Source organism: Schistocerca piceifrons, chromosome 4 (assembly GCF_021461385.2).
Source record: "Schistocerca piceifrons isolate TAMUIC-IGC-003096 chromosome 4, iqSchPice1.1, whole genome shotgun sequence".
NCBI classification, from domain to species: domain Eukaryota; kingdom Metazoa; phylum Arthropoda; class Insecta; order Orthoptera; family Acrididae; genus Schistocerca; species Schistocerca piceifrons.
The window spans coordinates 371,084,442-371,372,799 of record NC_060141.1 but is presented as its reverse complement, the minus strand read 5'-3'; the positions used below and the strand labels follow the sequence as shown (position 1 = coordinate 371,372,799).

General features: G+C 42.1%; 2 protein-coding genes across 2 annotated transcripts; one reads left to right on the top strand and one right to left on the bottom strand.

Annotated features, from left to right (window-relative positions):
• Positions 1-94,894: 94,894 nt before the first annotated feature.
• LOC124795408 (facilitated trehalose transporter Tret1-like) lies at positions 94,895-169,298 on the top strand. The gene is made up of 4 exons (XM_047259429.1): positions 94,895-95,156; positions 97,309-97,656; positions 124,748-125,041; positions 168,647-169,298. The coding sequence occupies exons 1-4, from the start codon at positions 94,896-94,898 to the stop codon at positions 168,953-168,955; spliced, it is 1,212 nt and encodes a 403-aa protein (XP_047115385.1). The 5' UTR covers position 94,895; the 3' UTR covers positions 168,956-169,298.
• A 6,250-nt stretch (positions 169,299-175,548) lies between these two features.
• On the bottom strand, positions 175,549-277,194 carry LOC124795169 (armadillo repeat-containing protein 6 homolog). The gene is made up of 6 exons (XM_047259063.1): positions 276,965-277,194; positions 252,950-253,592; positions 211,105-211,250; positions 200,788-200,907; positions 190,648-190,797; positions 175,549-176,112 (listed from the first exon to the last, which is right to left on the bottom strand). The coding sequence occupies exons 1-6, from the start codon at positions 277,079-277,081 to the stop codon at positions 175,900-175,902; spliced, it is 1,389 nt and encodes a 462-aa protein (XP_047115019.1). The 5' UTR covers positions 277,082-277,194; the 3' UTR covers positions 175,549-175,899.
• Between the last annotated feature and the right edge of the window lie 11,164 nt (positions 277,195-288,358).

Here is a 288,358-nt window from a genome sequence, read left to right as displayed (position 1 = left end):
CCACTTGCGAACTGCTTTCCAGAAAAATGGGTACGCAGGCAAGGAGACAAATCGAGCACTCCACCCCAGAAGAAAAATGTCCGAAAACGTGCAACAACAACAACCATCGGTGGGGAAAGTGTTTCTTCCATTCATCCACAATATTACGGACCGTATCGGGAAAGTGCTGACCAAGTTCAGAGTTGAAACAATCTTCAGACCCACCAAGAAGATTAGTGAATGCTTAAGATCGGCGAAAGATGCACGACACCCTTTAGCTACTCCTGGTGTGTATAAGATTCCGTGTAGTTGTGGGAAGGTTTACATTGGAACCACAAAAAGAAGTGTCAATACTCGCCTAACTGAACATAAAAGGAACTGTCGACTGGGACACACGGACAAATCGGTTGTAGCGGAACATGTTTTTGGAACGGGTGACCATGAAATAAAATTTAGTGAGACGAGCGTGCTAGCTAAGACATCGCATTATTATGCACGTATGTATAGAGAGGCTGTAGAGATTTTTAAACACCACAATAATTTTAACAGGAAAGAAGAAGGCTTGAAGTTAGATAAGATATGGCGATCGACTTTGTACCAAAGATGTGACAATCGATTACCTTCGATCGAGAGTAATGACGCCAGCCAGAGATAGTTTTACTGTTGACAACACGTGACGTGTGGTGGCGCCCTCTACGCGCTCTATATAAACAGGACCTCCACGGCCTACCAGCCAGTCGTAGGCTCACCTCAGATGATGTTGCCCGCAGCTGGCAACGAAACGTCAGGGAGAAGTATTTCTACTATTGGACCACGGCCTCTTAGCCCGGAAGTTTTAATTACTGAAGACGCCGGCCCTGAAAGCCTACACGCTATGATTATGTTTGCCGATAGTTCTTCATATTTACCCAGTTGTTGCACATACACTTAAAAATGTGAACAGTGTCATGAGGGAAGAAAGAGGTCCTTTACTATCCGTCGGAGACAGGTACACAAAACTGGCTTGTTGTGGATTTGCAAAACGTGCAACTTATTTTCTATTGATGGCATTTTTATCTGCAATAAACTAAACAATCTGAAATCCAACAGCTTTTACATCTACTACTATTGTCCTTACCACATTAAACAAGCTTTCTGCATTCAGTTTCTTCACGGGCAGTACACACACAATCTTTTAGAAAGGGAAAGAATACTCTTAATCATGAATGCACGTGCACTGGTTGCTACATCAGAAGTCTCCAAAGTCAGTTCAGTCATATTTTCTGCCTTCAAATCTACATATGGCTTGATGTGAATCTCATCTAGCATAAAGGTCACAACAGTTCATGTGGTTCCAAACATGAAACTTCATCCTTCAAATGACTTAAGAAATTACTCACTTTCACATTTATATTGTAACTAAGCTTCCTTAATGAATTAGGAAGAGGTATAATGACAAAACCAGATGATTGCAAAAACATATAAGCATCTGGAGAAATAGTAAATAATATACAACAAAGAGTGAAGAGCTCTGCATCAAATTTATGAGGACCCTTGGAGTGAAGAGACTGTGCAGTTTGTGAGTTCAGGAATGAAACAACCTTCTTCTAACCTTCTTTAAATGGTAAAGTATCAAGAAGCGAGTGAATAACTGGCACGCATAGATCACTCTCTCTGCCAGTACTTAAGTCTGTACATAACTTCAGAAAATTTTCAACTTCAGTTACACTGTTAACTGTCTTTGGAAGTGTGTCCGCAATAATCTTTACACCCTTCACATACAATTTAACACTGAGGATTCTACAAACAGTTCTATATACGCAATATCATGAGGTGTTTTCTCAAAATTGAAATACAGGAATAGTATATAATCTGTTCCATTACGTTTCTGGTGTGCAGCTGCAAGAATTCTCCTTCTTCTTCTAATATTTCGGCTGTATAACGATCAGCCATCTTCAGAGTAAGCCGCAAGACTGCCGCTCCAGTTTTTTTTTTTTTTTTTTTACTTTATTGTTATTTTAAAACCTGTACAACAGGCAGGCTGTCAGCAGCACACTACGCTGCTCTTCAGCCATAGAAGACACAAGCAGCAAAAACAGTGAGAAGACACATAAGTCACAGAGCGGTGGGCAATAAAACAGGAGACACATAGAGACAATCACGGAGCCGGTCACACTCGTCGATAATCCACACTGCTAGCTGATGAGACGACGCACAACCACTGAAGATGATGAGGGCACTGGTGAACGATGGAGGGGACGGTGAACACTAAACACTAAACACTAAACACACAAAACACTGATGGCTGCGACCTCCGGAGCGCGAATGTCCACGTAACGTGTGCGAGTCCGGGGACCCGCCAAGAGGGGTAGAAGGGGGAGGTGGGGGAGAGGGGAGAAAAAGGATGCCAATGGCTGAGGAGTCGGGGGCAGGAGGAGAGGAACAGGGGAGGGGAGGCCCGGGGGAGGAGGGGGGGGAGAAAAGGAGGAGGGAGGGAAAAGGGAGAGGAGGGAGGGAGGGTGCACGGAGGAATAAGTACAGGAGGAGGGCGGGAGGATCAAAGTTGGTAGGAGGGGTAGATGGAAGGGAGGAGGGCATCATCAGGGAGGGGGAGCTGGCGGAAGCCACCTTGGGAGAGGGTAAGGAGGGTGGAGAGGTGGAGACCGGGTGGGACGTGCGAATACAGGCGCGGCAGCGGGCGGGGGTGGGAGAGGATCGGGGAGACGAGCGGGTGAGGAGGATCGAGTTTGCGGGAGGTGTACAGGATCCGTATCCTTTCAAGGAAAAGGAGGAGGTGGGGGAAGGGGATGAGATCGTAGAGGATCCGCGTGGGGGAGGGGAGATGGATGCGATAGGCGAGGCGGAGAGCATGGCGTTCAAGGATTTGGAGGGATTTATAAAAGGTAGGGGGAGCGGAGATCCATGCTGGATGGGCATAACAAAGGATAGGGCGGATGAGGGATTTATAGGTGTGGAGGATGGTGGAGGGGTCCAGACCCCACGTACGGCCGGAAAGGAGCTTGAGGAGACGGAGGCGGGAACGTGCCTTGGCTTGGATTGTCTGGAGATGGGGAGTCCAGGAGAGGCGACGATCGAGGGTGACGCCAAGGTACTTAAGGGTGGGAGTGAGGGCGATGGGACGGCCATAGACGGTGAGATAGAAATCAACGAGGCGGAAGGAAGGGGTGGTTTTGCCTACAATGATCGCCTGGGTTTTGGAAGGATTGACCTTGAGCAACCACTGGTTGCACCAAGCGGTGAACCGGTCAAGATGGGATTGGAGAAGGCGTTGGGAGCGCTGTAGGGTGGGGGCAAGGGCAAGGAAGGTGGTGTCATCGGCAAACTGGAGAAGGTGGACGGGTGGTGACGGCGGCGGCATGTCCGCCGTGTACAACAGGTACAGAAGGGGGGAGAGGACGGAGCCTTGGGGCACACCGGCGGAGGGGAAAAAGGTGTAGGAATCGGTGTTATGGATGGTGACATAGGAAGGACGGCGGGAGAGAAAGGAGCCGATCAGACGGACGTAGTTAATGGGAAGGGCGAAGGTTTGGAGCTTGAAGAGGAGACCGGAATGCCATACGCGGTCATATGCACGTTCGAGGTCCAGGGAGAGGAAGATTGCGGAGCGACGGGAATTAAGCTGTTCGGAAAGGAGATGAGTGAGGTGAAGGAGAAGGTCGTCGGAAGCCGCTCCAGTGATAGCTTCTTCCCTTTATACTCGTGTATCGCGCGACTGCGCATGCGGCCACAGATGCAAATGCGCCAGAGACGTTGGTCGGCAGCCGAGACGTGCACAATGTGCGAGTTGCATCTATGACTCCGTAGTCTATCTGTGTTGGCATGTCGATATATCATTGTGAGCTGCACTGTGACGACGTCTTTGTGAGTTTATTACAGCAAGTGCCGGATTCCATGATTTATCAAGGTTGAAACCATTACCTCTATTAATTAAATTCCTCGTCAAGCGAATTTCAATTGCCCACTTCACAATCGAGCCCCAAAAAGATGATGTAGTTGCCAAAATTTCGACGTTGTCATACAGCATACTGTGACCAGTGTCAATACAGTGCTCTGCCACTGCCGACTTCTTAGGTTGTAAAAGTCATGTGTACCTCCGGTGTTCTGTACATCTTTCTTGGACAGTACGAGTTGTTTGTCCGATGTAAGAAAGGCCACATTCATATGGAATTTTGTAAACTCCAGATTTTCTCAGCAGACACAAAGTAAAAGTGATTTTTCGTCCTCCAACCAAGACAGCTGCACTCGTGGGCTCCGTCAAAGATGATTTGCTGCTCCAAAAATCTGGAGTTTGCAAAATTCCATATAAATGTGGCCTTTCTTATATCCAACAAACAACTCATACTGTCCAAGAAAGATGTACAGAACATTGGAGGCACAGGACTTTTACAACGTAACAAGTCGGATGTGGCAGAGCACTGTACTGATATTGGTCACAGTATGTTGTACGACAACGTCGAAATATTGGTAACTACATCATCTTTTTGGGACTCGATTGTGAAGGAGGCAATTGAAATTCGCTTGACGACGAATGGTTTCAACCTTGATAAATTGTGGACTCTGGCACTTGCTGTAATAAACTCACAAAGACGTCGTCACAGTGCAGCTTACAATGATATATCGACATGCCAACACAGATCGACTGTGGAGTCATAGATGCAACTCGCGCATTGTGCACGTCTCTGTCGCCGACCATCGTCTGTGGCGCATTTGCATCTGTGGCCGCATGCGCAGTCGTGCGGTACACGAGTATAAAGGGACGAAGCGAGCACTGGAGCGAGCCTACCTCAATATCCACAGCCGTGATCCTGCCGACCTACAGCGCTGGCATCGGTTCATCACCACCCTCCAGGGAGACCTGGTTCCCCTCCCCCAGCACACCCGACCCGAATCCAACACCACTCCCGATGTGGTCCTTGCCTCTCCCAACTGCCTTGGGCGCATCACCACAGATGTCCTTGACCTCATTGGCAGTGACTAAGCTCTTGTTCTCCTCACTATCTCTAGTGGTAGCCATCCCCACCCCTCTCTTCGCCCTGACATCCCTCCTAAACTTGTCCATGATTACTCCTGTGCCAACTCGGATGCCTACCGGGACTCCGTTCACACCCAGGTTGAAGGCCACGACCTTACCCTCCAATCTCCTGATGACATCTCTCACGCTGCTGCCTTCCTGCACCAGACCTTCTGTGACGCCATCACCACCCATATCCCCACCAAAGCCATCCACCCTCACCACCCTCCCCTGCCTCCACAGGCCGTCCTTCTCCTGCGGGAGTCCCGCCGCCTCTACCACTCTTTTCTCCACACTCGTGACTGGGACATACTTACCCATCACCGGCAATTACGACACACCCGCAACCTGCTCACTGTGAAGAAATGTCGCGCCTGGCACCGGACATGTACACAACCCAACACCACACTCCCAATACACTCTTCCAAGTATTTGTCTGCTTTCCACCGCCTTACTGGGAACCGCCCCACCCCACAGTACCCTCTCCTCCTTGATGACCGTCCCTTTCCTGACAACCTCAGTAAGCCAATCACTTTGCCTCTCACCTCTCTGACGTTTTTTCCGCACCAGATGATCCCCAATTTGATTATTCCCTCTACCCTGACATCATGGAACGCATGAATACTTCTGTTCCTACCCTTGCTCCTAGCTTCCAGTACTTGGGCCCACACCACCATATGAGCTTAACACTCCCATCACTACACAGGACATCAGCCTCACACTCCGCACTAAACGTAACACTGCTCCTGGCCACGACTGCGTTACCTACCACCTCCTCAAACACTGCCCTCCCTCCTTCCTTTCAGCCCTTGCCACCGTCTACAATGTCATCCTTGCTACTGGCTTCTACCCTGACCTGTGGGAAACCTCCCGTATCCTGATGCTCTCCAAACCCAACAAGCCTCCATCTGATGCATCTTCCTACCGTCCTATCTGTCTCACGTCAGTGTTCACCGAGCTCTTGGAATCCATCCTTATCCGGCGCATCCATCACCACCTCCACCAAAACCACCTCCTCCCCAACACCCAATGTGGCTTTCGACCTTCCTTCTCTGCTGATGACCAACTCCTCCACCTCACTCATCTCCTCTTCCTCCAGCTTAACTTCCGTCGCTCCGCCATTTTTGTCTCCCTCGACCTCAAAAAGGCCTATGAGCATGTCTGGCATCCCGGTCTCCTGTTTAAACCCCAAACCTATGCCCTCCCTGTCAACTACATGTCCGATGGCCACCTTCCTCTCCAGCTGCCCCTCCTATGTTACCGTCCATAATGCCAATTCCCACACCTTCTACCCCTCTGCAGGTGTGCCCCAGGGCTCTGTCCTCTCCCCTCTTCTCTATCTCCTGTACACGGCAGATATTCCCAACCCCCTCCCCACTCCAGTACACCTCTTGCAACATGCCGATGGCACCGCATTCCTCGCCCTCGCTCCTACCCTCCAGCAGTCCCAACGCCTTCTCCAGAATCACCTTGACCTTTTTTCCGCATGGTGTAACCAGTGGCTCCTGACAATGAATCCTTCCAAGACCCAGGCAATAATTGTAGGTCGCACCACTCACTCCTTCCGGCTCCTGGATTTCTCCCTTACCGTTTGCCCCCGTCCTGTCTGCCTCTCCCCCACTCTCACCTACCTTGGCCTCACCACTGACCGTCACCTCACCTGGATCCCTCATCTCCGCTCCATCCAATCCAAAGCACACAACTGCCTCCAACTCCTCAAACTCCTCTCTGGCTGGACATGGGGGTTGCACCCCTCTACCATCCTCCACACCTACAAATCCTTAATCCGTCCCATCCTCTGTTATGCCAGTCCCGCCTGTATATCTGTCCCCCTCCCCCAAATTCAATAAGTCCATCCAGATCCTTGAGCGTCATGCACTCGGCCTCGCCTTACATATACGCCTCCTGTCCCCCACATGGATCCTCTATGACCTCATTCCTTTCCCCCATCTGCTCCTATTCCTTGAACATATCCGCATATCTACACCTCCCACCACCTTGATACCCCTCACCCCCTGGTTGCTCCTCCCCTCTCCTGTCCCTACCCCCTACCACACCTTCACTGTTGTGTCCCCCCTACCCTCCATTTCTACACCCTTCATCTCCTTTCCCAAGGTGACTTCCATCAACTCCCCCTCCTGGATGATGCCCTCTATCCCTCCATCTATCCCTGCTATCACCTCTGATCCTCACACCCCCTCCTTTCCTCCGTCCTTCCCCCCCTTCCATCCTGTTTTCTCCATGCCAAACCTCTCCCTACCTCCCTTCTCCCCCCCCCCCAAGTCCTTTTGTATTCCCCTCCTCTGCCTTCCCCACACCCTGTCGCGTCTGCCCAGCACCTCCCACCCCTCTTATGGGTCCTCATCCTCCATCGGCTCCTTTCCCCCTTCCTCCCCTTCGCTTTTCATCTCCTGCCCCCTCTTTTTTTACTTGTTCGTCATCTGTCCAGTTTCCCCCCACCTGCTCTCAGCTGCAGTATATCACATTTGCCAACTTTTTAGTGCAGTGTTCCAGTGAATGTTCAGTGTCGTTCGTCTTTCTTGTGTTGCGAACAGAAATCATGATGTCGCTGGGTGTGCTTTTATGTCTTTTGCGAACAGAAACCAGACTGTCGCCGTGTTTTTTTAATTGTCTGTCTATTATTTTACCTGTCCGCTTTGTATGTCTTTTATTAGCATCATCACCCCTTTGTTCTATGTTTTAATTTCCACAATTTTTTATCCCTGTTACTATTTAAGTCTCCGATTTTATCGCCTGTTTTTATTATTTATTCTCTTCATCTTATTCAAACAAAGTCTGTAGGCTGAAGAGCGGCATACTAAGCTGCTGCCAGCACGCCCCCTTCGGGGGAAATCGAAATTCAATAAAGGAAAACAAAAAAAAACTGGAGCGGCAGTCTCACTCTGAAGATGGCTGAACGTTATACATCCGAAATAATAAAAGAAGAAGAATTCTTGCGGCTGCACACCCGAAACTTAATGGAACAGTCTTTGCACGGCCAAAACCTGAAGATTCACATCAAATATATAATCTTTTTTCACAACTTTACTCCACAATTCCTTCACTGTAACATTTTCGCTTTTTCTCACAAATTAATCATAATCTTGAAAACTTTTTTATTATTATTGCAGAAGCTGCTTCTGTACTATCTAATACAGGTGTCATCAAAGCTTCTACTTCCTGCCTCTGTCTTCTTTGACCTGGGGGTTTCCATAGAACATCTTGTTTTGAGTTGAAATAACTGGGACAGTTTGGTAATAAACATGGCACTGCACTTTCTTCCTATCTGGGTTTCTCCAGAGGAAGTGCTAATGTTATCCCTATTTTCCAGTCAACTGTAGTGCTTTGGACAATCAGATCACTGGGAATAAAGTGTTCTTGACAAACCTGGAACGGAAATGAAAAAATATTATTCCACAGAAATTTTCAAATAATATTATTCTACTGTACTTAGACATCATCTTCCTAAGATTTCACAGGAGTAAAAGTATGCGACACATCTTTTATTTCAAAACGAGATCAGTACTTTTCACTACCTTAAAAATATTTTGTTATTCACTACGCGGAAAATGCTACTCATAAAAAGAAAAAAAATAGGATCAGAACCTTTAGGATGCCGGATTTACATTTGTAATTACTGTACGGAGTTTAAATTAAGTAAATTGGTCACACTGTCGCATATAGTTTTCTGTAACTTATACACTATACAGTTAACACATACTGAGACAATCTAAATCTGAACATTGAAAGTCATTTGCAAAACACTTTCAACGAAACTGCACATTTATAATATAGTCTTTGTCATTATAATTTACAGTTGCGTAACACGCGTGTAGGTACACTGAAGTTAACTTTACTATTTTGTTATGAATGAATGCCGCGCGGAGTGGCCGCGCTGTTTGTGGTGTCACGTCACGGATTTCGCGGCCCCTCCCGCCGGAGGCTCGAGTCCTCCCTCGGGCATGGGTCTGTATGTGCTTCTTAGAAAGTTAGTTTAAGTAGTGTGTAAGTCTAGGGACCGATGGCCTCAGCAGTTTGGTCCGTTAGGTATTCACACACTTCGTCTGTTATGAATGTAGTACGACAGTGCTTACCAAAGAACGTTCCGATGGACTGAAATTTCCCGTTGTATAGCATGTCAATTTCTTTCTCACTTCGGCGTCCTTTGGAATTTGAACACAAATATCTTTTTCTCGGTCTGGTAGTTGCCAGTGCAGCCTGGTACACAGCACTTATATGATGGGTGATGGAGAGCACAGACTGAGAGGTGGTGATGTAGATGTATAGAAACAACACTTTCAGTAACTCACAGCTCGACACCTATCCACTCACAGGAAAACGCTGCCGTCATATTGCCAATGAACTCTCAAGCTCTCGGCCGTTTGGCGTGTGATTCTGGCGTCTTCTTCCGGTGCTGCCTGTCTACTCCATCCACTGCCTTCGCAGCTTTCATATCAGAGCTCTGTTGATGTATTCTTTCTAGTGCTATATCCCATACGGAACTCAGTTGGAAATCACTTTTGCATCATGGACTCTTATCTCCACTGCCTTTTCCATGATCGAGTCCCAGAACCTATTCGTCCGGCACAACACTTCTGTTCAAAATCAAACATACGACTTCGTTTAAGCTGTGTTCTGGCATTGTAGATTTGTCCGTTTGGCCGAGACGAACGCTTCTGACATTTCTGAGCGACACTCCGAAGCGCAACGGCGTTCCTGGGCGATGTACTGCTTGCCACATTCTCAGCTGGTGCTGCAGATCCCAGATGTCTGTAGTCCTTGTTTGTCCTTCATTGAGACGAGCATATTTTTTATTTTAACCGATAAGTGGAAAATGGTTTTAATGTCGTTTTTATCAGTATCTTGTGAATCTTGGCTATTGTTCTAGCATACGCAAGGAGCGCCAGATGCTTTATGTCTTGTTTCGAATTTTCTACTTTCTTCTTCTTGTTCGGCTGGAAAGTGGGAGAGTGCTTCTTATCTGTGTCTCCGAGTAGCCGTTCTTGAGAAAGGTTTCCCTCAGATTCTCCAGTTCGGTAGCTGGACTCTCCTAGTCGCTTGTGTCTCGTGCTCTGTGCGCCAGGGTGGTGAGCACAGGTTTGTGCTGTGCTGGATGGTGGCAGCTCTTGGTGTGTGGGCACAGGTCCGTGTGTGTCCTTTTTTCTATAGACAGAATGTCCCAGCGTGCCCGACATTTAGCTTGAAGATGAGGAGTAGGACACTTGACGAAACGTTGTTGCAGAAAGACGCCTTGGCTCGGCTGATGACCCGAGAAGTCATCATCGAAATTCAACGAGAAAGCCTGCATTTCCATATAGCACACCTCCAAGGGGAGGTCATGCAGCGCAGCTCGAAGATGCTGTTGAGACTTCCCATCAAGAAGGCAAGTTTGCCTATCAGGCTGGCTTTCCTAAAGCGTTGCCCGGTCAAGGACGTTGTGCCGCAATTTGCTCGCCTGCGGCACCCCATCATATACGACAAGGACAAAACACATTTTACAGCGTGCTAGTTCACCCTTGTTGTGGGAGCACATACGAGTACGCATCGCGACGCTTCAACTAGACGAAATTGGACATACTCTACCCGCATGCCACCTGCGACAGGCATCCAGTGTCTTGCTCTGTTCGTAGGTGGATGGAAACACCTTCGAATCCAGTGAACTCTGCAAGCGTAAAGCTACCTTGAAATAACGCAACAAGTTACACCGATTTCCAGAGGCTCACAGGCAGATCATCGACACCAAGGATTCGAGGATCATCATCAGTTTGGAAAGGAACTGGACGAGGTACAACATTCGTGCTGTCAAGAGGATTAAATTTGGCACCAGTTCCAAACACATTACCCAAACGGAAGAACAATCCATTCGGTGCCTTCTCTCTGATACTACCGATGAGATGAGAAGGGACACCTACACGGACCTTGACAAAGCAAGATCGCCGAAAACTAACATCTCGTCGGCAGAACGCAGGGCGTTGCACGACCTCCGAAAGGAGAAAGAGTCTAGAAGTAATAGATTAACATCTAAATTGGACTGAGCACAGACTTTTAATGTGCAAGAAAACATCAGCATCTCTCCATGCCCTACCAAAATAAAAATAAAAAGTTCTTCCCTCTTGACCTGAGAAAGGAACTTGCACAAACACTTATACTTCTAATTATTTATTGCAGCAATGCTATCCTGCAAGATCTTTCTCAGGAAAACTCACGGTACCCGGAACTTGTTATGAATGCCTGTGTTCGTTATATCTGTGAAATTCGGCTCTTCGATCATTATTCGTCATCATATGCACAGCTATCCTGGTTGCGTGCAGACAAGTGAGAGATTTCCATATCCTCTGACTTCTCTACTCGACCTTAATGCTCTTACGTGAACAACACCCGTTCCCACTGAGTATAACCATTTCTATCTCTCTCAATCGGTTTGCCACTTTCTCGAAGTATTTCCCAGTAGCAAAAACCCGACTCTGGAGTAACCTCTTGCATTATATTAGAGAACTGAATAACATCTTCAGCTTCAGAAGACAGTTAATGACGCATCTACCAGAGCAACAACAATGATTACCATTGTTCCTGTAGACTCTTGTTATCCTTCAACATCCTCCTTTGCAAGCGGATCTTCCTCATTTTCCAATAGCCAAATGTTCAAATGTGTGTGAAATCTTATGGGACTTAACTGCTAAGGTCATTAGTCTCTAAGCTTATACGCTATTTAACCTAAGAACAAACACACACACCCATGCCCGAGGGAGGACTCGAACCTCAACCGGAACCAGCCGCACAGCCCATGATTGCAGCGCTTTAGACCGCTCAGCTAATCCCGCGCGGCCCCAATAGTCTTAGCTAATGCAGTCTCCTTAAATTTCCTTTCCCCAGCATTCGATACATCAGAAAACACCCAGAAAATTACGAGCACCGACCTGCTGTCGATATAAACCAGTCCAGGGGATAGCAGCGTCACCTGACGAGGACTGACTGCTAGTCAGACACGTACGGAGCACGTAGTATGAGTGAGCTGCTGTCCGTGCGCAGAATGGGATAGGCGTGCGATCTGTCTGAGTATGGCCGAGGACGGATTGCGATGATCTAAAGGCTCGGCATGAGCATTTCGTAAGCTGCAAGACCTGTCGGGTGTTCGAGAATTGCTGTGGTTAAGGGCTTCAAGACGAGGCGAAAGTAAGGTGAAACCACGAGCAGACGTCGTGGGGTTGGGCGGCCATCCCTTATTACAGATGTTGGATGCCGCAGGCTGGGCAGACTGGTAAAATAGGACAGGCGCCGAACTGTGGTGGAACTAACATCAGACTTAAATACTGGGCAGAGTACAAGTGTGCCTGACAACACAGTACACCGAACACTCCTAATGACGGGCCTTCGCAGCCGATGACCCATGCATCTACCGATGAAAACTCCACGATATAGGCAAGAGTGATTGAAATGCGCACGTGGCCATCGGCACTGAACGTTGGCGCAGTGGCAGAGCGTTGCATGGTCTGATGAAGCCCGATACCTACTTCACCATGCCGATAGGAGGGCGTGAAACCGTCGACTTCCAGGGGAACAGCTCCTTGATACCTGTACCGCAGGACGGAGACAAGCTGGCGGTGACTCTATTATGCTCTGAGGAACATACACGTGGGCATTCATGCGTCGAGCGGAGCTCGTGCAAGGCACCACGACAGAGAAGGAGTCTCGTACACTGGCTGCTGCCGTACACCCCTTCATGAAAATCATGTCATTCCCGACGACAGTGAATTTTTTCAAAAAGATAATGCGTCATGTCACAAGGTCAGGAATGTGATGGAGTGGTTCGAGGAACACCGTGGCGAGTTCCAACGGAAGTGCTACCCCCCTAACTCGCCAGGTCTGAACCCGATCGAACGCATTTGGGATTTGATTTAAATTGGCCTCAGAGCTATCGCCCCCGCCCTCCGAGGAATATATGGTAATTAAGTGACTTGTGTGTGCAGTTGTGGTGCCAACTCCCTGCAGCAACTTACTAAGGACTCACCGCTTTCATGCAACGATTTGTCCCCGCTGTTATCCGTGCCAAATGTGGACGTACCGGCTATTAGGCAGGTAGTCATAATGTTCCTGCCGATCAGTGTATTTTGTACACATATAAACTTGTTTTATGTCTGACACGATCATTATGTAATTATTGTCATTATTAATATTATTATTGTTATTATTACCACACTTCCGCCTGTTAAAAGTGCAGTACCTAGAAGGAATTACCCGAATAGCGCCTCACTTGGCGGAAGTGGTGATGGGTATGCAAGCAATACGTGATACGTTTTGCAGCGTGATGGATTACACGTAGGCGGAGCAGAGACCTCTCGTGTTGGTCCGATAGGGTCGGTGATGCGCCTAGTGTAGTCAGTGCAGAGCTGTCACACAAGGTGAAAACAGTACAGTGGGTGCCAGTATGCCTCGTAGACGTCAAAGGGAGCCATATCGGCATGTGAGCGAGCTCTAATGTGGCAAATGATCGGTCTCCGGGAAACGGGGCTATCATACCGTGACATTTCGGCTCGCACAGGGCATGCTGCTACGCCAGTGATGCGTGAGTGGGAGGAGTGGATAGAGGAAGGTCGTACGCAACAACGAGCGGGAACTGGACCACGGAACATGACCACAGCACGGGATGACCGTCATCTAGTCTGCATGGCCATTACGGACCTTACAGCGTCATCCACAGTGTTGGCTCGTCGCTGGAGCACTGCAACAGGTGTGAACTTGTCTGCATCGACGGTTCGTCGCCGTCAGGTTCGACTGGTTGCACGCATGACATTACGTCGGCTTCCATTGTCCAGAAACCACAGCTCCTCCGACTGCAACGGTCACGTGAACACCGTCATTGGGGTGCTGAGTGTCCACATGTAATCTCCCGCTTCAACGTGTCCTTCAGTGATAGCCGCAGACGTGACCGGCGGTAACGTGGTGAGCGCAACCTGGAGGGCTGCGTTGTGGAGTGGCATAGCGGACAAACATCAGGTGTGGTGGTTCGGGGCGCCATTGGTTACAACAAACGATCTCGCCTCGAACGTATTGCGGGCACTGTGAACAGCAACCGGTACCTAACGGAGGTTGTGGAGCCTGAGATACTCCCCCTGCTTCAGACACCTCTACAGGCTACATTTCAACAGGACAATGTGCGGCCAAATATTGCGAGGAATGTACAGGCCTTCTTCGAAGAGCGACGGGTACCATTGCTTCCCTGGCCTGCACGTTCGCCAGGCATGTCGCCCATCGAACATATCTGGGATATGGTTGGTCGGCACCTGGTGCGTCGCGGTCCTCCAGTAACTGGTGTCACGGATTTGTGGGCTCGGATACAAACTGCGTGGAGGGAAATCCCTCAAGAACGACGTATTCAGAACCTTATTGATTCAATGCCAAGAGGTATAGCAGCTCTAATTGCAGCGCAAGGTGGCCACAAGACATACTGAATAGTAGGGCTCAAAGGTTATGAACAGATTTGAAAAGGTAATCATTTGTTACTTGTCATGTGCCTAATCTGTGGCATTAAATTAATTGAATTCATAAGTTTCCTTCTTGGTGTTGCAATTTCCATAAACGGTAGTGTATTATCAACACAGTGGCAACAGCAGCAGCAGTAGTACAAGTACTTCTAGTATTAGCTTCATTAGTTCATAGTCACTATTATGTTCTCACGTTGTCACTATACACACTCAAATTATTTTACTACTATTTGTCGTATCAAAATTGTTGTTTCTTAGGTAACTAATATGTAAGAAAGGTACTGTATGTGTGAGGCCCTGGTCTGATGTAAGACAGGAGCTGATGGCAATGATCAGATCAGTTTAATAAATAAAAATTAAAATTAAATATGAGGAAGTATTCTGACTTATGCCAAGAATAGGCCTAATTATTTACATTGAAACCGTCAGGTTACTTGTATGAGTGCTTAGCATAGTATTTTAGCTAACACGTCTTTTTCTGCAGTTATAAGCCTGCTCAGGACAGTTTTACAACATCGATTCCTTATGGTTATCTTATAAAGAGTCAGTTGTTATGAGGACTGGGAAACTAGCATTGGAGAACATACTTTAAAATTTTGGGCACTAATTCGACACCCACGTATACACACATCAAAAAAAGTTTTGCATCACCCCAGTTCACAGAACTCCTGAAGATAGACGTTGATTGTGGATATTGTATCACAGACACAATCCCTTTGACTGTTCAGAGATGTCACTAAACCCGCCCAAAGGTGTAAACAACCACGCACGAGCAGCGCGTATTAAGCGGAGGCGGTCCGACAGCCGATCATTTCCAGTCATTCCACCAGGTAGGAGGTACACGGCTCGTGTTGTCTGTAGTTCAGCCATGCCTAGACGGTCAATATGGCTGTTCGATCGCGTCCGCATTGTTACTTTGTGGCAGGAAGGGCTCTCAACGAGGGAAGTGTTCAGGCGTCTCGGAGTGAACCAAATCAATGTCGTTCAGACATGGAGGAGATACAGAGAGTCTGCAACCGTCGATGACATGCCTCGCTCAGGCCGCCCAAGGGCTACTACTGAAGTGGATGAGCGCTACCTACGGATTATGGCTCGGAGGAACCCTGACAGCAAAGCCACCATGTTGAATAATGCTTTTCGTGCGGCCACAGGACGACATGTTACGACTCAAACTGTGCGCAGTGCGGTTACATCCGACGTCCATGGCGAGGTCCATATTTGCAACCACAACACCATGCAGCGCGGTACAGATGGGCCCAGCAACATGCCGAATGGACCACTCAGGATTGGCATCACGTTCCTTCCCCGATGAGTGTCGTATATGCCTTCAACCAAACAATCGTCGGGGACGCGTTTGGAAGCAACCAGGTCAGGTTAAACGCCTTTGACATACTGTCCAGCGAGTGCAGCAAGGTGGAGGTTCCCTACTGTTTTGGGGTGGCGTTATGTGGGGCCGACGTATGCCGCTGATGGTCATAAAAGGCGCCGTAACGGCTCTACGATACGTGAATGCCATCCTCCGACCGATAGTGCAACCACATCGGCAGCATATAGGCGAGGCATTCGTCTTCATGGACGAGAATTGGCACCCCCATCGTGCACATCTTGTGAATGACTTCCTTCAGGATAACGACATCGCTCGACTAGAGTGACCAGCATGTTCTCCAGACATGAACCCTATGAAGATGCTTCGGATATGGACGACGTGACCAATCAACCTCTCTGAGGGATATACGCCGAATCGCCGCTGAGGAGTGGGACAATCTGGACGAACAGTGCCTTGATGAACTTGTGGATAGTATGTCACGACGAATACAGGCATGCGTTAATGCAAGGGGACGTACTACTAAGTATTAGAGGTACCAGTGTGTACAGCAATCTGGACCACCACCTCTGAAGGTCTCGCTGTATGGTGGTAAGACGTGCAATGTGTGGTTTTCTTGAGCAATAAAAAGGGCGGAAATGCTGTTTATGTTGATCTCTATTCCAATTTTCTGTGCAGGTTCCCGAACTCTCGGAATCGAGGTAATGCAAAACTTTTTTGATGTGTGTATAATTAAGTCGATGACGGTCAGTGATCCCTTTAGTGCAGATGGACACCAATCTCGAGCTCTTGTGGGAATCGGCGAGATTCCTCGAGTAATGAGGCTAATGGGCAAGGGCACCACATATGAAATAAGTGGTACAAGGTAAGAATTTGGATGTGACGGTAGGCGTACTACGGTAGTCCGTGCAGTTGTCGTGACCATTATGTCCAAATGGCACACTGGTCAACGCAACTGCCTAGCAAGCATGAGACCTGGGTTCGAATCGCAGCCTGGTACAAACTTACAACTTGCCCCTTTGATGTAAATTGCTTCCAACTGCCAGTACAGTAGCGGACTACATCCTCCTAACTATTCTGCAACTGTACTGAAATGAGTGTAGCCATCTGAAGATGGAAATAATGGTTATGGGAGTAAAATTAAGTTTCTTAAAACGACCACATGGGGTGCATTCCAAATTTCTTAAGTTTTTTGATGATGATTAAATAGAACGATTGACAAAACTACTCAATAAAATTTATTATTCGGCTATCATTCTTAGAAAATAGCTTCAGCCAGAGTTTGCAGTCTTGCAAAAATGAAACAAGAATCTAAATAGTGTAGTGATTTCAGGAGAATAAGTTTGATGAACCATCTCCTGAAAATATTCCTAAAAATCATTCACAAAAGCATCTACAAATTTTGTGAAGAACAAATGGCATCTACACATTTGGACTTTAGAAATTATGTCGCTGCTCTAGAAGCTCTGCTCTCTATTCAGTTGCCGGCCGGAGTGGCCGAGCGGTTCTAGGCGCTACAGTCTGGAACCGCGCGACCGCTACGGCCGCAGGTTCGAATCCTGCCTCGGGCATGGATGTGTGTCATGTCCTTAGTTTAGTTAGGTTTAAGTAGTTCTAAGTTCTAGGGGCCTGATGACCTCAGAAGTTAAGTCCCATAGTGCTCAGAGGCCTTTTTTCTATTCAGATCTTATTCCAGAGGTGTGGAGATATGAACTGTGTAGCCTGTGCCCATTTTATTGATTACCAAAAGCATTTTGAATACAACATTACGAGATAGCCGCTATGCTAAAAATAGTGGAATGGAAAACAAAGACATCAGGAACATGGTTAATCCATATAGGAATGAATACGCTGCTGTGAGTGTATAGCATGATAAATCTGGCATATTAAAGATATGAAGTGAGACAGAGGTCCATTTTGTCTCCACTGATGTTTAATCTTTATTCAGAAATATCTTCAAAGCAGCCCTTGAATATGTCCAAGAGGGAATCGTCTTGAATCTAGAGCTTCTGGACCATTTCCGCGAGGCTGATGATACCGCAGAATGTGCTGACAGCTTAGGTTGTCTTCAACGTATTGCACACCGAATCAACAATATTAATGAACGTTATCACCTGGAAATCAACATAAGTAAAGCAAAGCTAATGTTCGTCAGCAAAAGAGACATACCAAACTCTCATCTAAACATTAATCGTTAATTTATTTAACAAGTAAACAGAAACACATATCTGAGAACTAGAGTTGTTAAACAACGATAGGTTACTGTAGACTATTATAAGTAAGCGTAGACAACGGTATTTTTCCTAGAAGCTTCGGTCAATTAAGGTCGTACCAGGGCTACCTGTATGCCTGGTACGTTGCATATCTATCGGGCGTTACATCATAACGATCGCTTTCTTTATGTACGCGATCAGTGTCTTATTAGATTCCCTTAAAAACCAGAAGCGGTGACTCATCTGAAAACGGAGGATATATAAAGAGCTGGGTTACCTATAGAACATATTTATTCTACATAATGTTCCTCCTGTCTGTTACTTAAAAGTAAACAGTACTTTGGCTAAATTGACATTGTGAATGTTTAAGTCAGATTTTATTCGAAAATTGTTGATCTGTAACATGATGTTACAGTGAGAATAAAGAAAACAACGCAGATTTGACAAGCTCTAGAAACCGCAAGCGATGTCTGATGTACAAAAGTATATCAGACATGGCTTCAAAACTGGTCGAGCCTGTATAAAACAAGTTTCTGTTATTTACAAACAACTTTCACATTTATTAATATAACAGGAAACTCTTGCCTTTGATAATGATGAAGAACATTCTGTTGAGTACAAAATAACACCAATAATTATACATAAGTTTTTTATGTTTGTGCACGTAAACGGTACTTGCATCAAAAGTAATTTCATTTGTTACATAAAATCGTAAAAGTTATGTGATCAACTAATTTTTAGCACTTATAAAATGCAATGTATATTTTTTAAGTATGTAAAATACACAATCGAATAACACTGAATGATGTTTGGTTCTAATTATGTAAAACTAAAAAAATTAAGAGAAGTAGTCGGCTCCCAGTTTCTCTCACACACATTCTAACTAAGTCATTTATGTACTGTACCAAAACTACCAAGCCATACTCTACTGAAAACTCACGTCAACAGCCAACTGGGTAACGCGTGAGAAATTAAAGTCTGTATTGAGAAAGTTTTGTAAAATTATTAATGCGTTCACCATAAACAAATTTAAGGTTTCTACGCTGCTACGTATTGTCCATCCTTTTCTATTGACCTGAAACTTGAACCTTGAGAAAAAAGACGGGCAAACGACTTGAGGCATCTCAAATGTTGCTGAGAATGCTAAGAATGCTATGGACAGATTGGATTACTAAAGACATTCTCCGTGAAGAGAAGAAAGAAAAAGAAAACTCCAGTATCTCGGCCATCTAATAAGGAATGGAAACAGGAATAAACTACTACAGAACGTTTATCAACGAAAGATACCTGCTAAAAGAGGACAACAAAGAAGAAAAACATCTTGGCCCGAAACTTAAGGACATGGAGATCACATAAGAGCGAGGAACTTTGTCGAAGAAGCAAAAGTGATTTAGCTATGGTGGACACCAACATCCAGACGAGATAGGCTCTGAAAGAAGAAAACAAACACGACTGTTTGGAAAAAGTGAAGCACCAAGACCAAGAGATGTGATCACAATGAAATTTATTCCACCGATTATGGACATGACACTACACAAATGGTTAGCATTACAGATCTGTGCATGCACTATGGCTGTGGAAATTCGGTGCGAAGTAGCGCCATCATGTGCTGCATTCAGGCCGCTAGAGATCGTGACATTTAATCAAATAGTGCCTGAATATCCTGCTGCGGTATACTCTGTCATGCAGTTTGTAGGCGCGTCCACAAAGCAGGAGGATCAAGTTGCCGACCGATCGTATCCCAGAAATGTTCCATGGGTGACATGTCAGGCGAACGGGCAGGCCAGGGAAATAGTGGTACACGTCGTTCTTCAAAAAAGGCCTGAACATTCATCGCCACATACGGCTGGGCATTGTCCTGTTGAAATATGGCATGTGGAACAGTTGCAGTAGAGGCTGTGCCTCGGACTGCAAAATCTCCCTAATGAAGTGGTAGCAGAGCAGATTGCCCTCAAAGCGTAGGAAGCGAGATCGTTTGTTGTAGGCAATGGAGCTCAAAATCGTCGCACATGGCGTTTATCCGCTATGTTGTTGTTGTTGTGGTCTTCAGTCCTGAGACTGGTTTGATGCAGCTCTCCATGCTACTCTATCCTGTGCAAGTTTCTTCATCTCCCAGTACCTACTGTAGCCTACATCCTTCAGAATCTGCTTAGTGTATTGGTCTCCCTCTACGATTTTTACCCTCCACGCTGCCCTCCAGTACTAAATTGGTGATCCCTTGATGCCTCAGAACATGCCCTACCAACCGATCCCTTCGTCTAGTCAAGTTGTGCCACAAACTCCTCTTCTCCCCAATTCTATTCAATACCTCCTCATTAGTTATATGATCTACCCATCTAATCTTCAGCATTCTTCTGTAGCACCACATTCCGAAAGCTTATATTCTCTTCTTGTCTAAACTATTTATCGTCCATGTTTCACTTCCATACATGGCTACACTCCATACAAATACTTTTAGAAACGACTTCCTGACACTTAAATCAATACTCGATGTTAACGAATTTCTCTTCTTCAGAAACGCTCTCCTTGCCATTGCCAGTCTACATTTTATATCCTCTCTACTTCGACCATCATCAGTTATTTTGCTCCCCAAATAGCAAAACTCATTTACTACTTTAAGTGTCTCGTTTCCTAATCCAATTCCCTCGGCATCACCCGACTTTATTCGACTACATTCCATTATCCTCGTTTTGCTTTTGTTGATGCTCATCTTATACCCTCCTTTCAAGACACTGTCCATTCCGTTCAACTGCTCTTGCAAGTCCTTTGCTGTCTCTGACAGAATTACAATGTCACCGGCGAACCTCAAAATTTTTATTTCTTCTCCATGGATTTTAATGCCTACTCCAAACTTTTCTTTTGTTTCCTTTACTGCTTGCTCAATATACAGATTGAATAGCATCGGGGACTTCCCAACCACTGATTTTTCTGTATAAATTGTAAATAGCCTTTCGCTCCCTGTATTTTACGCCTGCCACGTTCAGAATTTGAAAGAAAGTATTCCAGTCAACATTGTCAAATGCTTTCTATAAGTCTACAAATGCTAGAAACGTAGGTTTGCCTTCCTTTAATCTTTCTTCTAAGATAAGTTCATCCGCTATGGCGGTCAACAATATAGTCTGTCTGTAGCCTTCACTAAGGCGGTGTTGAACGCATATGCGGCTATCACTGTAGAATAAGTTGAAAGGGGCTCGTCCGAAAACACTGCATTTTGCCACTCAGCACACCAGCGTCAGCGATCACGTTCCCATTGCAGTCTGCGGCGTTCGAGGGCTCTGATCAGTGGAAGCCGACGCAATGGCATGCGTGCCACCAGTCCACCCGCAGAAGACGGCTTCGAACCGTCGACGCAGACATGTCCACATTAACTTCGCGCCAACGCTGTGGGCGAAGCTATTTTTGGTGATACGGACAAGTGGACAACATGGCGGTCATCTCGCCTGTGGTCACACTGTGTCGTCCTGTATCCTGTCGGCGTCGTGTACGGCCCTCTTCTCTTCACTGGTTCCGCATGCGCCTCATTGTTGAAGCAATGTGCCCTATACCAAAAAATGTTCAAATGTGTGTGAAATCTTATGGGACTTAACTGCTAAGGTCATCAGTCCCTAAGCTTACACACTACTTAACCTAAATTATCCTAAGGACAAACACACACACACCCATGCCCGAGGGAGGTCTCGAACCACCGCCGGGACCAGCCGCACAGTCTATGACTGTAGTGCCTCAGACCGCTCGGCTAATCCCGCACGGCTGTCCTATACCAAGCGGAATGTTACGGAACGGCAGACCCGCCTCCCAGAGATTAATCCTTCTGCCCTGTTCTAAAACACTCAAATGCCGATATCCTACAGTGTGATGTCGGCGACGCACGGAGGCACTTGATCACTTCCACTTCGTAAGACGGCTCCGCCCCAACTGAGCGTTGCGTAAATTGACCTGTCCGGTCACATAAAAGAGGGCGCTGATGGGCCTACGTACACGCCACCTCTCTGTCATTTAGATTACCTATTATAGTTCCGCTATACTACGAGTTCTTTTATCGTGGTGTGTTGCAGATCATTGCTTCTGAATGTTTCACGTTCTTCAAAGGGTAGTGCATTTGTGGATGGCTGTGTTCTTCTTCGACGATCCTCAATTTAGTAAAATCCACAAAGTTGGACAAGATTCAGCATGGATAAAATAGCACTGATGAGTTTGCCGAAAAGAACTCTCTACGAAATGATTTCTCAGTATAATACCAACGTTTTTGTTTATAACTTTTAATGTTAAATGCATGAGTTCACATTAAAATGCATTTACGCTTTTCTTTTCTTTCTGTAAATAACTCATATAGATCTGATTTGTATCGTTATCGTTCTAATCCAAAACCTGACAGCACATAAGTCGAGTTTGTTCTTTCCCTCGACCCGATGTAGTTCTCTTTTTCACATCAGAAAGATAACTCTGAGCAGAAAGATAATCACAAGCAGAAAGATAACTTTTAAGTATGGGCTCAGTGACAAGTTACTTTTAATTCATTCCATTACTGATTACATATATCGAATCTTGATCTCGTAGGGTAACAAAAAGTATTTGAAAACTGAAAACATCTAAAGTTGTGTAGAAACTAAGTGCTACAGAAAATAGGAAACGAACTATTGAACGAAAGAAGAATATGCTGTTCAAACTATAAGATTTTGCAGATGTTTCTTCCAAGGGTGGAAATGCAAATTTTAGCTGAACGATAGCTAGGAATAACATTAACAATCAATGTGAAATTTTAACACCATTTAGTGAAAGAGTTAACGACGGTGAAATGAATGACGGCAGTCGTTGTAAAAACATTAGTAGGAGCTATATTGTTGGTGTTATAGGTGCTGTAGGGGCATTACGGACGGGGGCTTATGATTCTAGCATGGCGCTTGCAACTATTGCAACCGAGGAAGTAGAAGAGAACAGAACTGGTGACAAGAAAATTTGTGAAGAGTGTCATGAAAGTCGAAAACAAAGGAAAGGAAGGGGGGAGGGAGGTTGGGAGACACAGAAAAGTCTCTGGTAGGGGCGTCGCCATCTATAAATCCGGTCCTGACTGCGAAGGTCCGATTTAAATGAAAAAAAGCAATACGTCATTAGTCACGATTCCCATTAACTCGACATTAAACGAAGGAGAAATGCAAAGCCATAAATACATTGAAATATAAACATCGAAAATACACTGAAGGAGAGCAGTGTCGCCAGGCCACAGCAGTACGTAATTACTGGCACCACCGAACATAAGTACAACGGAAGACATCTGTTGCAGGTCCGTGTGGGTGAAGGTCGCCCACCAACTCTCAGCTGATTAGCTGCTTGAGCCGTATCGCCGCAGCGCCTGCAATCTGTTAACAGCAGCGACAGCAAGGATTTCCCCAGATTTGCTATGGTTATCAAATATCTCTTAGTTACTGGTTTTTTCCATACGAGTTGCATACCGCAGATGGATTCTAAACCATACATCTGACGCACCCGTAACTGTGAATAGTTATCTTATCATATATTTGACGGAATTTACAAATTTACCGACACAATTTCGCTACCTGTAACATTTCCATGTCTGATGTATACATTCAGACTGAAGCGACGAATGAAAATCTTCACCAATGCTGTGATTTAAACCCGATCCTCCTGCTCAGTGCGCAGATGTGCTAACCACTAAGCCACCCTGGCAGAGTGGCTTTGCACACTGCACGAACTACCTTAGCACGCCTCCCTTCTTAATCCAAAGTCCCAGTCACGCCTTAGGCAACTCTATTTCGATTGAGGAGGGAAGTGTGCTAGGTTGGTCTGCGCAGTTGTGCAGACCCACTGAGGCAAAGTGACGTAGTGGTTAGTGCGTCTGCCTCCTGAGCAGTCTCAGTTTTGGTACAAATCTGTGTGTAACACCGAAAATGACTTCTGCGTCGTCTAAAGCTTTTGGCCGGTTAATATCTGGCAATAAATTCTTATATACTGCTAATTCTGAATCTGTAAGCTTTATTACAGAAACTATGTTTAATACACTACTGGCCACTAAAATTGCTACACCACGAAGATTACGTGCTACAGACGCGAAATTTAACCCACAGGAAGATGATGCTGTGATATGCAAACGATTAGCTTTTCAGACCATTCACACAAGGTTGGCGCCGGTGGCGACACCTACAACATGCTGACACGAGGGAAGTTTCCAACCGATTTCTCATACACAAGCAGCAGTTGACCGGCGTTGCCTGGTGAAACACTGTTGTGATGCCTCGTGTAAGGAGGAGAAATGCGTACCATCACATTTCCGACTTTGATAATGGTCGGATTGTAGCCTATCGCGATTGCGGTTTGTCGTATCACGGCATTGCCGCTCACGTTGGTCGAGATCCAAAGACTGCTAGCAGAATATGGCATCAGTGGGTTCAGGAGGGTAATACGGAACGCCGTGCTGGATCCCGACGGCCCCGTATCACTACCAGTCGAGATGACAGGCATCTTATCCGCATGGCTGTAACGGATCGTGCAGCCACGTCTCGATCCCTGAGTCAACAGATGGGGACGTTTGCAAGACAACAACCATCTGCACGAACAGTTCGACGACGTATGCAGCAGCATGGACTATCAGCTCGGAGGCCATGGCTGCAGTTATCCTTGACGCTGCATCACAGACAGGAGCTCCTGTGATCGTGTACTCAACGACGAACCTGGGTGCACGAATGGCAAAACGTCATTTTTTCGGATGAATCCAGGTTCTGTTTACAGCATCATGATGGTCGCATCCGTGTTTGGCGACATCGCAGTGAACGCACATTGGAAGCGTGTATTCGTCATCGCCTTACTGGCGTATCCCCCGTCGGGATGGTATGGGGTGCCACTGATTACACGTCTCGGCCACCTCTTGTTCGCATTGACGGCACTTTGAACAGTGGAGGCTACATTTCAGATGTGTTACGACCCGTGGCTCTACCCTTCATTCGATCACTGCAAAACCCTACATTTCAGCAGGATAATGCACGACCGCATGTTGCAGGTCCTGTACGGGCCTTTCTGGATACAGAAAATGTTCGACATTCTCCAGATCTCTCACCAATTGAAAAAGTCTGGTCAATGGTGCCCGAGCAACTGGCTCGTAACAATACGCCAGTCACTACTCTTGATGAACTGTGGTAACGTGTTGAAGCTGCATGGGCAGCTGTACCTGTACACGCCATTGAAGCTGTGTTTGACACAATGCCCAGGCGTATTAAGGCCAGAGGTGGTTGTTCTGGGTACTGATTTCTCAGGATCTATGCACCCAAATTGCGTGAAAATGTGATCACATGTCAGTTCTAGTATAATATATTTGTCCAGTGAATACCCGTTTATCATCTACATTTCTTCTTGGTGTAGCAATTTTGCTGAAACATGTTAACTGACTGTTAACTGACAGAGTATAACTAACATTGTACAGGCGTTACCCAGTGACATTTCTTTAACAAACTTTAATGACTAACTTTCTCGGCCGGTCGGTGTGGCCGAGCGGTTTTCTAGGCTCTTCAGTCTGGAACCGCGCTACCGCTATGGTCGCAGTTCGAATCCTGCCTCGGGCATGGATGTGTGTGACGTCCTTAGGTTAGTTAGGTTAAATAGTTCTAAGTTATAGGGAACTGATGACCTCAGATGTTAATTTCCATAGAGCTCAGAGCCATTTGAACCATTTAACTCTCTCGAATAATAACCTGCAATTAGTAAAAACTTTTAGGGCATCTTGTTGTCATTGTCCTCAGACATTGTTACCAAACAAGGTCCCTTTCCTTTCCATGCAATCATCGAGTGTCGTAAAAATTAGAAAATTGGTCAACTACTTACTGCCAGTTTTGTTTGTTTGCTAATAACCAGTTTCAGTCTAAATTTCCTGCCTCAGTAACTGTTCCTTCTTGTATTGCGTAACAGAGGCTTAGCTAATTTGCAATTTTGAGAATTAACTTCACTCATGTAAAATATCGTAAAATTTTACTGGCAAAACTAATAACTAAAGATACAGCAGACATTAACAGAGCACAACTTCATTTATTCTGTATTTAGCTTAGCGACTGACTTTTGTTGGCTCGATATGTATTACTTCTTTTGTTAAAAGTTAGTCAGTTGATTATTTCCTTAAAGTAAATTCAATTCGATCTCTCAATAATTAAAAGTAAATTGCTTGCCTTTTTCTAAATTTTGCATTACGTCACGCTGAGATTACAGAAAGACATTTTCTTATGTAACAAAGTTTTAGCTACAGTCAGTTATTTATATAGCCAGCAACTTCATTTAACTTTGCTTTCAAAATTGAGTATTGCAGAACAAGGAACCTGCAAACTCAGTGCTTTCTGATTTATTCATTTTCTCGTAAAATGTTGTAGAAAAGCGTGACAACCTTCTGTTGCCACGTTAGTGATTATTTGCTTAATTTTCTTTGCCCTTGCCTTTCATAGGATTTTGCATATTCTTTACCATAGTGAGCTGGTGACCATTTAATTATCCTTTTTTTCCTGATCAGTCCTCCCCCCCCCCCCCCCCCCCCCCGGTAGAATAGATTCTTCCTTCAGAAGGGTCTATTGCACACTTTCCTTCTCCTAATCGGTATTATTTTCATTCAATGACGATAGCCTTACTCATTGTAAAATTTCAGTAAGCGTAAGTGATAAAGCTCATTATATCGCAATCCAATAAGCCGGATAGAAAGGAGGAGGTTACAGCCGTAGATACAGCATAGATGTTTGAGACGTTTTCAGTTTAATTTGATTAAAAGCAAGCTGACTGAGGCGTCAATGGGAATTTGGACTGAGGAGGGAGCAGTGCTAGAACAGACGGGCAGCTGTACAAAGCCGTTGTTCCAGGGTGGCATAATGGTTAGTACATTTGCCTAGTGAGCATTGCACCAGGTTTCGAATACTAGCCTTGGCATAAATTTTCATTCATCGCTTCAGGCTGCATATAGATATCATAGATGTTAGAAACTTGAGAAGCTTTTTGAAACCACTTGTTTATTTCCATTTCTCCTCCTCCTACCACAAAATCGTTTGTGGTATGACAAAAGAAAGCATCAAGGGAAAGGGTACACCTTCTCTGCTGCCGAGCTTGCATATGGATTTCCAAAATGAAGGACGACTTAGAATAGTGAAACTCTGTAAATAATTATTACGGCAATTGAAAACTTTCTGCATCGATGGTATGCAGTAAGTTTTTTCATGCATTTTTAAGAAGACATTTGCGTTTTGTGAAGATTATTTACGTCCTTGAAATCGAACCCTACCACCCTATGTTGACTTCCTTGATTACTCGCTTCTGTATCAGACAGAAACCTGTAATTTGTCAAGAATGTATGAAGTGCATAGAAGGTAGCCCCGCCGTTCATACTGCGAGCGACACATTCCCTAAAATTCATTTCTCACCGAGATAGAGTCATAAGCTGACGGTGATTCCCTTTTTTACCATCACTAGTTTCCGACAATGGCTGTTAAAAATGCCTGTGCAGCAATACAATCTATGGAGTGAAGGATTACTTAGGTAGCATCAAGGAATTTGAAATAGTGTGAAATCAGTAAACAGTAATAAAACATTTCCGTCATTTCCCAACACAAATTTACAATGTATTTTTTTCTCGAAAATTTTACACCAGAAACCTGCAGTGGATTACAGAAAACTCTCAACCTCTTTCTGAGCTCATCATCACCGAGGGAAACTGACTCAGTTATTCTGTCTATTAAATGTGAAGTTGGGGTACACAGAGGGGAAACAAAACTTCATCGTCATGTTCCTCATGTCAGCTGGCGGTGTATGTATTGTGTGTAGTGATTTCTGTGCAGAAATGAATGTACGGGTAAGCCTATCTTTTTACATTATGAAATAGCATTTTTTGTAAGAATGTATAAACTAAACAGTGTTGTACATTGAAGATAAAACGAATAAAGTTGCACTGTTTTAAACTGACTGACCGAGTTATTTTCGGAAGCGTGGATGCGCTAATTCTCATCCTCATTTACCTTTTCCTAAATTACTTCAGGAAAATATCTACATCCACATCAGTACCCTTCAAGCCACCTGACGGTGTGTGGCGGGGAGGGGGGGAGGGGTACTTCTGGCACTACCAATTGATCTCCCGCTTCCCTATTCCACTTGCGAACGGTGCGTAGGGCGTAGGAAGAATGATTGTTGGTAAGCCTCTGAATTAGCTCTAATTTCTCAAATTTTCTCACCATGATCATTTTACGAGATGTACGTCAGAGAAATAATACTTTGTTCGAGTCTTCACGGAATGCAAGCTCTCGAAATATCCGTGATGCACAATGCCTCTCTTGTAGAGTCTGCCACAAGAGTTTGTTGAAAATCTCTGTAAGGCTCTTGCTCCGTCCAAACGAGCCCGTGACGAAACGCGCCGGTCTTCATTCAATCTTCCTTATCTCTTCTATCAGTTCTACCTGTTAAGAATTCCATATTGATGAACAGTACTCAGGAATCGGTCGAACAAGAGCCATGAACGCCACTTCTTTCGTGGGTGAACTACATTCTTCCCATGAATCTGTAAGGCACCTGATTTTCCTACTGTCTGTTTCATGTGGTCATTCCAGTTAAGGTCGCTCTGGATAGTTACCCGTAGATATTTTCGGTAGATACTGTTTCCAGCAGTTTGTCAACAGTTGTGTAGTTTACAGTAATGGATATCTTTTCCGATGTGTGTGCAACACACAGTGTGTATGTTACATTTACTGATATTCAGGCTCAACTGACAGAGCCTGCACCGTTCGTTAATTCTCCGTAGGTCATTTTGCAAATCGATATTGTCTTCTAGTGTTGCTACTTTTTTATAGAAAACCGCATCAATTGCGAACAATCTTAAAGAGCTTTCGACTCTTTCTACTAGATCATTTATACACGTTGTAAACAATAACGGGCCTTTCAAGTTTCCTTGGAGTACTGAGGAAATTACTTTTACATCGGTGGATTTTGTTCCGTTAACAGCCAAGTTTTGAGTTCTCTCTGTAAGAAAATATCGAATCCGATCTCCTCTGTTGTCTGATGCTCGATAAGCTCGTATTTTTTTCAGTAAACAGCAATGCGGAACAGTGTCAAATGGCTTCCTGAAGTCAAGGAACACGGCATTACCTTGAACACCGTTGTCTACGGCGCCCGAACTGAATTTCGCAAAATCTCTGTTTGCGAAACCCGTGTTGTCTTTTATAGAGGAGATTTTCGTTCTCCAAAAACATCATAATACTTGAGCATAAAACGTGTTCCATAATTCGTGTTCCATAATTTACAACAGACAGACATCAACTATATAGGTCTATAATTAAGTGCACCTGTCCTACGACCCTTCCTGAAAACAGGAACGACCTGCGTTTTTTTCCAGTCGCTAAGTACCCTTCGTTGCTCCAGCGATCTACAACAAATTGCTGCCAGAAGGGGAGCAAGTTCTTTCGCACAATCTCTGTAGAATTCTACAGGTATTTTACCTGGTCCTGATGCCTTTCCACTACTAAGCGATTGTACTTGTTTTTCTCCGGCGGTAAAACAATTTCGGAAGACCTAATTCGGCATTTCGGCCTTCTCTCTGTTGTCTTCCACTTAAGTACCTGTATGGTCTCTAAGTGACCAAACTGATGATATCAAACCGCTTACTGATTTTGCGTAAGACAAAAACCTCGTATGATTGCTGGCCGGGTGCCCGAGCGGTTCTAGGCGCTTCAGTCCGGAACCGCGTGATTGCTACGGTCGCAGGTTCGAATCCTGCCTCGGGCATGGATGTGTGTGATGTCCTTAGGTTAGTTAGGTTTAAGTAGTTCTAGGTTCTAAGGGACTGATTACCTCAGAAGTTAAGTCCCATAGAGCTCACAGCCATTTGAACCATTTTTTGAACCTCGTATGATTTGTGGTCAGATCGGCTGACAAAATTTACTTTCAAAGTAAATGGTTCCTAAAATACGCCACGGTCAACTATCTGTTTCGTCCTTGTTACATCAGACCTCTTGCATGCAAACGCTTGTGTATACTAATTATACTTTTTGTTCGCAAACTGTAATACCAATAAGTGTCCACTATCCTTGTAAAAGTGGTGCACGAATGAGTAAAACAACAACTAGTACAGTTAGTAGTACATGAACGTACGAAAGTGTTAACAATGAAAATATCAAAGTTTTCGTCTCCCCTTAGAATCCTGACATGGTACTATAACACAAGGAGGAAGACTGAAAGTTAGCAATTCGTCGACATTGAGTTCATTACAAACTGTCTCAGTTCTCTGATCAGTTTATGGAACCAGTTCGGCATTTGCCTGAAGTGGCCAAGGAAAATAGCAGTAAAAGTGAGACAAAATGACTGCACGAGCATCTGAACTCCTTTACTCTGGGCAATAGTCTAGAGTCTTAACCAAAGAGCTTTCTGGAACAGCGCAGATTGCGTTTGTAGTCACACACTACTCTTATCTAAATTTGGTAGCGACTACCAAAATATCTGCAACATAGAAGGTATTGAACGCATGGTCTGTTAGAAAACCAATTTATATTTGGTGCATTTATTACACTATTTGAAAAGCTACGACTGCGCTAAGAGACATTTGACGTCTTACTGACAACTTTACACACACATTTGGAACGTGAAGACACCAATGCCTCGAACTATGTCATCCACAAAATCCTAACAGTGACAACGATGGAAATTTTTCGGTTACGCAGTATAACTGTGAAGTATGTTTACGCGATAGTATTTACAACTCACAATCCCTACAACTCCCAGCTGCAATTGATTTGTGAGTCAAGGTCTCTAAAAGACATCGCTACATGTCGTGCACTATGTACCAAAGAGCATTTCATGACGTTGTGATAGAACACCTAATTAAGAAGTGCTGTTTGGAAGCAAACAAACAGCCTAAGTTTACACACTGAAATATATAGCAGAAAGTAACGGTCATGATCCAATATCTATGAAACTTTAAATGGGTCAATGTAGAAAAACAGATGTTATGACAGTGTCACAAATATACTCACCCTTCTAACGAATCCGATCAAGTACAAACAGTGATTAAAAATAATAGATTTACAGAGAATTTCAAGTATTCTTACGCTGAAATACTAATTGGTCCAATTGCCTATGAATTTAAATACTAATATTATAAATGGGATAGTGGTTCTGTCTGTTACTTTTTCACAAGTAGCTCGCTGAATCGATTCCTATGAAATTTCGTATGGAGATAGTCTGTACCGTAAGGAAGAACATAAGCTAGTTTAAAAAGTGTGTAGTACAAAATATTTATTGATTTGAAGAAAATGACGCGAATTAGCAAAATATTTATTGTTCGAAAAAGCTATTCACTCTGATTTTCTAACTGTATAATATTTGTGTAAATGCGTTTATTGGTCGATATGTTCTATGTAACACGATTCAACGTAATGAATACAATGTTTATACTCCTCAACGTGTATAATCCATACTTCCATAGGTCTCCTATATTATTAAATGTAAAAGTAACCTTGTTTGTTGCGTTTTCACGACTAAACAGTTGAACCGGCTTCGATGAAATTTGGTACGGAGATAGCCTGAACCCTGAGGAACAGCATACGTTACTATAGAAAGTTTTATTACCTTTTTGACCATATTAATATTTCTAAATATGATACACATGACTGGGGCACTGACGACAGTTGCGCGGTGGTCGGTGACAGGTTTATAGATTATCCCATGGTATTGCGAATCCAATGTTGTAAGTAGAATGTTTAGGTTCTTATGTTGGTAACGCCACGTAGTTCTCTGTATGAAAATCTCTGACTGCGCTGCGTGCAGTCTGTGGCTGGATGGACTCATTGTTGGAATATTCGTTAGTAGTGTTGGTCAGTTGGATGTGAACAGCGTGTAGCGTTGGGCAGTTGGAGGTGAGCCGCCAGTAAAGGTGAATGTGGGGAGAGAGATGCCAGTGTTTTGAGAGGTTACTATGAGCGGACGATCTGGACGTGTGTCCGTCAGAAAAAGGAAATTTGTTTGATTGGATGTCACTTTTGAACGCTATTAAGACAAATACATTGCTTGTTCTCTATCAAAATCTTGCTATGCCTCTGAGTAGTTAGTGCCTTCAGTAGTTAGAAACTTTTGTTTAGCCGGCAGTATTGGCGCTCGTTGTATTCCAGTAGTTCGAATAACGAAGAGTTTTGTGAGGTAAGTGATTCATGAAAGGTATAGGTTATTGTTAGTCAGGGCCATTCTTTTGTAGGGATTATTGAAAGTCAGAGTGCATTGTGCTAAAATATTGTGTGTCAGTTTAGTGATGATCGTAAAAGTAAAGAGAGAACTGTCTAAGTACATTCAGTTTTGCTCTGCTGTTTGAAAATCTAATAACGTAAAAGTTTTTCCAGCACTGTCATTCTTTACATACATAGGGGAAATTTTAATGTTACTGGGCGCGCGGTTCATGATACTGAACTACTACTCCACCTGGCATAGCTGGACAGTTTTTACGGAGCCAGAGCAACAAAATCCAACGGTAAGACCGAGAACCAATTTAAAACTATTTCGATATGCCTCGAAAATGTAAGTCCGATTTAGGATGTAGATAAAAACAGAGCTTGAGCTGTTACATACTAGAAGGTAACAAACCTCGGAACAGATACACCGGACCTTAGATGAAGAAAGTCCTGCGGCCTTAAGGGCTACGGAGACATTAGAAGTCACAAGTCCGTCACATTTTAGACGCTGAGTGTCACATGTCTCTTACAGCTGCCGAGACGCTTGGAGACCCACAACGACGGCGTCATTGAAAGGCTGTACGAAAAACAGAGAAACGTCATGCATTTACTCGTAGAACGGCGAAGGGTTCTTATGGACAAAGGATACAAAAGTAGGCATTGTATTGCGTTGATATAGTTGCAATAAACGGTTGGTATTTGCTGCGGTGGAGGCAATATCTCACTTCCAGTACTTGGTGAGCCAGAAGAAACCATAAAAACTATTTCTGCACGAATACAATAAACGTAGGAGGTTTTTAAATACAGTTGGCAAATATAATGCGTTGTTTCAGAGGACTTCGTTTGGTGTGGATGCAGAAGTCAAAACGCCCGGTTTTTCACTTACTTTTACGATTCAAGGTCAAATTTACCATAGTATTGGCCCTTTGCTTACACCAAATAATCATCAGTGTGAGTTCCTACAGAAAGACTTCATAGAGGATGAAACCAATGAAGCACGCTGTAGGTGTAATAATGTCCAAGACGTCGAAAAAGAGACGGTTTTGCATATTCTTCGACTGCTGGATGAACATAACCCATCTAATAACCACTTTTAAAACAGCTTAAGGGAAAGTGACAGGGGAAGCTTACAGACTAATGATCAAAAATGGTTCAAATGACTCTAAGCACTATGGGACTTAACATCTGAGGTCCCCTCGACTTAGAACTACTTAAACCTAACCAACCTAAGGACATCACACACTTCCATGCCCGAGGCAGGAGTCGAGCCTGCGACCGTGGCAGCAGCGCGGTTCCGGATTGAAGCGCCTAGAACCGCTCGACCACAGTATCCGGCGACTAGTGATCCACCCAGACAGTACGCCAAGTGGGGAACACTGGAGACGATATAAAGCACCATTGATAAATGAAGTAGCAGCTTTGATTACGGGCGAACAGTTCGAATGTCGCGATGTCCTTCTGCAGTCTAGTGATGATAGATTATCCAGGGTGTTTGATACACCTAAATACGAGGTATGTCCACAAACTAAGTTCCGTTTGGTTATATGAAACAAACGTGTACAGATACAGAAAAAATATTTATTGTACAAAAATCTACAACTGTTAAATTACTTTTCTACATAGCTTCCGAAATTTCGTAGGCACTTGTTATAGTGTGCCACAAGTTTTTGTGTGCCTTCATAGAAGGTCGCCGCCTGTGTATTCAACCATGTGGTAAAATGTTCCGTCAGCTCGTCATCATCGTTGAAGTGTTGACTACTAAGGGCAGATTTTAGGTGTAAGAAGAGGTGAAAGCCGCCAGGAGCGAGGTCCGGGCTGTACGGAGGATGATCAAACGCGTCCCAGTGAAATTCCCGTAAGAGTTGTTTGGTCACATTCGCCGTGAGAGGTCGGGCATTATCGTGGAAGAAACACCACCTTTTGACAGTAATCATCGCCGCATGTTCTGTATTGGCGCGGCGCAATTTCTTAATGATATCGCAGTAACCGTGTGCATTGATTGTGCTGCGCAACTTTACGCTAGCACAGGTAAGGTTCAGTTAATGAAAGGACTAGGCTACAATCACCTAACATGATTGACTTTATTACAATATAACTCTCTGAGCAAGTTTCACCCTGGTACTTATTTAAAATAATACAGAGCATACAATTTTAAGACAAAGTTTCCCATAAAACATTACTCTAATTAAATATTGATATCTCTAAAACGAATTCAAGCTGACAAGTAAATGACTTTAGAGTTAACTTCTGCAATAGTTCAACACTCGTGGTTTTAAAATTAAGCCACCACTCACTCAACTACAAATGTATCAAGAGATAATGGTTATAATCGAAGCCGTATACTTAAAGCAGGATTACACAGCTTTCCTCTCATTACACATGAACTGCCGCTCTCGGTACGAGCCCTTTTGCTCTCCAACAATCAACAGGCCCAGCTCGCCCTCTCCTCAGGCAGGTCGTTGTACACACGGGAGAGAACACAAAGTAACAAGACAAGCTACTAAAACACACAAACACATGGTTTTAATTCAACAAGCCTCAACAACATGTTCATATGTGCTTCAGGGAATACAGGCCAGACAATAATGACAATTGAAACTATGGCCTGGAAACCTCCAAGTAACCAATTTGTCCCGTAAATAAAATTTAAAAAAAAATTTTATCACACTTGATGAACCATCAAAACACGGGCATTTCACTACTAAGGAAATCGTTCAGGACGGGCAGTTGACAATACCCATAGCACAGATTGAAGTAGCTGACGAGAATTTCGAATGAGGCAACAAGAGCCAGCAATACATTAAATCACGTTGTTACCACAGTTCATGGGCTGAAATTTTGCCCCCCCCCCCCCCCCCAAAAAAAAACCCTATCCATGGTTCCAATGCCTTCGTGTGCAGAAACAAGGCTGTCCGCTCAGAGTCCAGTCAACCAATGAACGTCGAAATCACCAACGCCAGTACCAACAGTCTCAGTTCTACGTGTTGCCAGCTTATACTGCCGCCCAGCGTGCTTCCAAACACAGTGCATGCGCGACTCCCGCCTCCTTGCGGCTCCGTGTTCACTCTCTTTTCCCGTGCCTCGCCCCAGGCGCGCGCTATATGGGCAAACTTTATGCCAGACGGTATTGATAATCGCTAGGTCGATGTGCACACATCAGAATGTTTGGCCTCGTGGTAAGAAATCAATCAGCAAAATGCCTTTTCTGTCCCAAAAATGGTGCACGTGACTTTTCGAGGTGTCAAGATTTGCTTAGGCTTAACCTTCGTTGAGGATGAAGTGTGCAGCCATTCCGTTGATTGCCGTTTTGTTTCAGGGGTGTCGTACGACATCCAAGTTTCATCCCCCGTGACTATCCGAGAAAGGAAACCATCGCCTTCTTCATTGTAGCGTGTCAAAATCTGAAGTGCACTGCCCATCCGTTGTTTTTTGTGTTGTTCAGTAAGAATTTTGAGTACCGTACCCAACATGAGCAAAGTTTTCAAAATTTCAGTTTTTCTGTAACAATTTCATGAATCAGCGATCGTGAGATTTGCGGAACTTCCTTAGCAAGGGCACTAAGTGTAAATTTACGGTTGTGCTTAATCTTCTCTTCAATTGTGTGAACCACTTCATCAGTAACCACAGACGGGCGTCCATTTCGTACGCTTGATCACGTCCTTCATTGAAGAGTCTGATCCATCTTCTAACCGTTGAATCACTCATAGCATTTTGTCAGTAAACCTCGCAGATTTGCCGATGAATTTCCTATGTTTTAACTTTCTTTGCGTTTAGAAAACGAATCACAGATCTGATTTCACACGCAGCAGTATTTTCAATTACGGCTGACATTATAAAGAGGTACTACAAAGCACACGTCGGCAACAGCGATCTGAAAATGGCGTACATGTTTCTCCTTGAGTCAGAGTGACTGTCGCTCCTGCTCGTAACTGCGATCGCAGCGCTGCCGCGGATAGAAACAGAAACGGAACTTACTTTGTGGACGACCCGCGTGTTATGGTGCGTTGGAGTACCCGTTGTTTTTAGCAAGTGGCGGGAAAGACATGATTTTCAAATATCGTATAATGGACTTAACCCTGCTAAACAAGAAATTGTCATGTATCGACTTTCATGCTTATCATAAGACAATATGAGAAAATAATTTTTATATGATATCACGAAGCCAGCAACTGTCCAATCATTTTACGTCAATATGTATGTTTAGGTGTAAAGCGAACGACTGAGACAAATATCATTAAATCAAGCTAGGTTGACAGCAGAGAATTATATTCATCTTAAAGATGATGTGGCAAATGATGCTGATGTAAATCCTAATACTACGGGCACGATAGTGACTGTACACTCTTCATTTGTCTATAGTCCACGTTACCTGCGTGAGTAAACCAAAACATGTGCGCACGTATAATCGTCCTGATTTATTCATAACTTTCACATGCAACCCAGCATGGAAGGAAGTAGTCGATAAATTATTACCAAGACAGGCTGTTATTGGTAGGCATACCATAGTTGCAAGAGCTTTTAGATCAAAAATAAAGAAACTAATGTCCCTTATAACTAAGGGAAAAATATGTAGAGAAATGCTTCGTTTTATGTATTCCACTGAACGGCACAACTGCAGTTTACTACATGTACCGTACGTGTTTTACTTTGGTTAAAGGACAAATTGAGATCTAATCAAATTGATAACATTATCAGTGCAGAAATTCTTGGTTTAACCGTTGGCAAGATACTGCACGACATTACTGCAAAAAATATGATCAATGGTCCATCCGACTCAATCCTGAGTCTCCTTGTTTGAAAGATGGACAATACACGAAAAAGTTTCCAAACAGACGTCACAAGAAGATCATTCACAATGTACCGATAAACAAGGGCAGTGATCAAACTATTTTAAACTTCAGAGGGAGAGACCTCGCAATTCCCGTAGCTGAGGTACACACGTTTCAGTCCAGCCGTTCTATCAGCAGCAACGAAGCTGTGTGGCGGCTTTCAGATTTTCCACTACGTGACAGACATCCCACCGTGACACACCTCATTGCTCACTTAGAGAATGATGAAAAGATGTATTTTAATGAAAATGATTTTCGTGGGCGAATATTAAGCTATCCATAAACAACGCTGATTGTTTTTTTAATCTTTGTGCATGAGACGATTTCGCAAAAACTCTTCCATATGTTGAGGTACCGAGGTATAAAACTGGATTACATAAAGAAAGGGCTGGCAACTTCGAGTTAAAGGAATCCCTGTTCACATTTGGCCTGCTGCTAAATCCGGAGATCTTTAGGTAGAGTCTATATGGTGCATGTCAGCAACATGGAATAATTTTGCTTGAGAATGATGCTACACCATGCGCAATAGAAAATCTCTTTCAGATATTTCAAAAAACAAAATGGTCAGTGTGAGGCAAAACGGCTGTTAGAAAATGAATCATTGGGCTCTAACAATGGAAGAAAAAATTAAATAATTGTGTGGCACTGTTGGCAGGGAGGCAGCCTTGACGGACTGGTCGACGGATCGAGATGGGAGGAGTAATACGGCCATTGTAGAGTGCACGAGACGTAGCTCCACGTAGGAGACGCATTACGACTTCCACGGTGGTGCCAGGGTAGCCCATATTGCGGAGCACCCCTTCCAAGAAATCGTGATCTACTGAAGTAAAGAGCTGGCAAAAGTCCAGGCATACGACGAACTTGAGCAAGAGCGATCATGTCTCGATAGTGGCAGAGGGCAGTGCGGATGTTATTGGCACCTCCCAAAGAAGTTTGCTCGGGGGAAACGACGTACCGAGCTTTTACGTCGTGCAGCCAACAGATCTTTGTATCTCTGTTGAGTAACATCAAGGGGCGGTAATCGCATATCTGTGGGGTACCCCGAGGCTTGTGGATGGGAATGAGAAACCATCGAGGAAACCGTCTGGAATTAGCACGAAAGGTGACATAAGGTCCTAACAAATTTCCGTCCACACTGGCGCCAGAAGGGGACGAATTGTTAGATGAAACTCGAGTGGGAGGCCGTCAGGGCCATGCGACTTGTTCGTAAAACCAGACTGTATAGCGTCATGGACTTCGTCCTCTGTGACGATAGTAATCAGATCCACCGTCGCATCCACTAAAACCGAGCCAAAGAAGATTCTGAAGACCGCCGTAATGTTGGCAGGGTGGTGACGTTGTTCAGAGTACAGCGTAACATAATGTGCATGGAGAGCAGACCCGATATCCCGTTTGGTATCAAAACACTGCCCGTCATCAGTAGTGAGAACATTAATCAAATTCCTACGACGGTGGCGTCGTTCCGCTATGACATGATACACATATGGACATTCTTGCACCAACCCATCACGTGTGCGCGCCCTGGCCATAGCTCGTTTAAGGTGGCTGCGAGAGAGGGAAGTGAGTTGTGGCTTGGGACGATTCGCCATCGCCTGGCGCTCCGGCGAATACGGCATCATAGTACATTCCCAGAGAATGGTGAAATAGAACTCCTGAGTTCGTCTCCGCCACGCCACAACCTCCCTTCCATCAGCAATAAAGGCCTTGATGAGTGCAGGCTTTGCACAGGACACCCACTATGACAGGGCAGACTAATAGCCATCATCGGCGTCGACGACAAGCTGCCCACATGATCTCGGTGAGTTGCCGACGGTCGGGTGAAGTAAGGTGGATCGTGTTCAGTTTCCATGGTCCACGGTCGCGCTACACCCTTTGGCGGCAGAGACTGATGGCGCAGATATGTGCGTCATGGCCAGAGAACGCAGTGGGTCAGACTTTAGCAGCCTGCACCCCACTGACAATAATGCGATGGATGTCAACACGACCGAGTTGACTGGAAGAATGGCTAGTGAAATGTGTAAACCCCGGACGATCGGCATGAACATGCTTACAAGAATCTACTAGGATGAGGAGCTGGAGAATTGTCGCTAACGCCGCGCACGGAGAGTGACGTGGTGGTTGGTCTTTGGGTGCCTGCGTGCAGTTGAAATCTCCTCCCATGATCGATGCATCCTGGCGGCCCAGGAAGAGAGGCGTGACTGTCTCTGAGGACAAGGTGGAACGTTTACTGCGGCGACCAGAACCAGATGGCGCATACACATTGACGTTCCTGACGTTTCATGGCGAAAGGTATATTATCAGATTTAAAGGCGTTACTGTTACATACAATGATTTTATCTACAACGAATCTCTCATGAATGTGGAAGACCACTTAATAATAACAGGAAACCACTTATCAAAATCCGGATTGAGTAGAGCAATTAGAACTGAGTAAGTTAGTAGTGATTTACTATGAAAAATAAGTTATGACCTTATTTCGCTGCAACAGAAACCGAGGGAATAGGTTCCTCAATTCAGTCCAGAAAAGGTACTTTTCAGCAACTTTATACAACAAATTGAGAGCGGTGAAAGCTGTTTGCTCTTTTTAGATGTTCTGCGAGGAACTGGTAAGACTTTTCTTCTAGGTTTGCTTTTAGCCCAAATTCGGAAAAGCAAAAGAGTTGCTGATGCAGTAGCCTCCTCTGGAATAGCTGCTACGCTACACCATGGTTGGTGAACGGCGCACTCAGTTCTTCAGCTGCTGCTAAACTTGGCTTATGAAGAAACACCTATTTGTAACATAAGTAAAAATAACGATCGTGGACGGATGTTGCAGCAGTGTGAGCTGTTGATTCGGGGAGAATTTTCGATATGTAACAAATGACCAACTGCATAACTATCTCGTACCATGCAAGGTATTAAAAGCAACCAAACTATCGCATGAGGGATCGTTACACTATTGGTTGGCAATTTTAACGGAATCTGCCCTTAATAAGTAACGGCACACCGGCAGATGAAGTAGATGCATTTTTAAAGGTGTTAAACTTAGCGTACGGCAACACGTTTAAACATTTAGTTTCACAACAAATATGTGCGTACAACTGCACAGTGACACGGAATCAGCACAAAATGCGGATTCTCTTCTGATAATCGACGAAGATCGTACTAATATAGACGCTAATGGCATGACTGCATTACATCGTGAATTCTGTAGGAGAGATAAATGAAAATTTCATAAGTAGAAGGAGATATTGTAGAGTATCTCTTTGTCGACAATATTATAGGCATTTAACAAGTCATCTCTTACTCTATAGAGTTTCTTAACTCTTTGGAATTGTCGGGAGTGCCTTTTCCTAAACTGTCTCGGTCATTTTAATGCGAAATCTTGATGCGATCAGATTGTGCTCAAGTGTGTCCAAACCACAAAAGCATGTACGTCCTTGCAAAAGAAGGCGAGACCGAATACGTTGTTTATTGAACTGTTTTAAGGTCTTGCACCTGAAAGAAAAATGCTTCTAGCTTTTAGTAATTTTTTACTAAGATTCAACATACTACAAATAAATAAAAACACTTCATTGTGTACCTATATATCGGCGCTATAAACATTCATTCATATACCCACTGCACTACTACGCCACTATACACCACTATACGCCCAGATATTTATAAATTACAGCTTACTTCCCCACCACCACTCATCATAAAAAAAACTATTGCCAGGCGAGCGCAGCTGCGGACGAAGGCTGGTAATCGGTAACGGTTAAGATCCAGAACTAGTTCTCAGTACCAAGGTAGATACTATTCATACCAACACTTGATTCTTAGTTATGGCAGAATGTATTTAGAGATCAAATTAGGAGGACATATAAACCATTTTTCAGCTGCATGAAGGTATCACAAGATTGATAAGTACAATAGTTAGCGGACTCACTATACGGAATCTATTTACAAACTGAAGAAACAATGGGTAAATATACTCACCAAACTGAAGTGTAAAATCAAGCAAAGACATTGTCTAGAAGTGGGCAATGACTGTCAGCCTTCTCAAAAGCGATAGGTATTTATTATCAAGAAAATCTTCCTCCTGCACTTCAACATGCTTTCCTGAAGGTAGGAAGAACGAAACAGCTACAGTTCAATTCACGGAAGACATCAGCGAACTTGGCAGAACTATTGCACTGGAGGGATGAATTTGGACTTGCATTTCATACAATAAAATACAATATCTTATTGGAAAAATAGATGAGAATGGAAGGAGAGTATAATAACAAAGAGTTTCAGTCTCATGTTGAAAACAGGCACATGTAGTAGAAATAATCTTGACTAACAGTCTTAAACAAGTAATTAAATTCACATCAAACAAGATACGGTGAATATTCCACAGTGCAGTGTGTCACGGCCCTCCTGTTTTTTTATGTTAAAGATACAGGGTGCCTGTAAATAACGCAAATTACATTGCTTGTTGATGACGCATGTGTAATAATGAAGTACTAGATCAGGCGTTACCACACGCTGCAAGCAGAGTTCTGGAGTATAAACAAAACTGGCATCACTCATTTCTGCTAAGTATAAAGCTTTCAAAACGTAACTTCATTCATTTCAGGTAAGCGAAATAGCAATCTCAGCTAGGACTTGTTCTCAGTAACAGGAATCACTAAGCGGAGAGGGTGACGACCACAAAATGTTGGCGGTTGTATCTAAACGCAAACCTAAACTGGAAGCTCCACATTCTATGTCTCACAAATCAGCTGAACTCAGTTGCTTTGCATGACGATTTATTACAAACAGATGCAGCATAGAAACGGTAGAGCCCAATGATTTTCTTATGTCCACTACGCAGTTACTTCTGTGATCGATTCGGGTAATACAGAAAAAAAAAACACTCAGAGTAGTTTTCACCTTCCGAAAATGAGCTTCAGAATAGTTACAAAAAGTTCCAGATTAACAGTCTCTAAACAACTAATTGTTTAAATAAACATACTTCCTTTTATCTCTACATGATGGTCCATAGATAGTGATAGGGCCAAATATCTCACGAAATAAGCATCAAACGAAAAAACTACAAACAACGAGACTTGACAAGCTCGAAGGGGAAAACTAGATGGCGCTATAGTTGGCCCGCTAGATGGCGCTGCCATAGGTCAAACGGATATCAACAGCGTTTTTTTTTAAAATAGGAACCCCATTTTTTATTACATATTCGTGTAGTACGTAAAGAAGTATGAATGTTTTAGTTGGACCACTTTTTTCGCTTTGTGATAGATGGCGCTGTAATAGCCACAAACGTATAGTTACGTGGTATCAGGTAACATTTCGACAGTGCGGACGGTATTTGCTTCGTGATGCATTACCCGTGTTAAAATGGACCGTTTATCAATTGCGGAAAAGGTCGATATCGTGTTGATGTATGGCTATTGTGATCAAAATGCCCAACGGGCGTGTGCTATGTATGCTGCTCGGAACCCTGGACGACATCATCCAAGTCTCCGGACCGTTCGCCGGATAGTTACGTTATTTAAGGAAACAGCAAGTGTTCAGCCACATGTGAAACGTCAACCACGACCTGCAACAAATGATGATGCCCAAGTAGGTGTTCTAGCTGCTGTCGCGGCTAATCCGCACATCAGTAGCAGACAAATTGCGCGAGAATCGGGAATCTCAAAAACGTTGGTGTTGAGAATGCTACATCAACATCGATTGCACCCGTGCCATATTTCTATGCACCAGGAATTGAATGGCGACGACTTTGAACGTCGTGTGCAGTTCTGCCACTGGGCACAAGAGAAATTACGGGACGATGACAGATTTTTTGCACGCGTTCTATTTAGCGACGAAGCGTCATTCACCAACAGCGGTAACGTAAACCGGCATAATATGCACTATTGGGCAACGGAAAATCCACGATGGCTCCGACAAGTGGAATATCAGCGACCTTGGCTGTTTGGCAATCTAAATGGTGCAATGTATGCTGATTTCCTACGTAATGTTCTACAAGATATTTCACTGCATGACAGAAGGTGATGTACTTCCAACATGATGGATGTACGGCACATAGCTTGCGTGCGGTTGAAGCGGTATTGAATAGCATATTTCGTGACAGGTGGATTGGTCGTCGAAGCACCACACCATGGCCCGCACGTTCACCGGGTCTGACGTCCCCGGCTTTCTCTCTGTGGGGAAAGTTGACGGATATTTGAGATCGTGATTCACCGACAACGCCTGACAACATGCGTCAGTGCATTGTCAATGCACGTGCGAACATTACGGAAGGCAAACTACTCGGTGTTGAGAGAAATGGCTCTGAGAACTATGGGACTTAACTGCTAAGATCATCAGTCCCCTAGAACTTAGAACTACTTAAACCTAACTAACCTAAGGACATCACACGCATCCATTCCCGAGACAGGATTCGAACCTGCGACCGTAGCGGTCGCGCGGTTCCTGACTGTAACGCCTAGAACCGCTCGGCCACCTCGGCCGACGTTGTTGAGAGGAATGTCGTTACACGTATTGCCAAATGCGTTGAGGTTGAGGGACATCATTTTGAGCACTTATTGCATTAATGTGGTATTTACAGGTAATCACGCTGTAACAGCATGCGTTCTCAGAAACGGCAAGTTTACAAAGGTACATGTATCAAATTGGAACATCCGAAATAAAATGTTCAACCGTACCTACGTTCTGTATTTTAATTTTAAAAACCTACCTGTTACCAACTGTTCGTCTAAAATTGTGAGCCATATGTTTGTGACTATTTCAGCGCCATCTATCACAAAGCGAAAAAAGTGGTCCAAGTAAAACATTCATATTTCTTTACGTACTACACGAATATGTAATAAAAATGGGGGTTCCTATTTTAAAAAAACGCAGTTGATATGTGTTTGACCTATGGCAGCGCCGTCTAGCTGGCCAACGATAGCGCCATCTGGTTTCCCCCTTCAAGCTAGACAATTTTCGCCCTTTGTAGTTTCTTCGTTTGATGCTTATTTCGTGAGATACTTGGTCCGGTCACGATCAATGAACCACTCTGAATATTAATAGCATAATTAAGTGAGAATAATTTAAAAATTTAATCTGATCTTAATCCTTGCAATACAAAGATATATAGCAACTTCCACATGAGAGGAAGTAAAGCCACCACACAAACCCATGCGAATATCTCAGTTATTAGACTGCATACACAAGCTCCTTGAATCGATAAAAGGAATTAAAAAAACTTGTTCAGTGATAGTTTTCGGATATTTCCTGATAAACTGCTTCTGCGAAGTGAGTTATTATTGCAATAGGCGGTTTTTTTTAATTTACAAGTAAATAATGTAGTATCACCATTTACATCAGGTATTAATTTTATGTAATTACACGGCAATCTTTTCTGCTCCCATTACTCTGTCAGTCATACATTGTACGTTGCTTTTAATTTATTGTTATTGAACTAAATTGTATAGTTATTGCCCAGAATGCCTAACAAAGATTACTCTTTACTTTAAATAATGAAATATATATAAAATTTTTTGTTGGATTGTACAGCCTTAATTGTATCATATTGTATTATTTGATGACAGCCATGCAATATTGCAGTCTGAATGAATAAACGATACAAAATTAAATTAAAAACTACTCCAGAACACCTGTAGGCATGGTTATGAAACATGAACTAGAAATTATTTGCATGTAAAAGTTTAAATGAATTAAAAATATTTGAACGAAGAGGGGAGAGAGTTGTGAACAAATTCCTACAGAACAGCTGTCAAAAGGTGCAGTTATCTCTATCATTTATAAAACAAATGTCTTAAAATTTCATACAAGTAAATAACCTGCACAGTCACCTTAATGTGACCACCCGTCAAAAGCCTGAATAACCCCCTTTTCCAGCACAGATCGCTACGAGAACTGTAGGAAGAGAGTCATGGAGATTTAATAAAGTACAGACGTGTATGTGGAGCAATGCCGATTCTAGTGCTGTGGCCAGTTGCGCTAGGCTTCTCGGCTGAACATCCTTGACGCAAACAGCCCGATCGAGATGCTCCTACAGATTCTCGGCTAGATTTAGATCGTGAGAGTGTGGTGGCCAGGGGAGTTCGGTAAACTCATCCTGATGCTCTTCGAACCACGCACATACACTGCGATCTTTGTGACACTTGAATTGTCCTGCTGCTAGATGCCATCATGTCGAATGAAAACAGTCCGCATGTAGGGGTCTACGTGGTTTCCAAGGATAGATGCATACTTCGGTTAATCCATTGTGCCTTCCAGAATGGCGAGGTCACCCAGGGAATGCCACGAAAGCATTGCCCAGAGCATAGCTTTCCCTCCTCCGACCTGGACCCTCCCGACGATTGTTGCAAGGTGTTTGCTGTGTCCAATGGAGCGTTAAACATGATTCATCTGAAAAAATTACCTGTCGCCACACTGTGGACGTCCACTTTCAGATCTGCGTGCGAATTCCAGCCGTCGTCGCCGATGATCAGCAGTCAGCAGGGGTGCACGAACCAGGCGCTTGCTGCGGAGGGCCACACGCAGCAACGTCCGCTGAACCGTCGTTGATGAGACACTGTTGGCAGCCCTTCGATTCATCTGGGCGGTCAGTTTCTCAGCGGCTGTACGTCTGTTCGCCTGTGCACATCTTTGCAGCCGCCGTCCACCCGTGTCATCTACGGCCCGTGGTGCACCAAAGTTGTCTCGGTAGCGGTTTTGGATAGCGCCATTTTCCCATGCACGGTATACTGCGGTGGCATACGAATAACTTACAAACTTAGCCACTTCGGAAATACAAGGTGAGCACAAAGTCTTGCCCTGATTATAACAATTTATTGCAGAATAAACGTTTGACATAATAATTTACATTTGATGCCATTACATAGGTTAGTGTTACTAGTTATTTTTTTTAAGACCCCTTACGTTAGTAAACCTCAACGTGTGCTGCCTTGGTAGCTCGGAGAATGTCGAGGCGGTATTCCAGTTCCTACCAGATATTTCGTAACGTGTTCTGTCACAGTAACCACAGCAACTTGTATCCTAGCCGTCAGTTGGTCGACGTCAGCAATTGGTGTGACGAAGAATCTGTCCTTGATATATATCGGTTGTGTATCTGATGTTAACAAACTGCCATTTTAAATTATATTTGTAATACTAGGTAAATATTTGCAGTGTCTTAATCATATGTGTCAGGAGCACATTCATATAATTTTCTTACTGCATGTAGGAGCATATGTCATGTGCTTTCGAATCTATCGTTGTATTTGCCGGGTTGATGATCATCTATGACTGAAACCAAACCCAAATAAAAAATGCTGATACAGCAATTAGCCGTCCGCTGTGGCCGATTGGTTCTAGGCGATTCAGTCCGGAACCACGCGGCTGCTACGGTCGCAGGTTCGAATCCTGCCTCGGGCATGGATGTGTGTGATGTCCTTAGGTTAGTTAGGTTTACGTAGTTCTAAGTGTAGGGGACTGATGGCTTCAGATGTTAACTCCCATAGTGCTTAGACCCATTTGAATCATTTTTTGATACAGCAATTTTGGCAGTATGAATAAGACATACCTGAATGTTCTGAATACAGTAAAAGAGCGTAGCGCATTAAGATGGGAATTTTTCTCGCCACTGTTTGTATGCAACATAATACTTGTCTCTCGCCACTGTTTGTATGTAACATAATACTTGTCTCTCGACGATATACGAACGCAACATAGCAGTCATGCAGAATGGATGTTGACTCAATTTCCTTCAAGGCAATGGTGAAGGAAGGCAGTGGACGAATGTCACAGTACAATGACACTTTGAAGTCTTTCGATAACACACATAATCGTTTGAGTTCGGTGTCACGTGAACAACGCTGCACTTACGAGGAGCGTTCAACACGTGATGCATCTGTTTTTTCGACCAATATCGGTTAAGAAACGCTGAATTTAATGTGGGAAACCTATAGTTACATGAAGTTCCGATAGGTGGCGGCGCTGTGCGTAACCTTCAAAATGGTGTCTGTAATGGAAATGTGTTCCATGGAGAGAGTTGTCATTGAGTTTCTTTTGGCGGAAAACCAGAGCAACTGAGTCGCTTGGCGAGGCGTCTGTCATCGTTGTAACAACATCACGCAAACCTGTCCGATCCCTCGCGTGCCGACCGGCTGCACACACATATGACCCCTGCAATATGTTGGCCGCCGCAAAAATGCAAACTAGTTTCTCCTCTATGAGAACACAAGTCAGTCCACTCGAAAGGAGGATAACTTTACTGGACTGTTCTTCTTCACCCACCCTATAAGCCGGATCTCGCACCTTCCGACTTCCATGTTTCGCCCAGTGAAGGATGAACTCCATGGGCAGCCATATTTGGATGATGATTAGGTTATTGATGCAGCAAAACTATGGCTCCGACGTCGACCAATAGAGTGATATACCGAGCAAGGTGGCGCAGTGGTTAGCACACTGCACTGGCATTCGGGAGGACGGTGGTCCAAACCCGCGTCCGGCCGTCCTGCTTTACATTTTCCGTAATTTCCCTCAATCGCTTCAGGCAAATGCCGGGATGGTACCTTTGAGAGGGCACGGCCGACTTCCTTCCTCATTCTTCCCTAATCCGATGGGACCGATAACCTCGCTGTTTGGTCCCCTCCTCCAAATCAACCAACCAATCAGTAGAGTGATACTGTGCGGGCATACAGGTCCTCCCAGAAAGGTGGTGTGAGGCCGTCTTATTGAACGGAGATTACGTTCAAAAATAGGGTTTTGTAGCTAAAGGAGTGTGGAATAATGTGGTGCATTGGAATCCTGAATAAAACCAACCTTTCAGAAAAAAATGTGTTACATTAGTTATTGAACGTCCCTCATACATTAAGAGGGGTAGTAATGCAGTTTCAACTGTCACCTCGAAAATATAAAGACCGCTGCTACAGGACAGAGAACAAAACGACGCAGCGCGTTATCAATGTGCTGTATCTTGCGTGAACTCGTTTCCTGCAGTCGAAAGGAACAACGCTGCAACAACCAGAAGTGTAGAAATTCTCCTTCCAGCCTGTCTGCCCTTAATCTCCGCCGCATCCATTAAAGCAGCTCACGGAGCTGCAACGGAGATACAAGAGTACACGTGTACTGAAGTACAGCGGTTAAATCGGGCCATCTCGATTTTTAGCTAGTCTGGCAAGCTTCACCAGGCGCGTTCAGCCTGCTGGACCTGACAACGGTTGCGCTATCAGTTCAACGTTATGTTTGCGTAGGTAGTTTCACTGCAGCTCATTTATCTTAACGGTGGGAGCAGCAAAACAAATAATCCAAACTTAAAGGAGGCTGAAAAGAAATTAAGAATTGGGGAATATATGCACTATGTGATCAAAAGTATCCAAACACCCCCAAAAACATACGTTTTTCATATTAGGTACATTGTGCTGCCACCTACTGCCAGGTACTCCATGTCAAATACCTCAGGAGTCATTAGACATCGTGAGAGAGCAGAATGGAGCACTTGGCGGAACTCACGGACTTCGAACATGGTCAGGTGATTGGGTGTCACTTGTGTCATACGTCTGTGCCCGAGATTTCCACACTCCTAAACATACCTAGGTCCACTGTTTCCGATGTAATAGTGAAGTGGAAACATGAAGGGACACGTACAGCACGAAAGTGTACAGGCCGACCTCTTTTGAGTGACAGAGACCGCCGATAGTTGAAGAGGGTCGTGATGTGTAATAGGCATCCAGACCATCACACAGGAATTCCAAACTGCATGAGGATCCACTGCAAGTACTATGACAGTTAGGCGGGAGGTGAGAGAATTTGGATTTCATGGTCGAGCGGGTGCTCATAAGCCACACATCACGCCGGTAAATGCCAAACGACACCTCGCTTGGTGTAAGGAGCGTAAACGTTGTACGATTGAACAGTGGAGGGACGAATCACGGTACACAATGTAGCTATCTGATGGCAGGGTGTGTGTATGGCGAATGCCCGGTCAACGTCGTCTGCCAGCGTGTTTAGTGCCAACAGTATAATTCGGAGGCTGTGGTGTCATGGTGTGGTCGTGTTTTTCATAGAGGGGGTTAGCACCCCTTGTTGTTTTGCGAGGCACTATCACAGCACAGGCCTATATTGATGTAAGTACCTTCTTGCTTCCCACTGTTGAATAACAATTCGGGGATGCCGACTCCACCTTTCAACACGATCGAGCACCTGGTCATAATACACGGCTTGTGGTGGAGTGGTTACACGACAATAACATCTCTGCAGTGGACTAGCCTCCACAGAGTCCTGACCTGAATCCTATAAAACACCTTCGGGATGTTTCGGAACGCCGACTTCGTGCCAGTCCTCACTGACCGACATCGATATCTCTCCTCAGTGCAGCACTCAGTGAAGAATGGGCTGTCATTCGTCTAGAAACCTTCCAGCACCTGATTGAACGTATGCCTGCGAGAGTGGAAGCTGTCATCAAGGCTAAGGGTGGGTCGCTGACGCTGAAAAGACGAGCCTGTCCTTGGCTCGAGATGGTGCAATTTGGACAAAATTTTGTCATTCCTGCGGTTCCTAGGGGGGAGAGAATAGATCTTACCATTCTTGTTGATTTGTCCTTGCTGGTGGAGCCTGAAAAAGAGATAGACGCACTCTGATGGGGGATCAGTAAAACTTAATCCCTCATCAGGTGAGGCCAACGCGTGGTTGGCCTGTGATGAGGTTGTTGGCTCAGTCCACGGATGAGCCGGTTGCGGGAGTGTCCCACTTTCTCACAGAACTTCTTGACGACGGCGCGAATCCTATCTCGGAGAGGCAGGATCCTGGTGTCCTCGTGTAGTTGGCGCATCGAGTAGCGCCTCGGAAGATGCATGGCAGTCTTCAGGGCGCTGTTCTGTATCCGCTGCAGAGTCACAATGTGAGCATCTGCGGCTTTCCCACAGACCACGGCCGCATATTCTAACAGTGTGTGGACCAATGTTAGGTATAGCGTGATGCCGAGTTGCGGTGGCAATGACGACTGTGGGTTTAGCAGCGGATACAGGGCGCGAAGGCGTCTTATTGCTCTCCCTTTCACATCACGGCTGTGATGCTTCAAGGTGAGCCTACGGTCTAGGGTGACCCCTAGGTATTTCGCCGTCCCACTCCATAGGATAGGTTCTCCCAGGATTTCGGCTGGCGTAAGCCCTGGCGGCAGAAGTCTTCGGGTGAAGACAACTGCCTGACTCTTCGTGGCGTTGAATTTCAGCCGCCATTTTGTTGCCCATGAGCCCAGACCGTATCATCCGCGTACAGCGCCAATTCAACTCCTGCCACTTTCGGGGCGTCGGCAGTGTACAGGGAGTACAGCAAGGGGCCGAGTACCGACCCCTGCGGTTAAGGGTGGGTCAACACCATACTGAATTCCAGAATCACCGATGCAGGACGCCACGAACTTGTAAGTTATTTTCAGCCAGATGTCCGGATGCTTTTGATCTCATAGTATATCAGTCACGAAACAGAGCCCAAGTCCAGAAGGGGAAAAATTGTCGTGTGTTTATGAGGCAGTTTCAAGTAAATCGGTAAGTGTCCCTCAAAGCAACTTGCGTAAAATGTTACTATACACGCATTCGGGAACCTCTAGTATGTTATGAAATTTTCGTAAATTTGATCAGCAATTTGGTGACTCGATAATTACTTGGAAAGAGGAATAAGACTTAGTGTCCGACAAGAGTGTGGAAATGTGTCCTAAGGACTTGACGCCATTTAGCAGTATATAGCACATTGACTAAAACAGGAAAAAAGAACATTGTGGATATTAAAAACCACATTCTCGTGGTATGTAACGTGGTTCCAAGTAGGTATGAAAGAAAAGCTGTCTGTTTCAGATATGTACTTTTTAGATTAACATAATATAAAAAGTCTACTTTTTGTTTGTTAAAATGCATTTGGGATACTGAGGATGAACTGTTTTGGCCACTTAGAATGAATTCAGCGAACCCGAATACACATCCTGCAAAAAATAATTGAAACTGGTATAACTGGAGTCATATTTGGCTGGAACACACCAATGTTATAGAAACTAGACTTCCAAAACCTTGCTTTAGTTGGCGTTGCAGTATGATAGACATCTTAAGATTCTTAGTTCCAGAGGATATCGACTTTTAAAGATGGCTTAATACAGAAAATATGGATCAGAGGTGACCTGATGATGGTTCGAATTGAGAACAGCCAGTACTATTTGAAGGAGGGTGGAGCTGCAGAGAAATCCGCTCATATCGAATTAATAAATAATCCCGAAATACGCCGAAAAGGAAGAAAAGAGAAATTAAATCCACCATTTTTGTCCTACAAAGACGCAAAATGAATATTTTTATTGAACCTCGTCTTGCGATACTCGGGCAAAAAATGACTTTTCATCATCTTCCGAATGCTGTTCGTAGCACTATAATAAAAAAGTACAGAATAAACTGTTACGTAGCGTAGCACAACGGGAAGACGGGCAGGCAAGATTCCTTTGGTCTGCTTGGGTTGGGGGTAACTTGGCTTGTTTGGGAGTAAGGCACATTGCTGGTAGCGTGCAGCAAGTTGCCTGCTCAGCTAACAGGTAAGCGTGCGCAGCTTAAAAGCGGAGTATGTACACTTCTGAGCAACAACCAATGCTGAGTCGGTAGACGTGTACTACAGCAATGCACGATCGTATGACACAGTGGTCACAGACACTTTCAGTGTAGTCACAAGTCTGAATGACGAAGAACAAAGTGGCAGACCATATCTCTGTGGACAGTCGTAAGGTCCTGGTCTCGAAGACTTTCGTATCACAGTAAAAACGATAGTGGAAAAATGAAAATGAAACATGGGTCAGTTTTCAGCATCTCGCAAGACATTTTGAACATAACATAAGTCACCGTCGATTGAGTTACGCCGAATCGAGGCAGTACCGGGAATGATGCACATATGTCCGGCAAATATAATATGTTTAGCTTCCCAGTCGCCATGGACGGATGCTGGATGTGTCACTATGACCCAGAGACAAAAGAGGAAAGTCAGCAGTGGAAACCTGTCGATTCACGACAGCCGCAAAGGCCAAGATCCAACCACAATCAGGCAAGGTTATGCAGTGTAGTTTTTGAGACTACCTTGATGTTATGGTTTTATTCAGGATTCCAGTACACCATATTATTCCCCAGTATTTTGGTGACAAAACCCTATTTTTGAATATAATCTCCGTTCTATGCGATAGCCTTATGCGACCTTACTGGGTACCACTCTACTGATAGACGTCGGAGCCAACGTCTTGCTGCATGAATAACCTCCACATTCTGCTTCCCACGGATTGTATTCTTCATTGAGGCAAACAGCTCGAAGTCGGAAGGTGCGAGATCCAGGCTGTAGGGCGGGGACCCTATCTGTTGGATGAGTGTGTCAGCACTGCCAGCAAAGACGTCCAGTTGTCAAGCGAGGTGTTTGATTGTGATCCTTCGATCACATCGAATGAAAGTATCCGCACGTTCCAACATTGCAGGAGCCACAGCTGAGTGCGGCCGGCGGCTCGCGTGAGACCGGACGGGTCTGCGCAACCTTGCGATAGTGACAGATGCCTTGCCCAGCGGTTCGCCGTGCTTTTGTGCAAGCGCCCGTGAATATCTGCGATGCTCTGGTTTTCCGCCAAAAGAAACTCTATGATCGCTCTCTGCTTGGAAGGCACGTCCGTTGCAGATGTCATTTTGAAGGTTACGTATAGCGCCCCAACATTTCAGAACTTCATGAAACTATAGGAACTGAAGCGAAAATCTTCCACGATGCCCCACTACAAATTCTGTATTTTTTTTTCAACCGAAATTGACCTAGAAAAAAGAAGTGTTGCATTACTTATTAAACGCCGCTTGTACAGATATCTCCTGACAAGGTTACAAGAGGATGTCAAGGCGAAATGTCGCCGTAAGTTGTACGAAAGGGTGCTTTCGCTCCACGATCAACACCCCAGCAAATTCTAAGCCCAAATTTTGTCTCACCCATTTTTGCGTGTATGACACCGAATGATTTCTGTCTGCTTCTTCTGCTGAAGAAATCATTGCGTGGCAGTGATTTCCAGAACGAAAACGAGATGATTTTTAAGGTGTAACGTATCATAAACAACCAAACTACAGACCTCTACAAACAAGATCTCCAAAGAGTCATTTATTGTTGGGGAAAGTCTGTGGCTAAAAATGGTTCAAATGGCTCTGAACACTATAGGACTTAACGTCTGAGGTCATCAGTCCCCTAGAACTTAGAACTACTTAAACCTAACTAACCTAAGGACGTCACACACACCCGTGCCCGAGGCAGGATTCGAACCTGCGACCGTAGCAGTCGCACGGTTCCGGACTGAAGCGCCTAGAACCGCTCGGCCACCGTGGCTGGCAATGTCTGCGGCACTGAAGGCTGAATACCTAGAGGAATACTAATACCACCAGCACATTTCACCGTCTCAGCTTGACTTTTTCGAAATGATGATCAAAACTTTGTGATTCCTCCTCGAAAAAATTGCAGAATTCCGTATAATTAATTTAGTTTAGAGTTGTCGAAAAGTTTCATATAATTTGTCTGGTTTAGAGGCATCAGAGTACAAACACCCACTAGAAAGAGGAACACTTTTGTGAGGTTTAAGTCACACAGCTTCCGCGAGTATTCAGCACAGCCGCTGTGAGGTGACCTTCTGCGGCTTCTGCGGCTCTGTCACCATGACGTGCACTCCCGGCCGGGAAATACCGAACAACTCCGCCTTCCCGTGGGCTTTCATTCTCTCCTCCTGGCCCTTGGCAGTGCGGACGTTTCGTTTCCTCCGTGGTCAGTGTAATGGCCGTCCAGAGTGCTCTTTGTCTCTTCACGATTCCCGTGCCAACTGGGATTCCATACTGGATGCGTTAAAGGAAAAAGAAGTCAGAACAAGGATAAAAGCGGAAAGGAACATAGTTAATTAGTTTCATGTTTCGTGGATCATTTGCGCGATAAATCATAGTGATGTGGAACGAGTTACTTTACATTCACAGCGTAACTTATTTTGTTTTTAGATTTGGCTACATGCTAAACATTTACAAGAGCTTTTTAATGTCTGCATATGTGGGTTAGTACTTTCTACCCACCTCCTTTTACACATTACAGTAAATGAAATTATTCTACAGAATATAAGGAGTCGTAAAGGAGAAGCCTTTTTAGTTTGTGATAAGATTTTACTTTGCTATCTATCAGACGTTTTATATCACTGGGAAAGCAATAAAACATTTTTGTTGCAGCATTATGCACAACTTTTTCTGCTAAAGACAATCTTAATGTGGAATAATTAATGTCATTTTTCCTTCTGGGATTATAATTATGTACATCAGTGTTCTTTTTAACTGCAGAGGATTATTTACAACAAACTTCATGAGGGAATAAATATACTATGAAACATCTCTCCAAACAGATAAGGTGATCGTGGGCGTGCACCACATATTACTCTTACAGCAATGAAGACTTTCTTTCTTATTGAATGAAAATACGCAAAATATGCCAGCTCACTGATTTGCCTCTACCCAAGATTTGCAATGATTCTGAGTGCAAATGTGCCTGAACTGATTTGGCGTTCCAAAATGTCATTTTTACAGTTTAAATTCTCATCGATATGAACACCTCAGGATGTTGAAGTTTACAACATATTTATTATTTCCTCACTTATCAAAAGTGTAGTACCCCTAGATGTCAAATACCTGTGCTAAAGTTTATTGGACCATTGGCCGAAATATCCTGAAGTGAATAGATGGGCTACTTAGCATAAGATTTAGATCTAGCATAAATATAACAAGAGCGACACGAAAGAAAATAAGACGATGTGAACGTTCCGTTTACATCTACGACATTAGAAATAAAGAACAGTCTCAGTTTGGATAATGTTTGGAAAGGAATCAGCCTTGGTCTTGCTTAAAGAAGCATTTCGAGAATAGGAAAAACCTAAATCACTGTGGGTGAACGGTGGTATGAATCAGCTCCACACGAATGCGAATCTAGCCTCTTTGGCACTTCTCCACCTCACTCAGCGTCTTGCATCAGATTAGGCTGACAGACAACATTAGTAGGGCACAAAAGGCAAGTGCAAATGTTGCAGGCTTACTTGACTGGTGAGAGAGAGTAACAGAAACGTTAATAACAAACTAAATTGACATCTGTATACATTATGAAGGAAACTTAAGTCAACTCCTTCACACCAGTGAATTTTTTTTATATAGGTCTCCCATTTCTGCTTTCGTGTGTATGTGTTTGTGTGTGTGTGTGTGTGTGTGTGTGTGTGTGTGTGTGTGTGTGTGTGTGTGTGTGTGTGCGCGTGTGTGTGTGTGTGTGTGTCTGTGTGTGTGTGTGTGTGTGTGCGTGTGGATTGTAATGTGGACGTTCTGTAAACTGAGGAACGCAAGCGGTATGCTTACATAAATGCTATCTGATTAAATGAGTCGCAAAATCTGTCTGAAATTTGTACTGTATTCCAGTTAACTTTTACTAAAATAATTACAAAACTTAAACCTGTTTTCTAAAGAAGCTATATTAGTGAAATTCTGTAGTTGAGCGACGAGTGGTACAACGCATGTCTTGCTATATCAATTTATAGAACGAACAGAGTAAAAACTCTGCATAAAATTACAAATTGAACTTTGAAATAATAAATGCCCAAAACGCTTCTGTTAAAATTCCCTGCAAATACAAGTACCAAAATTGGCCAAGTAAAATTCCGAACACTGAATGACGCACACACGAACATACAACACTGCACTGTAAGAAGAAGAATATCTGACAAAAGAAATGAAATCTGGACTAAGCTTTAACTGAACTGATCCTGATCATAATTTTGAAATGAAGTTCTTGAGTGTAAATAATCTTTCTGTGTACTAACACAAATCTTAAACTGGCCCTAAAAAACTTCCGTGACTTACTTTGCGGCAGCAGAAACTCGGTTCTGCTCGAAAGAGGTGAATGTTAAAATGCTGCACAGCAGCAAACCAGCTAAATAAAACAACTATGGTATGTAAACCATACTTTAAGCTTGACCAACTGTGTGCCGCGAAGTGCAATGCGATGGCACACAATTAGAAAGTAAAACTGTAGTAAGGAGATGGTGGAAGAAACTGAGTTTACTGAATGATATAGAAGAGACTAGCATTTAAGAATTTTGTTATGAAACTCACTTTTATCTATTAGAATAATCTTTACAAAATTAACTTCTTACGGAAAAAATATAACTCTGCTATGATATTAGTTAATGAAGTGGTAAAGGACTGGTGAATCTATAACTCTGAGGTCAAGCCACGTCACCAGGTAATTTTGCTTAATCTCGTCTCAACTATCAAACTAAACGACCAGAATCAGTAAAGGAAAATCACACCGAAAATTTAATTTTGTCAGACATATCATAAATCAAAAAACGAGCAAGCAATCCAGTGACAACGTTACCTGAATATTTTCACACTTCTAAAATCAATCCTTACAAAACCATATTTCCAAAAATTAACATCTTCTGCGTTTGTATTTCTGTGTCCTGCTAGTTATTCCCAGACCTCTCAGCAGACTCCCTCACTTAATATTCTCCAATGCTACACAGGCAACGACTACACTACTGACAGCCAAATATCACATTGCATGTACTCAGAACGTCTATGGCGTGGCATATCGACTGAGTAAGGACATCTGCCTGAAAAAGGTATCCAGTGTACAAATATTAAGTATGACTCATCGAATAAAAAACTTACATCACTCTCATTGAATACCAAAAATAAGCTAGAAGCCTTACAAAATAATCGTGGAAAATCCACTGTGATTATATGCATCTCAGTAGCTGGGTAGTCCATCAGAAAGATGACTACGTGACCTAACTGCCGTTGCACCTCAAGGTATATTTGCAGACTGGCCAAATCTGTCGGGGACAACAGTTTTCATTTTGCCAAACAGTTTGAGCACTTCACTGGCATTATGAAACCTACCAATGAAGTTGTCCTATTGCTTGTTGGTACTATGTAACACAACTTCACCAAAAAAGTTTGAGGGATGTGCACTTGATGCAGCATTCTGCAGTACACTCACCAGCCAAACCGTCAGCTTTTCTTCAGTGGGTCCTGCTTGGACCAATAGAAATTTGTAAAGCGTCCTCACACACGAAGCAGTGTGCTTCAGCAACTGCCCGACCCCTGCGGTCGGCACAAAGACTGAGGTTCACGGTTCGCGTCCCGTCTGTGCACTCTTCCCTCCATCTCACAAGAGAAGCCTCATCCGGGCACCGCAGGTTGAGATCCACAGCAGGGAAGAGGCGTCATATAAGACCGCCCCAGAGGAAGACAGTGCCAAATGAAATCGTTTCATTACTTTCATCTCCAATAAAGCTCCACCGATATTCAAATTCCAAAGCATCTATTACTCTTTCCAAAGCATCTATGAACTAAACCATCACTCAATTTTTTTCTTCCTACTACGGAGAAGTTATATTTTTTGAAATGGCTGTATTCTGATCTTTGATTCCCAGACAACAGCTGAATTCTGAATTGAGTACTGAACTAATAACCTTCAACTGAAAACATACAGAACTCATCATATCTATGCCCTTAATGAAATAAGAGCAGACAGCTCCATTTGACACAGATTGTATGATCCTCCGAAGATCCACAAGAAAGGTAAGCGATTACGACCAACTGTGAGCAAAATTGGCACACCGACACATGACTTCGTTACTGAGACCTTTTTTGGGTAAAATGCTCTCACCGTTTTTGCTGTTCTGCTGACTTTTTTAATAGGTTGATGTCAGTACGACTCAGGTAATTGGCAGGAAACCTTGAAGGTAAGGCAACAACAGTGGTGACTAATTAGGACTTCTTAATCCATAAAGTGATCAGTTAACTGGACTTATGAGTAAGTTTAGACGTTGTCTCTCTCTTCACTATGTACCTTCTGATAGATTCGTTGTTGCCCATCGGCAGTATGGGAGAAAGGAGGAATTGCGGTAAGTTAAGCGGTAATGATCATACTAATGTTTAAGATTACCCTATGTCAAAATTCAAACCCTTTAAAGTCGAGCAATTGCTAATGATAACCAGTAATGCGCATACTTCCAAAAATTCATGTACTTTAGTTAAAACTGTGAGAGATTAATTATACTAATTGGGAAAGGGTGGTCGTGATGAAAGATGAGTCATGGATCAACCACAGTGGCTATACAAGGTGAATTAGCTTCCCTACCGCTGTGTTTTGTGCAGATGACAACGCCATCAAATATCAGGCGCACGATTTTTATATTATCTCGCTCGCAACACGGGAACTATTAGTCCTACAGAAAAAAAATGAACTGAGTCTTTTTGTAGGAAATTTAATATAATTACATTCTGTACTGGGATACGTTTTCGCTGGTGGCCAGGGTTTTCGAGTTATTCAAGAAAATCGCATTTAAAGGTCGCTTTTGTACTTTTTTTTAATAACTCCAAAACTACAGCATCTACCGCAAACGTATCACAGTACAAAATTTAGCTATATTACATTTCTCACAAAAAGGTCCTTTGCATTTTTTTTCTGCAGAACTAATAATTTGTGTGTAGCGAGGTAGAGAATATGAATCTTGCTCTTGGTATTTGACAGCTTTGTGGGTTGCATACAACCCAGCGGTGGGAGCGGCTGATTCAACCTGTCACCCTGTATATAATTAATAAAAGGAGATCATCTGTCAACGAAACAAGATAGGATTCTATATTAAACCTATTTATTGGAATAGTTCTCTTGCTTAAATACAATGAAGAGCCAAAGAAACTGGTGCACCTACCTAATATCGAGTAGGCCCCTGCGAGCACGCAGAAGTGCAATAACAAGACGTGGCATGGACTCGACTAATGTCTGAAGTAGTGCTGGAGGGAGATGACACCATGAATCCTGGAGGGCTGTCCTTAAATCCGTAAGAGTGCAGGAGGGTGGAGATCTCTTCTGAACAGCACGTTGCAAGGCATCCCAGATATGCTCAATAATGTTCATGTCTGGTGAGTTTGGTGGCCAGTGGAAGTCTTTAAACTCAAAAGGGTGTATTCCTGGAGCGGTGTCGCGTTGTCCTGCCGGAATTGCCCAAGTCCGTCGGAATGCACAATGGACAAGAATGGATGCAGGTGATCAGACAGGATGCTTACGTACGAGTCACCTGTCAGAGTCGTATCTAGTTATATCACTCCCACTGCACACACCATCACAGAGCCTCCACCAGCTTGAACAGTGCCCTGCTGACATGCAGGGTCCTCGGATTCATGAGGTTGTCACCATACCCGTACACATCCATCCGCTTGATGCAATTTGAAACGAGACTCGTCCTACCAGGTAACACGTTTCCAGTCATCAACAGTTCAATGTCGGTGTTGACGGGTCCAGTCGACGTGAAAAGCTTTGTGTCGTGCAGTCATCAAGGGTGTACGAGTGGACCTTTCGCTCCGAAAGCCCATAATGATGATGTTTCGTTGAATTGTTCACACGCTAATACTTGTTGAGGCCCAGCATTGAAATCTGCAACAATTTGCGGGAGGGTTGCACTTCTGGCACTTTAAACGACTCTCTTCAGTCGCCGACGGTCCCGTTCTTACAGGATCTTTCTCCAGCAGCAGCGACGTCGGAGATTTGATGTTTTACCGGCTTCCTGATATTCGCGGTACACTTCTCTAATGGTCGTACGAGAAAATCCCCACTTCATCTCGACCTTGGAGATGCTGTGTCCCATCACTCGTGCGCCGACTATATACTTAACTATTGATAACCTGTCATTGTAGCAGCAGTAACCGATCGAACAACTGCGCCAGGCACTTGTTTTATATGGGCGTTGCCGATAGCAGCGCCTGTTTACATTTTTCTGTGTTTGAATACGCGTGCCTATACCAGTTTCTTTGACATTTCAGTGTAAGAACTAATCGACATGAATTCAGTGTAATTAATGTCTGCGGACAAAAGTCTCATTTCTGTTCGTCTCATTTCTGCTACCTTCTTTACTATACTGTAGCAGATCTTCCTATGTACAGGCTAAATTTTATCGAACTATGTTCCTTGGCAGTGACGTATCATGCGAAAGCTACTTTTGTTTTTCCATAGCGGTAGAGCTGTGTGACTAAGAAAAGGTCCAACAGCCTGTGGAATAATGTCATTCAACAAATCTGATGCCCACTTTGAAGAAGCTAATTTGGTGAGGTTTAAGACACATGATTATGCCAATGCCTTGTTGACCCAATACGAGTACGATACACCAACAGTCAAACAAGAAATTTTATAGTACAGATTTAACACGAGTGATAGATTTTTGAAGTACGCAACATTCCTCTCTTCAAATCCATTCGACAACGAAGTACAACGTACGCAATAAATAAAGACTAATAAAGAACGAGTTTTAAAAATCGTTGTGACGCTATGAGGAGGGCTTGAAAAAACCCAATCGCAAGACTGACGTTTGCGTTGGCGGCAGCTTCAGAAGATATCGTCGGTAAGGTGCTACCGTTGAGAGGTATTCGATTATCGCCACACGTTGTCAAACATACCGCGACTGAACTAGGGCTCGTAGTTTTCTTCGGTCTGTGCGATAAGAAGGAGCGTGGGAGCTAAGCGGGTGGTGGGGGAACCGTTGGCAGCTGGGTCGGCAGCTTATGCGCTGGGGCCAGTATTCGCCGCGAGCCGGCCGCCGTCGCAGCCACTCATCTGCAAACATGGAGCCGCGCATGCGCGGGGTACTCATGCAGTTCACCGCTGCTAGTTCAGGTGCGTAACCACACCACTCGTCACTGGCCTCCACTAGAGATCAGAAAGGGAGCGAGCACGAATCCACTGTTGAGGGTCACGTGCCTTAGAAATCAAGGCCCTGCTGTTACGACAGTGCTATTCCGGTTTCCTCCATTCTCCCTGTTAATTTCACGACTGTGACAAGTCTGGGAAGGAGACGCTGCGATCGTTTCATATACGACGACTCGTTTTCTCTTACTGAAGCGTGCAGGAGTGTAAAGTCGTGACGTAGCACATAAGTTCTGTGCATGATCTTGTTGTTGCAGTTTAGGCCGAAAATGACCAACTCTCGGGATGTGATGGCCTCTAACGAAGCTGTGAGACTGTGGAGGGTGTAAGACGAAATTTTAAGGGTTGTGTATGTATGTATATACTCTAAGGTGACAAAATTTATGAGTTAGCGATATGCACATATACAGATGGCGGTAGTATCTCGTACACGAGGTATTAAAGAGCAGTGCAGTGGAGAAGCTGTCTGACGCAGGTGATTCACGTCAAGAGGTTTCCGACGTGATTATGGTGGCACGACAGAAATTACCAGACTTTGAACGCGGATAGATAGTTGGAGCCAGACGCATAGGACATTTTTCTATTGGAAAACGTTAGGGAAATCAGTATTTCGAGATCCAGTGTGTCAAGAATGTGCTGAGAATACCACATTTCACGCATTATCTCTCACCACGGACAGCGCAGTGGCCGAGGGCCTTCACCTAACGAACGATAGCAGCGGCGTTTGCATAGAGTTGTCAGTGCTAACAGACAAGCAACACTGCGTGAAATAACAGCAGAAATCAATGTAGAACGTGGAACGGTTGTATCCGTTAGGACAGTCGAGCGAAATGTGGCGTTAATAGGCAATGGCAGCAGACGATCGACACCAGAGCCTTTGCTAACACAACGACATCACCTGCAGCGCCTCTTCTGGGTTCGTGACCTTATCAGATGCACCCTAGACAACTGGAAAACCGTAGCCTGGTCATATGAGTGCCGATTTCAGTTGGTAAGAGCTGATCGTATGGTTCGAGTGTGGCACAGACCCTACGAAGCCATGGACCCAAGTTGTCAACAAGGCACTGTGTAAGCTGGTGGGGGCTTCATAATGGTGTGAGCTGAGTTTACATGGCCGGCCATTGTGGCCGAGCGGTTCTAGCCGCTACAGTTTGGAACCGCGCGACCGCTACTGGCGCAGGTTCGAATCCTGCATCGGGCATGGATGTGTGTGATGTCCTTAGGTTAGTTAGGTTTAAGTATTTCTAAGTTCTAGGGGACTGATGACCTCAGCAGTTAAGTCCCATAGTGCTCAGAGCCATTTGAACCATTTTTTTTTTTGTATGTGTGTGTTTACTTGGTGTGGACTGGGTCCTCTGGTCCAGCTGAACCAATAATTGACAGAAAATGATTAAGTCTTACTACTTAGAAATGATTTTCAGCCATTCATGGACTTCATATTCCCAAACAACGATGGAATTTTTATGGGTGAGAATTCGCCAAGTCACTGGGTGAATGGTTTGAAGAACGTTCTGGACAATTCGAGCGAATGGTTTGGCTACCCAGATCACCCGACGTGTATCCGTCGAATATTTATGGGACATAATCGAGAGGTCAGTTCGTCCACAAAATTCTGCACCTGCAACAGTTATGGATGGCCATAGAGGCAGCATGGGTCATTATTTCTGCAGGAGATTTGCAACGACTTGTTGAGTCCCTGCCACATCGAGCTCCTGTACAAAGCCAGACAAAAGAAGGACTGATACGATATTAAAAGGGATCCCATGATTTCCTCCACGTCAGAGTGTATATACTTATACTACTGCGCTAGGGACCATTTATTCAATCACACATTGCTACAGAGACTGCAGTCTTATACGAGCTGTACCATGCAGCCATAGTTACAGTATGTGTTGAAAATGGTTTCCATGTGCCTCAACGCATGCGTGTATGCGCTGTAGTATGTTCTATCTCACACATTCACATTGGCCAGGATGCATCTGAACAGCATCAAAAGCAGGATGAACACGCTGCTCCAATGTCTCCACATCTGGAGTGGGCTCTGCGCACACGATAATTTTTAGATGATCCCACAACAAGAAATCGCATGGGTTGAGATCCAGTGAACGAGCAGGCCATGTAATTGCACCCCCTCGTCCAATCCATCGACAGGGAAGACACGATTGAGAGGTGTCTGGATATTAACAGTGAAGTGTGCTCGAGCACCATCATGTAGTATTCACATAACCCTTCGAATCATCACTGGCACTTCTTCCAGCAGGAGAGGCAAAGTCACCCACAAGAAACGTCGATAGTTCGAGCAATAATGCGACATAGAAGGAAGGCTGTTCCCAAAATACGTCGCCAGTTATCCGGACCACAAATTTCGGCTGCAACGATGCTGAAGATTCGATGTCACCATACCATGGGGGATCTGCATATATCCCATAGATGAGTCTTTTCGATGCTGAAGATACCACTCCGTGTAACAGTGGCCTCATCTTTGAATAGCTGAAATGCTGAAGATCTGATGTCACCATACCATGGGGGATCTGCATATGTCCCATAGATGACTCTTTTCGATGCTGAAGATACCACTCCGTGTAAAAGTGGCCTCATCTTTGAATAGGATGGATGACACAAATCCCGGAATCGTGGCTGTCTGGTGAAAAAACCAGTGAAAAAACTGCTCTCGGCCTGGAAGGTCGTCGCTAGTAAGCCTTGCACACGCTGTAAGTGATAATGGTAGTAACAATTGCCATGGAGGATGTTCCACACGGTCGTTTGGCTTATCATGTACTGGCGGACGAACTGCCTGGTACTGACACAGCAGTCGCCTTCCACAGCGTTAATCACATTTTCCTCCAAGTCTGGTGTCCGAAAATTTCCGATATGTCTTTCATGATTTCCTGCTTTCTGAAAACGCCCTGTCTCGGACAAACAGTGAAACACTGTTGCTAACAACGAATGCTGTAGTTGTTGCTGGTGGGGACAGGTCTCCTGATACAACCTTCCTGCCCGCTGCCCGTTTCCATTTGCCTTTCCATAAGTAAACACCGTGTCAGCAAGCTCTCGATTCGAATACGGAACCACTGCGTACAGCGCTGTATCACATCCACTACAAGGTGAGTCAGCAGGAGAAGTGAATCGGACACAACATTACCAACTACGATGGCAGGAGAGCGCGCTAGGGCATGAAATATGATGAACAGTACCACTCTCTAGGAGAAAATCGTGCATACTTTAAGTGTGACTGCATGACACAGTGCTTATTAGACTGCAGTCTCTGTAACAAAGTATGTATGAATAAATGGTTTCTAATATGGAAACCATGCATTTCTGGGCATAAGTTCATTAGACCTTTTTTGTTCCGTATACTCTCATCAATCAATCACTAGAGTTTGTACACAGTGGAAAGATCACCCTGCAGATACTTACATATAATATAAATACACTCCTGGAAATGGAAAAAAGAACACATTGACACCGGTGAGTCAGACCCACCATACTTGTTCCGGACACTACGAGAGGGCTGTACAAGCAATGATCACACGCACGGCACAGCGGACACACCAGGAACCGCGGTGTTGGCCGTCGAATGGCGCTAGTTGCGCAGCATTTGTGCACCGCCGCCGTCAGTGTCAGCCAGTTTGCCGTGGCATACGGAGCTCCATCGCAGTCTTTAACACTGGTAGCATGCCGCGACAGCGTGGACGTGAACCGTATGTGCAGTTGACGGACTTTGAGCGAGGGCATATAGTGGGCATGCGGGAGGCCGGGTGGACGTACCGCCGAATTGCTCAACACGTGGGGCGTGAGGTCTCCACAGTACATCGATGTTGTCGCCAGTGGTCGGCGGAAGGTGCACGTGCCCGTCGACCTGGGACCGGACCGCAGTGACTCACGGATGCACGCCAAGACCGTAGGATCCTACGCAGTGCCGTAGGGGACCGCACCGCCACTTCCCAGCAAATTAGGGACACTGTTGCTCCTGGGGTATCGGCGAGGACCATTCGCAACCGTCTCCATGAAGCTGGGCTACGGTCCCGCACACCGTTAGGCCGTCTTCCGCTCACGCCCCAACATCGTGCAGCCCGCCTCCAGTGGTGTCGCGACAGGCGTGAATGGAGGGACGAATGGAGACGTGTCGTCTTCAGCGATGAGAGTCGCTTCTGCCTTGGTGCCAATGATGGTCGTATGCGTGTTTGGCGCCGTGCAGGTGAGCGCCACAATCAGGACTGCATACGACCGAGGCACACAGGGCCAACACCCGGCATCATGGTGTGGGGAGCGATCTCCTACACTGGCCGTACACCACTGGTGATCGTCGAGGGGACACTGAATAGTGCACGGTACATCCAAACCGTCATCGAACCCATCGTTCTACCATTCCTAGACCGGCAAGGGAACTTGCTGTTCCAACAGGACAATGCACGTCCGCATGTATCCCGTGCCACCCAACGTGCTCTAGAAGGTGTAAGTCAACTACCCTGGCCAGCAAGATCTCCGGATCTGTCCCCCATTGAGCATGTTTGGGACTGGATGAAGCGTCGTCTCACGCGGTCTGCACGTCCAGCACGAACGCTGGTCCAACTGAGGCGCCAGGTGGAAATGGCATGGCAAGCCATTCCACAGGACTACATCCAGCATCTCTACGATCGTCTCCATGGGATAATAGCAGCCTGCATTGCTGCGAAAGGTGGATATACACTGTACTAGTGCCGACATTGTGCATGCTCTGTTGCCTGTGTCTATGTGCCTGTGGTTCTGTCAGTGTGATCATGTGATGTATCTGACCCCAGGAATGTGTCAATAAAGTTTCCCCTTCCTGGGACAATGAATTCACGGTGTTCTTATTTCAATTTCCAGGAGTGTATGTATATACATATGTATACACACACATGTACATGCATATATACATACATTAGTACATATATACACATATATACCTACATACATATGTATATGCATAAATACTTACAAATATGCATGTACATACATACATGTAAATACAAACTTACTTACGCGAATACACACATACACATGCATATACGCAGTGGCTAGCACACTGGATTCGCATTCGGGAGGACGATGGTTCAATCCCGCATCCGGCCATCCTCATTTGGGTTTTCCGTGATTTTCCAAAATCGCTCCAGGCAAATGCCAGGATGGTTCCTTTGAAAGGGCACGGCCGACATCCTTCCTCATCCTTCCCTAATCCGATTAAGACCGATGACCTCGCTGTCTGGTCTCCTCCCCCAAACAACAACCCCCCCAACACCACATGCATATATTTAAATACATACTCAAACATATAGACGAAGGCGCTACGCGAGCGGCAGAAAGTGGACATGCACTGTAGGCTACCGCGCAACAGTCGCAGTACGCACTCCGCTATTGCCGACCTCAAGACATCAGTCTGTGTTGCACTACAGCCACGTAAACATGGCTCCCGTCATTGTTGCTCACGTCACGTGTGAATTACGAAGTGTAATTCGGTTTCTGGAAACAGAAGGGAATAGTGCAACAGAAATTCATCGGAGAATGATCCGAGTGAACCAGTGATAACTTCATGACCGATGGTGTTGTGCGTGAATGGTGCCGAAAGTTTAAAGATGGCCGAAGTGACGTGCATGATGAAGGGGGCTGAGGACGCAAGTCTGTCGTTACAGCTGACCTTGTTGAACGAATTGACAGAATGGTTAGAGAAAATCGTAGGTTCACTGTAACTGCTTTGTCTATGGAAAGTCCGGAAGTTTCAAGATCTGTCGTACACTCTATCGTTACTGAACATTTAGACTACAAAAAACTTTGTGCTCACTGGGTTCCAAAAATGTTGAAGGATGACTACAAAAGTCACCAAATGGCATCAGCTTTGAATTTCCTCGACAGTTATCACGATGAAGGAGAGAACTTTTTGAAATCAATTGTTGTTGGAGATGAAACTTGGACCCAAAATGACACACCGGAAACAAAACGACAATCACAACAATGGATGCATCCAAATTCACCAAAAAAAATTCAAACAAACATTCAACAACAGAAAGATTATGGCTACCGTGTTTTGGGACCAAAAAGGTGTGTTGCTTGTAAAGTTTATGCAGCCCAGAACCACTATCAATGCAGCTGATTATTGTGACGTTTGCGGAGAACCATTCAAAACAAACGAAGAGGAATGCTGACTTCAGAAATAGTGTTGCTCCATGACAACGCTCGTCCACGCACTGCTGGCACAACCCAGCGGCTCCTTGAACAATTTCAATGGGACATTTTCGATCATCCGCCGTACAGTCTTGACCTGGCACCCAGCGACCTTCACCTTTTCCCTAAACTGAAGATGTGGCTAGGAGGGCAAAACTTTCAAACCAGCGAAGATCTTCAAAACAACGACAATGCTCATTTGAAATCATTGGCGGCAACATTTTTTGAAGAAGGCACTGCAAAGCTTGTCCACAGGTACGATAAATGTCTCAATCTTTTCGGTGATTATGTTGAAAAGTAATCATAAGTGTACAAAACTTTTGGTGATAAAATAATTGTTTTCTATGAACTTTTATTTATAGCGTATCGGAGGTTGAAAAAACGGTACTCGTAGGTATCATGTAAATACAACTTAGGATGAATCACGTAAGATGTAACACCCCTTTTATTTCGTGAACGATTCCAAATATGGAAAAGAGATTTTCGGCAAATGATAGAAGGGGTGCATACTTTTGTTATTTGATAAAGAGTCTTAACTCTTGTATCGATGGAGATATTGAAGTAAGTATGATTTTTAAATAGAATGATGTACTTTTTTGATGACACCTGAAAAGATGAGTGCAGTGATATAATGATAGCTAATTTTGAGACTGAAAATAATGTAAACCTGAAAGGCAAACTGGCCGGAACCAGCTTTTGCGTTGTAAACAAGCACATTCCAGGTTACTAATACCCGACCACGATGTTGCTGTACTTGGACTCCCGCAGCGTCATCGGAAAAACGCGGTGACGTTACAGTAAAAAGGTACAGTGGTGACTAAAGAAAAAGCATCAGATTGTGAACGATTTCGAGACAATTATGCATATGCTAGCAAGTGGTTCATTGAGTTTTCGAGAAACATCACTCACGATAAGTCGACCAAAGCGCTCTCACTTCCAGGTGCAATAATACTGTGGTCGACCAATACTCAACCACGACATCGCAGCACTTGGCCGTTATCGGAAACATGCCGTGATGTTAACGGTTAACAAGTACAGCGGTGACTGAGGAAAACCCATCATGCTGTCAATGCTTTCATGTCAGTTGCGCATATACTATCAATTCCTATTACGCCCTATTTCACAATAAAGCGACAAACACGCCTTCACGCTCCAGTGCAATAATATTGCGGCCAACTAATACACCGTTGTATCAAGCCTTTCGATTGTTTACGTGTCTGCACTGCAGAACTAGCAGGTATTGTGTCGTCTTTCGAAAGGTCATTTCTGTTTCAACATTCCTTGCATGCAGACATGTACACTGTGGTGTCACCGCCAGACACCACACTTGCTAGGTGGTAGCTTTTAAATCGGCCGCGGTCCGGTAGTATACGTCGGACCCGCGTGTCGCCACTGTCAGTGATCGCAGACCGAGCGCCACCACACGGCAGGTCCAGAGAGACATACTAGCACTCGCCCCAGTTGTACAGCCGACTTTGCTAGCGACGCCACACTGACAAATACGCTCTCATTTGCCGAGACGATAGTTAGCATAGCCTTCAGCTAAGTCAATTGCTACGACCTAGCAAGGTGCCATCACCAAGTTATATTGAGATGATAATACTGTATCAACAAGACCAATGTTCACCAATTGTGGATTAAAGTTAAATATTCAAGCAGCTACGTACTTTTCTTTATAGCATTCATTACGTATCCTGTTTCAGACCTCACGCCAGCCTGCGTGATTTTAAGCGCGTGCCTTTCGGCTTCCTCTCATTGTGTCTAGGCTGTCTTGTCTAGACACAACATACACCAATGTGGAGACGTTAGACTTGCTACATTCATACATCGAATGTCAAAGAAATACTGTCAAAAAGGTACGGCAGTGTTTATGCTGATCGTCGCTGTCCGTCGCGCCAGGCATTTCCACGAATCATTAGTTCCCTAGTGCCAATAGGCAGCTTCAACGTCAGAGGACGAGGTCGTAGACTGCAACTCACAGCACGTGAAGACGCTGTTCTGGCTACGACGCTTATCAGTCCGCATGGTGGCACGTGATGTTTTGCCAAGGAAAGTGGGATCAACCAGAAGAGAGTCATTCGCATCTTGCATCGACATAAGCTCCACCCTTATCGTCTTTCACTACATCAGGCACTCGGAGGACGTGCTTCCGAAAATAGTATAGAATTTTGTCAGTTTGCTCTGAAGCGCAATCGGAGACGCCACTATACGTTTTTCGAACATGTGCTCTTTGCCGACGAAGCGACGTTTTCAAACCACGTTATAGTAAGTTTATGTAACATGCGCTTCTGCGCAGCTGAAAATCCGCGCTGGTTTCGTCAGACACAACACCAACACCAACGACTGTGAAGCTTAAACGTATGGTGCGGCATCATAGGAATTTCCGTTGTTGAACCTTACTTTATCCCAGAGTCGATAAATGGAAATACATATGTACACTTTCGTACCAACATTCTACCTGCTCCTCTAGAACAGGTGCCACAGAATAAGCGACAGGTTCCAACACGACGACTGCCCATCTCAGTCTTCCGTGTTGCAACGTAACTAATGAATGAAAAGTTTCGTGACCATTGGGTAGGACGGAATGCTGCAGTACAAAAAGGCCGGGCAAGTCCCATGATTTGACTGTTCTTGATTTCTTTCTGTGGGGAGCACTGAAAGGCACAGTGTATCATGAATATTGTAACACCCCACCCGTTGCTTGTCCGATTTTTGCGTGTGATCGCTCCTGACAAACAACTTACAGAGAAATTGGGAGTGGAACTGTAAGCAAAAATGGATAACGCTAGATTTAAATGTGGCCCTGCCACCCCTAGTTAATCTGCGGTGGTAGTGTTGATGATAAATCACACCTATTTTCACTTCCAAACATGAACGATCATGAACACTTAGGGTGTTCAATGACTTCAAACACATACACAAAAATAAAATAAAGCAAAAGGGTGAATTCAGGATCAACTACTGAAAGTAAAGGCTCTACTGAATCACAATAATTTTATTATAACCTTCAGATCAATGCTGAATAAAACACAATGAACAATTTACAAATTATCCTCCTAACTGGCATGGGCAGTAACTGTGTTAAAATCGGTCCAAAACGCGATGTCTTGTAACATATATACGAAGAACCACTACACTCCAAAGCACTGTGAAACCTCTGGGAAACAGCAATTGCAATTGATCCAGCTATTTAACGTTACTCCTAACACAGGCCGAAGCGGGAGCGATCTCACCGTAATATTCCTGTCGTAGCGGCGGTCTCCGACGGCGACGGCGCAGCCGTGCGATCGGCGTGTGGCGTCTCGGAAAATACAATCCTACAGTATTCGAACACCAGACTGCTGTCCGTAAACTTCTCTAATTGGGACAATGTTTCCGTCAGCAATGAGCTAGCGCGGCTAACGTCCTCTCAGAACGAAAGGCCAAGAGGGGAGACGACTTGGCTAACGTCCTCTCAGTACGAGAGCCCAGAACGGAAGACCTCTACCGAGAGTCCAGCAAGATCGCTCTTCACCTTTCTTTCCTCACCTCAACTTTTACCGAGCGAATCACATCAGTAGAAGCTCTCAAAATGCCCGGTTTTCCAGTGCCGACCAATGTACGGCCTGGGAATAGAACTCTTTTCCACAATTCTTTTATTTCTACAAAATTTCACAAATAAACTCCACCCTCGGCAGCTGGGAAGAACCACAGCTGTGGGCAATAACACGTTTATTGGAAGTTTTCTCCCAAGAGACCACTCGAGATTTTCCCGGCAAGATTCTCCGTCATAGCGAACACAGATTCTTGCATTGAAAGTTTGTTATTCGGAACTGCTGACCTGCCCTACTTGAGTTACTCGAAGGCGTAAAATTAGTGGGACATAGGCGAGAGCACGCACAGGAAAGCCCGTCCAGCTATCTACCGCTCTGTTTTGGTAAACACTTGAACACCTGCAGCCGCACGTCCCTCAGAGGTTGGCGACCGCTGTGGCCTCTCTAAACGGGTTACAGAAATCCCCCAGTTCACCATTCATACCGTTAGGCTGTGGCCTTCGGCGGCTAGGCGGGGATGTAGCTGAGCTCTGTCTCGCGTACTGCCTTTCAGCAAAATCTTATAATTACAAAATCGCGGAATTCTCGCGTGCCGATGCGTTTCCACATAGATTTCCTACACCGTAATTTAGAGTTTGACAGAGCACTGAAAGACCTGAGTCGAAACAAGCAAGATGTCATCTGGTAAGCAAGATGTTTGAGACAGGCGAAATACCCTCAGACTTCAAGAAGAATATAATAATTCCAATCCCAAAGAAAGCAGGTGTTGACAGATGTGAAAATTACCGAACTATCAGTTTAATAAGTCACAGCTGCAAAATACTAACGCGAATTCTTTACAGACGAATGGAAAAACTGGTAGAAGCCGACCTCGGGGAAGATCAGTTTGGATTCCGTAGAAATATTGGAACACGTGAGGCAATACTGACCTTACGACTTATCTTAGAAGAAAGATTAAGGAAAGGCAAACCTACGTTTCTAGCAATTGTAGACTTAGAGAAAGCTTTTGACAACGTTAACTGGAATACTCTCTTTCAAATTCTGAAGGTGGCAGGGGTAAAATACAGGGAGCGAAAGGCTATTTAGAATTTGTACAGAAACCAGATGCCAGTTATAAGAGTCGAGGGGCATGAAAGGGAAGCAGTGGTTGGGAAAGGAGTGAGACAGGGTTGTAGCCTCTCCCCGATGTTATTCAATCTGTATATTGAGCAAGCAGTGAAGGAAACAAAAGAAAAATTCGGAGTAGGTATTAAAATCCATGGAGAAAAGATAAAAACTTTGAGGTTCACCGATGACATTATAATTCTGTCAGAGACAGCGAAGGACTTGGAAGAGCAGTTGAACGGAATGAACAGTGTCTTGAAAGGAGGATATAAGATGAACATCAACAAAAGCAAAACGAGGATAATGGAATGTAGTCGAATTAAGTCGGGCGATGCTGAGGGAATTAGATTAGGAAATGAGACACTTAAAGTAGTAAAGGAGTTTTGCTATTTGGGGAGCAAAATAACTGATGATGGTCGAAGTAGAGAGGATATAAAATGTAGATTGGCAATGGCAAGGAAAGCGTTTCTGAAGAAGAGAAATTTGTTAACATCAAGTATAGATTTAAGTGTCAGGAAATCGTTTCTGAAAGTATTTGTATGGAGTGTAGCCATGTATGGACAAGAAGAGAATAGAAGCTTTCGAAATGTGTGCTACAGAAAAATGCTGAAGATTCGATGGGTAGATCACAGAACTAATGATGAAGTATTGAACAGAATTGGGGAGTATGTGGCACAACTTGGCAAAAAGAAGGGACAGGTTAGTAGGACATGTTCTGAGGCATCAAGGGATCACAAATTTAGCATTGGAGGGCAGCGTGGAGGGTAAAAATCGTAGAGGGAGACCAAGAGATGAATACACTAAGCAGATTCAGAAGGATGTAGGTTGCAGTAAGTACTTGGAGATGAAGAAGCTTGCACAGGATAGGGTAGCATGGAGACCTGCATCAAACCAGTCTCAGGACTGAAACCACAACAACAACAACAATTTAGAGTATTACTCCAACAAAACCTAAAGTGTCACGTTAAATGCCTCATGTAAGGTGCAAGGCCGTTGCCACCTTACAATATCATACACCAGGTGACGCGCACTGTCGAATCGCCACAGACTGCAATGGCATATTAACCGTCACACTTTCACCTGTTCATCTATCTCTCGAACAGAGACTACAAATGAGCCTTGAAATTGTGGTAAACAGTTTTTCTACGTGCTTAAGTAAAGTGAAAAACTGCATTTCGTTAAGAAAAAGTATTTATTTTGTGGGTGACATGTTGTGAGTCATGCTTAATTTATTTAACGTATGTTCCCTATAATCATAATTTTAAGTAGTGTCTGTAGACACATTTGTCCGACAGGAGGCGTTTCACATAGTAGAAGCACTCAGGCGTCTCCTGCAGTGACAGATTAGTTTTTTTTTAATCTAAGAAAGTTAATAGTTCTTTTTTCCGTGAATAGAGCTGTTTACGATTATGAAGTATGAATGACCGATGTTTCTGTTTTGGCTTTGTCAAGTAAGAAGCAATGGGGTGGGGTTTAAACGGAAAACTGCCTGACGCAACTGTAGTTGCTCCCACAAAAACCTGGATAATTACACATATTTGAAATAGTTTTCCTAAGCCCCATCTGACGTGCCAGAATCTGGCATATGCCGTAGTCCTGTATACAAAAACCATAGCTGTTCTTGTATCTCTGTCGTCTAGGTTCAAAATGGTTCAAACGGCTCTGAGCACTATGGGACTCAACTGCAGTGGTCATAAGTCCCCTAGAACTTAGAACTACTTAAACCTAACTAACCTAAGGACATCACACACATCCATGCCCGAGGCAGGATTCGAACCTGCGACCGTAGCGGTCGCGCGGTTGCAGACTGTAGCGCCTAGAACCGCTAGGCCACACAGGCCGGCCTGTCGTCTAGGGAATGACGTTTTAGCTTAGTAGCATAGGCCTCTGTATACAACATCTGAACCTGGCATGAGAGCTCTTCCTGACGGTGTTTACACTGCAACAGCTGACTCTAGCCAGATAGCTTTCCGATTTTAGTACATGTTCCGGATTCTTTTGCGAAAGGCTTCAATTTCAGTTTTATCAAGCGCCATATCACTGTAGTTATGTTTCCATTAAAAAGATCATACTTGTTTCAATATCTTCGTTGATACCAAAGTTCAGAGCATTATCCATACAAAATATTACATGCCTCTCAGCGTACTATCAATTGTGGAAAACATCGTTTAGATACCTGAAACCAATCATGATTTGAAAGGTGTATTACGTCTTATGTGACTCATGCTGTACATACGTACATACGAGGGTTGGAACTTAAATAGTGGCAACTATTTATTCACGACCTATACAAAAGAGTTACATGTTTGCACCTGTTCCTGTACTTCAAAGTAGTCACAAGCGTTGTGTAGAACCCGTTGCCAGCGATGTGGAAAGCGTAGTATACCGTTAGCAGAGCCTGTTCTGTTGATGGTGCGAATGGAGCGGTCTACGGCCTGTTGAATCTCTGGAACAGTTCCGAAGAGAATGCCATGAAGTGGTTCCTTCATATTTGGAATCAAATCAAAGTCACCAGGGCTTAAGTCCGGGGAGCATGGTAGGTGGTACAGTACTTCCTAGTCCCATCGACCAAACAGAGCAGCCACAGCTTGCGCTGTATGCGTCCGCGCATTGTCGGGTGGGTTGCGCAGAAAGTGTCGCCGCTTCTTTTACAAAGATGCTCCAAAAACGAACAGTGATACTGTGCATTGACGGTCTGCCGTGGAGGAACGTAATGCATTAGGATAACACCATCACAGTCGTACACGAGAATCACCATAACTTTAAACCGTTCCATTCGCACCATCAACATAACAGGCTCTGCTAACGGTATACTACGCTTTCCACATCGCTGGCAACGGGTTCTACACAACGCTGGTGACTACTTTGAAGTACAGGAACAGGTGCAAACATGTAACTCTTTTGTATCGGTTGTGAATAAATAGTTGCCACCATTTAAGTTCCAACCCTCGTATTTATATGTATATACTGGATTGGCGCGTAAGTTCGTAGCTTTTTCCCATAAGTTTAATAAACGCAGCAGATGCACATAACAGAGAGTTTAGTTATCAATAATGTATTCTTCTTTGCTATTTACAGCAGTGTGCCAATGTTGGGGTAACTGTAGAAATCACGTGGTTTTAACGTGAAGAGCACTTCGAGGCATGTTCAGAGCGCATTTTCATTTGGAAAGGCAGTTCCTTTAAGGTTATCGTACAGAGAGCGGAAAAGGTGAAAATCTGAGGGCGCAATATCAGATGAATAAGGTGGGTGTGGGATGATTTCCCAACCTAACTACTGTATAGTGTTTTTTGTCGTTCTAGCAGAATGCGGGCGGGCGTTATCGTGGAATAGAATCACTTCATGCAGTCTTTCTGGTCGTTGTTCTTGGACTGCACCTGCAAGACGTCTCAGTTGTTGACAATAAATGTTAGCTGTGATGGTTACACCTCGGGGAACCAATTCGTAGTACACGACACCGTCGCTGTTCCACCAGATGCATCACATTTTCTTTTGTGGATGTGAGTAGGCCTTTGTATGGGGAGTTGCAGCTTTGTTTGGGATCACCATTCCTATCTTTTCTTTATTTTATCATAAAGACATTTCTCGTCACCAGTAATGATACAGGATCGATGTTGTTTACGAGCCAACTGATGACGAGCAAGCAGAGATACATCTGCTAATTTTTGAGATTTTAGCTTAGAGCATGTGAATACTCACACACACGATTTTTGAATCTTTCCCATTGCATGCAAATGTTGCACGATGGTGAGGTGATCACATCTGCCAGTTCTCGAGTGCCGTGGCGTGGATCACTGTGGATTAATGCGTTTAAACGATCTTTATCAAACCCCACAGATAATCCTGAACGTGAAGAGTCGCTAATGTCATAATGATCCTCCTTAAAACGAGAAAACTCTTTTCTTGCCGTGCCCTGTCCAGTGGCATTGTCCCCATACACGGCGCAGACTTTTCTGGCTGCCTCCGCCGGTATCACTCCTCTACTTAACTCAAAACAGAAGAATATGTCGGAAAACTTCCGATTTGTCCACTTGGCACTCCTTTTTCTAGCGTCCACAGCTACACTCACTATCACTAAATGGCAAAATGGCAACATGTAAGCTCAAATACCAACAGTGAATCACAAGTAAAAGAAAATAATCGATAAATAAACCCATAGCAAACGGAATACCAACAGACAAAACAAAAACGCTATGAACTTACGCACCAGTCTAATGTAAACGGAACAACATTCACTGTTGTCCGATCGGTCTTTGTATAGATAACTAATAATCGTCATGCCTAATAGTTGTGTAAGCAATGGCAATGTCGCTAGTTCTCAGTTATACTTGCGAACTCGTGTCGTCGCTCTCCTTTCTACGCTGGTTTAGTGCACATGAACCCGACAGCAGACTGAAGTGAAGATTTTTCAGTTAGTGGGCAGCAGCGAAGTCTAGCGTGCTGAGTTTATACATCTATTATTTAACCGAAAAACCGAGCTGAAAACCTGGCCAGGTTGGCAGTATGTTCATATATAGTGTGTAAACGATAACTGTTTATAATCTACCACAGTAGAGACGAACACCTGCTGTTCATCACGCCGGGAAATAACCTCAAATTGGCCTACTACAGCCACCTAACCTACAGTGCGCCTTGTTTGGAATATCTTCTGGCCATCTTTGGCTGGCGCAACAGAAACTCGCGTAACAGTGGCACCGGTATCAGTGGAGTCCGCCGACGACCGACATCGTCGGAAGACGGTCGATTTTTTCAGATCAGTACGCCACTACGGTGCGGTCACAATATAGTCGATCTCATCGCCCGAACGTACACATTTCGGCCGACAATCGGTGAAATTCAAACCAGGTTTTTTTCGGTCCCAATGGCCGACATGATGTGAAACATAGACTGTGGGAAAACGTTACGTTTAGTCAGAGGATTAGTTTTGGTGTCTTGAGAATAAGAAATATCATAATCGGGATATAGCTCGAATGTTTATTGGAAACCACAAGTACGCAAAAACTTTATTGGAAATTTTAGATGTATACTATAACCCCAAAAAATAGTTTGTTCAAGCGTCAAGGGGGGCTGTATATTATGATTAAAGTTATTTTAGTGGATCTTTTTTGGTTTTGGTGGGTGGACATGGCTGTCTACATATTATTGTTACTGCTTATGAAGCTTTTTATGCAAGTAGGCTGATTATTCTGTTCCATGAAGTGATTTGCAAATGTCGCGCATGTATGTTTTTTCATTTTACAGTGCCTTAGGTATTCAAAGTCTCTTACTCGAGACTTTACGTTTGTCTTTCAAGCGTATCTACATCTAAATCCATACTCTGCAAACCACCGTGAGGTGCATGGCAGTGGGTACGCTCCATTGTACCAGTTATTAGGGTTTCTTCCTGTTCCATTCACGTACGGAGCGCGGGAAAAATTATTGTTTGAATGCTTCTGTGCTTCCAGTAATTATTCTAATCGTATTCTCACGATCTCTGTATGAGCGATACGTAAGGGATTGTATACCTAGAGTCACCATTTAAAGCGGGTTCTGGAAATTATATTAATAGACTTTCTCGGGAGAGTTTACGTTTATCTTCAAGAGTCTTCCAGTTCAATTTCTTCAGTATCTCTGTGACACTCGCTGAGTAACAGTCATTAAAGGTTAACTGAAAAATGTCTGCACAGCTTCAAATAAATTCAGCAAAACAGATCTCTAGTGCCTGCCTAGAGGGGTGATTTGAGTTATATTAAAAAATTCGGAACTCACATTAAAGAAACAATTCTGGCTCCAGTAAAACTAAAAGTGACACTTTGATATTTGATATCTGGTGATTACATCTTTCCAAAGATTAGACGTACATCGCGTTCTAAAAATGACAGTTTCAAAGTGTTTGTGTGATATGTTGGATGTTCTGTACCATGTCCTAAATACTAATTTAAAAGCTAATATTTTCAATCTACGAAATTTTTAATTTATTCTGTATAGAGCTAAGTTTTGTGCAAGTGCTCTAAAAGACACTGTAATATAGATGATTCTCGCTACACTGAATTTGAAATAATAATGCAACAGAACTTCCTTTCTCAAATCCACTGCGGGAGTGTTCAAAGAGCAGTGAAGTTCCTAGTACTAGAATCTGATTATCTGAACAGACTTATTGGTTCAAATGGCTCTGAGCACTATGGGACTCAACTGCTGAGGTCATTAGTCCCCTAGAACTTAGAACTAGTTAAACCTAATTAACCTAAGGACATCACACACATCCATGCCCGAGGCAGGATTTGAACCTGCGACCGTAGCGGTCCTGCGGTTCCAGACTGCAGCGCCTTTAATCGCACGGCCACTTCGGCCGGCAACAGACCTATTGCCAGTATTGCCTTAATATACACCGTTTTTAGAAAAAAGTGAGCTGCTGTAAAACCGCAAACCTACTTTTCATTAATTAAATAACATTTGCTTGCGCACACACAAATTTTATCTGTTCATCATATAATAGAAACATCTACTTTCACCTCGTAAATTAACCAGTATGTGCTCATAGCCCCAGTAGCAAAACCTTTACACCGAAGTCGCCAGTGTAGCATAATAGGGCATACTCTGAACAACGTATTTTGGAGAGATTCTTAGAGCGTTGTATCATTTAAACTATATATTTTCGTGCTAAATGAGTATTACTTAAAACTTGTCCGGTGATTCCAGCAACTGAATACAGAGTGAATAGTACTCGAAACGTTCTTTTCGAGACAGATATAGCTGATTCGACATCTTGTTAATAGCAAACGCCTCTTTGCAGCACTCGTCACCAAGCGCAGAGGCGTCGTGGAGTCCACCTCACCCATGGAAGTTAAAATCTTACCTGCTTCATAAATAGACTAGATTCTAACTTAACCTAACGTGCTCGACTCCGCCAAAAACTGACGAACGAGATGGGACGCACAGTGACCAAGCTGTCGTCCGATGTTATCTGACGACCTCTGGCGATGACGTCTGACGACCGTTGCCGGTGGCGCTGTGAACGCAGCCTAAGGCGTGTGGCGCGGCGCAGGGCGACGCACATTTTTGTAGCTTAATAGGCTCAAGTGGGACCGCATAAATTGGGACGCGACGCGATGGTAACGCGACACGCGCTTGGGGGTGGTCGAGTGGTGTAGTTGTGGGCTTGTTGTTGTTTCGCACTGTGGGAGACGTGAGGAAAGCAGTCCTTCCATATGCTTCCTTCGGTAACGCGCATGTAGGCAGTGGTAGTACTGGCCGTCTGAAGGATATCGCTTCGCTACAGTACTTTATTGTCATCGATTAATGTTTCGTTTTTCGTCATTTAAGCTCTCGATCTTTTTTTCATTAGCACATTATACAGGGTGTTCGGAAAGAAATGTCGAGTACTTTGAGAGGCGATAGCACTCATCGAAACAAGAAAAGTAAGTTCAACAAACATGAGTCCGTAAATGCATACTTTCTGAGATAAGTCCAATAAACATGTCTCCGGAAACGCACACTTTCTGCAATAACAAAAGTGTTGCAAGGGTTTTCAACGTGGTACCCATTAATGACACTGCAACCATCTGCCCTCCGGCGTAAGGAATGACCCACCCCTTGAACTGTACCCAGTTGTTTGACCCTGCTGACACGTATTGAAGACGAGCCCCTATAATGTCTGTGCGTCGTTGATTGGCGTGAGCCGGCCAGAGTGGCCGAGCGGTTCTGGGCGATACAGTCCGGAACCGCGCGCCGCTACGGTCGCAGGTTAGAATCCTGCCTCGGGCATGGATGTGTGTGATGTCCTTAGGTTAGTTAGGTTTAAGTAGCTCTAAGTTCTAGGGGACTGATGACCTCAGATGTTAAGTCCTATAGTGCTCAGGGCCATTTGAACCTTTTTTTTTTTTTATTGGCGTGACGTAGACCCACTCCTTCAAGTGTCCCCATAACCAAAAGTTTAGGGGACTGAGGTCTGGGGGAACGAGCAGACCAAGGTGTGGCGCACCCTTCATCTCCTTTATAGTTTCAAATTGTCCACAGATTTTTCTTTCTAACCAAATACATTTATTTGGAGTTTGAAATTTTTTATTCATTTAAGAACAAACCAACACTTCGTCTTCAGCATTAGCATCCGGATGTGATCCGGAACACATGTGTAACAATAATAACTCTAGCTAATTCGAGAGTTAAACATTGTCATTTTGTAAGTGAGTAACCAGTGTCTGGCATGTGCACGTCTCTGCGCCTGAATTACACACACGTCCAACGTGTCTCAATATGCACAGGATCGTACGACACGTATGGAACGTGCACATCGCACTGTGATGTGTCACTTCACATGTGCTATATGCGTCTAAATTTATGCCTACCCTTCGGCCAGCTTAGTTTAACATGAGGGTAATGACAAGACTGTTATAAAATTATGAAGGAACTAATTACATTTCCGATTCGAGAAAAACTTACCCTCGCAAGCACAGTAGTCTCGTAAGGCCAGATAAACAAAAGAACTTTTATTCTTATGCCTCATATTTCTATGAAATTCTAGCGTAGTTTGCCTTTTTTGAAAAAACGACATTTAGTTTATACATATCATTTTTTTATTTGGGCAAATTTTAAAAACAAATTTCATAGAGAGAACAATTTTTTTCACAAGTGGAAATGCAGGTCAGATAACAGATAGTTTGGTGATGTGGCTTACGCTGCCAGCTATCTCACGATTGAGCTATTCAAACTGTTAGGCATTAGTACAGGAGATATCATCCTCCATAATGGTATGAGATCATTTTATCTATCATCCATTATAACAGTGCCCACTGTGAGACAGCCTAGCATGTATAGCATCAGTTTAGTACACAATAGGTCTTAGTCGTACAATAAACTAATAAACTTTTTAATTCTTTTCGACATCGACATCGAAATATGTTGGTGTAGCAATGTCTCCTTCATCCAATGTCCATGTTGCGAGAACAGTTTATGTTAGCATTACTCCTATGATGACTATCACTCTAAACATTACAAGTCATAACATGAAAATGAATCTGAAATCTCAATGCACTTATATATAGCAGGCCTCACGAGTCAGCACTGTGGGATTTATAACCTCTTAGCTCCAATGGGAGCAGAGATAGGGCAAAAACACGTTTCTCCAGGCCTGGCATATAGGCTGCCTGTATGATAGTCATGTTCTGTGGGAACAGTATCAGCCTGCCAAATCAACCAGCTATGCAGGGCAGCTGTATGTCAGCACAAGAAACAGTTTTCCAGGCCCTGACAAGTAGACCGCCCTGCATAACAGATGTGTTGGAGTAGTATCGGTCTGCTTTATCAACCTACTTTGTATGGTGACCTTTATGTCAACAGCAAATAAATTGTCTTCAAGCCTTTGATGAATAGTTGCCCTGCATGACAGTGGGAGTAGTATTGGCTTGCATTATTAAACTGTATTGCAGGAGTTACACATGGCAGTGAGCATAGCTGCAGATAGACTGGAATGGATACAGGAGGGGATGGAAAGAGCGAGGTAGAGAAGAAAATGGACAGTTAGCTGGAAGGTATAGAGTGGTGGTGGGACAGTGGAAAAGGAAGAGTGAGAGGTGGAGATGGAGAGGGGGGAGGAGGATACGGTCAGAGAAGGTGAGAAGCAGATATGGTGAGAGAGAGTAGGTTGAGGAAATGGACAGACAGAGGAACAAGAAGAGATGAAGAGGCACAAAGAATGAGGAGCAAGGGATAGAGGTGGGAGAATGAGATGGACGTACAGAGAGAGGCAGAGGTGGATACACAGAGGGGGAAGAGGAGATGTGTTGAATATATATGCACAAAACCGTGGGGAAATTGCTGGTATATATTTTTTAAAGTTCCACAATCTGTTTTACTGTCTGTACGTAATGGCTAATTTCAGAAACATTTTTAAAGATTTTGACATGGTTTTTACAAATAGACAGATCGATTGACGAGATAGGTTTGTGTGCATAATTTTGTACAGCTATGCCACACAAGTCGTTTGGGCCATAAATATTTAGCAGGGGAGACTGGGGCTAGTTGACATAGATTTTTGTTTTTTATTTTTCTATTTTAGCTGCAGTACTCGGAGAAATTCTAGTGAATGCAGCATATTAACGTTTTTACTACTAAATCATCTAAAAGCCATCTCTTAATCTATTGTTTAGGTAACCCCAAAGACACTTTTTCTAAAAGTTTACAATTATGCCAAATAAACCTGGATGTGGGGTTAGTTGGCATACTCGTAGGGGCAAGCTGTCATAACGAGATATGAATAGGAATAATTAGACAGAACACAGCAGTTTTCAAAGAAATACATATTATTGTAGCAAAACGTGGGGTAACTTCCTTTTCAAGGAATACGTTCCTCAAAAAATAATATCCCTCTGAAGAAATAATATTTGAACAAAAATAATTTTTTCTTACATGTAAACAGTATGAACTTAAATGTATGAACAAACAATGAATCCTTCTAGAAAAATAAACACTGCTTGTTATTATAGTTACCTATAGTTATTCAAATAGAATAAGCTCATTGTCTTAAATCGACCATGAATTTAGGAACTGGGCGCTAGTTTAAGTGAATAGGGGGTTCAATTTCCGCACAGTTTCATTTTGGTCGTATCAAATTAAATATCGCGAATCTCGTTGCCATCGGTTTCGACAGTCTTCCCTGGATACAGGCGGACATGGTACTTCACCAAAAGAAAGTAATTTATGTTGTATTCAGGATGATCAGGAGGCCCTTGAGACTGTGGTGGATTTGTTATTGGTCTTGTTCGACGCGACCTATTGACGTCTTTGTGAGAGTCTCTAGGGTGTGAACCGTCAAATGAGAACCACAACATCGTCTTGGTAGCAGGCTTAGGGTGAAAGCTTTTCACCATGAGAGGTTCATCACCACATTCATTAAGGATGCCAAGCTGTCGTCACTTTCGGCATCTGTTGAGACAGAAGTCAAGTTTTTCAATGAATATTGGCAGAACATATACATTTAATATGTTATTAACTTTGTGGCCGGATTCCCTTTCCGTTGCCACAGTCGCCAGTTAACCTGAGACAGGGAAGGAAAGTCATATGGGCCGACAGTCTCTGAACCATGTAAACTTTTTTATGAGGCAGAGACTGGCGACCAGCCAGTATTTGCATAAATGAGCGTGGAAAACTGCCTAAAAACGATACTCAGGCCGGCTGATGTACTACACCAACGGTCGCTAACCCGCCACACGGAGTCCAACCGGGTCTCGCTTAATTTCCCGTCATGCGAGCTAGCACGCAGCGCTTTACGATAAAAGACATGTTATCAGCAAAACATTCGTACGATATCTACAACTAAAACACGCGAAAACAGCGTTGCACACGCCATCTACGTAACATATGATATAACACTATAAATAGTACATCAATGGTTCGCACCGTTCGCTAGACCCACATCTTATTTATCTACCAGCCATAACTCCTGAATAAACATTTAATTCTTTCCGTACGAGCTCTGATTCTTGTAATTTTATTACGATGGTCATTTCTCCCTAAATAGATGGAAGTCAAAATACACTTTTAAATTCACTGGAGAAAGTTGGTGATTGAAATTCGGTGAAAAGATGTAGCCCCAACGAAAAACGCCCTTGGTTTAATGAATGGCACCCCCAACTCATTTATCATAACCGTGACACTCTCTCCCTTGTTTCTCGATAAGACTAAATAAGATTCTCATCTTTGAAGTTTTTCGATATCCTACGTCAATAATATCTTGTAAGAATCATATACCGCGCAGCAATACTTCAGAAGAGATCGGACGAGCGTTCCGTATGCAGTCTCATTGGTGGATTTGTTGCATCTTCAATAAACACAGTCTTCGGTTCGCCGTCCCCACAACATTTTCTGTGTGATGGTTCTAATTTAAGCTGGTCGTAATAGCAATCCTAGGTATTTGGTTCAATCGATAGCCTTTAAATTTGTGACATTTATCGTATAATCGGAACGTAACAGATTCCTGTTTGTTTGGGAGACATCGCACTTTTTATTGATCAAAATCTACTGCCAGTTTTCGCACCATTCTGAATTATTTTGCTATTGGTTTCAATCTTCTGTATTAGACGGTAAATGACAGCAATATCCCCAAACAATCTAGAAATGCTTCTCAGGTTGTCTCCTTAATCGTTTATAAAGATTAGAAACAGCAGAGGGTCTGTAACAATTCGTGGGGAACGCCAAATTTCACTTGTGTTTCACTCATCTAAATCTATATCTATACTCTACAAACCACTGCGAAGTGTATGGCAGAGATCACTTCCCACTGAACCTGTTAACAGGTTGGTTCAAATGGCTCTGAGCACTATGGGACTCAACTGCTGAGGTCATTAGTCCCCTAGAACTTAGAACTAGTTAAACCTAACTAACCTAAGGACATCACAAACATCCATGCCCGAGGCAGGATTCGAACCTGCGACCGTAGCGGTCTTGCGGTTCCAGACTGCAGCGCCTTTAACCGCACGGCCACTTCGGCCGGCCTGTTAACAGGGCTTCTCGTTGCATTCATGTATGGTGCGCAGGAACATGACTTTCCGTTAGGTACCACTAACTGTGGCCTTTCTGACAGTAAATCAGGATCCAATCGCACAACAACGACGATAATCCATAGGCACGCAATTACGCTAGAAATCGCTTGTCAGGAAAGCTGCCAACATCCTTCTGGGAATCTAGAAATATAGATTTAATCTGAAATCCTCTATCGATAGCATTCATTACTTCATGTGAGCAAAGAGCCAGTTGTGTTTCATAAGAGCGATGATTCTGAATCGGTGCAGACTATGTGTCAATAGATCGTGTTCTTCAAAGTAATTTGCGATATTCGAACATAGTATAAATACCAAAATACTGCTTCACACGACGTCAGTATCGGGCCTATAGGTCTGTAATTCAGTGGATTATTCTGTCTCCGTTCTCGTGCATTGGTGTGACATGTGTGAATTTCCAGTCCTTAGGTACGGGGCTTTCTATCGTCGAGCGAAAGGTTATATATGACTGCTAAATATGGAGCTATTATATCAGCATACACCGAAAAGAGCCTAAATGGTATAAATTCTGAACTGGAAGTGCCGTAATTTGCTTCGCTACACCGAGTATATCTACTTCTAAGTTACTCATGCTGACAGCTTTTCTTGATTCGAACTCTCGAATATTTACTGTGTCTTCTTTGGTGAAAAAGTTTAGGGAAACCGTATTTAGTAATCTCTTTGGATTTTCTGCCTAATTTCGAGACAGAGTTTCGTTGGAGAAACTGTTAAAAGCATCTCTTATTGATGTCTGCACTACAATATTTAGCTTAACCGGAATCCACATATGGACGTTTGACTGAACACGTTAGTGTCATCATGTTTTCTCTATATGTATATATTAAAAAGCAGAATCTTTACGAATACAAGAAAAATTATCATAATGTGAATTCTCATAATGTGGAACTGCAGGACTTGCTGTCAATCTATCGTTAAAATGAGTTTTCTAAGTACAACAGAAGGAACGCTTCGATGAAAGTCTGAGAAGTGGTTTGCAGGCTGCCTGTCAAACAGTTTTGGCTCTTCGCTAAGGTTAACGACAGAAATTGAGGCAAAATGACAAACTAACAAGATTTGTCTGTTAAAGTGGTTATTTCACACTGTTTTGCCTCGAGGCAGTAACAAGCAGCGGAAACAAAAATTTATGTCCTTGCTAGTCATTAAAGATGTTACGTGGCTACTGCTAATTCATCCAGTGCGAATTATATCTAATTTTTTGTAAACGGTGAATAAAAAGACAGTTAACACAGACCATAAATAAGTAATGAGACCTGAAAGTTGGTGAAAACTGGAAAAATAGTTGAAAACAATATTTAGGTCCCGTAAGAACTGATATCGTCTATAGTACAGGCTCCCGTGACAACTAGTGCGCTTATGCAGTGTCATGAAGCGGAAGACCACCCAAATCTCGGAAATGTCTTATAAATGCTGAGAACTCTGCTTATAAAGTAGCGTAATCTTATCTCTGTCTTGGCATATGAGAGGGGAAATCACAACAAGCGAAACTATATTGATTCTTTCACGGAAGCTAATGTAATGATCCCATGTAGGTGAACTTTTGACTTTGTAAATTGTATCACTTGCACTCATAATAAAATGGTAAGATTATTCCGAATCATCACCAAGAAGCTTTGTTTCAACGGGTTCCACAAAATCACATGAAGGTAAAGAATATTAAGAATAAAAAGCAGGTATATTGTAGAGCAGGAAAATTGACTTTGTCCAACTGAAATAGGAAATACAAGATTTAACAAATGTTTATGGATGTGAGAAACGTATCATTTCCCTCTTACGTTCATAATAATAATGATAAAAATTTTAACAAATAAAAAGGAAGAGAAAGTTACTCGAAAGAAATATTTTTTTCTGTTGCGTTCTCAGTGTGGCGTTTTTCTTTGTGACTTAAAATGATTTTCTCAAACTTCTCATTCCATCAGGTGCTTAGCTACTGATTAATTCGTACTCTCCATCGTTGTCGTTCTTTCTTTCTGTGAGCGCAAACTAAGTTGACACTCGGAGAGGTGACTGATGGCAGCGACCGTAAAAGCATTTTCCATTTCCAGTCCCTCCCGTTAGCAACTGCGCCGAGTGTCAGCTTAGAGTGAGGGTACAGATATACTGGTTAATAATTCAGGGGTTTTGTAAAACACCTGTAACCTTAGCAGTTAGTGTAATTGAGAGATCGTTCATAATTGGCGTTCAGCTAAGTTTAAACAGCAATATTATTGTCATTTAAGGCTTTGAGACGATTCTGGGTTTGTTGGGGCTGGATTTTTATGTTTGAGGTGTTCCTGCGGTGTCGTGCGGGGGTGAAAGACACCCTTTTGACGAGTTTTAGCCATCGCAAGCAGTCGCTCAGAGTCTACAGCGTCGGGCCAAGGAGCTCCTACCCGGAGAAGTTCCGTGGTTTTTGACAACACAGACCAAAGAGTGTAGAACGAAGGAAAGAGAAGAGTCGGATGATAGAAATTTTTCAGACGAGGTGTTCTTGTGAAACGGCTAAATTGTAATCTGAGTTGTAACCTGAGTTTGAGTTGTAGTCTTGCCAATAAATCAGATTGTGTCCAGAGTACACGTCCTGTTACTCTTCATAGGAAAATAGCTTTACGTGAAGAACATCTGGAAGAAGTGGAGGTTCCGTCTGGTATAAGACAAAAACATACTCCAAATAGCGGAAACATTCACATCAGATTGCGCAGACAGTAACATGTCTCAAGAATCACACGTAAATAATTGTGCACTGAAAGTCTATGTCTGCTTCCTATGTGAGATTTAAGGCTCCAATATTGAAATGACAAATAGTCAATAAATTCCTATACATCAGGCCCCTTGAGTTTGGCGAGAAAGAACGTCATGTGTCCAACAAGCCACGGAAACGCATTGTGTTTAGCGTCAGGGAAATATTTCCAATGTGGTCGCAAAACTTGGTCGACCTTTAACTTATTTATAGATGTTCTCGTGATAGAGAGCTTTTTTCTTACCGACTTCTAAATACTAATCGTTTTCTTGCATAAATACACGTGTTTTCACTACACACTTCGCATAAGGCTGAGGAGATCAATTTGATTTTGTATTTCTTAAGTAAAGTTAGGTAGGTTTCGGTGATTACATCTAGTCATATAGCTCTCATATTTGTGGGTAAAATCTTTGCCTGGACATTTCTCTAATGCTGTGCCCAATTTGTGTGAAGATATTAAATTGCCATAGGATGCTTAGGTGCGCATTGGATTAATTGTTGGTAGACTGATGTTGAGACCTGTTGTAGCATGTTCTCTCAAAAGTAGATTGTTTCTATGTAGTGTATAGAGACATATCTGCGAGTTTTGCGTTCTGGATCGACATAAATCGGTTGCCTTAAACATGACGGTCAAACATTTGAAAGATGTTTTCAGTAATGCTTTCTGCACCTTCCCTGAGTATCTTTAGTGTTCTAACCCTTCGTAACGACAATTTATTTCGCTCATCGTGAGCAATAGAAATTTGTTCTAGGATATCCCTCGAAGAAGAACACCAAACGTGTCGGACTGAAAGACGAAGAGCTAGAGAGACACAATTTTTGTGTAGACAAAGTAACAGGAACAGTACGCATGGTGATAATGATAATCTTATTGCTGTTTTGAAAAATAAATTAAAATGTGCAATGAACATAATTTCAAATTATTGTGAGAGTTATAACTACGGTTTGATGAATTTGCAGTGCAGATTTTGTAATGTAAATCATTTCGAATCTGAGGTGACTTCACGCGATACAACGGCATTCACATTGTGCTGTCATAAGGGAAAAATTAATTTACTGTCGTTAACACAAGATTTATTTTCCAGCACACTATATCAAGGACTCACTTCAAATGATCGAACAATTTATGACAAACCAAAGAATTATTTGAAGAATACTCGTAGCTACAATGCAGCATTTGCTATTTACAGTTTTATATGGAGCATATCACTTTAAGATACATGACATTTCTTATCACAGATCAGGCCCTCTGACGCAATATGTCGAATTTCAACCATAAGCGATACTAGTTATAATTAATAGGCGTACCAAATTTGATTGAAATCGTTCCAGGGATTCAGGATGAGCTATTTAGCTATGGCTTTGCCCACACACGCTCATGTCTAACGTATTTCACACATATTTAACATATTTAAAGGGTATTTCTACACATATTTCACCTCCATGTCTAGATAATTTCGTCCTGCAGTTTCATTTTCACGCAGCTCAATGTTTATGACGTCGTATCTTCTAAACTACGTGCTGTACAATAATATAAATGTGCAGGTACACGGAATGTATTGTGAATAAAGTTAGTAGTAAGGACGTAAAAAGTGAAAACGTAACACATAATGCGGCAGTTTCTCACGGATCTCAGGGTTTATGACGTAATATGTCCTGAAATGTGTGTCGTATACAGATATAAATTTCAAGGTACAATCAGCGGCATATTTGGAATCTCCTGAATTATTGGTCGTACACTGACAGATTTTTGTAGGTACATTGAGCGGCATATGTGGTTACTGTATACGAAAAGTGTTGTGAATAGAATTAGTAGCAAAGAAGTAGAAACGTGTTGCATGGTGCGGTAAGTTTTCACGTATCTCAGGGTTTGTGACGTCATATCTCTTGCACTAAGAGTCATACAAGGATGTAATTATTCTGACACATTCAGTGGTATACGTGTATATTGTCTGCAACATGTTTCATGAATACAGTTAACAGTAAATCAGTAATAAATTAAAACGTCATGCTGCATGTCGCAATTTTTATGCATGAACAGCGAAAACGTAGTAAACGATAAACTTTTCTCCTTTCATCATTTTGTGGGCGTCGTCAGCCAGAAAAAATTTCTTTAAGGCTTGAAATTACACCACTGGCCATTAAAATTGCTACACCAAGAAGAAATGCAGATGACAAACGGGTATTCCTTGGACAAATATATTACACTAGAACTGACATGTGATTACATTTTCACGCAATTTAAGTGCATAGATCCTGAGAAATCAGTACCCAGAACAACCACCTCTGGCCGTAATAACGGCCTTGATACGCCAGGGCATTGAGTCAAACAGAGCTTGGATGGCGTGTACAGGTACAGCTGCCCATGCAACTTCAACACGATACCACAGTTCATCAAGAATAGTGACTGGCGTATTGTGACGAGCCAGTTGCTCGGCCACCATTGACCAGACGTTTTCAATTGGTGAGAGATCTGGAGAATGTGTGGGCCAGGGCAGCAGTCGAACATTTTCTGTATCCAGAAAGGACCGTACAGGGCCTGCAACATGCGGTCGTGCATTATCCTGCCGAAATGTAGGGTTTCGCGGGGATCGAATGAGGGGTAGAACCACGGGTCGTAACACACTTGAAATGTAACGTCCGCTGTTCGAAGTGCCGTCAATGAGAACAAGAGGTGCCCGAGACGTGTAACCAATGGCACCCCTTACCATCACGCCGGGTGATACGCCAGTATGGCGATGACGAATACACACTTCCAATGTGCGTTCACCGCGATGTCGCCAAACACAGATGCGACCATCATGATGCTGTAAACAGAATCTGGATTCATCCGAAAAAATGACGTTTTGCCATTCGTGCACCCAGGTTCGTCGTTGAGTAGCCTACACCATCGCAGGCGCTCCTGCCTGTGATGCAGCGTCAAGGGTAACTGCAGCCATGGTCTCCGAGCTGATAGTCCATGCTACTGCAAACGTCGCCGAACTGTTCGTGCAGATGGTTGCTGTCTTGCAAACTGTTGACTCAGGGATCGAGACGTGGCTGCACGATCCTTTACAGCCATGAGGATAAGATGCCTGTCATCTCGACTGCTAGTGATACGAGGCCGTTGGGATCCAGCACGGCGTTCCGTATTACCCTCCTGAACCCACCGACTCCATATTCTGCTAACAGTCATTGGATCCCGACCAACGCGAGCAGCAATGTCGCGATACGACAAACCGCAATCGCGATAGGCTACAATCTGACCTTTATCAAAGTCGGAAACGTGATGGTACGCATTTCTCCTCCTTAGACGAGGCATCACGACAACGTTTCGCCAGGAAACGCCGGTCAGCTGCTGTTTGTGTATGAGAAATCGGTTGGAAACTTTCCTCATGTCAGCACGTTGTAGGTGTCACCACCGGCGCCAACCTTGTGTGACTGCTTTGAAAAGGTAATTATTTGCCTATCACAGCATCTTCTTCCTGTCGGTCAAATTTCGCGTCTGTAGCACGTCATCTTCGTGGTGTAGCAATTTTAATGGCCAGTAATGTATGTATTAAATTTGTCACAAGTCTCTAAGTGCTCTCGTTCTCAAACACTGGGTGATTAAAGTATGGATATTCTCGCGTCGTGAACTACGCTGATTTTTCACCGCTATCCCCGCCTGTTTGTTAGGTGGTTGGTTCTTAGTGGGTGGTTCTTACCCCCCCCCCCCCATACCGGTTGTTTTCAGACAGTAAATGATATGGGTACCAAGTTTAGTTGAAATCGGTCCAGCGGCTTAGGAGGACATGTGGAACGTAGATACATATATGGGTACATCCATTTTTATATTTTGTGTGAATTTCGTGCAGAAAATCAAACTACAATAATAACCCATGCTATGCTTCTCAGCGCGAGAGTAGAAACAAGACGAAGGTACACCAAGTCGTGTACACCTAGGCGGACCCCCAGTGTCGTCAGGCGGTCGATGACGTCTGTCGGTGCCCGACGTTCAGTGGCTGCTATACAAGGTGTGTGAGAAAAGTAACGAGAACGATTTTTTTATCTACCAAAGGTTACATTTTTTCACACAACAATATTGCCTCCTTCAAAGTAGATCCTTTCGGCAGCTATACACCGGCGGAACATTTCCAGTCTTGGCAGCAGCGCTGAAAGGTTGCAACTGGTAGGGCCTTCAACATGTTGGTCACATTCTTTTTAATGTTCTCCAGAGAAGCCCTTTAAAGACATTTTTCAATTTCGGGAAAAGAGGACTCATATCAGGTGAATAGGGGGACAGGAATGCCTTTTGAGGTTAAAAACTCCGTGATGAAAGTGGCCGTTTGAGGTGGGGAGTTGTTATGATGCAGCATCCGCTTGTCTGCAATGTCCAGTCTCACACCATTCACCCTTTTCCTGAGCCTTTCAGGGACATCTTTGTAAAACACTTGGTTGAGGAACAATCTAACAAGTGCACACACACGTTCGACGTTTTCGTGGTTTTTGAAGATGAAGGTCTCCCTGAGCAGAGTTCATTTTCAACGTTTTCTAGGCCTTCGAAAAATCATTTATGGCAGCATAAAGCTAGCGCTGTTGATAAGGAAGCCCAGTTTCAACTTTTCAAAGGCCACACTCGCGGATTCCCCAAGTTTAACACAAAAATTAATGGCATAACGTTGCTCTAAATCCCGCTGTTCCATTTTCGTAACACGCAACGAAAACACAACTTCACTGACGACGCTCTTAAAAGTCATGTGATGGCTGTATGGAGCTGAAACTTGGACCGAGCACCTGGAAGGGATGAGCACGCCTGTCTACACAACCAGAGAACTCAACATTCCCAGATTGCGCACGGTGTTGTCAGTCTGTACACGTTGCCACATTGTTGTCACAGTGGTGCTGATGCACATGTTGCAACGTTGTAGCCGCAGTGGTGCTGATGTGTAGCGGGCGCAAAATACCGTGGCCGGTAGATGCGCAGCCGGCTGGGGAAGCACGGGGAGAGTGGCAGCGGTGGGTGGTCGCTCAGAGTGCCGCAGGGGAAATGCCATTCTAAACTGAAGTCTACACTAACATTTTTGGTATATATCAAGCGGGCTTTTCCACACCCACGCTTGCAAGGCGACCATTCAAAAAGATTTGTTACCTCTCCTTTGGTTGTTTCGCCGAAATGCAACGATTTATTTTAGCCTGGTTTGTCAACAATCTGCAACTTTTAGAGAAAAGTCAAGAGTGAGGAATTTTCAGGAAAACCTACACATTTATTTTGTTGGCATGTTAAAATTTGCTTCTTTTTTCAAAATTCAGTGGAGTTTACACAGTCTCACCTCACTAACATGTTGAGCAGATGCAGTTGTGAGAGAATTCTAAAATAGTGGTTTATTAAGTTTATTAAGTTATGAACTGGAGAAACGTAAGGTCACCATCTTATGAAAAAGCACATCCTCAGTACAAAATAAACGTGTAATGACTGCGCTTACGTTGCTCCAAAACCCATAGCAGTTCCTCATTTCGTCAGCTATCGATTGCCTTTAAAAATTATATTATTTTGTTGAAGAATAACACGGCAGATAATTAATTTTTGTTTAATAATATACAGCGAAATAGTCTCCTCTTTGTGTGCTATCGTTTGCCAAAATCTCATTTAGATTTTTGAAACCCTTGATGAAATATGACGAATGTTGTGTATTTTCACACTAGCTTTATCGCTGGCACAGTGCGATCTCAAATGAGTGCGCTGCATTAGATCAATTTTTTCGAGATAGATACAGACATCCAACCAAGTCCAAAGAAGTATTTAGTATGTTAGCTAAATTTCATACGCTGCAACATATTGAGTAATATACACCCACAAAATCTGAGCGACCCCTATTTTTAATTGCAAACTTTTTGAATTTCCAGAAGTGTCTTACTTCTATGTAAATATCCCAATAACTATGACCATTAGAGAAGTGATGGGCACATCATAATGAATCTGAGATATAAAGTTACAAGTAAAGCAAAAATGAATCTTTTTACTGAATAGTTTCTATAAAATCATTTGAGGAAGATTGCCGGCCCTGTGCATCGATTTTGTCATCGCTGACCACCTGAAACGTGGCAAATGCTTGTCGGCCTCCCCTTCTGAACAAATGAATCGACTCGTCCAGCACTTTGGACAGAAACTGGTCACTGTGCATCGGGCACCATATCATGTGTGACCTATACACGTTGGGATGTTGTTGCTGCAATGGTGCTGATGTACACATTGCCACATTGTTGCCGCAGCAGTGCTGATGTACATGTTGCCACATTGTTGCCAGAGTGGTGTGATGCACACGTTGCCACATTGTTTGCTCAGCAGTGCTGATGTACATGGTACTATGATGTTGCCACAGCGGTGCTGATGTACATGTTGCCACGATGTTGCTGCAGTGGTCCTGATGTACATGTTGCCAAAGCGGTGCTGATTTAGGCTACATGTTGCCACAATGTTACCACAGCAGTGCTGAAGTACATATTGCCATGATGTTGCTGCAGTGGTGCTGATGTACATGTTGCCACAGCAGTGCTGATGTACATGTTACCATGATGTTGCCACAGCGGTTCTGATGTACATGTTGCCACAGCGGTGCTGATGTAGGCTACATGTTGCCACAATGTTACCACAGCAGTGCTGATGTACATATTGCCACGATGTTGCTGCAGTGGTGCTGATGTACATGTTGCCACAGTGGTGCTGATGTATATGGTACCGCAATGTTGCCACAGCGGTGCTGATGTACATGTTTCCAAGATGTTGCTGCAGCGGTGCTGACGTACACGTTTCCACAATGTTGCTGCAGCGGTGCTGATGTACATGTTTCCACGATGTTGCTGCAGTGATTCTGATGTACATGTTGCCACAGTGGTGCTGATGTAGGCTACATGTTGCCACAATGTTACCACAGCAGTGCTGATGTACATATTGCCATGATGTTGCTGCAGTGGTGCTGATGTACATGTTGCCACAGCAGTGCTGATGTACATGTTACCATGATGTTGCCACAGCGGTGCTGATGTACATGTTGCCACAGCGGTGCTGATGTAGGCTACATGTTGCCACAATGTTACCACAGCAGTGCTGATGTACATATTGCCACGATGTTGCTGCAGTGGTGCTGATGTACATGTTGCCACAGTGGTGCTGATGTATATGGTACCACGATGTTGCCACAGCGGTGCTGATGTACATGTTTCCATGATGTTGCTGCAGCGGTGCTGACGTACATGTTTCCACAATGTTGCTGCAGTGGTGCTGATGTACATGTTTCCATGATGTTGCTGCAGTGATTCTGATGTACATGTTGCCACAGCGGTGCTGATGTAGGCTACATGTTGCCACAATGTTACCACAGCAGTGCTGATGTACATATTGCCACGATGTTGCTGCAGTGGTGCTGATGTACATGTTGCCACAGTGGTGCTGATGTATATGGTACCACAATGTTGCCACAGTGGTGCTGATGTACATGTTTCCATGATGTTGCTGCAGCGGTGCTGACGTACACGTTTCCACAATGTTGCTGCAGCGGTGCTGATGTACATGTTTCCACGATGTTGCTGCAGTGATTCTGATGTACATGTTGCCACAGCGGTGCTGATGTAGGCTACATGTTGCCACAATGTTACCACAGCAGTGCTGATGTACATATTGCCACGATGTTGCTGCAGTGGTGCTGATGTACATGTTGCCACAGTGGTGCTGATGTATATGGTACCACGATGTTGCCACAGCGGTGCTGATGTACATGTTTCCATGATGTTGCTGCAGCGGTGCTGACGTACATGTTTCCACAATGTTGCTGCAGTGGTGCTGATGTACATGTTTCCATGATGTTGCTGCAGTGATTCTGATGTACATGTTGCCACAGCGGTGCTGATGTAGGCTACATGTTGCCACAATGTTACCACAGCAGTGCTGATGTACATATTGCCACAATGTTGCTGCAGTGGTGCTGATGTACATGTTGCCACAGTGGTGCTGATGTACATGTTTCTACGATGTTGCTGCAGCGGTGCTGATGTACATGTCGTGCGGCGCGTTCATCGGCTGGACGTCGCCAGTGCTGCCGTACCTGCAAGGCGCGTCGTCGCACATCCCGATGTCGCCGGCGGACGCGTCGTGGCTGGTGTCGACCATGTCGCTGGCCATGGCGGTGGCCGTGGTGCCATCCGTGGTGGCCGTCGAGCGCCTCGGCCGCAAGACGGCCCTGCTGCTGTGCGCGCCGCCGCTGCTCGCTTCCTGGCTGATGGTCGCGCTCGCGCTGGACGCCGCGCTCCTGTTCGTGGCCCGCGCCCTCGGCAGTGTCAGCGTCGGCGTCGCCTTCATGACGACGCCCATGTACCTCGGGGAGATCGCCGAGGACCGCCTGCGCGGCGCCGTCACCACGCTCTACCAGGTCAGTCGCCGTCTGCTACAGCCCATCTTGCAACACCTGTTAATTTAGTACGTGAGGTGTTGCCTCCCTCATGCACTATCACCCAGAAAGTCTGCATGTCTCTTCTTTTCCCTCCGATTTACGCAACTATTCCTACTAAGAATATCTGGACAACCAAACACATTAGCATGTGGTAACACTACCAGGTCAACACCATACTTTCTCTGTAAATGTCATGAAACAACTTTTGTTGTTGTTGTTGTTGTTTTCTTCCTCTTTAGTCTAAAGACTGGTTTGATGCAGTTCTCCACGCTACTCTACCCTGTGCAATCCTCTTCATCTTCGAATAACTACTGAAAATGGCTCTGAGCACTATGGGACTTAACAGCTGAGGTCATCAGTCCCCTAGAACTTAGAACTACTTAAACCTAACTAGCCTAACGACATCACACACATCCATGCCCGAGGCAGGATTCGAACCTGCGACCGTAGCGGTCGTGCGGTTCCAGACTGAAGCGCCTAGAACCACTCGGCCACACCGGCCGGCCAACTACTGCAACTTACATCCTTCTGAATCTGCTTAATGTATTCATCTCTTTGTTTCCCTCTACGATTTTTACCCCTCGCTCCCCCCTCACCACCCCACACACGCACCTCTCTCGAATACTAAATTGGTGACCCATTGATGTCCTATCAACCGATCCCTTCTTCTAGTCAGATTGCGCAACAAATTTCTTTTCTTCACAGTTCTATTCAGTACCTCCTCGTTACTCATCTGATCTACCCATCCAACCATCAGAATTCGTCTGTAGCACGACATTTCACAAGCTTCTGTTCTTTTCGTGTCTAAACCGTTTATCGCCCATGTTTCACTTCCACAGATGGCTTCACTCCATACAAACACTTTCAGAAACGACTTCCAAACACTTACATCTATGTTCAATGTTTAACAAATTTCCCTTCTTCAGGAAAGCTTTTCTTACCATTGCTAGTCTACATTTTATATCCTCCGTACTTTGGCCGTGATCCGTTGTTTTACTCCCCAAATAGCAAAACTCATCTACCACTTTAAGTGCGTCGTTTCGTAATCTAATTCCCGCAGCATCACCTGATTTAATTCGACTACATTCCATCATCTTCGCCTTGCTTTTGTTGTTGATGATCATCTTATATCCACCTTCCAAGACACTGGCCATTCTGTTAAAGTGTTCTTACGAGTCATTTGCTGTTTCTGGCAGAATTACAGTATCATCCGCAAACCTCAGTTTTTATATCTTCTCTCTGAACTGTAATCCCTTCTCCACATTTCTCTTTGATTTTCTTTACTGCTTGCTAAATTTGCCGATCGAATAACAGCGGGGATATGTTATAACCCTGTCTCACTCCCTTCTCAATCTCTGTTTCCTTTTCAAGCCCCTCGACTCTGGTTTCTGTACAAGTTCCAAACAGCCTTTTGTTTTCTGTATTTTACCGTTACTATCTCCAAAGTCTCAAAGAGACTATTCCAGTCAACACTGTCAAAAGCTTTCTCTAAGTCTACAAATGCTATAAACGTAGATTTGCCTTTCCTTAACCTACGTTCTAAGATAATTCATAGGGTCACTCTTGCCTCGCGTTGGCCCACATTTCCCCGGAATCCAAACTGATCTTCCACCGAGGCCAGCTTCTAAAAGTTCTATGAAGTTCCGCAGTGGAGTTTCGTTTTCACCTTGCAACAGAAAATCCAACTAACAGACAGCGAGCATTGGGAATTGTTTTTCTTTTGAATAGTATTATCGTGTGCTGTCAAACATCAGCGGAAAATTCAGTTAAAACTAGATGTCATTTGTTATCATTTGCCCTTTTTAAAATGACAGTGTTCAGGGAAAATTCTTTTTCATTGCTAATTTTCGTTGGACGGCAATGTTGAAGACGATGGTGCAGGTGGAGTGGCGGTGAGGGGGGGGGGGGGGGGGGGGGGCTAACATCTAATTGCATTTAGGGGTAGTGGTCTCAGAAAGGTTGGAAACCACTGGTCTAGGACCAGTTCCCTCTTTTGTACCAGACCCTTTGCCTCGGACTGATTGTGTGGGCTATTTACGTGGTCCGGTGACCAGTGGTACGGTCCACGGACTTGGGTAACCACCAAATTTTGGGAGCTGGACCTTTCAACTCACGTGGCGGACACCGGCAGGTGCTGCTGAACGTGGGCACGCTGTACTGCTACGCGGTGGGCGCGTACGTGTCGTTCTCGACGCTGGCGTGGGCGTGCCTGGCGCCGCCGCTCGCGTTCGCCGCCTCGTTCCTCTGGATGCCCGAGTCGCCCTACTTCCTGGCCATGCGCGGCCGCGACGCCGACGCCGAGCGCTCGCTGATGCGCCTGCGCGGGGCCGACGACCCCAAGGCCGTCGAGCAGGAGATGAAGCGCGTGCTGCAGACGGTGGAGGAGCACAAGTCCTCCTCCGTGGCGCCCACCCTCATCTTCACGGACCCCACACACCGCAGAGCGCTCATCTACTCCATCTGCTTCATCCTGCTGCAGGTAAGCGAGCCACACTATTGTGCAAACTCTTCAACCATTTCCATATGTGCCAATATTGTAGAGATGGTGTCACATTTCCTACTAACGAAAGAAAGTAGTTTCATGTTCGATGGATCATTTTGCACAATAAATCGTAATGATGTGGAACGAGACATTTTGCCGCGCGGGCTTAGCCGCGCGGTCTGTAGCGCTGGACTGAGCGGCTGGTCCCGGAGGAGGTTCGATTCCTCCGTCGGGCATGGGTGTGTGTGTTTGTCCTTAGGATAATTTAGGTTAAGTAGTGTGTAAGCTTAGGGACTGATGACCTTAGCAGTTAAGTCCCATAAGATTTCACACACATTTGAACATTTTTTTGAATAGAAGGAGCACTCAAGGACAAACTTTTTCAGTTTATGTTCAAACTATACTTTGTTGTCTGTCAGACATTTTATCAGTGGCTAAGTAATGAAGTAAGACATCGAAGCAATTCAGACGAGGGCTGCTAGATTTGTTACCGGTAGGTTTGAGCAACACGTAAGTGTTATGGAGATGGCTCGGGAGCTGAAATGGGATTCCCTGAGGGAAGGCGGTGTTCTTTCCGGGAAATACCATTGACAAAATTTAGAGAACCGACATTTGAAGCTGAATGCCGAACGATTCTGCTCCCGCCAACATGCATTGCGCGTAAGGACCACGAAGATATGATACGAGTAATTAGGACTCATACGCAGGCGTACAGACGTTTTTCCCTCGCTCTACTTGCGAGTGGAACAGGAGGGGAAATGACTAGTAGTGGTACAGCGTACGCTCCACCACGCACCTTAAGGTGGCTTGCGGAGTACCTATGTAGATGTAGATGTACATATAGATGCAGATTTAGAAGCGATCTAAATAAAATCTTTTTTGCAACATCTTGTTCTACTTCTTGTGTTAAAGAGAAACTTAATGTGGAATATGAACGTCATTTTTCCTTCTGGTGTTGTAAATATGTACATCATTGTTCCTTTCGAACTGCAGTGTATTATTTACAACAAACTTCATGACGAAACAAATTCCTCATTCCTTAAATAGATGTCTACAAGATGATCCTTGGGGAAGACCACATATTATCATTATTCTCACAGCACGTTTTAGAGCAATAGAGACTTTCTTTCTTAGAGATGAGTTACCACAGAACGTTATTCCATATGAAAATCTGCAAAATATGGCGACGTACTCATTTGTCTCTCCCCAAGATTTGCAATGATTCTAAGTGCAAACTTGGCTGAACTAAATTGTTTTAGGAATTACAGTATCTATTTTTTTCCAATTTAAATTCTCATCAGTATGGACACTTAAGAATTTTGAAGTTTCCACCCTGTTTGTTATTTCCTCACCATGTGTTCCATTTGTGTAATACCCCTACACGTGCACAGCAGAATATGTTGTGACTGAGATCATTCGCAGAAAACGTCAGTCATACTACCAACAACTTTGTTTACCGTTTCTTCGGTTTTTGTATTCATGCTTGGATTGAATACTAGTGTCTGCAAGAAGAACTAATACTGCTCGTCCTGTATTGGACGGAAGGTCGTTTACATATATGAGGAACTACAGTGGATCTAAGATTGGGCACTGGGGAACCCCATACATGATTTCTCTCCAGTCAGAGTAATGTCCCCCGGACTACGTAGGTTGAATTACGAAGTGCAACTTTCTGCATTATTTTGTTTAGATACGACATCCATCGGTTGAGTTTTAGATAAGTAATGTGAAATCCCCCCCCTCAAGAACCATGGACCTTGCCGTTGGTGGGGAGGCTTGCGTGCCTCAGCGATACAGATAGCCGTACCGTAGGTGCAACCACAACGGAGGAGTATCTGTTGAGAGGCCAGACAAACGTGTGGTTCTTGAAGAGGGGCAGCAGCCTTTTCAGTAGTTGCAGGGACAACATGCTGGATGATTGACTGATCTGGCCCTGTAACACTAACCAAAACGGCCTTGCTGTGCTGGTACTGCGAACGGCTGAAAGCAAGGGGAAACTACAGCCATAATTTTTCCCGAGGGCATGCAGCTTTACTGTATGGTTAAATGATGATGGCGTCTTCTTGGGTAAAATATTCCGGAGGTAAAATAGTCCCCCATTCAGATCTCCGGGCGGGGACTACTCAAGAGGATGTCGTTATCGGGAGAAAGAAAACTGGCGTTCTACGGATCGGAGCATGGAATGACAGATCCCTTAATCGGGCAGGTAGGTTAGAAAATTTAAAAAGGGAAATGGATAGGTTAGAGTTAGATATAGTGGGAATTAGTGAAGTTCGGTGGCAGGAGGAACAAGACTTCTGGTCAGGCGAACATAGGATTATAAATACAAAATCAAATAGGGGTAATGCAGGAATTGGTTCAATAACTAATTAAAAAAATAAGAGTGCGGGTAAGCTATTACAAACAGCATAGTGAACGCATTATTGTGGCCAAGATAGACACGAAGCCCACGCCTACTACAGTAGTACAAGTTTATATGCCAACTAGCACTGCAGATGATGAAGAAATTGATGAAGTGTATGATGAGATAAAAGAAATTATTCAGATAGTGAATGGAGACGAAAATTTAATAGTCATGGGTGACTGGAATTCGATAGTAGGAAAAGGAAGAGAAGGTAACGTAGTAGGTGAATATGGATTGGGTGTAAGAAATGAAAGAGGAAGCTGCCTGGTAGAATTTTGCACAGAGCATAACTCAATCATAGCTAACACTTGGTTCAAGAATCATGAAAGAAGGTAGTATACATGGAGGAAGCCTGGAGATACTAGAAGGTATCAGATAGATTATATAATGGTAAGACAGAGATTTAGGAACCAGGTTTTAAATTGTAAGACATTTCCAGGGGCAGATGTGGACTCTGACCACAATCTATTGATTATGAACTGTAGATTAAAACTGAAGAAACTGCAAAAAGGTGGGAATTTAAGGAGATGGGACCTGGATAAACTGACTATACCAGAAGTTGTACAGAGTTTCAGGGAGAGAATAAGGGAATAATTGACAGGAATGGGGGAAAGAAATAGCCTTTCTTAAAAATGGGATTAACAGTGGCATATTTCAGTCTCTGGCAAAACGCCTTGAGTTGGCGATGCATTAAAAATTTCAGATAAGACTGGGCTTGTTATATGGGAGGAAATCTTTAGTACTCTATTGGAAAAAGCACCAAAAGTAGATGAGCCTCTGTCTTTGAGAGAATGTATAATTTTCTTAATTTCAGAAGATGAAACTGGTGATACATTCATATGACTGGATTTTGTGAGAGTTACTTTTTCAACATACCGTTGTTATTTTTCTCTTGAACTGTTTGTCCCTAACGTTCCCACTACATTTAAGAAATTATTATTAAATATATTTGCTACCTGTGACTCATCATTTCCAGCCCTTCCATGGAGTTCAGTAGTGATGTTGTCTTGTTCTGTGGTTGGTTATCCCATCTCTTGTTGTACTACATTCCATACAGCCTTACATCTGTTGTTGGAATTACTGATTTCTGATATTATATGCTTGTTCCTTGATTTTGTAATAATCTTTCGTAGTAATTTTAAGTAGCTTTTGTAGTGTTCAACTACTGCAGGGTGTCTACTTGCCAAAAGACAAATTTCTCTTTTCCTTTCACAAGATTCTTTAATCCCTCTAATGATCCATGAGAAGCTATTTTCAAATTATGATAAGAATTTTTCACTGAATAGATTAAATTTTATTTTAGCATTTGATTCATTATAAATTTCATCCCAGGTCATTTCTTGTAAACTATTCTTAACAACATTTCTCCTGGTGTTGTTAATTATTCCAACTGATGTCCACTCAGGAGTATCCTTACCGTAAGGCACTAGGCAATTTATCCTGATGATGCTTTATGATCAGAGAGAACATTTGTTACTAGGTAAACAGTTATTTTCTAGTTTTGGGTTTCAAAAAACAAAACATTATCGATAAGTGTCCTACTGACGTTATCCAGGGCACTCAGCAGCCTACTGCAAGACAAGTGTGGTGAAAAGCTTAGAAACTTTCATACATACATTGCAGGACCAAGAAGGAATGAAGAAAGGATAGCAAATAGCAAAATTTTAATGATATTAAGTACGAAATTCGTCTGCAGAGAAAAATTTTATTTAGTCACGAATCAGCTTTCGGCTTTTTACGCCTTCGTCAGGTGGAAACCGAATCTCGCAAATACAGATAAAATAACGAGTGACTTAGATATTCTCTGCACAGAAAATACAGAAATTATACCATGTGGAGTGCTTATACTAAAAAGTATTACATGTAGAATTAATTACGTACATCAACTGAAAAGCCGGCCGGAGTGGCCGAGCGGTTCTGGGCGCTACAGTCTGGAACCGCGCGACCGCTACGATCGCAGGTTCGAATCCTGCCTCGGGCATGGATGTGTGTGATGTCCTTCGATTAGTTAAGTTTAAGTAGTTCTAAGTTCTAGGAGACTGATGACCTCAGAAGTTAAGTCCCATAGTGCTCAGAGCCATTTGAACCATTTTAACTGAAAAAGGAAACAATCGTTTCTATGTGCAGATATATTTACTGATGAAATATGAAGTTGAATTTATAATTTTAATCCGGTAGTTATAATTGAAACTTTACTATGGGGAAGAAGGAAACTGAGTTTGGTTGCTTAGCCCCAGCAATATCAACACGTTTTCCATAAGGCGCATTACCAAGGGGGTGGGGGGGGGGGGGAGGAAGTACTTTATGTGCAAACTAAATAAGTTAAAAAAGCTAAATTCGTTAATTGTTTTTGACTTATATTAACAGCAGACATTTTAAAGAGGCACTCATGTTTAAGAATGATCCAGAACTTGAAAATATCTTAGCTATATAGACGCATTTTCATAACATGTACTACCAACCTGGGGTTACTTTCTTTTAAAAAATGCAACTTTCGTCAATTGTTGTTGACTTTTATTTACAACATACTTTTTCAAGAGGTACTCATGTTTGAAGTAAGATCCTGATCTGGAAAATATTGAATACGACATTCATTGTAAAAAGTGGTATCACTATTAAGACTTAATTTTTTGTATTAAGTTTAACTGAAAATTGTTAAACATTTATTGAATCTGATAGAATAATTCATTAAAAACGATGAACTTTTCTTTAATTTTAAAATATAAAAAGCTGACTAAATTACAATATTTGCATAAGGTGGATATAAAGTAACACCCCACCCCCCTTTTGGTACTGCGATGGTTAATACTAAGCTGTCTCATATGTTTGCTGATTTCTACCATTTTCAGTAGAGCATTTTTCTGCTTTTCTTAACACAAGGAAAAACTTTATATTTTACGACATATGATTGGTTTAGAGCTAAAAGATGATCATAAAAGGTTTAATCTTTCCTCCTTACTGTCCAGCATCTCTTCTTTTTCCTAGTCTAAGCTGTATCTTCACGGCTTCGGCATCTTAATTTCTAGATTAGACAATGTTAGCATTAGAGGGTGGCCGCATGCCCTTCACGTCGCCACCCACCACCTTCAAATTCCACCTGGGCCAACTGTGATTTTTCCATAATATTCCCACTTATCATTCTAAGGATTTAGAGGTCTGAGAGCTGTCCACTCTGCAGAAGGTGAACCGCGCAAATTCGTCTACCCTTCCCTGCTGTAGGCTCATAAGTGGGGCGAAGATAAAACCATGGCTACAACCTCCAGCAGACTGCTCCAATTTAGGAAAAGACCAAACAGTTCATATCCATTTACAATCGAAAATATAGGCTCTCCAAGGTGGACGACACTATTATTCTGCTACTAACACAGACTTTTTTTTTTTTTTAGGTAGGCTTTCAGTTGCGAATGGGTTATAGTTACTTGATGGTTCCATCGTACAACATCTACTTATATTTATAGTTGGCTTCCAGGTGCTCTGCCCAGTTGTTGTTTCCATTTTCTGACAATATCTCGACCCGGCCGTCTTTTTCGGGTGCTGCGAGTTTTGCTGTTACGTATACTCACTGCTAGGACTCCAACGCGTCTACTGTTGGTCTCACAACTGTCTAACGTAACAGTCGCGACTCTCAGTCTCGTTTTTGTTTGCATCGGCGATAGTAGCGCCCCAAGCGGCCAGTAAACAACACCTCTGAATACGACGAGTGCGAGTACTAATGTTTATATTGATTTGTAACACAGTTCTTACAAAAGAGAGTGTATGTAGTTCTATAAAAATCGTCATACGTAAAAAATTACACCGCATTTGTGATTCCTTAGTGTCCTAAGGAACTGGGAGACACAAAACCGTACACTACAGGACAGTTTATTCAAGATTCTCTTCTAACATACAGACATTTACTGAATAATGTCGTTTTTCTTTAATAACAAAAAGTTGCTAGTAAACACCAGGACACCTCACTTTCTACGGGAAGACGGCGTATATCGACTCAACAAAACAGAGTTCCGTTCGCTACTTTTTCAGCCAAAGCAGTGAATGTGTTACGAAAATGGTAATGAGCGTTTGGCGTCATTGCCCGGGAGGCCCCTTGCGGGACAGGTCCGGCCGCCTTGGTGCAGATCTTATTACATTCGACGCCACATTGGGCGACCTGCGTGCCAGATGGGGATGAAATGATGATGAAGACAGCACTACACCCAGTCCCTGAGCGGAGAAAATCCCCGACCCAGCCGGGAATCGAACCTGGGCCTGTAGGACGGCAATCCGTCACGCTGATCACTTTTTTAAATTTTTTCGGTGTTGTTCGTTTCGTTTGGTCTGGGCGGACGTCACATGTCATTCGTTCAAGTTGATCGTTGATTCTTTTACTCAGTTCTTTTATTACAGAGGACAATCGGCCCTCAGCTATCGGGGCGGACAATGTGGAACGGAGGAAACCTATATGGAATGTAATAGCTACATTATTTAACGTATCAAATAAGTCAACACAACTGTAGCTTAAGAGAAAACCACACAAACTTAATAGTAAACCGCCAGAAGCAATAAAACTATTTCGCAATACAGGAGAAGCAAATTCCACAATTGTTACTAAATCTGAGCCACAAGCGGCAAGAATCCCCAACACATTCACTTTTGAAACAAAAATGATTACATATTCAAAAATATTCCTATATTAGAAAGTGGAGTGAAGTGTAAGGATGGGCGAATCGTTGGCCCCCATAACAAATTTTTGAGTATCAGGGAAAGTGCCTATGATAATAACAATAGACAACAACAGAAATATATGCTTCCCATGCATGAGATGTGTTTGTATTCTCTTGCTCTCAACAGAATAAGCTGCAAATATAGACATATTCGAAAGTATTTCTTCATGAATGAGCTGTAGCTTATGTCACTGAATCGGTGTGATTCAGCTGTGTTTACATGTATTTCACAATAATTCATGACTCTTGGTAACTTATCAACACGTGGAACGCAAAAATATAACAACTATTCCGTTAATTAAGCAGAAAATAATTAAAAGCAAATATTATCCTTAAGACACATTAAATGTCTGCTTTCTCGCCCCTTGGAGCGCTAGTGTCGCTACAGCTGTCAAAAAGTAACAACTTTCGCACCAGAGGGTCTGACTGCATTTATTAGACGGTCGTCTCACGCTGTTATTTATAGACGAGTTCGATTCCGGGGGCCCACTACACCCTTAGACGCTTTTTTTGTTTTTCAGAGTTGGCACTGGTATTCCGTGAAACGCAAAGTCTCTCGGCCGATACATGGCATCCTTTCAGCTAAGATAAAAAGTATTCTTTGTAATTTTACAGACGATCTAGGTCTCCGAAAGCCGGGTGAGTATCGCATTCCATCAACACCACCTAGATCGAAAGGCCGAACAACTGCAAGAATCTGAAGTTGTGACGTCTACGAGAAGCGGTGAAAGTCGACAGATGTCTTACACTGTATCAACAACGTGTTGCGTATAAAAACATGTTGTGCTATGTGATCGTTACGAGATTGTGATTTAAGAGCACAGAAATCATATTGTGTGTTGCTAAGTGTTGCTTGCATGAGTTTAACGCAACATAATATACGGTTACGCAGTTTCATCTTCACTGTGGTCGTAAAATGTTGCGTACCAAAAGGTAATGAAAATTACATGGCAGAAAACAAGGTTCAAGTGTTCAAGTTTCCTAAAGATGATGTAATGTCTTTGTTTTCGAGCCATAGATAATAAATCTGTTATCTTCTGTGGATAAGCACCATCATTTTAAATGGAAATAAATGAATGTGTTACTAAAAGAAAGAGCTAGACATTGTGTAAGAGTTTTGTCTTTTGTATACATTTAGATCATATCTTCTTTTCAATTCATTCGTACTTATTTCCATTCTCATTGAGTCTGAGATAATTCGGAAGACTTGTTTTTCATTTACGACGACTTTTACTCTTTGATTTTCGTTTGTAGGTATGGATTTATTTATATCTGTGAATATGGAAGACCTGAAGCAGGCTTTGGGCGTAGATATGATCTCAACCATTTAGTTTTTGCAGTTACGTGGTCTTCTTCCTGATTATGTTCGATGTCGTGAGTGCTGGGAAAATATGCGCCTGTGAAGTGTGTGCTCGTCGTACTTAAGATTTCTTCATATGGAGGCGTACCAAAGATCGAGTATGGCGTACAATCAGATGAGGAACATGGTCTGAGATATCGAAGCTGGCCTTGAGGGAAACCATGAAAAGTACATACTGTTGGTATTTAAGGTATACTGTGTGGTTTTGTAGGCCCGATTGTCGTGTGAGTGAGCGTACCGTTTTAGACTGGTATTCGTTTTGTACGAAAATTTGTGGGGAATATGCACTGGAGAGCCAAGAAAACTGCTACAGCTGCCCAACATCGTGTAGGACACCCGCGATTACGCAGAAGTACCACAATATGACGTGGAATAGACTCGACTAACGTCTGAAGTAGTCCTGGAGGGAATTGACACCATGAATCTGAAGGGTTGTCTATAAATCTGTGAGAGTACGCGAATCTTTTTCCGGCTGCAGCGATGTCAGAGATATGATGTTTTACCAGACTCCTGATGTTCACGGTACACTAGTGAAATGGTCGTAGGGAAAAATCTCGACTTCATCGCTATCTCGAAGATGCTGTGTCCCATCGCTTGTGCGTCGACTATAACACCACGTTCAAACTCACTTAAATCTTGATAACCTGCCATTGTAGCAGCAGTAACCGGTCTAAAAACTGCGCCAGAGGCTTGTTGTCTTATATAAGCTTTGCCGCCACAACGCTGTATTCTGACTGTTTACATATCTCCGTATTTGAATACGCATGCCTATACCTGTTTCTTTGGTACTTCAGTGTATAAAGTATAGGGAGTCTTTGAGGGACCAGGTGTTATCGTCGAAATCGATGAGGCAAGTACAAGAAGGGGGAAACTGCTGTAGGATTATGGGTTTTGGGGACTGTAATTTCATTTCCAGAATATGATAATGTACTTCCACCCGAACGAAGAAAGTTTCGTTGAAATGAATTGAAGATCATGTGGCAGAGGGTTCTTTACTTATTCCCGATGGGTTTTCGTGATACAGGGATTTGGGGAAAAGAGGTTTTCGGCATCTTGTCGTGTATCATGATAATGAATTCAGATATACATTACCTGGGGCTTATACCAGTAGTGTAAAAGGTTACTGGTCAACCATACAATCTGTTGTAGGGAGGGAGAAAAGACGCATTTCGACACTACAGAGCCATTTAGATAAATATTCATGGAAGCGTAGTGTACCCGATACTTATTGCCCGTTTGAATGTTTTCTTAAAAGTCTGGGCGCATGTACCCTGCAAAATTTGTTATTTTCAGGTGGGGTTGGGATTGTGGGGTAAATAATAATTAAGGAAAATTGTTGCTTTGGTTTTGGAGTTGTTAGGGTTGGTGCCTCATTCTTCAGTTTCTTATCTTACGTAATGTTTTTATGTGGGTATTTATTTTATTATTTTAGTTCATTTGGTTGATGTGAGCTTCTGGGTTTATATGTTTGTATGTATGTCTGTATTTGTGTTTTCTTGTGATATTGTCTTTCTTGTGTATTTGTATGTGGGCATGTGATTTTTGTTGACGTCTTGCAAGACTAGTCTTTTTTTTTCGAATGACTTTGAGTACTGTAAGTTTAGTTTTTTTCATTTTTATGTTGTACTGAACTTATCTTTATCGTGTATTTCTTTGTCGTACTATGTTGTTCTGCGTTAAGTTTGGGTTCTCAGCTGGAGTACGGAGTACAGCTTTTACAGTTAATGCTTTTTTCCCGTTTGCTAGAAGTAGTATTACTACGATATTTTCGAGTCCATACTAGTACTAGTCAACACGAAGAGAACTACATACGTAAAATTCGTATCCCTTACTTAAGTTGATCTACATAAGTCAACTGAAGAATAGGATACTAGTGCTAGCAAACTCGAAAAAAGCGATCTATGTAACGTTAGTGTCATTTACCTCAGTTGACCTACGGAGGTAAGTACCCCGTTCTTCATTTGACCTATATAAATGAACTCAAGAACAGGACACAAATTTTATATATGTCACTTCTTTTCGTCTTCGTGTAGTTCAGCTGAGGTATAAGATGCCAACGTTACGTAAGTCGATTTCTTCGTTTTCGTTAGCATTAGTACCCCACACTTCAGTTGACCTATAATATAACGTATGTCTTTTCGCCTTCGCTAGTATTAGTATCTACGGAGGAACAGAATGCTAATAGTAACCGAGACGAAAAAAGCAACACCTGTAAAATTTGTATCCCGTACTTTAGTTGACCTATATAGGTCAAGTGTAGAATATGATACTACTGCTAACGAAAACGAAGTAATCGACTTACGTTAAATTTGTAGCCTGTATTGCAATTAACCTATACAGACCAACGAAAGTTCGGGATATGACTTACACATATGTCAACAGACATATTCCAAGCTAACGTCTCATCATTTGAAAGGGGGCGTATATTCAAAAGGAGTTTCATTAAACAAAATTCTAGTAACTGAAGTTGTTCTTGAAGTTGTACTGATAATAGATTATTATGTGAATACAACCGATTGCGATGTGCATGCCTCTGTGTATTTGTATAAAAACATTATATGTAAATACGTGGATTTTTGCTAAAGAACTACTGAACATTTAAAAGTGCCCCTAGATGTCCCTAACAGTTCGTGCACACGAAAATAACGGATTTTTTTTAAAGACGTCACCAGCTTTGCAAATATGCTAGACGTGTTACTTATGCTACGTACGAAATTAATCGCAGTTATGCGTTCTTAATTTTTTTTTTCACATGGCCACACAAACACCTCTACCACGCGGACCACGCACACAGCTCTCCATTGACGTTAGTTAAACCCGGATACCACAGACGCCGGAAGATTTGCCTACAAAACAGTAAAGGGGCTACACGCCAAAAGAGCGGAGACCCTGCTAAACGTAAGACTAGCCGTGTTCGGTTCCTGGGCTCGAGAGATGTGTCTGTGTAAAAGCGTGATTGTCCCTGACCACAATATGCACAAGGACCAGAGCATATTAATTTCCCGTTTCAAGGCACATCAGTATATGACAGATAATTTATTAACAACACACAATGCACCAACTCGTGCTTCCAAATTGGTAGTAATATATAAATGCTATGATATCCTTCACTGTAGTAAAGAACAATGAATATAATATCATAAATGATGTTTCTTTAAACCTATGTTATAGATTGGCAGATCTTTATAATTGCATTGCCAGCCAGTGTGGCCGAGGGGTTCTAGGCGCTTCAATCTGGAACCGCGCGACCACTACGGTCGCAGGTTCGAATCCTGCCTCGGGCATGTACGTATGCGATGTCCTTAGGTTAGTTAGGTTTAAGTAGTTCTACGTTCTAGTCTCATAGTGCTCAGAGCCATTTGAACCATTTTATAATTGCATTATTCACAATACAAATGTTCAAACGCATGTCCGTCTTGTTGGGTGTATAGATATAAGCGCCTCTCAGTATTAGCATGAACAGTTCTTAATATTTCTGTAGCGCAAGCATGACGTATTCATTCTTTTAAACACAACTGGATTTTCTGCTTCCGTTTCGTAAACCCTGGCTTTGATACAATCTCGTACGAAAAAATTCAAGGGCAGTAGTTAAATCAGGCGTCTCGCTGGCCAGCGAATTCAACCACCACGACCTATCCACCGTTCAGATATCCCCTAACCAGTCTACAAGAATGGGTTGGTGCACCATCGTGCTGAAACCAGTGCCTCACAGCTAACTGAAGTGGGGTGTCTTCTAGGAGATGCCCAAGATCCACCTCATTCTGTAGGAATTGCAAACACGGCTACCCAGTTAGTCTGGGAGCCAAATGAACTGGTCCAATGATGTGGTCTCCTAGAATTCCGCACCATACGTTAACACAGCAGTGCGCTTTCTTGTGATGTGGTCATAGCCAGTGAGGATCTGCAGGAACCGAGTAATGTAGATAATGTCTATTGACAGTGGCGTCATAAAATCTGCTTGATGAAATCCGAATTTACGGCTACTTCATTTCCGAGTCGTCGGCAGAACTATACCCGAATTTTGAAATCGTTTCCATACAGCTGCAGTGCAGGTGAAGCTTAAAGGGATACCATTTTCGTTCCTCCAGAATGCTATGTACCAAAGATCTCGATATTGCCAGGTCTGCCGCAGCACTTTTTTCTACTAATTATGATGAGAAATAGGTATTACTGGGCGAGATCTAATGACTTTCATACTATTAATAATAATGACTATCATGGTATTATTATTATTACGAGGGTTGTCCAGAAAGTAAGTTCCGATCGGTCGCTAAATGGAAACCACAGACAAAATCTGAAACACTTTATTTACAAGAGTTAGCTACACTTTCCAGATACTTCTCTACACATTCGCCGCTCCGACTTAGACATTTGTCGGAGTGTTATATCAAATTTTCAACACCATCGTCATAGAAGGGAGCCACCTGTGCTTTCCGATAATTCTCTACGCTGCTCTATAGCGGGTATCCTGCGCCCAAGTGTTGTCTTCGTATCCAGCGTTTCATGTGAACAGAGATGATACTCAAGACGAACCAATTAGGGCAGTGTTGTGGGTGATCAAACACTTCCCATCGAAAAGGCTGCAGGAGCGTCTTCACTGCCCCTGCAGAGTGCGGCTGAGAATTGCTATGAAGAAGGAAGTGTGTGGCAGTTGTGTTGGGTGGGCTGCATTCATAAAGGCGAAGCCTCTCAGCAGGCCCACCTACTTGGCGGGAGACATCGTTGTTCTAGGCACCTTTACTCGCTCACAGTCCGCTCACAACTGAAAAGAGCGTCTTGATGCGATCGACGGTCATACTAGAGACACAACCCAACACATCTGTGCAAAACTTCATTGGGTTTTCACTGTGGTGTCCATTTCGCGACCGATCGGACACCCCTGGTATTATTATTATTATTGTTATAGGTGCAAATAATACTTCATCCTAAATGCAATATAACGATAATACTTTCGTTTGTACTACACTGTACTTATTCGTTATTTTCGTGTAAGTTATACTTACTGTGCGTGGGATGTGCACCAAAATACTCAATAACTTTCCAGGCAACATCGGGTGCGTAACTGACTGGTCTTCCACGACAGCTCCCTTGATTCTTAAACACATTTCCCCACGTCTAAAAACATGCGTAGAAGGTAGATGTCGCGTTGTGAAACGTCGTGAATCCAACCTTCAGGCCTCAGCTGCATTGCGGGGCATCTCCCTGTGTATCAGTATCATGTCGGTGTAGTCTTCGCTGGAGTACATTGCAGTTGTTATCTGTTTGACTACAAGACCTGACTTGAACTACAAACAGACGCACACGCGACCTGACCAGAGTGGAACCAGGAGGAAAACGCGCGCAGATAGGAGCACAGCTCGGTGGAGGTTCGCTTGTGCGTACACTTCCCCTCTGGATAGCAGTGACGAGGCAACCCTCCTTGCACTGACGTACATGAGAAACATAAAACTACCAGAGGACAGCTTGCGTGGACCACCTCATTCAGGTATCAACTCAAAAATCTTTAAATTTACGAGCCAAACGATTCGTTTGATGTTGGCTGCTTTGTATTACGATCGTCGCTTGGTTATGACGTTACGGTTGTTTGGGTTTGTCTGTGAGTGGTGTTGATTCCATTAGAATGAGGTATGTCTTACGTGAGGTAGATTATCAGAAAAGATGAGGAGAGATGCAAGGAACACGAGCAATATACCCGACAAAACAGCCAATCAAATCAGCTGTCGCTGAGCGCTGTCTCGAATAGTTATTTAATGAAATACGATGAGATCAGTATCGTGGTGCAAACACCAAGTTTCTGGGACAGCGCTATTAAGGAGTCTATCGAAACTAAGACGCCAGAAAAGCTAACAAACAAGGACTGCAGTTTGTTTAAATAACGCCTGGGATCCGGCACTGAGTTTATGAAAATTTCGTCAGCCATCATATCCACCAGTCGCTGAAAGAATCTGCGTTTCATTTACTGTCAGTATGAGCTCTTAAAACTGAAAGAGCATCAAAGATCGTAGTGGGCACCGGGAATCGAACCCGGCTATAAATAGCGGTGTGAGACCAACAATAGTCGGTAGGGGTCCAACCAGCGAGTACGCATAACAGCAAACCTTACAGCACCCAAAGAAGACAACTGGGCCAGTCGTCTAAATTCATACATATTGCAAAAATATGTGTGGGTATGCGTGTGTGTATGTTCCACATCTCGTCCTAACTCACTGGACCGATTTCAGCCAAACTTCATACACATATCTCATACTGTTGACCTACTAAGGACACTGCCTACACTACGCTTGCCCGTCCTCTTTCAGAATACTGCTGCGCGGTGTGGGATCCTTACCAGATAGGACTGATGGAGTATATCGAAAAAGTTCAAGAAAGGCAGCACGTTTTGTATTATCGAGAAATATGGGAGAGAGTGTCACAGAAATGATACAGGATTTGGGCTGGAAATCGTTAAAAGAAAGGCGTTTTTCGTTGCGACGGAATCTTCTCACGAAATTCGAATCACCAACTTTCTCCTCCGAATGCGAAAATATTTTGTTGACACCGACCTACATAGGGAGGAACGATCACCACGATAAAATAAGGGAAATAAGAGCTCGCACGGAAAGATATAGATGTTCATTCTTTCCTCCCGCTATACGAGATTGGAATAATAGAGAATTGTGGAGGTGGTTCAATGAACCCTCTGCCAGGCACTTAAATGTGATTTGCAGAGTATCCATGTAGATGCAGATGTACTGTCAGGCAACAATCGCTGTGTGAATAAGAACCAGCGATTTATCATAGTTCAGCAGATACAACGTCATAAACAGTGAAATGCGTGAAAAACGCCGCATCATGCATTACGTTTAAATGTATTACTTCCAAAATACTGACTGGATTAGCAATACATTTCAAAGGTAACTCGCACATATGCTGCTAAGTGCACCTACAAAAGTATATCATGTTAACACACATAGTTTTGGAGATATTACGTCATAGACACTGAGATGCATGAAAAACTGCCGCACTGTGAATGATGTTTAAATTTATTATTTCTTTGCTACTAACTCTATTCGCAACACAGTTGGCAGACAGTACCCATGAATGTCGCTGAATGTACCTGCACAAATATATCATTGTATGACACACAGTTCAAGAGACATGACGTCATAATCACTGAACTTCGTGAAAAACGGCACATCATGCACGAAATTTTAATATATTTATTCTATACTACTAAGACACTTGTATAGTCGAGTCAACTTAAGGAGACCCTGACACCTGGAAGCGCTTTTGAGAGCTTTCAACTTGGAAGCGCAAACAGCTGTAGGCGAAAACAGTAACCATCTCTACCGAGCTATGAAGAGGCGTGACCACAAAGAGGTTTACAAAATTGTGTTGCAGAGACCCGAATCAGCTGCGCCCAGCTTACATAAACTGTCTGGGACCATTTTTCTTAATTTGGGTACTGTAATTATACATTTTTACATTATGCTTATTTCTTTATACAACTGTTTCATAATTCCAAAGGCGTTTTCACGAATATATGGAAATAATTTTTTTCGATACTTCACAACAAACACAGTTCATTTTTTGTTTTCGTTTCAAATAGGAAAATGGCAGAATGAATACCCGGGTAATGCTGGGTTTGTCAGCTTGCATTGTGCATAAAGTGGAGACAAAGATTCAGCGTAACACCCGGAAGCACACTTTAATCAATCGCACTGAGAAAACCTGAGAGATCACATTTATGTGTTTATTCCAAAACGCATTCGTTGGTGTTTTTGGCAGATGACCAATATTAATGTTATAGCAGCAGTTTTTACACTGCTCCCATGTAAATATAACGTGATCGGAACTTTACTGCCTCAACAGACTTGGTCAACCAATGTAACATAGTTTCTGCCTCTCTCAGTGAAACATTTCCTGTGAATACTGGGTAGAAAATCTATGATACTTTTGAACTGGATATGTCTGAACTAGAAAGATAATGACGTTCAAAATCTGCAAGACGCTTATGAGCAAATCGGACTTTATAAGGGGGTGGGTTAATAAGTGTGATAAATTTCCATGAAAGAATGGAACATTTTTCTTGCATTTTCATGGTTGGTCAGCTTGATTATTGCAGTGGTTATATTCAGAATTTCAATAATATGCAGCGTACAGTTCGTTGTTGACAGCCGTTTGAATTGGTCAGTGTGTCGACTGCGATTGGAAATTGAGAAAACCGAGTTCTGTGCCATCATTAAACATTTTCGTTTTTAAGGTTTGGATTGTCGCATAAATCAAAACAGAATTTGATGAAGATCGCCCGGATTCTCCACCATCATTGAAGTCAATTTACTTTTGGATTAATGAATTCAAACGTGGCCTGACAAGCAAAGGAGACGAAGCGCATTCCAGCCGTCCAGTTGAGGTCAACACAAAGGAAACCATTAATAAGATCCATTATGTGGTAATGCAAGACCGCCGGTGTAAATTCGTAAAATTGCTGAGACTCCAGGCATCTCAACTGAGTGAGTGCATGACATCCTGCATGGAGAACTGGCTATGAAGAAGCTGTATACGCTGTGGGTGCCTCGACTGCACACTCCACCAAAAGCGCATCTGGCATAACAATTCAACACAACGTTTGATGATGTTTAATCGCAATCCACAATACTTTTTGGGCCGATTTACGACTGTTGATAAAAGCTGGATTCATTATTATACATAACAGTCAAAACGGCAGTCAACAAAATGCACCAAGGCTGGTGAAAGTGCACTGAGGAGGGAAAAGACCATTTTATCAGCTGGTAAGGTGATGACCACTGTTGGATTTCCAAGGAACAATCCTCATAGATTACTTGGAAAATGGCAGAACCATAACTGGACCCTATTAAGCTTCATTGTTCGGTCGTTTGAAACTTGCACTGGCTGAAGAAAGACAAAGGTTGGCACTCAATGACGTGATCTTTCACCAGGATAATGCATCATCCCACACATCAGCGATAACAGTAGTGAAAGAGCATGAATTGGGCTTTGAATTACTTCCTCATACACCCTATTCACCAGACTTATACCGAAGAGATTTCTTCCTGTTCCCTAACTTGAAACTTTGGCTTGCTGGGAAGAAATTTTCATTAAATAAGGAAGTGATAGTTACAGTCAACGAGAATTTTGCAGTTAACAAAACCTATTTTTCCCATGGGATGAAAAATCTGAAGAATCGCTGGACCAGGTGTATATCCCTCAAAGGAGACTACGTCGAGAATTCAGATGAGTTGTTTACAAAACAAACATTTTTCTTGCTTTTTTACCATACTTGTCAAACCCCCCTCGTGAAATAGTCACGTAACTTTGGAGCCAGTTCTGAATCTGAATGTGTGGTTGGTTAAAATGCAGCCAAGATCAAGGTGTACACTTAAAGAGTATCAATACTAATGAGCCAAAACATTACCTGCTTAATGGCGTGTTGGTCCACCTTTTGTATCTAATACAGCGACGATTCTGCGTGGCATGGACTGGAAAAGCCCTTAGTGGGTTTATTGAGCAGTGTGGAAACCTAATTTTTACCAAATTGCCATAAATTGTGGGAGCGGAACTGACATCCCATCGGGTGCAGATCAGATGAATATAGTAGTAAAGACATCAACGTGAGTGCTCCTCAAACCTCTGTAGCACGATCCTGATCTTGTACCACGGATAGTTCTCCTCCTGCAGGACATCAAGCTGAAAGGGATGTGAATATAACTCTGAGATGCAAACATCAGGAGGGAGATCAACCGAAACGAAGAGAGAAAACTATCCAAAACGAAAGACGACGAAATGGACATTTGCAATAAATTGCATAGGTGCATACAGCGTGGATACGACAGTGTGGGAGATAAGAAGTCGCTTGGCAGCAGCACTGAACACGCGTCAGAACTCATAACGTGGACGTGGCAAAGATTTAACACCGTTCTGCAGTTCTTAGACCTACATTTTAAAGTAAAATCAGCCTGGATGTACTTCCTTGGTCTGCTAAAGACGCACCTACGATTATAAGCGCCTTATGGAACTCAGACTTTTCCGCAGGATTTCTGAATCATTTCTGACGAATGTGTGGTTCCTCCAACAATGTCACTACCGATTTATACCCTCGTTAGTGCGAGCTGGCGCTATGGCCCTAATAATCATGATGTGCACGGTGCATTAAACCCCTACCCTCCTCCTTACAAGCAGAAAGCGATTTAGTGTTCGGGTCAGCACTGCATCTGAGTGAATTTCAAGCGATTCCTCACTGAAATTCTAAGAGTTGATACGGTCTTTGTCCACGCTACTTGGAGGAGGAAGAAGAGATTAGTGTTTAAGGTCCCATGGACGACGAGGTCATTAGACACGGAGCACCATCTCGGATTAGGAAGAATGGAGAAGCAAACCAGTCGTGACCTTTCAAAAGAATCAATCCTGCATTCCCCTTAAGCTATTCAGGTAAATCACCGAAAACATAAACGAGGAGGATGCGAGTCTGATCCGTTGTCCTTCAGAATGCGTGTCCAGTGTGCTAACCCCCGCATGGTACGCTGCTTGCAAGTACGCAAGATGTGACAGAGAAATGGTATAGTTCACATCCTCCATTTGCTTCTTCGTTTAAAGACTCTAACGTCAATGGGGAGTGCAGCTTGATTCGCACTTCTTTAGCCAGCCTTGTTTACTAATTGCCTCTCAGTCATTCTTGATTCTACATTAGTGCAGTGTACCGTACGTTGCAGTGTCTGTAAAGTTAGAAGCAACGTTCCTTCTTCGAACTTGCAAATTCTTTGAAGGCGTTTTTTGATCCTTACATTCAATAAAATCGTAAAAATTATTTAATATCACAAAGCGCAACTCTTTGTGAAGAAAGTAAGCCTTAAACCGTTACTGTTGGGTCATCCGCTGAGCAGATCTAGCGAATTATCGAGTGTCTTTTTGTTCAAAAAATCGATATATCTCGAAAAATAATTAACATTTTGTAACTTTTCCTACAAGTACATTTTTTTATTTACCGCGGACTACGCTTACAGTAAATAGCAAGTATGGGAACGTGAATGTTAACGGTCTTTTCGATATATCTCGAAATGTAAGAAAGCAATCAATACTTATAAACACCAATCGATAAATCTGAACCCCAACAACTTTCTCATTCAACATTTTTCGGTCGTAGATGTAGTTTTTATGGTTTAACCATAACCATTTTTTGCATCTTGGCGGATTTTTTTGGCCATGTTCGCCATCTTGGATCAAGTTTCATGAAAAAGAAGCTCTACTTAAAATTTAATTTCCTATGCTCTCACGTTTTTGTTTTCAGATAATAATTTTTGCAATCACTTCTCCGTAATGCTTGGATCAGAACGAGGTCCGCTCACACAGCTTCGCCACACGGATGCAGTGCACTTTTGCATTCCCTACTCTGGGGCAGGTTGAACTGACGACCATCACTTGTAATAGGAGCCAGATTTACAGACAGTTGCGCACTAGGCCGGAGGCATTTGGCACCACAACAGCTCTCCCCCGTCCCCCCCCCCCCCCCCCCGCCCCTCGCCCCCCAACCATACACATACACACATCATTTTTTGTTGCCCTGCAAAATTAAGATGTTACAAGAATGTTGTCATCGAGGAAATCACTTAAACATTTCATGTAAATTGCACTTAGAAGCTATTTTTCTCTCGCAAAAAGGAAAAATATACCGAAGCAAGGACAGGAACAAGCTTGTTCTATATACTGTCGAGTTTTGAATGAAAAGGGTTTGTATAGGTAGGAAATTCAATAACCATTTTCACCTTAGAATAATAAATAGACCAATTTAGCTTATTGACAAAAAGAAAAGAAGTACTTTACTGTGAAATCAGGTATATAAACATTAACGCAGAAAGTTAGCATAACACCCAGAAATAATTTTAGTTGAGACTTAATTTCAGCAAAGTCATCAATTGTCTGAACACAATTAATTCTGTTAACAATTTCACTTTAAGTAGCTGTAAAGAACAATAGCTAACAAGCGCAGCAATGACAACTGAATCAATGTATGCAAATTGATGCGAAACACAACCATGCACGATCTGATCAAAAGTATCGGGACATCTCTGTGTAATGTGGAATTAACCACTAGATTTCACGAGAGGTATACCCGCCTGTATAAAAGGAGACAGGCAGTACTGTGTTGTCAGCGGCGCTCGCCTCGCTCGCCTCGCTCGCCTACACATCCGACGTGCCTGGAAGAGAAGAGGGGGGCAAATTGGCTGCTGTGGTTGAGTTCCGCCTCAAGTTGGTCGGTAACTAAGAAGAAAGAGACGAAATCAGAGCAGTGCTACCGCTGTCAGCAAATTGGGCACGTCGCTGAGAATTGCAGAAATGAGGTTGCACGCATGAAGTGTGCGAAAGCACATGACACCCACAGCTGCACCAAGACAGGCGACTAACGTGTGCCGTGGGTCAATTGCGGTGGTGCACACGTGGCAGACCATCGCGGCTGGAGTTACATCAAGAACTGTAGCTGCGGCAACAAGACGAAGAGGAGGAGACGCTCCAGCGAGGTCGCAAATGAAGAGTTTGCGGTGCCCTGCATCACCGAGAAAGGGACGCCATCAGTCGCCCCGCTCCCCCACCATGTCGCCCCTGGCCGAAGAGGGGTAACCAAGCCACGCTGCCACAAAGAAAAAAACGGTGACTTCTGCGCAGTGTTGTGGAAAGCCACCGACGACGCAGTTGCTGCAGTCAGATCCGCCATGGCGGAGGACAGGGCGACCTTGAAGGCGGAACTGAACGAAGCGTGCAGCCAGGTGCAGCACCTACGTAAGACACAAGCTCGTGTGCCTCTCACAACAGAAGAAAAGGCACCCCCCCCCCAAGAGGGGGGTGGGGGTAGACACAGAAACACAGATGGTTACCATCCTGATCGATGAGGAAACGCAAGCAGCTTACATGGTGGCCATAGAGCTGGAGACACCTGCACCAGCCACACAGACAGACAGCATGTATGTGACTGCCTCACCAGCCCCTCAGAGATGCTGTAGGCTGAGGAGGTGGCTGTAGGTATGGAGACACCGGTCTCACCTGCCTCCTCTCCCAAAGCTGAGGTGGCGAAGACCGAACAAAAGAAAAGGAGTAGTTGTTTGAGAACCTGCCCTTCCCACACAAGAACATCATGATGACGGTGCTTAACGAGATCACCGTCTCTCTTCGTGATAGCGCTTAGCTACACTATGACTTTCCCTACCCCTTTGAGCTGTAGACATCCCTAATCTCCCACACCAACCCTACGATTTCCGATGGGAATGTGAAACCTTGAGTTGGGAATTTGAGGCCCAGGAGTTTATGCTAAGGGCAGATCTGGAACTAATAAATTCCTGTCCTATTTTCACCGACTGAGATTGTAAGGACATGACCAATGAAGCAGTCAGGTTCTTACAGTAGAGTTTATCACCACCAGAACTTGACTGCTTCCTCGGCCATGTCCTTCTGGAAGAGTCTACCACCACCAGATTATTTCACCCTGACAGATATGAAATTGAAGCCACCAAAGAAGAAGAACTGATATCCATGTCTCTCTACGATTTTTCAGATAACCTTCAAGCAAATCCACTAACGAGGAGTCATCATCACCAATCTCACAGGAACAGAATAATCGACAACTATCTGCCCAAACTCCTTACACATCCGACCAAGGACAAGGTCCATCAGACAGCATCAGCATCAGAGTTTGTTGTTAACAGAGATGTTGTCAGTCAGGATAGCTCAGTAAATTTGAGCATCAACTATACACTGGATGTCACATAAGTAGCAAAATCTATCACGCACAGTTCACCCCATCTCAGGTTGCCTAAGTCAATTGCTGATAATGTGATTATGTAGTGGAAACACGAAGGAACAACCGCAGCTAAACCAAGACCAAGCAGACCTAGTGTACTGACAGAGAAGGAGATTAATTATTAAAAAAATAGCATGAAACCAGCGGAAGGAATCCCTCGTGAGTTCTGAAGTGCTACCAACAGTTCACTAGCACACTGACCGTGTGTATCGAGTTAAAAGGAATGGGGGACAACGGTCGAGCAGCTGCTCGTAAGTCACGTTGAATCAAGCTATAACCAGTGGCAATCTGATGGATTTGGCGAATACCTCCCATCATCTGTCATGTCAGCAATGAAGTACAGAGGACGTTGTGGTATTGCGGGTGTTTCTCGTGGTTAGTGTGTGCTCCCCTTATTACGCTTAAGAAAATGCTAAAAGTGGAAGGATATGAAGACTTCTTACAAGCACTTTGTACTGCACACAATAGAGGAACAGTTTGGAGACGATGATTATATCAACATAATGGTGCACTCTCCTGAAGTAGACTGGCCGCCCAAGAGTCCCACCACCCAATCGAACACCTTTGGAATGTGTTGGAACGTTGTTTTCGCTCCAGACCCTAGCGTCCGACATCTCTACCTTCTCTAGTTTCGGCTCTTGAGAAAGGGTGCGCTGTCATTCCTCCAAAGACATTTAGACATCTCATTCAAAGTGTCTCCAAGAGATTTCAAGTCGTCATAAAGGCCACTAATACGTGCCCAGACCCTTTTCATTAGATAGTGTACAGCAGTTGCGACCAGGGGTATTAACATTCGCCATCCAACCGAACTCAAAAATTAACCAAACGCTAGTTAGTTAATTAGTTACATGATCCAAAGCTCATTTGATTGACTCTTTTATCGAAATAATGCGGGACGAGTCAATTTACAGGATATATATACATGATTAATGTCAACATTAATGAACAAATTATTATTTTTAGTCCTGCCCATGCAACTACACTTTTTGTACTGGCTACCAGTTTTTTTTAGTAGAAATTCGTCAATAACATAGGAGGAATTGTCAGGGAAAAATGATTTTAAATTAGACTTAAAACTTGCTTCGCTACCTGTCAGACATTTTATGTTATTGGGCAAATGATCAAAAATTATTGTTGCTGTATACTGAATCCTTTCTGAAACACTGACAGCTTCAATAATGGATAAAAAAGATCTTCTTTTCTTGTCTAGTGCTGTAGGTATGGACATCATTGTACTTTTCATATTGCGATGGATTATTTGTGACGAATTTCCTTAACGAGAATATGCATTGTGACGCCGCAGTTAAAATGCTTCTTGAAAAGGTATCTGCATGACGTCCTGATGTCCGTAGGTAAACACCAGCTATTCTCCCTACTCCCTTTTGTAAAATCAATACTACTTCCTAAGTGATGAGTTAAACCAGAAAATTAATCCATACTACGTTACTGAATATATATATACAAAATATGTCAGGGTACTGACACATTTGTTTCGAACATTACCAATTACACAAAAAGTAAAAGTAGCTGAACTTAATTGTTCGAGAAGCTCATTAATATGCTTCTTCCTTTTCAAGTTTTCATCAATATGTACACGCAAAAAATTGTAGCATTCTACTCTACTTACTGCCTCCCGCTCATGGGCTACATCAATTGTTGGTGTGATTCTATATGCTGTACAGAAATAAATGTAGTGAAGTTTTTTTCAAAATTTAGGGATAGTCCATTTTTAGAGAAAATATCATTTACCAGCACTTCTGTTGCTTTCTCTCTAATGGGATTTATTATAATTCTAATATTTTCCGCAACAAATACAAATGTTTCTTTGTTGAATGATACACTGAACAGCCAAAGAAACTGGTACACCTGCCTAATATAGTGTAGGGCCCCCTCGAGCTTAGGCAGAACTGCCGCAACACGACGTGGCATGAACTCGACTAGTGTCTGAAGTAGTGCTGGAGGGAACTGACACCATGAATCCTGCAGGACTCTCCATAAATCTGTAAAAGTACTAGAAGGTTGGGATCTCTTCTGAACAGCACGTTGCAAGGCATCCCAGATATTCTCAATAATGTTCATGTCTGAGGAGTTTGGTGGCCAGTGGAAGTGTTTAAACTCAGAAGAGTGTTTCTGGAGCCACTCTGTAGCAAATGTGGGGGGTGTCGCATTGTCCTGCTGGAACTGTCCAAATCCGTCTGAATGCACAGTGGACATGAATGGATGCAGGTGACCAGACAGAATGCTCACGTACGTGTCACCTCTCAGAGTCGTAACTAGACGTATCAGGGGTCCCATATCACTCCAACTGCATACGCGCCAATTTATTACAGAGCCTCCACCAGCATGAACAGTCCCCTGCTGACATGCAGGGTCTATAGATTCATTAGGTTGTCTCCATACCCGTACACGTCCATTCGTTTGATACAATTTGAAACGAAACCCGTCCAACCAGGCAGCATGTTTCCAGTCATCAACAGTCCAATGTCGGTGTTGACAGGCCCAGACAAGGCGTAAAGCTGTGCAGTCATCAAGGGTACACGAGTGGGTCTTCGGCTCCGAAAGCCCACATCAATGACGTTTCGTTGAATGGTTCGCGCACTGATACTTTTTGTTGCCCAGCATAGAAATCTGCAGCAGTTTGCGGAAGGGTTGCACTTCTGTCACGTTGAAAGATTGTCTCCGGTCATCGTTGGTCCCGTTCCTGCAATATCTTTTTCTGGCCGCAGCGATGTCGGAGATCTGATGTTTTGCCGTATTCCTTATATTCACTGTACACTCTTGAAGTGGTCTTACAGGAAAATCACCACTTCATCGCTACCTCGGAGATGCTGTGTCCCATCGCTGGTGCGCCGATTGTAACACGACGTTCAAGCTCACTTAAATCTTGCTAACCTGCCATTGTAGCAGTAGTAACCGATCTAACAACTGCGACAACAGTTGTCGTCTTACATAGGCGTTGCTGATAGCAACGCCGAATAATGCCTGTTCACATATCTCTCTATTTGAATATGCATGCCTATGTCAATTTCTTTGGTGCTTCAGTGTGTAAGGAACATAAGTGGAGCCAAAATTGGACCCTCCCTTCGTGATTTTTTCCCCCTCTACTAAAACTTTCTACTTTTCCGGCATGATCTGATCTATTCAGCGTAACCTTTTACATTCTTTTGTCAAGTATGTTTCAAACCAGCAGCGTATGAAACCATAAGTTCCATAAAACTTGGGTTTTCCTCAGAGATTATCATGATCTATGCAGTCAAACGCTAGTGATGGGCTGCTGCGCTGGCTTCCTTTTTTTTCTTTTTTTTTATCAAATGTGTTTCATTTTTGGTGTATAACCACATATACCGAATATATGTAGGTTGGAACTTAGATAGTGGGAACACTGCTGTGAAGACACTATGCAATGAAATCTACTATTGTCACTGATAGCACACGTTCTTGACATTCCTACCTTACCTCCGAGCAAATGGACTCACCCGTCCCATGTAACCGGCGTGCGCACAATCGAGGGAAACACAGTCACTTGTGAGCGAGCGGTCTAACGTAACGGTGTCACTATGTTTTCGAAACAGGATCAAGATTGAATGTGGCAGAGATCGTACAGCAAGACAGTGTCATCAGGGTCTTCAAGAGGCGTGCGGGGAATCGGGATTGCTGTACATAACAGTGGCACGTTGGGTAAAAGCCTTCAACGAAGGTCGGCAGACTGTGGCAGATAAGCATCGGACAGGTCGTCCTAGCGTCTCTGAAGACGAAGTGCATGCCGTTGCCGCGTTAGTGGACAGTGATCAACGCCATACATTTCGTGAGCTCGCCCACGAAACCGGATTAGCGCATACGAGTGTGCTTCGCATTCTGAAGGAACACCTGGCCATGGGAAAAATTGCATCACGATTGGTCCCACATGACTTGATGGAAATGCAGAAGTGGATGCGTTACGACGCTGCTCATACGCATTTGGAGCGCTATGAGCGCGAAGGAGAGGCTTTCTTACTCCATATCGTAACACTGCATGAGACATGGGCCACATCGTACGAGCCAAAACTGAAACGCCAATCGAACGAATGGCGTCATTATGGGTCGCCGCGTCGAAAGTGCGTCAGTGGTGAAAATTATGGTGATTCTCCTGTTAAACTGTGATGGTGTTATCCTGACGCATTACTTTCCTCCACGGCAGACCGTCAGTGCACAGTACTACTGTTCGTTTTTGGAGCATCACCGGCGACCAGCTTTGGGAAAGAATCGGCGACTTTCTGCGCAAGCTGTGGCTGCTCTGTTCTGTCGATGGGACTGGGATGTACTGTACCATCCACCATACTCCCCGGACTTAAGTCCTTGTGACTTTGATTTGATTCCGAAGATGAAGGAACCACTTCGTGGCATTCGCTTCAGAACTGTTCCAGAGATTCGACAGGCAGTAGAGCGATCCATTCGCACCATCGACAGAACAGGCTCTGCTAACGGTATACTACGCCTTCCACATCGCTGGCAAAGGGTTCTACACAATGCTGGTGACTGCTCTGAAGGACAGTTCAAATTGTTCAAATGGCTCTCAGCACTATGGGACTTGACATCTGAGGTCCCCTAGAACTTAGAACTACTTAAACCTAACTCACCTAAGAACATAACACACATCCATGCCCAAGGCAGGATTCGAACCTGCGACCGTAGCGGTCGCGCCGTTCCAGACTAGCGCCTAGAACCGCTCGGCCACCCCGGCCGGCAGACGCTATGAGAGACGCTATGAGGGTCGCTGGGTGCCCCCCTTCCTCTTAGCACTCTCGGCTCTGGGTTTCCTAGCATAGGCGTAAAACCGGTCCTTCTCGTCATTTCCGCAGTCGTCCAGTGGCGTGATGGTGCTGGTGTCGTACGCGGCGGACATCTTCGCGCGCAGCGGCGCCGCGCTGGACGCTTCCGTCAGCTCGATGGTGCTGGGCGCGGTGCAGACTGTGATGAGTGCCGTGGCGGCGGCGGTGGTGGACCGCGCAGGCCGCCGGCCCATGCTGCTCGTCTCCTGCGCCGGCTGCACCGTCTCGCTGGCCGCCGTCGGCGTCTACTTCTACCTGGCCAATACCGGCTCCGACGTCAGCTCCTTGGGTTGGCTGCCGCTCAGTGCTCTCGTCGTCTACGTGGTGAGTCTGACGCCCCGTGTCGGTCGCGTAACAAGAGCCACTCAGAATTAAAAGCAATCAGACTTGGTTACCACAAGGTTCGATTTTGGGCCCTATGTTGTTCACACGTTATTTTGTAATTAGAACTAGCACTGAGATGCCATAGCCCTAACTAGTGGCAAGCCATTTCACTACATTGCGCTTAAATTCACATCTATGACTTCTTTCCACATCTCACATAATACTCTCTGTAGGATCCTCAGTACACAGCTATTACAACTGGTGTTCAATAATTAATGCAACACATTTTTTCCTCGGCTAATTTCGGTTGAAAAAATGCAGAATTTCTTGTGGGGCATCGTGGAATAATCTCGCTTCAGCTCCCATAGTTTCATGAAATTCCGATAGTTGGCGGCGCTATATACAGGGTGGTCCATTGATAGCGACTGGGACAAATATCTCACGAAATAAGCATCAAACGAAAAAACTACAAAGAACGAAACTTGTCTAGCTTGAAGGGGGAAACCAGATGGCGTTATCGACGGCCCGCTAGATGGCACTGCCATAAGACAAACGGATATCAACTGCGTCTTTTTTAAATAGGAACCCCCATTTTTTATTACATATTCGTGTAGTACGTAAAGAAATATGAATGTTTTAGTTGGACCACTTTTTTCGCTTTGTGATAGACGGCGCTGAATTGGCACAAACGTATGTACGTGGTATCACGTAACATTCCGCCAGCGCGGACAGTATTTGCCTCGTGATACATTACCCGTGTTAAAATGGACCGTTTACCAATTGCCGAAAAGGTCGATATCGTGTTGATGTATGGCCATTGTGATCAAAATGCCCAATGCGCGTGTGCTATGTATGCTGTTCGGTATCCTGGACGACATCATCCAAGTGTCCGGACCGTTCGCCGGATTGTTACGTTATTTAAGGAAATAGGAAGTGTTCAGCCACATGCGAAACGTCAACCACGACCTGCAACAAATGATGATGCCCAAGTAGGTGTTTTAGTTGCTGTCGCGGCTAATCCGCATATCAGTAGCAGACAAATTGCGCGAGAATCGGGAATCTCAAAAACGTCGGTGTTGAGAATGCTACATCAACATCGATTGCACCCGTACCATATTTCTATGCACCAGGAATTGCATGGCGACGACTGTGAACGTCGTGTACAGTTCTGCCACTGGACACAAGAGAAATTACGGGACGATGACAGATTTTTTGCACACGTTCTACTTAGTGACGAAGCGTCATACACCAACAACGGTAACGTAAACCGGCATAATACGCGCTACTGGGCAACGGAAAATCCACGATGGCTGCGACAAGTGGAACATCAGCGACCTTGGCGGCTTAATGTATGGTGCGGCATTATGGGAAGAAAGGATAATTGGCCCCCATTTTGTCGATGGCAATCTAAATGGTGCAATGTATGCTGATTTCCTACGTAATGTTCTACCGATGTTATTACAAGATGTTTCACTACATGACAGAATGGCGATGTACTTCCAACATAATGGATGTCCGGCACATAGCTCGTGTGCGGTTGAAGCGGTATTGAATAGCATATTTCATGACAGGTGGATTGGTCGTCGAAGCACCATGGCCCGCACGTTCACCGAATCTGACGTCCGCGGATTTCTTTCTGTGGGGAAAGTTGAAGGATATTTGCTATCGTGATCCACCGACAACGCCTGACAACGTGCGTCAGCGCATTGTCAATGCATGTGCGAACATTACGGAAGGCGAACTACTTGCTGTTGAGAGGAATGTCGTTACACGTATTGCCAAATGCATTGAGGTTGACGGACATCATTTTGAGCATTTATTGCATTATTGTGGTATTCATAGGTAATCACGCTGTAACAGCACGCATTCTCAGAAATGATAAGTTCACAAAGGTACGTGTATCACATTGGAACAACCGAAATAAAATGTTCAAACGTACCTACGTTCTGTGTTTTAATTTTAAAAACCTACCTGTTACCAACTTTTCGTCTAAAATTGTGAGCCATATGTTTGTGACTATTACAGCGCAATCTGTCACAAAGCGAGAAAAGTGGTCCAACTAAAACATTCATATTTCTTTACGCACTACACGAATATGTAATAAAAAATGGGGGTTCCTATTTAAAAAAACGCAGTTGATATCCGTTTGACCCATGGCAGCGCCATCTAGCGGGCAAACCATGGCGCCATCTGGTTTCCCCCTTCAAGCTAGACAAGTTTCGTTCTTTGTAGTTTTTTCGTTTGACGCTTATTTCGTGAGATATTTGACCCGGTCATGATCAATGGACCACCCCATATAGTCTTCAAAACGGCGTCTGCAACGGAGGTGCCTTCCAAGCAGAGAACTGACATTGATTTTCTTTTGGCGGAAAACCAGAGCATCGTATATATTCATAAGCACTTGTGGAACCTCTAAGGAGACATGGCAGAGAACAAAAGAACGATGAGTCGTTGACCGAGATGTCTGTCATCATCCCAACAAGCTCCCACAAACCTGTTCGATCTCCTGTTTGAGAGATGGCCACACACAGCTGTCACCCATGCAGTGTTGGCACATGCTGACACTCTCATGCGACGTGAAGGACGGGTCACAATCATCTCGCTGCTCAGATGGACGTCTCTGTTGATAGTGCTGACACGTTCGTCCACCAGTTGGGGTACTCAAAGTCGTGTACCCACTGGGCTCCACCAGCAGCCTAGCAGAAGACCGCAAAGAGAAACAAAGGACCACCTGTGCGGAATTTCTTGCAGGTTACGAGGCTGATCTTGACAATTTTTTGTCGAACATCGTAACAGAAGATGAAACATCGGTTCATCGCTTCGAACTGGAAACGAAACGGCAATCCATGGAGTGGCGCCACGCTACTTCTCCAAAGAAAAATGGTTCTAAGCACTATAAGACATCTGAGGTCGTCAGCCCCTGGACTAAGAACTATTTAAATCTAACTAACCTAAGGACATCACACACACCCATGCCTGAAGCAGGATTTGAACCTGCGACTGTAGCAGCAGCAGGGTTCTGGACTGGAGCGCTAGAGCTGCTAGACCACAGCGGCCGGCTCTCCGAAGAAGAAGTTCGATGCTGCACCCTCGGCTGGTCAAGTCATGGTGACAGTCTTCTTATAAAAACCGTTAAAAACATCTTCAGCCAACATATCCATTACTAAGAAGCAACATACCTACCTACTGCAACATCCAATGTCGTTTCAGTCCTAACTACATCACAAATGAGCATCTCTCAACTACATGAACGAATATCAAGTAGCCTTGTCTTTCTTGACATCCAACCCAAATTAACCATACCTGCTCTTGTATATTTTATCCTACTGCTGGCGTGCCCGAAGGCTCATTCCTGTCTTGAACACTACATATATTCCTAAACCTCCATCCCCTTCCCATCTCCTCCAGTATCCTTATAAAACGGAAAGGAAGAGTAAAGCCTAACGTAATGCCCGTATGGAACCACCAACCCAGCTAACCATACCCTCCCAACCTCCCATGCCTCGCTCCAACGTCACTACCACAAAAGGGTGTAGCAAAAAGAATCATCCGATTTTAAAAAATCGTAACTACACCACTGGCCATTAAAACTGCTACACCAAGAAGAAATGCAGACGATAAACGGGTATTCATTGGACAAATATATTATACTATAACATGTGATTACATTTTCACGCAATTTGGGTGCATAGATCCTGAGAAATCAGTACCCAGAACAACCACCTCTGGCCGTAATAACGGCCTTGATACGCCAGGGCATTGAGTCAAACAGAACTTGGATGGCGTGTATAGGTACAGCTGCCCATGCAACTTCAACACGATACCACAGTTCATCAAGAATAGTGACTGGCGTATCGTGACGAGCCAGTTGCTCGGCCACCATTGACCAGACGTTTTCAATTGGTGAGAGATCTGGAGAATGTGCTGGCCAGGGCAGCAGTCCAACATTTTCTGTATCCAGAAAGGCCCGTACAGGACCTGCAACATGCGGTCGTGCATTATCCTGCTGAAATGTAGGGTTTCGCAGTGTTAGAATGAAGGATAGAGCCACGGGTCGTAACACATCTGAAATGTAACGTCCACTATTCAAAGTACCGTCAATGAGAACAAGAGGTGACCGAGACGTGTAACCAATGGCACCCCAAACCATCACGCCGGGTGATACGCCAGTATGGCGATGACGAATACACGCTTCCAATGTGCATTCACCGCGATGTCGCCAAACACGGATGCGACCATCATGATGCTGTAAACAGAATCTGGATTCATCCGAAAAAATGACGTTTTGCCATTCGTGCACCCAGGTTCGTCGTTGAGTACACCATCGCAGGCGCTCCTGTCTGTGATACAGCGTCAAGGGTAACCGCAGCCACGGTCTCCGAGCTGAGAGTCCATGCTGCTGCAAACGTCGTCGAAATGTTCGTGCAGATGGTTGTTGTCTAGCAAATGTCCCCATATGTTGACTCAGGGATCGAGACGAGGCTGCACGATCCGTTACTGCCATGCGGATAAGATACCTGTCATCTCGATTGCTAGTGAGGCCGTTGGGATCCAGCACGGCGTTCCGTATTACCCTCCTGAACCCACCGATTCCATATTCTGCTAACAGTCACTGGATCTCGAACAACGCGAGCAGCAATGTCGCGGTACGATAAACCGCAATCGTGATAGGCTACAATCCGACCTTTATCAAAGTCGGAAACGTGATGGTTCGCATTTCTGCTCCTTACACGAGGCATCACAACAACGTTTCACCAGGCAACGCCGGTCAACTGCTGTTTGTGTATAAGAAATCGGTTGGAATCTTTTCCTCATGTCAGCATGCTGTAGGTGTCGCCACCGGTGGCAATCTTGTGTGAATTCTCTGAAAAGCTAATCATTTGCATATCACAGCATGTTCTTTCTGTCGGTTAAATTTCGCGTCTGTAGCACGTCATCTTCGTGGTGTAGCAATTTTAATGGCCAGTAGTGTATTATGTTATTTGAGATATGTGCATCCACAACGTACTGTTGGAAAGAGCAAACTCTCGAGCTTTAGATGGTTCCCGCTAGGTAACAGAAGTGTTTGCCCACTTCAGTTCTAGTAAAAATGGTGTCGGGACAACAGAACGCGTTTTGCGTTCTACGTTTTACGCCGTGTGGGTCAGTTATAATTGTTCAGCGTGACTTTCGTACTAAGTATGGTGTGGATCCTCCTACAGCACAGAGCATTAGACGGTTGCATGAACAATCCGGAGAAACATGTTGTTTGTGTAAAGACAAATCGCGGGCCGTCCCCGAATGGCTGACACAGTAGTCGAACGCATCGGCCATAGTTTCACAAGGAGTCCGCAGAAATCTAAAGGCGGGGATACTGATTACATACGAAAAGGTATGAAAAAAACTTTTTGAGTTTCCCGTTTATCAAACAACAAAATTCATTGTATATGTTTATTAGTTTCAGAAATACAAGCGTGCCAAATCGGACGATTCTTTTTGGTACACACTGTGTAATCTTTGATAAGAATAATGCTTGTATGGTATAATGGTGGTGTTCGTGATGCATGAAAATAATCACGTTCATATTGTAAGTGTAATGGTGAGTATGATTATGGGGCGTTGTAGTACCGTAGATAGCGAATAAAAGTCATGGGGCATGGGGACCGGTGGAAAGAGGGAAGATGGTGTGAATTGGGGAATTGTGACTAGGGCTGGAATGAAGTGTGTAGAGGCGTTGGACACAAATATGGAAACAGCGCGAGAAATGCATGGTTAAAGATAAAATGCTGGCGCTAACCAAGCCTGCGGGTGGCGCTGTTGTATTTGACACCTGTGCAACGCCCTCGGTACGTTGCAAGTGTCAGTCATGGTCAGAGCAGTGTTCTGTGTAGCTGTGATTGCATTGTGTCGAAGGTAATTGAATTCGAAGGCGGACAAATTGTAGCTGCTTGTATGGTGGATGCTTTCGTAACCAAGGTGGCTGAAGTGTTTGGTGTTTTAAGAGGCGCCGTATCGAAGACTTGAACTGCATACGTGGAAAGTGGGAAACATCACCCGCTAAGTCACAACGTGGACAAAAGTGTGTGTTGAGTGATTGTGACAGACGATCGTTGAAGAGGATTGGAGCGAAAAATAAGATGAAGGCAGCTGCAAAAGTCACTGCAGAACTGAATGTGCTCTCACACGATCAGTACACGAACAACACAAAGGGAGCTCCATTATCTGAGAATTGCAGGGCGAAATTGAATTTGCAAATCACACACCGGTGATGCAAATGCCTGCAACAGGAAAACATGGTCCCAAAGTCATATAACCTGGATTGTCGAGCAATGGAAGAAAGTCATTTGATCGGATGAGTCTTGTTTCACTTGGTTTCCAATTTACGTCTGACGTAGGCTGTGCCTACAATTAGACTGCTTGCTACCAAGACTGAAACAGTGAAAAATGGTGGGATTATGGTTATGATTTGACCAACTGTGTCATGGTATTCCATAGCCCCATTGGAACTCTGCAAACTCGCATTACTGCCAAGAATTACGTGACCATTCCGGCTGATCAGGTGTAGCCCAGGGTACGATATTGGTTCCCTAATGGTAATGTTATGTTCCATGACGACATGACCCCCATTCACACAGCTCGCATCATCCAGGGTTGGTTTTGTCATCATAAGGATGAATTTTCGTATCTCCTCTGGTCACCACAATCACCAGATCCCAATATTATTGAGCCTTTGTGGTCCACTTTGGACAGAAGCTCCACCATCTGAACTTGTCGCTATTTTGTCGGAAGAATGGTATCAGATTCTACTCAAAATCATACATGACCTATACTGACCCATTCTGAGATGACTGAAAGCTGTTTTGAATGCCAAGGGTTTTCCTACACGATATTAGGTGTGCTAATGTGTTTGTGTATTTGGTGTTTGTATATTTCTGTCCACCGTCCGTATCTTGGGACCGATTTCATCGTTGGGTAGTGGGAGTTGGCTCAAGTTCCCACAGAGAGGCACCAAACCATCAAGATGCATGGAAGGTGGGTTACGGATGTAGTGGTGCAGTATGGGACCTGGATTGGTGATTAGCAAATAGGACATTGAGTGCTGGGACTGGGTTTTGCGGTTTGTGTACTGGATCCAAAAGTAATCCAAGAAGAAATGAAGGTTTGGGAAATGTGAGAGTTAGTATTGGATGTGAGTTGAGGAACATAGGTTTACGATAATCCATTCACCTCTGTTCAGCTTATACAGGGTATAATGGATATAAGTTCAGTTATTTTTATATGTAGTCCCTTAATATAAACAAACATCAATGTGTTGGTTGCTTTTTCTCTGTTTCGCACGGTCTTTCCACAAACATGTTATACAATCTTTACGACCTGATGTTTTCTGCATGGTCATAACTGCACACCTAAGTGGACTATGCCTGTCAGTATAGATTAATCTGCTGCACTGTGGAAATAAGCATTAATGGCTAGGACTTGCCTCGCCTGCTTGAAGGTACTGCCCAGTCTAAAAACATACAAGTTGTAATGGCTGTAACTGCTAGTCTGCTGATGACGTAAATAGCGATGTAATGTTGTTCAGTATACCATCCTCAGTCACCAATAGAAATATCTGCTCTTATATCCGCCACACACCCTACACTTTCCTCACTGGGTCACTTGTCCGCAGCACTACCAGATGGAATTCAATCTCATGGTGAGCAGAAATGGTTCAAATGGCTGTGAGAATTATGGGACTTAACTTGTGAGGTCATCAGTCCCCTAGAACTTAGAGCTACTTAAACCTAACTAACCTAAGGACATCACACATATCCATGCCCGAGGCAGGATTCGAACCTGCGACCGTAGCAGTCTGGCGGTTCCGGACTGAAGCGCCTAGAACCGCTCGGCCACCGCGGCCGGCCATGGTGGGCTGAGTTCATAATTATGTTAATGCATGGTGTCTGTTCTTTCGGACATTCATATTCATGTAACTGATTAACTTCGATAGGTAATGAATCCACCACCGTCAGTACGGAGGCACATTTACGTCCGACCTTCTGCGGAAATCTCAAAATAGCAAGCATGGACAGGGACTGCAGGTATGTGGCGCTAGGTGGGAATGTGGGTCGGCCAAGAGGCGTGCCGAGATAGTCTGCACAATTGCGATAAATATTGCGTCTGGGTGGCGCAGTGGTTAACGCAACTTTCTAGTAAGCATGAGATCCTGGGTTCGAATCCCAGTCCGGCACAAATTTTCGCTCGTCGCCGCTGATTCCGCGTGAAGTCCCGATGTACTTCCCTTTCCTATCTTTTCTCTCCCCCCTACCTTTAGTTAACATAATTTGACATCATGATGTTTCGGCTCATCAGTGTATATTCTTTCGTTCAGGCTTACTGGGATCCATGGAGCGATCAAAGTTGGTGTCTAAGCAGGATAGTGAAAGAATCTCCCAGGTAGAATGTGAAGTAGTTAGCCTTGGTGCTGTTATTAGGGAAGGGTCTGTTTTTGTGTAATATCGGATGTGCTCTGGCATGTTTCTTTTCTCAAAGCTTGTGGAATCCTTTCGTACATTTTGTAGAGTTTATAGCGTTTAATCTACTTTAGAGCGTGTTATGTGCTGCTAGTTCCCACACAATTTAGATTGTAAGTAACTGTGAGCATGTTACTAAACTATCAGTGGTGTGTGCTACCACTGGCGATAGGGGACATTTTTATACGAAGGACTTTGAGGAAAATATTTTGCAACAGGCCACTCTAAAACTGACGTACTTCTATCGCAACAGAAATGTGGATATTCATGTTCCTGCAAAATTCACTATTTCAGATTTAAAAATATCGCATTCTTCAAAGCACGAAACATACTACTTCCACCGGCATGCGTTTGCAAAAGGTCTTGCCCAGAACACGAGAAAATTCTGGCCCTACGTAAAGTCCCGAAAGGGTCGAAGGCTTCTGCACAGTCACGCGTCAACCAGTCTGGTGTGGGAGTACAAGGCAGCAAATGGAATGCTAAGGCTTTCGATTTCACGTCTAAAAAATCATTCATGCAAGAGGATCGTACAGACATACCATCGCTTGATCGTCGCAAAGACTCCCGTATGGAGCATATATAAACAGACATCCCTGTCGTCGAGAGACAGCTGAAAGAGTTGAAAACAAATGTCACCAGGTCCGGATGGAATCCAAGTTCCATTTCACAGAGTACTCCACAGCACTGGATCGTTACTTTGCTTGCATCTATCGTGAATGTTTCGTCCACTGCAAAGTCTCAAGCAGTTGGTAAAGCGCAGGTGACTCCTGTATATAAGAAGGGTAAAAGAGCAGACCCGCGAAATTACAGGCCGCTGTCTTTAACATCGGTTTGCTGCAGAAGTCTTGAGCATATTCTAAGTTCCAATATAATAAATTTCGATGAGAGAGAAAAGCTTCTGTCCACAAAACAGCACGAATATAGAAACCATCACTCGTGCAAAATTAAGTTTTCTCTCTTCACGCACAGTATCCTCCGAACCATGGACGAACGCCAACAGATAGATTTCATATTTCTAAATTTCCGAAAAACGTTTGGCACGGTGTACCGCTGCAAACTGTTAACGAAGGTCCGAGAATACGGAATGGGTTCTCAGATACATGAGGGACTCGAACACTTCTTAAGTAATAGAATCCAGTACGTTGTATTGGACTGCGAGTGTTCATCAGACACGAGGATATTGTCTGGAGCGCCCCAGGGAAATGTGACAGAATGGGAAAGTCTCGTCGTTGAGTGACTGTTGGAGGATACAGGATCCCTTAAGCAGAATATCTGTTTGGTGTGATTAATGGCAATTTGCTTCAAATATAGAAAAATGGAAGTTAATGCTGATGGCTAGGAAAAACAGTCTTGAAATGTTCGAATATTAGTGGTCTGCTGGTTGACACAGCCACATCTAATCAAATATCTTGGCATGACAAGGCAATGCAATATGAACAGTAAAGAGCATGTAAAGTCGGTAGTACGGAGGGCGAGTGGTCGCCTTCGGTTTATTCGGATAATTCTAAGTATGTGTAGTGCATCCATAAGACAGAATAGACATAGAGCAATAGAGCACTGGTGCGATCCATTCTTGAGTGCTGCTCGAGTGTTTCGGTCCTCCCAGGTCGATTTAAAGAAAGACAACGAATCAATTTAGAGGCGTGCTGTTAGATTTATTAGCAGTAGGTTCGATCAACAAGTAAGTATTATTGAAATGCTCAGACTCAGTTGGAAATCCGTGAACGGAGGACTACGATCTTTTCGCGAGACGTTACTGAGAAAATTTAGATATACACTACTGGGCATTAAAATTACTACACCAAGAAGAAATGCAGATGACAAACGGGTATTCATTGGACAAATATATTATACTAGAACTGACATGAGATTACATTTTCACGCAATTTGGGTGCATAGATCCTGAGAAATCAGTACCCAGAACAACCACCTCTGGCCGTAATAACGGCCTTGACACGCCTGGGCATTGAGTCAAACAGAGCTTGGATGGCGTGTACAGGTACAGCTGCCCATGCAGCTTCAACACGATACCACAGTTCATCAAGAGTAGTGACTGGCTTATTGCGGCGAGCCAGTTGCTCAGTCACCATTGACCAGACGTTTTCAATTGGTGAGAGATCTGGAGAATGTGCTGGCCAGAGCAGCAGTCCAACATTTTCTGTATCCAGAAAGGCCCGTACAGGACCTGCAACATTCGGTCGTGCATTATCCTGCTGAAATGTAGGGTTTCGCAGGGATCGAATGAAGGGTAGAGCCACGGGTCGTAACACATCAAATTGTAACGTCCACTGTTCAAAGTGCCGTCAATGCGAACAAGAGGTAACCGAGACGTGTAACCAGTGACACCCCGTACCATCACGCCAGGTGATATGTCAGTATGGTGATGACGAATACACGCTTCCAATGTGCGTTCACCGCGATGTCGCCAAAGACGGATGCGACCATCATGATGCTGTAAACAGAACCTGGATTCATCCGAAAAAATGACGTTTTGCCATTCGTGCACCCAGGTTCGTCGTTGAGTACACCATCGCAGGCGCTCCTGTATGTGATGCAGCGTCAAGGGTAACCGCAGCCATGGTCTCCGAGCTGATAGTCCATGCTGCTGCAAACGCCGTCGAACTGTTAGTGTAGATGGTTGTTGTCTTGCAAACGTCTCCATCTGTTGACTCAGGGATCGAGACGTGGCTGCACGATCCGTTACAGCCATGCGGATAAGATGCCTCTCATCTCGACTGCAAGTGATACGAGGACGTTGGGATCCAGGATATCACAGCATGTTCTTCCTGTCGGTTAAATTTCGCGTCTGTAGCAAGCCATCTTCGTGGTGTAACAATTTTAATGGCCAGTAGTGGACATAATTAAGGCGAGACGGCAATGATGTCTTCAGTGCAGATGCACATCATGCTCGAACTCTTACGGAAATCGGTGAAATGCCGCTAGTAATGAGGATAGTGGGCAAGGAGCATTACATTTGTAGTTCGTGGGTTAAGTTGACAATTTAGGTCTGACGGGAGGTGTGCCAGGGTAGTCCGTGCAGTTATAATGAGCACTGCGTCCGGATAGCTCAGTGTCAGAGCATCAGAGCATCAGAGGACATGCCACCTGACCTTCTCGACCATTCCATCACCTATTCAAAATTTTTGTTAGGTACCGTCGTACAAGGCGTACGAAATGGGGTGGTATCGCGACATGCATAAATCATATCCGTTGCCTTTCTGCAAGGCTAACGTTCTTTAAATAGTTTGTCGCACGGTAGTTCATAATAACAACGCCCATTTATATGTCTGCTAAAGTATGTGGCCCTATGAGACTGGCACTTGCAATTCCTACCCTCACATTGTCACTTGTTGATGCTAGATCGAACTTGATGTCTTTCTTCCATGACCGCACGATGGTTTCCATCTGCCCACACAAGCGATAAGATATGAGCAACTAACGCCCCAGGAAGACAGCCCAGAGCAGTAAGTACTGACCTCGCCACAACTGACTGCTACTGCAATACCCATTTTATTTCTAGTTTTGAACGGAGCTGTCTCCTGTAAAAATGAGGTACTTAAAAAAATTTTAAAAAAAGCATACCACTATATTTATGTGTAACACATACAAGAATAGGATATGTTACATGTCAGAGAAGTAATGTGAGAATTCAAGCGCCAATTTCAAATAAATATTACGTTTCATATAAGTACCGAGACTAAGATAGTAACATAGTCGATTTAAATGTCTTGTCAGTCACGTGCAGCGAGATAATATTTTGTTCTTGATATGTGTGTAACCTTGTTACTTCAAGGTAGTGATTAGTCTGTGTTCCCACATGCTTTGTATCCGAGATAAAGGAAGGCTAGATTACCATCAGAATTTTAGTCGAGCAATGTTTATCAGTAGATAAAATCTTGCTTACCTGACAGGGTCATTTTGAGTCTAAATACCTTTAAAAGTTTTATCATTAATAGGAAACATGTAGCATACATTTGAAAGAAACTGACTGCACCGACGCAATGCTTTGAAGTTCAACCTTCGAAACACAGAGAAGAGAACGGAAAAACCGACTGAGCTACTCGAAGGTCGAGTTAAAAACTAAGAGCTAACCCACTCACCCACACCGGTAGTCTTACAGCGTTATATTAATCTGATTACCTTCATAGATAGCAGCAACAATGCGTTGCTGAGACGTTGTTTGCTGGCTGTTATTCGTTTACGTGTAGTGTTGTGCTTGTAAACTGTAACGTCACGAAGGATAAGTAACGGAATTCCAGCTATTGCGCGTGCACAGTATGGTAGGATTGTTAAACCTGAAAGTGATTTGGTAGTATACAAGATGCGAAATTTAGTATTGAACTGCCACCCCTTCTAGCAAAAGCGGCTGTAAATTGGCTAGCCATCGAGTTGGACTGAGCTTGAATGGCAGATACGTCATTCCACTATGCTTCAATATTCTACTCGTATGTCATAGTTCGTCAATAGTAGTGGCTGGCGAGTAGCAATGTGTCATCTCTCGACAACACATACACACACGTTTTCAGTGGGCGAGAGATTCGGAGAACATGCTGACGAGGGCTACATCGAAACACCATCTGTAACGAGGTACAGGGGTTGGGCAAAAATATGGAAACTGCGAGATATTCGCGCTTGAACGTAAATGCAGATACTGGGCAAGCCTGCAGGTGGCGCTGGTGTATTTGACCACGAAGGGCACCTGTGAAATGTCCTCAAAACGTCGCAAATGTTAAGTGTCTGCGTAGTCGTAAGTGCATTTTGTCGCACGAAAGTGAATTTGAACGTGAGCAGATTGCTGGTGCTCGTATTTTGGATGCTTCAATATCCAAGGTAAACGGACGTTTTTGGTTTTTCAAGAACCACCGTATCGCATGTTTGTACTGCATACAGGGAAAGCGAAAAAATATCATTCACTAAATCACAACGTTAGCTAAAGTGTGTGTTCAGTGATCGTGACAGACACTCAGTGAAAAGGATCGTAACGAAAAATAAGAGAACAACAGCCGCAAAAGTCATTGTAGAACTGAATGTCGCATTCTCGAACCTTGTCAGCATCAAGACAAAACGAAAGGAGCTCAATAAGTTGCAAATTGCAGGGCGGATTCCAAAACGACACATCAGTGGAGCAATGGAAAAAAGTCATTTGGTCGAATAAGTCTTGTTGAACATTGTTCTGGTCGAGTTTACGTCTGGCGTAAACCGCCGCAAACCTACAATGCAGACTGCTTGCTGTCAAGAGTGAAACATAGCAGTCATTCAATGATGATTTGGGCTCCCATATCGTGGCATTCTATGAGCCCAATTGTTCCTCTGTAAGGTAGCATTACTGCCAAGGGTTATGTGCCCATTTTGGCTGATCAGGTCCAGCCCATGATACAACTGTTATTTCCCAAAGCGATGCTCTGGTTCAGGTCGACATGCCCTCTGCTTACACAGCTCACGTTTGTCTCATCTTCCCTGGCAGTCGCAATCACCATCTCTCAATGTTACTGAGCCTTTCAAGAGAAGGGTGAGTGATAGTTATCCACCTCCATTGTCGTAACATGAATTTGCCGCCATTTTACAGGAAGAATGGAAAAGGATTGCCTTGAAAACCATATAGGACCTGTACTTACCCATTCCGAGATGACTGGAAGTTGTTTTGAAAGCCAACAGTTTTCCTACACCTTACTGGGCATGACAGTGTCTTGTGTTTTTGGTGTTCCCATATTTTTGTCCACCTCCTGTAGGTCAGCATAGTGCGGACAAAATGTATTTTTGCATTGTCTTGTTGAAAGACAATGCCACAGAGTCTTCGAAGATAGTGCACAGCTACTGGACTTAACACATCAAACATGTAATGGCTGCTGTCCAAATTACTGGCTGTGTGAGCCAAAGGTGATTGTGTTGTGTACCCAATGACATCCCAGACCATTACGCCAAATTTCGGACCCTAATGACGATGAAGAACGCAATCTGGCAATGTTCAGAGCCTCCACACATTGATACATCCATCATTATGCTGTACACAGAACCAGGACGTCATGGTACCAGCCCTGTGTCCAGTGTGGTCGGTGGGTCCCTCTGACACTGCGCCTCTTTATTGCCACATCAATCGACTCTGCAACAGTTGTCACCATGCTGACTGTGTGTAGTACTACAGACAAGTCACAATGCCAGTAAGGATATGCGCCCATTTCCTGATACCTGGTATATGACTGTATCTGTACGATCCAGCTTGGCCGAGTGAAGACTATGTCTGTCCTCTTTGGTGCTAATCACATGGGGCTGCTAAGATCCTGCATGAGGTTTGTTACGGCCCTCCTGAATCCATTGATTCCATATTCACATAACAGTTTTTCTACACAGACCAACACGAGTAGTAATATCGTGGCACAGTAAAACACACTTTCGATGGGCCACGATCCTGCAGCTGTCATATTTCAACACACACTGGTAGACATTTCTCCACGTACTCAGAGACACAATAGGTGCATAGTGGAGGATACCTCATAACACACTTTCCCTTTCCTGTTCCTCTAGCAAGTTCATTGCTCCACTTCTTAACTGTGTCAACAGAGGTGCTATACTTTCCACTTTTTAGGTGATCCAAGACAGAAAAATCAAGAGAGTTGAGGTCATGTCATCTTGGAGATCAAAGTGCAGATTCTGCTCCACTTGTCATCTTGGACAATATTGGTGTGTTCGACACTATATAACAGTAGCAGCAAAATGTGCCAGTTCTCCATCATACATCTACCCCATTCCACAACCATGGCACATAGGTGTCAAGTAGAGCCTAATTAGAAGGTGACAGTCGAAAAGTTTATATTTGTGCTAACTACAGTAGGAACACAACGGGCATTCAAGATACAAACTGACCTTTGACCTTTGCACTGCAACATACAGGGGCAACAGCAAATGTATAACATCAAAATGCCCCAAGTCACATCCACCCTCCCTCTCCCTCTTCCATTACCTGCCCCTCTCCTCTCCTAAATAACACAACTTTCTTGGAAATATCCCAACCAGAGAGCTTGTAAGCCAACATAGACATGTTTTTCTCTCTGAGTCACCACTATTTTACTGGCCATTTAAATGAAACAGCCAATCAAAGCCCAGTATTTTACTAGGCATTAGAATGAAACAGTCAATCAGTATGTACCCCAGAGTTGGCCATCCTTTTCCATGTTTACCACCTGGCACCCAAAAACAACTGTAGTTCAGTCTTTGAACCCTACTTGGGCCAAGGCACAATGGACTGTCAAATTAATTATCACAATGTTCTTTCCCCGTCTAAATTGTCTACAAAAGTACAAAATACATGTGGCTCATTAGTTGGCACTACTTGTGTAACTCATAGGTTAAAGCATGGTTGATGCCTGAAACATGACAGTGGACCCTCATATTAAGTGTTACAACTTCATCCCACCATCTCAATTGCCTGTAATATTTATAAAAATACATAAGATATTGGCATTTCAATTGTAGGCCCTCTTGCAGCTATGTCACTGATAGTACAAACGTTTTTACAAGTTTTTTTACTAATGATTCATCTCAACAAGTGCCATGTCAGGGGGACAAGGTTATGTATCATTTTCTACATTAAAAAATGTACCTGGTGTTATTGGCTGGCTAATACAGCTTTTTTATCACTTTCGTTCTTAAGCATACTTGAGGTTATGTTGCTAGTGGTACAGAGATAGGAAGATTGTGAAATTGACCAGTTGGAACTATGATCCAAGAGCTTTCTAAACAAAAATAAGTTTATAGACTTCCTTTCCTTAATCAACTACTAAATAATACCAAGATTTATAGAATATTTAATCACCAAACATCACTTTTACCGACACTTTGGCACAGCTAAATGTATGAAGAATGTGTTTTGGAGAGATCTTTAACATGGTATATCATTTAAACTGTAAATTTTAGTAATACCCAAATACAACTATGAAAAGCACCAAATATGACATGTTAGCTTCATAAACACTTGGATCAACATAGTGGCTGTTTGGTTCAGTTGAAAGGCTTGCTGTACAACATCTGAATTTAAAACACATTCTTATAGGTATGAAACAACAGTTCTTGTGCATTCAACTGTCCACTTTCAGTTCCTTTTCAAAGTCAGCCAAAACATTATAGTGACCCCACACTGGGATATTAACTTTACCTTGCAGTTCAAAACGTCTGTCATCTACTGATGATTATGGTGACTACACTTTCTACACACAAATTTGGAACATGTTACAAATTTTGATACTGCAAGAGAAAAGCTATTAATTAAATGTAAAACCTGTGAAACATCACTTTAATTTGTTAGAAAAAGTACATTAATTTATACTTCCACTTTAAATTTATACCATAGCACCTAGCCAGTACTAAGCAAACACACCCTGGGTTGTCTGCATTAAAAGATAAGTAAGAAAACATTCCCCCTATTGTGCCCCTTCACCATGCAACAACAAATCAATCTGATCCTGTATCCTGCTTTGCTCCATGTGGTATTGGTCAACTTATCATGTGCCTTCTATAATTCCTCCAGCATATTTTGACTTCAATGAAGAAATCAGGTACAGCCAAGAGTTGCAAATGGTATATGTTTATTCTTTACTGGTTTGAGATGTACATAGGTTATCCTTCTTCAGGAGCTATTGAACATTAACCCTGTTACAAATGGAAATGTATATTCAAATCCAGAAAAGAATTAATATCTACCATTCACAGCTTTTGGCTGCACCTGACTCCTTTGCCAAATAAAATTATTGTATAGTTGCTGACAATGATCAGCCATGTTGTGATATTAAAATCATCCAACACATGGAATAAGAATTTTAAAGTACCACATGCGAATTTGACAATTGGATTTTTAGTGGCGTATTCACAAGAATCGAGTGCTGGCACTGACTAAAGTAACTGTTGTGGTAGAGTGAGCCAACCACAGGATTTGCCACTGACAGAATTTCACAGAATGACTGCTACCAAGTTTGCAAACGTACAAAATAGCATAAAGTGCTATTGTGTGTAGGCTTACAATGTTCATGTCACTTGACAGAAGCATGTGAAGGGTGCAGTCACTGACATTGATTTCAAAATAATTTTATGCAAGATTACAAGTTTAAAAAACTATACCGAAGAAACAAACAAACTGTTGCATCTGCCTATATTGTCTAGGGCCCCCGCGAGCAAGCAGAAGTGCCACAACACGATATGACATGGACTCAACTACTGTCTGAAGCAGTGCTGGAGGGAACTCACACCATGAATTCTGCAGGGCTGTCCATAAATCTGTAAGAATATGAGAGGGTGGAGATCTCTTCTGAATAGGACATTGCAAGGCGTCCCGAATATGATCAATAATATTCATGTTTGGGGAGTTTGGCGGCCAGCAGAAGTATTTAAACTCAGAAATGTGTTCCTGGACCCACTCTGTAGCAATTCTGGATATGTGGGGTGTTGCATTGTCCTGCTGGAAATGCCCAAGTCCATCAGATTACACAATGGCTGTGAATGGATGCAGGTGATCAGACAGGATGCTTACTTATGTGTCACCTGTCAGAGTTGTATCTAGATGTAGCAGGAGTCCCATATCACTTCATCTGCACATGCCCCACATCATTACAGAGCCTCCACCAGCTGGAACAGTCCCCTGCTGACATGCAGGGTCCATGGATTCATGAGGTTATGTCCATACCCATGCACGTCCATCCTCTCAATACAATTTTAAATGAGACTCATCTGACCAGGTGACGTATTTCCAGTCATCAACAGTCCAATGTCATCAAGGGTAAACAAGTAGGCCTTCGACTCCGTAAGCCCATATCAATGTTGTTTCATTGAATGGTTCGCATGCTGAGACTTGTTGATGGCCCAGCATTGAAATCTGCAGCAATTTGTGAAAGGGTTGTACTTGTGTCACGTTGAATGATTCTCTTCAGTTGTTGTTGGTCCCATTCTTCCACAATATTTTTCCAGCCAAAGATTTGAAGTTTTGGTGGATTCTTGATATTAACAGTACACCCGTGAAATAGTTGTGCGGGAAAGCCCCACTTCATCGCTACCTCGGAGATGCTGTGTCCCATCACTCATGCACTGATATAACATGATGTTCAAACTCACTCTTGATAACCTGCAATTGTAGCAGCAGTAACCGATCTAACAACTGCACCAGACACTTATTTTCTTATATAGGCATTGCCGACTGCAGCACCATATTCTGCCTGTTTATACAGGGTGTTACAAAAAGGTACAGCCAAACTTTCAGGAAACATTCCTCACACACAAAGAAAGAAAATATGTTATGTGGAAATGTGTCCGGAAATGCTTACTTTCCATGTTAGAGCTCATTTTATTACTTCTCTTCAAATCGCGTTAATCATGGAATGGAAACACACAGCAACAGAACGTACCAGCGTGACTTCAAACACTTTGTTACAGGAAATGTTCAAAATGTCCTCCGTTAGCGAGGATACATGCATCCACCCCCCATCGCATGGAATCCCTGATGTGCTGATGTAGCCCTGGAGAATGGCGTATTGCATCACAGCCGTCCACAATACGAGCACGAAGAGTCTCTACATTTGGTACCGGGGTTGATTAGACAAGAGCTTTCAAATGCCCCCATATATGAAAGTCAAGAGGGTTGAGGTCAGGAGAGCGTGGAGGCCATGGAATTGATCCGCCTCTACCAATCCATCAGTTACCGAATCTGTTGTTGAGAAGTGTACGAACACTTCGACTGAAATGTGCAGGAGCTCCATCATGCATGAACCACATGTTGTGTCGTACTTGTAAAGGCACATGTTCTAGCAGCACAGGTAGAGTATCCTGTATGAAATCATGATAACATGCTCCATTGAGCATAGGTGACTGACGAAACTAAAATGAGCTCTAACATGGAAATTAAGCGTTTCAGGACACATGTCCACATAACATCTATTCTTTATTTCTGTGTGAGGAATGTTTCCTGAAAGTTTGGCCGTACCTTTTTGTAACACCCTGTATATCTCTGTATTTGAATACGCATGCCTATACCACTTTCTTTGGAGCTTCAGTTTATTTTACATTATTCAAATAGCAACACTGACTTTATTCCAATGGCATTAATCTCAAACTTTCAAAATGACAAAAACTGAGACTCTTCACATGCCAAAGGCTATGTAAAAAGCTACAGGTTTGTTCATGAACCTGGATTTTTATTAATTCTAACCAAAAAGCAAAATTAAGCGCCAAAACAAAAATGTTAATTAATGTGACTTCTGATATACTTTTTTGGCTATCTCATCTATAGTTGCTTCTCTTGGAATGCATACTGCCCTCACTGCTTCTTCTAAATGACTGGACAAACAATAACAATATTTACTTTTCAAGTAGTTCACTAAACGAAGCTTCAATAAGATAAGCTGAACGAAATAGTGTTAAAGTAAATGGTACACAGTCTCATAAATTTTTGTAATTGCTAAGCATGCATGACCAATATTCAGTGTACTCCTGCTTTTCCCAATATTTTATAAATATTGAAAGCTTAAGCTGTGTGCCTTGCTGAAATTCAGTTATTTCATTTATCAAATAAGTTTTACAAATCCCAAATTAGCAGAATAATTTAAGATCATCATGTTCAACTCGCCAAGGGTTCTACACAAGAATAAAACAGTCTCAAATAATTCTGACATCTGCAAATCCGTTTTTTATTACTAATTCGGTGCCGAATCTTGGTAATTACTTTCAGTGATAGTTAAGTCTGATCAGAGCATAGCAAGAGTTTTGAAAATCAAACAAATCTTATACTTCAAGTTCATATATGCACAATTGCAGTTTGATTCCAGATCAAAATATTTTATTAGCCACTTCCCAGCTATCTTGTTTAATTCTTGCAATTCCAAATAAAGTTTGTTGAATTTTTGTCTAATATCAGAGAAAAAAGTTTGAGTTCAGCATAATATTTACTGCTTTGTTGTAAGAATAAAATAATTTCAGATTTTTAATTGACAAATCACTCCAGCTCTTTTCCTTTGCTTAGCACTATGTAGGAAATCATCACCGTAACAAGCTTGCAATTCCTCCAGTAGATCTCTAAATTTTCAGTGATAAGTTCATGTGTACAAATGAAATTTATAATGCTTTGACAGTTTTCATTACATCCTTCAATCTGTTGTTTGAAACTTGAGATGCCAAACTTTCTTGGTGCAGTAGGTAGTGAATGGAGAGTAAATGTGGTAACTCCCATTTCCTCTTAATGCTATCAAACCATTGCTTACACCTTGCATTGAAGGACAGCTGTCTGTACACAATGATATCAAATTGCTGAGGTTAGCCATTTTTTTCCTATCAAATTGCTAACAGCATCCGTAAAATCACAATCTTTTGTGCAACCTCACATGGCTATAACTGCTATGAAGTCTTCCTCCACTATCCAGCCATTTGTGCAGTCACACAGAGATAGTGAAATCTGACCCATACAAGCTATATCTGTACTGGGATCACATGCAAGACTGAAGCATTAGCATATTCTTACTTTGCTAATTACTCTCTCAAACATATATTTTGAAATATATTCTGTGTGATGGTGACAAGTAGCTCATTTATTTCAGACAATATTTGTTTACTGTTTGAGAAATATTGAAAGAAAGTTTAAGACACAGTTATCATGCATTACATTCCTCCCCGTCCAACAATAACAATGTTCCTGCACCCAGACCACACAGAAGCATCCCCCTTGTCACCCAGTATTATCCTGGCCTCAAATACATCAACAAATCACTCCACCAGGGATATGACTTTCTCAAGTCAAGCCCTGAAATGAGATCACCCCTTGACAATATTCTCCCCACACCACCCAGAGTTGCCTTTCGTCACCCCCCTAACCTCCGTAACATCCATTCCCAGACCACCTTCTCTACCCAGCGGTTCCTACCCCTGTAACTGACCCTGCTGCAAAAGTTGCCCCATGCATCCCCCCACAACCACCTACTCCAGCCCCACTACTGGTAAAACGTACACAATTCAAGGCAGAGCCACATGTGAAACAACACATGTCATTTATCAGCTGACATGCCTGCACTGCACAGCCTTTTACATCGGTATGATGACAACTAAACTGGCTGAGCGCATGAATGGGCACAGATGAACTGTCTGCCTAGGAGATGTCCAATACCCAGTAGCAGAGCATGCCCTCAAGCAAAATTCTAGGGACCAAGGAACCTGCTACACCGTACGTGCCATTTGGCTTCTCCCACCCAACACCAATCCCTCTTCTCCTTTTTCCCTCTCCTCTTTAGCCATTCACGCATCTTTTCTTCCTACATAGTTGTGTTTATCTTTATACTATATACCTCTTTACTTCTGTATGAATCCTCTTTGGTTTGAAGCTGGCACAGTACTTACAGTAGAATATCTTTGGCTTCCCTCTGACAACCATGCCTCCATCCTTACTACCCTCCCTGTTTACCTTTCCCTGTTGCTTCATAACCTGGGTTGTGAGTAACTAAATCCACTTTCCCTTCTTCCCTTTTTTTCCCCTCTCCTCCCTGATGAAGGAACAAAGTTCCGAAAGCTAGGAATGTAAATTTTCTGTTCTGTTTTGTGTACCGGTATCTATCGGCTGTACTGAGGTGAGGTAAGTACTGGCCAGCCCCTCTATCTCTTTGTTAGTATTTGTTTCACATTTTCCATTAATCATTTATCATGCATTGTTTCATTAATTCACCACCAGGCTACACATTTTTTGCAAGAATATTGTATTACATACTTCATATCATTCATTTTGCCCAACTAGTACTGACAGGAACCTGTTGGCAACAAATTATTTTAGATGAGCAGTTCTTTCCTTGCTTCCATTTGAATCTAAAGGAAAAAGTGCTGTGTTCTTACTTGTGTGGTGGCAAAATAAATTGTATCTCTTCATTCCTACCACCATTTCCCAGCATATTAAGAATATAGCACTTGTTTCTTTGCATTCACTTATAAAACAAAATTATGCTTCCCATTATTGTTGGAAACTTCTGTTTCTTTACTTATCTACCTCTTAGTTACTATTTGTGACAGTACACTACACATTATTTATTCTAATGAAGACAATCACTACAAGAACAAGCACAAATACATTCACAGTGCAAAGAATGCTCAGGAGAACCAAAACTTAATGCACAACTGACATGACAAAGCTGAGAGGCAATGGGGCTGGCGCACAGACTGTGTGCCCCATTCTTGTCATTATCCTCACTGACTTCTCCCTAGGTTCACATGTAATGCAAAAGATATTTTCCTGGTTGGGGTATGAACTCAGAGCCTGTCCATGAAAACACTCCTGTACTGATAAGACCTCTCCTGTTGGATGGAAAATAAGAAAAGACATCTTGCAAGGTATGTGGTCCTTGATAAAAATGGTAGTAGGTTCTGAGTAACTGTTATGTAATGGATAAAGCTAGGATTCAGACTTCAAGATTTTGATTATACATTTTTGTTAAACAGGTAAAGAAAAGAATGAAAATTACAAGAATATAGGAATGTAACAATTCACATATATTTTAGCATTCTTTTAGACACACTTTGAAAAATTGCAAAGGAACATTTCATAATAGGTGAGTGACTTTTATGCTAAGTAAAAACAGGAAAAGAACAAGGAGGTAAAATGAGAAAGGCTGAATTTAATCTGGAGGTGTGGCAACAATTAGTAATGGACAGAGCTCTGTGGAAGACAGTCATTGCCCTTAGGTTCCCATGGCAATATGACCCAAGCAGTTGCAAGTGGAAATGACAAAGAGGTGAGGAGGCCCTTCTCTTCTGTATCCTTCATATGTGAATCGCTACGTAAGGACAATTATGGGTTTGGCCTATAGTCTGGAGCCTTATTTTCTGCAATTTAAGAATGAAAATGATTAATTAATGCCCCTTGGAATGTACTTTTGGGCTACCTCATCTATACTTGCGATTATTCAAGTGCATGCAATCCTCATTGCATCTTCTAAATGTGGAATCTTTGACTATCATGTGAGGCAGTTTTCAGGTTACAGTGTGATTATAATTACTTGCCTGACATACACTAAAAAGGATGGTCTGTATTGCCACCTATCAATGCAAAGCGATAGTTGCCACAGAGCACACATTGGGCAGACGGCAATTGTACAGAGTTCATATGCTAGACTGCAAAGTATGGTTGACCCAATCAGATACTAGGCACACAACTATCAAGTGAAAAGCCATTTTAATCACACTACAGTCACAATGAAAACACACACAATGCATCAAGTAATCTTATCTGCCCATGCAAAGCTCTTTGTTCCTATAATTTGAAGAGTGCTCTCAAATTCCACATCTAAAATTATTGGACACTTTTGTCACTGCTAGAATTATTTTATAATAGGCACGTGACAATTTTGGCCAATGGCCCCAAAATACTCATCACTACACGTCAGCACCATTCGATACACTTTGTGTTGACTCTGGTCTGTTTCCGATTGCTGCCAACCTCAGTCATCTAACAGATGCAACACTATAGTTGCTTGGTGAAGTGTAGTTAGTTTTACTATGTGTACGAACAACTTTGGTTAATAACAGACTAGTATTTGTACTTATATTTAAATGCACTACTGAATACGAACGCCATCATAAAAGTTTGATGAATGTATTATATGGCAGTTTTCTTCTACTCACTGTGTAGCATTACAACAGCCTTAATTACTTTAACATTCCTACCTATGAATATGTACCACTATACCCATAATGCACATTCACAAATCAATGTTACGTCCATGTCAAAATTTATACCATAGCTGCAGATCAGTACAATGTAGCACATGCCTGCAAGTTGTTACTACGAAAAGAGGAACATTAAAACATCCTCCTCTGACATTCTCTAACCCCTCTGCCCTGAGGGAAGCAGCCAACTTTACTTATCTCATCGACAAATTCTCCAATGTCAAATGAAACTGAGTATATTTTAAAATATCAGTGTCTCTGTAGGTATTTTTATTTGTTACTGAACAGGAAAATTACATTTTTAAGAAGCTCTTAACATTAGTTGATGTTTTTGGATTTTGGTGTTAGTTGCTATTACTATAAAATATGCCTAAGAATCATGGGCTGCATGAAAGCTTGATTCACCATTTGATGACCACTGGTTTAGACACACTGGTAACTCAAGGTCATGTTGGGGAGTATTCATCACTTGCTCATCATTGTAGCCCATGGTTGTTACAGTATGCTGTCTCACTATACAACTATCCCATTGCAGGAGAAATTTATCGCCGGACCCAGATCAGGTTCCTTCACTTTGGTACTAACAAAATAAACTGTCCAATGTAAAAAGTCAAGCACCAAGAACACATGGTCAGATGTAAATGTAACTTCATACATATACAAACCATCAGTGGGTATATAAATGACAAAAGTTGCAGTTCTTTGCAACAGATGGAATGTCCGCCAGCGAGCACTAGTGTTGTTTGTGTTTAGTGTTGTTACCTGGCCTAGTAGTGTGCATGAGGGGCATCAACAGTGTTGGATGAGTGATCAGTGTGAACAACACAGAGATGCTGCATACTCATCGATGACGTCGTAATAAGCAAATGACAAGTTTGAAAGGGGTGTCATTGTGGTTTGCCTTTTGGCCAGCAGGTCAAATCATGAAGTATGCAGATTTTTGGAGCATTCGGATGTGACAGTGGCCCAGTGTTGGACTGCATGGGAACACGAGAATGGGCATACTCTCTGTCAAGGTTCTGATCAACCAAGCACATCATAACCCCTTCACATCTGCACACACCATCCGAAAACAAGTAATGGACTCCCTGAGACATTCTGTGTCATCCTACACCTCTGGTCAAAAGCTAGCTGCAGCTGGACTATGTATGGTACTATGTATAGGTACCCATTAACACTACAATGCAAATGGCTGCAGTTGTAGTGGTGCCATGACTGGGAAGCATGGACTTATTATGAATGGTGTTGCATTGTGTTCAGCACTGACTCAGGGTTCTGTACTAACTTGGATGATGACTATTGTCAGTGAGTTTGGCAGTGACCTGGGGAGAGGCCCCACTATCCTAATATTATGGAGAGACAAAGCAGTGCTACTCCAGGTGTAAACATGTGGGGAGCCATTGCGTTCCATATCAGGTCACAGTTGGTAGAGACTGAGGACACGTAGATGGCACAACATTTCCTCATGGACATCCTGTGTCTTCATGTGTTCCCTCTCATGTGGCAGTATCATGATGACATTTTCAATGGGACAATGCACATGGCATGTTTTTCTATCAACTGTCTGTATGATGTCGAGGTACTTCTACGGCCAGCAGTGTCCTCACATCTTTCCCCAACTGAAGATAGGTGGGACCAGCTCGGATGCCAACTCTGTCCAAGTGCCAGCAGCCAGGACCTCAAGGAGCAATTACAACAGTTGTTGGGCAGCGTGCCTCAGGAGACGATGCAACAGCTTTACGACATCCTTCCAAACTAAATCAATGCTTGCATCAAGGCAACAGTAGGTGCATCATCATACTGATAAGTGAGTTGATGCTGTCAGTTCTTTGTGAATTTGCCTAAATTTTGCAATCGTTAAAATAATACCACATACCCTCCCAACCTGTTAAGTTTCATTTCTTTTTCTCTTCCCTTTCTGGTGTACAGAAACAACTGAAAGATTGAGACTGAGAAGCATACATACACTGATCAGCATAGTTTTAGAAATCATCACTTGTGTGAAACTCAGTTTGCTCTTTTCTCACATGATATACTGCAAACTATGGATGAAGGGCAACAGGCAGATTCCATACTTCTAAATTTTGACATAGCACGCCATTGCAGGCTGCTAACAAAGGTATGAGCACATGGAATAACTTCACAGATATGTGAATGGCTCAAAGGCTTCTTAAGTTATAGTACCCAGTATGTCAGAGACAACTGTATCATCAGGAGTGACCCAGGGAAGTGTGATAAGACTTCTGTTGTTGTCTCTATACATAAATGATTTGGCAGATGGGGTGGGCAGCAATCTGTGTTTCTTTGCTGATGATGCTGCGGTGTACGGTAAGATGTCGAAGTTGAGTGACTGTAGGAAGGTACAAGATGATGTAGACAAAATTTCTAGTTGGTGTGATGAATGGCAGCTAGCTCTAAATGTGGGAAAATGTAAGTTCATGTGGATGAGTACAAAAAACCAAACCTGTAATGTTTGGACACAGGATTAGTAGTGCACTGCTTGACACAGTCACATCATTTAAATATCTAGGTGTAACATTGCAAAGCAATATGAAATGGTACAAGCATGGTAGGGAAGGCGAATGGTCGACTTCAGCCTATTGGGAGAACTTAGGAAAGTGTGGTTCATCTGTAAAGGAGACTGCATATAGGACACTGGTGTAACCTATTCTTGAATACAGCTCATGTGTTTGGGATCGGATTGAAGGAGGACATCAAAGCAAATCACAGGCAGGGTTCTAGATTTGTTACCAGTAAGTTCCAAAAACACATAACTGTTATGGAGATGCTTCAGGAACTCAAATGGGAATCTCTGGAGGGAAGGTGACCTTCTTTTTGGAGAACACTATTGAGAAAATTTAGAGAACCGTCATTTGAAGCTGACTGCCGAATGAGTCTACTGCCACCAACAAACATTGTGCATAAGATAAGATATCAGAAAATAAGGCTCCTATGGAAGCATATGGGCAGTCATTTTTCCCTCACTCTATTTGTGAGTGGAAGAGGAAAGGAAATTACTAGTAGTGATACAGGGTGCCCTCCAGCACGCATCATATGGTGACTTGTAGAGTATCTATGTAGATATGGATGCTTCACTTTTTTGCCAAGCAGGGTAGTTTAAATAAGGTTATCTTGACCCTCTAGGTGACGATAAATAAGTCAGCAGTTACATACAACCATCATCTCTGCAGGACTTGGATTACCTTCAGGAAATTTCTAAATTCATACTGCCAAACCAAAAACATGCAGTGTTTCCATTCTCCACATAATCCTCAACTAGCACCCTACAATTTCATAGAACAGCATAGCAAACATATGGTTATAGGAAACTGCTCTTGCAACTCCATGTCCACCCATAGAACACGGGAGTTCTTGCAGTATTTTCACACCAGAAACAAACCTCAGCCAATCCCTACATGTACCAAATATCTGTCTTCAGATACTATTATAACAGAAGTCTGTCAATCTCTGATGACACATTTCCAGCAAATGACATGAAAGCAGTCTTCTCATCTGTGTCACTCCTGGGGCTCCTGTGATGCAGGCCCATCTGAATCTGCCAGTTGCTCTATCCATTCTTGTGGAAGATGGAGTATGCCCTGTGCACTAGAGCTGAGCATGCTATTCTTCCACAAGGGATGTTGGCAGCTGGAAACATGGAAATATAAATGGAAGAGTGCCGTCTTTTTCTATATCCAAGGTAACCTGTAGTGGATAGAATTCAGATGTTCTAAAAAATTTCTTGGTTCCCTGTGGTCAAATGACAAAAGTATTGTTGACAAATCAAAATAAATTAACAGGTTTTAAAGTTGAGAAAATACACAGCAATCAGTCACTAATAACCTGTTTATTGCAGATCTAGATTTCAACCACAGTGTTGCTGTCATCAGTGTGGTAAGATGCAAGTGAAATCATCATTACCACTTGCCTCTACAAATAGCCCCTGCTAAACTATCCATGTGTTTCAGTTCAGTGGAAGTGAAATACTGGCAAGGATAATTTAATAGGGGTTATTTGTGTAGATGAATGATGACGATGACGATGGTGGTGGTGATGATTTGACTTGCACCTTGCCACAATTATGATAGATGCACAGAGGTTGAAATAAACAGATTATTAGTGACTGACTGCTCTGCATTTTCTCAATTTCAAATACACACAGTTGGTAAGTACACCCATTCTATATGGAATCGAATCTGAAACAGGTTTTAGTTCAGTAGTTTCCATTGCTCTGTCCTTTAAGTACTTCCTGAGTAGATTTGCGAACAACTAGTAAGAGAAGGCTGCCCATGGCTACGCCATTGGTCTGCTCATGGTATTTTCAAACATGTGCTTTACTAGGTTTCAAACAAGCGAAGCTGTACCAGGTTCTGCATAAATGAGGAAAAACTTATAGTTCACAAATGATCTGCACAACTGAAGACTGATTTATAAGATATGAGCACCACACCAGCTTACTGCAACCCATTAGTCTGCAACAGCAGAACACTGCATTGAAAATTGTCTATAATAAATCATACAGTCACCGTTGATCTTTATTTTACAATTGCCATTGCCGACTTTGGCCCACAAAAACAGGTACTCATCGGCATTTAATTTCTTCTTCCTTCTCGTAGTCAAAACAAATGGCATGCTTGGAACAAGAGTACCATAAGGCTGTTTAGCCAAGAGTCCTGTAGTCTCAGCTATACTCCATGTCTTCCAAGCCAAAATGTTAGCATCTGGAAATACTTCAAGGCCACCATAATCTGCTTGATTGCCCCATACAACAGCAAGTGTCAACCACGTACTACCTCCAAACACTGCTTGTACATCACAGGTAAAGTTCAGATGGAGTCCACGAAAAACATTTGGACCTCCAATCAATTGCTGTTTATTTAACTGCCCAGCCAAGTCAATATCAATTGCCTTCAAACTGCGATACACAGGTACACTGCGCCGCCAGCAACGACGCCATGCTCGTCGCAGAGGCATTGCTGTGGCAATCAAAGCTGTACCAGGTTCTGCATAACAATAAATTTTGGGACTGCATTTCCAAAGGACCGGTTGAAATTCATGTGACAGACAATTTAATCAAAAGGGATGCTGGGTTCGAATTTAGCAAGTCATGGGAGCCAATACTAGCCTACATCAAAGCAAAAGACACCTGGATGTGAGATGTGACTAGAATGGTAGACGGAATGCAACAAAGACTCTCCTCACCACCATAACAGTGTCACGCAGCCTCACCACCAAGCATGGTGCAGAACTGGTGAAGCCTCAACTCTGGACTGGAAGGTACACATACTGTAGGGCCGCGGGATATAATTCATTCCATCACCACCACCTGATGATGGCGGCATGGCTGTCCACCTAAATACCGTGGACTTTCGATGACTGGATATGGCAGTACACTCAAGAACCATGGAAGCATCTACAGCAGGTCTTCAATATGCTCCAGTTGTATTTTTAAATCTTTTGGGAACAAAACCTAACCAATTATTTATGAAGCACAGTTAAACGTTTGTGTATAAATTCTTGTAATCCATTATACTCATCCTTTTTTCATAGTCAATATACAGAACCTGGGCAATAACTCAGACTTCCTTTTATTTTATTATTCAATTTGCATAGCTCTGAATTATCTGATTTTCTTCTTTTTCATTTTCCTCTTCTTCCCCTTCCTCAGTTCCTATAACTGGATTTCGACGTAAACTTTTATTCCAAGAATATCACCTTACTTAATTTCAAATTGGATTGGTGCGTAACTTCATAGAGTCTTTGTTTCGCATGTTGGTTGTCCAGTTGCTATGGGTTCATTTATCAACTGTCATTTTGGATTTGTAGTTCACTATTGCTATTTGAGGTAACATATCATCATTTTGTCATTTGGAGATACTGAGTGGAGCTTTGGATGCTAGAAAATGGTGTGCCAAGTGGAGAAATCAGAACATTTTCAACTTATTCTTCTGTTTGAGTTCAGCAGAGGGTTGACAACAGTAGAGGCAGCCAGAAACACTTGCACCGTGTCTGAGGATAATACCATTGGGCAGAACTCACAAGAAAATGGTTGTCTCATTTTAAGAAGGATCATTTTGACATTAGTGACTGTGCACATTCAGGAAGACCTTCAGGTTTGATGAAGATCGTTCAAATGCATTAATTCATAATGATTCATGTCACGGTACTTGAGAACTGGCAAATGTGATGAACTGTGATCGTTTCACCATTGTGCAACGTTTGCCTACAATGGGGAACGTTCAAAAATTGGGTGCATGGGCACCACATGCTCTAACCAAAACCAAAAAAAACCAGCAGTTGGCCATATGTGCACCTCTGTTTGCTCATCATCAATTGGCTCATGAACAACTCGACAATTCTTACCCTGTATCATTACTATTGATGAGAAATGGTGTCTTTATGCTAACATGGGGAAAGAAAGGAATGGTTCAACCCAAATGATGCAGCAACTCCTCATACAAAGACCTGCATGCATCTACAAAAAATAATGTTAAATGTTACACATCTGGTGGAACAAGGATGGTGTGGTGTACTATGAATTGCTTCCCAAAGTGTAACCATCACTGCTGACATTTGTTGTCAACAACTGAGAACTCTTGCAGACACAGTCCAAGAACAATGGCCTGGAAGACTGCATGAATTGATGCTACTGCATGATAACACCTTCTCACATTTGACAGACAGACAAAAAACACTGTATACGAGTTGGGTTGGGAAGTCATTCCACACACACCTTATTCACGTGATCTTCTGCCCTCAGATTCTCACCTTTTCCAATCCCTGTCAAACACTGCTCAAGTATTTTCCTTTCTGGATGAAAATGCACTTTGAACATGGCCCAAAGAGTTTCTGCCTCAAAACTATGTGATTTCTACAGTTGTGGAATTGACAAGTAACCCAAGCATTGGCAGACTGTTGTGAATAATGAAGGAGAATATATGACAATATTTGAAAAGGAAAGTTTGCTACTCATCACATAGCAAAGATGTTGATTCACAGACAGGCACAATAAAAAGATTGCCCAACACAACATTCTTCATTTTAAGGACTGCTTCACAGCCTGTGCCATCTGGATCCTTCCTACAAACATCAGCATCTCTGAATTACACAGGTGGGAACTATCCCTACAATGTATCCTAAATTCCCGCAATCCTCCTGGCCTTAACCTTCGTTAGTCATTGTCCTTCACCATCTATTCCCTTCCCTGTTCCCATTTCACAGCCTCCTATTCCACAGCCTCCTATTCCACAGATGCATCCACAATCTTTTTACTTCCCTCCTTTACCATTCCCGCTGTCTAACCTCCTGAATGCACCTAGCTGCCATACCCTCTCTCCATTTCATCCCTGTATGCTCCTGCTCCTGTTCGTACCTGCTCTCCCTCCCTGTCCCAGCCCCAGCTATCCCCAACACCCAGATTGCTTCTCCCTTCAAGTGCAGTTGCCCGCAACCTGGCTCTGGCAGGCCGAAACAGTGGTCATGTGTGTGTGAGTTGTGTTTGCAAGAGGGTATGTGTGTATGTTGTCTATTTTAGGAAAAGGTCTTCTGACTGAAAGATTGTGTGCATGCTCAGCAACTGAATTGTCCAGATGTTTCTTAGCCACAGTTTGTCAGTGGCCATGCAGATAAACAGCCTGTTGGTTATGACAACCACGTAGAACGAAGCACACTGGTTGCAGCTTAGCTTGTATATCAAATGAAACCAGTATGAGGAGATGCTGCTTCGTTTGGGCTCAACCATTTCTTTCTTTTCCTTGTGTTAGCATAAAGACACCATTTCTCATCACTAGTAATGATACAAGATAGGAATGGTCATTGTTATTCGCGAGTCAATTGATGACGAGCAAGCAGAGGTGCAGATGTGGTCACCTACTGTTTTTGTGATTTTTGCTTAAAGCATGTGGTACCCATACACCCGATTTCTGAATCTTCCCCACTGCATACAAATGTCACACAATGGTAGAATGATCACATTTCACAACATTTGCCAGGTCTTGAGTATCACGATGTGAATCATTGTGGATTACCACATTTAAACGATCTTCATCAAACTCCAAATGTCTTCCTAAATATGGAGAGTCACTAATGTCTTAAAGATCCTCCTGAAAATGAGACAACCATTTTTTTGCAAACTCTGTCCAATCACATTATCCTCTAGCTGTTGTGTGTATGAAATTATGCATCAAACCAATAAAGCAGATATGTAACTAACGTATTAAAATCTGCTTGTTCAATTCCACTAGCTTGCATAGGAACAGAGGTATGGACAAATAGCCATTTTTTTCAACCCCTGACATACAGTCTGGCCTGCATGACAGGTGTGTTGAGTGAGTAGTATCCGCCTGCTTTATCAACCTATTTTGCAGTGGCCACATGTGCAGATGGGCACATCTGGGGGAAAGTTGAGATGAGCTGAGGAGGAGACGGACAAGCGGGAGGTAGGAGGGGATGGACAGGGAGGGAGTGGACCAGGAGGGGATGGAAAGAGAGAGGGTGGAAGGAGGAGAAGGATAGATAAAGGGGGAGGAGGAGATGGATAGGGTTGGGGGAGATGGATAGAGAAAGGGAAACAGGAGGAGATGGAAAGAGAGAGGGGGGAAGGTGAATACAGACAGAGGGAGGGGGAGAAAGATGTGGTCAGAGAGAGAGGGGCCACAGGAGATGGACAAAGAGGGCAGAGGAAGAGATGTGTGCAACATATGTCTCTTAACACACATGTAAGCAAAGCCACAGGGAAAGGACTAGTTATTCATGTTTGAAAGACATGTTTGTGTTGATACACTTCCTTCCCCATCAAATTGCATTGTGCAAAAATTTTGGCCAGTTGAATCTTTTTCATGTAGACCATTTTTAACAGTAATAATAATATTAAAGTCTGAACCAAGTTTAGCAAAAATTAAACCAATATATTCTAGCTATGTTTTGAGAGTTATTTCTGGCAATTCTTTAATTCTTTTTTACCTTCTTCCATAATACCATTTAATATTTTTATGTTTATCTTATGCCATTTCCTAAATTAAAACATACATGATGTTCTACACAACAATGAGGTTTGTTAACCAATTTTGAAGTTTCTTCATTATTTCAAACGTAGGTTTCAAACTGAATTTCTTTAGGAATAAGTTAGAGTATCTTCATATCTGAATTTTCACCAATATCCATAGAATCAGTTTCAAGATATCCAACATCTTGTAAATATATTGTCATGTAGAAGAAGGTATAAGCAGCTGAATGACGAACACTTACTTCACTTAACACAGGTTTATTCAGCACTTGCACATACAAGAGCGCGGAGCGAACTGCCTCCGGCCGGAACACATACAGTATATATACAGCTACAGAACATTCCAGTACAATGATTCTTTACATTTGTGGATACTTCTAGAATGTACTCAAACCGAATATAAAAATTAAAATTCTACAGCCCAGGCGAGTTTTGAACTCAGGACCCTCGGTGCAACAGTTTAGTATCGTAAAAACTACACCACGTCTCTACTCAGCTTCTTCTGTGACACTGCTCCCTCCTTAAGAGAACAGCGTCTCAGTGTTACGTCCTCCTATAGTTCAATTCTTTTATCTTGGCGGCTCGTGCATGCCCGCCCAGATGCTGGAGATTGCTGCGTTGCCAGTTGCACACGACGCACGAGCCAATAGAAGCAGCGCCATAGTATAGCATAGTTCGCAAGCTTACGTGTAGGGGGGAGCGCGCAGTTCATGAAATAAAGCCACCACGGCCCCATTAACCCTTTCGCTGCTACAAAGACGTGCTCCCTGCATTCCGTGCTGTGGGCGATTTTGTCACTGCACTGCTCGCCTGTGCAGACACATTGTGTTCCGACTGCTTTGACACTCTTTATCATTCGATTCCACAAAAACTATTTGGCTCAAAAATTAGATTTTTACCTATCTTCTTGACTGATACCTTCCCCCCATAAATGACTTAATTTTGTTTCGATGTTCAACGCAGTTATTATGCAGCATTAAATATAGTAAACCTTTGCACGAAATTTTGAAGAGTTTGGAGAGGTAAAAGTCCATAGAGTATACTTTCCGTATGGTCGATTTTAGTTGCCACAATGTTGAGAATGAAATGTGGACAAGATACCTATATATTTAATTTAATTTAAGTACCACATAAGTGTCGTATGTAATATTGAGAAATATTCCACCTTTAGCGACTGTAACAAAAGTTTTACTTACACTGGGCACATTTGGCTTTATTTTAAAGCACTTCAATCAATCAAAAGGAAGTAGACAAAATACATTAAACAAAACTGTGGACTTACAAAAACATTAGGACTTGAATATACCGTCTGTCAGTCAAATATAATTTTGTGTGTGGCACACACAAAGAGCATTTCTTTGCTAAAACACTGATGAGCCAACACAAACGTTGAATATTGTGCTAACGCAGCACAAAACTATGAAAGGTGACTTGGCAATGGAGGACACAAAATACAGTCCTCTTATGATGCTTCAAAAGAGAGAAACGCATCTGGTCTAAATAAGTCGCTTATTACAGGTGCAGAAGAGGGATATATTTCAATACCATTGGTAAAACTGCGAGTGTGGAACAAAAACAAGAAATAGAACATGAATACCATTGTGTATGTGCCATACCTTTCACCGATGGAAGTGCTTTAAAATAAAGCCAAACGCGCCGTGTGTATATAAAACTTTTATTACAGTCGCGAAAGACGGAATATTTCTCAATATTACATACGACACCCATGTGGTACTTAAATTAAATGAGATATTGTTATACAGTAAATATTATATGACATTTAGGTATCTTGTCCACATTTCATTCTCAACATTGTGGCAACTAAAATCGACCATACGGAAAGTATACGCTATGGACTTTTACCTCTGCAAACTCTTCAAAATTTCGTGCAATGGTTTACTACATTTAATGCTGCACATCAAAACAAAATTAAGTCATTTATGGGGGGAAGGTATCAGGCAAGAAGACGTGTAAAAATCAAATTTTTTGGCCAAATAGTTTTTGTGAAATCGAATGATAAGTGTGTCAAAGCAGTGGGAACACCATGTGTCTGCACAGGCGAGAAGTGCAGTGATGACAAAATCGCGCACAGCGCGGAATGCGGGGAGCACGTGTCTGCAGCAGCGAAAAACTTAATGAAGAGGCAAAGCACTAGAAATTTCATTCAAACGAATAAAATTCGTGAAGTAAGGCACTCCAATATTGTTTTTAAATAAAGAAAATATTAAGCACCGCACAAGGTTTGAACTCATAACCTTTCACATGGCAGCCCAACACCTTCACCGTTCCGCTACCTCAACTCATCGAACAGTGTATCTCCACAAGGAGTCTAACACCTCATGCAACTACTTATAAACACTGTTGGTATGACTATGAATTACTCACGCTTCGTCGAAGTACAATAGGAAATAAACAATTACCGCTGTTCTTTATTGCGAAAAAGCAGTTCGTGAGATTGAAACAAACACCTTTCCTTGCTATCGCTTGAATTAGGAGTCTTATTGCTTGTTTGGTTTAATTAATTAATAGAATATGAAGCAATTGGTATAAAGAATGCTTTTTCCAAACTTTCTGTAAAAGAAAGTCTGCTATCAAGACATTGCTTTTGTTCTATTACTTTATTTATGACTGAACGTTTCTAAAACTGAAGACACTCGTCCGTGCTCTGCACTGCTGTCGAGATCTGGCAACGTCGTTCTCTGTTCATTGGCTGACTGTGTTTTGTGACGTCAAATGCGCAGAACGAACCTAAACTCGGCCGCCAAGATATATGACGCGCACTTTAGTCTGGGAATGAGTCATCGGTCCTGCATACTCCAACTCCCGATGACTGGTGCTTGCCCTGGCGGTGATCTTCTTAGAACTTCTTTTGCTGCTACACTCTTTATCACCTTTCTGCTTGTTGCCTGTCACCGGAGCTTTGAATATGCCCTGGGTTGCAGAATCTTTGTAGGGCTTCATTCAAAGGACATGGACCGTATCTCTGATCTTTTGTCATCTTGTGCCGGGATCGAAATCTGCAACTTCATAAGTAACATCAGACAACTGTCTTACAACCATATAAGGTCCAAAGTAGTGCCTGAGAAGCTTCTCAGAGAGATCAACCTTCCGAAAAGGAGTGAAGATCCAGATGAGGTCACCAGGCTGGTAGACAACAGGGTGGTGGCTTGCATCATACCTTCGGCGATCGTTTTCTTAAGCCTGCAGCGTGTGAAGGTGAGCTAACTGCCGAGCTTCCTCAGCTCTGCTTAACACCTGGTCGATGTAGTCCTCGTCCATGTCATCAGGGTGTAACGGAGACACAGTGTCCATCGTCGTAGTCGCCTCACGCCCATGCACCAGGAAAAATGGTGTAAATACTGTGGCGTCTTGTTTAGCTGTGTTGTAGGCAAATGTCACAAAAGGTAGCACTTCATCCCAGTTGCTCTGCTCAACATTGACGAACATTGATAGCATGTTGGCCAAGGTCTTATTATGGCATTCAGTAAGCCCGTTATTTTGCGGATGGTAGGCAGTCATTGCGTGATGAGGGTTTATCTCTTTCACAAGATTCAATTGAAAAACTTTCCCTCAATCTGTAATTAACGACATTGGGGCACTGTGTTTTAATACAATGCCTTCCATGATGAATTTGGCTACCTCAGATGCTTTGGCTGTTTTCACGGCTTTTGTAATGGCATTGCATGTCAGATAATCAGTGCAAACAATAATCCATCTATTGCCACTAGCAGATGTTGGAAATTGTCCAAGGAGGTCAATCCCAACATGGTAGAAAAGCGTTTCAGCTGGTGGAATTGGTATGTGTCGGCCAGGTGGTTTCTGAGGAACTGCCTTTCTCCTCTGGCACTCTTGACAGTGAGACACATAGTGACGGACACTATTAAATAAACCTGGCCAGAAAAATCTCTTGCAGATTCTATCGTATGCTTAATAAATCCTAAATGTCCGGCCTCAGGTGTGTCATGGAATTTTTGTAGAATGTCTAAGTGCATATGTTTAGGAATCACTGGTAGCCACCTCTTTCCAAATGGATCGAAGTTTTTCTTACAAAGCAATCCATTAACTGCCTTAAATTGTCCTTTCACATCCTCTGACCGATTTAGGGCATGCATAAATTGAGATATCTTGGCATCGTCCTTCTGCTCAGCAGAGACACCCTGGAGTGCAGCAAGACAGTCACTGTCTTCTTCAAAGTCTTGATGGTATTGCACAGGGTTCCTTGAGAGACAGTCGGCATCTTGGTGTTTTCTTCCACTTTTGTACACTATGCTAATCTCATACTCTTTAAGATGTAGTGCCCACCTGGCGAGATGTCCTGTTGGATCCTTAAGACCTGTCAACCAACAAAGTGAATCATGGTCTGTAACAACTGAGAATGGCCTTCCAAAGAGATATTGTCGAAATTTACACATGGCTCAGATCACAGCAAGACATTCTCCTTCTGTAGTTGAGTAGTTTCTCTTGGCTTTTGTTAAGTGTCCTAGAAGCATAGGCTATAACCTTCTCTTTTCCATCCAAAATTTGCACCATAACAGCACCGATCTCGTACCTACTGGCATCTGTGTGTAGTTCTGTAGGTGCTCTCTCATCATACAGACCACGTACAGGGTCAGACGTCAGAGCTTTTCGCAGCACATTGAAAGAATCTTGTTGAGCACCACCCCAGATAAATTTAGCAGCAGCTTTTAACAACTCTTGGAGTGGCCTGGCTTTGATACAAAAGTCTTTAATAAGACGACGATAATAAGAATATAATCCGAGGAAGCTTCTCACATCTCTAATACTTATAGGAATAGGAAATTCTGTTATAGCTCTCACCTTTTCTGGGTCTGGCCGCACACCTTCGTTTGGCACAAGGTGTCCAAGTATTTTGATTTCTTTTGCTCCAAAGAGACATTTTATTGGGTTAAGTTTAAGTCCGCCTTGTTGGAGACACTTAAGAATGGCCCTCAGTCTTTTTATATGTTCATCAAATTTCTCTGAGAACACTATAATGTCATCTAAATAACAAAGACACAACGTCCACTTCAGGTGACATAGAAGATTATCCATCATCCATTCAAAACTTGCTGGTACATTACACAAATCAAACGGCATTACCTTAAGCTCATACAGGGCCTCAGGAGTGACGAATGGAGTTTTCTCACGATCAGCCTAATCTACTTCGATCTGCCAGTATCCTGAATACATGTCCATGGTTGAGAAAAACTTAGCCCCCTTCGGACAATATAGTGTATCGTCAATTCGTGGAAGAGGGTAAATGTTCTTTTTAGTTATCTTATTAAGCTTCCTGTAATCAACACAAAAGCGCCAACTGCCATACTTCTTCCTAACGAGGACCACTGGTGACAACCATGGGCTCTGAAAAGGCTGAATGATGTCATTCTTCATCATTTTCTCTACCTCATCGCGAATTATTTGAAGTTCTGTTACTGACACACGGTATGCTCTCTGGTTTATTGGTTGATGGTCTCCAGTGCTAATCCAGTGCTTCACTGTCGATTTGTCTAATTTCCTCTTCACCTGTGGATTGAAGCATTCAGAGAACTCTTGAGAAATGGCAAGTAGCTACTTCTGTTGTTCCTTAGTGAGATTTGGTGATAGTCAAGCTAGATGATCTTGTCTCATAGTGGTAGCGCTAATTTCACCCAAAGACTCGGTATGGGAGCTCTGCAATTAATGACTCAGCGTTTGCTACACAAGTGTCTTGGAAGGATCTGCAGTTCTCAGCAACAGTTAACTATCCACAATTCACTGAATCTGTTCTTAAACAAGATGGCACAGGCCGGGATGACCAAGTTATTCTCCAGTAGTATGCTTCTCTTACATTCCACTACAAGATCCATGGGGTGCTGCATGGAATGACACATGACAGTTACCTTTCTAGCACTGACTGCAGGAATGATCACTTCATCCAGCACATACAGTCTCCACACACTCAGATGCACATCTTCCTGGCCACAGTATCTCATCTCGTCTAGCATAATCTTCAAGTGACCACAATCCACAATTGCCTGAGGAGCTTTCAAAAAGCCCCGTTTGAGAATGACGTCATGACTACACTACTATGGGCTGTGTAAGACCATTTATACCCACATGAATCGTAGATCTTCCTGTAGGTCTTACATATTTCCCATTAGCCACCTTTCAGCAGAGATGTTTTGTTGTCGACAAATACAGTTTTCTGCAACTGGCGGTGGTACTTCTCTGAATGACTGAATATGATGCTCCAGAGTCCACAAGAGCTTGGGCTGGTTGGCCATCCATGAGGATATCGATGTAGTTTCCTATCATTTTTGTAGTGATCAACAGCAGAGGATTTTCCTCTTCAGTGACCTCACCTCCAAGGAAGGTTCCACCCTTTAGTTTTCAAGGTTGCGGCAGATAGGTGATTGGCTGGAGCTTCTAAACAGTGATGGAGGCCTTGATCGACGTGTTGGGGAGCATCCTCTCCAGCGGCTAGCTTGCGGCGATGGTGACCTACGTCGTCCTCCACCCACATCTTGCTCACCATCGTCATTCCGGAGTTGGCGTCGGCTAAGATCGGTCTGCTATCTTCTGGCACGGGCATCATCAAATATCTGTCACCTTTCTCGACAAAGCGCACCACAAGTCCCGGTCATCCACAGTGGAAACATACTGCCTGGTTATCCTGAGGCCTCCAGACGTCAGTCTTCCTTGGTGCCCAAACAGGTTCCTCATGCGGCATTGTAGGAATCTAACTCTGCTTGGGTCTCGACTTTCTCACTGTTTTAAAGGGAAATGAAGGACGAGCGATTGCATTCAATGTCTGTTCCACTTCCTCCCTTACGATCTCTTGAAGCGTCTCCGTTTTTTTGTTCGCTGTGCAAACAAAGTGCCTTCTGAACTTCCTCTCTCACTGTCTGTAGAAGAACACTTGCAAAATCAGTTGCTTCCCCATCACAGATATCAGATATCGAAACGACGTTTGGAAGCTGTTCAAACTTCTTGCATGTAATTCTTTTTCGATGCATTGTCCCGATACACTGGCACCATTTTATGAAGTTATCTGCTGTCGAAACCTCCTTCGGGAGTAGGGATCGATACATCTCCTAAGAAACACCCTTCATGAGATGTGCAATCTTATCTTCTTCCTCCATTCTGGGATCCACTATTTTACACAGCTCCCCAATGTTATGAATGTAAGATGCTTTAGTTTCTCCTGGACGCTGTGCACTGCACTTTAATTTATCTTCAGCCTTGCACTTCTGTTGTTGTGTGTCGCCGAAATACTTGCGCAGTTACGCCTGGAATGCTTCCCAGCTTGTGAACTTCTCCTTGTTGTTCTCATACCATTGCTTGGCAGTGCCCTCCAAGTAGAAAAATACATTAGCCAAACACACGGTGTTATCCCATTTGTTAAATTTGGCTATACACTCATATACCATCAGCCACTTGTTTGGATCTTGGCCATCATCCCCAGAGAACCCTAAAGGATGTCTCATGTGGTGGCACAGTTGCTGCCATCGTACCGTCCTCTTCTTCTTCTGTCTCTGGTAGATTGCGATCTGCTGGGTATGGCTCGAACTCAGGTTTCTCGCCACGTAAATGGCGGCTCTGTCATGGCCTGATGGGAGCCACTATGTCGTCAATATTGTGTGCTATCAGAAGTTCCAATACCCAGTGCCTCCACTAGAATAATGTCACATAGAAGAAGGCGGAAGTAGCTGAATGACAAACACTAACATCACTTAACGAAGGTTTATTCAGCAATTGCACATACAAGAGTGCGGAGCAAACTGCCTCCAGCCAGAACACATACAGTATATATACAGCTACAGAACATTCCAGTACAATGATTCTTTACATTTGCGGATACTTCTAGAATATACTCAAACCGAATATAGAAATTAAAATTCTACAGTCCAGGTGAGTTTTGGACTCACGACCCTCGGTGCAACAGTTTAGTATCATAACAACTACACCATGTCTCTACTCAGCTTCCTCTGTGACAATATTATTACTGTTTCATTACAAAGAACATTCCCACAAAATACTACAGTGTGGACTATTATATTTATTTACATGGTCAAAATTAAAGATTTGTCATTTAATTCTGTTCAGTGTTTAATTTTGTTTAATACTCTGGAAAAAGGATCAAATTTCACATTTTAACATTTTCCAATTTTGGATAATTATTTCGAGCTCAATTTTCAATAATTATTTCAAGCTTATTTTTGAATATTTTTGAAAAATGTGTAAATGTTGTTGATATTTTGTATATTGTGATTGTTTTTCATTCTGTGAATATTTTAAAGATTTTTTTTTCTTTAATGTGTGGAATGTAGATATTATATAGGGTTTGAGAACACACTATCAAAAGAAGAAAAGAGAATACAAAGTGATCCATGAACTCCTTACCTAAAGGAACTCAGAGAAAAACTTTTAGCCTTGTACACAATGATAAAAGCTGGCTATCCTATTTGAAGCAGGGATATAGGACAGCAAAAAATATAAACATGACAGAAATGCAAGCAGCAAACAGGAGAGTCAATGATATCTTCATTGAAAAGTCTCAACAAATCCAAAGCAGCCCAGAAAACACAGAAACAGCACAAAACACAGAAACAAGCATGTGACTTCAGTTTCACCTAAGGTTGCTAAATAACTTCTTCATAAACTGTTCAAATCAGGGAAAATCTGCTACTTCAAAAATATATGAAAATTCTGAAGGTTCTTTGGACAATAGAAGACTACCTGATTTAAGACGTAAGTGCACTCAGGTTAGTTGAAAAATTGGACACAGAACTGTTTCCATACTAGGTAAGCTACAGAGTGAAAATACCTATGGCTTATCAAATTATATCCTAAAACATTTAATTGACATTATACTGTTTCCTCTGCCTTAGCTTATAAACTGCATGTTTCAAGTTGGAAAAGTTACTGATGGCTCAAAGTACACAACTGTTGTCCCAGTTTATAAAGAAGGAGACAAAAACAGTCCTGACAGTTAAAATGCCAATGTCCCTTATTCCAATTGCATCTAAGGCCACAATACACAGCATAAAAGAGCGACTATGCAGCTTCTTTGAGAACAATAAGCTAAGGCTATATGGTTTTATGCCATTGAAGCTGTAAAATCTCTGGTTGCAGATGATCTGGAATCCTTTGAAAAGCATTATTTTGCCTGTGCTATGCTCCTCAATCTGAGCACAGTAATTGACACTACATCACTTTATGTCCTAATATATAAATTTTAAGAATATGGAATCAAGGTCAATGAATTATCATTAATCAAATCGCATCTGTTAGATGGGAGACATGCTGTCACTGTAAATAATTGTAGATCAAATGCCCTACTTGTTAATATAGGCATGCTTAAAGATTATATCCTGGGCCCTTTTCTCTTTCTTATATATATGAATGAACCACCTACTTCTTTGTCCTCTGAGTCTGTAACATATGCAGATTATACAGCCCTAGTACCCAGTCACAATACAGATGAAATGAAAAGGAGAACACAGATAATGGTGGATGTGCTTACACAATGGCTACAAAAAAGGATCAAATATTAAACAATATATTACTACATCCACAAACAAAGTGAAAAGATAAATGAGTGGAAATCTGTCAGACTACTATTAATTCAATTGGGCCCAAAACTGAAATGGGATGCACACACAGACCAAATGTGCATTATACTATAAAGAGTGATTTACTTACTATGTAAATTAAAATCCTACAAAAACAGTGTTTATGTGGCAAAAAAGCAGTGAGAACAATTGTAAGAATTCCAAACAGTGTCATCCCAGCCACGTTTCAAATTAAAAAAACTTATTAATTGTGCCATCTCTCCGTATTAAAGCCTGTCTCCTCTCAATAAAGCAAATAGTAAAACTTCAACTGTACTATTTGGAGGCAATTAGTTGTGACCAGTGTGCTGTAGGAGGATATGGTATGAGCAATGTTTCAAGTACTTGTCCTCAAGTTCTCTTCCACGTGATCAAGGACGTCGTCATCAAAGTCAAGAGCACAGTGTGTGCACGGAGGACCACAGCCAGCCCTCCTAGTTTCAAACATACTAATTTCTTGCAACTGTTGCAGTGAGAAACATATCATATCATTCCTTTGAGAGTTATTTGCAGTACCTATTCATTGGCATCTGTGTTTATGAAAAACAAGATTTCCATAATAGTGTCATATCCTAAACCAAACTGCTAATTTTTGATAAATTTAATGTCTAATTTTTAAAGTATTACTGTCCACACATTAAAACCTATATCATGTACATCATCAGTGGTAGATGAATAAAGGAATGAAAAGCGCCATACCACATCTACTTCCAGTCATACAACCAGACTGAAATATTGTCAACTTCTGACAAGATACTCACTTTCAATGAGCTATGTCAAACAGCAGCTGTCTGCAGAGGAAGGCAACATGATGATGGAACTGATGATTGGTGTGTATGTTTAGGTTTTCAACTCACTGGGCATCGGGCCGCTGACATGGGTGGTCCCAGCAGAGCTGCTGCACCCATCGGTGAAAGGTGTGGGTACGTGCCTGATGACAGTTGTTCTGGGCCTGTACGGGTTTGCCGTGGTGCGGCTCTTCCAAGTGGTGGCCGACGCACCGGAGTTGGGAGAGCATGTCGCCTTCTGGGCATTCGCTGTCTGCTGTGCACTCGGCTTTGTCTTCGTGTTACTTGTGCTCCCTGAGACCAAGGGCAAGTCCTTCCTGCAGATCCAGCAGGAGCTGCAGCGGAAAGCAAATTCCCCTGGATGAGGGCTACACAATTCTCAACTATGACTCAAGTGTGGACAAAATGAACACGAGTTGCTGTGCATTACTTGGTGAATGTGCGTGCAGACAAATGAATACTACTCATTCTGCTGAATCAGTGGAACTCTTAAAACCGGACGTGTGTGTCTTCTGCAGACGAAACTGTGGTTTACAATCATCAATGCATGTACAATGTTCTCAACTGGACATTTCCTTTCTTAGTTTTCTACAAAATCAAATTCCCCTCTTATAATAAAGCATGCCAGTTCAAGTATTCTCCCTTTATGCAACACTTCAAAACTGTAATTCTGTAATTTTTATCACACAAAGTAATGTAAAATGTTATCAGCATGGAAATATAAGTAAATGAATTTGTAATAAAATGTTATCTTCGCAGTATTTACCTCCACCCCCTACCCTCTCTCTCTCTCTCTCTCTCTCTCTCTCTCTCTCTCTCTCCCTCCAAGGAAGAGGTAAGACTCAAGTTTAGTGTCTTGTGGAAGGTGAAGTCATTAAAAACGGATGACAAGTCTGGCTTGGGGAAGGATCGAAAAGGAAAGAAATTGGCAGTCTCCTTTTTGAAGGGACAATCCAACACTTCTTTTTAGTGATTTATTGAACCATGGAAAACTAAATTCAAATGGATGGACATGGATTTGAGCTTTCATTGTCCTGTGTGAGAGTTCAGTGTCTTACCATTCCACCAACTCTTGGTAGTCATTCTTCAATATGCACAATTCAATTAAATATCATGATCATATTTCATGCATTCACTAATAGACATGATAATTTTATCTTACAGTGTCAAATAAAACAAATTAACAGAAATAGTGACAAAGATAGAGAGTATCAGTCAGTCTCATAATGAAATATAGTTCCTCCATCTAAAAAGAAAATAGTGATTCAAGAAACATCATTGACAAAAAACATGTATTCCTCATAAAACTAATGAAGGAACAATCTTGGAGATAAGAAAGTTGCACAATGATATAGAAAATAATTATTACATGTAGAACAGTGTAAAGAAATGTTTCAGTACATTAGGAGTTATGACATTAAAAGAAAACTGGCAAATATGCAAAGATTTTTCTAGTTGCATCTAATTATGACCTTACGGAGTCAGTCAGAGTTATTCATATAAAGTGTTAACAATTAGTGCTATTCCTTCAAAGAAAAGAAAAGAGATGTTTTCAAATTTAAAGACAAAGCAGTGAATCTCATGGCAGCATACTGGTATCTGTTTACTTTATCAAGTACAGTGTCTGCAACTACAACAACTGCAACACATATGGGGTCAGTCATGACATTGGGATACAATGCAGGTAGAGTAATATGCCTGGTGCAACTAACAGATAGCCATGCAATATAACTTCACAAAGAGGCTTAACTAGTCTTGATAAACAAGACATGAGCTCTTGAAATGAGTAACAGTGTTACATGTTAGTGCTTATTTCAATACTAGTATAGCCACTACTATGAATCTGCAATATGTGTTATTGCTAACTACTGGTAGAGTATGAGTTGGTCAAATACAGTGTGATGTGCAGATAATGCTATTACTGTAAACCATATGACAACATCACATACAATTATGGATTCACTTTCAAAGCATAGGACACAGCAGAAAATGCTAAAGGACTAGAACACCCACGAGCACTGTTACCTTCTGTTAATGGCTAGCCAGAAAAAGTACTCAAAGAAACACAGTGCTCCTAGCAAAGGAAATCAGTTTTTTCCCCAGTGAGGACAACGGCCAATGGTGTATTTCTCATTAATAGTGTGACACCTTAATGTCAAACACACTATATGGATGTGATGTCATGGAGGGAAAGCACACAAATGAAGCCATATTTTTATTCTCTAACTAGTCTCGAGTTATCGCTGAGCCTGACAACACAGTTGCATTTTGGGATGAAAAATTCAGAATGACATGTTTGTGTGCAAAACATCACGATATTGTTGTGGCAGACTAGTGGTGTAAGCATAGATCAGCACTGATGATCTAATTAATCTACATTTATTTGTAAAGGTCCTTTGACAGCTTGACATATGTAGACGTAGACGACATTCTTCTGCCTTCGTTTTATCGTATGCAGGTGCCATTAGTAATGCTTCCCCGATTTTAGATGACAAATCTCATCTCTAGGCTGCTGCATTGGTGAATGATGTGCTGCTAAGTGATAGTGCCATGTGAACACTGCAGTTAGTTTGTTTCTGGTATGTTCCTATTCAACACTGACTTATACTTGTGTTTCAGCTGAAGACAGGAAGTGCTCACTCACATACCGCAATAAGATACACACACAAGCTGAGACAGTAGTGGTAGTAGTAGTAGTAGTAGTAGTAGTAGCAGCAGCTTTATTCATCCATAGATCTGTTTTTACAAGGATATAGGACATGTCAAAGTATTTACAAATTTAGATCAATCTGAAATAAGCTAATTCGTATACACATATATTTACAGACTTCTAGTTAGAGACAATCATTAGATTTACTCCTGGTATACAATACTTCTTTTTACAAATAACTTATTAAATAATGTAATGCCACACTGTTCACTCATATCTATCAGTCACTGCACACACTATACACACATTTCATAATACTTCACTCACTACACGCACGCACACACACACACACACACACACACACACACACACACACTGGTGATCTCTGGGCCATTTTCTGTACCACAACTTCCCATTTGCTATCCTGAAAAGCTGAGTCAGCATCCCTCCATAATGTGTGAGATGTTGAGCTCAGAAAGATGAAGAGGTGTTAGTATTGTGCTATACATAGTTAAGTATTTTTAGAAAGGAAAAAAGAAGGGGAGGTGTTATGTGGAATGTTGGATATTTTATAATCATTATTATTATTATTATCATTATTTATTTGTAAAATATTTTTTATCAAACACCTACTCTGTTTTAGCAGTAATCCTTCAATGTATAAAATGTATTGCATAACAGGTACTTTCTAACTGCCTTTTTAAATAAGTGTATTTTTGCAATTTCTTTAATCTCTTTTGGTAATTTATTGTACAGTTTTATTCCTTGGTAGAAAATGCTGTTTTAAGTTTTATGTTTATTTTTTCTTGGTAAATGTACGTTGAGTCTATCTCTTGTTGCATGGTCACGGGCAGAGATGTTTGTGCAGTAATTACCAATGTTATTTTTGATGTGTACAACTGACTGGTAAATGTATTCACATGGAGCAGTTAAAATCCCCAGTGTTCTGAATAGATCTCTACAATGAGCTCAACTATTATTTTTGGTAATTATTCTTATGACTCTTCTCTGGAGTTTGAAAATTGTCTTCATATTTTGTGCATTTGTTCCCCAAAAAAGAATGCCATAGCTAAGAATTGAGTGTACATATGAATAATATGTAACTAAAAGACACTACATGTTACACACTGATGATAGAATTCTAAGGGCATAACATGCTGATGGCCTTCTGTTTGCAAGTACCTTTGTGTGTTCGCACCACTTCAACTGAGAATCAATATTCATTCCTAGAAATGTTGCATTTGTTACACAGTCTATAGAGGTGCCATCTACATTTAATTCAACATTTTCATTTTTACTCTTCAAACTGAAATTCAGGGCATTAGTTTTCTTCATGTTCAATGTCACTTTATTACTTATTGACTAATCATAAACTTCCTTGAGAGATTCATTTGCTTTCTCGGCAAGGAGTTCTCTTGTTTTCTCAGTGACTATAATATTGCTGTCATCAGTGAAGAGGATTTTTTCACCATGAGTAACACTACTGGGAAAGTCATTGATGTATATCAGGAACAGTATTGGTCCTAATATGCTACCTTGTGGAACCCCTATATTAATTATATTAATGTATTAAGTGTTTTACTAAATGTTTAGATCTATTTAAAGTATGTGTTATCTCTATCCTATCTGTTAGGTATGATCGAAACCAGTCATTAGCTACCCCTCTTATTCCTAATGCTTCTAATTTATTTAATAAAATCTTGTGGTTGACTGTATCAAATGCCTTGGAAAGATCCAAAAATATGCCTGTGACACACTCATCTTTATCAAGAGCCTCAAGTACAACTTTTGAGAATTCTACTATGGCTGACTCCATATTTCTGCCACTTCGGCAACCAAACTGTGATTTGCTTAAAAGATTGTATTTATTCAGATAATTCGTTAATCTGTCTTTCATAATTGCTTATATTATTTTTGAGAATGCTGACAGCAGGGAAATGGGCCGGTAAATTTCTATGTCTTCTGCATTACCTTTCTTAAGCAAAGGTACAGCTCCTCCTTGTTTTAACTGCTCTGGAAATGTCCCTGATGTGAAGGATTCATTTATTATACTTGTTAAGGGGCCTTGTATAATCTATATGCATTGTTTCAGTACACACACTGGTACTTCATCTAAGCCTACTGACTTTTTATTTTTTAGTTTATGAATTGTTTTACTGACTTCATTCTCTGTGGTTGGAAGTAACAGCATTGTGTTTAGTGCAACATTATTTACAGGTGTTGTATTTGTTTAGAGGAATTTTTGCTGTAACTTCTCTGCAGTACTTGAAAAATGCTCGTTTACATAGTTTTTAAGTGCTGTGGGTCATTTATTACTTTATCCCCCTCCCTTAGCAGTATGTCATTCTGCGTTTGTTTGCCTCTTTCCGTTTCCTTTTTTATGACATCCCAGACTGCTTTGCTTTTATGCTCTGCATTATATATTATTTTGTTATTAACATTTTACTACGACTGTGTTCACATTCATGTTTTAGTCAAAACATATTGCTGTGTTAATAGTCAGTGGCACAAATGATCAGTCACTTCCCTCAGCAGCCCAATAACATCTGTCACTAAAGAGTATTTATCTTCTACTAATCATTCGTTCCCATTACTTTACAGGAGGTCTGCTAATGAGAATCAATCTCGTAGTGTTTTAAATTATTTTACACATTGTCTATTGTATTATTCCTATCCCCAGATAAGCTTTCCATTTCTGGGAACTACACTGATGATGCAAGTCCCTACACCCAAAAAAGCAACTCATTGTCAAACAGAACTTTGTAGAGATATATGGCATTAGGACTTAACAACCCCCTGATTATGATGAGTCACCACAGCACAATTTTCACTTTCTACAAGAAAAGTTTTTCAACATAAGAAACAAAAAAATTGTGTCCTAAAATAAAGAACTCCTACTCCACATACTAGACTCAAGGGAAATGTGACCTGTGACACTGTTCAAATGTGAGATGTAAATTTTGCATAGCATTTTATGCTAGTAATACTACTATTAGTTAGGGTGAATGTCTACAGACACAGTCTTAACACTGACAACATTAAATATCCTGTTGCTGAGCTAGGCAGTATGGATTTCTGTAGGTGAAATGAATTCAGTTCATATGAACCCCCTCCACAAAAAGCAATGCTTCATAACTCTGTATATTTCCTAGTCTCTACAACAAATACAGGCTGTCACCATCAATTTGGACTTAATTTGTGCCTTTCTCCGCTTCCTTAAACAAGGTATTTTTGAATCTTTTTTCATTTGAAACTGGCATTATCTGTCTCTATTCTCACTAGTACCTGCTTCATTTTCTAATAACTTAGTATTTTAATTTTATCTCTCTATTTTTGGAATAGCATTTAACTCCTCGAAACAAGCCAGCATGCCCTTCAGCTCCATATTTGATGCAGTATCAAATCAATTATTAACTGCTGTGTTCTGGAAACATTCTTTCATTTATCATCATGGTTATGAAGAATATGCCATCATAATCCAGTAGCAGCACAGTTACACTACATTTTTATTGCATGCTTGAAAGCATACTAACAGTGTCTTGCTAAACTAATGTGGAAGAAGTATTGGTTGGTGATCCAACCTTGTGTAATCTGAACATTCCTTTGTAAACATTGCCGCCTCCTGCCCCCCCTCCCCCACTGCACCCCAAACCTATCTTCTTCACATTCTTTTCAGTCCTAATTTAATTTATAATTCATATACATATGTACTCAGCTACATGTTTATCAGTTAGCTCATATATTTGATCTCTGAGCAACCAAAAGCTAGTACTATTCTAGATGATGTATACTGGCTCTTAGTCCTATTACTTCTAAATTACTTCCAGTCTACCTTGTTTCTTCTCTTACTTGTGGCTTAGAACCATTGCTCTCTCCCTCAGAACCTACTTCATAGTCCTCATATTTCTCTCTTTGACTACATCAACTTTGTTATTTTGACAGCTGTCACATAATGTTCCTCTTCTATTACACATACTGTAAATGTTTTAGTTGCCCAATAGTGTAAAATTTACCTTTCCTTCTAAAGCTCACATTTTAAGTATTTATTGATTATCAAAATCTGAATCACTCTTAGAAAGAAGTGCATAAATATCAGTCAATGACAACTGTAGGAAGCACCAATTTGAAGGTTCATTTGAATAGTGCAGCGCATGTGGCATGCTATTCCCCTTCACGGAGGTGTGAACTAGCCCATCCAGCTAGTTATGAGGGAGCATACAATTTTATATGTTTTGAACACAATCTGTCTGACTACTCCCCAAAAAAGAAAAACAATTTCTGAAAATGTAAACAAAAAAGTAAACATTATAAATTGCTTTTCATTTATTGTTAACAATGTCAATCACAGTTAACAGTATTATATTAAAATTAATTAACAAAATTAGATAGCTAAAAAACAAAATTTTTAGTCACCAGTGCAGAGTCAAATGTGATTCTTCCAAAAATAGGTACCAGCACACAAAGGGACTGCACCAGTTGTTAGAAAATATATAGCAATATAACAACTCGCCACGGAGCTATTGGTTTTACCAAGCACAAAAATCAAATGATTTTATATTAATATTCATTAATATAATGAGTTAATTACAAAATGTTCATGTAAATAGATGTTGTTATTTACGATGAGGAAGCACAACTTGGAAGTCTGCATGCAAATTATTAATTTAAAGCACCTCCCTTTCCTGTCCACTGTTCTATGAGTTTAACTTCACAACCCAAATCACGCAGGGCAGCTTTTACGTCATAGTCACATCTTTTATCATGCTTTTTGATGATGGAATTCAGATGCTCTTCAACACCCATCTCAAGAAATAAAGGAGCCAGCGATCGTTCTCTTGCCACAATGTTCCGAATTGCCCAACAACCTTTCACCTGAAACCAGAGAAAATATGTGAATGAGATATGGCACACACTACATGCAGAAAGAATACCATGAAAAAGTGAACTGTTACTATAAAATATATTCACATTCAAAGTGAGAACAATAGTAGTAACAATATGTGTCCTAAATACAGACATGGAGATTGAAGTCTTTTTTTGTAAAAAGATATGTTTTACCTCCAGAAAAATTATACAGGCAGTGACTGATATAAATTGCTACCCAACAATAGATACTGCAAGCAATTTACCTGACTCTTATTTCAGGTTCAGTAAAGGTGGACATTATCATCATTACCATCGTCATTATAACATTGTCCAGTGGTTTGGGTAAATAGCCTGTTGTGATGGCCACCAATCCCAGGTGCTGCTCAGATTTCTCCTGATGATATGTACCTTGCTATTGTGGATTTCTGACTACAAGAGAGAGCCCCAACAGAAAATCACAGGCCTTAGAAGGAAACACAGGGATGTGTTGGGCTTGGTATCCTCCACATACAAAAACTGTAATTACTCATCATTCCTGCTTGTCTTAGTAAGATCATTATGTATAACACTAATCAATGTATGGCTCTCAAGTCTCCTGCCACATCACATTTTGTGTATCCCACAATATTTTCTCAAGGGAACTGCTTGATACCATCACATGTTGGTTATTTGTTACTGCTGGCAAACAGCAACAGTCACATATAATACTGATTTTATCAACTGATAAGCTCTGCACCAGTAAACAAGCAGCACCTACTAAACTTAATGCAATATGTAACAAAATGGTTAAGAACAATACTGACTCAAACGCTACTTCTCTCCAGCAGCAACAGAAAATTGTCACACTAGTGTCTTCTGGGTCACACCTGGAAAAATGTTTGAAAATAGGGCAGCTCTTGGACATGGTGGCTTTTCCAACTAAATGTCTGACATTCAGCAGGATCGGAATGATTTCTCTTACACTGAGGACTTCTTTCCACACTAAACAAAGCACACGTCAACAATGCACAAATTACGTTAAAACATAGATCAAATGATAAAACCCACCCTCATGAATAAAAATGTGAAAATAAAGCCGCTGCTGACGCATTGTCGCCCAACACCAAAGGTAGGGCACTAGGAAAGTTAAAAGTCTAAAACGGCTAAAAGTAGGCAGTCCAGCAAGAGGTGGACGACCGTCATTATTTGTGAGCCACAGCGACACCAAGGTGGGTCCTCACGACGGAGGAGGTAACCACGCGTTAGCCACATACGGCCAATGCGGAGCTGGCACAGGACAACTGATTCCCTGCGAGAGGACCGCATGGAAGACTTCCACACATTCGTAGTCTCCTTACTGATAAGCAGTTTGTTGTGCATACTGTTATACCACTCCATCTCACGAAGCCAAAAAACCCTGCGGCGTAACACAGAATGCAGGTCAGTTTCGGAGATGCCCATCTCCAGAAGCGGTTTCCACGTAGCCTATTTGGCCAGCTTGTCGGCAAGTTCATTGCCTGGGATTCCAAAGTGTCCTGGGGTCCACACAAACACCACTGAACGCGAGGATGGCGAGGGTAGCAGTGGTCGATAGCTTGTAGGCTGCTCAAGGAGTCAGTACACAGAAGAAAAGACTCACCAGCGCGGACATGAGTGGGTGTGGATGTGCTCAGAAGAGATATGGCCGCCAGCTCTGCAGTGAAAACACTGCAGCCATCTGGCAAGTAGTGCTGTTCAGTATGTTCTCCATCATGACCATCAGCCAACGAGCTGCCGGTTTAAACCACTTCGTGGCCCTGGTACATGTCGAGAATTGAGAGGAAGTAATAGCGGAGAGATGCAGGGTGAATGGAGTCCTTGGGTCCATGCAAAAGGTCCAGAAGAATCTGCGACCTAGGTGTACACCATGGAGGTGTACGTGAATGGACCTCGAGGAGAGGTGGTAACAAGAAGGACCCCAGTTCAGACACAAGGGACCGGATGCGAACCTCAATCGTAAACCCTGACCTGGTCCACCGATGTGGGAGATGAACTGCCGTGCTTGAGAAAAGGAGATGGTAATTCGGATGCACAGGAGAACTACGAACGTGTGCAACATAACTGGCAAGCAGTTGCGCATGCCTAACCTTCAATGGAGGGACTCTGGCCTCCACTAAGACACTGGTCACCGGACTCGTTCTAAAAGCTCCCGTCACTAGGCATACACCACAGTGGTGCACTGGGTCGAGTAAAAGCAATGCTGAGGGCACCGCCGAACTGTAAACCACACTCCCATACTCAAGGCGGGATTGAATAAGGGCTCCGTAGAGCTGCAGCAGGGTAGAGCGATCTGCACCCCGGTTGGTGTTGCTCAGGCAACAGAGGGCGTTGAGGTGCTGCCAGCACTTCCACTTCAGCTGACAAAGGTTAGGTAGCCAAGTCAATCAGGCACTGAAAACCAGTCCTAAGATTCAATACGTCTACACTACAGTGAGTGGATCATCATTAAGGTAAAGTTCTGGTTCTGAATGAGCGGTGCAATGCCAACAGAAATGCTTGACACATGACTTCACAGCTGAAAACTGGAAGCCGTACTACTAGAGCCCATGACTGCTCCTTGTGAATGGCTCCATGTAGGCACTGCTCAGCAACACCAGTACTGGAGGAGCAGTATCAAATGCAGAAGTCATCCGCATACAGAGAAGCTGCTACTAGACTGTTAATAGCCACTAAAAATTGAGACACACTCAATATGGAGCCCTGAGGAATGCCATTCTCCTGAATACGGAGGGGGAACTATGGGAGGCACTGACTTGGACACGGAAAGTACGGAGCGACAGGAAGTTTTGGCCAAAAATCGGGAACAGCCCCCACTCATATAATGTGGCAAGGATATGATGTCGCCAGGTTGTGTCATATGCTTTACGTAAGTCAAAGTAGAAGGCAACCAGATGTTGGCATCTGGAAAATGCTGTCCAGATGGCAGACTCATGGGACACAAGTTTATCAGTGGTAGAGCAACCCTGGCAGAAGCCGCCCTGACACGGAGCCAGTAGGCCATGTGACTCCATGACCCGACCGAACCCAACCGCTGACACACCATACATTCCATCAATTTACAAAGAATGTTGGTGAGGCTAATGGGCCAGTAGCAATCCACATCAAGTGGGTTTTGACCAGGTTTGAGCACTGGAATGATGGTGCTCTCCCGCCATTGTGATGGGAAGACACTATCGCACCAGATCCAGTTGAAGATGATGAAGAGGTGTCACTTGTAGTCAGACAAGAGATGTTTAATCATCTGACTGGGGATCCGATCCGGCCCAGGAGCTGTGTCGGGGCAATGTGCAAGGGCACTGAGGAGCTCCCACTCTGTAAATGGGGCGGTATATGGTTCACTGTGGCGTGTAGTGAACAAGAGGACTTTCCTTTCCATCTCCCGTTTGAGGGTGCGAAAGGCTGGGGGGTAGTTCTCTGATGCAGAGGCTCGAGCGTAGCACTCAGCAAAGCGCTCGGCAATCGTGTTTGCATCGGTAGATAACACACCACTGATATTAACGCCAGGGGCACCTGTTTGGGTCTGGTACCCAAAAAGACGTCTGGTCTACGTCCAGGCTTGGGAAGGTGATGTATGGCACCCAATGATCGACAGATACCTCTCCCTACACTCCTGTTTCCATCGTTTTATAAGCTGGCAAATGCAGGCATGGAGCCACTTAAAGGCTATTAGGTGCCCTAGGGAAGGATGGCGCTTATGTCGCTGTAGAGCTCACCAATGCTCTATAATTGCCTCAGCGACTTCCAGTGACCACCAAGGGACTGTCTTCTGCCGGGGGCACCCTAAAGAACAAGGGATCGCGTTTGCAGCTGCAGAAATGATCATTGTAGTGACCTGCTCAATGACAACATAGATGGTACCATGTGGGGGAGATTCAGGGGTGACAGGAAAGGTGAAGGCTTCCCGCCTGCCTTGTTTAAAGCCTATCTGGGTAGGTGTCCATGGGCATGACACTGGTGGAGTGACAGGAAGATGGGGAAGTGGTCATTACCACACAGGTCATTACATGCACTCCAGTGGATAGATGGGAGAAGGCTAGGACTGCAAACCAAGAAGATCAATGGCCAAACGTGTGCCATGTGGCACACTGAAATGTGTGGGGACACCGGTATTTAAGAGGCACAGGTCGAATTGTGACAGTACATTTTCGACCTCCCTACCTTGGGCCTGTAAGCATGGCGCCACCCCACACGGGGGTACGCGCATTAAAATCTCCCAAAAGTTGGAAAGGTTTAGGGAGTTGATCAATCAGTGCAACCAATACATTCAGGGGTGGAGGAAGATATACATTGCAGACAGTTATTTCCTGTGTCGTCCTTATCCTGACAGCCACAGCTTCAAGAGGGGTTTGAAGGGGCACAGGTTCACTACATACCGAGTTCAGGACAAAGACGCAAACTCTACCTGACAATCTATTATAGTCACTACAGTTCCTGTAATATCCCTTATAGCTGCAGAGGGCAGGGGTCCACATTGCCGTGAACCAGGTTTCCTGGAGGGCAATGCAGAAAGCAGGTGTAAAGCTTAACAGTTGCCATAGCTCAGCCAAGTGGTGGAAAAAACTGCTGCAATTCCACTGGAGGATTACGTGATTGTGAGACTGGGAAGGCATGAAACACTCGATGAGGCAGTCTACGTCTCAGGGTCACCTGCTGCCACCAGATGAGTACCTGTGCTATCGACATTCATTGTGTCTGAGGGACCAGCAAGATCTAGGTCCTCAGTGGACACCATAATCTCCACCTCATCCTCAGACACAAAACTTGTAGAGAGTGGTGGTGTAGGTGCCACCACAGTGCCTTGGTTCTTGGGGGTCTTCTTCTTTGTACGTTTCTCTCACTGCTCCTTAGGTTTGTCCGGCTGGGAGGGCTTCACTGATTTAGTCTCAGGGACTGAGGAGGACTGTGAAGCCCTAAGGCCAGCTACCTGTGGTTGCTTCAGCCACTGGCGGGTGTCAGCTTTGCCACTGGTAGGAACCTGGGGAGGGAGTGACCCAAGGGATCCCTTCCTGGCAAGAGGAGCCGAAGAATTCTCCGAATGGGAAGTGGGATCCCAAATCCCCCCCCCCCCTCCCCTTGGACACACCAGGGGAGTAATGCCAGGCTCAAGATGGCAGTGAAGCTTATTCATCCTGGTACCTCATGTGTACGAGAGTTGGTAGGGAAACTTTCTTGTCGACAAAATCTCACTTTTTGTGGAGCATTTAGAGGACAAGTTTTGGGAGGTGGAGGGCTTGTTCAAAATGCAGTCAGGGTCGGTCTTGATCAAAACAGCATCCTCTACCCAGTTATGGGCACTACTTGCCTGTGACAAGATGGGGGATGTTTCTGTTTCCATCACATCCCATTAGAGCTTAAATATGGTCCAGAGTATCATATTTCACAGGGACCTTCTTTTGCAGTCTGATGATGAGCTGCACACCAATTTAAAGCAGCGAGCTGTCCATTTCATCAGGCATGTCCACCGGGGTCCAAGGGATAATCAAGTTGCCACCAGTGCCTTCATCTTGGCCTTCGAGGGTGACACATTACCCGACCATATGTCCCTCCCCTGATGCGGTGCTTTAAATGCTGGAAGTTGAGCCATATGTCTTCCCGCTGTACTTCCAGTGTCACCTGTCGAGATTGTGGACAACCTTCATATCCCAGTACTCCATGTGCCCCGCCTCCCATCTGTGTCAGCTGTGGAGAGCACGATTTGCCTTGCTCGCCAGACTGCAGGACTCTCCAGAAAAAAAGAAAAATAATGGAATACAAGACCCTGGACCGACTGACCTACACTAGGTTAAGAAAAAATATGAGAGGCTATATCTTGTGCATATGATGTCAACCTACACCGCCGCTATGACAGTGGATCTACCATCTTCCGTTCTATCGAGTACAGTTGGCTTTAAATTGGCGTGCAGCTCATCATCAGACTGCAAAAGAAGGTCCCTGTGAAATATGATACTCTGGACCATATTTAAGCTCTTATGGGATGTGATGGAAACAGAAACATCCCCCATCTTGTCACAGGCAAGTAGTGCCCATAACTGTGTAGAGGATGCTGTTTTGATCAAGACCGACCCTGACTGCATTTTGAACAAGCCCTCCACCTCCCAAAACTTGTCCTCTAAATGCTCCACAAAAAAGTGAGATTTTGTCGACAAGAAAGTTTCCCTACCAACTCTCGTACACATGAGGTACCAGGGTGAATAAGCTTCACCTGGCAGGATGGCCATTGCCGGGAGTCCCAATGCCCCAGGGTGACACGCATGTACTCCTTGGCATATGTGGGGAGTTAATGGCGCAGGCATCAGCAGAGCAATCCCTGTGTGGTCAGCGGGCTACAACCAACAGGGTACATGGTGGCCCCACCACAACGGACTGGCTACATCTACATCTACATCTACCGTGCTGGATATCAGGCACAAACAAGCTAAGAAGTCCATTATCGTTGACAGCACAGAAAATGATATTGCACAGAGGATGGAGGAAAACACACCCAGGAAGGTGACCCCGGCCCAACAGCTGAAGAATGAGCGGAAGTGCAGATCCACGTTGACAAAGGATGCGAGAGGTCTCAGCACATGATGGACACTAGGAAGTCAAACCCTACAGGGGACCATAACATAAAGGCCGAAACGTATAAGACTTCATTTAGTCACTTATTATGACAGGCAGGAATACCTCGAGCCTATTCTACCCCCAGACCCGCAGGGGGGACTGATGATGTGAGGGTGCGAGAGAACAGCTGGAACAGCCAATATGGTCAAACAAGTTCAAAGTATCATTTATGCAGGATGGGTCATTAGGAAATTAGTAAGGTTTCAATAAAGTTTAGGTTCAGCCCAGGACTACCATGCACACTGATGAGCACTGTTATGCATCTGCAGGAACAGGACTGCAACCCTGTGTTCACATCTTGCTGCAGCCACTTGATCTGTGATATCATGGGCAGATGGCATCATGTAGGCGACATATATGCAAGAGAACCAGTCAATGGTGTCACAAATACTTTCATGTGACAAAGCATACACTCCTGGAAATGGAAAAAAGAACACATTGACACCGGTGTGTCAGACCCACCATACTTGCTCCGGACACTGCGAGAGGGCTGTACAAGCAATGATCACACGCACGGCACAGCGGACACACCAGGAACTGCGGTGTTGGCCGTCGAATGGCGCTAGCTGCGCAGCATTTGTGCACCGCCGCTGTCAGTGTCAGCCAGTTTGCCGTGGCATACGGAGCTCCATCGCAGTCTTTAACACTGGTAGCATGCCGCGACAGCGTGGACGTGAACCGTATGTGCAGTTGACGGACTTTGAGCGAGGGCGTATAGTGGGCATGCGGGAGGCCGGGTGGACGTACCGCCGAATTGCTCAACACGTGGGGCGTGAGGTCTCCAAAGTACATCGATGTTGTCGCCAGTGGTCGGCGGAAGGTGCACGTGCCCGTCGACCTGGGACCGGACCGCAGCGACGCACGGATGCACGCCAAGACCGTAGGATCCTACGCAGTGCCGTAGGGGACCGCACCGCCACTTCCCAGCAAATTAGGGACACTGTTGCTCCTGGGGTATCGGCGAGGACCATTCGCAACCGTCTCCATGAAGCTGGGCTACGGTCCCGCACACCGTTAGGCCGTCTTCCGCTCACGCCCCAACATCGTGCAGCCCGCCTCCAGTGGTGTCGCGACAGGCGTGAATGGAGGGACGAATGGAGACGTGTCGTCTTCAGCGATGAGAGTCGCTTCTGCTTTGGTGCCAATGATGGTCGTATGCGTGTTTGGCGCCGTGCAGGTGAGCGCCACAATCAGGACTGCATACGACCGAGGCACACAGGGCCAACACCCGGCATCATGGTGTGGGGAGCGATCTCCTACACTGGCCGTACACCACTGGTGATTGTCGAGGGGACACTGAATAGTGCACGGTACATCCAAACCGTCATCGAACCCATCGTTCTACCATTCCTAGACCGGCAAGGGAACTTGCTGTTCCAACAGGACAATGCACGTCCGCATGTATCCCGTGCCACCCAACGTGCTCTAGAAGGTGTAAGTCAACTACCCTGGCCAGCAAGATCTCCGGATCTGTCCCCCATTGAGCATGTTTGGGACTGGATGAAGCGTCGTCTCACGCGGTCTGCACGTCCAGCACGAACGCTGGTCCAACTGAGGCGCCAGGTGGAAATGGCATGGCATGCCGTTCCACAGGACTACATCCAGCATCTCTACGATCGTCTCCATGGGAGAATAGCAGCCTGCATTGCTGCGAAAGGTGGATATACACTGTACTAGTGCCGACATTGTGCATGCTCTGTTGCCTGCGTCTATGTGCCTGTGGTTCTGTCAGTGTGATCATGTGATGTATCTGACCCCAGGAATGTGTCAATAAAGTTTCCCCTTCCTGGGACAATGAATTCACGGTGTTCTTATTTCAATTTCCAGGAGTGTATTTAGTGGGTGCAATGAGATGTAGACTGGACAGCAGATCAGAGAAGGAACTTTTCCCCTCAAAAGTATCAATTTAGCTCATACCAGTAGACACCTTCCCACCCCCCCCCCCCCCTCCCCTCATGCCCAATTCTTTTAAAGTATTGAACTCTTGAGCATAAAATGTGCTACCTCCCAAACTATGCACCATAAAATTATATAATTTTGGAGGTACTGTAGGTAAAATGTGTTGGAAATATATAGTTAGTAGTAAATAGTAATAAATTAAAACATCCTGCCTGATGCTGCAATTTTACTGCATGAATTGTGAAAATGTAATAAATGATAAACTTTCTTCCTTTCATTCTGTTGTGGGGGATGTGTTTGAGTGAACGTTTTGTAAAGATTGTAGCAAGTCATTAAGTGCTCTTGTTCTCAAATACTGGATGAATACAGTCTGAGTATTTGCAAATGTTGAGTTACCACTGTCTCAAGACATACACACAGTTTCTAACTAAAATATTTAATTTATTGTGCTAAACCTTTAACATAAGATTATAGCTCTTCTTTTGCTGAGTGGCTTCCATCTTTTCCCTGAACTGAAGAAGTGGCTAGGAGGGCAGCACTTAAAAATTAACAAGGCACTTCAAGACAGTGTCAAGACTTATTTCAGTTCACTGGCGGCAAAATTTTACGAAGAGGATATTTAAAACCTTTGCCGCAGGTATGCTAACAGTCTCAATCATTGCTGTCATTATGTCAAAAGGAACTGTAAGTGTCCACAACTTTTAATAATAAAATAATTTTTATGTAAACTAGTCTTGTATTTATGGTCTGCCAAAGGTTGGAGAAGGAAAAGGTTTCTGTACCTTTGTGGTGAATACAATTTTGCAAGAAGAATAGGAATATCTTCCTATTATGTACCATATTACTGCAAAGATTGTTAAACTCTACCATAAGTGGAAACAACAGATTCAGAACAAAAACAATGACTTCCGTGGTTATGAAGTATGCATCAGCAAAGTCAGGACCAGAGGTATGGCTTAAATGAAGATGGTGCTATCAGCAACATGGCAGTCAGTAGTTACCACTTGACTACGGAGGTGGAATGCTCAGTAGGTAGCTCATGGAGTTGGAGTGGATGGAGTCAAAGAATATTTTATTAAATCATACTGCCTCATATTATCCACTCACACATCAGTAATTCATGTGATCTCTCAGGTTTTCTCAGCATGATTGATTAATGGTGGTCTTCCAGGTATTCAGCTGAGCTGTTTCCCATTTCATGCATAATATTTCGATGACAGGCTCAGTCATCTTCTCCAGGTTCTGTGAGTTTTTCTGTTATGTGTTCACTGCCTGGAATCCAAGAATTGTGCATGAAATGGAACCAACAGCTTAACTGGACACTCAAAAATTATCATTAATGGGTATTTCACACTCCTATGACGTATCGCTTACTATTATGCCAATCTTAATGTGCAAATCATTACCTGCTGCCGGCTGAAGTCTTGAGGAGCCATTCCAACCTACTGTCATCCACCCCGAAGATAACATAAGTCCCTAAATTTTTACTATGTAGATATCACAAGCAATATAAATCCAGTGACAATCACAACATCAATAAATTTTAGCATCCATAAATTGAACTTGATTCATATATTTTATGCTTGATAAGACAAGTCTTGCATAGAAAATGAGCTTTCTGCTGATAGCTTTGGTAAGCAGCCTCTTCTGTTTAGTATATGGCAGATGAAGTAGCTCTTTCTTTTTATTTCTGGTGTAGTAATTTGCTTCTCTGTGTATACCCTGCACGTCTGGGAAAGTATTACTACATTTTTTTATTAACATCTCAAACTGTTAAAACTGGAATCCTTGAGTACGGGAATTCCTGAAGTGGAAAGAACAGAAGTTTACAAAGATGTTGATATGAAATCAACCTCCACAGTGACAGTAGGTACTCATGTGTACGAGTCTTGCAGAAGTTAGTGTGACCTCCTCCTCCTTTTGACATAGCTCAACAACCCACTTTGTGGCCATCAATTTTTGAGTGGCAACAGACAAAATTGTTACACATTATATCTGGTTTTCTAAACCAGCACATTTGTTTGATTTGCAGGCTTGTTATTGCTTGAATATGAAGTCAGCATTGTCTTGTACAGTTTCCAGCCACTGCCAATGTCTGTTTAGAATACAAGCCTCTCCATCATCATCTGTCTTCCCACCATCTTTCCATCTCCACCTTGATCAAGGCTGCTTCTTTATTTTGCACACAGTCCTTCACTCCTTTCAGCCACCTGTCCCTTGGTCTTTCTCCTGATCTTTTTCCCTTCCCTTTCATCTTGTGTATCTTTCTAGCTATCCTACTTCACTTAATACGTCCATTCACTTAATATGTCCACGCCATCTAAGCCTTTATTCCTCTATCCTATCCTGCAACTGTTCCTCTTTCATTAATTCCTTGATTCTCTCATTGCTTAACCTGCACATCTTCGCCATTTCAATATTATTTCTCAAGAATTTCAACTCACTATGTTGTATTTTGGTTTTATCTCTCTTCTTTTGATTACCCAGGTATCCAAGGCACATATTAGGATTGGAACATAGTGTGGCTGATGCACAGCCTTTTTGCTGGTTTGAAAGACATCCTTGCCCCCATATCAGGCTTTCAACATGCTTCTGATGAATGCTTCTGCTTGTTTCCCCCATTCATTTATTTCTGTCATTTCTTCCCAGTTTCTTGTATCTTGCTTCCCAGATACTTGAAATGCTCTGCATTCCTCAATCGTTCTGCACCATTTGTTATCCTAGTTGCGATCATTTCACACTTACTTATGCCAAATTTCATCTCACATCCTTGCACTATTCATTGTCATGTCTTATGTCCAACTGCTCCTCCACTTCCTTCTCCTTGTTCCCTCAAATAATCAAATCGTCTGCACAAACCATTTTCCCTTCACCAATTACTTGTGCCACACTGATCATCATCTCATCTATCACAATAATGAAGAGCAATGGTGAAAGCGCACTTCACTGTCTCGAGCGATTCTTCTGGTCCAGCCAATATGAGCTCACTCTTTCCACTTTCACGCAGCTCACACCCCCACTGCACATTTCTCTTATCCTTCCTATAGTCTGCTTTTCTACTCCTCTGTTCTCCAGGGACTTCCATGTGTTGTTTCTACATACACTACCATATGCTTCTTGACTGATCAGGAAGAGCATCAGTAGATCTATTACATATTCATAGTAGCATTCCTGTAGCTGCCGTTAGTGAAAATTAGATCTACTATGGACCTTCCTACTCTGTACCCATGTTGTTGTTCTCTTACCCTTCCTTCTATTTTTGCCTAAATTCGTATTTCCAGAACATTTTCTTATGCCTTTGCACAACTGTGCTAATCTTGAAGATTGGGCAATCATTCCCTTCTTCCAGTCTTCTGGGGTCCTACTCTCAACATTTTTTTGAAGAGCTCATTGCTACTGCTGTGAAGGCCAAATTGTCTCAGTTGTTACGGGAGCCCGAGTTTGTGAGTTCGTGTAATAGTTTCTGGTGCAATACACCACTAAGACAATTTCTCCCTGCCACTCTTACACAGCTATGTCACAGAGTCAGGTAACAGGATAGGAGAACTAAGGTTCCAAAACACTCCAACAAATTAGTAACAAAGTCACACAAATGATTTAAAAAGTTTTGCTTATCTTTGTGACTTGTTGAGTAATGAAGTCTGCAACTCTGCATGTAATATAAAACATAAATGGCCCTCAATGGTTAGGTGCAAATAATCATAGGCAAACTTCACAGTACATAGCAAATGCAATTTACAACAGCAATATGTTCACTTCTAAAAGTTCACTAAACGACATTCCCTGTCTAAGTCAGCCCTGGACAATGTTCTAAAACCAAGTGGGTGACAACTGCTCTTCTATCCTCCAAGTAGGCATCTATCCGTTGTCGTCTGGTCATTGGCAGATTGTAATAGGCTGGCTATTGGCTGAGACGAAGTCAATATCTTCATCCTCAGTGCCGCCCACGGCACTGGTGGAACTCGCGGAAGTGGCAAGTCTTTATGACACTGGCACCAGCTCACATCTTTGCAACTGTGGTGCTTTTGCCCTGGCTGTGTCTTGTTTGGACAACACAGCATACACAATTTTCATCACTTAATGGAGTCATTTTATCCCCATCCCTTCTCCTGTTCTCATGATTTCTGCAATCAGCTCATGCAAAACCTGGTACCTTTCCTCTTTTCATCTTTCTCAATGCATCTTCTACTTCTTCCCATGTTAAGTACTTTTCCATTTGCAGTTCCTCATCTTTCTCCTTGATTCCTTCCTCCTTGTCCATGTCTCCACTTGGGTTCAAGAGTTCTTCAAAATACTCCCTCCACATGCTCTTAAGTGCCTCCTTATTTTCTACATTTTGGCCACTTTTATTCACCATTCAAATATAGTCCATCATATCATTCTGCTTCTTACTTTTAACAATAATAGGATCATTTCTGAACCTTCACCATCCTCCTACATCATTCTAGTCCTCTTCTACCCAACTTCTCTCCTCTGCTATCACTCTTTTTCTTCTTTCTTTTTTGTCTGGTATTCTTCTCTTGACTCTGCTGTCCTATTCTTGAACAATACCCTAAAGCCTCTATTCTTCTTCAGCTTGAATATGGAGTATTCCATACTATAATAGTTATGTAAATGCTTTGTAGTTTCTTTGGTAAACCTGGTTTTACAGTTCATGTGCTTGAACCCAAATTTTCCTCTTCTTTATCTTTTCTCCATGACACTGATCCACCTGAGCTTCAGTTTCACACCAACAGCCATGAGATGAGCGTTATGTTCTGATATGCATAGTGCTCTGCACTTTAAAACTGACATTCCCAGAATTGCTCTTCACTGTCTACTAACTGATAACCCCCATTTCAGTTCTTCACACTGTTCCTTCACAAAAATGTGCTACAACTATTAATATAAATTGAACTAAATAAAAATTGTGTTGTCTGATAATGTGACCATAACTGTAGTGCCCACCTTTCTAAGGTTTATTTTGATTACATGACAGTTTATGGTTCAAATTGCAGTGTTATACTGGTTTTTGGAATCCACTTCACTGTCCTCCAACAGTTATTAACACTTTGGTGATGAAGCCCGAACATAATTCGGGACACAACACCGTGTTCAAAATATCGCACCCCAGTACAGCTCGGGCAAAATTTTCTCAACAGAAGAGCCATGTATCGCTCAAAAACTGGACTCATTTCATATGAGAACAATGTACAGACATCGTGCTGTCTGTACCTTCACAGGTGCTGCCTGATTTCCAGAATTACTTTTAAAAGAGCTGTTGTCATAACTGACTGAGCTAATAAGTGCTTGGATTATCATGAGTTTTGTGCATGAATTTATTAGGTTTAGCATTTTGCTGTATTTCTGCTGCAGATATGTCATGTTTGTTGAGTGAGCAAGAAATTTTGGAAGCTGAAGAGGAAGACTTCAATGATTCTGGGTCAGAGGGAGAAATATCTCAGTAGGAACAGATTGAAGAAAATTCATATTCAGGGAGGCTGCAGTATGCTACAATTTTTGTCATAAACATTGTTGCTACAGACACTGCTGTTGTAATTACAATTTACATATGAAGCTCATGATGAGACAGCATCGAACATGGGTTTTCAATATTTGTTTGGAGAAGACACACTTCACTGGCAAAACAAGCAGGAAAGAAACTGGTATCGGCGGCCTGAATGCAACATAACTCTCTGCATGCCAGAATACTTCAAATTTTCCATACAAAAGACATTTACATGTAAAATTGCTCAAGAATCCACCACACACTTTTTTCAAGGCTTATTATACTTTTTACCACCATTATTGCAAAGTTTGTAATCTATCAACTAACTAAAATAAATATGAGAAATAAACCTTGACACTTGCTCTTTTTCCATGTGTTTAGCCTTTGAGATACATAAAACACAAATGTGCCAGTAATACTTTAAATGATGGCATAAATGGCTGCTTTTCTGGGGCCAAAACCTTTTGGCTTGAATACAAAATCAACTTTTCCATAGTGCTTTTATTTTCTAATTGCATAAAAACTTTTCTTACCTGCAAATCAACTCTATCCAAATGTGCCTTCATGCCATATACAACTGCTTCTGCTGCACCGGCATCACACAGCGCTCTGCTATTTGCTGGACTTCTTAAGCTCAGGGCAGCAATGCATGCATTTCCTGCAAGTATTACATAAGGCGATTTCTGTAAAAACAAAGTACAGTGTAAATATTACTCTCCTGTACAGCACTGTTTAATACTTTGGTGGAAATAAATGCATGTAATAATAAATAACCTTCTTAATGTACATGGAAGACCTGAAGCTCTACGGAAAATTTGAAATTTAAATCCAGTCTGAATCTTCAGTGACGATATCCACATGGAATCAGATTTTCGTGATTTTTTTTCTTTTTTAGTATGTGAAGTTTAGAACTCAATCTCACAAAGCAGTCTCATGCAACTCTCAAAAATTCTCATCAAAAATCAACTTTGACAATTTCCGAGGAACTCATATACACTAAAATTAAGGTGATTTTCATGACAGGCTGCATGGTTCACTCAGTAGCACTGAAGAATGATAAACAGGTACTCAATAGATTCTGGTTCAGATCTCCCTGTGGTCTTTTTTTTTTTGTTTTATTTTTGCTTCAATTCAAATACCTACATCATATAAATAAAAAAAATTCACCGAATATATGCTAATTAATACATTTATAGACATCATTTTTTTTACAAAAAAAAGAAAGGCAATACAAGCAATCCACTAAATTACAGGCCCATATCACTAATATCAATATGCAGCAGCATTTTGGAACATATACTGTTTTCGAACATTATGAATTACCATGAAATGAATGATTCTTGAGTTTCTCCCGGCGTATTTGATAATCAAAATATCCACGGGTACGCTGCCGGTCTATAGTGTCCAACGGGCACAATATTTCGGCGATCAAACATGTCGCCATCATCAGGTGAACTGACGGACTGAGCTCCTGTGAACGTGCCGGCACGGAGATCCGTACGCTATGGCTGCTCAGAGGGAACTGGGTTCGGTCGCGGCGGCGGCCGATTTAAATACCCTCCGCCCGCGGCGCGCTCCCTCCGCCGTCCGCGCCCAGCGCCACGGTCGCGCGGTGGAACAGATTGCGACGGCGTCTGAGATGACGTCGGTGTGATGGCTCTGTCCGCCGTGGTCGTCACAACTATACGTCTGCTCGATTTACTCTTGATTAACCCGATCGCTGGTTCCCAAGCCTTGCTAAGATTATAGCCACAGTCACGGTTTATGAGGTCGTCATTGGTGCGAATTTCGATGGCCTCTCTAACAACGCTGTCCCAGTATCTGAACTGAGCTACCCAAGCACGACTCACAGCCCGTCCTCACAGCTTTAATTCCGCCAGTACCTCGTCTCCCACTAGAGCACTTGCCTGCGAAAGGCAAAGGTCCCGAGTTCGAGTCTTGGTCTGGCACACCATTTTAATCTGCCAGGAAGTTTCATATCAGCGCACACTCTGCTGTAGAGTGAAAATTTCATTCTAGAAACATCCCCCGGGCTGCGGCTAAGCCATGTCTCCGCAATATCCTTTCTTCCAGGAGTACTAGTTCTGCAAGGTTCGCAGGAGAGCTTCTGTGAAGTCTGGAAGGTAGGAGACGAGGTACTGGCGGAATTAAAGCTGTGAGGATGTGGCGTGAGTCGTACTTGGGTAGCTCAGTTGGTAGAGCACTTGCCCACGAAAGGCAAAGGTCCCGAGTTCGAGTCTCGGTCGGGCACACTGTTTTAATCTGCCAGAAAGTTTCATCAGCACACACTCTGCTGTAGAGCGAAAATTTCATTCTAGAAACATCCCCCAGGCTGTGGCTAAGCCATGTCTCCGCAATACCCTTTCTTCCAGGAGTACTAGTTCTGCAAAGTTTGCAGGAGAGCTTCTGTGAAGTTTGGAAGGTGGGAGACGAGGTACTGGCGGAATTAAAACTGTGAGGATGGAGCGTGAGTCGTGCTTGGGTAGCTCAGTTGGTAGAGCACTTGCCCGCGAAAGGCAAAGGTCCCGAGTTCGAGTCTCGGTCCGGCACACCATTTTAATCTGCCAGGAAGTTTCATATCAGCACACACTCCACTGTAGGGTGAAAATTTCATTCTATGATGATTATGTGTTTAAAGGGACAAAACTACTGGGTCATCATTCCCTCCTTATCATGAGAGAAACATCTGAAAACGTAATATGCTAAGAAAATGGGGACTTGGACTGCTCAAGCTGTATAAGCAAGTCAAAGAGTTTAAAAGGGTGTGATGGTAACTGTAAGACAGTAGGTAAAAGAAAATAAAGATAACCCAGGCGGCATCTTGCACAAGAGGGTCTAAAGGCACAACAAGATGACAGGGGAAGAAAGTAACCTGCAGTTGCTTGGTGAGTACCTTTTACAGAAGGAGGCTCTCACCCCCACAACCACCCCAAGCGCTGGAAGTGGAAGAGTACAATAGGTTAGAGTAAAATCTGCTCTCTCTCTCTCTCTCTCTCTCTCTCTCTCTCTCTCTCTCTCTCTCAGGAAATGCAACACTTTGGTGGTGGCCGTTACGTCATCAGCAAGCATCAGGGTTAGTTACGTAAGCAAGCTGAGAGCGTGCTCCAGATCAGCCAGCAGTGTGCACTCAACAAGAACATGCGCTATCATCAGTAGACTACTGCAGCTGCGGTGAGGAGGATCCTCCTGATGCAGAAGGAACTCATGGGTGGGTCTTGTGTGACTGATGCATAGTTGGCAGAACACAACGGCACCTTTCTGAGAGGCCTTGAAAGATGTATGCCACACCTTAGTGAACCCTTTTTTCGCTCTCAACTTGTTTTTCATAGCAGCCTACCACTCCAATTCCCAAAGCCTCAAAATATTGCACTGAAGTTGTAATCTTAGGTCTGTGCCCAGCATCCCAACATCAAGTTGGTCTCCTGTAGTTGCATCTTTAGCAAATGGTTGACTAGTTCATTTCCTGGAATACCTTTATGGTTTTGTGTCCAGATGGATGTCACTGCCTTTCCAGAGCTGTAGAGGTCAGTCAGTAGGTCCTGGATGTTGGCAACCAAAAGATTTTTGGGATAGCATCAAGATATGCCTTTTGAGCAACTTGTGGAACTGCTACAGATCAGAAAGTTCATTGTGGCCTGATATTTGATGTACCACAATGCCTGAGAGGTGACAACCAACTCTGCAGTACACTGCAGGCACTCGTGTCCCCTTGCTTGTGCAAAAGCATAACCAACCCTGTTATTGGCTTTTGATCCATCTGAGTAGACACATACTGAATTAGAATAATTGTGGAGGACTGAAAGAAACAGGTGACAGAGAAGGGTAGGATCAGCATCCTTTTTGGGGCCACACAAGTGGTCTATCCATATCACAGGACAGTGTACAGCCTATGGGCAGAGGATGGGGAGGGGTGTCGAGAGGGAGCTTTAGGAACACAGACTACGAAGACTGTTGGAGGTCCTCCAGTAGAATGTCAAGTGGGATCATAGCTGGTCTTCCCAGTTTTGCGTGATGCACCAACAGCTGGTTGTGGAACAGAGTTGAGTGACATGTGGGTGGCCATCTGACAGATTGTGACTGCGTAACTTGCCAGAAGCTACTGTCATCTAATTGGTAGTGATGGGATGCCAGCTTCCACCAGCAGCCTGTCAACAGGGCTCATACACAAGGCTTCCATTGCCAACAGCACGCTAGTGTGGTGAACAGGGTCCAGCAGGCCCAATACAGCTAGTGCTGCTGACCCATAGGCAACACGTCCATAGTCCAAGCGGGATAAAAGCAGCACTTTGTAAAATCTCAGAAGAACTGTGCGGTCCACGAACCACAAGGAGTAACTAAGAAAACAGAGAGCATTCAGCTCCTTCATCCAAGTTGCCTTGAGTCAGAGGACATGCGGCAGCCAAGTTAGCTTGCGGCCAAATAAAATATACCTAAGAACTGGAAAGTTGCAACAACTTGATATAACTGGTCACCAAGATAAACTGCTGGGTACAGGTCCACAGTCCGGAGTCAACATAAAAGCATAACTCATGATTTTGCAGGAGAAAATTGATAGCCGTGATTCAGGGGCCAGTCATGAACTCTCCAGACAGCTCCCTGAAGTTGGCACTCAGCAGTGTGCAGTGATGCAGAGGCACTGTACAGGCAAAGATGCATGTAGAGTGATGGATAGACTTTGGGGCCCACAGCATTTACAATACCATTGATGGCGATAGCAAACAACGTTACTTTCAGAACGAATCCCAGAGAGACTCCAGTTTCCTGCACATATTGGTTGCTGGGAGTCAAACCTACCTAGGACTGAAAAAATCGAGGAGCTAGGAAATTCTGAATGAGAATAGGTAAACTGCCCTGGTAACTCCACTCATTCAGTGTCGATAAGATGTGACGTCACCATATGGTATCATATGCCTTGTAAAGGTCAAAGAACACAGCACAGCGCACTGCAGATTTCAAACTAGCCGGGTGATCTGTGGTGGACCAGAAAGCCCAAACGCTACTTTGGAATCATGATATGTGCCCTCTGGCTTCAAGGCACCAACGAAGATGGTGGTTGACCATTCGTTCGGTAGCTTACACAGCCCACTTGCCAAAGAGATTAGCCTGTACTTAGTTACAATATGTAGGTCCTTTTCCAGTTTCAGGACAACAATAATAATACATTCCCACCATTGAGAGGGAAATACTCCCTCCTGTCAAATGTGATTAAAATTCCTGAGGATATGTTTCATGCTGTTGGCATGAAGATGGCTGAGCATTTGGTTGTGGATTTTGTCAGGTCCAGGGGCCGTACAGTGACACTCTGCCAAAGTGCTGCAAAGCTCCCATTCAGTAAAAGTGCCATTTATGATAGAGCCGTGTGCATGGAAATATAGGTGTTTCTGGCTAAGGAAAAGAGTATGGTAATTACTGGAAGCCGCTACTTCAACAGACTGTGCTGCAAAATATTCGGCAAGTACCATGGGATCAGTGCAGATGTTACCATTGGCAAAGATGCCAGGAACTGCTATGGGCGGTGGATGGCCACAAATGCGGAGGAGTTTAGCCCATTGTTGGGACGATGGGGTGTGGAATCGCATAGTTGAGACATATTGCTCCCAACACTCCTGCTTCCTTTTCTTTATTAAAAACCACGCTTTCGCCCAGAGTCTCTTGAATGTTATTAAATTATGCGTAGACGAATGGTGATCGTGCCGTTGAAGCGCCCTGCAGTGTTCCCTGATAGTTGTGGCTATATCTTCAGATCACCATGGCACCAGCAGTCATCGGGATGAGCCAGAGGAGTCAGGTATTGTTGCTGCTGCAGCATGGGTAATAGCATCAATAGTACCCTGTACCAATTTGTCGATACACATCACATGACTGGCTGCAAAAGTGGCTGCAGAGGAGAAAGTCTGCCAATCAGCTTTCTGAAGTGACCAACATGGAGCACATTCTAGATGTCTGTGGGTGGAGAGAGAGAGAGAACCATAGGAAAATGGTTGCTGACACAAAGATCACTATCGACACACCATTGAATCAAGGGTAAGATACTCGGGTGCAAACTGCGAGATCAATAGCTAAAAATGTTCTGTGGGCCACACTGAAATGGATTGGAACTCCATTGTTGAAAAGGCAGACATCCAATTCTGAAAGGAGGTGTTCTAGTACTTGGCCTGTGAGACTTAGTGTTGCTGCCCCACAGAGGATTATGGGCATTAAAGACCCGCAATAAGAGGGAGGGGGCAGGGAGCTATGCCACTAACTCGAACAGCTCATGATGATGGAAAGGTTGGTCTTGGGGCTGATAAACATTACATACTGTTATCTGAACTGACAGGTAAACACAACCCGGCCATGGCCTCTAGTGCAGTGGTAAGGGGCACTTGCTCACTGAAAAAATCAGAGCGTACAAGGATACAAACCCCACCAGACACTCTCTTGACATTAATGCAATTGGTACAGTAGGCTTGGTAGCTTTCCAGAGCAGGGAGGTGTGTTGCCATAAACCGTGTTTCCTGAAGCATTATGCCAGTTACTGCATAAGTAGCCTTTAAGATATGAGTTCGGACAAACAGCAAAAGTAGCCATTCCAGTTCCATTGAAAGCACATTGGAAACAGGTCTGAGAAAGTGACGAATGGAAAAGATGGGTGTGATTACTTTGTTACCAGTTTATGGTCCACCTGATTGTGTGACCCATGGTCCGTGTACATAGTCTTGATCGCTGCAGGACTGGAGACCAGAACGTCCAAAGTCTCAGAAAGTAGCTTATTTTTCTACTTAACCTTCTTATCCTACTGAGACTTCGATTTCTGTGAAGATTTCCCCATTTTAACATCTGGGAGCGAAGAGGACCGTACTTTTCTTTGGGCTGCAGCCTTTGGCTGTTGGTCCTTGTCTTGAGAGGGGTCCACTTTGACAGGTGTCCTCATCCCTGACACCACAGGATGACTAGGCATCTCTTGGCAGTACCAATAGAGTGGGAACCACCAGTGCTATAGGTGTAGGGGACGACCAGGGCCAGGAGGTGTTGTGCAAGATCTCGTGATGGTGTGAAGTGTGGACTGTGACACGACAGTCACAAACAAAATTGGAGGCTATATTAGTAACATGAAGTCTTTCAAACTTTTTCCTTGGATCTTGGTAAGACAGGTGATCAAGTGCTTTATACTCTTGAATCTTCTTCTCCCTCTTGAACACTGAGCATTGTGGTGAACGACGAGGGTGCAGTTCCGGACAAGGGCTACCCTCATGGGGCACCTGTCCACACGTCCTACATATAGCCTCATTAGAACAGTGGAAGGACATGCGTCTGAACCTTTGGCACTTAAAACATCTCACCAGACAAGGAAAGTAAGGCCTGACATCACATCTACAAACCTCAACCTTAACTTTCTCAGGTTAAATGTTGCCGACGAAGGCTAGGATAAAAACTCCCCACATCACACCAGATTAGTACGCAGCTCTTCATCAATTCATAATGTTAGGTCCTGATAGTAGATAACAGCTTGAATTCTATTGAACTTGTTATGAGGAGAAATGGTGACTGGTATATATCTCCTAACTTGAAGCAGGCCTGAAGTGCCTGCGATTGGTTGGCATGTGATGTTTCGATCAGCAAAGATCCATTTCTCATCTTCTCTATTGCTGCAATGCTCCAAATTGATCTTCAATATTTTCACTGAAGCAAAAGAACCACCAACAGTGCAGGACCAAACCAAGAACTCTTAGTAAACTGTCTACTTCAATTTCGCCTTGCCTGGCTCTCGTCTTGAGACATGGTCATTTCGGAAATGCCGTGTAGGATTATAAACTTCTACATTAAAATTACTGTTCTTGACTGATGAGATAGCCATTTTGGCATGGTCACTATTAAGCGTGATCCGTTTCATTGCTTATCATCTGTCCCGATGCCACTCACTCTGATGGGAGGCTCACCCCATAAGCACTGCCCTGCCAAGGCCAAGGCCACTTGGCACAGTAGCCATTGCCCCAAGTCTTGGTACCCCAAAGTGGACAGGCACCTACTTCTTGACTGACATGGGGAGGCCACAGCTCATGCATCGGCAGGCAATGCCTGCATTGTCAGATGGCTACCGCTGAGAGGGTACATGATAACCCCACCACAACAGACAGACTACCGTGCAGAGGAAGATCCACTTTATTGGTAGGTGCAGAAGATAACAGTGCATGGTGGAGAGGTAATGCACCACAGTAAGGTGTTCTTCCCCAAGTGGTCCACAGTTTTGTAAATTTGGAAAGTGGAGGTAAAACCCAAAAATGGGAATTTAAAAACCCAAAAAATGTGAGGGAAAAAGCATTAAAAAAGTGAAAAGAGCAAAAACAGTCAGTAGTCTGAAGAACAGTCACAAGACTAAGGTAAAAAAAACTCGATCCAATAAAAAAGACTCCTATTAGTTACCTCTTATAATAGGCAAGGAAGGGCTGCAGGTCTATTCTAACCCCCCCCCCCCCCCCCCCTCCCAACACCACAGAGGGGCACATTTGTTGAATTTTATATTTAAATGATGTAGGTATTTGAACTGAACAAATAAAATAAACAATAAAACAAGACCACAGTGAGATTCAAACCAGAGATTCACTGATTGCCCAACTGCCATTCTCCAAAGCTACCAAGTGAGCCACAGGGTCCATCATAAAAATCATCTTAACTTCAGTGAATGAAAACTTCCTCAGAAATCTGCAAAGTAAATTTTCTTGAGAATATCTGACAGTTACATTTAACTCCCTGAGTAACTGATATTTGAGTTCTGAACGCCACATGTCACAAATATAAAAAATCTGATTGCGGGGCGATCTTGTTAGACAAGTGTGTCACGTTGGAACTAAAAAAGGGTAAAATCTCAAAAAGTGGAGGCAGTGAAATGCCAAATGGCAAAGTCGTTAATTGCCACTAGCCAGAAGCCTACAAATACTTAGGCATTTTGCAGAAGGACATAATCAAATAAGGGCACGAAAAAAAATGTGACCAGCAATGAACGTACCCAAATGCTCAGAAAATTCTGAAAAGCAAACTACAGTAACAATACCATCAAGCTACTCAAAACCAAGGCCATATTCATTATCAAATAAACCACATGCATTGTGAAATGGACAAGGTACAGCCAGATAATCTAGAAAGCAAAACAAGAAACTCATGATAATTCACTATGCACTCCATGCTTCACGGTAGAATTGACAGGCTGTGCTTACCCAGAAAAGTTGGCAGAAAGCTGTACAACAATGCCATACTGCCAGCCTGAACAATAAATTACTGCATGGGCAGTTTTCAGGAAAGATTGAAGGCAAAATAGATGAAGAAAAGACAAGGTAATGGCTTACCAACAGAACCCTAAAGAAGGGAACAGAAAGATTGATTTTTGCTCCACAGGAACAAGCCGTCAGAGCTACTGCAGTCAAAGCCAGACTCATAAAATCAGGAATGGTCCCAAAGTGCAGACTCTGGAAAGAAGGTTATGAAACAACTGACCATATCTTGAGCTGTTGCAGAAAAAAACTGCTCAGACAGATTACCAGAGAGACACAAAGGTATAACACAAAAGAAGACCTACAAGAACTTACATCACAAGTACCATCTGCTGGTGGCAAGGAACCAGTGGAACCACAAGGCAGAAAATGTTGCAGAAAACAAGCCAAATTACAATGAAGGATGTAGTATGAAAGCTGAATGTTTCTAGCATTCTTTTTCATTGTGCCAGACTGCGACTCAACACCTCCTCTATATGGTGATTGCAATTTGTCCTTTCCATATTGTTGTTATTATCCACCTTAGTGATATAGTTATATAAACCACACAATAGTAAGTTGAAGCAAGAACAGTCAATTATTATCCAAATTTGTTGAATTATATACAGTCAGAATTACCTAAATGTTCCAAAAAACAACTATTATTAAATGTCAATAGTTACGATATTTAAATATTAAAAATCTCATAGTAATTATACTGAAATTTTACCCCAACATTATACACAAATAATGGCAGTAAACATTGCTTGACATAATATCAAACACATAAGAAAAAGATTTGATTTTCACACTCTAGACCAGAAGTACCCTTTTTCAGAGGACAATAAAAAATTTGCTGGGTGGAAGCGTGACAGAAGCATAAGCAGTCTCCAGAAAACCAAAAAGTGCAAAATATATACACAAAACATACAAATCATAATAGTAGCACCGACAAAATAATGAGAATTACAGCTGATCTATCACAGACATAGTGCCATAGTACATAGCATTAATCTGAAGAAGGCCATTTGTAACAGTGGTTTAAACATTGATTTCCATCAACATTACACAATCACATAGCCAAAATACCAGAAACTGAGAATGTTTTACAGGAAAGCAAGATTGATAATACATCAGCTGTTTTTTATAAAGAAACTATGTAGATGAAGAAATGAGTGGCACCTTAATTTTCAAGGTGAAACAGGAAAAAGTGTTGCAAAACAATAAAAAACACAAGAATGAAGGAATATACTGTCAGAAAGTAAGAGTGGTGGAAAAAATGGGGTGAAAACTGAATGGTGCAGGAGGAGGTGAGTTAAATGAAAATAAAGATCAGAGATAGCAGAGAGAGGAAAAAACAAAGGGAAAGAAATGATGGGAAACAGAAGAAAAACTTTTAAAAACACACACACACACCTACAAATGTAGCAACAAATAATTACTTACCCTATGTCTTTCCATTGCACCAATAATTAATGGAGCAGTTCCATTACGTATTATTTTCATTTTAACCTCATCATTTCCAGCTAAATTTTTTAGTAACCACAAACACTGCTGATTGATTTTCTGCAAATCAGAAATTAAATCAAACTGAATATTATTACTTCTCTTCAGCTGTGAACAACAGATTTTACATTACATCTTAAATTATATTTCCTGATAAATAATCAGTATTTCAGATTGTCTACTTCATCCTAGTGAAATTCCTTGTAATTAGTGTCCACAGCTGCAAGAAATTAAAAGAGTACCATTTCCACATTTATTGTCACATTAGCTGCTTCATTTCTCACTGAACTTTTTTCCTAAGAGTCATAGTAACAGTAGCAGCTGTTCCCTATTTATGGACGTAGAGTGATTTAGATTTCTGTGACTGGTTTTTGTGACTTGAATCAATAAAAGAAAAGCTGTCAATTGTGTGATTCAACAAAAATAAGTGAATGTGCTCAGAACAGATGATACAAAGGACTTTCTGTCAAAAGAGGCAAGATAGAAACTAATGAAAAATGGATACACACTTGTGTTAATTATCTTATAGAACAGTGAGATCTTAAGATTTCACAATTCTCGTCCCCACAAATAAACCACTACATCTGGATATTTCAGTTTCTAAAAACAATACATCTTGGTATATATTATTTTTTAAGTTTCTTTAGTAATTGATTGATGTATACTATTGAACAGCTGTAGAATTTGTGGACTTTGTACACAACTTATTACATTAATATTAATTACAGTTGCAAAAGAAGAAAAGTTTGTGTGGGTATTGGAAAAAGAGGGATGGGAAGAAGTTACATAACCGGCAGTATGTCATGCAATAACAAATAAATAAATAATCACAGAAATGTTACCAACAAGTTGTGTCTGAATCTACAATGATGGCTACCAAATCCATGAATGATGTTTGCTGTTCAAACAATATACACTTTATGTTATCCCAGCTCGCTCTACTTACCTTGTGCAGCACTCAAATGTCTCAGTGCTGCTGCAGTATTTTTATAGCTTAGAGATTACTGGACTTCGAGTCATGGACTCCGCAAATGGACAGAAACCCTACACTGTTTAACTCTGTCCATAACCAAAATCATATAGCAATGGTTACATGTAACTTTAAGAATCATGTATATTGCAACTTAGAAGGTATTTTAATTTTTATGCAGTACATCTGGAAAACTCATCAACTTGAGAAAGAGGGAAGGGGGAGAGGGAGGGGGGAGGGGGGGGGGGAGAGAGAGAGAGAGAGAGAGAGAGAGAGAGAGAGAGAGAGAGAGAGAGAGAAGGGGAGGGGAGGGGAGGGAGGGAGGCTGAATTATTCCCAAGCTAAATTACAATGTTTAACTTCTAGTTGATTTTTTTGGTCGATCACTAAGAAGCAAAGTGTGTGACGACAAATGTTACCAACTGCATGAAAATGTGGTTGGATTATAAATCGCTCATCCCAAAAAGAGTGATGTAAGCCATTTATATGCAGAATTGCATGTTTTCTCATAAAATACATTTAAAATTATCACATATTGAAGGTCTAAGAGAGAACGTTGGTAATGTGAAGAGTCAAAACATCAATTAACTACACTGAGAACACACAACAGACAACAAAATATTGCTAACTCCTAGGTGTGTACTACTTTAGGCAATATAAGCTCTACACTAGAAAGATCATTGCTTTTGTAAAACTACAATGTGAAGAACCACACCAAAGTACGGGATGGGCTGCAATCTCAAAGGGTGCATTGCAAACACAGGACGTGCTTGGATCAAGGAACAGTCAGAATTGTAGTTGTAAATTGTTGTTGTTGTGCTGGGAAAGTCCCTGAGTTTCAAGCGCTAATACAAAGCACACAAGCTGAAATCGTTATAGGCACAGAAAGCTGGCTAAAGCCTGAAATAAGTTCTGCGGAAATTTTTACAAAGTCTCAGACGGTGTTCAGGAAAGATAGATTAGGCAGAATTGGTGGTGGAGTGCTTGTGTCTGTCAGTAGTGGTTTACCTTGTAATGAAGTCGAAGTAGATACTCCGTGTGAATTGGTATGGGTGGAGGTTATACTTAACAGCTGAACTAAGTTGTTAATTGGCTCCTTCTACCGACCTCCAGACTCCGATGATATAGTTGCTGGACCGTTCAGAGAAAATTTGAGTCTCGTAACAAATAAATACCCCACTCATACGGTTATATTTGGTGGGAACTTCAACCTTCCCTCGATATGTTGGCAAAAATACTTGTTCAAAACCGGTGGTAGCCAGAAAACATCTTCCGAGATTGTCCTAAATGCTTTCTCCGAAAATTATTTCGAGCAGTTAGTCCACGAACCCACGCGAATTGTAAATGGTTGCGAAAACATACTTGACCTCTTAGCCACAAACAATCCAGAGCTAATAGAGAGCATCATGACTGATACAGGGATTAGTGATCACAAGGTCGTTATAGCTAGGCTCAATACCGTTTCTTCCAAATCCACCAGAAACAAACGCAAAATAACTTTATTTAAAAAAGCAGATAGTGTCACTAGAAGCCTTTCTAAGAGACAATCTCCATTCCTTCCGAACTGACTATGCAAATGTAGACGAGATGTGGCTCAAATTCAAAGATACAGTGGCAACAGCAATTGAGAGATTCATACCTCATAAATTGGTAAGAGATGGAACTGATCCCCCATGGTACACAAAACAGGTCCGAACGCTGTTGCAGAGGCAACGGAAAAAGCATGCGAAGTTCAGAAGAACGTGAAATCCCGAAGATTGGCTAAAATTTACAGACGCGCGAAATTTGGCACAGACTTCAATGCGAGTTGCCTTTAATAGGTTCCACAACGAAACATTGTCTAGAAATTTGGTAGAAAACCCAAAGAAATTCTGGTCGTATGTAAAGTACACAAGCGGCAAGACGCAGTCAATACCTTCGCTGCGCAGTGCCGATGGTACTGTTACCGACGACTGTGCCGCTAAAGCGGAGTTATTGAACGCAGTTTTCCGAAATTCCTTCACCAGGGAAGACGAATGGAATATTCCAGAATTTGAAACACGAACAGCTGCTAGCATGAGTTTCTTAGAAGTAGATACCTTAGGGGTTGCGAAGCAACTCAAATCGCTTGATATGGGCAAGTCTTCAGGTCCAGATTGTATACCGATTAGGTTCCTTTCAGATTACGCTGATACAATAGCTCCCTACTTAGCAATCATATACAACCGCTCGCTCACCGATAGATCTGTACCTACAGATTGGAAAATTGCGCAGGTTGCACCAGTGTTTAAGAAGGGTAGTAGGAGTAATCCATTGAACTACAGACCTATATCATTGACGTCGGTTTGCAGTAGGGTTTTGGAGCATATACTGTATTCAAACATTATGAATCACCTCAAAGGGAACGACCTATTGATACGTAATCGGCATGTTTTCAGAAAACATCGTTCTTGTGCAACGCAGCTAGCTCTTTATTCGCACGAAGTAATGGCCACTATTGACAGTGGATCTCAAGTTGATTCCATATTTCTAGATTTCCGGAATGCTTTTGACACCGTTCCTCACAAGCGACTTCTAATCAAGCTGCGGGCCTATGGGGTATCATCTCAGTTGTGCGACTGGATTTGTGATTTCCTGTCAGGAAGGTTGCAGTTCGTAGTAACAGACGGCAAATCATCGAGTAAAACTGAAGTGGTATCAGGTGTTCCCCAGGGAAGCGTCCTGGGACCTCTGCTGTTCCTGATCTATATAAATGACCTGGGTGACAATCTGAGCAGTTCTCTTAGATTGTTCGCGGATGATGCTGTAATTTACCGTATAGTAAGGTCATCCGAAGACCAGTATCAGTTGCAAAGCGATTTAGAAAAGATTGCTGTATGGTGTGGCAGGTGGCAGTCGACGCTAAATAATGAAAAGTGTGAGGTGATCCACATGAGTCCCAAAAGAAATCCGTTGGAATTCGATTACTCGATAAATAGTACAATTCTCAAGGCTGTCAATTCAACTAAGTACCTGGGTGTTAAAATTACGAACAACTTCAGTTGGAAAGACCACATAGATAATATTGTGGGGAAGGCGAGCCAAAGGTTGCGTTTCATTGGCAGGACACTTAGAAGATGCAACAAGTCCACTAAAGAGACAGCTTACACTACACTCGTTCGTCCTCTGTTAGAATATTGCTGCGCGGTGTGGGATCCTTACCAGGTGGGATTGACGGAGGACATCGAAAGGGTGCAAAAAAGGGCAGCTCATTTTGTATTATCGCGTAATAGGGTTAGAGAGTGTGGGAGATATGATACGCGAGTTGGGATGGAAGTCATTAAAGCAAAGACATTTTTCGTCGTGGCAAGTTCTATTTACGAAATTTCAGTCACCAACTTTCTCTTCCGAATGCAAAAATATTTTGTTTAGCCCAACCTACATAGGTAGGAATGATCATCAAAATAAAATAAGAGAAATCAGAGCTCGAACAGAAAGGTTTAGGTGTTCGTTTTTCCGGCGCGCTGTTCGGGAGTGGAATGGGAGGGAGATAGTATGATTGTGGTTCGGTGAACCCTCTGCCAAGCACTTAAATGTGAATTGCAGAATAATCATGTAGATGTAGATGTATTCAGTCCCCATCAGCCTCCATTTTGTGCACTGAAGTATAAGTTTATGTTACCATATGCTTGGCAAAAGGCAGGTTATGGCATTGACATACCAAAATCATTGTTTTAAAATGTAGTGTGATGTTTTATATTGGACTGTTTGAATGCAAAAATTATGTTGAGGATGAATAAGTGGCTCTAGTCAGATGCATATGTTGTTATATCCCACTTTCCTTTGGGCACTTCACTGAAAACCCATACCTGCATTTTGAAGATGGAAACCATCAGGTCAGTAGAAAATTTTCGTTGTTTAGGCATCACAATTATTTTAAGTAAAAGGGAACAAATTTTTATGTAAGGCACTGAAATGTGCATGTTTTAGGTCCTATTATTTTGGTATTTCGAGTCATCATGTTTACCACAGTTCCTCTCTTAGACCTCAAACAGGTGATCACCCAAACGCCCCTCATCGTAAGATATGCTGCTTTGCATGCGAATGTCTCATACCACTGTTTTCAGGATGAGCGATTTATATTCGAAGCACATTTTCAGGCGGTCCTGAGTAGTTCCTTTACAGGACAAGAAGTTAACATGAAGAACCACTTTCAGATTTTTCTCATACAATGCATAGTAGAAAATAATTAAACAATGTTATCTATAAGTTGTTATATTTCCTTAAAAATAACTTCTGCTATTAATAAGCAATGACAACAAATTGGACTTCCTTTACCATAATCAGCTAATTATTTTACCGCAGTGACGACAACAACAAACTGGGACTCCTATACCATAATCAGCTACTTATTTTACACCATTATCTTCTGCATTATGATCTGTTTTCTATGAGAGGTTGTAAGTCTTTTTTTGGAAAAACTGTTTTACTCTTCCTGTGGAATATTTCCTCTCTCCTGTCTCCTATTTTCTGTCTTGAATACAAGAAAAAATATAATCCTCAGAAAATAAGACTATCCAATATGGTGAGAATGAGTAATTTTATTTTTGGAACTACCCACAGAAGGAAGACTACTAAGCTGACAGATGTCCAAAACTCATTTATTTCATTGCAGTTTATGACTGAGGAATTGTTGCTATTTAGTGATCAACAAATGAGTTAGTAAGACTTTCAAAATAAGTTGTAACTGTTCAGTCAATGCCCTTTACATCTCAGACTCTCTCTCCATTTGGGTTATTATAAGTGATAAACTGATTTTCTGTATAAGACACAATATCTGTATAAGATACAATAAAACATATGTTGATCACAAAAAATGAAAGTGCAAGTGATATACGTGATGTGTCAAATGTGGGCGGAAGAACGCCAGAAATCAGCGAGCTGAAGCATCGAAACTAACAAATACATCTCCGGAACCACGTGCACGAGTTAACAGTGCTGGAAATTGCCACTGAAGATGCTTCTCAAATAAAGGAAGTGAAATGTGTATGGCAATAAACACACTACCTTCAATTTGTTGCATAGACAGAACATAACTCCGTGAAGATAAAACTCAGTTAATTAGTATTATACAATTCACCTCTACAGTTGTTCTTACATAACATTCAAATGCCAAAAGCCGAAATATTCTTACATTTCAATGATGCAATCTGGATTCAGACCCAACATTTGTTGACAAAATGCCACAGGACTTCCTGACTTGAACTTTCTCCAAAACTTTTTCTGTCATCACTGCACGATTTATATTTGAGAGTGACTTGTCCCACTGTTTCACCACTCTAACCGAACATCAGCAATATGAAGATTAATTTACACTCTTTTTGACTCCTAATTTAATTTTTTCAGTTGAACTAACCTAGGACTTGTTTTCTATTTGATATAAAAATCATTACTCACTGGCTGCAACGAAAACATTCCACAGACACCCGTCTCACATATCCCATTTCATGTTGTGTATGGAAATACATCACACCTTTTGCTTTGGCAGGATTTATCTATAGCCTGGACATTACGAATACTGGCTGAGTCACAGCAGATGACGTGAAAGGCATTTATGACTAACACAAGTGCTCTTTGAAATGAATTTTGCAGTTTTAAAACCAGTCATGCTTATAAAAAAGTAAGGAAAGTAACTGTTACAAGATGAGTAAGCTCTTCGCATTAAAGATTTGCAGCTGTGGATCCAACATCTCATGTTCAAGAATATGGAGAAAATTAAGTAAAGTGGATAACTGCAAACATTTTAGAGCCCTCTTCAAAGACTTCGGAATTCTTACACTCATTATCCATTAAATTTACCCCCATAATAGCATTTACTGTTAACAATAACAATCAGATGTACTGAGATTTACATAACTGCAATGCAAGATCTAAAAGCAATTTTCATCTGACTCAATCTCTTTGTCTAGGGTCAAAGTGGAGCTCTATATTCTGGTTTAAACATCTTCAAGAAAAAAAAGCTACTACTTCTTTAGGTTACCTGATTATCGAGATTAAGGACTGAAGAGTCTCAAAGTTTCAAGACTAATACCTATGTTCGTTTTAAATAAGGCTCTATAATTAAAAAAGTAGATAATTCTTATTATTTGATGAATACCAATGCAGGCATGTAGATGTGAAGCCAGTAGTTGGACGAAATCAACAACTGTTAAATCTGAGAAACAGCAGCTTATTTCAAAGTAGCAGATGTCCTCCAATTTTACTATACTAAATTTACCTGATAAACACAACTAGCATACGGCAGTATGGTGACAGTGTATTGTTAATATGTACAGATTTAAATTCTAACAGCTGCTTTGCTTTTGTTACTGAACACCTTTACTCATTCGACATCACTGAAAATTAGCTCTCAAGATAGGATCTACAGAACATGATAACTCAAATAATCAGTCAGTCAACTTATATTTAGCATTAGTAAATGTTTTGTAGATGATAAATGGGAGATGAAGGAATCTAATATCTTTGTGTAGGCCAAATTCTTCTATTTCACTGAAAAGGATCTTAGCAAGGATACTTAAAATAATTGCTTTAGGCTACAATATTCTTTACATTAGTACCATAATGATACAATATTTGATAAATTTAAGCCTTTTAAATATCTCATACTAAAATACAGTGTGCTCTTTGACTTATTTCATCATCTCGGATACTCATATTGTGCAATACATGGACTACAATTCATTTCATGTACTCCAAGAAACACAATATTTTTATACACAGCAGACAAATAATTTGCCAGTCTTAATGGTGACAAAACTTAGCCCATCATAAGGACAATGTGAACAGGAAATCTCAAAAAAATGCATGCTGTTTATATACTACAATCTGTCAGAAGGTCTTGAAGGAATATAACACACTATTGTGTAATATAAATAATGACACACTTGGGAATACCAAAGGTAATACGTAGATTTTTAAAATTATATATATTACTTTTAAGTAATTATTTTATGTGTATCTCCTTCCATTAAATGCATAGTTGTACTGACACATTTGAAATTATGTAAAAATATTATGAGTTATATTCATATATATATGAAGTCATGTGCAACATTTGGTCAGTTCTTGTAGCTAGATAAAAGACTAAAAGAAAATAGCAAATAAACAAATAAATACAGGTTGCAATTATAATGACTAGCAGTGTATTTATACCTATAGCCTCACAACACTCTCTGAACTACACTAGTAACATTCCGTTTGTCACCCAAGACTTAAGAAATTCAATTACTTCTTCCGCAGAGGCTTTGATTACTTCTAATCAAATCCTGAGATAACAGATATCCTTACCCAAAATCCAACCCTAACCCTAATCCTAACTAACCTAAGCATTATTACAGTTCATCAGTATGCCACTCCTGCACTCAGTCATGCCCCGATAAGACTTTCACTGGTGGATGGCCTGAGTGTAAGACCTGTCCTGTACATTCAATCACCACCTCCTATTGGAATCTTTCCACATGCATTTCTGAACAGATCAAAGGTATGGTCATATGTGCCAATAGCCATATCACCTACCAGCCATACAGATATTCACAACTATTCACTTTTTCATTAGATTACTCACTTCAAAATTAAATTATCCAAGTACATCTCCTAACCCATCCAAAATTCTCAATGTTCTTATACAATGATAAGCCAAAACATTATGACCACTGCCATCTGTGAGAATGAATGCCACCCAGTGATGTTGTAGGTGCAATTGGTAAGGAATGTATGTAAGTAGAACAGAGATTAACGTGGAATCATTCTCACGACAATACAGGGAGCAAATGGGAAACCCACTGATGTAAGTGACTTTCTCAGGTGACAGATTGTTATGATTCACAATTTGGAACAAGCATCTCAGAAGTGGCACAGCTGACTGGTCGTTCATGTGCTACAGTAATGTCCATCTAAAGAAACTGGTTGAAGGATGCTGAAACATGAGCAGATAACAAGATGTGGGGACATCCACACCTCATCACGGAAAGTAGACATCAGACTCTAAGTAGAAAAGGTAGTGAGTGATATGTGGTAGATCTGACAACAAAGTACAATGCTGGACTAGGCACAAATGTTTCACAGCACACAGTTCTGCACACTGGTGAATGTGGGGACTCCACATCAGTCAACCCCTCCACGTTCCAAAGTACTGAACGATACAATAAGTTACGACTGTAGTGGGCATGTGACTAGCAAGATTGGACTACAGATAAATAGAAACTTGTTGCCTGACCAGATGCATCATCATTACACCAGGTCAATGGTCATGAAGGTCTATGGTCATGTCAGGATATGCCATCATCCAGGCATCACACCATGGACGCAGGTTAGTGGTGACAGTGTTATGCTATGAGAAATATTCATCTGGTTTTCCAGTGGTCTGTGGTAGTAATCAAATGCACTATGGCACCTGTGGACTATGTGAACATTATTGCCGACCACCCGCAATCCCTTCTCAATGATGTATGCCGCAACAGCGATGGCACTGGACATCAGGGTAGCTGCATTACAAGGCCAGAATCATTCTACACTGGTTTGACATGTATGATAGTGAACTCACATTCATGCCATGGCCGTCATGAATCTGAGGGAACACATCTAGCATGCTATCAAATGCCAACTCTGTGATCACAAACTATCGGCCCATAATTTACAGAAATTGTGAACCTGTGAGAAGACATCTGGTGCCACATACCTACAGAAATCTATTGAGAATTCATCAAATCCATCCTACACGGAATTGTTGTTGTATTGTGATCCAAAGGCAGGCCAACATACTATTAAACAAGTGATTATACAGTTTTGGCTCATCTATGTACCTGTATCAAACAGAAAACTTCAACAATGGCTTCAAAACCCATAGTTTGGACTGAATCTCCCTCTCCTTCTTCTCCTCCTCCTCCTCCTCCTCCTCCTCCCCCTCCTCCCTCCAGAAAAGGATCAGATACTCTTAATTACCCTGATGGGAAGTGATCCTTTGTTCACACTATCTCCCATGGCTAAATCTTTGCTAATCATCATCCTTTGAACCTGTTTCCCTTTCTAGTCATTTTTCATAACCCTCTCCAGTTCCAACTTTCAATTCATCTCTCCTCCTCCTCCTCCCTCTCTCTCTCTCTCTCTCTCTCTCTCACACACACACACACACACACACACATACACACACACACACACACACACACACACACACACACACACACACACACACTTCTAATCAAATTTCAACTATTTTTAGAAATTTACATTCAATCCAAATGGTGAAAACTGATTATCAACTAGCCGCTTACCTCACTATCTGGGAAATTGACCATAACATCATTAATAAATATAAGTCCCCCAGCTTCCTCCACTAGTTGACAGAAATCATTTGTTACTACCAGTGCACTTAATGTTGAAAACAAACTGCTAAGTGTTTCTTTATCATCTGGGTATTCTGGAAAAATTAACATCAAAAGCCATTAGCCACTCATAGAGAGAGGGTTATAGGTACTAGGTAGCAATTGATATCGAAAAATATTAAGAATATCCTATTTTATCAATTAATACCATGACAGTGAACATCAAAGCTAACAAAATTTTAAGAAATATGTGTATCACATTCTTTGAATATAAATTCAGTCGGAAGATTGAATGAAGCAGGTACAGCTGATCTATTGATTTAGGGACAAGCAATAAAGTAGTTACCAATTTATTTTTAGCATATCATCTCATCAACTCGTTTTAGTGCAGTGTTATTTCTGTAGCAAATGTGGGATATCACAAACATGAAAGTATATTTATGTAAAATGTTCTATGATTTGTTGCAGAGGTTTAAGACACAAAAAAATACTTGTTTTTATTTTGGTTACTACAATGTGTGACACATAGAAAAACTAAGAACTTGTTTGAAATTAAATTCTGGGCCCAGCTGAAATCCCATATTTGCCAAACTGTGCATGTTTTCTCTGTAAGTTGTCTGTATTGTGTTCTATCTTTTAATGCTCGTATTATACTTATTCCATTGTATTAGAGCAATTCATTCGAAGCTGGAAAGCATGTATCATAGAAGCTCCGTTATTCAAATGTAAAACATGTGACAGTTGCAATGAAGATGTATCTGCAGCATTAGTAATTATGGAAATGCATCATGTGAGGGATTACAGACGAAACAACAGAATGCACAGAAAAAGCAAAGTCAATTTTATCTGTCCATCATTTTACATGCAAATTTTGTTTGTCCATCATCATTTATGTGCATTCCCAGAAGGCTACAAATGCCAAAAATGTGTGCAGTAAGTTGTTAGAGGCCTATGAAGATTCTGGACTCTCCAGGAGAACATGCTTACTAAGAATCATTTTAACAATAGTCAATATACTGGGCCACATGACAAACACAAACCAATGATGGTTGGTTTGGCAAATTCAAATATTCCTGCCACCGGAGACGACCTGAACAACATAACTGCAAGAAACAAAATGTAACATTTGCTGCAAATCACCACCTGTTAACACTGTTTTCAGGCAATGTTTTAATGTCATAGTGAGGAATCTTTTTCATAATGCAGCAGCTTTCATCAATGTAATATGCAAATCAGATTGACCATAAAATCTACTAGCTGAAACAAATTGGAACCATTTTCAAGTGATGCTACCACATAATGCTAATGGCAGAGACATTCTTGTTTTGATACAATGGAAATGTAATGATCTGGTGTGTGTGTGTGTGTGTGTGTGTGTGTGTGTGTGTGTGTGTGTGTGTATGAATTCCTAAGGGACCAAACTGCTGAGGTCATCGATCCCTGGACTTACACACTACTTAAACTAACTTAACACTAAGGACAACACTCACACCCATGCCCGAGGGAGGACTCGAACCTCTGGTGGGAGGGGCTGCACGATTAGTGACATGGAGCCTCTAACCGTGCGGCCACTTCGCGCGGTAATGATTTGGCCAAAGGTGTGACATACAAAGGGGTTGTCAATGACTATGTACCATGTTCAGAACGTAAGCAGACTATATCAAGCTAAGAGAATCACAAATTACTTCATTTGAATCTGTGTGAGCCGGGACATTGGACATGCAGTACAGAACCAGGATACTTTCTAACTCTTATCAATGATAACTTAAGAAATGGTTTTCCTAAACACAGTTATATACAAGAATCAGGAAACATAAATTATTTGAACTTCCAAGAAACTACAACTACACCTATACTCTGAAAATCACTGTGAAATGCAAAGCAGAGGCTACTACCTGATGCACCATTTTCTTAGAGCTTCATCCAATTCCATTCAAGTCTGAAGCATAGAATGAACAATAGTTTAAACATCTGTGTGCGCATTGCAATTACATTACCCTTGTCTTTGCAATCATTACGGGAGCAATATTCAGGATGGGATGCTGTAGTAAATTCCTAACTCTTGACTTAAAGCTGGTCCTTGAAACTTTGTAAATGGGCTTTCATGAAAGAGTTTTCATCTATCTACATGTCACTGCCAGTTTTGACCTTTCAGCAGGATTTGTATTGTATGCACTGAAAACTGAAACAATTTTGTAAATATGAAGTTAATTAAAAATGCAGTTTTACTCAGATGACCATTTCTCAATGCAGAACAAAATAGAGAATCTGAGCACTACAGCAGAAAAAATGTTGGAAGGGGCAATTCTTGTCACCACTTTTCCTTGGATTGTTACCAACATGCATTGTTATAAATCACTTATGAGAAAAAACATAACACTCCCCTCAACAGATCAGTTACAAAGACACTGCAAAAATACACTTCCTGAGGCAGCATGGTCAAAAAAGAACCCCAATCTTTGACACCTAAGAATACCTGGCAGTAAAGAGTAGGGCTGCAGCCACATTCCAAGGGGTAATGAGTACAAGTAGGGCATGGAGAGCAGCAAGTACATACTTGTTGAATATATGTGAAGAAAGCACAATACACTGCTTTGTTGAATCTGTTTACCAGAGTTTATCAATATCAAGGATAATAGTTCAAAAGAATAGAGTGAAGTCGCAGTCTTCAAATTATTTACAAAACCGGGCAGAAAATGTATAAGTTGTATAACAATGCCAATTTACAAGAACAGAATCATATATTTATTTCACTTGTTGAGAAAAATGAGGATAAAATAACAGAAACAGGGTTGGAGACGGTTGAATCAAAGATGATGATGATGATGATAGAACTATTTGAGTGCAAGACATCGAGGTATTTGGTGGCCATATCATAAATTAAAGACTCTTTAAACAAGTAACCTCTTATGGTAGTAGCACAAAACTATTCATTCTTAATGAATATTTTGGGCCACATCAATGAATTTTGCACTGAGAAGATCTCCCAAAATACTTGTTGTTGTTGTTGTTGTTGTTGTTGGGATGTTTAAGGGGGACTAAACAGCGAAGGTCATCAGTCCCCCATTCCAAAATCAGGCGAGCCGAAAATAGACGGAGCAGGTAAAAATCAAAGGGGGAGGAGACGTCCCCCCAGGCGCTAAAAGAACACAAATGCAGCAACAAACACTACAGACAAGAACAGGACAGAGGAACACCAGACAGAAAGAAACAGAAGAAAGGAAGATGGCCGGAGACTGGTTGACCGACCACGAGAACAAAAAAGGGAAAGAGTCAACCATCTCACGGCACACCAGAACAGCAACAGACACAAGGAAAAAAGACACAGAAAGGGAAAGGTGCAGGACCTCTCTAAATCGAACCATAAAACGGACTACCACGGATAAAATTTAAAACGTCATCAGCCATGGAGGCATCATCGGATAAAACCAAAGCCAAAGTGCCCGGGAGATTAAAAGATTGCCGGAGTGTGCGCAATCGAGGACACTCCAGCAAAATGTGGCCGACCGTCAGCCGGGACCCACACCGACACAGGGGGGGATCCTCCTGACGCAACAGATGGCCGTGCGTCAGGTACGTATGGCCGATGCGCAGCCGACACAGGACCACCGAGTCCCTGCGAGAAGCCCGCAGGGAGGAACGCCACACAGCGGTCGTCTCCTTGACAGCCCGCAGTTTATTCGGGGCTGTCATGCCACGCCACTCAGCAGCCCACATCCCAAGCACCTTACGGCGCAACACCAGCTGCTGGTCGCGAGCCGTAAGGCCGATCTCCAAAGCTGGGGCGTCTATCGCCCCTTTGGCCAGCCTGTCAACACGTTCGTTCCCCAGGATGCCAACGTGACCTGGCGTCCAAACAAAAACCACCGAACGACCAGAGTGGGTAATGGTGGAAACAGACTCCCGAATAGAGGACACCAGAGGAGAAGAGGGATAGCAGCGGTCGATGGCCTGGAGGCTGCTCAGGGAGTCACTGCAGATGACGATGGACGCACCTGAGCAAGAACGCATATGCTCAAGAGCGCGAAAGATGGCCACCAGCTCTGCAGTAAAAATACTGCAGCCAGCCGGCAAGGAGCGTTGCTCAACATGGGCAGAGTGAGCAAAGGCATAGGCAGTGAGACCATCAACCAGGGAACCATCAGTGTAGACAGGCTCACAGCCCAGAAATGATTCGAGGAGCGCAAGAAAACGGTGACGGAGGGCCACAGGCGGAACCGAGTCCTTAGGTCCCTGTGCCAAATCTAGACGGACAGACGGCCGGGACAAACACCAGGGAGGCGTAGGTGTACGGACCCGGAAGGGACGCAGAAGAGGGAATGACCCCAGTTCTGACAGCAAGGACTGGACACGGACAGCTACGGAAAGCCCAGACCTAGGTCGCCGTTCGGGCAGATGGAGGACCATGGCAGGGAAAAGCAGGCGACGATTGGGATGGCCTGGCGAGCAATGTACGTGGACAGCATAGTCGGCGAGCAGACGATGGCGGCGAATCCGCAGCGGGGGAACCCCGGCCTCCACCAGTAGACTATCCACGGGACTAGTGCGAAAAGCGCCAGTTGCAAGCCGAACCCTACAGTGGTGTATGGGGTCTAACAACTTCAACACTGAGGGTGACGCAGACCCATAGGCCAGGCTCCCAGAATCAAGCCGGGACTGCACAAGAGCTCTGTACAATCGCAGCAGCGTGCAGCTGACATGTGGCTAAGGCAGCGGAGGGCGTTGAGGTGCCGCCAGCATTTTTGCTTCAGCTGAGTAACATGAGGAACCCATGTGAGCCGGGCATTAAACACAAGTCCCAAGAAGCGGTAAGTGTCCACCACTGCAAGCTGGTGGCCGTCGAGGTAAAGTGCAGGATGAGGGTGGACCGTCCGACGCCTGCAGAAGTGCATAACTCGAGTCTTGGCAGCAGAGAACTGAAAACCATGAGTCAGAGCCCATGATGCTGCCTTGCGAACGGCGACTTGCAGCCTGCGTTCGGCGACTCCCGTAGTCGTGGAGCTAAATGAGATGCAGAAGTCGTCGGCATACAAAGAAGGAGACACCGACGACCCCACTGCTGCAGCCAGACCATTAATGGCCACTAAAAATAAGGAGACGCTCAACACCGAGCCCTGCGGGACCCCATTTTCCTGTATATGAGAGGAACTAGAGGTGGCACCGACTTGCACCCGGAAAGAGCGGCGCAATAAAAAGCTTTGAAGAAAAGCCGGGAGCCGACCACGAAGATCCCCCCCCCTGGCAACGTGGCGAGGATGTGATGCCTCCATGTGGTGTCATACGCCTTCCGCAGATCGAAAAATACAGCAACGAGATGCTGACGTCGGGCAAAGGCCGTACGGACAGCAGATTCCAGCCGCACCAAATTGTCCACTGCAGACCGGCCCCGACGGAAGCCACCCTGGGATGGAGCGAGGAGACCGCGCGACTCAAGGACCCAACACAAACGCCGCCCCACCATACGTTCGAGCAATTTGCACAAAACGTTGGTGAGGGTAATGGGACGATAGCTGTCCACCGCCAGTGGGTCCGCACCGGGCTTCAAGATGGGGACAATAACACCCTCTCGCCATTGCGACGGGAACACGCCTTCGCTCCAAATGCGATTAAATATCGCGAGAATGTGTCTCTGGCAGTCCCTGGAGAGATGCTTCAGCATCTGCGCGTGGATGCAGTCTGGTCCTGGTGCTGTATCAGGGCAATCGGCGAGGGCAGCGAGGAATTCCCTCTTGCTGAAAGGAGCATTGTATTTTTCAGAATGACGCGAGTGGAATGAGAACGGCGTCCGCTCGGCTCGCTCCTTTAGAGAGCGAAAGGCGGGGGAATAGGATGCAGTCGCAGAGCTCTGAGCAAAGTGCGCGGCTAGCCGTTCAGCAATGGCGGCAGCGTCCGTGCAGACAGCGCCGTCCAAGTAGAGCCCAGGGACACCCATAGGGGTCTGGGAGCCATAAATCCGCCGGATCCGGGACCACACGAGCGAGGAGGAGACACGGGAGCCCAGGGAGGAGATGTACCTCTCCCAGCACTCCTGCTTACGCCGTGCAATAAGACGACGGGCGAAGGCACGGAGCCTCTTAAAGGCGATGAGGGTCTCCAGAGACGGGTGCCGCCTATGACGCTGGAGAGCCCGCCTACGGTCGCGAATAGCCTCAGCAATCTCCGGTGACCACCAGGGGACAGCCTTCCTCCGAGGGAGTCCAGAAGAGCGGGGGATGGCAGCCTCGGCCGCTGAAATGATGGACGTGGTTAAAACACGGACCACCTCGTCAATGTCACCCTGTGGGGGAGACTCAATGGCTGCAGCAGAAGTAAAAGCCGGCCAATCTGCCCTGTGGAGAGCCCAGCGGGGCAGGCGCCCAGAAGAACGACACTGGGGTAGTGACAAATAGATGGGAAAATGGTCACTACCGCACAGGTCAGGATGCACCCTCCAGTGGAGGGATGGGACAAGTCCGGGGCTGCAAAGAGAGAGATCGATGGCCGAGAACGAGCCATGGGCAACACTGAAATGCGTGGGAGCACCGGTGTTCAAGAGGCTAAGGTCGAGCTGAGCCAACAAATGCTCCACGGCCCGACCGCGGTCATCAGAGACAATCCCACCCCAGAGGGGGTTGTGGGCATTGAAATCGCCCAAAAGCAGCAATGGCGGCGGGAGTTGAGCCAGCAGCGTTGCCAAGACATGTCGGGGGAGCTTCTCATCCGGAGGAATGTAAACAGAGCAAATAGTAATAGCCGGCGAGAGCTCAACCCTGGCAGCAACTGCCTCTAAAGGCGTCTGAAGGGGTACTGGCGAGCTACAGACAGAGTGGTGAACAAAGAGGCAAACCCCACCTGACGCTCGTTGACAGGCAGCACGGTTCTTATAGTATCCCCGATAACCGCGAAGGGCGGGGGTCCGCAGTGCAGAAAACCAAGTTTCCTGCAGAGCAAGGCAGAGAACGGGGGAATCACTCAGAAGCATCCGGAGCTCAGGCAGGTGGCGGAAATAACCGCCGCAGTTCCATTGGAGAATGGAAGCAGGAACAGACTGAGAGGGCATGAATGCGACTAAGAGGCAGACAGCGCTTCAGAGCCAACCACCGCCACCGGGGGAGAGTCAGCTGAGTCCATAGGAGAGGCCCCCAAGGGTTCCGTGAGGGCGAGATCCGCGGCAGAGGCGAGGATCTCCACCTCATCCCCGGAGCCCGGATTATGTACAGCAGGCGGTGCTGAAACCGCCGGAACGTCCTTCTTCTTGGACACATGCCGTTCCTTCTTCTCACGTCGGCCCTTAGGGTGAGAGGGCTGGGAGAGCTTCTCGGAAGGAGCGTCGGAGGCTGACGACGACGCAGAAGCCCTACGACCAGCAGGTGGTGGAACCTTCAGCCACTGGCTGACATCTGGCTGGGAAGGAGAAGAAACGGAGGAAGGGAGAGTCCCGAGGGACCCCTTCCGCGAGAGAGGAACCGGCGGAGGCAACGCCGGCGGAGAAGGAGGGGGAGGAATCGAACCTCCCGGTTGTGGAGCAGATGTCACTCCCGAAGTAAGCGTGGGGGGAGCGACAGAAGAGGGTTTGCCCCCAACTGCTAGGGGGGCAACAGAGGAAGGCTTGCCCCCAGGCACGAGGGGGGCAGACAGAGATACATGGCCCCGAGGGCCCACTGAAGGCGGCACAGATGAAGCGACAACCGTCGCTCGCGTGGGCGACAATAACGTGGCTGCAGCATAAGATGTTCGAATGGAGGCAGGATACAACCTTTCATATTTCTGTTTAGCCTCTCGATAAGTAAGCCGGTCCAGGGTCTTAAATTCCATTATCTTCCGCTCCTTATGAAGAACGGGGCAATCCGGCGAGCATGGAGAGTGGTGCTCCCCACAATTGACACATTCCAGATGTGGAAAGGGTCCTTCCGGATGCCATGAAGGGTACAGGGTGCACCCATCTGCAGGTGGTCGCTCATGTCGGCACCAATGATGTGTGTCGCTATGGATCGGAGGAAATCCTCTCTGGCTTCCGGCGGCTATCTGATTTGGTGAAGACTGCCAGTCTCGCTAGCGGGATGAAAGCAGAGCTTACCATCTGCAGCATCGTCGACAGGACTGACTGCGGACCTTTGGTACAGAGCCGAGTGGAGGGTCTGAATCAGAGGCTGAGACGGTTCTGCGACCGTGTGGGCTGCAGATTCCTCGACTTGCGCCATAGGGTGGTGGGGTTTCGGGTTCCGCTGGATAGGTCAGGAGTCCACTACACGCAACAAGCGGCTACACGGGTAGCAGGGGTTGTGTGGCGTGGGCTGGGCGGTTTTTTAGGTTAGATGGCCTTGGGCAAGTACAGAAAGGGCAACAGCCTCAACGGGTGCGGGGCAAAGTCAGGACATGCGGGGACCAAGCAGCAATCGGTATTGTAATTGTCAACTGTCGAAGCTGCGTTGGTAAAGTACCGGAACTTCAAGCGCTGATAGAAAGCACCGAAGCTGAAATCGTTATAGGTACGGAAAGCTGGCTTAAGCCAGAGATAAATTCTGCCGAAATTTTTACAAAGGTACAGACGGTGTTTAGAAAGGATAGATTGCATGCAACCGGTGGTGGAGTGTTCATCGCTGTTAGTAGTAGTTTATCCTGTAGTGAAGTAGAAGTGGATAGTTCCTGTGAATTATTATGGGTGGAGGTTACACTAAACAACCGAACTAGGTTAATAATTGGCTCCTTTTACCGACCTCCCGACTCAGCAGCATTAGTGGCAGAACAACTGAGAGAAAATTTGGAATACATTTCACATAAATTTTCTCAGCATGTTATAGTCTTGGGTGGAGATTTCAATTTACCAGATATAGACTGGGACACTCAGATGTTTAGGACGGGTGGTAGGGACAGAGCATCGAGTGACATTATACTGAGTGCACTATCCGAAAATTACCTCGAGCAATTAAACAGAGAACCGACTCGTGGAGATAACATATTGGACCTACTGATAACAAACAGACCCGAACTTTTCGACTCTGTATGTACAGAACAGGGAATCAGTGATCATAAGGCCGTTGCAGCATCCCTGAATATGGAAGTTAATAGGAATATAAAAAAAGGGAGGAAGGTTTATCTGTTTAGCAAGAGTAATAGAAGGCAGATTTCAGACTACCTAACAGATCAAAACGAAAATTTCTGTTCCGACACTGACAATGTTGAGTGTTTATGGAAAAAGTTCAAGGCAATCGTAAAATGCGTTTTAGACAGGTACGTGCCGAGTAAAACTGTGAGGGACGGGAAAAACCCACCGTGGTACAACAACAAAGTTAGGAAACTACTGCGAAAGCAAAGAGAGCTCCACTCCAAGTTTAAACGCAGCCAAAACCTCTCAGACAAACAGAAGCTAAACGATGTCAAAGTTAGCGTAAGGAGGGCTATGCGTGAAGCGTTCATTGAATTCGAAAGTAAAATTCTATGTACCGACTTGACAGAAAATCCTAGGAAGTTCTGGTCTTACGTTAAATCAGTAAGTGGCTCGAAACAGCATATCCAGACACAACGGGATGATGATGGCATTGAAACAGAGGATGACACGCGTAAAGCTGAAATACTAAACACCTTTTTCCAAAGCTGTTTCACAGAGGAAGACCGCACTGCAGTTCCTTCTCTAAATCCTCGCACAAACGAAAAAATGGCTGACATCGAAATAAGTGTCCAAGGAATAGAAAAGCAACTGGAATCACTCAATAGAGGAAAGTCCACTGGACCTGACGGGATACCAATTCGATTCTACACAGAGTACGCGAAAGAACTTGCCCCCCTTCTAACAGCCGTGTACCGCAAGTCTCTAGAGGAACGGAGGGTTCCAAATGATTGGAAAAGAGCAGAGATAGTCCCAGTCTTCAAGAAGGGTCGTCGAGCAGATGCGCAAAACTATAGACCTATATCTCTTACGTCGATCTCTTGTAGAATTTTAGAACATGTTTTTTGCTCGCGTATCATGTCATTTCTGGAAACCCAGAATCTACTATGTAGGAATCAACATGGATTCCGGAAACAGCGATCGTGTGAGACCCAACTCGCCTTATTTGTTCATGAGACCCAGAAAATATTAGATACAGGCTCCCAGGTAGATGCTATTTTTCTTGACTTCCGGAAGGCGTTCGATACAGTTCCGCACTGTCGCCTGATAAACAAAGTAAGAGCCTACGGAATATCAGACCAGCTGTGTGGCTGGATTGAAGAGTTTTTAGCAAACAGAACACAGCATGTTGTTATCAATGGAGAGACGTCTACAGACGTTAAAGTAACCTCTGGCGTGCCACAGGGGAGTGTGATGGGACCATTGCTTTTCACAATATATATAAATGACTTAGTAGATAGTGTCGGAAGTTCCATGCGGCTTTTCGCGGATGATGCTGTAGTATACAGAGAAGTTGCTGCATTAGAAAATTGTAGCGAAATACAGGAAGATCTGCAGCGGATAGGCACTTGGTGCAGGGAGTGGCAACTGACCCTTAACATAGACAAATGTAATGTATTGCGAATACATAGAAAGAAGGATCCCTTATTGTATGATTATATGATAGCGGAACAAACACTGGTAGCAGTTACTTCTGTAAAATATCTGGGAGTATGCGTACGGAACGATTTGAAGTGGAATGATCATATAAAACTAATTGTTGGTAAGGCGGGTACCAGGTTGAGATTCATTGGGAGAGTGCTTAGAAAATGTAGTCCATCAACAAAGGAGGTGGCTTACAAAACACTCGTTCGACCTATACTTGAGTATTGCTCATCAGTGTGGGATCCGTACCAGGTCGGGTTGACGGAGGAGATAGAGAAGATCCAAAGAAGAGCGGCGCGTTTCGTCACTGGGTTATTTGGTAATCGTGATAGCGTTACGGAGATGTTTAATAAACTCAAGTGGCAGACTCTGCAAGAGAGGCGCTCTGCATCGCGGTGTAGCTTGCTCGCCAGGTTTCGAGAGGGTGCGTTTCTGGATGAGGTATCGAATATATTGCTTCCCCCTACTTATACTTCCCGAGGAGATCACGAATGTAAAATTAGAGATATTAGAGCGCGCACGGAGGCTTTCAGACAGTCGTTCTTCCCGCGAACCATACGCGACTGGAACAGGAAAGGGAGGTAATGACAGTGGCACGTAAAGTGCCCTCCGCCACACACCGTTGGGTGGCTTGCGGAGTATCGATGTAGATGTAGATGTAGATGTAGGCGCACATGGAGAATCAGGATGAGAGGGGCGTCCGCAATCTCGACATGTAGCGCGGGATGGGCAACGGGAGGACATATGCCCAAACTTCCAGCACTGGAAGCACCGCATCGGGGGAGGCACGTATGGCTTGACGTCGCAACGGTAAACCATCACCTTGACCTTCTCGGGCAAGACATCACCCTCGAAGGCCAAGATAAAGGCACCGGTGGCCACCCTGTTTGTCTTGGGTCCGCGATGGACACGACGGACAAAATGCACACCACGTCGTTCCAAGTCGGCTCTCAGCTCGTCATCGGATTGCAACAAGAGGTCATGATGGTAAATAATCCCCTGGACCATATTTAAGCTACTGTGGGGAGTGACGGTAACAGGGACGTCACCCAGCTTATCACACAAGAGCAACGCTCGTGACTGGGCTGGGGAGGACGTCTTGAGGAGGATGGACCCATTCCTCATTTTTGACAACCCCGCCACTTCCCCAAACTTATCCTCCAGGTGTTCCACAAAAAACATAGGCTTCGTCGGAAGAAAGGAGTCACCATCAGTCCTGCTGCAGACAAGGTATTGCGGTACGTAAGGCTCCCGCTTGGCACTAGATCGGCGTCCCTCCCATGGCGCAGCCAACGAGGGGAACGTCTGAGGGTCATATTGCGCAGCATCGAAGTCGACTCTACCTCGCTTAGAGACGCTGGTGGCCGTGCGACCACCAGCTTGGTGTGATTTATTGCGCTTCATTGCGCCACATCCGCCCAGATGCCACCTACTCCGAACGAGGGCTCTCCCCAAGGGCGCCACCCAGCCAAAGCAACAGGTACCTGGCCGATATCCCGTTGCCCGGAGTCCCCGTGCCCCAGACTAGATGGGCACATACTCCTTGGCATGCATGGGGAGGAAACAGCTATGGCATCTGTAGTGCGATCCCTGCGTGGTCAGGGGGCTACCACCAAGAGGGTACATGACGACCCCACCACAACGGACTGGCTACCGTGCTGGATTTTAGGTGTTGAAAGGGTCCACAGTTGTCGTAGGCGCTAAGAAGAAGAGTGCGCACAAGGCGAGAAGGAGACAACCCAGAAGATGTTGGGCGTAATCCCCCCCCACACGACAATAGGTAACATGCAAGATCGCGGAGCATGATGGACCAATAGAAAAACACCACGTAAGGTGTCCTTCCCCAAATGGCATGCACTGGCAACGGAAATTTGGAAAAAAATAGGTCAAACCCAAGAGGGGACCATCACAGAAGGCCGAAACGTTTGAGACTCCTTTTAGTCGCCTCTTACGACAGGCAGGAATACCGCGGGCCTATTCTTACCCCCGAACCCGCAGGGGGGCCCAAAATACTTAACCTAAGAAGATGGCTAAGTGTGTTTCTTATCAATCTAAAGAGTAATCCCACTTAGATCCACTGGCACTGGAAGAAGCATTACAGTCTAAAGCAGAAATGTCCAAGCTTTTAGCTTACATAAGCAAGACTCAAAGATACCAAATGAAATCAAGAGGCATGTTGCAAACTGTAAAACACATCATACTCTCAAAGGACTTGAGGGTGAGTTCATCTCAAATCACCAGGTCATGTCAACTCGTGGTCGTGAATTTCTCTGGAAAAAATATATATTAGACCCTTACATCATAAGTGTTAAGAAATAAAGTATTTTCATTTTACCTTAATTTTTGTAAATGGTACAGCCCTTTCAAAAATATATATTTTGTAAATAATTCTTAAAACAGTAGAGAACAAGAAAATATATTACTAATAAAAAAAAAAAGTACTGGAGACCTGGCAGATGTTTTGTGTTAAAGCTCCCTCTAACCAAAACGGCCTTGCTGTGCTAGTACTGCAAACGGCTGAAAGCAAGGGGAAACTAGGGCCGTAATTTTTCCCGAGGGCATGCAGCTTTACTGCATGGTTAAATGATGATGGCGTCCTCTTGGGTAAAATATTCCGGAGGTAAAATAGTCCCCCATTCGGATCTCTGGGCGGGGACTACTCAAGAGGATGTCGTTATCAGGCTCTACGGATCGGAGCGTGTAATGTCAGATCCCTTAATCGGGCAGGTAGGTTGTTGTTGTTGTTGTTGTGGTCTTCAGTCCTGAGACTGGTTTGATGCAGCTCTCCATGCTACTCTATCCTGTGCAAGCTTCTTCATCTCCCAGTACCTACTGCAACCTACATCCTTCTGAATCTGCTTAGTGTATTGATCTCTTGGTCTCCCTCTACGATTTTTACCCTCCACGCTGCCCTCCAATGCTAAATTTGTGATCCCTTGATGCCTCAAAACATGTCCTACCAACCGATCCCTTCTTCTAGTCAAGTTGTGCCACAAACTTCTCTTCTCCCCAATCCTATTCAATACCTCCTCATTAGTTACGTGATCTACCCACCTTATCTTCAGCATTCTTCTGTAGCACCACATTTCGAAAGCTTCTATTCTCTTCTTGTCCAAACTATTCATCGTCCATGTTTCACTTCCATACAAATACTTTCAGAAACGACTTCCTGACACTTAAATCTATACTCGATGTTAACAAATTTCTCTTCTTCAGAAACGCTTTCCTTGCCATTGCCAGTCTACATTTTATATCCTCTCTACTTCGACCATCAACAGTTATTTTACTCCCTAATAGCAAAACTCCTTTACTACTTTAAGTGTCTCATTTCCTAATCTAATCCCCTCAGCATCACCCGATTTAATTTGACTACATTCCATTATCCTCATTTTGCTTTTGTTGATGTTCATCTCATATCCTCCTTTCAAGACACTGTCCATTCCGTTCAACTGCTCTTCCAAGTCCTTTGCTGTCTCTGACAATTACAATGTCATCGGCGAACCTCAATGTTTTTATTTCTTCTCCATGGATTTTAATACCTACTCTGAATTTTTCTTTTGTTTCCTTCACTGCTTGCTCAATATACAGATTGAACAACATCGGGGAGAGGCTACAACCCTGTCTCACTCCTTTCCCAACCACTGCTCCCCTTTCATGTTCCTCGACTCTTATAACTGCCATCTGGTTTCTGTACAAATTGTAAATAGCCTTTCGCTCCCTGTATTTTACCCCTGGCACCTTCAGAATTTGAAAGAGAGTATTCCAGTTAACGTTGTCAAAAGCTTTCTCTAAGTCTAAAAGTGCTAGAAACGTAGGTTTGCCTTTTCTTAATCTTTCTTCTAAGATAAGTCGTAAGGTTAGTATTGCCTCACGTATTCCAACATTCTACGGAATCCAAACTGATCTTCCCCTAGGTCCGCTTCTACCAGTTCTTCCATTCGTCTGTAAAGAATTCGCGTTGGTATTTTGCAGCTATGACTTATTAAACTGATAGTTCGGTAATTTTCACATCTGTCAACAACTGCTTTCTTTAGGATTGGAATTATTATATTCTTCTTAAAGTCTGTGGGTATATCGCCTGTCACATACATCTTGCTCACCAGATGGTAGAGTTTTCTCCGGACTGGCTCTCCCAAGGCCATCAGTAGTTCTAATGGAATGTTGTCTACTCCCGGGGCCTTGTTTCGACTCAGGTCTTTCAGTGCTCTGTCAAACTTTTCACGCAGTATCTTATCTCCCATTTTATCTTCATCTACATCCTCTTCCATTTCCATAATATTGTCATCAAGTATATCACCCTTGTATAAACCCTCTATATACTCCTTCCACCTTTCTGCCTTCCCTTCTTTGCTTAGAACTGGGTTGCCATCTGAGCTCTTGATATTCATACAAGTGGTTCTCTTCTCTCCAAAGGTCTCTTTAATTTTCCTGTAGGCAGTATCTATCTTACCCCTAGTGAGACAAGCCTCTACATCCTTACATTTGTCCTCTAGCCATCCCTGCTTAGCCATTTTGCACATCCTGTCAATCTCATTTTTGAGACCTTTGTATTCCTTTTTGCCTGCTTCATTTACTGCATTTTTATATTTTCTCCTTTCATCAATTAAATTCAATACTTCTTCTGTTACCCAAGGATTTCTATTAGCCCTTGTCTTTTTACCTACTTGATCCTCTGCTGCCTTCTTCACTACTTCATCCCTCAGAGCTACCCATTCTTCTTCTACTGTATTTCTTTCCCCCATTCCTGTCAATTGTTCCCTTATGCTCTCCTTGAAACTCTGTACAACCTCTGGTTCTTTCAGTTTATCCAGGTCCCACCTCCTTAAATTCCCGCCTTTTTGCAGTTTCTTCAGTTTCAATCTGCAGTTCATAACCAATAGACTGTGGTCAGAATCCACATCTGCCCCTGGAAATGTCTTACAATTTAAAACCTGGTTCCTAAATCTCTGTCTTACCATTATGTAATCTATCTGATACCTTTTAGTATCTCCAGGATTCTTCCAGGTATACAACCTTCTTTCATGATTCTTGAGCCAAGTGTTAGCTATGATTAAGTTATGCTCTGTGCAAAATTCTACAAGGCGGCTTCCTCTTTCATTTCTTCCCCCCCATCCATTTTCACCTACTACGTTTCCTTCTCTCCCTTTTCCTACTGACAAAATCAAATAGGGGTAATGCAGGAGTAGGTTTAATAATGAATAAAAAAATAGGAGTGCGGGTCAGCTACTACAAACAGCATAGTGAACGCATTATTGTGGCCAAGGTAGACACAAAGCCCATGCCTACTACAGTAGTACAAGTTTATATGCCAACTAGCTCTGCAGATGACAAAGAAATTGAAGAAATGTATGATGAAATAAGAGAAATTATTAAGATAGTGAAGGGTGACAAAAATTTAATAGTCATGGGTGACTGGAATTCGGCAGTAGGAAAAGGGAGAGAAGGAAACGTAGTAGGCGAATATGGATTGGGGCTAAGAAATGAAAGAGGAAGCCACCTGGAAGAATTTTGCACAGAGCACAACTTAATCATAGCTAACACCTGGTTTAAGAATCATAAAAGAAGGCTGTATACATGGAAGAAGCCTGGAGATACTGACAGGTTTCAGATAGATTATCTAATGGTAAGACAGAGATTCAGGAAACAGGTTTTAAATTGTAAGACATTTCCAGGAGCAGATGTGGACTCTGACCACAATCTATTGGTTATGACCTGTAGATTAAAAGGAATACAAACGTCTCAAAAATGAGAGCGACACGAAGTGCAAAATGGCTAAGCAGGGATGGCTAGAGGATAAATGTAAGGATGTAGAGGCTTATCTCACTAGGTGTAAGATAGGTACTGCCTACAGGAAAATTAGAGAGACCTTTGGAGATAAGAGAACCACTTGCATGAACATCAAGGGCTCAGATGGAAACCCCGTTCTAAGCAAAGAAGGGAAAGCAGAAAGGTGGAAGGAGTATATAGAAGGTCTATACAAGGGCGATGTACTTGAGGACAATATTATGGAAATGGAAGAGGATGTAGATAAAGATGAAATGGGAGATAAGACACTGCGTGAAGAGTTTGACAGAGCACTGAAAGACCTGAGTCGAAACAAGGCCCCCGGAGTAGACAACATTCCATTGGAACTACTGACGGCCTTGGGAGAGCCAGTCCTGACAAAACTCTACCATCTGGTGAGCAAGATGTATGAAACAGGCGAAATACCCTCAGACTTCAAGAATCATGTAATAATTCCAATCCCAAAGAAAGCAGGTGTTGATAGATGTGAAAATTACCAAACTATCCGTTTAATAAGTCACAGCTGCAAAATACTAACGCGAATTCTTTACAGAAGAATGGAAAAACTAGTAGAAGCCAACCTCAGGGAAGATCAGTTTGGATTCCGTAGAAATGTTGGAACACGTAAGGCAATACTAACCTTACGACTCATCTTAGAAGCTAGATTAAGGAAGGGCAAACCTACATTTCTATCATTTGTAGACTTAGAGAAAGCTTTTGACAATGTTGACTGGAATACTCTCTTTCAAATTCCGAAGGTGGCAGGGGTAAAATACAGGGAGCGAAAGGCTATTTACAATTTCCACAGAAACCAGATGGCAGTTATAAGAATCGAGGGGCATGAAAGGGAAGCAGTGGTTGGGAAGGGAGTGAGACAGGGTTGTAGCCTATCCCCAATGTTACTCAATCTGTATATTGAGCAAGCAGTGAAGGAAACAAAAGAAAAATTCGGAGTAGGTATTAAAATCCATGGAGAAGAAATAAAAACTTTGAGTTTCGCTGATGACATTGTAATTCTGTCAGAGACAGCAAAGGACTTGAAAGAGCAGTTGAACGGAATGGATAGTGTCTTGAAAGGAGGATATAAGATGAACATCAACAAAATCAAAATGAGGATAATGGAATGTAGTCGAATTAAGTCGGGTGATGCTGAGGGAATTAGATTAGGAAATGACACACTTAAAGTGATAAAGGAGTTTTGCTATTTGGGGAGCAAAATAACTGATGATGATCGAAGTAGAGAGGATACAAAATTTAGACTGGCAATGGCAAGGAAAGCGTTTCTGAAGAAGAGAAATTTGTTAACATCGAGTATAGATTTAAGTGTCACGAAGTCATTTCTGAAAGTATTTGTATGGAGGGTAGCCATGTATGGAAGTGAAACATGGACGATAAATAGTTTGGACAAGAAGAGAATAGAAGCTTTTGAAATGTGGTGCTACAGAAGAATGCTGAAGATTAGATGGGTAGATCACATAACTAATGAGGAAATATTGAATAGGATTGGGGAGAAGAGAAGTTTGTGGCACAACTTGACTAGAAGAAGGGATCGGTTGGTAGGACATGTTCTGAGGCATCAAGGGATCACCAATTTAGTATTGGAGGGCAGCGTGGAGGGTAAAAATCATAGAGGGAGACTACGAGATGAATACACTAAGCAGATTCAGAAGGCTGTAGGTTGCGGTAGGTACTGGTAGATGAAGAGGCTTGTACAGGATGGAGTAGCATGAAGGGCTGCATCAAACCAGTCTCAGGACTGAAGACCACAACAACAACAACGAATTTCTTGTGCAAAATATGCACATTGGCAACACTGTTTCCAGTGCTCTTCTGTTTATAACAAACAAGTGAGAACTTGCACATAAGCCATTCTGCATCGAGTTTTGTGTTTGGTTTAAACTTTTTGTTACATTTAATGTCAGTGAGGAAGTACAGTGGTGAAAGAGAGAGGTGTGTGGACTATGAAAAAAAGACACAAGAAGGTGGTGTTTAATAAAAGTGAAAAACACTTCACAGTTGTTGGAAATCCGTCAGAGGTATTGCAAAAATATCTTGGTCTTCAAGTAACAGTATTAGCATCACATCCATTGTGCAGGAATTGCTACACTCACTACAAGAAGAAATTTGGTGGCAACCCACCTGAATTATTACCATCACCCAAATGTGAAACTGAAGAACACAGTGCAGATGATTGTATTCCTGAGTGTGAAGTTGTTGATGCATTCAATCTTAGCATTTCTGCTGTAGCCCCTACTGTATCCCCCCCTTAAACATAAGAATCACAAGAATAAAACAGTATTTAAAAAGAAAAGTGTAAGAAATTGAAACAAGTTTTACACAAGCAATACTGCTATCTCGGCAGCCACCTATACTGAGAAGGTACAGTTACTGACAGTGATACCGGGTAGCTAACCCAAGCAGCAGATGCCCACTTCCTCACATTATTTAATTTCAAAAGCTCGTAAAATAAAGAATGGGGAAGGTATTTGGGCATGCCCAGATTCTTACTGTGGATATCCATTGCAAGATGATATGCTTACTGTTGCTCTGGAATATTACCTAAGTGAGACAAAGATTGCAGCAGCTGAAGTCCTAACCAGGCTGATGTTATCTCTGTTAGTGAACATGGTGAAAAAGTTAAAAAGACAAAAAGATATATGACAAGACCAATAAGAGAAGCATATCTCCTAATGAAAAAGGAGAACCCAAATTTAAAAATTGGTCTCACAAAATTCCACTCCTTATGACCAAACTGTGTAAAATGCCAGCCAGTGAATGAAGTATGAATACGTATTTACTGCACTAATTTGAAACTTGTTTGTTTCGCCATAAGCAGTGTCACAAGAGAGAAGTTCACAGAAATGGATTTGATGCTTTCGTGTATATGTCAAGAGGCGCAAGGCAAATGTTGGTTGCAGGAGTGTGCAATGTGTCCTGGTGCTGAAGTGATGACTATTGAAGCATTTCATGCATTGTGGGATGGAGGACAGTCGATGAAGAAGACAGTAGAGCCAGATAAGTTTGTTACAGAGGTTAGGTATTGGCTCATGAAAGGAATAGCTCACCATCATACACAGAGGATTCTGAGACAGGCCATGGAGAAGTAAAATCAGCCACATCCCAGAATACTGACACATTATTTCTTCATTTTGACTTTGCTGAGAACTGGTCTGTTGCTTTGCAGAACAAAATTCGAAGTCACCACTAGCATACATAAAGAAAGGTCACGAAGACGTAAAATCATGACAGAAGACAATAATAATTTGTGAATAATATCACAAAAACAAAAATGGGTATAAATAATCTTTACATTTCATTGTTGTTATAAAATGCTTTAGAACAAAATTGTGAATTGTTTTCCCACTCACTTATAATGCTGTAAAGTAATTATTTTGATTCAGAAATACCAGTTTTGCATGACATTTACTAAATCAGCAATCATTTTAAATATTTAAATGCTCATGATCTTTTGGCCTTGAGAGAAGAGTTGTGTCTACCTAAAAAAATTTCTCACATTTTACAGAGACAAGTATTGCCCACTCTGATTGTATATTCCCTAAGCCACACACCGTCAGGTGGCTTGCTGAGTACGGGTGTAGATGTAGATGTAGATGTACAACGACCAACTAACGTACCATGAAATTTTTTGAACATTTAGGATGGGGGTTTTGGAGAAAATAATTTCTAAATACCCAAAAAATTTCTGATTCCTTGATCTTTATGTACAAATATTTTGACAGTTCAAGAACTTCATGCATTAATGTCATAGCTGACAGTTAGCAGTCCTTCCACTTCATCATTTCTCAAGACAGTTAACATCCCTTGACTATTCATATTTTCAAATCATAATTTTGAAATTCACAAAAAGTTACAAATTTTCATAGTTTATTCTTCCAAAAAAATTAAAAAAAGCTCAGAAATGTGTATGTATTAATCATGTCTCTTAGTATTGGGAACAAAATATTTATTGAAAATAAATTCAGCTCTCTATCAATTATGGTTTCTTTATTACAATTTTTCAATTTTCCCTTTCATTGCGACAGTTTCACAAATACTCTCATTTAGAGAAGTCTGTAGTGTTTTAATAAATCATCAGAAAATCAAAATACTTTAGTTTTGGAGAGGTATTATGTGGAACTCCAACATATATTTTTTTCAGCAAACACATTCACTCTTGACCTTTATGATTTGAGAAGAAATCACCCATGAACAAAGGGTAGGTTTAGATAATGATGAAAATTTTACACCAATGATTAGATATAACTCGCTAGATATCTGTTTAGATTTACTACTAGGTATGATTTTCATATGGACCATTTAGATGCAGTTACTGTTTTTCTTGGAGTTGACTTTAGTGAGAAAATTTACAAGAAAATTCCAGAAATTACTCCACTTACTAAAACAGTTAAAACTATAGGTGCCTAAAGACTGGAAAGGTAGTTTATTGTTTAAAATGAGACTGTTGCTATAATCAAGCTGATAATCTTCACTTTCAGCAGCTTAATGGCAGATCCTTGAGTTTATCAGAGGAATCAAGGTAAAAAGATATTCATTGTTGCACTTTAACTGGATGACACACTCATCTTTACTAAAAAAATTCATGACTGAAGAATGCTTACAAAGAAATACTTAAACTCTAAGACCTTGAAAAATTTTCAAACTGTTTGCATATATAATATGAAAGATAGTAAATGTGAGCCTCTGTGGACAAATTAAAATCATCACATAAATCAGATTTGGGAGAAGAACTACATAAAGGACTGAAATCTGATCTGAACACCTCCAGAAACGAGTCCTCACCCACAAAATGAGTTTCAAAGAAGAAGAAAAAGAACGAAGAATTGTCTTCATTGAAAAACCAATGGTAGTCTTGAGTATGTATAATGTGTGATTAAACCTGGTCTTGCATATGCTGTTCATGTGGTACGTCATTTTAGTGCTATCTCTGACACGTTTCACATATAAGTAGTGACAAAGATTCTGCATTGTGTCAAAGCATCCAAACACATGAAACTGTAATTCTCAAAAGAAGACAACCATCTTATTGTTGACTGTTCTAGTACTGATTGGACAGGAGATGGTGATGACTGAACATCCACAATATGATTTTATTTTGATCACATGAAGCAGCAAATTCCTGAAGCAAGACAAAGGAACCAACAGTAGATCTTTCAGCAAGTGAAGCAGAGTATTTGGCATTGACTTCAATAAGTCAAGAAGTATCCAGGCCACAAAGTTTAATGTAAGAAATATCTTTAGTTAGCAAAAACTTGGTATCAAACTTACATATGATGTCATTGGAGCAACAGACTTTTGCCAATACAGTTTTGAAACATATCTTAATGGATTTGATATCTGGTGACATGACAAAGGCACTGGAAAGTCATGTATTTTCAATTTATTGACAACTGGACTATAAGCTTCGTCAGTACAGATTGTTTGGTGTGTAAAAGTTTAAAATTTACAACCAGCAACATTTCCAACTTTTCCAAGTTATACAGGATATTATGTGTACTCTGTGGCACATTCTATTTTCAAATGTTTACTTTATAACTTTTCATTGGCTTGGTGAGTAAGCTGCCAGAGTACTAATTTAAACCTCCAGGATTCAATCTTCTACACCTACATCTGTACTCCGCAAGCCCCCTCACGGAGTTTAGGAGTGGATACTTCGTGTACCACTAGCAGTTCCCCCCTTTCCTGTTCGAACTGTGTATGGTTGGTGGAAAGAACGATTGCCAGTAAGCCTCCGAGTGCACTCAGATCTCTCTAATTTTATTTTCAGAGTCCTCTTGTGAGATATACATAGAAACATACACTCTCAAAACTTTAAGAATAACCCATACCTTGATGCAAAACACCTCTTTTGTAGTGTCTGCCACTGGAGATGGTTGATCATTTCTATGATGCTTCATACTTACGAAATGAAACTGTAATGAAATGTGCTGTGTCTCTGGATCTTCTCTATTTCCTCTATAAATCGTATCTGGTACAGACCCCATACTGATGAGCAACACTCAAGTATTGGTCAAAGATGTGTTTTGCAAGCTAACTTCTTTGTTGATGGACTACACTTCCTGAAGACTCTTCCAATGAATTCAATCTAGCATCTGCTATTAGATTTAAGTTATTGTTTCACTTTAAATCTCTTTGTATGCATACTCGTATGCACACACAATATGTTACATTTGTTTATGTTGAATACCAATTGCCACTCCCCGCACCAAATACCAATTGCCACTCCCTGCACCAAGCATTGATCTTCTGCAAGTCTTTTTGCATTTTGGCACAATTTTCTAGTATTGCGACTTCTCTGTGTACAACAGCATCACCAGCAAAAAGCCTCATGGAACTTCTGACATTGTCTACTATATCATTTGTATAACTGCACAAAATAATGGGCCTATGACACTTCCTTGGGGTAGGTGCAGGTTACCTTTATGCCTAAAGATTTCTCTCCACTGAGAATCACAAGCTGTGTTTAGTTTGCTAGAAACTCCTCACTCCAATCACATGTTTCATCTGATGTTCCATACAGTCATATTCTGTTAACAAGCAGCAGTGTGGAGCTGTATCAAATGCCTTATGGAAGTCAAGGAACACAACATATAGCTGGGTGCCAGTATCTAGTTTTCTGAGTCTCATGGATGAAGAAGGCGAGTCGGGTTTCACACAATCACTGTTTTTGGAATCCATATTGATTCCTAGAGAAGAGATTTTTTAGTCTCCAGAAATGTTGTAATACAAGAGCATAAAACAAATACCAAAATTCTATAACAGACTGACATCAGAGATACAGTCTTATAATTTTGTGCATCTGTTTGATGACCACCTTGAAAATGGGAATGACCTAGTCTTTTTTCCAATCATCAGGAATGCTTCATTCCTCCAGAGACCTAAAGTACACTGCTATTAGGAGAAGTGCAACTTGTTTCACATTTTCTATGTAAAATTGTATTAGCATTCCATCAGGTCCAGTGGTCTGCTCAGTATTTCAGCCTTCTCTGTCATCCTCCATTTCTATGCCATTATAGCCACAGATGTTTGCACAGGTGGCTTACGTTCATTTACTGATTTAACGTAAGACCAAAACTTCTTAGGACTTTGTCGACAGACAGAATTTTACTATTAAATTCACAGACCACTTCATGCATGGCTCTCCTTACATTAATTTTGGCTCCATTTAGTTGTTTTGTCTGTGAGGCTTTAGCTACATTTAAATTTGCAGTGAAGCTTTTTTTGTTGAGGTAGCAGCTTTCTAATATGACTTTCAAACCATGGTGAGTCTTTCCTTCCCTCACAATGTTTCTTGGCACATACCTATCTAAAGCACATTGTACAATGCTCTTCAACTTTTCCCACTGATACTCAAGACCGTTCATGCTAGAGATGAAATTTTCATGCTGACTTATCAGGTAATCTTAAATCTGTTTTTTGTTGCTCTCGATAAGCAGAAAGACCTTCCTACCTCTCTTTGTACTCCTGTTTACAGCCATATTCAGTGAAGCTGTAACATCCTTATCATCATTGATTTCCTGTTCTACACCGAGTCAAGAAGGTCCAAGATGTTACCTCCATTAGTCTCTTGTTCCTAGGACTTTATCAGTCACTTATCACTTTTTTCATATTCCATGATAATTATTACATGAAAAAAAGCCAAACTGCATTGTAGTTTTGTTGTCCACCTTGAAATGTAGGTGCCAATACAACTGGCTAGCTATGTCCTGTTCAATGGTTGGAAGGTCGCAAGGGCATTCCATCTTCAATAAAACCATGCCCAGCAAAATCTCTAGTGTTCAACTACACCTATGGACTGAACACAATTTTTCCTTTATCAACTGTATAAATCATTAAGAAGTTATATTTATGCAACTGTAGCAGTCTAGCTCTGCAGATGATGAAGAAATTGATGAAATGTATGATGAGATAAAAGAAATTATTCAGGTAGTGAAGGGAGATGAAAATTTAATAGTCATGGGTGACTGGAATTCAAGAATAGGAAAAGGGAGAGAAGGAAATATAGTGGGTGAATATGGATTAAGGGAGAGAAATGAAAGAGGAAGCCGTCTGGTAGAATTTTGCACACAGCATAACTTAATCATAGCTAACACTTGGTTCAAGAATCATAAAAGAAGGTTGTATACATGGAAGAATCCTGGAGATACTAGAAGGTATCAGATAGATTATGTAATGGTACGACAGAGATTTAGGAACCAGGTGTTAAATTGTAAGACATTCCCAGGGGCATATGTGGACTCTGACCACAATCTATTGGTTATGACCTGTAGATTAAAACTGAAGAAACTGCAAAAAGGTGGGAATTTAAGGAGATGGGACCTGGATAAACTGACTAAACCAGAGGTTGTACAGAGTTTCAGGGAGAGCATAAGGGAACAATTGACAGGAATGGGGGAAAGAAGTACAGTAGAAGAAGAATGGGTATCTCTGGGGGATGAAGTAGTGAAGGCAGCAGAGGACCAAGTAGGTAAAAAGACGAGGGCTAGTAGAAATCCTTGGGTAACAGAAGATATATTGAATTTAATTGATGAAAGGACAAAATATAAAAATGCAGTAAATGAAGCAGGCAAAAGGGAATACAAACGTCTCAAAAATGAGATCGACACGAAGTGCAAAATGGCTAAGCAGGGATGGCTAGAGGATAAATGTAAGGATGTAGAGGCTTATCTCACGAGGGGTAAGATAGATACTGCCTACAGGAAAATTAAAGAGACCTTTGGAGAAAGGAGAACCACTTGCATGAATATCAAGAGCTTTGATGGAAACCCAGTTCTAAGCAAAGAAGGGAAAGTAGAACGGTGGAAGGAGTATATAGAGGGTCTATACAAGGGCGATGTACTTGAGGACAATATTATGAAAATGGAAGAGGATGTAGATGAAGATGAAATGGGAGATAAGACACTGCGTGAAGAGTTTGACAGAGAACTGAAAGACCTGAGTCGAAACAAGGCCCCCGGAGTAGACAACATTCCATTGGGACTACTGACGGCCATGGGAAAGCTAGTCCTGACAAAATTCTACCATCTGGTGAGCAAGATGTATGAAACAGGCGAAATACCCTCAGACTTCAAGAAGAATATAATAATTCCAATCCCAAAGAAAGCAGTTGTTGACAGATGTGAACACTAACGAACTATCAGTTTAATAAGTCACAGCTGCAAAATACTAATGCGAATTCTTTACAGATGAATGGAAAAACTGGTAGAAGCCGACTTCGGCGAAGATCAGTTTGGATTCCGCAGAAATGTTGGAACACGTGAGGCAATACTGACCCTACAACTTATCTTAGAAAATAGATTAAGGAAAGGCAAACCTACATTTCTATCATTTGTAGACTTAGAGAAAGCTTTTGACAATGTTGACTGGAATACTCTCTTTCAAATTCTGAAGGTGGTAGGGGTAAAATACAGGAAGCAAAAGGCTATTTATAATTTGTACAGAAACCAGATTGCAGTTATAAGAGTCGAGGGACATGAAAGGAAGCAGTGGTTGGGAAGGGAGTGAGACAGGGTTGTAGCCTCTCCCCGATGCTACTCAATCTGTATATTGAGCAAACAGTAAAGGAAACGACAGAAAAATTCAAAGTAGGTATTAAAGTCCATGAAGAAGAAATAAAAACTTTGAGTTTCGCTGATGACATTGTAATTCTGTCAGAGACAGCAAAGGACTTGGAAGAGCAGTTGAACGGAATGGATAGTGTCTTGAAAGGAGGATATGAGATGAACATCAACAAAATCAAAATGAGGATAATGGAATGTAGTCGAATTAAGTCGGGTGATGCTGAGGGAATTAGATTAGGAAATGACACACTTAAAGTGGTAAAGGAGTTTTGCTATTTGAGGAGTAAAATAACTGATTATGGTCGAAGTAGAGAGGATATAAAATGTAGACTGGCAATGGCAAGGAAAGCGTTTCTGAAGAAGAGAAATTTGTTAACATCGAGTATAGATTTAAGTGTCAGGAAGTCGTTTCTGAAAGTATTTGTATGGAGTGTAGCCATGTATGGAAGTGAAACATGGACGATAAATAGTTTGGACAGGAAGAGAATAGAAGCTTTCGAAATGTGGTGCTACAGAAGAATGCTGAAGATTAGATGGGTAGATCACGTAACTAATGAGGAGGTATTGAATAGAATTGGGGAGAAGAGGAGTTTGTGGCACAACTTGACAAGAAGAAGGGACCGGTTGGTAGGACATGTTCTGGGGCATCAAGGGATCACAAATTTAGAATTGGAGGGCAGCATGGAGGGTAAAAATTGTAGAGGGAGACCAAGAGATGAATACATTAAGCAGTTTCAGAAGGATGTAGGTTGCAGTAAGTACTGGGAGATGAAGAAGCTTGCGCAGGATAGATTAGCATGGAGAGCTGCATCAAACTAGTCTCAGGACTGAAGACAACAACAACAACAACAACAACAGTCTGCAGTCACATAAAGTAATTACAATTTTGAAAAATTTCCTTAATGCTGGTTGAAAAAAGTGTGATTTCCACCAATAAGCTATAAAATCTACTTACAACGACTACACAATATGACAGTGATCTGGCATGACCTCAAACACGACGTCGTAGTTCAGGCATTTAGGATATAACATACACTCAATGAGTCACATTCCGTTACTCATCTGATATGTTTATAGCTGATGCTTGCACACAACGTAAGTTATGGTGTGCATCTCATGGCATAAATGTGCATTTGTACCACTTTTTTTGTAAAAACTGGAGAATATTGTGCACTCAAATACTTAATTTCAAAAGCAAGAAATACAGAGGGTCAAGTCAAGTCTAGTTATCAGCAGTGTCTCTCTTTTGACCTGGGCTTTGACTGTCCTCTTTCCCTCTTCTCATGATTTCCCTGAGCTGCATAAAGTAGATTCTTGGATGATTCTTTTGAACATCAGGTTTTGTGCACTGTCTCTAATGACCTCATCATCAATGGGATGTTACACCCTAATATATTTGACTTCCTTCTTTCCCTTCTCATCCAAACTTCTCCACATATTTATTATTACACTAGCTGTTACTTGAAACTGAGCTTGCATATCAGTAGTTTTTTCATTACAATGAGTGATAGTGAGTAAGTAAGCAATAACATCAGTTGCTCTCACATGTCTGCCTGTTTGGATAAGCATAGCTAATGATGTGCACCCCATTCTCACTCTCTCAAGCTGTTCCAATGCACAATGTGTCAGCATGTGCAGCATCGCTGTCGAGCAGTGTGTAGAGCGGGGCATGTGCAGGAGTGTGCATCTACACACTGTGCTAATGAAGTAGCAACACACTATACATTGTGTATATTATGCAACAAATAGTGTAGTAGTATGGATTAAGGACACTGAAGATCATATAAGCATATTATTCTTTACATTGGATCATATCACAAAGCACCTATCACCCAATAAAAGCATTTTCACAAATCTGATAAAGATCAAATGCCAAAAAGTAAATATCTTTTTCAAAGAGTAAATTTTTTCCCTAATTCGCACAATATTCTCCAAATCAAAAAGTATCTTGTACTACACACTTTCTAAAGCAGCCTATGTTCTTCCAAAGGGTTCAAGCTACCTCCCTACCAAATTTCCTCAAAATTAGTTCAATGGGTTAGTCACTTTCACATTCATAACACTAGTACGGATAAAATTTTCAATTACAATATCTTTTTTTCTATGATCTTATTTTGAATAAATAAAGTCTGTATGGTGCCCCAAGCTATGCTCAAGTTACCCATGAAAACCCAATGAAAGAGATTAGCATGTTCAGACAGATACAATGGTTTTAGATAAAGCCTTAACTCACAATATCTTTTTCTCTGTGAACCAATTTTGATTAAATAATGCCTATGTGGTGCCCAAAGCTATGCCCAAGTTACTAGTGAAAACCCCATGAAAATTCATCTAGTAGTTTTGGAGATTTGCGTGTTCCAACAAATGACAGATGAACAGACAGACAAGACAGTTTTACTAAAACTTTAAAAAATCACAATGTTTTTTTCCTATGACCCAATTCTGATTAACTAAAACCTATACAGTGACACAAGCTATGCTCAAGTTACCTGCAAAAACTCCATGAAATTCTGTCTAGTAGTTTTGGTGAAGGATGTTCAAGACAGCCATGACAGCTTCACAACTTTATTATTAGTATAGATATATTTGGTCATCTAGTCTACTTAGGGATCTCACACACCCATTACTCACAAGTATAGGTCATTTCTTACTGTCAAAAATCCAGCAAGCGATTTCCTCGGTACATCTTCCACTGGGTCTATCAATTTAGCAGTAATGAACAATAGTAAACAATAGGTTCCAGAGTATAACATTAATGACTTCAGTGTGTGTGTGAGTGTGTGTGTGTGTGTGTGTGAGAGAGAGAGAGAGAGAGAGAGAGAGAGAGAGAGAGAGAGAGAGAGAAAATGTGGGAAAGAGTGTGGTTGAAGGATACAAATTTTGTGTAACCAATCGTGGTGTCAGTTAGTAACTATCAATCCTGGAAGTTTCTTGAAAGTTATTATGTTTTTATATTCTGGAATCTTCTGTGTTTGTATAAACAGCAGCACGCTCTGTCTAGGGGCGAGTTCTGTTCTGGTTGTATGTTGGTGTTTGTAATAAACATGCTTTCAGTGCTAAGTGTTGTAATTCGCCGACAATCCTCCTTTTGGATTTGGACTTGAGTGTGGTTACAATGCGACAATGTTTGGTAGAAATGTTGGGTACTTCAAAACATCTACATCACCATGATACTAATCAGGCAATGTAAAAGCAGTTGCCTACACAAACAGGAACTAGAATACAAGCAGTATCTAGTGCCCAAGGTATGTATATTCATGATACCTATTGGATTCCACAACAGCAACAAGTAAGCTCCGTATCAGGCATCGCTCAGTGTTTTCCAGAGATGCAGGTCACGGTCCAATGAAACAGTTGAAAGGAGGCAACTGAGTTGCCAAATACAACAGAGCAGTTGACATGATATGCTTTGCAAGTGGGTCCTTTTACTTGGATGGCACATCCCAGCAAAGAATTCATCCAGTGGTGCCAGCACATTGAGGAAATGCAACAGAAAAGGGTCTGATGAAAAACGTATGACCGTCTCATACATGTTGTCGGTATGGCAGTTCTGGGAGACCACCACGACCTTTCACTTTTCATATGTCAGGTAGGAGAGAAGAGATGCAGCACTTTATGGCAACCATAACAGTCAGACCAAGCAAGTAAAACATAGCAGCCATGACTGTTGGGCCCACTTGTCACGAGATAATACACAATGTTGAAGTAGAGGTGTGTCAATCTTTAGCACCAACCTCCATAACCAGTCTAATGCACCAGGAAGAATGGACTTGGCCAGCTCAGACTTATTGCACAGCCATCAAACAACAACACAGCAACCGACTAACTCCGATACATCCATCTCCTGCAAAAGAACACACATTTGGAGGACACAAACAACAGGTCATTGTGTTTCCATTGTGGGCACCCTGGACATGTACATTACTGCAGAGAAAGGAGGATAATTTTTGATGACAAGTTTGATGCCGAATGTCAACCATCGCAACAGTTTCATTCACACCAGTCAACTGCAAATGATCAATAGTCAAATTGTGGGCCGAATCCCATTGCCATAACCTGGACAATGTCAGTCCGCAACACATAACAGCCATTCCCCATCACCGTACAGAGGTACCAGCCACTTGCTTGGTCGCCACATTCAAGTAAACTTGGTGATGTAACCACCTAGCAAAGGAGGCCACCAGAGATTAAAATCCTCCAGGATGACAATTACTAAGCTGTTATGAAATCTCAATACTTCTCAATACTACCATCAACAATGGCCAATCTGCATGGGTGCTAGTCATCTTGTGAGTTTTCTTTCCTGTAATGTTGAATGCTTGTAGTCATTCACTAAAGAAGACTGTTCTGTGATACAAAAGCAATTGTGCTGAAAGTCAGAAATGGGAAATATATCTAGCTGATAGGAACATGGGGTGCAAAAATAGCTATCAATGATAGAATGCAGTCATTCAAATTTGTCACTTAGTGGAATGTAATCACACTGTTATTCTCAGATGGGCCTTCTTGCAGGCATTACAAGCAGTTATAGGCTGTTGAAGACCAGAGCTCCACAATGATGAAGCAGTTCCAACATGCGCACGGAACTGAGGTTACTCTGGCAGTTGTTTGGTGCTGAAGACGTTATCCTGCTATCATCAACAAGGCACTTTCCAGTCACTGAGATGCTTGGTTAAACTGTGAAGCTTTTGTTAGTTTCAAAAAGTTACTCAGGCTCACAAAAGAAATCTATGTGCCAGTTACAGTCCTAAGCACTGCAGGTGGCCAAGAAGAACTTCGAATCACTAACTGACACATGCATCCACAACTCATTCCTAAAGGTACACGCAATATGGACAGCCTAATCAATCTGAGAAGGGCAGCTTAGTGCCTCTGATAATAAATTTGCTCTGCTACGGCTACAGACAACACTGGGGAGAAAGCTGCTACCTAACTACCAATAGGATCTGGCATAACCTAGAAGCTATATGGGTGAGTGTATCCATTCTGTGCCAATATTCGGATGCTTTCAAATCCCAAGAGGACAACAGACACACCATGCAACCCATGGTAAAACATCGTATCAACACTGAGGATTATGCACCGATTAGAGAGTACTCGTTTAGTGTTGCCGGCTGAATGACACATAATCCAGGAGGAAGTGGAGAAGATTCTGCAAGGTGACATCATTGAACCTTCATTGAGACTTGGCCTTCTCCTGTGGTTCTTGAGAAGCATAAGGACAAGCATATGGCATTTCTGCTTTGACTGTCAACTGAACAACATCATGAAATAGATGTTTACCATTGCCACGCAGTGAGAACTCTATAGTTTGCTTAAAAGGGGCAAAGTGTTTCTCAACTATGCACATGCAGACAGGCTGCAGACCAATCAAGGTTGGAAAGGTTGACAGGAAAATGACAGCCTTCATAATACCTGATGCCCTATATGAGTTCAAAGTTATGCTGCTTGGACCGTGTAACGCTCCCATCATCTTCAAATGTATGATGGACAACCTACTTCAACACCTCGAATGGACAAGGCGTCTTTGCTATCTGGATGGCACTGACATTTTTTTGAAGACATTTGTGAAACATCTAAGCCTTCTGATAGTCACGTTGAACTGTGTTCAGGCGGAAGTCCTCTACCCGAATTTGAAAGAATGTGTCTTAATCACACAACCCAGGTAAAATAAGAGTAGATTTTCTGACTCCTCAACACATTTGTGATGTGACGAGTTTTCTCAGAATGTGCTTGTATTACTGATGATTGATTAAGGACTTCTGTACCAAGACACATCCCTTGCAGAAAATACTGGAAGGATACACCAAATTTTCCTGGAGTGTTGTGCGAAAGTGATCTTCCAGTCTCCTTCAGGAGACAGTGACATCTCCAGTCCTAGCACTGTAAGATAAAAAAGCAAAACCAATACTTCGGGCCACAACTAGCAGTCATGGCTTAGATGCAGCTCTAGAACAAATTCAGAAAGGTGCTGAAAAGTTGGTAGCTTACGCTACCAGAATGCTCTCCAATTCCAAGATGAACTACTCTACAATCTAAAAAGAGTGCCTTGCAGTTGTTCTGGCCATCAAGGAGTTACGGTCATATTTATTTGGCAAACCATTCACGATTGTATTAAGGCACAGAATAGTAAGGGGTACAAATTGAAAAAGAATTTATTAAAACTCACCCATATTGCCTCATGCAAATTCAAGTCACGCAAGAGAGAGGTGGAATCAGGAAGCGAGCCATTATGTTGCAAGTGAGTCAGGTTGATGGGACTGTCTGCCAAGTAAGGAACTAGAATTCAACAGAAAAAGAGGATGGAAAACGGAAAACCAAAGGAAGCGAGACAAGCACACCAGGTAACTTGTATAGCAAGTTGCAAGAAACTTTATCTATTTCACAAGAGCACTTAGCAAGGGACCGATTGGTGGAATTCACAGTGGTAGCACTCGATTCCATGATTATGATACTGAAGTGAATCTATGTCCTACGTGCTCCAGCACAGTCTATGAACTAGTGAAAGATGGTGGCCTTCGCCAAATGAACTTCAGGCTACTTGCCGCCAACCATTTCTTGATGGAGAACTTGCTATCTTCTGACAACACCATATTACAGAGTGCTGCCAATACCTGACTTCATAGCAGCAGCCAGCACTAGGGCCTCTTGAAATCCACATTCCTGTTCAAGACTCAGGCATCTTCGGGTGCTGAAACATACCAGCTGAAGGGAGAAGATCAACTGACCACACAACTACTGACGCCTGGTACATCATGGATGGGTCATCGAGGGTTACTGTAGAATTCAGAGTGGGACTGGGTACACTCTGTGCAGCCAGCATGAGAACAACTTCACCCCAGGCAGCTGCCCCCCTCCCCCCCCCCCCCCCCCACTCACAGTCAGCCACTGTGCCACCAGGGTCACTGACTTCACCTCCTGGGTGTGTAAACACTGAGCTGACTCGACGGATGACAGCTAGCAACATGCAGCTGAATTAGCAACAGCCAAGGCTGTTGCAGAAGAATGACAACTTGTAAACATTGCGAATAAATAACTGAATTCTAATAATGATTTACTGGCATTATCGATGCTTCACGGTTCCCCAGCAGCTACCCTCATTTAACGCGGAAGTGTCACCACTCAGCCCTCTGTAACTGTGAAGAATCGCCATTCTCTATGCTGGCTGTCAAGCCTGAAGGATTTGTACGGTCAACTGACAAGACGGGCATTAGCATTTTAGCAATACAACATTAAAGTGGAACACAAATGGGGATGCAAACACAAGGATGCTGACTGGTTTTCAAGGAATCTGTTGGCGGAACACAGTAGTGTGGATGAAATCTCAATCATCACTGCATTAAATGACACTGCTGCTGAACAGAGGGAAGATCCAGCACTGCTGAAATCCTTAAAAGGCTTGAAGGAAGAGGAACTGAGCAAAGAAGAATTCCAATTAATGAACAGAACATTGTATCAGTGGACTATGATCCAATGGGGCAGAAATAGTTGCTGTACATCCTACCTCATTATGGCCTGCTATTCTGAAGTATTTCCATGACACTCTACATCTGGTCACGGGAGTTGTGAAAATTCTACACAGAATCAGTCACAGGTATCACTGTCTAGGCCCCTACCGATCCATTAGACACTATGTAAGCCACTGTGAGGAATGTCAGCAACAGAAGCATATGCCGCAGTTACCTAGGGGGCATTATAACATCTCAAGACTCCAACATTTTCAAGACTCCAATTTAGTAAAAATAATTTTATTGTGACATATTTTAATATGCTGCCCTCTGTGATTCTTATCAAGGCAGCAAAGGGCATTTTTAATTCTCTGGTTGAGCAACTGTCTACCTCTCCATGAAGGTTCAGATGTTATCAGAGTTCTAGTTAATCATTCATATCAGACTGATGTCCATGTCCTCTGTGTGAAATCCTACTACTAAATTCCAATGGGAAGATCAACGACGAGGTCTCCTCATTCAAGGAAACTGGAGACCGACTCGACAATCACAAAGCTTCGATGGGAGGTGCTATCTCCGATGTTCATCATAGTGAAAAGGATGTGACATGAGCAGAACGCGACCATCTATCAGCGCTGTCAAACCCACTGAAAAGGTCTATATCTGGTGTGCTGTAACCAGCATCAATAAGAACTTCTGAAACAGTGAGTCGTCGTTTCTCAAGGAGAGGGAGCAACGCCGTGAGCTGTGGTTCATGCAGTGCGGCTCAGTGGTTTGTGTCATTGGCTGGCATGCTGTGGGTTGCTACTTCATACCTGACTGCTAGCAACTATTTGTAATCTAGCAATTATCATTTCTGGAAATTTCTCTTGTTTATATATCCTGGAATAATTAATTTTCGTATAAATAGCCACCCTCTCCATCCAGGAGTTCAGTTCTGTTCTGGTTGTATGCAGGTGTTCATAATAAACCTGTTTCCAGTGTTCAGTGTTGCATTCCATTGTCGACCACACTTTCTCAGTGTCATGGGTGGGCATAAAATGGTAACAGGATCGTTTTATCTCCCACCAGACTCATCTTCTGCATCTTCTGTTATAATAAAAAACTTTAGAGAAAACTTCATTTTGTTTGTACATAAGATCCCCTATCATACTTTAATCATCCAACAATCAACGGGGAAAATAAGTTTTGTTAGTGGTGAGCAATGTAAGATATCCTGTGAAACATTACTAAATGGCTTCTCTGAAAACTACCTAGAACAGATAATTCAGAACCCCATTCATGATGGAAGTATATGGGATCTAATGGCAACAAATAGACCTGAGCTATTTGAGGATGTCCACATCAAAATTGGTATCAGTAACCATGACACAGTTGTGGCAACAATGATCACTAAAGTACAAAGGATAACTGAAACAAGATATATACATATATTCAGTGAACTAGACAAAAATCAGTAACACCATATCACAACGAGGAACTTGAAACTTCCAGAACAGGGCAGGATAATGTAGAGGAACTATACCTCAAGCTTAAAAGAATAGTTGACCACGCTCTGGATAGATATGTTTCCAGTAGAACAGTTCATAGTGGAAGGGAATCTCCATGGCATACAGTGAATGTAAAGAAACAAGAGACAGCTGCATGATAGGATTAAAACAAAGCATAGGACTAGACAAAGAGATGCTGAATGACATGTGTTTGGCTGTCAAGAGAGCAATGCACGAAGCCCTCAATGATTACCACAGCAGAATACTGTCAAATAATCTCTCTAAAACCCACAGAAATTTTGGTCATACATAAAGACTGTTAGTGATGACAAAGTAAGTATCCAATCCTTAGCGAATCAGACAGGAACTGTGATTCTGGGTAGTAAAGCAAAGGCCGAAACTCTTAATTCTGTTTTCAAATGGTCCTCCACAAAGGTAAGCCCATGAGAACTGACCCAATTTAATCCTCATACCACCGAAGAGATAAGTGAAATAAGTATTAGTGTCAGTGATGTTGAGAAACAGCTAAAAATCGTAACAACTGAACGAAGCTCTAGCGCCCGATGGAATCCCAACCAGATTCTATACTGAATTTGAGGCTGAGTTAGCCCCTCTTGTAACTATCATGATACCCCTCAAACAAAAAACCTTGCCTAGTATGTGGAAGAAAGCACAAGTCACACCCTTCTACAAGAATGGTAGTAGAAGTGATCCACAAAGCTATAATCCAATATCACTGACATCGATTTGTTGTAGGGTCTTGGAACATATTCTCAGCTCAAACATAGTGAGGTATCTCAAACAGAATGACCTCCTCCATGCCAACCATCATGGATTCCAAAACCATCCATCATGTGAAACTCAGCTCACATATTTCTTACTTAACATACAAAAAGCTTTGAATCAAGGCATTCAGGTAGATTAAATATTTCTTAATTTCTGAAGAGCATTTGATTCATAACCACACCTATGCTTACTGTCAAAAGTTTAATCATATGAGGTATCAAAAGAAATTTGTGACTGGATTTAATACTTTTTGATACGGCGGATGCAGCAGGTTATCTTAGATGGGGCAATCATTATCAGATGTAAAAGTAATTTCGAGCACGGCCCAGGGAAGTGCATTGGGACCCTTGCTGTTTATATTGTATATTAATGACCCCACAGACAATATTAATAGTCATCTTGGATACCAATATACTGTTTCAGCTGTATTTTGTTTTTCATTATTTACTGGTATCGGTTTCGAGGCACTGTAAACCATGTCTTCAGGTGAACATATAATTAAAACATCTAAACTAAAAAATATTCACCTGAAGATGTGGCTTTTGGTGCCATGAAATCAGTAGTGATCTAATAATAAAGAACAAAATACAGCTGTAGTGGTTTATTAATACACAAGATGAGTACTCATAGCACTGGTTGCCCTACCTGTAAGGTTGTCTGCAATATTAATAGCAACCTCAGACTTTTTGGAGATGAAGCAGTTATCTATAATGAAGTGCTGTCTGAAAGAAGCCACATGAATATTCCATCAGATATTGATAAGATTTCAAACTGGCGCAAAGACTAGCAACTTGCTTTAAATGTTCAGAAATATAAAATTGTGCATTTCACAAAATGAAAAAAAACGTTGTATCCTATGATTATAATATCAAGATATCACAGCTGTCATTGGCCAATACAAATACCTGGATGTAACATTTTGTAGGAAGATGAAATGGAATTATCACTTACGTTCTCTCGTGGGTAAAGCAGGTGGTAGACTTCAGTTTACCTGTGAAAGTGCAATAAGTCTACAAAGGAGATTGCTCACAAGTCACACATGTGACCCATTCTAGAATAATGCTCACACATGTGGGATCCATACCAAATAAGATTAACAGTTGATATTGAACATATATAGAGAAGGGTAGCATGAATGGTCACAGGTTTGTTTGACCCATGGGACTGTGTCACAGAGATGCAAAGAAACTGAACTGGCAAAATCTTGAATGTACACATAAACTATATCAAAAAAGTCTACTAACAAAGTTTCAAGAACTGGTTTCAAATAATGACTCTATGAATATACTACAACTACCTACATGTCACTCACATTGGGATCGTGAGGACAAGCTTAAATCAATTACTCTATATGTGAATGACTGGGCAGAAACCCCAGTAACTGGTACAATGAAATGTACTCTCTGCCATGAACTTCATGGTGGTTTTCAGAGTTTAGCTGTAGATACAGAAGTATCAAAGACATTCATTTAACAATTCAAATCAAGCAAGTAATCGTATTTACTGCTAATGAGAAAATTCTTGCTTACAAGAAAAATACAGAATTTTGAATGATTCGTATGTGCTCTAAGGAGTTTGACTGCTTCCCAATAACAAAAGGCTTTTTAAAAGAGGAAGGGGTTGAAATAGGGGAGGCATTTATTGAAGAAGTTATTCAACACCTGAAAGTTTTGAGGAGTTGTTGTTAGTATTTTCCAAACAACAGACTAAAAATGAAAGTGAATTGATGATTAAAAACCTATTTATTGTGCATACACGACCATTGACATGTCAGCAGAATACAAAGCTTTTACTGAACTGAAATCTCGTTCATCATTAAAAGAAAAATTTTAACAAATGCTATTAGTGGAATCCTAGTGCAGTTTTAAAGAGAAATATCCTCACATCACAAAAGGTCTGTTGGTATTTTTCACCATTTGTAACCACATATCTTTGAAACTGTGTTCTCAGCTCATGTTGAAGAAAAAGTAGATATGGCTACAGACTTAATACCAGACACGTCACGAGAATTCAACTTTCATCCATAAAGATCAATATTAAGTAAATCTGCAAAAACACGTATGATATCAATCATCTATTTAAATTTAAATTTCAAAACTTTGTCTTATTATATTACTTTGAATTTAAGTTGCTTTAAGGACTTTTGGATTAATTTTGAAATTAGTTTTTGAATCACATAAATATTATTTTAGGTAATTGTCATTTCTGTTGCAAATAATCAGTCTATAAAAGTAGCAGTAAAAGCATACTACAGAAAAAAACAGGGGTTTACAATAAAAGTGTGGATAGTAACAAGCCATTAACTTATAGCAAAGATTAAGAAATGCTGGTGTAGACTGTCGTACAGTGTTCAATAAATCACAGAATGACAGAGGTGGTACAGTTGATGGAACTTCTATTCAAGCTGTACAAACCAGAAAGTCACTTTACATTGTTACACAATATGAAAAGATAGGAGCACAGCAACTTCACACATTTCTCAGTGTTTCGTACTTGGATCAGTTCTTGTCTTAATACACATCAATCACTTGTTTTATTTTTTAATAATGCAAGTATGGTTGTTACATATTTAGGTCACAAACTGAATACTGAATCAACATTGTTCAATAATGCTCACTACTGAAGGAAGAGATCAAAGGCAGTCCAAGATGTGCTGGAAATCTTGTAACTGATCAGTTCTGTAAATACAGTGTAAGGGAAAAAAGGAAAAGAAACCACACTCACACCACAAAGGAGTTATCCAAACGAGGCAGAAGTCAGTAGATTTGATGTACATGTACAGACAAACAAACAACTACAATTTCAGAAAAATCTGATAATTTATTCAGGAGAAACAGCTTGATAAACTGAGCAGGTCAGTAATGCATTGGTCCACCTCTGGCCCTTATGTACAAAGTTGTTTGGCTTTCTACTGACTCAAGACACACAGGAATTAAAGACATTAGCTGCCAGTGGACAGTAATTTTCATCAAAGGGAAGTTGAAAATTTGTGCTGGACCAAGATTCGTACCCAGGTCTCCTGTTTACTAGGCAGATGTGTTAACCACTACACAATACACACAGTGGTTAACACAACTGCATGGACTACCCAGCGTGCCAACCTTCACAGCCAAATTCTCAACTTACCCACACATTGCTGATGTAGTGCTCCTGCTCATTACCCTGATTATTCATGGTATCTTGCCGATTCCCCTAAGTGTTTGAGCTTGTTGTGCATCTGCACTGAAGGGATCATTGGCTGTCATTGCCTTAAGTATATATACATGGTATCTGTTCTTCTGGACAGGTAGGGTTTCTCAAGAACAAAGACAGTCAGTAGAAACTCTTTATTGTATGCAGGCGGGCATTATCTTGCTGAAATGTAAGCCTAAGATGGCTTGCAATGAAGGGCAACAAAATGAGGCATAGAATATTGTCAATGCAGCGCTGTGCTATAAGGATGCCACAGATGGCAACCAAAGCAGTCCTACTATGGAACAGAAATGGCACCTCAAATCATCACTCCTAAGCTGTTGGGCCATATGAGGGATGGCAGTCATGTTGGTATCCCACTACCATTTAGAGCATCTCTAGAAATGAGTTTGCTGGTCATCGGGGCTCATTTTGAAGCAGGACTCATCATCACTGAAGACAATCCGCCATTCAATGAGATTCCAGGGCGAAGACATGTCTGGAGACGACATTGACAACAGTGGAATACCAACCTGATTGTCGCCTCCCATACAGCCCAAGAGCCAGGAGTGGTGATCAGGAGCACCATTTCTTTTCATAGCAGGACCTCCTTGGTTGTCGTCCACAGCATCCTTATGCACAGTGGTTAATTGAAGATATTCTAAACTCTTTTTATTGCTCTTCATGGCAAGTTATCCTGGGCTTATATTTCAGTAAGATAATGCCCGTCCACATATGACAAAAGTTTCTACTGCTTGTCTTCACGTTTGCCAAACCCTACCTTGGCCAGCAAGGTTGGCAGATTTCTCCCCAATTAAGAATTTTTGGAGCATTATCGGCAGGGTCCTCAACCCAGCTCAGGATTTTCATGATCTAATCCCCCAGTTGTACAGAATTTGGCATGACGTCACTCATGAGTACATCCAACAACTCTATCAATGAATGCCAAGCCAAAGCACAAGGTAGACTAACGCATTACTGACTTGCTCAATTTGTGAAGCTCTTTTTCTTGAATAGCTCATCCAGTTTTTCTGAGACCGTAACCATTTGTTTGTCTGTATACATATCTCACTTCCAGCTCATTCAGATAATTCCTTCATGGTGCACTTTTTCTTCACCACCCGCTCCCCTGTGTGTACTAATGTGTAAGGTGCCTCTGAAAAGTTCAGTGAATGGTCTCAGAAAATAAAGAAAACAAGAGTTACAAACAAAATGCTCTACTGACCTACAAAATAATAACCATTAGCTACAACACACTTCTGACATTGGTTGTAAAGCTTTTTAAAACTCTCAGGAAATGCTTCTTGTGGAATCTCGTGGTTATACGTCGTTGAACATCTGCATCATTAAAGAAGACGAGACCTCGTGCTACCAAAAAAATCCAAAGACCAAGTGACAGTCAGTGACGTGGTGTTCGTTATTTTTACTATCACCCTCATATAGAAATTCATGATGGATCGAACCCTCGCTGTCATAAATGACAATTAACATTGTCTTGATCTTGGATTTTGACAGATGACTTTGTTTTGGGAGGTGGGAAAAATGATGAAACCATGACATTGACTATCCCCTGGTCTCCAGACCAGCCTGGTAACACCAGGTCTCATCTCCTATAATTGTGCAGATATCCAACACCACGTGACCACAGCATGTCAACCAACTCCACAAGAAGCATTTGCTGACAGTTTCCAACAGCTTGTTGTAGCTAATGGTGAGTACTATGAAGGCCCGTAAAGTCTTTTCCCACCTTGTATTACTTGTAGTGTGAGGAAGGCATAAATTTTTGGCCATGCTAGCTGTATCTGTGAGATTGACTGATGCTGTCACGCAATGAGTAAAATTCCTTACCAAGAGCAAAAGTTTTTTGATAGTGTAAAACACTTTTGGAATTCATAAAGCCTTCAACACAGAAAATTGATAAAAATATGGAATGGTAAAGATGTCTTGTGATGATACATTTTCCAAACATTGAGGCTTGTGAATATCAAGTTAAATTATTTTAACTGTTTTCCACTTCTCACAATTTAACTCAAGATTTTTGGACACAAGAAAGATCTGTTACAAGATGGTGCCAAGGGACATAAAAAGTGGACCAAAAGACAATTAGAGGAATGGGTGGTGGAAACTCTCTGGAAAAATAAAAAAGGCAGCCTGTGATTTCTTCAGGGCTGCTATCACTGGTACAGAATCATTCTTTCTTAGGTATGATCTTGAAACAAAACACAAACTCAAGGTAACACACTGTCCAAACACCTTGACTGAAGAAGCTCAAATGTGTAAGTCAGGAATCAGCCCCACGTTCACTTGCATTTTATCAGCAGTATGAGGCTCATTCACAAATAGTTTGTGTGTCTGTAGTAAATTGTGAAGCAAACAGTTTACAATGAAGTCAATAAAATACTCAGAAAAACTGTGACTCAGACAATATCACATAATGAAGACATCTGAATGCTCTACCATGACAATATTCCCATCACATGGCCTTTTCACTCAACCAGGTTTCTTGTTTTTCTTTTTTTTTTAAGAATGAGAAAAATGGATTTTCATTGCACTCCAGTTCCCTCAAATAGCTATGTCTCAGTAAGAGTAAGTCATTCTTTTGAAAAACCTTGTGAAAGACCAACATTTTCACATCGTTGATCGCAATGTAGGAGGATAATCGCAGAACTGAAAGTCGAAAGCTTGCACGAATGTTCCACAGAGTGGAAACAGTGGTTCCACCAATGTATAGCTTCCCAAAGGAACTAGTCTGGCAACAATATGATTAATGTAAAAGAAATAAATACACAGTATAAAATATTTGCAAAAATAAATAAATAAATCAGTTGCTACTTTTCTGTCAACCAAAATGTTAATTCAAAACAAATGTATGATCTCCTCTCCCTCTACCATACTAGTACCAAACACACACACACACACACACACACACACACACACACACACACACACACACACACAGAGAGAGAGAGAGAGAGAGAGAGAGAGAGAGCTAGGATTAAAAACAATAATAAATGAAGGCACACTCACTTCTCAGTAAGTCCACAATTATTGTTAGAATTTCATTTGCAAAGCTTCTAGCATGCTCATGAGCCTTCCCAAATTCCACCCTGATGTCATCGTCCACAACAAGAGCTTTGATGACAGAACATACATCTCTTATCAACAAAGCACTAGATGCACCATTTTCCAAAAACTGTTTTAAAATATTGACTATATCATGATCAAAAATATTTTGTCTGTTATTTTCATGTTTCAGACAACACTGCTTCGTCCACTGTAAAACCTGGCGTTGTGTGCCTAGGTCAATATGCTCTTTCAGAAATTTGATTATCAAGTTAGTGCCTTTTTCATCTAACAGATCAGGTTGCCCAGTCATTAAGGAGATCATAGCATCAAGTGTTACAAGAGTCACATCTCTGTTTGTTTCATACAACTCCAAAACTTTTATTAATAAATCATAGGCTCCATTTTTCCCAGCCAGAATTTTGTGGGCAAGATCTTTGTCACATTCAGCTTTCAATTCTGATAGTTCTTGGCAAAGTTCAGGCAATTTTGTATCTGTTTTTAAAAGGCCTTTTAAGCGACTAATTGTATGCAATAAAGACTTCTTGGAACTATCTGCAGGTGTATTCTCCATGAGCTCTTTTACTACATTGCTCAAATCTACACCCTGTAAAAAGAGAAGTATGAATTACTAAAGAATGCACAATACCATCATTTTTATATCACACTTACATATATTTATTCTATAATTGTTTTTCAAAACTAAAACTCAAGTTTAAACATGTTTAGGTCAAGAGACAACTGACTAGGAACTACAACAGAAACAAAGCAAAGGAAATGCTACAGTATTCACAGCTTGACAACAAAATACATTTTACACATACGTACAGAATTAATCTCGAACACTGTTCATATTTTATTCATTTGCTATTGTGTTTACAAAAGACAGTATAAAAGTTCCACAAGATTGACCTATTAACACTGATGTTTAAAAACATTACCACTACATATTAAATTTCTCTACTCTTGGAAACTATTAACCAAACAATTTTCTCATTAAGTCCTGTGGTGACAGGACACATTCACCATCCTGAGAGATCAGTCTTACAGGAAAGTTAGAGAATAATTCTGAAAACTACAGGTGCTAGATACTCAGTGCCATTTTTTTCCAATGTACAAGAACATTGTCATGAGCATACAAGTATATTCTGTCTCAGTCTACAAAGTGGGACAGGCTAATGAGTTACCTACTCAAAACAATCTCTCAACAAAGCACCAGTCATAACAGACTTTATAAAATTGTTAAGGCTTTTGTGGCCACTTGTTGACAAACTGCCTATTGGCTTCTGTTCCGGGTCTTCAGCCGACACTCATCTAATGATTTTACTGACGTTTCGCCAGCACGAGTGGCTGGCATTGTCAAAGCTTCACCCTCCATTGCCGGTGGTGAACTGGAGCCGAGCTCGCAGCCACAGACTATATGTACCTGGCGCGCCAACATTCGAGGGCTTCTCCACGGTCATTTTCAGTGCGGTTCTCCTCTTGCTACCTGCGACGGTCGTTCCCTGCAGCACGGGAAGCCAGCATCCGTTTATCTTAACGCTTCCCTCTTTCTCGTTGAAACTGTTTGCGTGTTTTTGTATTTCTACAGCTTCTCTGAACAAGAGTTTGTGATAGTGCTTCTCTACAACCAGCACTTCCTTGTCGGTGAATTTTATTACATGGTCAGCCTCACTCAGTGCGTGCTCTGCCATGGCCAATTTCTCCACCTGCCCCAACCTGCACTGTCACTTATGTTCTTTGATCCTGGTGTTGCTTGATCATCCAGTCATTCCGACATAAACTTTTCCGCAAGTACATGGTATATTCCCAACATTGCAAGTGGATCCCTTTTCTCCTTTGCCGATCTAAGACACTCTTTGATCTTCCTTGTCAGTTTGAAAGTCGTCTTAATGCCATGTTTGCGCAATATACGGCCGATTCTGTCCGTCACTCAGGGAATATATGGCAGAAAGGCCGTACCAGACATTTCTTTTTCTGATTCCTTACTTTGCAGAGTGTTTGGCTCTGTTACACTTCTAATATAATTTGTGGTGTACCCATTGCTCATCAGAACACACAGAACACATTCCAAGTGTTGCATTTCATGTCTGAGGTGCTGCGGCTCACATATTCGTCCTGCTCGCATTACAAGTGTATTAATCATGCCTCTTTTCTGGCTCGGGTGGTGGTTTGATAGTTTGTGCAGGTATTGGTCTGTGTGTGCCAGTTTTAAATATACGCTGTGTCCCAGGTTTTTTCCATCCGTTGTGACGAGCACATCTAGATATGGCAGTTTTTTGTCCTTTTCTACTTCCATGGTAAATTTTATGTCGGCATGGAGGCTGTTCAAGTGTCTTAGGAAGTCAGCGAGCTGTTCTTCACCATAGCTCCACACAACAAAAGTATCATCAACGTACCTGTACCACACCTCAAGTTTGCAAGTCACCAAGTCCAGTGCCAGTGCTTCGAACTGTTCCATGAAGAAGTTGGCCACCACTGGACTAAGAGGACTACCCATGGCGACACCTTCCAGCTGTTCGTAGAAATCGCCATTCCACGTGAAGTAGCTCGTGGTGAGACATGCATGGAAGAGCTTTGTGATGTCATGCGGGAAAAAGGAACTGATGTGCTCCAGAGTGTCACTGAGTGGCACTTTTGTAAACAAAGGAACAACATCAAAGCTGACCAGGATGTCATTTGGTTCAAGTTTCATTTTCTTCAGCTTCTCAGTGAAATGTCCCAAGTCGTTTATGTATGTGTTGGTTTTCCCCACATGTGACTGGAGCAGAGAGGCCAAGTGTTTTGCCAGTTTATATGTTGGTGAGCCAAGAGCGCTAACAATCGGTCTCAGTGGTACGTTGTTCTTATGGATTTTGGGTAATCCATACAGCCAAGGTGCTAGGGCTTTTGTGTTGCGCAGGTTTCTCTGTATGTCCGCTGGCAGAGAAGACGCCTTGATTAATCGATTCGTATTCCATGTGATTTGCTGCGTCAGATCTGCGCTTAGTTTCGGTACATCGTCTGATCTAATAGGTCTCGGATCTTTTGCTCATAATCTCCGGTCTTCATTACGACGGTCGCATTCCCCTTATCGGCAGGCAGTACCAATATACTCTAGTTGGCCTTGAGATTCTTAATGGCTTGTACCTCTTCTTTCTTCAGATTGCAAGCTGGTGGTTTTGCTCGGCACAGTATCCTGGCTGTTTCAGTGCGTATTTCCTTTGCCATTAGTGAAGGAAGGGTCTGAATGGCCGCTTCGGTGTTGGCAATGATGTCCTCCATAGGTATAGTTCTTGAGATGATAGCGAAATTTCCTCCTTTTTGAAGAACAGACACTTCCTCTTTGGTCCATTCTTGTTCAGTGAGGTTGACCACTGTGTGTGACATGTCGAGAATCACCTTGTCGGTTTACTTCGAGCGTCTTTTATCTTTTTCTTCTGTCACTCGGTGCAGCACTCGAGTTCGTTCTGCATGGTCCTGTGAGTGATGCTGTTGATCTTGTCCCAGTCATCTCGATGCATTCTGCTAATTAGTTGATAGAAAATGTGCAAAAGTTCCTGACCTGTTCTTGCCAAGTCTCTCCGTGTTGTATGAATTCGCTCACGAAGAAAAGCTCGTCCCATTCTGTCGTAGATACGATGTGCTTGGGCGGTGGTGAACAGGAGCTTGCATTCCAAGAACTGTGGTGTAGCACCTTCATCTCGGCCCCCTGACAATAAAGCAAGAGAGGACATAAATCGCGCTTTCTTCTTCCATCGTTGGTCCAGGCGTCCATACAATCTACAAATCTCCTTCCCATAGAGGAGTAATACAAAATTGTTAAAGCTTTGATGGCCACTTGTTGACAAACTGCCTATTGGCTTCTGTTTCACGATCTTTGGCCGATGTTCATCTAATGATTTTACTGACATTTCACCAGCACGAGTGGCTAGCATTGTCAAAGCTTCACCCTCCATTGCCTGTGGTTTAGAGAAACTGTATCACACATGCTTGTTCAGAGAAGCTGTAGAAATACAAAAACACGCGAACAGTTTCAACAAGAAAGAGATCCTGGCTTCCATTACAGCAGTGAACGACCGTCGCAGGTAGCAAGAGGAGAACCTCACCGGAAATGACTGTGGAAAAGCCCTCAGACGTTGGCGCACCAGATACATATAGTCTGCGGCCGCGAGCTCGGCTCCAGTTCACCACCAGCAATGGAGGGTGCAGATTTGACTATGCCAGCCTCTTGTGCTGGCGAAACGTCAGTAAAATCATTAGATGAACGTCAGCTGAAGAACCCGGAACAGAAGCCAATTGGCAGTTTGTCAACAAGTGGCCACGAAAGCCTCAACAATTTTGTATTACACCTCTATGAGAAGGAGATTTGCAGATTGTATGGACGCCTGGACCAACAACAGAAGAAGAAAGCGCGATTTATATCCTCTCTTGTTTTTCTGTCATGGTGCCAAGATGAATGTGCTACACCACAGTTCTTGGAATGTAACCGCCTATTCACCACCGCCCAAGCACATCGTATCTACGTCAGATAGGAATTAGCTTTCCTTCGTGAGCGAATTCATACAACATGGAGAAACTTTCAAGAACAGGTCAGGAACTTTTGGACATTTTCTATCAACTAAGTAGCAGAATGCATCAAGATGACTGAGACAAGATCGTGAGCATCACTCACAGGACCATGCAGAACGAACTTGAGTGCGGCACCGAGCGACGGAAGAAAAAGTTTGAAAGATCTCGGAAGCAGACCGACAAGGCGATTCCCAACATGTCACACACAGTGGTCAACCTCACTGAACAACAATTGACTGAAGAGGAAGTGTCTGTTCTTCAAAAAGGAGGAAATTTCGCTATCATCCTGAGAACTACACCTATGGAGGACATCATTGCCAACACTGAAGTGGCCATTTGGACCCTTCCTTGTGAAAGGGTAGAGGAAATACACACTGAAACAGCCAAGATACTGCACCGAGCGAAACCACCAGCTTGCAATATGGAGAAAGAAGAGGTATAAGCCATTAAGAATCCCAATGCTGACAAGAGTATATTGGTACTGCCTGCTGATAGGGGGAATGCGACTGTCGTAATGAAGACCGGCCGAGGATTATGAGCAAAGGATCCGAGACGTACTGAAAACTAAGCCCAGATCCGACGCAGCATATCATACGGAATACGAATCGAATAATCAAGGCATCTTCTCTGCTGGTGGACATACAGAGAAACCTGCGCAACATAAAAGCCCTACCACCTCGGCTGTATGGATTACCCAAGATCCATAAGAACAACGTTCCACTGAGACCGATTGTTAGTGCTCTTGGCTCACCAACGTATGAACTGGCAAAACACATGGCCTCTCTGCTCCAGTGACACGTGGGGAAGACCAACACATACATGAAGAACTAAGGACATTTCATTCAGAAGGTGAAGAAACTGAAACTTACACCAAATGACATCCTGGTCAGCTTTGATGTTGTTTCTTTGTTTACGAAAGTGCCACTCAGTGACACTCTGGAGCACATCGGTTCCATTTTCCCGTAAGACATCACAAAGCTCTCCCATGCATGTCTCACCACGAGCTATTTCACGTGGAATGGCGATTTCTACGAACAGCTGGAAGGCGTCGCCATGGGTAGTCCTCTTAGTCCAGTGGTGCAAAAGCATGGTGCCCTGCAACTCACCCTCAGACTGAGCAACACTTCAAACTGCAAGATGTCAAAACATGTGAAAAATGGCCACAGCTCAGACGTTCATGTGAGGTTTAAGGTGGGTTAATAATGTCATATTGGGACCAAATTTCACCATTGTGGACATGTCACATGACTGGAAGGTCATCACAACTCTTATCCGCATTTCACCCTTTCTTTTGACACCTCTGCAATCGAGTTCAAAACAATGCCGTTCAGCATTTGAGTCATGTGGTTTTCTTATGTATGGCTGAGGAAAATATTTCAGACACAACACCGCTCAGAATCGACATGAAAAGCTCTCAGGTGATGACAAAGGGCATCAAGATAACCACACTTTCCCTGGGGGCATTGATTCTCACACCTTCTGCAATCGAAAACAACAGTTGACAGTGCGATGAGCAACAGTATGATGTTCTTGGCAACATTCAACACTGCTGACACCCCTGGACAATTCAACCCTACATTAAGATATTGTGGAGCTGCAAACCCATCAAATGTAATCTGACCCCCTTGGTTGTAGCGCGGCCAAAATTTTTTGCTCTGGTGTATGGTGTGGAACCACTAGGGAACATTCAAAAGCACTCGACGAAATCTGAATGTGATCAGAAGCAGTAAAGAGTGTTTATGCTTTTTCAGCCATCCTGTTTGGTGCCCTCCTGTGGCTATGGAGGGGTGCAATATTGAGATATGCACAAATAAAACAGCAAAGGGTCCCTCTAACAACCCCCAGCTCAGCAACAACACCCTTGGTGCCCCCCCCCCCCCCCCACATACACCTTTCTTGAGCATGTTAAAAATGTACCTGTCAGAGATACCCATTCAGCTGAGTGGTGCCTCGGGGCTGCTCTAACGCCACAGGGCACGCAATCCCTTTGACACCCCTTAGGTGGGGTTGCCTGCCTTCAGGCACTAGAGCAGCCAAGAGACACCTCTTAGTTGAATGGGTCTCAGTCTCTGACAGCATCATTTGTAATGTACTCAACAAAGATGCATGGGTGGCATTGAGGGTGTTGCCAAACTGGGAGGAGGAGGAGGAGGAGGAGGAGGAGGAGGAGGAGGAGGAGGAGGAGGAGGGGGTCTTATGGGGACCCTCTGCCTTATTATTCATGAACATCTCAGTGTAGCATACCTCCGTAAAACAGGAAAAAGCTTAAATACTATTTGCAGCTTCAGACATTTCAAATTTTGACAAACACTTTTAAATCGCCCCAACTGGTTCCACCTTGTATACCACAGCAAAATATTGTGGTCGCACTACACACTAAAGAGGTTAGTTCACATTCAATGAGGTTGCAGCCCCATCATGTCCTTAGAGCAGGGTTGAATCGTCCATGGGATATCAGCAGCGTCAAATATTGTTGAGAACATCGTTCTGCTCTCATCGCACTCCAGAATGTCATTCTCAACTGCAAAACGTATGGGAATCAAAGCCCCAATGAAAGGGGTCTTTCACTGACACCCTTTTATGCCACCTCCTGAGGGCTTTCATGGCATTTCTTTGCGGCAGTGTGTCTGAAACGTTTTCCTCGGCCACGCATTAAAAAAATCAAGTGATTACAACTCTGGAGGTCACGATTCTGAGCTCCACAGCAGATGTAGAAAAGGGGGTAAAATGTGGGAAAAGTGATGTGTAACAACCTTCCAATCATATGACATGTCTACAATGGTGTTTGGTAGAATTACTGTGAAATTTTGTGCCAATGTGACATCAATAACCCAGCTTAAACCTTCTGATCTATGGCCTTTCTTTTTTCACACATTTTTGACGTCTTGCTGTTTGAAGTGTTGGCCAGTTGCAGGTAGTCATGTCTCTGCACCATTACAGAGGAAGGCTGTAGGCACCTATGAGCCAAATTTCAAATGTTTCAGAAAAGTGACAACTTCTATTTTTTATTAGTGTATTTTAGACATACACTAGGAAACATCTTAGAAATTCTGAACTGTATGTAGTTTATGCCTTCAACATTTAGCAAGGAAGTATTGGCTAAATACCATTAACTGTTATCAATGAAAAGTTCATTAACAGCACTTTCTAAAACTGTACTTTCTTGGCAATGGGAAGTCCTTAGTGGGATATAAATAATTTAAGGATTAAAGATAACAATGAACCAAATCATAGAGGGGAAGAGTTGTCCACATAAACAAAACCAATAACGTTGATAGCTTTTGCACAAACCCTTCTTCACAACTATAAAGTACATATACACATGCAGAGCTACACTGTCCCAGATGAAAACAATTTGCTGGCAATGCAGCTCAACTGGGCTGAAGGATAGTGTCAGGTGAAGTGGCACGGGGAGAATGGAATCTGTAGACGGGCTCCCTTGGGATCAAAGATGATTTGCCTGTTAAATCAGCTACAGTGAACTCAGAGAATCTTGTTCCTCATAGATCAGATAGAGAAAAGATTAATATGATTTTAGTAAACTGCAGGAGCATGCAAGGAAAGGTCCCAGAATTAGTATCGCTTACTGAAGGTTATAATGAACAGATAGTATTGGGAACAGAAAGCAGGTTGAAACCAGACGTCAACGACAACGAAATCCTAATTTCAGATAGGAATGTTTATCGTAAGGATAGGTTAGTCTCCAATGATGGCGGCGTTTTTATTGCAGTAAAAACCTGAATAAAATCTAGCAAAGTTATCACAGATTCCGAATGTGAATTATCTGGGTGTAACTGAGTATCAAAGAACAGTCAAAAATGGTGATCAGATGCTTCTACAGGCCACCTGTGTCAGGATCTGTAGTTGTAGAGCACTTAAGACAGAACTTGCAGATCATTATTAGTAATTTTCCTGATCATGCCATTGTAATAGGGGTCGACTTCAACTTAAGAGGTTTAGATTGGATTGGGAGTGTTATGCTATCAAAACTGGTGCCAGAGACAGGTATTCATGTGGCATTGTTCTGGACGTCTTATCAAAAAATCACCTTGAGCATGTAGCAGTTCTGCCTACTTTATTTTCTTCATTTGTTGTCCTCGGTGTCGGCGTACTGCATTGCTACACTGGCTGAAAAATGGGTTGTGGATTCCAACACTGACTACTGTAAATAATTTAGCCGACAGGTGCACAGTTGCGTTTCACAGTACTTTAATTTCACTTTTCACAACCCCCTAATAATACACAGTTATATGGTCAGTGCACTATCGTTAAACTTTTGATACGCATCATTAATAGTTTGCAGGCAAACCTCCACATACTGCTACAATAGTTTACTACTGAACATCTAAGAGCAGTAAAAACCTCACCACAAATTTCACAGTTCTTGAAGCATAGAAAGGTATATATGTAACAGGCATTGTTATTGCTTTAACACAATTCCTATTGGTGTAACACTTATTTCACTCTTAAGTTGATACAATGTTGTCGTCATAATCAACACAGGTTCCTCGTCTGAAACTCGGTCGTGGACTGACTGTCTTGTGACTAAAAATACTTTAAAATTACTAGTATTTCATCTTTCAAATGTTTATAATTAGTATAGAATTTAAATTTGTTTATATGTCAGCAATATAATTCAAGTTAAAAAACAATTACTGATTTTGCCCTATAACGAAAGATACTAACTAGGCATAGTAAAAATTAATTAAAAAATCAATTACATACATAAATCCCAGCACGAAATTAGATCTGGTGTTATATTCTTTAAAACTGAGGCCAACCTTTCTCTTTTATGAAAATGCAGATTATATTCATGTATGCTAATGGTAAATAGTTCAAAGTAACAAAACGAATTTAAGGAGGCACATGGCAAAACAAGAGGGGAATTAAAATTATCCCAATTTGCTTCATCACAAGCAGATAGTTAGAGAACCAACTCGAGAGGGTAACATCTTAGACCTCCTGGCAACAAACAGACCTGAACTTACCGAATCAGTTAATGCAGAGGAAGGTATCAGTGATCATAAGGCTGCGACAGCATCTATGATGACGAGTCCTACAAGGAATGATGAGAAAGGTAGGAAGACATACTGGCTTTTGCTCAGCAAGGGTGACAGGATACAAATTTCTAAATACCTCAGCAGTCAGCATCAAATATTTTTTTATGAGAATGAAGATGTGGAGAACAAATTGAAAAAATTCAAAGGCATCGTTCAATATGCCCTAGCTAAGTATGTTCCAAGTAATGTTTTAAGGGATGGGAAAAATCCACCATAGTTTAATAGCCACGTTAGAAAAGAGCAACATAAACAAAGAGTACTTCATCTCAAATTCAAGAGAAGTAAAAACCTAGCTGACAAACAAAACCTGAACGAAGCGAAAATGAGCGCAAGGAGAGCAAAGAGAGAAGTGTTCAATGATTTTGAAAGTAAGACATTGACAACCGACCTGAGTAAAAACCCGAAGACATTTTGGTCGTATGTAAAATCAGTAAGTGGGTCAAAATCATCTGTTCATTCTCTCAGCGGCCACACTGGCACCAAAACGGAAGATAAGAGAGAGACAGCCGAAATACTGAATTCGTCTTCAAAGTTGTTTCACCGCATAAGATCATAACACTGCCCCTTCTTTCAATCGTCATGCAAACATCAAAATGGCAGACATTGAGATAACCGATTGCAGAACTGAAAAGCAGCTACAATCGCTTAGTAGTGGAAAGGCATCAGGACTAGATGAGATACCTATAAGATTCTATAAAGATCATGCAAAAGAACTTGCTCCCCTTCTAACAGTAATTTATCGTAGATCGCTTGAGCAATGAAAGATACCTAATGACTGGAAAAAATCGCAGGTCATTACCATTTTTAAGAAAGGCCATAAGCCAGATTCACACAATTATAGACTTATATCGTTGATGTCAAACTGCTGAAGAATTATGGAACATGTTTTATGCTCAAGAATTATGACATTTTTGGAAAATGAACATCTCCTCTATAAAAATCAACTTGGATTCCACAAACAGAGATCCTGCAAAACTCAGCTCGCTCTGTTCCTCCATGAGATCCACAGCGCAGTGGACAACGGCGTTCAGGTTGATGCCATGTTCCTTGATTTCAGTAAGGCATTTGACACCATTCCACATTGCCATTTAATGAAAAAAAATACGAGCTTAAGGAGTATTGGAACAGACTTGCGATTGGATTCAAGACTTTCTTGCAGACAGACCTTAACACGTCACTCTTAATAGAACAAAATCAACAGTCGTAAAGGTAATATATGGAGTACCACAAGTACCACATAGGACCGTTGCTGTTCACAATATATATAAATGATCTAGTAGAAAGCATCAGATGCTCTTTAAGGCTATTCGTAGATGATGCAATTGTCTATACCACAGAAGTAACACCAGAAGATAGTAAGAATTTGCAAAACAACCTGCAGAGAACTGATGATTGATGCAGGCTCTTGTAGTTGACCCTTAATGTAAATAAATGTAACATATTGCACATACATAACAAAATAAATCCACTATTGTACAGCTACACTATTGATGACAAACATTTGGAGACAGCACCTCCCGTAAAACATCTAGGCATTACTATCCAGAGCAACCTTAAGTGGAATGACCACATAAAACAGACAGTGGGAAAAGCAGACACCAGACTCAGATTCATTGGAAGACTCTTAAGGAAACGTAACTTATCCATGAAAGAAGTGGCTTATAAGGCACTTGTTCGCCTGATTCTTAAGTATTGTTCATCTATCTGGGATCCCTATCAAGTAGGACTGATAGAAGAGATAGAGAAGACCGAATGAAGAGCGGCGTGTTTTGTCATGGGATCACTCAGTTGGCAAGAGAGCATTACGGAGATGCTAAACAAACTCCACTGGCAGACGTTACAAGAGAGACATTGTGCATCACGGAGAATGTTACTATTGAAATTTTGGGACAGCACTTTTGAGGAGGAGTCACACAACATATTACTTGCCCCCACCCCCCCCGCACATACAATATGGAGGCTTACCAACAATCATTCTTCCCACGCACTATTCGCAAGTTGAACAGGGTTGGACAGATCAGATAGTGGTACCGAACATACCCTCCGCCACACACCATTAGGTGCTTGCAGAGTATGATGTAGGTGTAGATGAGAGTCAGGGAAAAGTGGCTGATGGATAGGGGGGAGAGAGACGGCAGATGCACAGGATAAGAATGTGGCATCAACCAGCTTGTTCTGGCTGCAGGCCGGGAAGTTGTGAGCAGCACACAATCACATGGAGAGTGAATTGGGGAAGGGAGGTAGAAGAGAGGACAAGGAGAAACTGAGGAGATGAGGGTAACAGCACGGGATGAGTGAAGTTACGATCATGGGATGCATGTGGATGTGAATGTGGGGCAAGGGCTAGGGGAGATTTGAATCCAGGAAGATTAAGGGATTGCAAGGACAATTCCCACTTATGCAATTCAGAAAAGCTGGTATGGGGGAGGAAGAATTCAGATAGTATGGGTTGTAAATTCGCTAATGAAATTGTTGTGCTCAGCAGCTTGTTTCACTAATGGTTGGTCAGCTTTGCTCCTTGTCACGGTTTGGCAGTTATTCTGGTGGACAATAAGTTGATGCATAACCACAGCTGGTACGTAGCATAAAAGCTTTCACAGGTGCCCCTGCCTCTGATAGGATAGGATAAGCCTGTTTATGAAAGTGCAGTAAGATGTTCTGGGTGAAAGCATCAGACAGGTTTAGAGCCTGGGCCTCCCATGGGGATAGAACCCATGTGGCAATAGAACCCATGTGGCAAGGGGTTGGGAGTAGGTGTGACATAAAGATGGAAGATTAAAGTTTAAGTCCCACTGACAGCACAGTCATGAGAATTGGAGTACAAGCTCAGAATACAAAAAAAATGGGGAAGGAAATTGGTTGTGCCCCTTTAAAGGGAACCATACTGGCATTTGCCTGGAGCCATTTACGGAAATCACAGAAAACCTAAATCTGGACAGCTAGATGCTGATCTGAACTGTCATCCTCTTGAAAGTGCATCCAGTGTGCTGACCAATGCACCATCTCACTCGGTCATAGGATGGACTAGAGCATACCTTAGACTGAGTGGCCAGTGGAATATTATTTTGGGGAGGAATGGGGAGGATTGTGGCACAATAATCAGTAGATGAAACACTAGAGAAGGAGATGGTTATGTAGTTCCCATCTAGGATGATACTGGGTTGTGAGAGGCGTGCTCTTTTGCAGTGAACTCTAGAGGGGCAGATAGAGGATTAGGGAAATAAACCGGGTGATCAAAAAGTCAGTATAAATTTGAAAACTGTATAAATCACAGAATAATGTAGATAGAGAGGTACAAATTGACACACATGCTTGGAATGACATGGGGTTTTATTAGAACCAAAAAAATACAAAAGTTCAAAAAAATGTCTGACAGATGGCGCTTCATCTGATCAGAATAGCAACAATTACCATAACAGAGTAAGACAAAACAAAGATGATGTTCTTTACAGGAAATGCTCAATATGTCCACCACCATTCCTCAACAATAGCTGTAGTCGAGGAATAATGTTGTGAACAGCACTGTAAAGCATGTCCGGAGTTATGGTGAGGCACTGGCGTCGGATGTTGTCTTTCAGCATCCCTAGAGATGTCGGTCGATCACGATACACTTGCGACTTCAGGTAACCCCAAAGCCAATAATCGCACGGACTGAGGTCTGGGGACCTGGGAGGCCAAGCATGACGAAAGTGGCGGCTGAGCACACGATCATCACCAAACGACGCGAGCAAGAGATCTTTCATGTGTCTAGTAATATGGGGTGGTTCAAATAAAACCCCATGACATACCATGCATGTGTGTCAATTTTTACCTCTCTATCTACATTATTCCGTGGTTTATTAAGTTTTCAAATTTATACTGACTTTGATCACCCGGTATAAATATCATATATGCAATTAGTTTGCAGGATAGGTTAGCATGCACCATCCATGAGTGGGCAGACTGCAAGGAAGAGATTTTTTTAATGTAGATGGGATGTAAGTTATCAAAATGCAGCACTGTTGATGGTTAGTGGGCTTCATAGCAACAAAGTTTTGGACAGCGGTATCAAAGAAGTGGAGGAAATGCCAAGGCAGGCGGCACGCAGGGCTGAGGAGACCAGGTAAAGAGGACAGGAAATAAGATGTTGGGGCTGTGGAGGAAAGTGGATAGACTGTCTTGGTCTTAAGTCCAGATCATGGAGATATCATCAATGAACATGAACCAGACAAAGGGTTTTAGATTTGGATGGTTAAAAAGAATTCCTCTAGATGGCACAAAAACAAGTTGGCACAGAAGGATGCCCTGTGAGTGCCCATGGCTGTTGTGACATTCGCCTGACTTATTTCTTCGTTGATAGTCCTCAGTGTCGACGTACTGCACTGTTATGCTGGCTGAAAACTGTGGGGGTGGAAGTTCAACACTGACTACTGTAAATGATGTAGCTGACAGTTACACAATTGTGTTTCAGTTCTTTACCTTCACTGTTCACAACCCCTCAATAATACACAATTATATGGCCAGTTCACCATTGGCAAATGTTGATAAGCCTCATTAATACGTTGCAGGTAACATCAGCATACTGCTACAATAGTTTGCTGTTGAACATCTATAAGCAGTAAAAACCTAACCACACAGTTCTTACAGAATAATACAGTACATATGACACTATTCTTCAAATAAATTAAACAGAGATTTTCATTAATTGTTCTAACACACACCCTGTTTTTGTTACACTTATTCCACTGTTAAGTTGATGCATTGTTGTTAATCTAACCAATATGTGTTTCACATCTGACAATAGGCCGTGGACTGACTGTCTTGGGACCAAAAATCGGTGCTTAATATATCCTCACAATAATATGCACTGAAACTATACATTTTTAGATGTTTAAGTTACAGAAATTATAATTAAAACATAACTCATTCAAATAACTGAATACATCGAAAAATTCCTTCTTTTTAGGTTAGGCTGAATTACTTGTTTAAATAATGAAATTAACAGATATAGTTATACATACAATACTTTTGACAAACCCAGTAATTATTTTGGAATTAATCAAGGACTGGCTTTGCTAATACGTTTTCGAATAGAGCCAAAAATACTTTAAGAATCCTATTAGTTCTTCTCCCATATGTTAATAATTAGTACAGAATTTATATTTGTTTATAAGTCAACAATAGAATCTACGTCACAAAACAACTACTGATTTCATCCTGTAATGATTTGTAGCAAAAGATATTAAGGAGGAAAGGTCAATATAAATTTGTAAATTAATTACATACACAAAACTAAGCACAAAATTAACCTGGTGCTATATTCCTTAGGACTGAGGGCCAACCTTTCTCTTTTATCGACATGCAGATTATACTCATGTATGTTGATGGTAATTAGGCAAAAATGAAAATAAAATGAATTTAAGAAGGCAGACGGAAAAACAACAGAGGAAGTAAAGAGATCCTGGCTTGCCTTGTCACACTGTGCTGTGAACATGTTTGTATATCTTTGATGCCAAAGAGATGTGTAAGGCTACAGTTTGCCAGAGGTATAAAAAATTTGGTGGTTTGTTTGGAGTTGGTATGATCTTGAAAGGGGTAGTGATTGAGATAGTGTTCAACAGTGCAAGGGTATGGGTATGGGGGACCTTGTATAGGGATGTGGTGTCAACAGTGATAAGCAGATATTCATGAGGTAATGGGGTGGGGATGACTTTGAGATGGTAAAAATAAGTGGTTTGCAACGTGTTGGAGTTGGTCAACAAGAGATGATATTCTTTCCATGGGCACACAGTGAGCACCTACAATGGGGCATCCAGAACCGTTAGGTTTATGAAATTTTGGGAAGTATGTAGAAGGTGAGTGTGTGCGCAGCACATCTCCATTTCAGTTCCTGAAATTCAAATCTTACGCAATTATTTGTCTTTACTTCTCTCTTCTTGTTATGCCCGATAAACATCTTTTCATTACTCACTGAGCTATCCTCAGTTTTTTAATTGTTTGCACACTTAATGCCAATTTTTCTCTTCCATAACTTACTACCGGCAGTATATCTTGGTTATATGGTTTCCATTTAAAGCACATTGGAATTTTACTTCTTAATACAGGTTTCATTTCTCAAATGGACTCCAAACTATTTTTAATCTCCTATTTATTTCTTTAAGTGTCCATCTAATTGTTTTCAGTTGTCTTCAGTATACAAATCTTTCAACTATGTCTATAACTTCAGAAAATCCAAGATGGAATAACAACAACATGAATTAAGATAAACTGCTATTTGCCACATTGCCACACAGAGGAAGTGCTGAGTAGCAATTCCAAATATGGAGGAAGACTTTATCAATAGCTTAATCTAATTTTAAATGGGCCTGTCTGATTACTGCCTCCTCTACGTGGTGAGTAGCAATCTATCCTGAATCATATTGTTGTTATTTCTATAACTTCATAATCAATAATACTGATGTGACATGATTTTGTTCCTACTATAATTAGTCTTTGGGCCCACTGTAATAATTGCTCTGTTCACATCCTTCACCCTTTCCCGAGCTTACTCTGAATATGAAACAAAATATGTTGTCCACAAATCAAAGGCAGTGTACATAACACCTATCTGTGTGTGTTCCTCTCTCATTCCAGTTTAACGATTTGAAGACCCTTTCCAAGGTTGTTGAAAATAGTATTGGTGAAATGGAATCATCATGCCTAAATTTCTTCCTCAACTTTTAAATCTCTTGATGTAATCAAATGGAAGCTACAGCATTCTTGTAAATATTCTCCAAAACACTGATGTAGACAGATTCTATTCCTTGGTACTCATAAAGAGCTGTCAGCAGAGATTTTATAGTGACAGAATCAAATGCCTTTTCATATTCTCAACCACATATTAAGAGGTAACAGACATTCATTATTTTCTTGATAATCAATGAATGGGTTCATTGCACTATGTACACTTCTACAGCCTCCTCATTATTTTGGCTACTTGACGTCTGGAGTTTTTCCTCAATCAGTAAGAATTTGTGTCAAAAATTTTGTCTACAACTGACAAGAAACTAGCTGGCCTGTAGTTCTTTGTGTCTTCCCTGCTCCCTTTATTGTGGATTACAACAATTATAGCATTATTTCAACTATCTGGTATCACCTGCTCACACAAACATTTTGTGAATAACTGTGCCAATTTTATTTGACTATCTCCTGGCTCCTGCTTTTTTTTATCATTTCTACAGGTACCGTACCATCCCCAGGCACTATTTCTCTTTCCAGGTGCTCAACTGCATCCCAAGTTTCTTCTGGAAACACATCCGGAATCCATTCATTCTCGCAGTCTATTACTAAAGTCTTCATTAAGGCCCAACAGTCGAGGAGGTAGGAAAGTACTCTAAAGTCTTAATAAAGATATCCCAGCACTTTGCAGTGTCTTACAGCCCTACGGTAAAGCTTGATCTCTAACTAAAAGATCACGTGGTCACCATGAAAGTTGGTAAATATTCACTCTGAAATATGTGATAAACACACACACATCCATTCTATAAAGTGTTCTATGAAGCAACAGATACTACTCAGTGAAGAAGGCTACTGACAACTAGTAGTGAACTACACTGAAGCGCCAATGAAACCAGTATAAGTACGCACATTCAAATACAGAAATATGTGAACAGGCAGAATATGGAACTGAAGTCGGCAATGCCTATATAAGACAACAAGTGTCCGGTGCACTTGTTAGATCAGTTACTGCTGCTACAATGGCAAGTTATCAAGATTTACGTGAGTTTGAACACGGTGTTATAGTTGTGGCGTGAGCGATGTGGGACAGCATCTCCGAGGTAGCGATGAAGTGGAGATTTTCCCATATGACAATTTCATGAGTGTACCGTGAATACAAGACTCTGGTAAAACATCAAATGTCCAACATTGCTGTGGCCAAAACAAGATCCAGCAAGAACAGGACCAACAACTGAAGAGAAATGTTCAACATGACAGAACTGCAAATTGCTACAGATTTCAATACTGGGCCATCAAAAAGTGTCAGCATGAGAACCATTCACTGAAACATCAATGACATGGGCTTTTGGAACAAAAGGCCCACTCGTGTACCCCTGATGACTGCATGACACAAAGCTTTACGCCTCACCTGGAGCTGTCAACAGTGACATTGGACTGTTGATGACTGGAAACATGTTGCCTGGTCGGACGACTCTCATCTGAAATTGTATCGAGCAGATGGATGTGTACGGATAGTGAGACAAACTCATGAATCCGTGGACAGTGCATGTCCACAGGGGACTGTTCAAGCTGGTGGAGGTTCTGTAACAGTTTGGGGCGTGTGCAGTTGGAGTAATATGGGACCCCTGATACGTCTACATACGATTGTGACAGGTGACACAATGTAAGCATCCTGTCTGATCACCTGCATCCATTCATGTCCATTGTGCAGTCTGACGGACTTGGACAATTCCAGTACGACAATGTGTCACCCCAAACATCCAGAATTGCTACAGAGTGACTTCAGGAACACTCTTCTGAGTTTAAACACTTCTGCTGACCACCAAACTCCACAGACATGAACATTGTTGAGCATATATGGGATTCCTTGCAACATGCTGTTCAGAAGAGATCACCACCAACTCCTACTCTAACAGATTTATGGACAGCCCTGCAGGATTCATGGTGTGAATTCCCTTCAGCACTACTTCAGACATTAGTCGAGCACATGTCACATCATGTTGCTGCGCTTCAGCACACCCGCAGTGGCCCTACACGATATCAGCCAGGTGTACCAATTTCTTCTGCTCCTCAGTGTAGTTTCTGCACTACCATGCTAATTCGGTTGTTTCCTGTTGACGTACTATCATGTGACACATCTGTGACACTGGCAGTCAGCTTAGAGCAGAGTTGTGATTTAGTAGTTTCAACACATTTTACAGCAATGTCCACGTAATACAGCATTCTATTTTGAGGTTCAGGCCTTTCTATGTTCAAATCTTCTAATCAAAACTACTTCAACATGCTCAGCAGTTATCATAATATAAAATGTATCTGCCAGAAAGGCCTTGTATTTGACCTATTTTACGATCATCTACTTCTGTCCCCTTTTCCAGTCACATCATAACTCTCACTTGCACAACAATCCGTGTTCTATTAATCAACTATTGGCTCCAGCCTTGTTAACTTAGCACCACCCAAACTGACTATCAGAAAAACATGCAGCTGTGCTCACAGGGAAAATGTAGACGATTGTAAAGAAAGGTGATGTCCAAAATATTTTACATTATGGAGACTGTCATGCACATCTTCGCAGTTTTGCTGAGATGATTTGAACACTGAAAGCCAATGACAAGAGCATTGAAAATCATAATATATTGCTGTGTTAAGTAAATATTATTGTAAAGTGTATTGAATGTTATTAGGCTACATCGATTTGACGTAACATCCTGTACCTCACATACACAGAGAAATGAACAATAAAATTAAAGGGTTCACTGAAATTATTGCAATAGACACAAGTCTGGCTGCTTCCTGGTTTATTTAGATACTGAGTTCTACTGTAGCTTGTCTGATGGCATTCAAGCACAGTCATCACTGCAGTTCATCTCAGACTTAAAAGACAAGGTGATGGCCACAGTCATTATAGAAAATTCTACTTTCAGTTGACTTTCACCACAATAGATAACAAGAACATAAATTATGCTATTCTAGAAATACTACCCTTTAGCCAAAAATACCCTGCTGTATACTACACTCATTACAGCAGTGAAACAGAGTGTGTACAGGCCGACTACCCTTAATATCTCCATTTACCAGTAACATATCAACTATGTGCTGTAATCACATTTCAGAAGTAATCATAACAACGATGCACGAATATATATACACATGTGCATGTATGATTTTATCGATGGCCTTTCAGTCCATAAACTAAAAGTTACTCATTGGACTATCAAACTTTTTTTTGATAGATGCAGCAACATAATTAATCCACCTCCTCCTCCAATAAACTAATGTTATTCAATGCTCCACACTCCAAATTACCAGATTAGCCAGCTGGGTAATATGCCACAGTTCTATTCCTTCTGCTTGTACTTGCAAGTGCATGAACATGTCATTCACATGCCTTATATTGTTAGTGCCAGCCGTGCTGAAGACAGTCTTTGGTGTCCTTCCCACTGCATCTATCCATCCCTAATGTATGTCTCCTCAAGATGTGCAGTACCAGATCCTTGGTCTGTTGTAACTGCACCCCTAGACGATTGTAAGTGGCCCATAATACCTGGTATTCATTACAAACTTCATCAAGTATAACCATCTTCTGCACTTCCTACTGGATCTCCGCAAAGGCCTCATCCAGTGTCCAATACATATTTCTTAACACCCAGGTGCTGAACATCACTTTTAATGTCCACTAGTGATCTCTCAAGATAACATTTTCCTGCCAGCTGAGCAAGACTCCACCATCAAGTAGTCACAACTTGGAACACACTGAAATGGTCAAATATGTCCAACTCATGGAGGAATGAAGCAGCCTAAGCTGCAAGTGGGTCTTCACGCCCAGCCGAATAATATGTAGGTATGCCGTAGCCTTATTTCTGCAGCTGAGTGATGAAACAGCGCTGGTTCAAGCTGATGCCAAGCCATGAGAAAACAATGCTGCATTCTGTTGTTGGTGGCTGGACATAATGATACATGGTGTAGCACAAAGTGAAATTTCCACAGTCGAGTACTGGAAAGGACAATGCCTCCGTCAGCAATACACCTGGCTGGGGGCAGTATAAAGGCTACTGGTTTGGCCAACAAAATTTTTCTGCATCCTGCATTCGACTGGCCAGTCATTGGTCAAATGTAGATGCAGACAACAATGGTTCTCATGAAGCAGTGTCATTTACTTGATGAAGCTACTTGTCTATAAATCAGCAGTCAGTCCTGATAGTTCTGGTCTTTGAATGGGATCTGCTAGGGCAAACCATTCAGTGAGTGCCATTGCCTGACACAGCAGCCAGTCTTTATGACAATTTCTAAATACCATCAGTGGTAATGATATCGTACATTGAACTGGTTATTTTTGCAATCCATTGCTTGCTCTCATTTTCTATCAACAGTTCTCATTTCAACACATGAAAAGTGCAAGTTTGCTTTTGTTCTACAGTATTACTTTTATAAATGTCTGAAGATGGCCTTGTAAGCCGAAAACAGGTTAACATAATAAAAGGAACACTGCAGAACAAAAGTAAATGTCTGATGATGGCCTTGTAAGCTGAAAACCAGTTAACACAATGAAAGTGAAAGTAATACTGTAAAACAAAAGCAAACTTGTGCTTTTCATTTATTATAATGTTGCTCTACCAAGAAACGATGGAAGATTCATTTAACATACTCCTCATTTCATTTATACATCAGGGCTAATTTGCATGGCTCTGTATAATTTGAGGCTAGTTCTCTGTGTGTTAAGAATTTTATATTATTTTGCATTGTGATATTTACAAATATAAATATGCTTCTGTTTTGCTACATAAAATCAATACTGTAACCACAACAGCCCAAATACTTAATTACGGCAGTGTGCAGTTGTCAACTGCTCCTTTTGTTCTTCAAGGTTTTTTTCTTGAGCAGATGATTACTTTAGCTTTCTTTGTGTATATAAGGTTTAAAATGATTTTTTTCAAAAAAGAAAGAGAAATCTCTTATCTCTCTCAAATCATTTATTTAAATAATTATGGATGAGAAGCCTAGTGTATTCTATAAAAGTCAACTCACCAAGCAGTCACAGGACAACACACACAAAAGAAAACTTCATTCACTACTACTGACCAGATAAAAGTTTACCATGTACTAAGCATTCCATTTCCCATTCCACCCGCAAATGGAGCAAGGAAAATATGATTATATAGTACATACTTCCGTATAAGCTCTCATTTCTCTTATCTCATCCCTTTCCTTCTCGTTCCATTCGGTAAGTCTTCCATGACCTGGGGTTCTGGGTGACCTTCCCCAATGGTACCCCTTTTCCTAAATCTCTCCAGCCCTTTTCCTTCACCCCTCTTCCTTCCCCTTCAACTCTTCTGCTGGAAAAAGGAGCCATTGGTTCCGAAAGCTTGCATAAGTTAAGCCCTTTGGTGTGTGTGCGTGTGTGTTTTCTCCTGCCGCCACTTGGTCAGTGGAGTTTTTTATCTATTCCCCACATTATATTGTCCAAAATTGATTATTTTCAAAATAAATATAAGATGTACCAATTTTTTACATAATACATATACAGCAAGTTGAATTATTATTAATACTATTCCTGACATTTCCAAAAGCCTCAGAGAAATAATACAAATAAATAAAAACAAAACTAAAGGCTATCCTTGCTTTCTGGAAACAGTACAAACACTTTCTTAAAAAGAGTATGGTTCCTTCTGAAATACCAACACCAACTGGGGAACTGAAATTCATACTAAAAATCTTGGAATCGGTAGTCAACAGATTAATGCAGATAAACTGAAGGATGATTCTACACAGACATTTTAATTTTGGCTTTGCAATGGATTTAAAACAAAATAATCTCTTGTCAATCTTGAACTTGAAACCAACAATAAAAACAGTAACACACATTCCAAAAACTTAATTCACTACTATTGACCAGACAGAAGTGTACCTTATACTACTGCTAAGCATTCCCTTTCCCATTACACTCCGCAAGTGGAGCAAGGGAAATACAATTGTAGGCCTACATGTACTTCTGTACAAGCCCTCATTTCTATTATCTTGTACTCACAGTCCTTACACAAACTGACATGTTGGTGGCAGCAGGATTACGCTGCAGTCTGTCACAAATGCTGGTTCCCTGAAGTTTCTCAATAAAGATTCATGAGAAATCCTTCTTCATGCCATGGAATCCCATTTGAGTTTACAGAGTGTTTACCTAATACTTATGTGGCAATCAAACCCACCAGTAACAAATCAGGCAGTACGCCTCTGTAGGGTCTCAATGTCTTCCTTCAAACCGACCTGATTGTTTTCTAACTTATTTGCATTAATTTACATTTTTACACATTTAGAGCCAAGCTGTTGCCTATCATACCAAAAAAATACTGTCCAAGTCATCTTCCTATAGACAACTAACATCGACACTTTCCCGTACTGTACAGTGTCATAGAAACAGTTGTCGCTGCTCTCCCTAGTCATCAGATCATTTATACATGTGCAAAACAAGAGCAGCCCTATCACACTTCCTTGTTGCAGTCCACACAGTACCTTTGTCTGCAACGAATATTCGCCATCCAGGACGGCGTACTGGGTCCTATTACTTATGAGTTCTTTGACAGTCTCACATATCTGAGAACCTATTCAGCATACTCAGATCTCTGTTAAGTCCACAATGTAGTACTGTGTTAAACATTTTCCAGAAATATAGGAATATAGGGCCTGGTGTCGCCCTTCATCCGTGGTTTATATGATAACACAGAAGTCACCTACGGATTTTTCTAGTCGCTTGGGACTTTTCATTGTGTGAGTGAATCACAATAAATCCCACCCAAGTATGTGGCCAGTGTTGAGGAGTACTCTCTCTAAAACTGAATTGGGATTCCATCTGGGCTCTTTGGGAACAAAAAAAACCTTACTCTCAATCTGGAAAGTCAAAAGCACTCCTAATTTCATTCAAGAACCAAGATGAGGAGACAATAATTTAATCATGACCACAGTATGACATTCAAATAACTGAGTTCAGACAACCAAAAGTAGTGGAGGTGACAAAATATGATATTTTAAGATGAGACCCAACAGAAAGCAAATAATACAATGAAAATGGATGGTAAACAAATGGGGTCTAGTGTAGCAGGGGATACAACCCGTCGGCTTTGGACAATTAAAAAAGGAGGGCCTGTGAAACTAAAACTGTACGTCTATGCCAATTCCTGCACCTAGGGCAATGAGAGGTTGCTTTAACTAACAACCACAAGGCCAGGAAAGACCTTTCACAGTTATAAAACAGTATTCTTACTGCTACTATCACTTTTTTTTAACGAGGCTCACATTCATTTCCTTGTTAAAAAAAACCATATAATACATTTAAAACTGCAGGAAGGGCGTGTTTCATATTTTTCTCTAAACGCATTCTATACTTGTAAACCTTGGGTTAAACCCTGGAGTCGGGTAATTTACTGGCCCAAAGATCACTTTACAATGATACGGTAACTGTCAGCTTAATACATTCAAGTCATATATACTGATACATGAATACACACAGGTATTTGCTGAGAAGAGTGAAGGACAGATGGCCGGTCGGTACAAAGGTAACAGTTTAATTCACTATAGATTGGAAAAACACAACATTTACTTCAATAACACTGTATAGTGTGCTCTGACAACTGGAAATGGCACTTATAACATTCTTACTGCCTATACAGCGGCATGGCAATACCTGAGCTTCGAATTCCTGTACAGCAGATTCAATAGCTTCCTCCGGTGACATTGAAAATTCTTGGATATTCTCATTCACCACATCGTTAAAGGTTTCTTGCGATATTACTCTCACCATTTTCGTATTGTTTAGTAAAGAACTTGTATATTTAAAAATTTTCAGTTTCTCCCAAACATAACAACAAAACACAGTTTGACGCAAACGCAGAAGAAAAAGAGATGCATCTCTGACCAGAGATTTTCCTGAAAACGTAAAGCCGGATTTCCATACGTATGATTGCCTACAAGTGCACGTGCATCACCCCATCATCACCCCGTTTAAAACATAAGGAAAAACCCTACTTGCCCTCTGTCATGGCAACCGACCCGTTACTTTAAGCTATGATAAGAGTGTAACTTTCTTGCATGAACATAAGACCCATATTCACGAATAAACTAAACAAAAAAACCTAGTAAAGAATGCTCTTCTACGTTTAAAATGCGACATAATCCTTCACACGAGAGAAAATTTCATAAAATAAGTAAACACTGCAACGTCATGTGTTAGTCTTATTTATAAACAAATTGTGGTGGACTAATATGTTTTTCTACTATAGGGCCTGTTGTTCAATCTCCGGTTAGCAGCCAGGTAAGCTCTGTTCTCGGAATAGCGCGAGAAACGCGTTGTAGGAACCCAGAATAACTCTTGACCGAAGAATAAACTCGGGACAACTTAACCAACGATTTCTGTCCGATTAGACAGCTTAACCGGAGAACAAATATTCAGGAGGGCAGAAGACTGACATGCAGACAACGATTACCATATTTTGGCTGAACTGTTCACGAGAAAGAGAGAGGAGACAAAAGTGAGATGACGCCGATTCCGAATTTATAAACACGTTTCGCATATTAAAGGACGCCATACTTTGTCTTCTCAGTCTTGTACTTGAGAAATTGGAGCATATGACGCACAGATGAGACTATTTCTCTGTTCTCTTAAACAATACTTTTTATTTGTACTAACATGCATTTTATTTCAGTACCTCGTCAGACCCGTCGTGTTATTTATGTAAATTAGGCACGTTAAAATGATTATTTGTGCAAAAATAGTCTTCTTTGTCTGACGTGTGTTAGCCTACAATTGCTGCAGTAGTGGAAAACACTGTTTCGTTTTATTTAGCAGACGGAGCCATAATAGACTCAACCAAACAGAAAAACCACACCAGTTTGCATTAACAAGTTTTTCTGTTTTAGAAAAAAATCGGTTTTTCCTGTTGCAAAATGTTGTGATAAAACACGAGTGTCCTAATTTCACTCAGCCATATTATGTCAATAGCATAAAATATTGTTCCACTCTATTTTCTTTTCGGAATGCCCCTTTTTGTAATCACTGCAGCAGTGTCACAACAACTTTCAACCTTTTAGTGAAAATATCAGGAAACAGACTCGTTAAAGCTACAGAACAACAACACTGCCTCCCATCTATCGTTATTCACTGAAGTCTGTGAACTATTTTTGCTTATTCAGGCTGAGTTGAATATAGTAAGATTAAGAGGAAAGTCAGCATTTTCTTTTTTTTTTAAAAAAAAAAAAGGAAGGTAATGCTTCCCCAGCTATACAGTATAACTGACGTGTTTCTCAGTTGTCAGTGTTATCTGCATAAGCTACCCATATTTATCATAAAATTTTAGCTATATACGTATTTTATAAGAACAGAAGACGCGTCTACTTATTAGTCTACACAGTTGTAGTATGTGGAAGGAGTGCCTGAAATGCTATGTTGTTAACTTTGCTTCAACATCAAGTTGTTTTTAGTGTCCTACCCTATGTCAAATTGGAGCTAATTGAAGGTAATTGAAGTTGAAATATATTGTACTTTGCCAAAGTACAATTTTTGTAAAGTTGATGGCTTGTTATGGTTGTTTAACATAAAAAGTTTGATAGTACACTAATATCCCTAGTTGACTAAGCCACACCTATAGCAGAAAATATTGTTCACTCTTATTTTCCACTGTGACAACAATTTTCTATTTTTAGTGAATGTTACAGAACAACAAAATTGTCCAACACTTAGCATTATTCCTATAAACATGTAAACTATTTGTCCTTACTCAAGTTACGTTCAACACAGTATAATTAATAGGAAAGTCACTTCTTTTTAAGAAAGCTATAGCAGAAAACTGTTGTGTTTCTCAGTTGTTAGTATTATCCCCATAACCACAGCCCTATGTATGACATTTCCGCTAACAGGAATGTGTAGTTACTGAATCTAAAAAATCATAACAGTGGAAGGAGTGGCTGGCAAGTTATGTTTTCATATTTCTCTTGTACAGTCATATGTCATTCTTTCCTTTCATTCAGAAGTGACTCTGTTTCACTAATGAACCAGCTACTTCTGACAATCAAATATTTTGCCTCTGATGATTTCTTTATGTCCACTGGAGACTTCATTGGTATTGGTAAGGGGAGAACCAGCAGGATTAATAAAAGGATGTTTATGACACAGGCGTAATTAAACGAAAATGAGATAAACAAATGTATGTGGATCCAAATATTTTTATTCTCAAACCATCTGTCTTACTTTTAATTTTCTTATCCTAATTTTGAGCTTAATGCACTTTTTCAACTGATGCAATTCTTCCTCCTTTCTCTGGTTCATGTAAAGTTACATTTTTTAGTGGCAATATCGGCAACTCTGCAGATTAAAAACAAGCATTTTTATTATGAAAACAAAAGTGGCAGTTCTAATCTGAGATTAATATTGAAAATATGGGAGAACACAATGAAGGTGTCACGCCTCCAGTTACTTTCACATCCCTCCCATATTATATGTCTGCTAGAGACACAATTCACAGATTACATATAGGTGCTAGAGACGATGTCATAAGCCAAAATTATTTATGAAATAGTTTCCATTTCCCAAACATTTAGGACGAGTTAAAATAACATCCTCCAGTTTGATATGTGCCATAGATATATTTGTACCTCAGGATTATAAAAAAGATAATAGCTGCTTATTCCTCACACACAACACAAATATAATTAATAATCACCACATCACAGAAACAGGAAGTACAAATGGCCAAGAACTGAAAAAATTGATGCACAAATAGTGTTTAAAAATTTAGCAAGGGTACTTTCTGTAGAATACACATTGCTGCTGTAACGAATTAATCACTCTAAGCCGTAACTACAACAGCAAGCTAGCCAGTAACATCGCTGAGAATTTTCAGTCAAATCAATGTCCATGATGTCTGTGTTGTCACAGTTTCTTGGAGAGATGGAAAAGACCAACTATTTCACAAAGCAGACTGCATTTCACAGGTGCTTCTATATTATGTGCCTCTTTACAATTCATCATCTGTCACACAGCTACTTTTGATGGAATACCGTCAAATGTAGAAATGCTGCATCTGAATCGAACTGACTGTGGCACTCTTTTGTTGAAACCTTTACCAAGTCGTGTATTTCATCATACATAATTTGGAACTTACAATCCACCTATAGGGCGCCACAAATCTGTAACCTCTGCTACATTTTATGGGGATAATATTTACGTGTTTCTTTCTAACATATGTTGTAGCTGCTCTGCCGATCTATGTGAAGTTGTTTGTAAATGCAAACTTGCGTATTTTTTACCTTGCTTTGTTCAAAAATCTCGAAAGACGCCTACCTGGTCAACAAGAAATTTCAAGACATATCTTTATATTGTTATAAATATAAGTACCCTACCAACTAAGTTAACCTTTTGCACTAATATATTCATTGAATGAGGTTGCAGCAACAGGCTTTGTGTTTTCCACTACACTGTTGAATTCATTTACAGTGTCTACCAGCCTCAAAATATCCTCATGAAAATTTTTTTGCGACATGGAGTGCTTGTCACTCGTGTTTGACACGCTATTTCGGCAGATGACAACAAAGTAAATACAAAATAACATATGCGAAAATATCAAGAGTGCTCTTCAGTTGTTGCCAATTTAAATGGACGGGAATGCTATTCCAGAAATAGCTAACCATGGAATAAAATGGTGTTGTACAATGCACACTCTGAGTTAACCTGTGGTTAGCCCATTCTTCAGCTAGCTATCCCTGGATTTATCCTGAGATTGTCAAAGTGGCCCTATGTAGTTCCATTCAAGGAAGCGAATTTGGACCCAATCATTGAATGATATGCATATACTTCATGAGCTGCAGATGTGGCAGCTGTACCACAGAATTATATGGATGACAAGTAGATAGAATTTGCAGGTTCAGGCACACATAGGTTGGTGGTTCACAGAGACAAGTTAACCTGACCCTAAAACTTCTGTTTACTATCACAATCCTTAATTTGTTACTCACTTTCATTCATATAAAAATTATAAAATATATAAATTTTATTATAAAATAGGTGGAAAATAAAAAAGAAAAGAAATAAGGAGTATGCTTGTTTCTCACATTCCTTTTTTCAGAAAAAATCAAGTTCGAAGAAAAAGGTAAATTGAATGAAATAAAACAGCAAAATGAAATTATTCACATTTTCCTAAAATTAAACCAAAGATAAAAAAGAAATACATTACACAGAGCTATACTATATCCATTAATATTTTAGATTTTATTTATTTTGGCGTATTAAATGTTGTGAGGAATCACCACCCCCAATCAGGTTACAATGAATTAAAAAAAGGTTTTTAAAAAATTTAAATATTAATAAAATTTTCAGACCAGAAACTCTATAATATGAAAGTCATTGTCATTATTTTGAAGTACCTTCACTCCCTTGTAGCTCAATGTAATATTACCATCTTCAAAAAACCCCAACCACCAATTACTTTTGAAAATAACATATAATTTTACATTACTTATACAGTTTCAAACATATTTTCTCTCCTTGACTACTATTCAAATATTCACAACCAGAAATATTATATAAAACATTTACTTGTAGTTCACTAATATTTTTAAACAACTTAGTGTTCCTAGTATTGTTGAGCTTGTTGAGTAGAGCTTCCAGTTAAACAAACAAAATGTTTATTAATATTTTATTTTTTATTTTAATAGTGTTGATGATAAAGCATATTTTCTATATGGTAGTGTACCTATTCTATTTTCCAAAATAAATCGTTATTCATTTTGTGCAGTCAGAGCATTTTTTAATTACCTCTGCTGAATAAATTTCACACTTGATGCTTTTTATTAAATTCGTAGTTTTGTGCCCTATTGTTAAATAAACAATCTTTATAATCTTCTAAGTTTATTTTATGTTTACCTTCACACTTCTTGACATCTTACGAATTTTTCTCTATTTCGTCACCAACTTTATAAGCATACATATTTGCTGTCCAACCTCAATATTCTCCCATTATTTTTCCATTACACCCATCTTTTAGTTTTGCTTAAACTTTCTTGTTTACTTGAGGAATATTGTATATATTATCTGATGAATAGTCATTAGCATCAAATTTATCTATACTCGATTTCATATCTTCTTAGATATCTTCAGTATATTTATTGTGTATGAAGCTATCAATGGAAACTGTCAATGGAAAACCTATGTGAAATGTTCCATTATTTTGTACATCATAAATGTAGTCATGCTGGTGAGAAATCGTGTGGTTTTTCTTTATTTTTTTCACTTTGTAACTCTTTCCACTCTGGCAAATTGTTGCACTAAAAATATTTGGTTTATCCAACCTGGTATGTATAGAAAATTTATGTACCAATCTTTGAAATAAATAGCAATTGCTGTAAACAACCTTTTTCCATTTGTGTCAAACATGATATTTTTATACTTTCGATTACAAGGAGTAGCTCCATCTGCCAGATAATAGCCAGAGCAGAACCAATATATTTCTTCTTTAGTTGTAGTTCAGATTTCTACAGGTATAATTTTACTGTGGCCGCTCTCATAAAATTTAGCACACTCTATACATACTTCTTTATATTTCCAACAGAAACAATTTTATATACACCACTCGATCTAAGAGGACAGGTTTCTTAAAATTAACTTCATAAACGTCATTTAATAGATTTCACAAAAGATTGTTTATGTGCATTGATCTGTTTTTGAATGTGTAAGAATATTTTGTTTTCCCCTTATTTGAATATGTTCCACAACTTCCATCTCCAAAGAAAAAGCTATACAAGAACAATTTTTTTCATCTTTCTGTACCAATTTTTAATGCTGAACATGGTATTAGCGAAATCTGAGGCAAAGTTTTCTTCAGTAATTGTCTTTAATTTACACAAGATGAATGATAGAATTCATCTCCTATTTTCACATTTTTATGATAGACTTTATTAAGACTCTTACCAATGAGTGGATGATCTTTTGTAACTTCAACAACAGAGTTATTTTTAAGAACTCTATAAATTTCTTAAGTAGTTTAATGTCTTACTATCTTGTTTATCTCTAACAAACCATTATGATGCCAAACCAAGTATTTGTTACTAACTGTTACTTTTTTCTGTGATATCTTTCTTCCCAATGAATAGCTAATTGTTTAATATTTTTATTTCTACATTACCATCAATTTTATTTTTCAGTATTATTGTTGTATCATCTGTTACTGAATCTTCATAACAAAGTTCAATTTTCTCACCATATTCTGGTTCCATAACTCTAGAGCTAATATCATACAACAATTCTTTAGATAAATCAGATATATTCATTATAATATAAATTGGCTTATTGAATGGAATTTTTCTTTTTTTCATAAATATAGCTCCAAGATTTTCGCTAAATATTGTTCTCCCTTTAAAGCTTTGCTACTAGTTATCACATTTTTCTCCTTCTGAAAGTAATTTTATATTTACTCTGTTTCTTATATTTTCCATTGTTGTTCCAAGTACTGAATTATTCATCAATTTGTAAAAATTTTCCAAAATCGTTCTTTACCTTCATTCTCATTTCTCGGTTCAAGTCTATACATTTCTTTAGTCAATCCGATTGTTTAAATTTTAAAACATTGTGTATTTTTGTTATCTATATTCCTAGAGACAGATACTGTTTAAGATAGCAATAGTGAAAAATAGAACTATGCTTGCCTTCCAGAGTAGTCAATAAGTTGCTTTCTTTAGTTCCAGCTACAATTTCATTTTCAGGAGCAAGTGGTAAATCATTATGTGAATGATGCAAATTTTTTGGATATTCTATATCTTATTCGAATATGTGTCCAAGTGGTGATGCATTAGAAGGTTCATTTATTTTCGTAGAATTAAATGACTTTGGATCAGATAATTCAAACTCTCTGTATTGTAAATATTGATTTATGGCCCAGAAATGTAAATGATTTGCGTCTAAATATGCCAAATAATTCGATATCGTTTTACATCATAATCTTTCATACATTTATTATTAGCTTTCATATTTTTTTGCATCTTTAATATATACCCCTGGGTATTCGTTTTTTTCTCATTATAATCACATCATAATCATCATTCAAGTGGTTAACCAATCACTTTCAGCATACCATCAAAAGGTAACCCAGGAGCATAAAATATCAAGAGGGGTCTAAATCATTAGTTGTCAGTGATGAAGCATGCAATTTATCAACATTTTTTATATCAATGTTTTCTCAGACTAGTTGTGCATGTTTAAAATATTCATAATGTATTTCATGATCATTCAGCTTATTGTACAATTTTTGTCTCAATGGGAACTGTGTTTCTTCAATTGTCGTCCAACTATTCATGTAATCATAGGTATAGACATCTTTCTTGATTACTACACTTACTAGAGTTCCTGGCAAAGACTTTTCATAGTTTTAAATTAGATCCTTTTTCGAATTTGATGAAACTTCAAAGCCATAAATCTAAATGTGTTAATAAACCTAACCTTTAAATTTTCTGTCTGCTTGCCAAAATTAATGCGTTGATTTCATTATTTGGTAATGTATGTGTTTTCAATATTTGGTATTAAATCTATATCCTTTCTATCATAACCAAGTTGTTTTACAAACAAATATGAATCATATCTGAATAAATGATTTAGATAAATAGGTACAAAATTTGGCTGTTTTAATTGTAAAATACAACACATAGATAGTGGATTTATATATTTTCCAGTCAAATGATCTTGATGACGAACTTTTTTCTTTGTTTGTAAGTAATGACATATCGTTAATTGGTCTTCAGATGTAAAGATATGATTTCTTGAATTTCAGAATAAATTCTTCCAAATTCTTCAACCTCTTCTTCCATACATTCCTTATAGTGTACATTTATATATTTAATATAATAAAAAAACACCTGGCTGATGTTTTTGATGTGTCATTGTATATCCATTTTCAACAGCAAGCTCTCAAAATCAGTATAAATAACGAATGGAAATTTGGGAGTATGCTATTAATTTTCAAAACTTATGTATTTACCTTTCTTTGGCAATTAAACTTTTAATGGCTTGTTAATTAAGCATTTTAGTGTGTGACTATCTAATTTTTCTTTACTATTGGATTGAGTAAGCAGATCACATATAAATTCATGTTTTGAATGGAAATTTGGGAGTATGCTATTAATTTTCAAAACTTATGTATTTACCTTTCTTTGGCAATTAAACTTTTAATGGCTTGTTAATTAAGCATTTTAGTGTGTGACTATCTAATTTTTCTTTACTATTGGATTGAGTAAGCAGATCACATATAAATTCATGTTTTGTAATTTGACTTGAAACAAGCCTTGACAATTTTTGTATACGACAGCAGTGCTATTTACTTTCATTCTTAAAATAAAGGAGATTTACATGATTCTCAATTTTAGATCTTGTTATTTTAAGGGATACATGGGATACTTTTCATCAACTGAATAATCATTAAGAGACACATTAATTTTACTTTCCAGTTTTTGAATATTGTCAGCCACTGCCAGAAATACAAAATATTCGAGTTTCTGATCAAGACCAAAACCAAAATTTCTATATTTTGTCACTCTATCCGCATTTTTATTTACAAGGTATAATGCAGATTTTACAGTCCATAGAAAACACCTCTGACCACTATTTTTTACATTAATAGAAGCTTTCTTATTTTTTATTGTTTCTGGAAAGACAGTTTAAGATGTGTCTATTAATGGAACATACCTATTAATTCCTAATTGCAAGCTCATCATTCGATTTAATGACCAATCAGAACCACAAAGCTTGAAATTCGACAATTTTGATAAAACTTATTTTTTACCATTCTTAAATGCTTTTAATAAACTCTCTCTCTCTCTCTCTCTCTCTCTCTCTCTCTCTCTCTCTCTCTCTCTCTCTCTCTGTCTGTCTCTCTCTCTATTGTATAGTTTTCTGATTGAAATATAAATTCTGTACTATTTCATTTGGTCTGCATTCCATACACACAAAAAGTTTAAAATTATATTTCAGCCCATGATGAATTTTAAGATAATATTTCAGAATTTTCACAATTTCTGGCTCAGATGCAATCAATAAGAAGTTTGGGTCAAGGCAGTTTATATTAACCATAAAATTTCTCACCATGATGACTACGTTTATGAAATACATAGTGATGGAAGATTTGACACAGGTTTTCCACTGGTAGTTCATAACACAGACAACTTCATATACGATAAATATCCTGAAGATTTCTCAGAAGATATGAAATCGATGATAGATAAATTTGATGCTAGTGACTATCTAATAGATGATAAACAAACGAAGGAACAAACACTGTCTGAACAGATCTTGAAGGGCCAACAGTGCTGAATGGCTGCAATGTCATCCTCAGTCCTTAGGTGTCACTAGATGCAGATACAGAGGAGCATGTGGTCAGCACTCTGCTCTCACATCCATTGTTAGTTTTCATAACCAGTGCCGCTAATTCTCAATCAAGTAGCTCCTCTGTTAGCCTCAAAAGAGCTGAGTGCGCCCTGTTTACCAGCAGCACTCAGCAGCCCATTCAGCAACCCATTCAAGGACTAACTAAGCCTGACAGTGCTCAACTCTGTAGATCTGATGGGAACTGGTGTTGCCACAGCAGCAAAGAGATTGGCTCCAACAGATAGTATAGGTAAGAAAGTTTATGGAAAACTGAAACATGAATTTAATGAAAAAAAGGAAGAATTTTGTGGTTTGACAGCAAAAAGGTATTCTTATAAAGTTGGTGACAAAACAGAGAAAAAATCGAAAAGTGTTAACAAATATGTTGTTAAAAATAAAAAAGCTTAGAAGATTATGAAGATTGTTTGTTTAACAATAGAGAACAGTAAAGAATCATGGATTTAATAGGAAGCATTAAGCATGAAATTTATTCAGTTGAGGTAAATAAAAAGGCCTGACCCCATAAGATCATAAAAGATTTATTTTGGAAAATAGAACAGATACATTACTATATGGACAATATGTATTATTATCAACAATTTAAAATAAAAATAAAATATTAATAAAAAATTTATCTATTTAAAAGGAGGCTCTACTTCAGAATCTCAAAAACACTAGCAATACTAATTTGTTTAAAAATATTCGTGAGCTAAAAGCAAATATTTTATGTAATGTCACAGGTTGTGAATATTTGAATACAAGACAGGGAGAGAAAATATGTTTGGAACTGATTAATGATTTGAAAATTATTTTACTTGGCAGATAACTGAAAACAATTAATGATTCGGATTTTCGATATTTTGAAGATGGTAATATTAAATTAGATATGAGGAAATGAAGAAACTTAAAAATAATGGTAATGAACCTCATGACCTATAATTTCTAGTTTGAAAATTTTTATTAATATTTAAAATGTTTTCAGAACTTTCTTAAATTCACGATAATCTTGTGGGGGGCATGTTGATTCCTCATGACACTTGATACACTAAAATGAATATAATCTAAAATATTAATGGTAATAATATAGCGCTGTAATCGATGTAAAGCACTTCTTTTTTTACCTTTAGTTTAATTGTAGGTAAATGTGAATAAAGTTTTTTGCTGTTTTATTTACCCCCATTTATCTTTTCTCTTCAGACTTGATTTTTTCTGAAAAAGGGAACATTAGGAAAAAAATATTCCTCATTTCTTTTCTCTTCATTTTCCAAGTATTTTATAGCAAAATCTATATTTTTGTATAATTTTTATCCGGAAGAAGTGACCCAGAAGTTAAGGAATGTGATAGTAGATACAATTTGTAAGTTCAGGCTAGCTTGGCCCATTTTCATTTGAAAAAAAGTGACCCAGATATTAAGGCATGTGATAGAATTTGTAGGTTCTGGTTAACAGCTCCATCAGCCACAAGGACCCAGAACCCACAATTCTATTTACAAAGGCAGCACACCAGCATTCGCCTGTGAGCACAGATTTTACCTTATACCAAACTTTCGCAACTGTACACCGTCCACGGGCGCGGAAGTGACAGAGAAAAAGCCAATGTGAGCTAGACCTCCATGCTGTGTGGATGTTTACACTGCCATCAGATGCCATAAGCTGTGGATCACGTGGGTTGAGTACAGC

Excerpts from the sequence above, each read along its gene's own strand:
- LOC124795169 (XM_047259063.1), bottom strand. The coding sequence starts at position 277,081 with ATGGTGAGAGTAATATCGCAAGAAACCTTTAACGATGTGGTGAATGAG. Across the intron at positions 211,251-252,949 it reads AATTGTGGACTTACTGAGAA|AATACCCAGATGATAAAGAA; the intron begins GTGAGTGTGCCT and ends TAATTTTTCCAG. Across the intron at positions 190,798-200,787 it reads GTGCAATGGAAAGACATAGG|AAATCGCCTTATGTAATACT; the intron begins GTAAGTAATTAT and ends TTGTTTTTACAG.
- LOC124795408 (XM_047259429.1), top strand. The coding sequence starts at position 94,896 with ATGTCGCTGGCCATGGCGGTGGCCGTGGTGCCATCCGTGGTGGCCGTC. Across the intron at positions 97,657-124,747 it reads TCTGCTTCATCCTGCTGCAG|TCGTCCAGTGGCGTGATGGT; the intron begins GTAAGCGAGCCA and ends TCATTTCCGCAG. Across the intron at positions 125,042-168,646 it reads GTGCTCTCGTCGTCTACGTG|GTTTTCAACTCACTGGGCAT; the intron begins GTGAGTCTGACG and ends GTGTATGTTTAG.